This window comes from Oncorhynchus gorbuscha, linkage group LG04 (genome assembly GCF_021184085.1).
Source record: "Oncorhynchus gorbuscha isolate QuinsamMale2020 ecotype Even-year linkage group LG04, OgorEven_v1.0, whole genome shotgun sequence".
In the NCBI taxonomy this organism is placed as follows: domain Eukaryota; kingdom Metazoa; phylum Chordata; class Actinopteri; order Salmoniformes; family Salmonidae; genus Oncorhynchus; species Oncorhynchus gorbuscha.
In genome coordinates this window covers 56,338,677-56,541,037 of record NC_060176.1, presented here as the reverse complement: position 1 = coordinate 56,541,037, position 202,361 = coordinate 56,338,677, and the positions used below count along the sequence as shown (strand labels likewise).

The 202,361-nt window shown below is 42.8% G+C and overlaps 5 protein-coding genes and 1 long non-coding RNA gene across 13 annotated transcripts in view; 3 read left to right on the top strand and 3 right to left on the bottom strand.

The window, feature by feature from the left end:
• The first annotated feature begins 30,223 nt into the window (after positions 1-30,223).
• On the top strand, positions 30,224-33,620 carry LOC124034335 (dynamin-1-like protein). The gene is made up of 3 exons (XM_046347394.1): positions 30,224-30,300; positions 32,442-32,562; positions 33,312-33,620. The coding sequence occupies exons 2-3, from the start codon at positions 32,480-32,482 to the stop codon at positions 33,502-33,504; spliced, it is 276 nt and encodes a 91-aa protein (XP_046203350.1). The 5' UTR covers positions 30,224-30,300; positions 32,442-32,479; the 3' UTR covers positions 33,505-33,620.
• Positions 33,621-37,278: 3,658 nt separating this feature from the next.
• Positions 37,279-53,614, top strand: LOC124034334 (protein dispatched homolog 3-like). Of its 3 annotated transcripts, XM_046347392.1 has the most exons (29): positions 37,279-37,333; positions 37,443-37,510; positions 37,938-38,051; positions 38,165-38,320; positions 38,393-38,544; positions 38,690-38,796; positions 40,652-40,778; positions 41,596-42,199; positions 44,810-44,955; positions 46,027-47,052; positions 47,215-47,434; positions 47,683-47,819; positions 48,002-48,136; positions 48,258-48,418; positions 48,568-48,707; positions 48,848-48,939; positions 49,040-49,204; positions 49,414-49,575; positions 49,904-50,053; positions 50,185-50,321; positions 50,425-50,585; positions 50,679-50,809; positions 50,946-51,121; positions 51,220-51,346; positions 51,443-51,588; positions 51,703-51,862; positions 52,029-52,142; positions 52,382-52,554; positions 52,792-53,614. In XM_046347392.1, the coding sequence occupies exons 9-29, from the start codon at positions 44,826-44,828 to the stop codon at positions 53,140-53,142; spliced, it is 4,194 nt and encodes a 1,397-aa protein (XP_046203348.1). In that variant the 5' UTR covers positions 37,279-37,333; positions 37,443-37,510; positions 37,938-38,051; positions 38,165-38,320; positions 38,393-38,544; positions 38,690-38,796; positions 40,652-40,778; positions 41,596-42,199; positions 44,810-44,825; the 3' UTR covers positions 53,143-53,614. The 3 variants fall into 3 exon arrangements, with proteins under 3 accessions (XP_046203348.1, XP_046203347.1, XP_046203349.1); XM_046347391.1 differs by having other exon boundaries at positions 38,165-38,544; XM_046347393.1 differs by lacking the exon at positions 44,810-44,955 and having other exon boundaries at positions 38,165-38,544.
• A 21,700-nt stretch (positions 53,615-75,314) lies between these two features.
• On the bottom strand, positions 75,315-127,547 carry LOC124034333 (bone morphogenetic protein 1-like). 2 transcript variants are annotated; one of them, XM_046347389.1, is made up of 21 exons: positions 127,227-127,547; positions 102,537-102,650; positions 102,199-102,246; positions 101,767-101,910; positions 101,350-101,467; positions 99,758-99,936; positions 99,493-99,598; positions 92,763-92,887; positions 89,486-89,601; positions 86,014-86,116; positions 85,628-85,744; positions 84,512-84,657; positions 84,158-84,353; positions 83,686-83,811; positions 82,771-82,931; positions 82,370-82,550; positions 82,080-82,205; positions 81,531-81,658; positions 80,876-81,089; positions 79,248-79,498; positions 75,315-78,220 (listed from the first exon to the last, which is right to left on the bottom strand). In XM_046347389.1, the coding sequence occupies exons 1-21, from the start codon at positions 127,369-127,371 to the stop codon at positions 78,086-78,088; spliced, it is 2,979 nt and encodes a 992-aa protein (XP_046203345.1). In that variant the 5' UTR covers positions 127,372-127,547; the 3' UTR covers positions 75,315-78,085. The 2 variants fall into 2 exon arrangements, with proteins under 2 accessions (XP_046203345.1, XP_046203346.1); XM_046347390.1 differs by lacking the exon at positions 102,199-102,246 and having other exon boundaries at positions 75,959-78,220; positions 127,227-127,546.
• A 6,527-nt stretch (positions 127,548-134,074) lies between these two features.
• Positions 134,075-143,569, bottom strand: LOC124034332 (KAT8 regulatory NSL complex subunit 3-like). Of its 3 annotated transcripts, XM_046347386.1 has the most exons (21): positions 143,273-143,569; positions 142,554-142,817; positions 142,186-142,356; positions 141,889-141,979; positions 141,542-141,727; positions 141,292-141,423; positions 140,884-141,000; positions 140,670-140,768; positions 140,437-140,508; positions 139,985-140,059; positions 139,680-139,837; positions 139,411-139,474; positions 139,103-139,291; positions 137,260-137,416; positions 136,935-137,012; positions 136,373-136,549; positions 136,051-136,138; positions 135,729-135,856; positions 135,213-135,319; positions 134,919-135,117; positions 134,075-134,211 (listed from the first exon to the last, which is right to left on the bottom strand). In XM_046347386.1, the coding sequence occupies exons 2-21, from the start codon at positions 142,757-142,759 to the stop codon at positions 134,141-134,143; spliced, it is 2,565 nt and encodes an 854-aa protein (XP_046203342.1). In that variant the 5' UTR covers positions 142,760-142,817; positions 143,273-143,569; the 3' UTR covers positions 134,075-134,140. The 3 variants fall into 3 exon arrangements, with proteins under 3 accessions (XP_046203342.1, XP_046203343.1, XP_046203344.1); XM_046347387.1 differs by having other exon boundaries at positions 134,075-135,117; positions 143,273-143,566; XM_046347388.1 differs by lacking the exons at positions 134,075-134,211; positions 135,729-135,856 and having other exon boundaries at positions 134,975-135,117; positions 143,273-143,567.
• A 12,048-nt stretch (positions 143,570-155,617) lies between these two features.
• Positions 155,618-157,855, bottom strand: LOC124034331. Its single transcript, XR_006838559.1, has 4 exons — positions 157,782-157,855; positions 156,361-156,448; positions 156,140-156,245; positions 155,618-155,913 (listed from the first exon to the last, which is right to left on the bottom strand). It is a non-coding gene; the product is annotated as an uncharacterized LOC124034331 (long non-coding RNA).
• Positions 157,856-158,086: 231 nt separating this feature from the next.
• Positions 158,087-202,361, top strand: part of LOC124034330 (anthrax toxin receptor 1-like) — a 68,799-nt gene continuing 24,524 nt past the window's right edge. For 2 of the 3 annotated variants that reach the window (XM_046347383.1, XM_046347382.1), the window contains exons 1-13: positions 158,087-158,438; positions 158,872-158,959; positions 163,246-163,354; positions 163,571-165,301; positions 178,829-178,900; positions 179,103-179,174; positions 180,098-180,179; positions 180,340-180,373; positions 180,532-180,611; positions 188,572-188,640; positions 188,767-188,847; positions 195,277-195,337; positions 195,991-196,089. In XM_046347383.1, the coding sequence (XP_046203339.1) occupies positions 165,141-165,301; positions 178,829-178,900; positions 179,103-179,174; positions 180,098-180,179; positions 180,340-180,373; positions 180,532-180,611; positions 188,572-188,640; positions 188,767-188,847; positions 195,277-195,337; positions 195,991-196,089 (811 nt within the window). In that variant the 5' untranslated portion in view covers positions 158,087-158,438; positions 158,872-158,959; positions 163,246-163,354; positions 163,571-165,140. Of the gene's footprint in view, positions 158,439-158,871; positions 158,960-163,245; positions 163,355-163,570; positions 165,302-167,442; positions 167,552-178,828; positions 178,901-179,102; positions 179,175-180,097; positions 180,180-180,339; positions 180,374-180,531; positions 180,612-188,571; positions 188,641-188,766; positions 188,848-195,276; positions 195,338-195,990; positions 196,090-202,361 lie in introns of those variants that run through there. The other variant, XM_046347384.1, reaches the window with a different exon arrangement.

The following is a 202,361-nucleotide window of genomic DNA, read 5'->3' as shown; positions in this document are numbered from 1 at the left end:
TAATTGGAAGTGAAAATGTAAATGATGTACCAGCTAAATTGCAATGGTCTGAAAGGATATGTACAGTCTGATTGAAATGAGACCCACACTGTATTCAAGAGTATGCCGTCTCTCAACCGATGGCGGGCACAACACAAATACCCCAGGTTATGTCAAATAGGGTCTAAGCTACAACATTCGCGAAAGTGTTTATGTTTTTAGACATAAAAGGTAAAATAATGTAAACAATTTCTTTTAATATTTCATTCAAGATATGTTTTAATAGTTTGACAACCCTATTTGTTAATTTGATCAAACTCAACCATTTATGTTTTCCAGTGATGAAGACATGGATGTCTCATGGTAGGGTAGGCTATGCAAAACAGGTCAACTTTGAGCAAAAATTACTTGAGTTAATACAGCAGAATACAAACTTGGTTTCTTTGAGTGCATCCATATTGCTTGACATAGACGTTTGAAAGAGCCGTCAGTCAACTCATTAATATAAGCTTCCGGGCCACTCAGCCTGTCTTTTCAAACTTCCCGATAGTTAGCCATGAGAGAAAAAGTATTTTTCAGAATGGCTGTTTAGGGCCTTTAAACTGGGATTACTGGGGAAAATTGTGGCTCAGCTAGACACTGCGTATAGACAAGCCCCGACCTTCACAACCAATAAACAAAGGAGAATAGGTACGTGCTTGCCAAAATGATAGCACACATTAAATTGAGTGGCAATTGTGAGACAGCACTGCAGGGCTGTGTCACAAGTTTGTCTACAAGGTGGACCACCATGCCATCTTCCTGTACAATTGAGCACAGGACAACAACAGTGAGTCCAAAAATATTTATTGTATGCTGCTGCATAAGTGATATAATATGCCAGGGAGATATGTATACTTTAGCTAAGAAAGTAGTACTAAGTGTATGTTGTGTAGTAAGCTGTTAGTAGCCTATGTGTCTCACCCTAAGAATTTTGTCCATCTCAATATATGGGTGGTCCCGGGAATCGATCCCACTACCCTGCCATTACTAGTGCCATACTTTACCAATTGAGCTACAAATCCTCTCCCCCTCAGAACTTAGCCTAGTGTTCTGACTTGGTGTTGCACATGTAGCCTATAGCTGTTAGAGAAATGTAATCATCTTATATTGTAAGAGCTTTCATTGTCTGCTTATGTGCCCCTGTTATTTATCCTGCGGTTCTGACTTGGTGCACTGAGAGAATACTGTAAAAACGGCCCATGTTCTGAATTATGTCGCTGTTCATTTGAAAAGTGCCCAACGAATAAATAGGCATATACATTAGGCTCGTCCGCCTCAGCTTGCTGATGTCTTAATCGATACAGCTTGCCTCTCAACCGCTCATCGTTCCCTTATGCCATCGTTTGTACACCTCCATTGTTATATTGCTTATATAGGTCCATCTCATTCATAATTTTATGCGATGTTAGAATGGTGCATTTCATTGTTTTGCTTACTATTTGTATTATAATTAGTGTGTGTTTTTTTCACGGGGAGGGGACACTATATAGTGTTGTTGGGTCTGTAACCATGTTTGACAGTCTCTTCCCATTCAAATATTGTTTTTCAACAAAAGGTTCAGTAATAGACCCCTGTAATTCCAGTTGATTTACATTTTACATTTAAGTCATTTAGCAGACGCTCTTATCCAGAGCGACTTACAAATTGGTGCATTGACATCCAGTGGAACAACCACTTTACAATAGTGCATCTAAATATTTTAAGGGGGGAGGGGGTGAGAAGGATTACTTTATCCTATCCTAGGTATTCCTTAAAGAGGTGGGGTTTCAGGTGTCTCCGGAAGGTGGTGATTGACTCCGCTGTCCTGGCGTCGTGAGGGAGTTTGTTCCACCATTGGGGAGCCAGAGCAGCGAACAGTTTTGACTGAGCTGAGCGGGAACTGTACTTCCTCAGTGGTAGGGAGGCGAGCAGGCCATGAACGCAGTGCCCTTATTTGGGTGTCCTGATCAGAGCCTGGAGGTACTGAGGTGCCGTTCCCCTCATAGGCAAGCACCATGGTTTGTAGCGGATCTAGCTTCAACTGGAAGCCAGTTGATTTTTGAACACTAGACGGGCTTGAGTTGTAGGGGTCACAGGCAGGGAGCCCAGCCAACAGCGAGGTGCAGTAATCAGACGGGAGATGAAAGTGCCTGGATTAGGACCTGCGCCGCTTCCTGTGTGATGTTATGTTGTAGAGCATGAACCTACAGGAACGGGCCACCGCCTTGATGTTAGTTGAGAACGACAGTTTGTTGTCCAGGATCACGCCAAGGTTCTTAGCGCTCTGGGAGGAGGACACAATTTGTCAACCATGATGGCGAGATCATGGAACGGGCAGTCCTTCCCGGGAGGAAGAGCAGCTCCGTCTTGCCGAAGTTCAGCTTGAGGTGGTGATCTCATTGTATGTCTGCCAGACATGCAGAGATGCGGTTCGCCACCTGGTCATCAGAAGGGGGAAAGGAGAAGATTAATTGTGTGTCCTGCATAGCAATGATAGGAGAGACCATTGAGGTTATGACAGAGCCAAGTGACTTGGTGTATAGCGAGAATGGAGAGGGCTAGAACAGAGCCCTGGGGGACACCAGTGGTGAGAGCGCGTGTTTGCCACGCCACCTGGTAGGAGCGACCTGTCAGGTAGGACGCATTTGGAGAGGAGGATCTGATGGTTCACAGTATCGAAGACAGCCGATAGGTCTAGAAGGATGAGAGCAGAGGAGAGAGAGTTAGCTTTAGCGGTGCGGAGCGCCTCCGTGATACAGAGAAGAACAGTCTCAGTTGAATGACTAGTCTTGAAACCTGACTGATTTGGATCAAGAAGGTTTCTGAGAGAGATAGCGGGAGAGCTGACCAAGGACGGCACGTTTTTGAGAGAAAAGAAAGAAGGGATACTGGTCTGTAGTTGTTGACAAGGGAAGTGTAGGTTTTTTCAGAAGGGGTAATAAGACCCCAGCGGTCAGTACGTTGATGAGCGAGGTGAGGTAAGGGAGAAGGTCCAAATGGTTGGAGAAGAGAGGAGGGGATAGGGTCGAGCAGGCAGGTTGTTGTTTGTTGTTGTTTGACTTAGCAAACGAGGATCGGATGTCGTCGATCTTCTTTTCAAAATGGTTGACGAAGTCATCTGCAGAGAGGGAGGAGGGGGGGGAGGAGGATTCAGGAGGGAGGAGAATGCATTCCTGGGTGCAGATGCTTGGAATAGAGTTGTCTTTATGTAAGAGGAGGGAGGAAAGGATGCCAGGTCCGCAGGGAGGCGAAGCCTTCCGGAGCCCTGTTCTGTGAGCCATTTCCGTGGATTTTCATTGTCTGTTTTTTCCTTTCCTTTTAGACCACATAATAAAAAATGTCAAATGGTAGGCTAACCGCTGACTCCGCATCGCTCTCTCTCTGTGTGGTGTCTTTTAAAAAAGAGTAAAGTTAAGGCCTCAACATCTTGCAAAATTTATCTGAACTAACATCTCTGTTTGTCGCTGTCCATTTAGAAAATGCTGAACGAAATAGGCCTACCTCATCGCAGCTCGTTTGCTTGCACTTGCTTATACTTCGAGCTACAGTACCAGTCAAAGGTTTGGACACCTACTCATTCCAATGTTTTTCTTTATTTTTTACTCTTTCTACACTGTAGAATAATAGTGAAGACATCAAAACTATGAAATAACACATTTGGAATTATGTAGTGACCATTTTCTTTTTAAGCAAATCTAAATATATTTGATATTTGAGGTTCTTCAAAGTAGCCACCCATTGCCTTGACAGCTTTGCACACTTGGCATTCTCTAAACCATATTCATGAGGTTGTCACCTGGAAGGCATTTCATATAACACGTGTGTCTTGTTAAGTTAATTCCTGGAATTTATTCCTTCTTAAAACATTTGAGCCAATCAGTTGTGTTATGACAATGTAGGGGTCTTATACAGAAGATAGCCCTATTAGGTAAAAGACCAAGTCCATATTATGGCAAGAACAGCTCAAATAAGCAAAGAGAAACAACAGTCCATCATTACTTTAAGACATGAAGGTCAGTCAGTGCGGAACATTAAGAACTTTGAAAGTTTCTTCAAGTGCAGTCACAAAAATCATCAAGCACTATGATGAAACGGGCTCTCATGAGGACCACCACAGGAAAGAAAGATCCAGAGTCACCTCTGCTGCAGAGGATAAGTTCATTAGGAGTTACCAGCCTCAGAAATTGCAGTCCAAATAAATGCTTCACCGAGTTCAAGTAACAGACACATCTCAACATCAACTGTTCAGAGGAGACTACGTGAATCAGGCATTCATGGGCGAATTGCTGCAAAGAAACAACTACTAAAGGACACCAATAAGAACTTGCTTGAGTGAAGAAACACGAGCAATGGACATTAGACCGGTGGAAATCTGTCCTTTGGTCTGATGAGATTTTTGGTTCCAACCGCCGTGTCTTTGAGATGCGGAGTAGGTGAACGGAACATCTTCGCATGTGTGGTTCCCACCATGAAGCATGGAAGAGGAGGTGCGATGGTATGGGGGATGCTTTGCTGGTGACACTGTCAGTGATTTATTTTGAATTCATTTTTTTAACAGGACAATGACCCAACACACCTCCAGGCTGTGTAAGAGCTATTTGACCAAGAAGGATTGGAGTGCTGCATCAGATGACCTGGCCTCCACAATCAGCTGACTTCAACCCAAATGAGATGGTTTGGGATGAGTTAGACTGCAGAGTGAAGGGAAAACAGCCAACAAGTGCTCAGCATATGTGGGAAATCCCTGTTGGAAAAGCATTCCTCATGAAACTGGTTGAGAGAATGCCAACAGTATGCAAAGTTGTCACCAAAGCAAAGTTTTTTAGTTTATTTTATTTTTACAGGGACAGTGCACATTAATCAACGTTTCAGTAAAAGTGCCGGTTTTAGCCAGCTGGCTAATTTTCAACCGCAGTCCCTGGGCAGGTTATTAAAAACAATTACAATATAGACAATAGCACCATAGAACAAGCAAGACATAGCAACATAGGACAAGCAAGACATAGCATACAGACAGAGCAACATAGGACAAGCAAGACATAGCATACAGACAGAACAAAAAGCAGCAAAACAAAATTCATAAAAGCAACAGTGTTTCCACACCTCACAAGCTACAGACAACATGGAAAGCGGCAACACACAGCTAGGGACCATGTTCACAAATCTGATTGACCTTTAGCCAGGTCTTCAAGCATTTTGTGAAAGTGTGATATGTGGTGCAGTTATGTGTGTCTGATGGCAGTGTATTCCAGACATGGGAAGCTCTCACAGAGAATGCAGATTTACTAAAGGTGCTTTTCCTTAGGGGAACTATACAGTCACCTCTCATGCAGACCTTGTGGATCTGCTGCCATATGTCTGGGTTTTCTGTTTAACAAAAATATTGAGTGGAGGGGGAGCCAGGCCATTAAGGATATAAGGATCTTGAATACAAGACATGTGTCGATGTATTGCACAAGATTTTCCCAACTCAAGAGCTCATGCTTTCTAAGGATGTGACAATGATGATGGCTATTGGGCTTCCTATCAAGCACTTTGAGAGCCTGTTTGTAGACAGACTGAATAGGTTTTAATGTTGTACAGCAGGCTTGGGCCCAACTAGTCAAGCAGTATGTTAAGTGGGGGAGTATCATAGAATTGAAGTACAGTTTTGCTACCTCTGTAGTCAAACAATTTCGTATAAATCGGAAATTAGCTAGGTTGAATTTGGTTATTTGAATTACCTTTTTCACATGCTTTTTAAAAGAGAGGTTGGAATCAAGTATGATGCCAAGGTACTTAAAATCGGATACCACCTGGAGCTTCTCCCCTGACACATAGACATCTGGCTCAGTAGCATCTGTTGCCCTCTTTGTGAAGAACATGCAAACAGTTTTTTCACATTGAGATGCAAACACGAGTCACTGAGCCACTTTGTAACCTGGACCATTACAGTAGTGGGTTCTTGTGCAGCTTGTTGTTAGCTCTTTGCATGCACATATATCACTGTATCATCTGCATACATTTGAACTTCAGACCCAGTACAGACAGAAGGCAGATCATTAATGTACAGGCTGAACAGGAGGGGCCCCAGTATTGACCCTTGGGGCACGCCCACATCATAGCTATGAGTGGGCGACAGCTCATTGCTCACTCTGACACACTGAGTTCTGCCTTCAAGGTATGATTTCATCCATCTCAAGGCATCAGGGGAAAAGTTGAACTTGGACAATTTTGTGATGAGAATCTCATGGTTAACAGTATCAAAAGCCTTCCTTAGGTCCAGAAACACAGCCCCAACAGCACCCCCTTTGTCCAGCTTGGACTTCACATTTTCCAGAAGAAAGCTGTTGGCCGTTTCTGTGGAGTGTTTCGCTCTGAAGCCAAACTGCATGGAGTGTAATGTGAAGGGGCTGTTGTTGAGGTGGGCAATCAGTTGTTCTGCTACACACTTTTCAACAACCTTTGACACCACAGGTAGTATACTAATGGGCCTATAGTTACTCACGTCAGCAGGGTCGCCTGATTTAAAGATGGCCGTTATTATGGCCGACTTCCATACCCTTGGAAACACACCGAGACCAATAGATGTGTTGGTGACCTTAGTAATGGGGCCAATGAGTGACTCTTTGTAGTTTTTAAGAAAGGTAGAGTCCATCTCAAACACATCTTTGGCTTTAGAGTTCTTTAGTGAGCTAATCACCTTGTTCACCTTTGACTCAGAAACCTCCCTTATGATGAAGACAGGTTGAGTGTCATTCACTAGCACTGAGCCCAAGAAATCAGTGGAGGGGTTCTGTGTCAGTAACATGACAGAGTCAATAAAGTAGGAATTGAAAGCTGTTGCTATTTCAACTGCATCCTGTGTTAGATTGTTATTCACCATGATTTCTAGTCTTTTTGCAGTGTTGCTATAGTCTTTCCCTGTTAACTTTTTTAGATTCTCCCATATCAATTTAGAATTTCCCTTTGCTTCACCAATTATGTTAATAAAAAAGTTTGCCTTGGCCTGTCTGATTTCTTTTATCACCTTATTTCTCAACATGGTAAACCTACATCTGTCATGCTCTAATTTAGATTTTAGGGCTATTTTTAGAGCATAATCTCGTTCTTTCATCAATTTCCAGATTTCTCCATTTAGCCAAGGAAGAGTGCTCTTTTGGCCAGGTTTGGATTTGATTTTCTTTAGGAAGCCATTTATTGTAGTCTGGATTGTGGATAGAAAAACCTGACTTATCAGCTTCCACGTCTGTATAGGACAAGAGATCATTCCAGTTTATTCCCTTAATTGCTTTTTCAAAATAGTTTAATTCACTCTTAGGTATTCTGAGTTGATCCGGCTTTCTAACAGTAGAGAGGTTAAACCTGCTCTTAGACAGCTTTCTGGCTATAAGTGTCAGATTATGATCAGACAGCCCAGTAACCATATTGAATGATTTAGTCACTCCCTCTGGTTTATTACTGAACACCAAATCAATCTGTGTTTTAGAGCAACAAGTCACCCTGGTTGGCCCTTTAACTAGCTGTGTAAGGTCAAAGGTATTAGTGATCCGTTTGAGCGTTTTCCTACAACACTTGTCTTCATAATTAATGTTAAAATCTCCCATTAAGATGACCTCTTTCCCAAAATCACATTCCCTAAGCATGGTATTAAACTGATCAAAAAACACACTTTTGGTGGAAGGTGGCCTATACATTCCAATGAGGGTAAAAGACATTTGGGGAGACAGTGTAACGTTCAGGCCGATACATTCTAGTTCATTATCACATGACCACTCAATTTTGTTTACATCGGATATGTTCTTTAATGTAAATCATCACACCCCCTCCTCTTCCTTCAATCCTGTCTCTCCTGAAAACATTGTAGCCAGGCACAATCACAGCAGCATATGGAGAGTGTTTATGGAGCCATGTCTCTGAGAGGCAGAGAAAGTCAAGGTTGGAGTCTGTGAGTAGATGTTGAATTTGATCACTTTTTGGAATGACACTACGAATGTTCAAGTGCCCCCCTAGTAGTCCCTTGGGCTTAGCTCGTGGGTCCCAGATGACTCGAGAGTGATTGACACATTGAAAAAAGTTAGAAATTTGTGTTTTCTGACGGCTGGGTTTAGGCCGTTTTGATTAGGGGCAGTTCCGTAGCGCAATTAACAATCCCTCCCGCCTGCACTGGATGCGGGGAACTAATTAAAATAGCTTGCGTACCAGAAGCAGAGTCAGGGATCGCATATAGCGACTCTGGTATGTTTGAAGAGTCAAAATCTATCCTGGAGCCGGGTGAGTCGAGAGAAACCATAGGACCATAGCACTCACCCACCTCCACAGCGGCGACGACCAGTGGACGAGGCCTTCCACCGCTCTCCACTCCGGTGCGTATCACTGGCTCGGTGATGTTGGGCCCAGGGTTGAGTTGTACATCCCCGGAGAGCAGGAGGGTAGTGAACAGGTAGTTTAACAGTTTCCGATAAATGTTGGACTTGTGTTTGTTACGCCTAAGCGGTTCAGTAGAATAAGGAGCGAGGTAGACTTGGCCATTATTCAGAACATTATGGTATGCTGTGTACTGTCCGCTCCCGTGGAACAGTGAACCAATGTGTTTGGTGTTGATATTCTCCGGTAGTAGACTGATTGTGTCATCCCAGCAAGGACGCACTGAGATTATCAGTAGAGCAGCTACATAACTGACAATCATGGCAGAGTACTGGAGATAAAACACATAATTGCGCTTTAACTCTTTGCGTGAGTTACTTAGCTGGGGTCGGCGTACACCTGATGGTTTAGATAAAATTACAGCATTCGAATGAGAAGCAGCACCTGCCGCACCACCCTGTCTTCCGTCCGCCATTTTCCTCAGTGGTCAGGCAGGTGGCTAATTTGAAGAATCTCAAATATAAAGTATATTTTGATTTATTTAACACTTTTTTTTGGTTACTACACAATTCCATACTACATGATTCCATTCCATTATTTCATAGTTTTGATGTTTTCACTATTATTCTACAATGTAGAAAATAGTAGAAATAAAGAAAAACCCTTGAATGAGTATGTGTGTCCAAACGTTTGACTTGTACTATACATGAAAGAAGTCCAACTGATCTGTGGGAAGGATACTTTGGAATGAACAGGCTTCACACTGCAAGTTTTCCACTCATCCGAGTCTCCAAGGATTATCACCTTAAGTAGCATCTTCCGAGACGCTATGTGTTGATGAGAGAATAAATCTATGCAGGATGCTTGGGATGTGTGACAGGCTTTGACCTCCTCTCTCTCTTAGTTAGCTAGCTGTGCTTGAAGCAAGTAAGACTAGCTTAGGGTTTTTGGATATTTATGATTTATTTCCTTGGGTCCAGCTCAGCCTGTTTTCCCCACCCCATTACCATGTGTTTAAAATAAACCCAAAGTGTTTGACGGTAGGTTGAAGTTGTCTGTGGATTTCTTTTAGTTCTCACTGTTCCTTTTCACTGTTATGCTTTGCATGATTATATGTTACGGGTCTCGTTTCCATCCCCCCTAGACTGCTGGGCAAAGGGGGTTCGTAACACATAACGTTAACCGACACAGAAACTGTTGTTCTCTCAAGTAATTATTTGTCATTAACTAGCTAACTACTTTGATTAGAAATTGGTAGATTAGGATTGTCTGTCTATACACAATCCTCTGCTGTTTGTTTTTTAATCAACAGGGCCCTGTTTCAGGAAGCGGGTTAGTGAAAACTCAGTTAGTTGACTCAGAGTTGAAGGAAATTGGGTTTTTGGTTTCACAAAGCCAGTTCAGTTTAACTCTGAGTCAGTTGCTATGGCCACAAAGTCAGTGAAGCTAACCTGCTGGCTGGCAGGTTTTCAAATAACCTTGAGTTTCTCCTCTTTAGCTGAAGCCTGCAGACTGAAGCAGGTGTCAGACATGGCGTGTCCTTTTCTTGAAGTGCCAGTTGATATTGAAGCACAAATACTCCACAGAAATCTGTTGGGAGAGGGTGATAAGACCCTGCTTTGATGTTTTATCATTCCCTGATGATTCTGTTTGAGCGTTTTTCCGTTTTTCTGCACAATCGATGATTCATCTGAACAATATTCTCAGCCCCCATATCGTTCATATGACGCATTGTGGACATGCTCTCAGTTAGGAACAAATTATGTGTTGCACTTCGTTTTTTTGCCAACAGGAGTTATCTATATATCGTCGGGCTGTCAGAAATGTGACTTATCCACTGAAACATTTACTGTACACTTTTGTGGTGTTCCCCAGTCACAGACCAACAAGACTCATCAAATAATTCCACAGAATTGCAGGTATCAGTCTAAGCAATAATTGATATTAGTATGAAGCTTTGAGACTTGAAGCACTAATAAGTTCATTTGATATATTTTAGGGTTTCCAGGTGTGATTGGCTGCATAGATAGCACTCATATTCCTGTCAGTAAATGAAGGAGATTGTGAATAGGAAGTCTTTCCACAGCATTAATGTGCAGGTAGACCTAAATAGTAGTCTTTAGCATTCCAAGTGAAAGATATTTCACAATACAGCTAATTACTGTTTTGCACTGTGAAGATCATATGTGATGCAGCCCACATCATCAGCAACGTGGAAGCTACTGTAAGTGGCCCGGGTCTGTGCATGACTCGCACATTTTTCACGAGTGTACACTGAGCGCGAAATTTGCCTGTGGTGAGTTTATATATATCCTATTATAATCAATATTTTGTTTCCGTCTATTGCAACTGAAAATGTTAACTGTGTAATCAAATGATCATGTATATAGACTTTTCTATTGTGTTATTGACTACGTTTGTTTATTCCATGTGTAACTGTGTTGTTTGTGTCACACTGCTTTGCTTTATCTTGGCCAGGTCGTAGTTGTAAATGAGAACTTGTTCTTAACTGGCCTACCTGGTTAAATAAAGGTCAAATAAAAAATAATAGGAGAGTTCAATGGTTACCTGCTCGGTGACAGAGGGTACCCCTGGCAGCCCTAATTGCTGACCCCTTATCCTGATCCCGACCCGCAGAAACATAACTTGGCTCACTGCAGGACACGAACCAGGGTAGAGATGACCATTAGGATGCTCAAGGCCCAGTTCCAGTGTATTCGTAGGCTCAGGGTCACCCCAGAAAGGGCATGTGACATTATTGTGGCATGTGTGATTCTCCACAACATTGCCACAATTAGAGGAGAACAATGTCCTACTCAAGCAGTGAACGATCCTGATAACAATCCTGACCACACACTGACGCACGAGATGGAAGAGCAGTCAGAGACAATATGCTACCATTTTCGGATTCACCCATCACCTCCCCCATGTCAAATAGACACAATATGCCTTTTTATGAAGTCTTGATTTCCTGCAAGTATAAATTACATTGAATTTCACCGTGCAAGTTCAACTTAGTTTCATTGTAATTCATGGGCTAATGCTGTAAATTGTGCTTTGGAGGTGGATGGGACCCTTTTCTTCATTGTAATTTCCAGCATTGCTCTGTTAGAGAAAAAGGTGCACATTTTATTATGGCACAACACTATCAACTGTTAGATGTTATTTTTAAGGTGTAAACCTCAATAGGCCTCTCTACCCTCTCTGTGGGAGCTGACAAGGCATCTTCATCATCCTCCTGTAATGAAAATGAACAATTTTGGTGTTCTACTCTAACCCATTATGACAAATGAGTACTAAGAGTACTTACAACTGCATGGAAGTCCTATGGCAGAAGGCGCCACCAGACAGATTACACCATCAGTAACTGGTAGAAGATGAAGATTAGACAGTTAAATTATAACTTTACCCAGAAAAGTGTCCCACATGTTTTTACAACAGTGTGCAGGCCATGTCACAATTTTTCAAATATATAACTCTGAGTCACCTTAAAATAGATTGATGTCTGAAGGACAACTAAGAACCTGAAAAAGTAACAGTCAACTACAAAGAATTGTACCGCTACAAGAAAATCAGTGTGCCAAGTTGTGTCTAAGATCACTGAGGTAATACTGGCAAAAGGATGAATGTACATATATCATTAATTTCAATAACTAACCTCTTATGTAGGCCCCTTTGTCCTAGTGGGGGGGGGTAGTTGTTTCAGATGAGCTTCCTCCAGAGATGCCTTCAGCAATAGGTCTCCCACTATTTTGAGGGCCATCTCTTCAGCCTCTGAGTTGTTTTTTGACCCTCAGACTTGTTCTATTGGCTATAATGGAGGTCAAATTTGAACATGTCCAATAAGCACAAATTTGGAGATTTGTATGTACAAAGGCATTTAGGTGTTACTTTCAAATAGACAATATTAAATACGGGTAGTGTTGGGATGACTGAAAGTGAAATTTTCTAAGAAAAAAAGGTTACTTAAACTACTTAAATATATCACATGTTGAACATAGCCGCTGAATGCTGTTTAATTAGGTAGGGTAGGCTAAACATCACAATTGCTTGTAATTAAATTATGCCTTACCTTTTTGAAGTATATTTTCATATTTCATTCTTCAGTTGTTGCCAAGTACATTTTGTTTCTGTTGGGTTGCTGCACATTATACATCTGCACATTATATAAAATATTGAATAAGTGGAACACTCGAGATGAAATGACCAACTATGTTCTTCCACCTCCCACATATGGGATGACATCACCTGGTTTAAACGTCTCTAGAGACTATATCTCTCTCTTTATTACTCAATGCCTAGGTTTACCTCCAATGTACTCTCTTCTTACCATACCTTTGTCTGTACATTATGCCTTGAATCTATGCTATTGTGCCCAAAAACTGCTCCCTTTTCTCTGTTCTGAACATGCTAGACGGCCAGTTCTTATAGCCTTTAGCCGTACCCTTATCCTACTTCTCCTCTGGTGATGTAGAGGTTAATCCAGGACATGCAGTGCCTAGCTCTAATCCTACTCCCCAGGTGCTCTCATTTGTTGACTTCTGTAACCATAAAAGCCTTGGTTTCATGCATGTTAACATTAGAAGCCTACTCCCTAAGTTTGTTTTATTCACTGCTTTAGCATATTCTGCCAACCCGAATGTTTTAGCCGTGTCTGAATCCTGGTTTAGGAAAACCACCAAAAACCCTGAAATTTCCATCCCTAACAATAACATTTTCTGCAAAGATAGAACTGCCATACAAGGTCTTATATATAATGTATTGTCTGTATTCCCCTGACTGTTTGTATACTCTGTTCTATACAGGGCGCGTTCGTAAATTCACCCTGGCTATCTACTCTATTTTCAGAGTGCTTGAGATCAGAATAACTGCCGAGTTTACGAAAGCTCAACACCCAGTTGAATATGGCCGGTGTCAGTAAACATTGGCAAAAAACCTTAATTCAATTGTTACCAGCAGCACAGTTAGTCACCAACCCTCTGTATAACATGAAAACAGCCTAACCAGCTCTGCTAGGGCAAGTAAAATGGCCAGAGTGATGTGTTCTCTCATTTATGTCTGGAAGTACTGTAACTAGCAAGGTAGCTAACTTTAGCCAGTTAGCTTGGGTGCTTGACTGACGTTGAGAGGTCAGAACGCTCTGATCAACCCGAATTTACGAACGGACAATCTGACAAAGCTTTACGAGCGCTCTTTGGCACTCCAGAGTGAATTTACAAACGCACCCTTTGTTTACATTTTTTATTTTATTTTAATTGCTCTTTTAAAAAAGCGTGGAGGGCGTTGTCAAAAATGATGAGATCTTTATTTAAACCAATCAGCTAAGAAATACATGTATATGAAACACGTTGTATGACCAATCAACTCTGAATTCAAACCGGTTTGTTGTCGCTTAACTTGTTATGGCTGCAATCCCGATATCGGGATAAGTGTCATCAACAACCGCTGAATAGCATAGCGCTACATACAATAAATATTACTATAAATATTTATATTCATGAAATCACAAGTGCAATATAGGAAAACACAGATTAGCCTTTTGTTAATCCACCTGTCGTGTCAGAGTTTGAAATTATGCTTTACAACGAAAGCAATCCAAGCATTTGTGTAAGTTTATCGATCGCACGATAAACATTAAGTACACTTAGCATCAGGTAGCTCGGTCACGAAAATCAGAAAAGCAATCAAATTAATTGTTTACCTTTGATGATCTTCGGATGTTTTCACTCACGAGACTCCCAGTTACACAACAAATGTTCCTTTTGTTCCATAAAGATTATTTTTAGATCCAAAATACCTCCGTTTGTTTGTCGCGTTATGTTCAGAAATCCATAGGAAAGAGCGGTCACGACAACGCAGACTAAAATTCCAAATAGTTTCCATAATGTCCACAGAAACATGTCAAATGTTTTTTATAATCATTCCTCAGGTTGTTTTTAAAATATATAATTGGTAATATATCAACCGCAAATGTCAGTTGGAGAGGGGAACGCAATACCTATCCAATTTCTGTTGCGTGAGCAAAACTCATGTGACCACTTGACACAATGTTATCGTTCTGGCTCATTTTTCAAAATAAAATTCTGAAACTATGTCTGAAGACTGTTGACACCTTGAGGAAGCGATAGGAAAGGAATCTGGTTCATATCCCCTTAAATCCAGCAAAGAAAGGCTATGGAACATGGAGTTTTCAAAATTGAAGCCACTTCCTGTTTTGATTTTCCTCAGGATTTTGCCTGCAAAATCAGTTCTGTTATACTCACAGACAATATTTTGACAGTCTTGGGAACTTTAGAGTGTTTTCTATCCAATACTAATAATACTATGCATATATTAGCAACTGAGACTGAGGAGCTGACCATTTACAATGGGCACCTTTTCATCCAAGCTACTCAATACTGCCCCTGCAGCCATAAAAAGTTAAACTGCAGACAGCGCTAAATAGTAGATAATACACAACTTCAGTTGCTGTAGTTATCATTACAGTATGAAGTGAGAACGTTCTTGGATTTGGAGGAAAGCCTTCACCGTGTCCTCCTCCGATAAGGAAACCGCTAGATAACCACTTTCCTTGCTTCCCCAGTAACCCATGGGGAGGCGGACACACTCGGACATTCAGAGAGAGGGTATATTATTGTGACCCTGGTGGCACAAAATCAAAAGTCTGACTGCATAGAGATGCTTGGGAATATCGTCAATATGGGTGACCGTATTGTGGGTGTTTCAGGGAAAAGGTGTACATTTGACCTCTATCATCTAGGATGTGACAATGATTAATAAAATATCTCAATTTCTGCACATTTTTTGCGCGGTCTTGCAGGCCTTCTCATGCAGCTGCAAATGTAAGTGCATTTGTAAATCAAGACCTTTCTTGAGTTGGGCTCTGGGATGGTGCAACTGTTGAGAATGGGAGTTTATGGTTGTGTGGGGGGAAAGGGTTGAGTGTGTGTGGGTGTATGTGTGTATCCCACAACTGTTGCGAAGGAGTAAAAGATGTTAGGGACAATAGAGGATGATCCACAGCTATGTATAATACAAATCGAGGTGAGGGCGATGGAAATGCATTTGGCAGTTGATCTACTTCATTTCGGTAAATGGCACTGTGTGCTCTTTTCAAAGGATGGATCCCAGTCAGTTCAGGGCTATGGGATACGGGGTAGGGGGTGGTCTGCCGGGCATTGGGATGACATCCCAACTCAGGATGAGGAGGGCTTTTAGCAGGTGGAATAGTAGGAACCAATTGGAGGTTTACTTAGTAGCAATGCAAATATCATGGTACAGCTACAGTATATAGACACCCAATCATCATGTTACTTTTTAATGGTACGTTTACAAACATATATTTTGAAAAAAAATAATTGAAAGTTGTGTCTCATTATGGTAAGTGGTGAAATAAGTATAGCCAGTTACAATTGTAATGGCCTAGCAGATAATAAGAAAAGACTATCAGTATTTACCTGACTAAAAGAGAAGGAATATAATATATATTGTTTACAGGAAACCCATTCAAAAATTTTAGATTAAGTTTTGTGGAAAAAGAACTGGGGGGGGGTAGATATATTTCTCCCCTTGGCAAAGAAATTCAAAAGGGGTGATGGTTATAATTAACAGTAATAATTAACAGTAATTTTGATCCAAATGTGCAAATTGTCCAAACAGATCCTCAAGGTAGATGGATTATTTTAAACATGTTTTGGGACAATAAACATTATATGGCTTATTAACCTATACGGTCCGAATAATGATAATCCAAGATTCTTTGAAAATATATATAAGAATTTATCAACTCTACAAGCAACACCAGACTCTATTATTATGGTGGGAGATTTTAATACGTTCTTAAATACCTCATGGACCGGAAAGGAAATCACACTACAAACTATCACCCTCAGGCACTTAAGGAAATCATGAATGTCATGGATATATTGGAATTAGTGGATATATGGAGACTTAAATACCCTAACCTAGTGAAATATACATGGCGGAGGCTTAATCAAGCTAGTCGTCTTGACTACTTTCTTATGCCAAAATTTAAAAAAAAGTGTTGACAGGGGACAGAATGCGGTCGGATCATCACATAATTGGCATATATATTACTCTTACAGAATTTCCACGTGGGCTATTGAAAATTTAATCAAAGCCTACAAGATGATAAATTGTTTAGAACTAGGACAGAATCATTTATAACTGACTTTTTCAGCCATAATATAGGTACAGCAGATCCCCTTATTATATGGGACACTTTTAAGTGTGCCTTTAGAGGCCATGCAATTCAGTACTCATCTATAAAACAAAAGCAATTTAGATCAAAAGAGTCCATATTAACAAAGGAAATTGAAGGACTAACAGTACAGTTAGATAGCAATAGAAACGGTACCATAGAGGCACAGAATAAGTTAGAGGAAAAACAAAAAGAAATGGAGGAACTTATTCAAGAAATATCCAGTGTAATATATTATAAAAATAAATCGAACTGGATGGAATATGGGGAAAAAATGCACCAAATTCTTTATCAATCTTCAAAATAGAAATGCTACCAAAAAAAATGTATTAAAATGTATTACTAATGATGGAGTCACGCATGATTCACCAAATTATATTTTGAAAGAGGACGTAAAGTACTTTAAGAATATATTTTTGTTTCAGGCTCCTCCATCTCCACTAACTGAAACTAATTGTATGGATTTTTTTTCCTAATAATAATGTAAAATTAACATCTGTACAGAAAGACTCATGTGAAGGCCAAATCACAGAGGAGGAACTGCTTGATGCAATTGGGGTTTTTAAGGTTGGGAAAACTCCAGGGCTGGATGGCATACCAGTAGAAGTATACAAAACTTTTTTTGATATACTCAAAGGACCATTATTAGCATGTTTTAACCACTCCTATATAAATGGTAGATTATCAGACACGCAACAAGAAGGTCTGATATCATTATTACTGAAACCCAAGTGGTACAGTACATACTTTTTAAAAGAATATACTTTTATTTTTATTCTCCGCAAACCCTACCACCAATACTCCAATTGGAGTAAACTAATAAACACTTCGGCTTTCAACTTCAATTTATACATCTTATACACATTTTACAGACACAGTCTATTTTACAATAGTTATTTTTTGTTTGTTTTTAGTCCTTCCTCTATTTCTGATGTCCATCCAGTTTGATTTCTATTTGTAACTGTGCTATTTCACAAATATTCTGAACCGATATACATTTTACAGATCCCGTATGTTTTACATTGTTTATCTTGTTATTAGTCCCACCCTTCAGCTCCATTCAACCCCTCCCATCTATCTCTCAACATCATCCATTTCAGATTTCTATTTGCCATATATTTTTGAACTGTGCTGTGATGCTTCACAAAATAATTGAACCTTTCTATTCTCATAGCGTCTAAAGATTGTAAATTAAAAATAAACATTTCTGCTAAAATAAATATTATGTTATTGATTGATTGACTATGGCTTTTCAAATCACCCAGTATTGCTATCTGTAGTGTTAGTTCTAGGCAAATGTTGCAATACTTCAGCCATTCCTGGACCTTTGACCAAAAACGAGATACATATGGACAAAACCAAAATAAATTATCTAATGACTGCCTCCTCACAGCAAAATCTGCAGAGCTGGGAAGATTGTATCCCCCATATATATAACATTCTATTAGTTGCAAGAATTTTGTATAGTAATTTGGGTGAGGGGTGAGATCTTGCGTGGAGCCCCAGATTGAGGGAGATTATCAGTGGTCTTGTATGTCTTCCATCCTGTCTTCCATTGCTCCCACAGTTGATTTCTTCAAACCAAGCTGCTTACCTATTGCAGATTCGGTCTTCCCAGCCTGGTGCAGGTCTACAATTTTGTTTCTGGTGTCCTTTGACAGCTCTTTGGTCTTGGCCATAGTGGAGTTTGGAGTGTGACTGTTTGAGGTTGTGGACAGGTGTCTTTTATACTGATAACAAGTTCAAACAGGTGCCATTAATACATGTAATGAGTGGAGGACAGAGGAACCTCTTAAAGAAGAAGTTACAGGTCTGTGAGAGCCAGAAATCTTGCTTGTTTGTAGGTGACCAAATACTTATTTTCCACCATAACTTGCAAATAAATTCATAAAAAATCCTACAATGTGATTTTCTGGATTTTTACTTGTTTTTTTCTGTCATAGTTGAAGTGTACCTATGATGAAAATTACAGGCCTCTCTCGCCATTTTAAGTGGGAGAACTTGCACAATTGGTGGCTGACTAAATACTTTTTTGCCCCACTTTGTGTGTATATGTATACATGTGTGTATGGATATATATATCTACCCCAAAAATATATGGGGGATTGGAAATGATGCAGACAATTACATTGATGGAAGCAACATTCTTTCCGCAATATTAAGCTGATCCACCCCTTAAAAAATAAATACAATAAATGTATACGAATCACGTTGTATGACCAATCACCTCTTTTTAAAATGCGAGAACACCCAATTTTCTATCACACCTTGAATACAAACCGATTTGTTGTCGGTCAGCGCTAAATAGTAGATAATACACAACTTCAGTTGCTGTAGTTATCATTACAGTATGAAGTAGAACGTGCCTTCACCGTGTCCTCCTCCGGTAAGGAAACAGCTAGCTAACCACTTTCCTTGCTTCCTCATGACAGAGCATCTTGGCCAGATTCGACTAAGCTAGTAGGACGTCCGTCCAGCAGCATCTTTGTTTGTTCCCCTTCATAGCAAAATCATGTTGCAAAAGATATGCAGACTTGGCCATGCTTAAAATCTGTCTAGCTTGTGAAATGAGGCCTAATGTTATTGCACGATAGGGTCAGAGGTTCACAAGCAAGTTGGGTTAAGGATCGGTGTCCCTTCCACTGGACGGTTGAGCTAACGTAGGCTAATGCGATTAGCATGAAGTTGTAAGTAACAAGAACGTTTCCCAGGACATAGACATATCTGATATTTGCAGAAAGCTTAAATTCTTCTTACTGCACTGTCCAATTTACAGTAGCTATTACAGTGAAATAATACAATGATATTGTTTGAGGAGAATGCACAATTTTGAACATGAAAAGTTATTAATAAATAAATTAGGCACATTTGGGCAGTCTTGATACAGCATTTTGAACAGAAATGCAATGGTTCTTTGGATAAGTCTACAACTTTGCACATACATTGCTGCCATCTAGTGGCCAACATCTAAATTACACCTGGGCTGGAATAATACATTATGGCCTTTCTCTTGCATTTCAAAGATGATGGTACAAAAAACCGACAAAAATATGTTTTTTGTCTTCGTATTATCTTTTACCAGATCTATTGTGTTATATTCTGCTACATTCCTTTCACATTTCCACAAACCTAAAAGTGGTCCCTGTCAAATGGTACACAGAATATGCATATCCTTGCTTCAGGGCCTGAGCTTCAGGCAGTTAGATTTGGGTATGTCATTTTATGCGAACATTGGGGTGAATAGGGGGCAGATCCCTTAACTAATTAGCTAGACTCTATATGCTATCTTCAAAGCTTACAGTAACTAGCAAGCAAGCTATATGTGGCCACTAAATCAACAGTCAACTCCAAACGATTCCAGTTTTCTCTCATTAGGGCCTGAATTCCTTTCCCTTTCAAATTCTGACTACCCTTCTTATGTAATGTGTTGGCTATCATCACAAGAGCTTATGAATCACAACAGTAAACACTAAGCTATTACGTGTTTATTGCTTGGTACTGTACACAGGCTTATCTAATATCTGTAAGAGGTCTCTTGTTTTTGGTTTTGTAGGGGAATACAGAGACTGATGAGTACAATATTGTGTTTAATCTCACCATTGCTTCTTTCATTTTCTATTACCAACTATAGTGTCCAGTCCTGAGCGATGGAGGCTCTAATTCCCATCATCAACCGGCTCCAGGAAGTCTTCATGACAATGGGGGCAGAGATCATACAGCTGCCTCAGATAGTGGTGGTTGGATCTCAGGTCATTACAGAATCAAAATGCAAGAATCAACTGTTACCTGTTACACTAGAGAATTGTGCTATTGTTGAAATGAACAGATCAATGTCCAGGGAGATGAAAAAAAACATAAATAATAGCAATGAATCATTAATGTAGCAAAGTGTCAAAGCCTTTCTAAAATCAATCTCCTCTCTTCCCATTACAGAGCAGCGCCAAGAGTTCTGTGTTCGAGAGTCTGGTTGAAAGGGATTTCTTTTTGCCTCAGGGATCAGGGATAGTCACACGGCGACCCCTAGTGTTACAGCTGGTTAATGTGCCCCCATTGATGGAGAGGATTCTGCAAGAAAACGGGTATGGACTTGACACAGAACAGAGACATGACTGTCACTTTAAACCCAATCTCGTGTTACTTCTAGCAGACATACAGTACACTGGACACACTTCCTCAAACCAAACCCAGTCCAGTTGACATGCATTCAATTAATTTCAATATTATCAAATCAAATGTTATTTGTCACATACACATGGTTAGCAGATGTTAATGCGAGTGTAGCGAAATGCTTGTACTTCTCGTTCCGACAATGCAGTAATAACCAATGATTAATCTAACCTAACAATTTCACAACAACTATCTTATAAACACAAGTGTAAAGGGATGAAGAATATGTCCGTAAAAATATATGAATGAGTGATGTTACAGAACGGCATAGGCAAGATGCAGTAGATGGTATCGAGTACAGTATATACATATGAGATGAGTAATGTAGGGTATGTAAACATATAGAAGTGACATTGTTTAAAGTGGCTAGTGATACTGTCATGCAGGTGAAAGAGGACCCAAAAGCGACTTAACAGAAACAGAGTTTATTTAAGTCCAAAACGGAATAACAGAAATCCTCTAGACTTGTAGAGGGGAAACAACTGGAGAAGCGGCCACAGACTGCAGGTCGCTTCGGGTAGGCGCAGGCCGCAGTCGACAGAGACACCTGCTCACCCGCAGCATCTGACGAAGGCAAAAAAACACGACAGGACAGGGCGATACACAATCACAGCAAAAACACGACAGGACAGGGCGAAACGCAATCACAGCATGGTGAATACAATACAAGGAACCGACGGGACTGGAACGGATCACAAAGGAATAAATAGGGACTCTAATCAGGGGAAAGGATCGGGAACAGGTGTGGGAAGACTAAATGATGATTAGGGGAATAGGAACAGCTGGGAGCAGGAACGGAACGATAGAGAGAAGAGAGAGCGAGAGAGTGAGAGAGGGAGGGGGAGAGAGATAGAAGGAGGGAAAGAACCAAATAAGACCAGCAGAGGGAAACGAATAGCATGGGGAGCACAGGGACAAGACATGATAATAAATGACAAACATGACAGTACCCCCACTCACCGAGCGCCTCCTGGCGCACTCGAGGAGGAATCCTGGCGGCAACGGAGGAAATCATCGATGAGTGAACGGTCCAGCACGTCCCGAGACGGAACCCAACTCCTCTCCTCAGGACCGTAACCCTCCCAATCCACTAGGTATTGGTGACCCCGTCCCCGAGAACGCATGTCCATGATCTTATGTACCTTGTAAATAGGTGCGCTCTCGACAAGGACGGGAGGGGGAGGGAAGACGAACGGGGTGCGAAGAAAGGGCTTAACACAGGAGACATGGAAGACAGGATGGACGCGACGAAGATGTCGCGGAAGAAGCAGTCGCACAGCGACAGGATTGACGACCTGGGAGACACGGAACGGACCAATGAACCGCGGAGTCAACTTACGAGAAGCTGTCGTAAGAGGAAGGTTGCGAGTGGAAAGCCACACTCTCTGGCCGCAACAATACCTTGGACTCTTAATCCTGCGTTTATTGGCGGCTCTCACCGTCTGTGCCCTGTAACGGCAAAGTGCAGACCTCACCCTCCTCCAGGTGCGCTCACAACGTTGGACAAACGCTTGAGCGGAGGGAACGCTGGACTCGGCAAGCTGGGATGAGAACAGAGGAGGCTGGTAACCCAGACTACTCTGAAACGGAGATAACCCGGTAGCAGACGAAGGAAGCGAATTGTGAGCGTATTCTGCCCAGGGGAGCTGTTCTGCCCAAGACGCAGGGTTTCTGAAAGAAAGGCTGCGTAGTATGCGACCAATCGTCTGATTGGCCCTCTCTGCTTGACCGTTAGACTGGGGATGAAACCCGGAAGAGAGACTGACGGACGCACCAATCAAACGACAGAACTCCCTCCAAAACTGTGACGTGAATTGCGGGCCTCTGTCTGAAACGGCGTCTAACGGGAGGCCATGAATTCTGAATACATTCTCAATAATGATTTGTGCCGTCTCCTTAGCGGAAGGAAGTTTAGCGAGGGGAATGAAATGTGCCGCCTTAGAGAACCTATCGACAACCGTCAGAATCACAGTCTTCCCCGCAGACAAAGGCAGACCGGTAATGAAGTCTAAGGCAATGTGAGACCATGGTCGAGAAGGAATGGGGAGCGGTCTGAGACGACCGGCAGGAGGAGAGTTACCCGACTTAGTCTGCGCGCAGTCCGAACAAGCAGCCACGAAACGGCGCGTGTCACGCTCCTGAGTCGGCCACCAAAAGCGCTGGCGAATAGACGCAAGAGTGCCTCGAACACCGGGATGACCAGCTAACTTGGCAGAGTGAGCCCACTGAAGAACAGCCAGACGAGTGGAAACAGGAACGAAAAGGAGGTTACTAGGACAAGCGCGCGGCGACGCAGTGTGCGTGAGTGCTTGCTTAACCTGTCTTTCAATTCCCCAGACTGTTAACCCGACAACACGCCCATAAGGAAGAATCCCCTCGGGATCAGTAGAAGCCACAGAAGAACTAAACAGACGGGATAAGGCATCAGGCTTGGTGTTCTTGCTACCCGGACGGTAAGAAATCACAAACTCGAAACGAGCGAAAAACAACGCCCAACGAGCTTGACGGGCATTAAGTCGTTTGGCAGAACGGATGTACTCAAGGTTCTTATGGTCTGTCCAAACGACAAAAGGAACGGTCGCCCCCTCCAACCACTGTCGCCATTCGCCTAGGGCTAAGCGGATGGCGAGCAGTTCACGGTTACCCACATCATAGTTGCGCTCAGATGGCGACAGGCGATGAGAAAAATAAGCGCAAGGATGAACCTTATCGTCAGACTGGAAGCGCTGGGATAGGATGGCTCCCACGCCTACCTCTGAAGCGTCAACCTCGACAATGAATTGTCTAGTGACGTCAGGAGTAACGAGGATAGGAGCGGACGTAAAACGTTCTTTTAGAAGATCAAAAGCTCCCTGGGCGGAACCGGACCACTTAAAACACGTCTTGACAGAAGTAAGAGCTGTGAGAGGGGCAGCAACTTGACCGAAATTACGAATGAAACGCCGATAGAAATTAGCGAAACCTAAAAAGCGCTGCAACTCGACACGTGACCTTGGAACGGGCCAATCACTGACAGCTTGGACCTTAGCGGAATCCATCTGAATGCCTTCAGCGGAAATAACGGAACCGAGAAAAGTAACGGAGGAGACATGAAAAGAGCACTTCTCAGCCTTTACGTAGAGACAATTCTCTAAAAGGCGCTGTAGAACACGTCGAACGTGCTGAACATGAATCTCGAGTGACGGAGAAAAAATCAGGATATCGTCAAGATAGACAAAAACAAAAATGTTCAGCATGTCTCTCAGAACATCATTAACTAATGCCTGAAAAACAGCTGGCGCATTGGCGAGACCGAACGGCAGAACCCGGTACTCAAAATGCCCTAACGGAGTGTTAAACGCCGTTTTCCACTCGTCCCCCTCTCTGATGCGCACGAGATGGTAAGCGTTACGAAGGTCCAACTTAGTAAAGCACCTGGCTCCCTGCAGAATCTCGAAGGCTGATGACATAAGGGAAGCGGATAACGATTCTTAACCGTTATGTCATTCAGCCCTCGATAATCCACGCAGGGGCGCAGAGTACCGTCCTTCTTTTTAACAAAAAAGAACCCCGCCCCGGCCGGAGAAGAAGGCACTATGGTACCGGCGTCAAGAGACACAGACAAATAATCCTCGAGAGCCTTACGTTCGGGAGCCGACAGAGAGTATAGTCTACCTCGAGGAGGAGTGGTCCCCGGAAGGAGATCAATACTACAATCATACGACCGGTGAGGAGGAAGGGAGTTGGCTCGGGACCGACTGAAGACCGTGCGCAGATCATGATATTCCTCCGGCACTCCTGTCAAATCGCCAGGTTCCTCCTGAGAAGTAGGGACAGAAGAAACGGGAGGGATGGCAGACATTAAACACTTCACATGACAAGAAACGTTCCAGGATAGGATAGAATTACTAGACCAATTAATAGAAGGATTATGACATACTAGCCAGGGATGACCCAAAACAACAGGTGTAAACGGTGAACGGAAAATCAAAAAGAAATAGTCTCACTGTGGTTACCAGATACTGTGAGAGTTAAAGGTAGTGTCTCAAATTTGATACTGGGAAGATGACTACCATCTAAGGCAAACATGGGCGTAGGCCTGTCTAACGGTCTGAAAGGAATGTTATGTTTCCGAACCCATGCTTCGTCCATGAAACAACCCTCAGCCCCAGAGTCAATCAAAGCACTGCATGTAGCACCCGAACCGGTCCAGCGTAGATGGACCGACATAGTAGTACAAGATCTAGATGAAGGGACCTGAGTAGTAGCGCTCACCAGTAGCCCTCCGCTTACTGATGGGCTCTGGCCTCTTACTGGACATGAATTAACAAAATGTCCAGCAACTCCGCAATAGAGGCACAGGCGGTTGGTGATCCTCCGTTCCCTCTCCTTATTCGAGATGCGAATCCCTCCCAGCTGCATGGGCTCAGTCTCAAAGCCAGAGGAGGGAGATGGTTGCGATGCGGAGCAGGGAAACACCGTTGATGCGAGCTCTCTTCCACGAGCCCGGTGACGAAGATCTACCCGTCGTTCTATGCGGATGGCGAGAGCAATCAAAGAATCCACATCTGATGGAACCTCCCGGGAGAGAATCTCATCCTTAACCACTGCGTGGAGTCCCTCCAGAAAACGAGCGAGCAGCGCCGGCTCGTTCCACTCACTAGAGGCAGCAAGAGTGCGAAACTCAATGGAATAATCCGTTATGGACCGTTCACCTTGGCATAAGGAAGCCAGGGCCCTAGAAGCCTCCCCACCAAAAACTGAACGGTCAAAAACCCGAATCATCTCCTCTTTAAAGTTCTGGAATTTGTTAGAGCAATCAGCCCTTGCCTCCCAGATAGCTGTGCCCCATTCTCGAGCCCGGCCAGTAAGGAGTGAAATGACGTAAGCAACCCGAGCTCTCTCTCTAGAGTATGTGTGGGGTTGGAGAGAGAACACAATCTCACACTGCGTGAGAAAGGAGCGGCACTCAGTGGGCTGCCCGGAGTAGCAAGGTGGGTTATTAACCCTAGGTTCTGGAGGCTCGGCCGGCCAGGAAGTAACAGGTGGCACGAGACGTAGACTCTGGAACTGTCCAGAGAGGTCGGAAACCTGAGCGGCCAGGTTCTCCACGGCATGGCGAGCAGCAGACAATTCCTGCTCGTGTCTGCCGAGCATGGCTCCTTGGATCTTGACGGCAGTGTAACGAGCGTCTGTAGTCGCTGGGTCCATTCCTTGGTCGGTTCCTTCTGTCATGCAGGTGAAAGAGGACCCAAAAGCGACTTAACAGAAACAGAGTTTATTTAAGTCCAAAACGGAATAACAGAAATCCTCTAGACTTGTAGAGGGGAAACAACTGGAGAAGCGGCCACAGACTGCAGGTCGCCGGGTAGGCGCAGGCCGCAGTCGACAGAGACACCTGCTCACCCGCAGCATCTGACGAAGGCAAAAAACACGACAGGACAGGGCGATACACAATCACAGCAAAAACACGACAGGACAGGGCGAAACGCAATCACAGCATGGTGAATACAATACAAGGAACCGACGGGACAGGAACGGATCACAAAGGAATAAATAGGGACTCTAATCAGGGGAAAGGATCGGGAACAGGTGTGGGAAGACTAAATGATGATTAGGGGAATAGGAACAGCTGGGAGCAGGAACGGAACGATAGAGAGAAGAGAGAGCGAGAGAGTGAGAGAGGGAGGGGGAGAGAGATAGAAGGAGGGAAAGAACCAAATAAGACCAGCAGAGGGAAACGAATAGCATGGGGAGCACAGGGACAAGACATGATAATAAATGACAAACATGACAGATACATGTATTACATAAAGATGGCAAGATGCAGTAGATGGTATAGAGTACAGTATATACATATGAGATGAGTAATGTAGGGTATGTAAACATTATATTAAGTGGCATTGTTTAAAGTGGCTAGTAGTTGTTGCTTTGTCCTAGAAGAAACTTACTGGGCAAACTAAAAGAGCAAATTGTCCATAACCTGTATGTAGGTAGGACTGTGGTCTGAACGGTTAGGTTCCAGCTTCTGCTCTTTTCTATCTCGCATGCATGTAGTTTCACTCACTGGATAAAAATCTTTCAGATATTTTGTTCCTATTTTCTAACATTATATTTACTTTCCCTTCACTGCTTTTCTCAGGAAATGGGGTAAAACAAAACGCAAACACCTACCCAGGTCTTTAATTCCATAGTTTATCTGCATGGACCTGTTGTGTTGTCATTCGTCTTAATATCATCTTGTGATCCTCATCATTTTTCATTTACTCTGTCTAATCATCACATCAACTTACAAACTCTGTCTCTGTCATATTGCCTTCTATACTGATAAACCCCATCCAAGTCTATGTTTTATATGTGATTTGAATATTTCCTTTGTTTGCACATTATTTTACACTCCTTCCCTTATATTTTGTCAACGGATCAAGGCTGAGGAATGGGGCACATTCCTTCACAGCAAGAACCAGGTATGTGACACCATCATTCGCTATGCCATATTTGTAGAACAGCATTGCATTGTCTGAGAGTCTTGGTACTTGTATGTCCAGTGTTGTAGTACTCTAGACAGGTCTCGAGACCAAGGATTCAATCACATATTGAGCATCTCGGTCTTGTCGAATATAGTTGTACTCCGTCTTGACTCGTTCTCGGACAGTGAGGACTCGTAATTTCTTCCCGAGACCAGTGGAGTAAAAAACTAAATTATCAGCTTCCAGTCAGTCAGCTTCGCCAGGCTAAATATATACACACACTTTCTTGAAACATGATTATCTTAACAGCGTTTATTATAGACATGTTTGCGCAGTGTGACAGGTTTGTGATTCTGAAAGGACAGCAACTGTAAGACCAGTGCATTTATGTAGGAGAGTGTACTTTTTGTGAAACACAAAGGGCCAGTTATGCCGTGTAGGGTATATGCAGTTAAAAACCGTATACCCACTTGTTTTTCAGTGGGCATTGCTTATACTCCTTAATCTCTACTGATGTGTATCAAAGTTGATTTGAGTAGTGTAGTGGCAGTATATGACTTAACAGTATCAATTATATAGTACAATAGAGAACATGCACAGTAGCCTACACAGTCGCAAAACACGTGAAATATATTCACATGTGCGCCATACAGTTTAGTTTCAAAGGAATAGAATCTGCAGGCGGCAAGGGTGTGCAGCTCTCAACTGGTTTTGACATGGAGCAGCTCACAGAAGAATGACATCCGTAGCCGGTAGGGTAATAAAGACGTTTCAATGTTTGATATCTACCAGTAAATTCTAGGGTATGCAAACAAGGTATAGAAAAAGTTTAGTATTTATTTATTTATAAAAATATATTTTTTTTTAAACAAAAAAAACGTTTTCACCCCAATTTTGTGATATCCAAAAGGTAGAGAGCCATGCATGCTCTGAAACACGACACAGCCAAGCCGCACTGCTCGCATAACCTGGAAGCCAGCCACACCATTGTGTCGGAGGAAACACCGTACAACTGGCGACTGTGTCAGTGTGCATGCCACTGCGAGGAGTCGCTAGAGCGTGATGGGACAAGGACATCCCGGCCAGCCAAACCCTCCCCTAACCCATACGACGCTGAGCCAATTGTGCGCCGTCTCCGGGTTGCGGCCTGCTGCGACATAGCCCGAGATCGAACCCGACTTTGTAGGGACGCCTCAAGCACTGCGATGCATTGCCTTAGACTGCTGCGCCACTCGGAAGGCCTTGTTCGAAGTGTTGGTTAGTAGGCTATTTGTAATGCGCAATTGTCATCATGCCTGTTTGCATCAGGGGCGTAGACATGGATGGGCGTGGGTGGACTCACTGGGGAACCGTGGCAGGCCCACCTCATCATATTGATGTGGTTTAAGCATTGTTGTGTACTTAGATCATCAAAGTTGGGTATTTTGTCTATTAAAAAAAATGTTTGAGAGTGAAAATCTGTAGGAGAACTCATAGGGAAACAGGAGTTTTCACACAGGGTTCTTTTCCTTCGCTTGGTGGGAACTTTTTGCCTAAATTAAAGTATACCCACTTCTCCAGGCACCACTGCATAGGGCTGATGGAAAGGCAGCAGTCACACACAGCATGATCTTAAACGATAAGTAGACCATGAACTCGGACATAATAATGAACTACTTTGAAAAAATTAAACACAAAATCACAATATCAGTCAAAAATATTAAATTCCCAGTTTACACTACAAAACCAACTTTATAAGAGGTTTTAAAAATAAGTTATATTTGAATCAACGTTCCATGACATACACTAAAGCATTGTTGGGAAAATACTCGTCGACAACAAAAGCTAGCTAGGTAGACTGTGGGATAACTACTGCTTGCTGTTGTGCAGTGACATGTTGGCCTTCAAGAAGGCAGACATGAAGTCAAAATGTGATTGGTTGATTCAACTGTCACTCAACATTTGGCCATAATGCAGTTCAATGGAAGATGCCTTTATCTAGCTTCTGATGACCTAGCCAATGGTTAACTTAAATCTAGCGAGCTATCTCCCCAGAGACCAGCAAAGAAAAACCTTGATTAGATATTTTTCTTCTCTTCAGTGTTAATCGCTTCAGTTATTGTTGGAAAGGGTTCAATTAAAAAATCTTTGAAAATTAATGATTATTATAATAATTATTTTATAAATCCTTAGCCCCTCTCTGAAGACGTTGAAGACCCGTTGTTCCCCACTGTGTTTTGGGTTAGTAATAATTTCCCTCAGTATGCATTTTTTCGCTTTTCTGAATGTTTAAAGAATCCATATGTTGTTCTGAAATATGAACACAGAAATACTGGACATTTTGAACTCTGAATTATGGTGGTGATTTGACAATTACAATCATGGTCTCGAAATGGACTCACATTTTTCTGGTCTCGATCTTGACTCAGTCTCAGACCCTTGTCCCCCTCCGGCCTTGGTCTTGACTCGGTCTCAGACCCTTGTCCCCCTCCGGTCTTGGTCTTGACTCGGTCTCAGACCCTTGTCCCCCTCCGGTCTTGGTCTTGACTCTGTCTCAGACCCTTGTCCCCCTCCGGTCTTGGTCTTGACTCGGTTTCAGACCCTTGTCCCCCTCCGGTCTCGATCTTGACTCGGTCTCAGACCCTTGTCCCCCTCCGGTCTTGGTCTTGACTCGGTCTCAGACCCTTGTCCCCCTCCGGTCTTGGTCTTGACTCGGTCTCAGACCCTTGTCCCCCTCCGGTCTTGGTCTTGACTCGGTCTCAGACCCTTGTCCCCCTCCGGTCTTGGTCTTGACTCGGTCTCAGACCCTTGTCCCCCTCCGGCCTTGGTCTTGACTCGGTCTCAGACCCTTGTCCCCCTCCGGCCTTGGTCTTGACTCGGTCTCAGACCCTTGTCCCCCTCCGGTCTTGGTCTTGACTCGGACTCGATTTGCTCCGGTCTTGGTCTTGAATCGGTCTCGCTTTAGGTGGTCTCAAACACACTGTATCTCCTAATGTCATGCTTCTAAGGGTGTTGGTGAAGTCGATATTTCAGTATTCCATCTCTCTGTTTAAATTATAGATCCGCAAGGAGGTTGGAGATTGAAGAAGAGACTGAACGTAGCTTGGGAGGCAACGTGATTTGGATAAATAGTTGTGGGTAAATATGGCTTATTTCTAGTTTATGAGCAACTGATTTAATTTCTCTGCTTCTCTATCGCCATCTGTATTTCCTCTTGTGACCCCTAGGGAATCAGCCCTGAGCTCATCTATTTGAGCTCATCTATTTTCTCTCCTCATGTCCTCAATCTCACACTGGTTGATTTGCCAGGAATAACCAAGGTAATACCAACCAGTGTATTAATCCCACTTACTTGAATATGCAGAACTATGATGTTCTTCATGGTAAAATAAATACCATTACTCATAGAAAACAAATACATATGTATATTTATTTACAGTATTGTAGAGTTATTTATTGTTGATGTACAAGGTTCCAGTTGGAGACTAGCCAGAGGACAGGAGCTCAAGTCCAAGACAGGATTCTATCCTTCATCTCCAACCCCAACTCCCTTATCCTCTGTGTCTCCTGCCAACTCTGACTTGGCCACCTCTGATGCCATTAAATGGGCAAAGCGAGGTCGACCCAGATGCTGAGGCATACTGTACACTTATGCTGCTTCATTTCTCATTGCATGTCTTTTCAGTGTATATGTATTGTTTGTTCGTTGAAATAAATATCAGTAAACCTGGTCAATGTTACTTTTTAGGTTTGACCTCAGTGAACTTTAAGATAAGTGACTCCTAAATGCACAACACATTTTAGAGGACATAATGAACTGCCATTCAAATATTGTTAGTATGTATGTACAGTGGGAAGAACACGTATTTGATACACTTGCCAATTTTGCAGGTTTTCCTACTTACAAAACATGTAGAGGTCTATAATTTTTAAAATCATAGGTACACTTCAACTGTGAGAGACGGAATCTAAAACAAAAATCCCGAAAATCACATTGTATGATTTTTAAGTAATTAATTATAATTTTATTGCATGACATATGTATTTGATACATCAGAAAAGCAGACCTTAATATTTGGTACAGAAACCTTTGTCTGCAATTACAGAGATCATACGTTTCCTGTAGTTCTTGAACAGGTTTGCACACACTGCAGCAGGGATTTTGGCCCACTCCTCCATACAGACCTCCAGATCCTTCAGGTTTCGGGGCTGTCGCTGGGCAATACAGACTTTCAGCTCCCTCCAAATATTTTATTTTGGGTTCAGGTCTGGAGACTGGCTAGGCCACTCCAGGACCTTGAGATGCTTCTTGGGGTTGTACTCATCCTTCTTCTTCCTCCAAACACGGCGAGTAGAGTTTAGACCAAAAAGTTATATTTTTGTCTCATCAGACCACATGACCTTCTCCCATTCCTCCTCTGGATCATCCAGATGGTCATTGGCAAACTTCAGACGGTCCTGGACATGCGCTGGCTTGAGCAGGGGGACCTTGCGTGCGCTGCAGGATTTTAATCCATGATGGCGTAGTGTGTTACTAATGCTTTTCTTTGAGACTGTGGTCCCAGCTCTCTTCAGGTCATTGACCAGGTCCTGCCGTGTAGTTCTGGGCTGATCCCTCACCTTCCTCATGATCATTGATGCCCCACGAGGTGAGATCTTGCATGGAGCCCCAGACAGAGGGTGATTGACCGTCATCTTGAACTTCTTCAATTTTCTAATAATTGCGCCAACAGTTGTTGCCTTCTCACCAAGCTGCTTGCCTATTGTCCTGTAGTCCATCCCAGCCTTGTGCAGGTCTACAATTTAGCCATGATGTCCTTACAAGGCTCTCTGGTCTTGGCCATTGTGGAGAGGTTGGAGTCTGTTTGATTGAGTGTGTGGACAGGTGTCTTTTATACAGGTAACAAGTTCAAACATGTGCAGTTAATACAGGTAATGAGTGGAGAACAGGAGGGCTTCTTAAAGAAAAACTAACAGGTCTGTGAGAGCCGGAATTCTTATTGGTTGGTAGGTGATCAAATACTTATGTCATGCAAGAAAATGCAAATTAATTACTTAAAAATCATACAATGTGATTTTCTGGATTTTTGTTTTAGATTCAATCTTTCACAGTTTAAATGTACCTATGATAAAAATGACAGACCTCTACATGCTTTGTAAGTAGAAAAACCTGCAAAATTGACAGTGTATCAAATACTTGTTCTCCCCACTGTATATGAGAGCCATGGACAAAAGGGGCTTGTCTTTACCCAGCTTTTGTGCCCATGTGTGTCTTGCAGGCCGTAGAACACTGCTGGTGTTCAGTAAGCTGGACCTGATGGACGCAGGGACAGATGCTCTGGAGGTCTTACTGTGTCGGGTCATTCCAATGCAGCTTGGAATTGTGGGAGTGGTCAACAGGTTTGTCTATATCATATGCCTGTAACTTATCTAACATTTTTACTGGATGATGTCACCACGATGCTTTAAAAGATGCAGCTCCATAGCAGTGAAAGATGGCATGTAAAAATGTGATCATTGTACCACATCTATCAGACTGAGTATGATGGATCTGAGTCATTTGTGTCGTTAAATTAACTCTGGTACCCTGGTAACTGGTACCTGGTAACAACAAATGTTCCAATGCTATTCACCAGCTCAATTTAGTTGCATCTGCCAAACAATCATTCAGCAATTAAAGATTTCTGTCTCCCCACTTTGAGATCGATATTAGGTTCTCACACATCCTGCTGAAATATGTGTGCCATGTCTTGCTCATTGGTTTCCAGCACAGGGCTGATGTATGAGTTATGTGAGTGATTTTTCACCAAGGTTGCAAGATTCCCAAAAAACGACATATTCACACCTCAGAGGCTGAAATGTTAAATAATTTTCAGAAGCAATTTCACTGAGCTGAGTCAATCATAGCAACTCACAGGGAAGGCTGTCTGAAGTCAGTAGGTTAGCACACTCCCCCAGAGTGCTGAGGATTAGTGTTTTAAAGAAATGTTACAGATATAGTAAAGGCCATTTCAAAAGTGCTTCATCCTGCAATTGAGGTGTATTATTTCCTGCTATGCTGGAGCTAACTGGTGACTATTTGATCACGCAGAGCCACTGGGAAGTCTTCTCTAACTCCAGGTGTCACTCTCCATGTTTCTCCCCTCTAGGAGACAGCATGACGTCAACACCCAGAAGAGCATAGAGGACATGGCGTGGGAAGAGCAGGCCTTCCTCCAGTGCCACTACCCATCTCTGGCCTCCCGCTGCGGGTTTCGCTACCTGGCCGACACCCTGAGCTACTTCCTCATGCTCCACATCCGGGATTGCCTGCCGGAGTTGAAGACTCGTGTGACGTGCTAGGTGCCCAATACCAGGCCTGGCTCAGCAGCTACGGCCAGCCAGTAGAGGACCATAGCACCACCCTGCTGCAGATCGTCACCAAATTTGCCAGCGACTACTGCAACACCATCGAGGGCACCGCCACGCACATCCAGACATCTGAGCTGTGAGTAGTTCAACTGCTTTAGGCTACTTTATCCAGGCAGCAGTCATCTTTCAGTATTTTATAGTGTATTGGAGCGACTCGCAATCATTGACCACCATATATCTAGCAACCATCTAGATGCTGCACAGCTGCGATACTTCGATACTTTGAACATTGAGATATTAAAGACATGATAGATCAGACGCATAGTATATAAAGGAGTGAGATCTGTAGAAAGACAGAGTGGCTGTGGAATGTGCTGGGTGCATGGGAGGAGATCAAATATTGCTATAGGGGAGGCAGATGGACATCTGTGGATTAGGTGAAGGAGGGGTTGTGGTCAGGAGGTGAGGTCAGATCCCCTGAAGGGAATAATAAGGGTTGGATTGGAGAGAAGGAGGAGTGTCTTAAGTGGGATATACAGTTGAAGTCGGAAGTTTACATACACTTAGGTTGGAGTCATTAAAACTCGTTTTTCAACCACTCCCACAAATTTCTTGTTAACAAACTATAGTTTTGGCAAGTCGGTTAGGACATCTACTTTGTGCATGACACAAGTCATTTTTCCAACAATTGTCTACAGACAGATTATTTCACTTATAATTCCCTGTATCACAATTCCAGTGGGTCAGAAGTTTACATACACTAAGTTGACTTTGCCTTTAAACAGCTTGGAAAATTCCAGAAAATGATGTCATGGCTTTAGAAGCTTCTGATAGGCTAATTGACATCATTTGAGTCAATTGGAGGTGTACCTGTGGATGTATTTCAAGGCCTACCTTCGAACTCAGTGCCTCTTTGCTTAACATCATGGGGAAATCTAAAGAAATCAACCAAGACCTCAGAAAAAAATGTGTAGACCTCCACAAGTCTGGTTCATCCTTGAAGCAATTTCCAAACACCTGAAGGTACCACGTTCATCTGTACAAATATTAGTACGCAAGTATAAACACCAATGCCATACCGCTCAGGAAGGAGACGCGTTCCTAGAGATGAACGTACTTTGGTTCAAAAAGTGCAAATCAATCCCAGAACAACAGCAAAGAGAAATGTCCTCTGGTTTGATGAAACAAATATAGAACTGTTTGGCCATAATGACCACCGTTATGTTTGGAGGAAAAGGGGAGGCTTGCAAGCCGAAGAACACCATCCCAACCATGAAGCACGGGGTGTCAGGACTTCTAGAAGTAGTGGGTGGAGGAGTCAGGCACAGAGAGCAGGGTAGTTAGATACGGGGATATATTTATTCCCAAATAAGTATCGGTCAACGCCACACACACGGGCGCTAAAAGACCCAGTGTAAAACAAACAGGACGAAACGGTTCGGGAAATAAAATCCACAAAAATCACAGAAAAACAAGCCCGCACAAAAGCCGGCGGGCCTACCGGGTTTAAATAGCCCAAAACCTAAACAAGAAACAGGTGCAACTAATCAGACAACACTAAATGAAAGAGAAAAGGGGATCGGTGGCAGCTAGTAGGCCTGCGACGACGAGTGCCGCCCGAACAGGAAGAGGCACCATCTTCGGCGGGATTCTTGACACGGGGGTGGCAGCATCATGTTGTGGGGGTGCTTTGGTGCAGGAGGGACTGGTACACTTCACAAAATAGATGGCATCATGAGGAAAGAGAATTATGTGGATTTATTGAAGCAACATCTCAAGACCTCAGTCAGGAAGTTAAAGCTTGGTCGCCAATGGGTTTTCCAAATGGATAATGACCCCAAGCATACTTCCAAAGTTGTGGCAAAATGGCTTAAGGACTACAAAATCAAGGTATTGAAGTGGCCATCACAAAGCCCTGACTTCAATCCTATAGAAATGTTGTTGGCAGAACTGAAAAAGTGTTTGAGAGCAAGGAGGCCTACACACCTGACTCCAGTTACACCAGTGCTGTCAGGAGGAATGGGCTACAATTCACCCAACTTATTGTGGGAAGCTTGTGGAAGGCTACCCAAAACATTTGACCCAAATTAAACAATTTAAAGGCAATGCTACCAAATACTAATTGAGTGTATGTAAACTTCTGACCCACTGGGAATGTGATGAAAGAAATGAAAGCTGAAATAAATAATTCTCTCTACTATTATTCTGACATTTCACATTCTTAAAATAAAGTGGTGATCCTAACTGACCTAAGACGGGGAATTTTTACTAGGATTAAATGTCAGGAATTGTGCAAACCTGAGTTTAAATGTAGTTGGCTAAGGTGTATGTAAACTTCCGACTTCAACTGTACATACCTGTGATGGTGAGAAATGTTTTGTTGTCTGAATTACAGCTGTTAAGACCCTTTGGTAAGAATTAAACTTGGTTACGCTTCCCTAGTGTCCGTGAGTTATTTACTCTGAAAAATAAGAACCTAACACTACATTGTAGAATCATAGTGAAGGCATCAAAACTATGAAATAACAACACATATAGAATCATATAGTAACCAAAAACATGTTAAACAAATCTAAATATATTTTATATTTGAGATTCTTCAAAGTAGCCACCCTTTGCCTTGATGGCAGCTTTGTACATGATTCCATGTGTCATTTCATAGTTTTGATGTCTTCTATTCCACAATGTAAAAATAAAGAAAAACCCTTGAATGAGTAGATGTGTCCAAACCTTTTGACTGGTACTGTGTGTGTATATAATATATTTTCCTTTATTATTTTCCCCTGACCCTACTACCCTTCCCCTAATTGGAGTAAACTAATGGGCAGTAATACTTAAAACTCTATATTTTATGGACACAATGTACTTTACACTAGTTATTGTTTGTTTTGTTTTTAATCCCATCCTTCAGCTACTCTCAACCCCTCCCGTCTATCTCTGAAGACCATCCAGTTCTATTTGCCATATTTTGTTCAACTGTGCTGTGCTGTTTCACAAAACTTCTGAACCTTTCTATTCTCATAGTTATTCTCATAGTTTCTACAGATTGTAAATTAAATAAATATTTTTACTAAATGTATTATTAAATTATTGATCGATTGACAGACTTTTCAAATCACCCATTAGTGCTATCTGCAGAGTTAGCTCCAGGTAAATGTTGCAGGCTTTTATAGTATTTTTTGGGCTCATTGTAACTTTGTAGGTGTTCATGAATTGGCATTTCATATTTTGCAGCTAAATTTCAATAGCTCTTGTGCCACTCACTGATTTATTGATTTCCTCAAGCATGTGAAGCAAGTATTGACTCAGTCTTACTGACTGCATCTGAAGTTGACATCCCTCACACACCACCACTGATACGGCTTCCTCTGTCCTCCTCTCTTGTCAGCTGCAGAGGGGCTCGTATCTGCTACATATTCCATGAGACCTTTGGCCTCACTCTTCAGTCTATCAATCCCCTGGGGGGCTTAACGGAGCTTGACATTCTCACTGCAATCCGCAATGCTACAATAATAACCACCAGCTCCAATCTCATATCAGTGCCAATTGAATTGTCTGTGTGTAGGTTAAACAGATCTTTTGAATAGTTTTCCATTAATGCTAATGGATGTAGAGAAGCACATGAGTTATGTTAACAGAGGGCTTTGTGTGTATGGTGCTTCAGGGTCCGCAACCGGCCTTCTTTGTGCCTGAGATTTCCTTTGAGCTGCTAGTGAAGAGGCAGATCAAGCGCCTGGAGGATCCCAGCCTGCGCTGTGTGGAGCTGGTCCACGAGGAGCTACAGAGGATCATACAGCACTGCTCCTCCTACAGCACACCGGTACGCTACACATTGCACAACACATACTACAAAACATTCACTTAAAGCTATGACAACCCTGAAGCAAATTGTAATATAATTGTATTCTGGCATGCTGTGTGTTTGTCAGGAGCTCCTTTGGTTTCCCAAGCTGCATGACTCCATTGTGGAGGTGGTGACTAGTTTACTAATGACATGGTAAGACAGTTCATTTTTGTGATTTACTTTATAAAATAAAATGAATACAGATCTTACTGAATGTAATTATTCTACAATTTAATGCTATTCCTTACTGGCCATCTGTCGGTGTTTGTGGATGATTCCGAGCAGGTCCACAACTTGGTTCAAATTGAGCTTTTGCTTACATCAGCACAAAGCACCCAGAATTCACTTCATCTGTCAACAGGTCATTCTGTCTCAACTCAAAGCAGATGTTCTGCTTTCATGCATGTAGATCAGCCTAATGTTGACCAGAGGGCATGAGTGTGATGCTGTCTTTTCATGCCAGTATGGACTTCACTTTGAAGGAATTTCACTAAGCCAGTTGTGAAATTTACTTGAATGACATTTAACATGTTACCAGAACAGACAAACTGAATTGAACCCCTCATTCCACCTATTTTAGGGCTGGCAGGATGGAGAGTAGTACTGGAAGAATGAGAAAATGGCAGAGGAGAATGCACAAGTGGCAGGTTTCAGCAGCCCTGTGAAGGGCCAGGCCATCAACCTCCTGGACACAGTGAGTAGTGGAATCAGCAGTCAGAACTGACCCAGCGCTAGCCTGTAGAGCACCACTGTATCAAATTAAATCTGTGATATTTTGTAACATCTGACCCCTTCTCTGTTTGCCAGGCGGTGCTGGCGTCCCGCAAGCTGAGTACCCGGGAGCAGAGAGACTGAGGTCATCCAACGCCTCATCAACTGCTACTTCCTCATCGTCCGCAAGAGCATTCAGAACCGTTCAGAGACCAGGGCACCTAGGGGTGTTATTTATATATTCAGTTAGTGGTGAGTTGAGTTGAGCCTTGCCTGTCCTGGTGTGTTAGCTAACTGTGTGTCTTAGGACTTGTGTGTCTGCAGTGTGCCCAAGACAGTGATGCACTTCCTGGTGAACTTTGTGAAGTAGCATCTGCAGAGTGAGCTGGTGGGCCAGCTGTACAAACATAACCTGCTGCAGGAGCTGCTCATCGAGTCCCAGGATACAGCACAACAGAGGACAGAGGTGGCTGGAGGTACTGTATGGGTGCTACTGGTATCCCTACTTACTGGGTGTAGACTTTCATGCACTTTATATTGTACTTTCTGTTTCTCCCTTTAACACTGGTATCCTTTTTCTTTCTTTCTTTCTTTCTTTTTTTCTTTCCTTCTTTCCTCAAGCTCTCCAAAAAGACAGCAACAACATAATCTCAGATATTCGGGAGACACCTGTGGTAGCCCAATGCAACTGACCTTTCCCCACTGATCACATGTCTTTGAGAGTCTAGGTGAGAATGTAAGTACTGTATGGCAATACCACTGAGCTCACACTGACCATAGCACATCCAGCTGTCCTTTTTGTCTGTCCACTGGCCTCTTGGCTGGAGGATTTTGACCATTGTGTCTCAGGCAGAGCTGGTCCATTGTATTGAGTTGGCCATGATGTGAGACACCCATGATCAAAAACAAAGTAAGTGCAACAATCGTCTGTCTAAATGTCTGTTGGGTCTTTTGGTTGTGGTTGGAAATGTGTTTTTATAATGTACCGTATGAAGTTGTTTTCTAGGGTCTTTATTGCGTCATGGCACAGGTTGTGCATGTACTGCTACGTCTGTTTCTACTGCTACGTTTGTATCTATTTATGGAAGAGTGATCTCAAACTATGATCCCAGTTTCTGAAAGTATGTGCGCCGAGTAAATATAATCAGCCTTTTATTGGTTTCTCCTTTTTATTTCTTTGTGACATTCTTTAAAGATAAAACAGCGGGAGAGAACCAAACATTATGCACTATGATCCTGGTCTTCAGGGATGCTGCAGAGGTTTGGTTTGACCTGGTCTATAGGGTGGAGGGGCACAGTAGTTGTGAGCTAGAGCAGGCTTGTGTTCTTGATGCGTGTCATGTTTACATATCATTCCAGTTGTACATTTGCACTGTGTTTGTGCATATATTAGTCCCATAGCGAAGTCGTATGTTCACAACAGAATACAGCATTTATTTTCTCAATAGGAAGTTACTAGTCAGGCTCTTCTTTCACATGTTGTTGGATAACTGAGGCTACATCATTTATGAATAGCAGACACAAAGACTTTGTGTGTGTGTGTGTGTGTGTGTGTGTGTGTGTGTGTGTGTGTGTGTGTGTGTGTGTGTGTGTGTGTGTGTGTGTGTGTGTGTGTGTGTGTGTGTGTGTGTGTGTGTGTGTGTGTGTGTGTGTGTGTGTGTGTGTGTGTGTGTGTGTGTGTGTGTTGTACAGCTAGCTTTTCAGGAAATGCAAGATAGTTATGGTTGAGTCCAACACTGATTTGAGGAGTATAGCGATGAAGTGTAGAAAGCCACTATGCAAAATGATTTTACTGTCCTTAGGCAGTCCTTTACTGTCCATATCTCAGAATGCATTCAAATATTGTACCCCGTGTAAAAATGGCCCCATGTATACAATGTGCCACATAGAGGCAGTGTTTTGTAGAGGCAGTTTCAGAAGTCTAGATCTAGTCCTACCCAGATGACAGGGATGTTGGTGTGAGAGACTAACATGGTTTTTGATTGAACTCATGCATGCACCTGTAATTCTATTCTCATTTTTTAAATGTAGATCCCCAAGTGGAGTATGCCCATACAACTGCAGCCCTAAATTTGTGATTCGGTACTAATAGCATTGCGTGACGTTAGTGCATCTTCCCCACCCTCCATCCATTTAGCATTAGCGATTCTAAAGTTTCTCTTAATTATTGACATTGTAAGTACGCATCTGTTCTGTTAGCCACAAGTCATGGAAAAGTTCCCAAAGGATGGTGTTTATTCTGAAAGACTAGCCTTAAAGAGACAGGCAACAAGCACCATCTGAGCAGAAACACTAACTTCTGTGTGATCAGGGAGAGCACAGTGTCTGTTCATTCTTCCGGAAGGGACAGTATGGCTGTGTGTGTGCATGTACGCATGTCTGAATGTCTATCTGAATGAGAGGATGTGCTTGTGTGCGTTCCTATTACTTAACTGTACATGTTCGACTTTACAAACTGCCTGAAAGTGCTTGTATGCCAATATTTGTGATACATGTAAGTTGACGGAATGATGTCTGTTCAGATTCGATAGACTCATTAAACCCTAACAACAACAGTCTGGTCTCTGTGAGATTGCTTTGCAGGATGTCCTCAATAATTGCTAAGATCTGCAGAGTCGTCCAATGCATCCCCATTCAGTCCTCCAGATGGCTGCTATGACTCACAGCAGTCTGGTATCTGTCGTCATTTCCCTCTGTTCCTACTAAGCAGGTGAGCTGAAATCAATGTAGATATGTAGGATTATTCTGAGGTAAGATGGTATCCTATGCAGCATCTTGAACAGGACTATGACAAAGGGGCCTGCATGTTGCAGAGACAGATTGGCCCTGTCTGCAACCCCATTCTCCCTGCCTAGTACGTGTAACAACACCCATTGTAATTGAGAAAACCAGCAGGGATTTACATTTCAGCCTTATCTAAAATATTTCCATTTAGCAATGATGGATTGGCTGTCGTCTCTTGTGTGAATGTTTGTGTGTATGTGCGTACGCACACGCTGAGCGAAGACTTACTGTATATTAGTTTTGAACGCTTGAGATGGATGATGAAGTGATTGATTAAAAAGAATACAGGAGTGTATGTAATAAGACTAGAACATTATCAAACCACTCATTCATGACAGAAATATGATTAAGGAGATTGCAATACTGTAGGTCTACACCCAGTGTAGTACATCGGTCCATGGAACAATGGGTGTAAACAGTGAAGAATGTGTCAAATCATCACTGTATCGTAATGAACCAAAGTGATGTGACCACAAGCAGCCCTATCTAACCATATTATCCAATCATAGCAGTATACTAAAATAACTACACATTTCATGATGAATAATGATAGCTCTGAGTCCCTTTAACAAAATGTATTAGATGTGAATGCAGGGGGGGATTGGGGCAACAAAAAAGAACACATTATTGATGGGCTCAGACTCCTGGGGTTTGAAATGATATGTCCTACACCTTGTCTTCAACTGTATGCAGTTACTCTGATTAACCTCCTGAACTACCCCCTCCCACTTTCCTCCTTGCAGAGCCCCGGCCAGACTATACCAACCAATTCCTCCCGAAGCCAAGGGGGAATCTGCTGCAGTCTGTTGGCAAAACCTTCACGTTAGACACGTGTTTCCTACCAAATAGAGCTGGAATCAGAGACAGCCCTCTTTTTGTATTACCTGTTAGGCTGTGATGAGATGTATCCCATCACATGTAGTGTCCTTGATGCCCAGGGCTGTGCAAACCCTCCCCTCGGTATGCCAGTCAGGAGAGAAGCCTGAACAAAGCCATGAGAGAAGAGCTGCTGGGAGAGTGAAAGAACTGATACTCTCACTGACTGTCGCCTGGACAACCAGGCACAGGAGGGAGGGAAGAGTGAGAGAAAGGGAGAAAACAACCAAACATAATTGTCATGGTGGCCAAGACACATTGAGTCTTGTATCAGAGAGGCTGCACAAAGGTGCAGGCGCTCTCCCTAGTGGAGCTAGAACACTGAACATTAAACAGAGATCAACAGAGCGAATCAAGTGAACATCTGGAGAACAAGTTTGAAATGAAATTGTTCAGCACAGGTTTGCATCCTCGAAGGACTCCATAGGGCTGCACACCCCGTCAGTTCATACCTCTACTCATCAAGCTCAGGTAAGATTCTCCGGTTTTGCCGTACTCTGCAGTAAATGGAGCTCTCAGGTGGAAGTTTCAGAGACCGTAGCTTGCTGTTAATGGGATGGTTTTATTTTTTTTTATCTGTCGTCAAACTTCGAATGGCTCTGTAAATCTCCAGGCAATCACTCTTCTTCTGCGATCACCCACCATCTCCCCCAGGTGTAGCAGCAGTAGTGAGATTTCAGATTTGGGTTTATGGTACTTGCATGTGTTGAGGGGGTCATCCGTGTTTGCAAATATCAAACAAATGACTGTCATTACAGTAGGTACAAATGGAGCATGAGTGTAAGGTCTTTACACATGAACTATGCTGAACCTTTATATCCTAGGGATCTGTGAAGAATAGAGGCATCACCCTCGGTGATTCCCCTTTAGTGATATACTCAGTGCTCATACATAAGCTTCCGGCATGCTGGGCTGAGATTAATGTCCCTTGCATGGTTTGTGAATTTGAACCATGCTGAATCTGTGGGGCAGGAGAAGCTGTGAAATCCATATTGGATGAGATTGATCCTTTCCCAAATGGGGAGGGGAGGAAGGAGAGCAGACTGGAGCATAACCTTTCTTACTGACAATAGCTAAAAATAGTATGTATGTATCCTCCTTACCCCCACTTGTGCACACACACAGGCATACACATGCATCGGCACATCCCCAGAAAGCAAGGAATAAAATCCTTATGTGCCTCTTAGTGAGGGTGTGTTGGATGGCATGCTGGGAGTGTTTAGAGTGCCACATCAGATCCACAGAAGACTAACACTCAGCATAGACAGTACAGTACCAAGAAAACCGCACACTGCCACACATCAGCAATAGTCACCAACTGGCATTTAACCTTGGGCTTTGGTGCTTCACATTCCATAGTCAACCCAAAAAGCTAGCATTTGATCTGGGAGGACAGTTATATCTATAGTTCTCTAGAAAGTTATTCACATAAGGATATTAATTCACCTTTCACTGCATTGTAAATAATGTACAAAATGATCAACCTCATCCAATGAATTTGTCTTTGCTGTGGAAAATCTGTAGTTGAAAATAACCTATAAATTCAGCTGTGTCTACAATATGGGTCCAAAAATAGATGACAGACTAGAATGACAAAGTTCCAGAATCATGCTGATTGAAACGTTTGAGAATGCTTTTGTCGTCCATAAATCTATTTTTATTTCCCCACCTGCACAGCATAAATTGACTTCCTCTGCTCTCAAGCATGAAAGAAAAATGAAAAAGTTGAATGATTCTGGAAGCTTGTAAACACATTCCTCATTCTCGCTTCAGCCCTTGGAGTGTTACCCTGTAGCTGAGACTTCTCTAATAAAGATATTGTATGGCTGGAAAAGTGGCGCGGCTGAATTCGTCAAGAGGGGAAAAGAACGTGTCAGAGACCGATTATTCCAGGAGGCATCGCAGTAATCTGCCTGGTGGTGGAGGGAGCCAGGGATGCTCTACCGTACATCTATGTTATGTCTGTGTAACTGTGTTCTCAGAGACCGTTAACATGAAATACACAGCTCTGCTTTAATAGCACAGTCTGCATAACTGAAGAGTGGTGTAAGTGTGAGGGGCCAGCATGGTGTTTCACCACAACTGATCAGCAATTCCAGGGATGTGGAAACAAACATGGCAGATATGGAAATGTACAGAGCTAGCTGATTTTAAACTGCCTTGAATATTAAACTGCACTAAGCTGCCTTTCACACAGGACATCATCATTTGTTGGTGTTGTAAGGTGTTCAATTTCCCCTCTTTTTCTCCCTCTCCTTTCCCCTCTTTTTCTCCCTCTCCTTTACCCTCTTTTTCTCCCTCTCCTTTACCCTCTTTTTCTCCCTCTCCTTTACCCTCTTTTTCTCCCTCTCCTTTACCCTCTTTTTCTCCCTCTCCTTTACCCTCTTTTTCTCCCTCTCCTTTACCCTCTTTTTCTCCCTCTTTTACCCTCTTTTTCTCCCTCTCCTTTACCCTCTTTTCTCCCTCTCCTTTACCCTCTTTTTCTCCCTCTCCTTTACCCTCTTTTTCTCCCTCTCCTTTACCCTCTTTTTCTCCCTCTCCTTTACCCTCTTTTTCTCCCTCTCCTTTACCCTCTTTTTCTCCCTCTCCTTTACCCTCTTTTTCTCACTCTCCTTTACCCTCTTTTTCTCACTCCCTTTACCCTCTTTTTCTCACTCTCCTTTCTTTTTCTCTCTCCTTTACCCTCTCTTTTTCTCCCTCTCCTTTACCCTCTTTTTCTCCCTCTCCCTCTCCCCTTCCTTTACCCTCTTTTTCTCCCTCTCCTTTACCCTCTTTTTCTCCCTCTCCTTTACCCTCTTTTTCTCCCTCTCCTTTACCCTCTTTTTCTCCCTCTCCTTTACCCTCTTTTTCTCCCTCTCCTTTACCCTCTTTTTCTCCCTCTCCTTTACCCTTTTTTCACTCTCCTTTACTCTCTTTTTCTCACTCTCCTTTACCCTCTTTTTCTCCCTCTCCTTTACCCTCTTTTTCTCCCTCTCCTTTACCCTCTTTTTCTCACTCTCCTTTACTCTCTTTTTCTCACTCTCCTTTACCCTCTTTTTCTCACTCTCCTTTACCCTCTTTTTCTCCCTCTCCCCTCAACAGACTGATCCTGCGTCTAATGAATTTGTCCTCTGCAGACCCAGATGTTCTCCCAGTGCAGACAGATGTTGAACTGCTCTGTTCTCTCAGTGAGGGTGTCCATCTCTGCTCTGAACAATGGCATGGCACAGGGTGGACTCATTGTCATGGTGATCTCCTTGAATAGACTGTATTCGTGACTATGTGCAGGTGCAGGTGCAGTTGCAAATGTGTACAGATGGCTAGCTACTACGGCTGATAACAAATCATAATGCCTATTTTTGTTCTTGATCAACGGCAATAGGTTTACCAACCAAATTAACAATCGATTCAAATACACTTCTTATCGGAAATGTAAATATTCAAGACCCAGGCTGAAGAGCAATATGGAAATTATGCACCCACTCTTTTGTCCTCCCCGCCCCACCTAGATGACCCTGGAGCTAAATTCTGAAGATGGGAGATGACTTGCCAATTTGTCGTTAGCACGATTATTGCCACTTGAATACCAAGTTACTGCAGTATCCTGTGTTTGCAGAATACCAAGTTACTGCAGTATCCTGTGTTTGCAGAATACCAAGTTACTGCAGTATCCTGTGTTTGCAGAATACCAAGTTACTGCAGTATCCTGTGTTTGCAGTGGAGTGAAAAGAGGAAGGAACAATAGCTTAACACTACCAGAAGCTGTCCATCGCCAGGGATAAAACCTCTCACATTCCACCTCTCGCTAACATTCCACACGTCTCTCCACTCTCCGTAATTAGACAAGTGAGATTATTTAATTTGCTGAAGATCAGCCAAACCCAAGTCGACTGTTGACGTGGACAAAGACGCCACTGAGCACTCTAGGGGAAATATAGTTTTTTGCACACACTGAAGGAATGAGTGAGAGGCATGAAATTACAGCCAATACTCTCTAAGCCCCCAGCCTTTGTGTTCAGCATATTAAACTGGCAGACCGGTACACTGCTTTGGGCCCTTGAGACAAGGTCCATCTTCTTCTTAAATTCTCCCCTTGACGTTTCTGTCAGCTGAATAAGAACCCTGTGGGTCTTGGCTATTGAGGGACAGATTTAATGGCTGTGTTCTTGCTGGCTGTGTACTGCAGAATACCCTGCACCACTATTATGACTGCTCTATTAAATCACCTAGAGTTTATGTCTGTTTTTCTGCCCAACGACAGGAGAGAATTTACATTCGGAGAGTGAGTGATGAGGAAGAACTGTGTGTGTTTGTGACAGGTGCTCCAGCCATGGACTTGGAAGACGAGACGTTGTTATTCCAGAGCAGCTGGGATGCTGAGAAAGAAGAGGAGGAGAAGGAGGAGGGTGGGGAGTCAGATACACAGATTAATGGGAGAACCGGCACCACTGGAGGCAATGGCGTGTGGGGAGCAGTGGGCTGGGTCTACACACAGCCCTGGGTGAGTGGTGTTGTTCTGGGAGTTGGAGTTTTTCTCCCCTGTGCCCTCTCTGCCTACATGTTCCTATACTGCCCCCCATTGGACATAGACCTTTCCTACAGTGCCTTTGAGGTTCACAGCCACTTCTCCGCTGAGCGGTTTGATGCACTCACCATTGCCATAAAGACTCAGTTGGGGTCCTGGGACAGACGCAGGCGTGACGTGGACCCCTATGACTCCACCACTCTACAGGAGCTGCTGTTGGACATGCTGGGTAGGCAGGGAGATGGAACATCCAACAGGACATCACATGGAGGGCTGACCTCAACATCTCTGGAAAAAAACTTGTTCAAAAGAGTAGTTATGGAACAGAGAGGAGATGCCCTGGGTCAGCGAGAGACTGAGAGGCATGGAGAGGCTAGGGGTGGTAAACTAGAGGTAAGAGAGGAGGATAAAAATACAACTAATTTAGGAAAATTTGAGAGTCGTGAGTCCATAGAAGGAGAGGGCGACAGGGACAGTGAGAGATCTCAGACTAGGATGCGCAGGTTTGCCCCCAACTACTCATACCTGCAGAGCCAGGCCCTGTGGAGGATGGAGCTGGTGTTTGTAGCTCAGGGTGGGGTGGACAACAACATCTTCACCCCAGAGCGTCTCCGCACCATCCACCACATAGAGCGCCTGCTCATGCAGCATCCCCAGTTCCAACAGTTCTGTTGGAAGCCTCTGGAGGTCCTGAGAGACCTGCCCCTGGGCCCTTCCTACTGCTCCCCTCCAAGCTCCCTCCTCTCCTACCTCTTCCCCAGTGAACGGGGAGGCAGGATCTACTACGATGGCATGGGACCCAACCTGGCTGACATCCATGGTGAGTCTGATGTTTCAAAAACTGGGCAACTTCTGTAGGTACAGTTGCTGCTCTGCATGATTTAGTAGGGAGCTCTTCTGCTTGAGGGAGATCAAGCAGAATATTAAAGGGAGCAGGCAGCGACATTACCACTTCGATCTTCACTTGTGTTTTTACTCCCAGGTGCTCTGAGTCTAGCGATCACCCACCCAGAGTTCTACTGGTATGTGGATGAGAGTCTGGCCCCTGACCGGCTCTCCTCCTCTCTCCTGCGCAGTGAGATCCAATTTGGAGCTCCACTGCCATCTTACTGCTCCCTCCAGGACCGGCCTGAGGAGCAGAGAAGCCGCTTCAGGAACTTTGTGGTTCAGTACGCTGACATCCTGGCTCAGCAATCCACCAGGTGGGTTATGGCTTATGGGCCCTCTGCCAAGGCTGATGATACGCTGTGTAAGCTTTAAAAGAACCACATTCTAAAAGACATAAAATAGCCATAAGATGAACTGATGCTGTTTTTAATTTCTCACAAGACTTTAACTCTCCAGACCAATTGTAATTAAGCATAATCAAAGAGTCCCTCCTTTCATGACACCCACTATTCTTTCATTCTCTTGTCGCTGTCTCCTTATCTCTGGATATGTGGGGTGCTAGCCAGGTGAAGGTGTTGTATGGGGGCACAGAGCTGTTTGATAACGAGGTGAGACGGACCTTCCACAGAGACATGTTGCTGGCGCTGATCAGTGGAGGCTGCATCACTCTGCTGGTCTATTTCCTCACCTCCTTCTCAAGTAAGGTCCCATGCACTCTCCCACCTGCATTAGATACAACATGCATGTTAATGCAACATTTCCTATAGGTCATGTGCTGTTATACATGGTATCTGATAAGCTAGCATCAGTATAGTATTCTTATTATTTTGATACCACATGCATGAGGTCTCGCAGTCAGTCACTTTGGTGTGTCTCTACAGTGTTCCTGACATTCTTTGGGCTCACTAGCATTGGTCTGAGCTGCCTGGTCGCTCTTTTTCTCTACCATGTGGTCTTTGGGGTGAGATACCTTGGCATCCTCAATGGGGTTGCAGCCTTTGTGATCATTGGCATTGGTGAGTGACAATATGAAAAAATACTAGAATTTCTCTCATGACCAAACTAGTTGAGAAACAACATCTTTGTTACAGATAACATTCCACTCTTTCTTCTGTTTCCCCTCTCCGTGGTCTCCAGGTGTGGATGATGTGTTTGTGTTCATGAGTACCTTCAGACAGGCTTCCCACTTAGTCCATCCAGTCCAGAGGATGGTGTACACGGTGAAAACAGCTGGCCGGGCAACCTTCCTCACCTCCTTCACCACTGCAGCCGCATATGCTGCCAACACCTTCTCACAGGTACTCAGAATTATTGTCAGTCCATATTGTATTATCCTTCCAAAGGGAATGCACAATAAATGAATGTCTGGGAGGTGGAACTGTCTGTATATGTATCAATATGAAAAGCATTATGTAAATGTATTGAGGTCTTTTACCCTTCCAATCAGATTCCGGCCGTGCATGACTTCGGCCTATTCATGGCCCTCATCGTCAGCTGCTGCTGGCTTTGGGTGTCCATCCTCATGCCCGCTGCCCTGTGTATCTGGACCCAGTGTATTGACCCCCAGGGGAATTCCTGTCTCAAATGGTGTGATCCCATCTTTCCTACATTTTGTGCTAGAGAACAGAGTTCCTATGTTTGTGCTGCTTGCCTTTTCATTCTGTTTTCCTATTATGAACAAAGTGGGGTTCTAAAGCTGTATCTCTCTGATACACTTCCTCTTAAAGGTGGAAGGCACTTGCAGGACTGCCAGTGAGCCACAGTCCTTTGTCAGATGAGGATGATGACGTGACCCTACTGTCAGTGGAGATGGAGCCAGGTGAGATCCATATCTGAACAGAGATAAATGAATGAAGGGCAAAATAATGAAAGGTAATAGAGTCCCGACACAATTCAGCCCCTCTCTCTGTCTCATCCAGGCTCCTGTGACACAGATGTAGATGCAGCCATTCTGTCCCTGTCAGTGGAGACTTCTCTCTCACCACCAGAGCAGGGAACTTCAGGCATGGTCAGCATTTACCTTCAGTGGGCTCTGAGGCACTGGGTGGCAGAGCCAGCCGTGGAGAACCGTAAAGTCATTCTAGGTAAGGACTCTGTCTGTCTGCAGCAGTTGGAAGGACCACCATATCTCATGATGCCCATATTCCCTTTTCAACTTTTATCAGCAATGTCCATGAGTTTTGTATTGTCTATCCCTGAATCCTCCTCACAGAACAGCTATTTAATCGTATTCCTCTCCTCTCAGTGATCCCTCTCATCTCTTACCGACAAGTCTTTGTCTTGCTGCCAATAGGAATCTACTTCCTGGTCCTGCTGCTGTCTGCTGGGTGCTGCTGCCTCCTGCGGCCGGCCACTCATGCCCCGTTACTGTTTCGTCCAGACACCAACCTCCAGACTCTACTGGGACTGAGGAACAACCTCAGTGCCCAGGGCATATCCTGCCACATGTGCTCTGGTGAGATGTCGCCATCAATCTGTGTGATGGAACCCAGATGGGTGTAAAGTAAACTGATTCCACCACTTTAAAGCCAAATGAAACTCCCCAGTCCTGCAACTGTCTGGCTGTAAATGTCTTTAAGCAACATTTCAATTAATTTTAGACTGGGATATGAATTTACAGTCGACTCTTGGTAAGAGCTGACTCCATTGCATTATTATTCTTGCTATGAGTATTTGCATGCTCCAGTTCAGTGCTCACATTTACAACACTCCCAGGACATTGTATATACCAGGATAATAAACTCTGCCAATCATTTAGCATTGAATCGAAATGTCCCCTGCAGGTCTGTTCATGGAGAAACCTCATCTTCTGCACAGCCCTACCCATACCACCCCCTCCGTGGCTTGGTTTCACCCCCATCAACATACCAAAAACAATTCAAACTCAACTCTACGGAGCCCAATCACACCAAGCACTTCCTCAATCACAACAGGTACTGGATATTATGTTAACATATCAACACAGGATCCACATGAATATATCCCTGGCAATGTTCTGTCAATGTTTGAATGTGTGCCTCTATTAATCTACTGCGTATACTACTACTGTATCTTTTCATAACAGGGCCTCTGCTGACCGTGTATGTCTCTAAGCTGGATGTAGGCGCTTCTATCACTCTGTACCGCTTCTCTCTGAATACTAGCATGCCCTCGCCTTGGAAAAGCCTCAGTCCTAGGAATGGAGAAGTTCCATCCTTTCAGGTTAGATGACCCCAAAATAAAAATGCGCTATTACTGGGTTATGATTGAATATCTAACTTCTGATAATCAGCTTCATCATATAACTTCTGGTGTCTCTAAACAGGCTTACATTGAACCTCACAGCAACTTCAGCACCCACATGACTGTGTGTGTGTCCCACCCCAGCCCTCGCTGGATGATCACTTCCCAGTCATGTGACCCACGCCACGGCTGGAGGTCAGAGTTCAGCTTCTATGTGGCATCGGCTGAACAGCAGCACAGCAGGTAAAAGGAATGACGAGGGACAGATGGAGGAATAGAGAACAGTCAAGCTGTTTGTGGTCAAACTGTTAACACAGCTGTCCTTGTGCCTCCTAGGAGGCTGTATTTTGCCCAGCACAAGCTTAGCCCTCATCCAAGCCGAGTGTGTGCAGAACCACCTGGTTGTGTGATCAGCTCCGGCCCTGACGGGCCCACACGGGGCTACTTCTACACACCGCTCCCCACAGGTAAGAGCGGGAGAACATCTGGAGCCAGAGGACATCCGGAAACTGCATGAATACTGAAATAAATGATTGTACTATGAATTGTTGCTTACGAATGTGATGGAGTGACCTTTTTCCTAATTTGTACCTTGTTTCAAAGATTCCACCTCAACGAAAAGGTCCAGGACCTCCGGTTTTAACCCCTGTAGTGGAGGTGGCTGTGGCCAGCCAGCAGTCCGTCCTCTGGTTGACACTGGTGCCATGGTGTTTGTGGTTTTTGGAATACTGGGAGTCAACCGCACCCAACGCACAGACAACCACGTCATTGGGGACATGGTGAGGGGCCAACTGCGAGACAATAAATATATGAAGGTGTAATTTAATTATCAATACTGTTTTAGTGGTTTTCATTTTCTTTAAAATGCTCTCCATAGGGCAGTGTGATATTGGATCCAAACTTTGATATCTTCCAAGAGATTGGTCATCTCTGCCAAATCTGTAAAGTCATCAGTGCTAATAAACAGCTTGTGAAGCCGGGAGGAGCCCAATGTCTACCCTCCGGTACAAACTGCACAGGCACAGTCAAACACATATAACAGCACACATACACAAACCACATTTGATATGAGTTACATGTGTCTCTCTCCCTCTCTTCAGGCAACAAGCTTTCTTCTATCCTGCCCTTACTCCACCCAGACTGCCACTCACTCCCGGAGCCCAACCTGTTGCCAGGCCAGCTGTCCCATGGGGCCGTGGGAACACACGGTGGCAGAGTGCGCTGGCTCTCCATGGCCTTTGAGTCTGTGAGTACTAGCCACTGTTGTACTTGGTGTATACTACCACCTCTAATGTAGTGATATAGCCCTGATCTGTGCCTGTCACTGAGCCCATGTATTTTTCATCTGTCTGTTCCTAAGACTACCTACAAGGGGAAATCCTCTTTCCAGACTCGCTCAGACTTCCTCCAATGGGAGACCTTCCTACAAGAGCAGCTCTCAGCTCTCCCAGAGTCCTCTGCTCTACGGAGAGGCTTCCAGACCTGTGAGCACTGGAAGCAGATCTTTATGGAAATCATAGGCAAGTGGAGAAGCCAGAGGACACAGCTGTTCAATACCCAGGGCACAATCAAATCCTTTGACTGCCTGTCAGGCAGCTAATAAATATATGAAAAAGATTATTATTTCAGTCCTTCTGTGAATGTAACTTTCCTGTGCTGACTGACTCCATCCTGGGTTATATGTAGGTGTGGAGAGCGCCCTCTGCAGTCTGCTCCTGTCCCTGGCCATCTGTGTGGCAGCTGTGTCTGTTTTCACTGCCCATACGCTTCTGCTGCTGCCAATACTGCTCACCATTATGGGTAAGACACTGCTGATCAAGACTTTATTTTTATCAGGATGGCCCATTGTGAATAGAGTGCGGAGAAAGGTCTCCAATAATTAGATACAATGCATTATTGATGTGTCATTGGGTGTAATGTAAGAGGCAGTCATTAACTGTTGTAATGTACATACTGTATGTTCTGTGGTTTTAGCCGTGGTAGGATTAGGGGGTCATTGGTCTGTCAGTATGTGACTGTGATCTCTTGACCATATGCAGGGGTCATCTGTCTGGTGGTGGCCATCATGTACTGGCTGGGCTGGGAGTTGGGGGCCATGGAGGCCATCTCTCTGTCCATCCTAGTGGGCTCCTCAGTGGACTACTGCCTGCACCTGGTGGAGGGCTACCTGCTGGCTGGGGAGACCTTACCAGCCACACCAGAACACACTATGGTACGTACAACACAATCTGATATGCATCTATTATTGGCACATGAGGAATTTAATTTACATATTATATATTCTACTGTTAGAGAGCCAAACTTGGTAAATGAAGGATTTGCCTTGAGTTTATTCTGTTTACTTAAAAGTCATTCTGTGATGAATGCCACCGGGTTTAATGGAATACGCCTGAGGGTTATAATGCATAAAGAGAAAAGAGTCATTATATTAATCTGTTTGTATTCTCAGGATCTGTCAGCTAAAAGGCAGAGACGGACCCTAGACGCAGTGAACCACGTAGGAGTTGCCATAGTGTCCAGTGCTGTCACCACGGTCATTTCAACCATCCCTCTCTTCTTCTGTGTCATCGTGCCTTTTGCTAAATTTGGTCAGATCGTGGCCATAAACACAGTAGTATCCATCTTGTTCACCCTGACTGTGACAGCAGCCATGTTAGCCACCATGGGCCCTGCCAACTTCCACAGGCCTCCCGGTGCAGTGCTGAAGGCCAGCCTGGCGGTACTGGGTACCACAGCCTTTGGCGTTGCCCTGTGCTGGGCAACTAGGACCAGTCCCTGGCACACAGTAGTCACCATGTGAACACAAACTCAACCACTACTGTTACATCTGTAAGCAAAACTAAGAGGCTTGGTATAAACCTCAGTTTATCATTGTTCTATACATGCAGCTGTAAGGTTTCAGATACGTAAAAGCATCTTGTTGAAGTAGACCATTCTTGATGTGGATATAGTTGAATCATTTTTTACCAAAAGAACAGAATGTGGTCTCTTGAGAATAAATAGTCTGCAGAATAGGTTTTGGTTTCTGTGGATGCAGCCTACTGCCCACAGAAGGAGATTACACAGTGTTGATTTAAATACTGGTTGGATCCACGTTGTTCTATTGTCCATGTTACTCTGTTCCTGAGAATATTTATTTTTTTAGAAAATTTCTAGCTTCTCTGACCTGCTATTAGCACTAACCTCATCTCTGATGGTTGGAAACCACACTTTGAGGTCCAAGAAGACATGTGTTGAATCATGATAAAAATATGAATCATTGTCATGCCTTATTCCAGTGAAAAGCCTATCACTCACATCACACCTCTTCACTTGTCTGATTGTTCAGAAGAGAATGTTGCGAGTCAAAAGATTATTCAAGACAAGGCCAGTGTAAATTGGGAAGATTGTAAAAACTAGGATAAAATGTGCTTTAGTTTACTGGCCTCACTCTTGTCCAGTCTACATGTGTAGATATTAGATGTAGTGTGAGATATACCATTGGGTTCTTGGTAACCTCCATGACCAAGGAAGGCCCTTCTCCCTGATTGCTCAGTTTGGCCGGGCGACCAGCTCTAGGAAGAGTCTTGGTGGTTTCAAACTTTTTCCATTTAAGAATAATGGAGGCCCGGTCTTCTTGGAGACTGTAGGCATTTTTTGGTACCCTTCCCCAGATCTGTGCCTCGACACAATCCTGTCTCAGAGCTCTACAGAGAATTCCTTCAAACTCATGGCCTGGTTTTTGCTCTGACATGCACTGTCAACTGTGGGACCTTTATATAGATGGGTGTGTGCCTTTCCAAATAATGTCCAATCAATTGAATTTACCACAGGTGGACTCCAATGGTAAATATTTATGTTTTTTTTTTTTTTTCAATAACCTGTTTTTGCTTTGTCATTATTGGATATTGTATGTAGATTGATGAGGAAAATAATATAATCCATTTTGGAATAAGGCTGTAACATAACAGAATGTGGAAAAAGTCAAGGGGTCTGAATACTTTCCGAATGCACTGTATGCTGCTAATAACACACACACTTGGGAAATGTTTCCTTCTCCCGGGCTACCTACTAACACACTCCTTGAGTGCTGTAACATTCGGTGGAAATAGAGCAGTGATTTGAGGAGCATTTCGAGGAAGGGATATTGCAATTCCACAAACAATTCCACAGACAGATGTAACTCAAATTTAACATCTGATAAGGAAATTAAGGACTAACCACACATACTTGAACAAATATGCAAAGAAAAATCCTAGCCCTCTCATTATGGTTCAAATGTACTGTACATTTCTCTCTTAAAGCCTAGATTAAATCAGATCAACGATAGCGGACACCCTGATGTTTTGGAGGTGTGAGAGGTTGAAATGCATACACTGCCCCATTCGCATAAAAGGAAAGTGTAGGCTGTATATAAATAATTACGCTCAAATTGACAAATCATTAAACGAAATAATGAGAATTTCTATAATCCTAATCGAGGTGTAGATTAGACCTACATCTCACATTCCAGTGTTCGAATTTGTAATCAAGACTGCATGGGATTTCTGTTAATGTGACTCTGTGCAGCCAATGACAATGTCTGCTTTACATGTAATGCACTGCCAGCAGTCTGCAAAAGCAGATATGATTGAATAGACTCCGAAGCTATACTGTGGTATCTTCATGCACTTCAGACTGTAAATTGTAAACCTACAAAAATGTGAGTTATGTACTGTGATGAAGGTATCAATTCTATGGCACAGTCAGTGCTTCATTTGAGCCGATTCCCGCCCTTGACTTTTTCGTTGTGGAATTTATTTGCCAGGATCTGGTACCTCTCATCGCATGCCTTTTTGTTCTTCACTGTAATGTAAACATTTCAATAAAAGCAATCACAGTTAATTCGAGTTGCCATTGTAATTCTAATGCCCCCTAAAAACGTATTGTGTAAACGTAGATTTTCAGCCCTCGTCTGATATTCTAAGAGTGAATTTGCGTTGGAAGGACCGGGTTTATAGTTTGCGCAACATTGTAGCCTAGGGAACAACACGTTGCTGTGGTAGCCTCTCTCACAGAACTAGAATGAGATTCACGTTATATTATCTCCAGTGGCGATTTGGGAGATGCAGGTAAAAAATTGTGGAATGCATGCCAGCAAAGCCACTACACAACACAAACCTAAACGATACATTAATTGCACTATAACAGCGACAAACGGTGCCCACAAACTGTTAGGGCCTACATAAAGCTGTCCCAACAGCAGAGTCCCAACAGCAGTCCCAACACCTTACCACTGCTACACCTGGCTATCAGCGAAGCCTTGTCTGGCAGCGAAACAGTTCATTCAGCCTCATTTACTGCCTTGACAAAAACATAGCTGATATGTCTGATTGCTTAAACAATGTGGTTTCTACTGACAATTTAGATGCACAAACTATGGCATAAAGGGACAAGTGGATAAGAGACCATCTGTAATTTCGATTAAGACGTTAATGAGCGAGCTGTACATTGGACAAAGTCAATATAACTATTTGTTCAGCACTTTTGAAATGTACAGCAACATAATTCATAACATGGGCCATTCTTGGTGTTCTCCCTGTCAGAACCTTAGGATAAATAAAGGGGGCATATAAGCAGACAATGAAAGCTCTTACAATATTTGATGATTACATTTCTCTAAAACAGGCTACATGTGCACTATCCATTCAGAACAGTAGGTGAAATTAAGAGGGGAAACGGGACCAAATTATCAGTGAGGCACATGGGTTACTAAAAGCTTACTACACAACATACATTTACTATTACTTTTTTAGCTACCATATACATATCTTCCTGGCATATTACAGCCTTTATGCAGCAGCATACAATACATTTTTTGACTCGCCTTGTGGTGCTGTGCTCACTTGAACAGGAAGGTGGTGCCTCAGTACTTCATGGGAAAATTGAGTCCTCAAACTTTTAACTTGGGCTCCTGAGTGGTGCAGCGGTCTAAGGCACTGCCTCTCAGTGCTTGAGGCATCACTACAGAAGCTCTGGTTTGATTCCAGGCTATATCACAACCGGCCGTGATTGGGAGTCCAATAGGACGGCGCACAATTGGCTCAGCATCCTCTGGGTTTGACCGGTGTAGGCCGTCATTGTAAGTAGGAATTTGTTATTAGCTGACTTGCCTTGTTAAATAAATAAAAAATCACAAAAATCAAAGCCTGGCATTCTCTGGATTTATGGTGCTTTCAAGGCAACTGGGAACTCTGAAAAAAACAAGGTCGTATTATGACGACGTCAGTGATCTTCAGGTCATAGCTCTAGAAAAAGCCCAGAGTTCCTGATTTATAATCACGAGTTGGATGACCATTCAAAACTTATTTTCCCAGTCGGAGCTCATTTTTTCACAAGTTCCCAGTTGTCTTGAACTCACTAAAGTCAGATTTGCCAGTTCTGTGTTAAAAGTTGTTTTGAGCATGGCAGAAGTCATGCTGGATTGTCAGCATGGCCAATGTTGAATGTTTATCCTTTTAAGCTTGGAAAAGAGACCCTTAAACCCAGACTTGGGACCACACAGCCACTCCACTGAATAGCAGGCTAGTGATTGCTTTACAATGTTTGCAGTTAGCCACCAATTCCTTCCAAACCACTCCTTGTTGAATTTGCGACTTCCAACTTGTTGTGTAATGGCCGATTAGCACAAATACATTTTATCTATAATTTATTTTCATTATTTCTCTTCATAGGACAAGTATTAAAACTGATTTGCCAGTAGATGTTTGACTTGATTCATGATGATGACTGCTAGCTAAGTCCAATCAAAGCTACTGTAGATATAACATGATTTGAAGTCATTTTATCTGTAGCCAACGACCTTGAGGCTTCTTGGATGGGCACTTCTAATGTACCTATGGCAGCACCCAAGGGGCTTGAATTTTCAAGCTCTACCCTTAGATTTGGCGGTGACATAGTGTCCCCATGAGTGACAAAACACTGAGTCAATCACGGCGCAACTAGAGAACATTACCAGCCCCTCCGTATTTCCTGCTGGCTGCCCCACCACCACAGGAAGCACTGAGCTTGGCTGAAACACCTGCATTTTGGAGTTGCCTTCCTCAAGAAAGCAAAAAATAGATAATTTTTGTATGCAGCTTTATTAACTCAAATTATTATTATTTATTTAGTTTTTACAATGTTTTTAATTTCTTATGGCTGCAGGGGCAGTATTGAGTAGCTTGGATGAAAGGTGCCCATATCAAACGGCCTGCTTCTCAGTCATAGTTGCTAATATTTGTATATTATTAGTAGTATTGGATAGAAAACACTCTGAAGTTTCTAAAACTGTTTGAATGATGTCTGTGAGTACAACATAACTCATATTGGCAGGCAAAATCCTGAGTTGAAATCAAAACAGGAAGTCAGAAATCTGAGCTTGTATGTACTTGTATGTATGTAGTCCCCAATGAAATCCCCTTGAGATATGAATGATGTTGCACTGCCTAGGGGTTCCACTAGATGTCAACCATCAATAGAAATTATAATGAGGCTTCTATGTTTTTGTGGGAGTGAATGAGAGCAGAATATATCAGATGTCCATCAAGCAGCCATTTTGTGATCCCACTTTTTCCTCATGGTAGTCACTTGTGTTCCATTGCTCACGAAGACAAGAAATACTCCGGTTGGAACTTTATTGAAGTTATATGTTAAAAACATCCTAATGATTGATTCTGTACTTAGTTTGAAATGTTTCTTCGACCGGTAATATCACTTTTTGAAGTTTTTGTCCGATATAAAGCTGACCAGAATTAGCATTTGGACATGTATACCAAACGCACTAACAAAAGAAGGTATTTGGACATAAATAACGGACATTTTCGAACAAAACAAACATTTATTGTGGACCTGGGATGCCTGGAGTGCTTTCTGATGTAGATCATCAAAGGTAAGGAAATATTTATCATGTCATTTCTTGTTTATGTTGACGCCATCTTTGCGGCTGTGTCTTTACTTTTGACCGCCGTCTCAGATTATTGCATGTGTATCTTTTTTTTCTTTTTTGAAATCTGACACAGCGGTTGCATTAAGGATAGGTATATTTATAATTCCATGTGTATAACTAACTATATTATCATCTACATTTATGAGTATTTCTGTTGAATGATGTGGCTATGCAAAATCACTTGATGTTTTTGGAACTAGTGAATCTAACTCACCAATGTAAACTCAGATTGTTTTTATATAAATATGAACTTTATCAAAAAAAACATGCATGTATTGTGTAACATGAAGTCCTATGAGTGTCATCTGAAGTTAATTCAAGGTTAGTGATTCATTTTTGTCCTTATTACAGCTTTTTGTGAATGCTATATTTTGCTGGAGAATGGCTGTGCTTATTGTGATTTGGTGGAGAACTAACATACTCGTTTGTAGTACTTTCGCTGAAAAGGCTATTTGAAATTGGACACTTTGGTGGGATTAACAACGAGAAAATTATGACACTTATGTTTTAGGAATTGTAATTATGAGATTTCTGTGGTTTGAATTTGGCGCCCTCTATTGTCTATTTTTGGTACTTGTCATATCAATCCCGGTATCGGGATTACAGCCATAACAGGTTTTAAACATGTGTGACACGGATTAATGTCAAAATAACATGCAAAACAGCCCCTCCCCACCCCCACCCAAATGTTAAAAAATATATATAACCAGTCGAAAGTTTGGACACACCTACTCATTCCAGGGATTTTCTTTGACTATTTTCTACATTGTAGAATGGTAGTGAAGATTTCAAAACTATGAAATAACACGTATATAATCATGTAGTAACCAAAAAAGTGTTACGCAAATAATAAAAAAGTAGCCACCCTTGCCTTGATGAACGCTTTGCACATGCTTGGTATTTTCTCAACCAGCTTCACCTGGAATGCTTTTCCAACAGTCTTGAAGGAGGTCCCACATATGCTGAGCACTTGTTGTGTGCTTTTTCTTCACTCATTTGCTTTTAGCACCCCTAAAAACATTTGTCATAAGAAACTAGCTCCCTGGTATACAGAAAATACCTGAGCTCTGAAGCAAGTTTCCAGAAAATTGGAACGGAAATGGCGCCACACCAAATTGGAAGTCTTCCGGATAGCTTGGAAAGACCGTAGCATGCAGTATCGAAGAGCCCTCACTGCTGCTCGATCATCCTATTTTTCCAACTTAATTGAGGAAAATAAGAACAATCCTAAATTTATTTCTGATACTGTCGCAAAGCTAACTAAAAAGCAGTATTCCCCAAGTGAGGATGGCTTTCACTTCAGCAGTAATAAATTCATGAACTTCTTTGAGGAAAATATAATGATCATTCGAAAGCAAATTACGGACTCCTCTTTAAATCTGCGTATTTCTCCAAAGCTCAGTTGTCCTGAGTCTGCACAACTCTGCCAGGACCTAGGATCAAGAGAGACACTCAAGTGTTTTAGTACTATATCTCTTGACACAATGATGAAAATAATCATGGCCTCTAAACCTTCAAGCTGCATACTGGACCCTATTCCAAATAAACTACTGAAAGAGCTGCTTCCTGTGCTTGGCCCTACTGTTGAACATAATAAACAGCTCTCTATCCACTGGATGTGTACCAAACTCCCTAAAAGTGGCAGTAATAAAGCCTCTCTTGAAAAAGCCAAACCTTGACCTAGAAAATATTAAAAACTATCGGCCAATATCGAATCTTCCATTCCTCTCAAATTTTAGAAAAAGCTGTTGAGCAGCAACTTACTCCCTTCCTGAAGACAAACAATGTATACGAAATTCTTCAGTCTGGTTTTAGACCCCATCATAGCACTGAGACTGCACTTGTGAAGGCGGTAAATTACCTTTTAATGGCGTCAGACAGAGGCTCTGCTTCTGTCCTCGTGCTGCTTTTGATACCATCGAACACCACATTCTTTTGGAGAGATTGGAAACCCAAATTGGTCTACATGGACAAGTTCTGGCCTGGTTTAAATCTTATCTGTTAGAAAGATATCAGTTTGTCTCTGAATGGTTTGTCCTCTGACAAATCAACTGTAAATTTCGGTGTTCTTCAAGGTTCCGTTTTAGGACCACTATTGTTTTTTTACTATATATTTTACCTCTTGGGGATGTCATTTGAAAACATCATGTTAACTTTCACTGCTATGCGGATGACACACAGCTGTACATTTTCAACGAAACATGGTGAAGCCCCAACATTTCCCACACTAGAAGCCTGAGTTTCAGACATAAGGAAGTAGATGGCTGCAAACATTCTACTTTTAAACTGAGACAAAAGAGATGCTTGTTTTAGGTCCCAAGAAACAAAGAGATCTTCTGTTGAATCTGACAATTAATATTGATATTGTCTCAAATAAAACTGTGGAGGACCTCCGCGTTACTCTGGACCCTAATCTCTCTTTTGATGAACATATCAAGACTGTTTCAAGGACAGTTTTTTTTTTCATCTACGTAACATTGCAAAAATCAGAAACTTTGTCCAAAAATGATGCAGAAAAATGAAACCATGCTTTTGTTACTTCTAGGTTAGACTATTGCAATGCTTTACTTTCCGGCTACCCATATAAAGCACTAAATAAACTTTAGTTAGTGCTAGTGTAACGGATGTGAAACGGCTAGCTAGTCAGCAGTGGTGCGTGCTAAATAGCGTTTCAATCGGTGACGTCAGTTGCTCTGAGACCTTGAAGTAGTGGTTCCCCTTGCTCTGCAAGGGCCGCGGCTTTTGTGGAGCGATGGGTAACGATGCTTCGTGGGTGACTGTTGTTGATGTGTGCAGAGGGTCCCTGGTTCGCGCCCGGGAATGGGCGAGGGGATGGTCTAAAATTATACTGTTACAATAAAGACGGCTGCTAGAATCCTGACTAGAAGCAAAAAAATGTTACTGCTAGCCTCCCTACACTGGCTTCCTGTTAAGGCAAGGGCTGATTTCAAGGTTTTACTGCTAACCTACAAAGCATTACATGGGCTTGCTCCTACCTATCTTTCTGATTTGGTCCTGCCGTACATACCTACACGTACGCTACGGTCACAAGATGCAGGCCTCCTAATTGTCCCTAGAATTTCTAAGCAAACAGCTGGAGGCAGGGCTTTTTCCTATAGAGCTCCATTTTTATGGAATGGTCTGCCTACCCATGTGAGAGATGCAGACTCGGTCTCAATCTTTAAGTCTTTACTGAAGACTCCTCTCTTCAGTGGGTTATATGATTGAGTGTAGTCTGGCCCAGGAGTGTGAAGGTGAACGGAAAGGCTCTGGAGCAACAAACCGCCCTTGCTGTCTCTGCCTGGCCGGTTCCCCTCTCTCCACTGGGATTCTCTGCCTCTAACCCTATTACAGGGGCTGAGTCACTGGCTTACTGGTGCTCTTTCATGCCGTCCCTAGGAGGGGTGCGTCACTTGAGTGGGTTGAGTCACTGACGTGATCTTCCTGTCTGGGTTGGCGCCCTCTCCTTTGGTTGTGCCGTGGCGGAGATCATTGTGGGCTATACTCGGCCTTGTCTCAGGATGGTAAGTTGGTGGTTGAAGATATCCCTCTAGTGGTGTGGGGGCTGTCCTTTGGCAAAGTGGGTGGGGTTATATCCTTCCTGTCTGGGGGTATCATTGGATGGGGCCACAGTGTCTCCTGACCCCTCCTGTCTCAGCCTCCAGTATTGATGCTGCAGTAGTTTGTGTCGGGGGCTAGGGTCAGTTTGTTTTTCTGGAGTACTTCTCCTGTCTTATCCGGTGTCCTGTGTGCATTTAAGTATGCTCTCTCTAATTCTCTCTTTCTTTCTCTCTCTAGGAGGACCTAAGCCCTAGGACCATGCCTCAGGACTACCTGGCATGATGACTCCTTGCTGTCCCCAGTCCACCTGGCCGTGCTGCTGCTCCAGTTTCAACTGTTCTGCCTGCGGCTATGTAACACTGACCTGTTCACTGGATGTGCTACCTGTCCCAGACCTGCTGTTTTCAACTCTAGAAACAGCAGGAGCGGTAGAGATACTCCTAATGATCGGCTATGAAAAGCGAACTGACATCTACTCCTGAGGTGCTGACTTGCTGCACCCTCGACAACTACTGGAATTATTATTATTTGATCATGCTGGTCATTTATGAACATTTGAACATCTTCGTCATGTTCTGTTATAATCTCAACCGGGCACAGCAGAAGAGGACTGGCCACCCCTCATAGCCTGGTTCCTCTCTAGGTTTCTTCCTAGGTTTTGGTCTCTCTAGGAAGAATTCCTAGCCACCGTGCTTCTACACCTGCATTGCTTGCTGTTTGGGGTTTTAGGCTGGGTTCCTGTACAGCACTTTGAGATATCAGCTGATGTACGAAGGGCTATATAAATACATTTGATTTTGAGGTTGGATGATTGTGGAGACCAGGTCATCTGATGCAGCACTCCATCACTATAATTATTGGTCAAATATCCCTTACACAGCCTGGAGGTGTGTTGGGTCATTGTCCTATTGAAAAACAAATGATAGTGCCACTAAGCGCAAACCAGATGGGATGGCGTATCGCTGCAGAATGCTGCGGTAGCCATGCTGGTTAAGTATGCCTTGAATTTGAAATAAATCAGCACCCGCACACCATCACACCTCCTCATCCATGCTTCACGATGGGAACCACGCATGCAGAGATAATCCATTCTCCTACTACTCGTCTCACTAAGACACAGCGATTTGGATTTAAAAATCTCAAATTTGAACTCATCAGACCAAAGGACAGATTTCCACCGGTCTAATGTCCATTGCTTGTGTTTCATGGCCCAAGCAAGTCTCTTCTTCTTATTGGTGTCCTTTAGTACTGGTTTTATGCAGAAATTGAACCATGAAGGCCTGATTCACAGTCTCCTCTGAACAGTTGATGTTGAGATGTGTCTATTACTTGAACTCCGTGAAGCATTTATTTGGGCTGCAATTTCTGAGGCTGGTAACTCTAATGAACTTATTGTCTGCAGCAGAGGTACTTCTAGGTTTTTCTTTCCAGTGGTGGTCCTCATGATAGCTTTTAACAAGGCACACCGGTTCATTGAAATGCATTCCAGGTGATTATCTCATGAAGCTGGTTGAGAGAATGCCAAGACTGTGCAAAGCTGTCATCAAGGCAAAGGGTGGTGTCTTGGAAATTCTTACGCAGGGACACTCAAAGACAATCTTAAATGTATCATGTTTATTGTCAGTGTGCCAGAGAGTTTCCAACAAACCCAATGCACCATAATACACATGTCAATCAGGACCTCTGCTTGGGCATTCCCAGCAGTTGCCTTACACAGAATAAATATTTATATTTGCATAATTTAGCATAATTAATTAATCATTACTGTTTTGTTTCATAACATTTGACAGACCTATACCTCAAGGCTTTTTCTCTATAAGCTGAGACCTTGAAACTGAGATATCTTTCGTTCATTCTCAAAACAAAGTTTGGGCATACTGCCAAATTGCAGCTACTGATGTGTGTTTTGTCCTATATTTTTATTTAATTTATTTTTATTCCCAGCACCCATTCCCGCAGGAGGCCTTTTGGTAGGCCATCATTGTAAATAGGAATTTTGTTCTTAACTGACTTGCCTAGTTAAATAAAGGTTAAATCATTTAATTAATTAATAAAACACAGAAATTAGTTATAAGAAAAGCACAAACATTCAAATTCCATTACAGTGAATACTTTGAAGAATTTCAAATATATAATACATTTGTATTTGTCAATAGTCTTTTTGGTTACTTCATGATTCCATGTGTTATTTCATAGTTTTGATGTCTTCACTATTATTCTAAAATGTATTAAATAATAAAAATACAAACTCTGGAATGAGTAGGTGTGTCCAAACTTTTGACTGGTGCTTTATATATATTTGTTTTGTTGCTAAAAATGTGGGGCTCAAAACAGTTGGGGCCCTGCCCCACCTGCCCTCAATGACGGGTGGACACTGATTATCTCTCTACCTCGCGCTGCTCGGATAGATATGAGCCTGCAACTATCATCTCTCCAGCATTGCAATTCATCATTTATTTCCTTATAGAATCATATCTGCAGAAAACCTGGTAAATTGAAATTTGGCTACATTTGCCAAAGTTATAGAATTATAGCAGTCTGTTCATAAATTAATGAATTCATTCAGAATACTACACAAGGAGTAGGCCTATAATTTAGACACAGAGGATCAATAGCTTATTTCATTTTTGCCTAGCTGTGGATTGTGTGTAGCACAATTGGAAGGCATAGCCTACAGTCCGGAATGTGCCGCAACTCTGTCAGTGAAGAGCATGCTGCCCAAACAGGTCTTTTGCAGTATTTCAAATACAATTTCCGGAAAACACAGGTTGGAAAGCAAATGGCTCCTGCTGAAAAGAGATGACTGATCTGTCTGTAGAGGCTACCGCAATATTCTATCAACTTCCAAACAGACATTTTGAGAAAACAAACATTGTTTTACAAAGTAAAATGAGAGAGAGAGTCTTTTGGCATGAGCACATCAGCTATGCATGAACTGTGCATAATTGGGTGAGTCAGTGAAACTGGAAAGCTTTTTTTAGCCTTATAATTCCCTAATATTGTACAATATGTGTCTCCACACACCTAGGTCTAGGCTGTTGAGGGATTAAAGACAAGGTTGTTTTTATTGATCTCAGTTTTTCAATGTCAAAGTTGCCTGTCATTTTGATAATTTGTGTAATTAAAAAAGATTATGCTAAAGTCTCCATGTAAAATGACAAACAAACAAAAATGTAAAGGCAAAAAGTAATAGCAGACCCTACGCTACAAAAATATTTCCCCTTTTGTGCAACTCCTGCAAGCACCTCTACTATACCGCTCTATGACACTACACAAATACTATGACATGCATGTAATGCTTTAGATGTCTATATCGTTTTTCATGCGTTCCGGTATCTCAAAGCCCCCCAGGGCATCCCCCCTCATGCTCACTTTTTGTTCTGGCACCTCCCAATTTACAAATAAAGCACTGGGCACAGTACAGTACATGAACTGTGCCTAGTCTCCCTCCCTTTGTCCTTTCCTTGTCCACCCACACAGCCTGGTCTCATAGATTCGACACAACATAGTAAGCGTAATAAATCCAGGACACTCAAATTAGTATGATATGTTATGTTTGATATGGTTACATAAGACAGAAGGTTACTGAAGGCAAATTCGAAAGGATGGTGAACGACTAGCAAGTTTGCGTGTTTGAATCTCATCATGGACAACTTCAGCATTTCAGATTACAGTTTTTTCCAACTGCTTACACAAAATCTTTTCATGTCACACGATTTTTGAAACCTCTCACTCAAAGTGCTAATCTACACACCAAATTTCCAAAACCATAAGCTATTTCTCAGCTTTTGACTCAGTTGTCAATTACATAAAACACTTTTTTCAAAACACTACACACAATTCTCTACCTAAAACACAAAAATGTAACAGGAAGTGACTTGTTTTCCTTTTCCAAACACAACCAATCAAAATGTAACACTTATTCACCAGGTCACACACACACTCCTCACATGTGCAAACACTAATAGCTTAGCTGATCACTAACCAATCACTGCTTTACTGTAGTATAGGCTTATAAATAGGTCAAAGGTCAGATGACCTGTTTTGAACAATGGATGCCAACAATGGACAGAGAGCAAGAGGGGCGAGAGGAAGAGGATGAGGGCAAAGAAGAGAAGGAAGGAGAGCCATCTCTTATAAGATTAGGGCAACACTTGTTGATCATGTGATCAACCACGGTTTGACCATGAGAGGCTTGACTGAGAGTCCAGCTCAACTTGAGTCGATTTACAGTGGCGTCCATAATTCGAACCTTCAGAAATGAGAACAGGTATGCAACTATCTAACGACTATTTTAGCATTACAGTAATGTACGGTAAAATACGTATGACTGCATAGTATTGCATAAACATTTGTAACTCTAAGCCATCCATTTACTGCACTGCATTGAATGAATGAGGTTGGTTATCATGCTGTACTACCTTTTTTTGTACATTGTTTACAGTTCCTATGCTGAACACATACTGTGTTTGAATTCTGTACAGAGTGGAAAGGGAAAGACATCATCGAGGACGAGGACACTTGTTTACAGATGTACAAGAGACTGCAATTATAAATATGGTTTTGGCCAACAATGCAATTAGGATTCAAGAGATAAGAGAGCATATCTTGAATAATGACACCATATTTAACAACATCAATGCTGTAAGCCTGTCGACCATACAATGCATCCTCCAACGGCACCGAGTGACGATGAAACAACTTTACAAGGTGCCATTTGAGAGAAACTCTGACATAGTCAAGAATATGCGAAATGACTTTGTAGAGGTATGTATGCAACACTACTTCCAGTACTTCAGACATACCATATTTACTCATCTATATATCCTTTTGTCTGTTAGAGAGTATTGGAGCTGGATGCCCATGTAATTCGGCATTAATTTATTTATGTGGATGAGGTTGGCTTCAACCTCACTAAAACCAGGCGCCGCGGAAGAAATGTAATAGGACAGAAGGCAATTACCAATGTCCCTGGACAGCGTGGGGGTAATATAACTATGTGTGCTGCCATCACTCAAAACGGGGTCCTCCATCACAATGCCACACTGGGTCCGTACAACACCGGCCATATGCTCACTTTTCTGGATGCAATTTACACAATGCTTGTCCCTGATCCAGATCAGGAGCCTGCTAGAGTTGTGGTTTTATGGGACAATGTTAGTTTTCACCAGGCTGTTCTGGTCCAAAACTGGTTTGCCATCCACACTTTATAGTTTTGTACCTACCCCCATATTCACCTTTCCTAAATACCATAGAGGAATTATTCTCAGCCCGGCGCTGGAAAGTGTATGATCGCCAACCCTATGCCCGCATGACGCTTCTCCAGGCAATGGAGGACGCATGTGGGGACATAGAGGTAGCCTCTGTCCAAGGTTGGATACGCCATGCTCGGAGATACTTCCCTCGATATTTGGTAAGAGAAAACGTATCTTGTGATGTGGACGAAGTATTGTGGCCAGACCCAGGCCGAAGAAGAGATGAAGCGTAACTTAGCACTGGTAACTGCCCCCCCCCACCAATTCCTGGACTGCCCCACCGGGACCCCACACACACAATTGTGTTCTTTACTGTATTCTAAATAATATACTTTTGGTTTACATATGTTTATGGTTTTGTTGTATGCTACTGCATACAACGGTAATGTTTGGCCAAAATAAATCTTTTCTGTTTCTACATTGCATTAGTGTTTACAGTGTACTTGTTACCCCTCTCACCAGATTACTTTCACTGTAGAACACTGTATTGAAATGTAGATATAATCCTATGAAAGACCAAATAACTTTAGATTTAGAACAACAGTGTTTACATGGTATAGCCAAAAATGTACTATTATGAAAGCAATGTATGCCATTTGATGCAAATGCTTCATTCTGACATGTGTTTATGGTATTTTGAATGCAGTGTTACATTTTGAAGGAGATGTGAGGCATTTTGTGTGTGCAGTTTTGGGAATTGTGTAGTTTTGAAAAAAAGGAGCCAGTTTTGAAAACTTGTGTAAGCAGTTGGAAAAAACTGTATTAGCAACTACTTCCAATTTTTAGCTACTTTGCAACTACTTAGCATGTTAGCTAACCCTTCCCTAATGTTAACCCTTTTAGCTAAACCTAACCCTAAACCTTTAACCTAACTAATAACCTTAACCTTAACCCCTAGTCTAGCTAAAGTTAGCCAGCTAGCTAATGTTAGCATTAGCCAACTAGCTAACATTAGCTAGCTGGCTAATGTTAGCTAGGCTATGGGTTAGGGATAAGGTTAGGGTTAAGGGAAGGTTTAGCTAACACATTGGAATTCGTAAAAATCATAGGTTTTGCAAATTTGTGACAATGTTTTTACATATCAAACTAATTGTAATTCATAACATATCAAACGAAATGGATGATGGTCATCCACAAATTAATACATAACATACGAAACAAAACATATCACACTAAATGGAGTGTCTCGGATTGGCCCACAATACACAATTCTACAAATTATTCACACATCGGCTGTTTTAAATGCCTCAATCCTGAACCAATGCTAAGATATGAGCATTTGAGAGCCTCTCGGGTGAAGGCACTCAATGCCCTTTGCAAAGCACTTGACACCACTTACTAAGAGTTTAGTGGTGGCCGCAGCATGACAGAAGTATATGATGCCAAGTTTTCAAACTACTGGTAGTTTCTTTGAGAAGATCTAAAAAGCGATCTGTGCATTTGAACAACAGCATAAATACAGTTGAAGTCGGAAGTTTACATACACCGTAGCCAAATCATTTAAACTCAGTTTTTCACAATCCCTCACATTTAATCCTAGTAAAAACTCCCTGCCTTAGGTCAGTTAGAATCACTACTTTATTTTAATGTGAAATGTCAGAATAATATTAGAGTGATTCAGCTTTTAATTCATTCATCACATTCTCAGTGGGTCAGAAGTTTACATACACTTAATTAGTATTTGGTAGCATTGTCTTTAAATTGTTGAACTTGGGTCAAATGTTTCAGATAGCTTCCCACAATAAGTTGGGTGAATTTTGGCCAATTCCTCCTGTCAAAGCTGGTGTAACTGAGTCAGATTTGTAGGCCTGTTTGCTTGCACACGCTTTTTCAATTCTGCCCACAAAATTGCTAGGGTTTTGTGATGGCCACTCCAATACCTTGACTTTGTTGTTCTTAAGCCATTTTGCCACAACTTTAGAAGAATGCTTGGGGTTTTTGTTAATTTGGAAGACCCATTTGCGACTAAACTTTAACTTCCTCACTGATGTCTTGAGATGCTGTGATCTGATTTGCCGAAGGGGAGCGGGGAGGGCCTTTGTAGGCATCCCTGAAGAGAAAATAGCAGTGCTAGAGTATTTTCCCAGCAAGAGTGCTACAGTCAATGTGTTGATAGAATTTTGGTAGTGTTTTCCTCAAATTTGCTTTGTTAATATCCCCAACAACAATTAATGCAGCCTCAGGATATGTGCTTTCCAGTTTGCATAAAGTTCCGTGTAGTTCCTTGAGAGCGATCGTGGTATTGGGTTTGAGGGGGAATATACACTGCTGTGACCTTAACCAAAGAGAATTCTCTCGGGAGGTAATATGGTCCGCATTTGATTGTAGGTTATTCTAGGTAGGGTGAACAAAAGCCATGATTCCGTGAAACAGAGTATGTTACAATCTCTGTCTCTCTGGAAGGAGATCCTCAACTTTAGTTGGTCTACTTTATTGTCCAGAGACTGAACATAAGCGAAATATATACTTGGAAGCGGTGGATGGTGTACCCGCCTCCTGAGTCGGACTAGAAGTCCACTCCGAATACAAATTAGTCATAGTAGGCGGGACAAGCAAGGAGGCGGTAGAGCCAAGCACGAGCTAGCGAGATCCTATTGGCGCGTTCTAGCATGTATTTGCATATTTCCATTGGGGAACACCTACACGGTGAAGTGTGCGTGTGCAATCACGCAAATGTTATGTTGTATGGATTGAAACAGCATAGGACCTTATGTATCACAAAGCATGATCGAATTAAGTAGCTAGCTACAATAATTTTGAGAAAGACAGTGATTTTTTTGGTTGATTTTTGGGGTCAAATTAACCAGTTACCCACCTTTGATAAGCAGCTTGCTAGCTAGTTAGCTCCCATGACAATTTCAAGTCTTTCTAAACTAATATCTGACTAACTCATATATGTGAAGTTATTTCAGAATAAAAGTTATTTCAGAATAAAAGTTAACTGGCTAGCGCATCATGCTTCGTGATATTATGTTAGCTAGCTATCACCAGTTAGATTATGTGTTTTCACTTATTACATCTGCATGCTTGTTGCATTCTCCCTTGTGCACTCATGATGTAAGCTCATTCTAAATAGTAGAATCTAATCTGTTCAAAACAGTGGATGCATGTCAGAGGTCATTTGTTTTTTTTTGCCATGCAAAAGTGAAATAGGTGTACAGTTGAAGTCGGAAGTTTACATACACTTAGGTTGGAGTTATTAAAGCTCGTTTTTCAACCACTCCACAAATTTCTTGTTAAGTATAGTTTTGGCAAGTCGGTTAGGACATCTACTTCGTGTATGAAACAAAGTCATTTTCCCAACAGATTATAGCACCTATAATTCACTGTATCACAATTCCACTGAATCCAAAGTTTACATACACTAAGTTGACTGTGCCTTTAAACAGCTTGGAAAATCCCAGAAAATGAGGTCATGGCTTTAGAAGCTTCTGGTAGGATAATTGACATAATTTGAGTCAATTGGAGGTGTATCTGTGGATGTATTTCAAGGCCTACTTTCAAACTCAGTGCCTCTTTGCTTGACATCATGGGAAAATCAAAAGAAATCAGCCAAGACCTCAGATAAAAATGTGTAGACCTCCACAAGTCTGGTTCATCCTTGAAGCAATTTCCAAACACCTGAAGGTAGCACATTCATCTGTACATACAATGGTACGCAAGTATAAACACCATGGGACCACGTAGCCGTCATACCGCTCAGGAAGGAGATGCGTTCTGTCTCTTAGAGATGAACGTACTTTGGTGCAAAAAGTGCAAATCAATCCCAGAATAACAGCAAAGGACCTTGTGAAGATGCTGGAGGAAACAGATACAAAAGTATCTATATCAGTAAAACGAGTCCTATATCAACAGAACCTGAAAGGCCGCTCAGCAAGGAAGAAGCCACTACTCCAAAACCACTGTGGTTTGCAACTGCACATGGGGACAAATGTCATACTTTTGGAGAAATGTCCTCTGATGAAACAGAATTAGAACTGTTTGGCCATAATGACGATCGTTGTGTTTGGAGGAAAAAGGGGGAGGCTTGCCAGCCGAAGGACACCATCCCAACCGTGAAGCACGGGGGTGGCAGCATCATGCTCTATGGGTTCTTTGCTGCAGGTGGGACTGGTGCACTTCACAAAATAGATGGCATCATAAGGATGGAAAACTATGTGGATATATTGAAGCAACATCTCAAGACATCAGTTAAAGCTTGGTCACAAATGGGTCTTCCAAATGGACAATGGCCCCAAGCACACTTCCAAATTTGTGGCAAAATGGCTTAAGGACAACAGTGTTAAGGTATTGGAGGGGCCATCCCAAAGTCCTGACCTCAACCCTATAGAACATTTGTGGGCAGAACTGAAAAAGTGTGTGCGAGCAAGGAGGCCTGCAAACCTGACTCAGTTACACCAGCTCTGTCAGGAGGAATGGGCCAAAATTACCCAACTTATTGTGGGAAGCTTGTGGAAGACTACCTGAAACGTTTGACCCAAGTTCAACAATTTCAAGGCAATGCTACCAAATAATAATTGAGTGTATGTAAACTTCTGACCCACTGGGAATGTGATGAAAGAAATAAAAGCTGAAATAAATCACTCTCTACTATTATTCTGACATTTCACATTCTTAAAATAAAGTGGTGATCCTAACTGACCTAAGTCAGGGAATTTTTACTCTGATTAAATGTCAAGAATTGTGAATAACTGAGTTTAAATGTATTTGGCTAAGGTATATGTAAACTTCCGACTTCAACTGTATATACTGTATTCTATTCTACTGTATTTCAGTCAATGCCACTCTGACATTGCTCATCCTAATATTTATAAATTTCTTTATTTTACTTTTAGATGTGTGTATTGTTAGATATTACTGCACTATTGGACTTAGGAACACAATTTTGCTACTCCCGCTAAATATGTGACCATTGGAAACGACAGTCTGTGGTCTACTAACTAGGCAAGACAGTTAAGAACACATTCTTATTTACAATGACGGCCTACCCCAGATGACACTGGGCCAATTGTGCTCCGCCCTGTGACTCCCAATCACGACCAGATGTGATGCAGCCTGGATTTGAACCAATGACTACAGTGAAGCCTCTTGCACTGAGATGTAATATCTTAGACCGCTGCGCCACGAGGGAGCCTAAACAGCTTTGCTACCACTTTACAGAACCACCAAAGATTTGTATAACTAACCCATATAGGCCAGAGCCTGTCGTTTCCAATGGGAGCAAATGAATCATAGTGGGCAGAACAATAAACGACGTGGGCAGAACAAAGCACCAGCTAGCGAGATCCAATTGGCGCGTACTAGCAGTTATGTTCTTCCACTGCCGGTTAGTGGGCTTCCTCTTATCACCATATTTGGTGAGTGTAAGAAAAGCCAAAGGGATGCTTCACATTTATATGCTACATCCAGTGAAATATCTGTCTCATTGTTCTTGCGCATGCACACCATTTATTTATGGGCCTAATAATAATGACGTAATTTAAAAATGAATGACCTTTTAATGTGGCATGAGCACAACTAATTAGAAATTGCCATTGATTAGGCCTACATTAATTGATGCGTCTTGCTGACAAATGTACCTTTTTTGTAGCCTGAAAAGTTTGGACACCTGAAATGGGGCTGAAACTGTCCAAGGAAAATGGGATGGTCACTAACACACTATTTACTAAACTAGGCTACAATGCGTCTCACCATGAACTTCAAATAGGCCTACCAGTAGCCCCTGATGTAGTGGTAAAACAAAAATGGTGGGTAAACTCTGATTGTGGTAAATAAAAGTAACGCCCCTTATACTTTTGGTAAAACAGCGTTAACTTGCTTTTACTCTCCACTAGACCAAGGCAGTTTTACACATGAACACACGCAGGACAGGTAGCCAACATTCAATAGAATATGAGTTGAATCAAAACATGTTTTACACCCTCATTCATGAGTTGTCCATAATTCAAGAGTTAATGCTCGGTGTCTTCACAGATCATGTGATATAAAATATTGCCTTTCCTTACATTAATGTTATTGGTCATTATTGAGCATTTAACAATTGAATTAGGACACTGAATTTAAACCCTGTACCAACTATGGATAGTTGGTACAGTAATAGTTACCTAGTGATATTGTCGACCATCATCAGCTGATCAAGGAAAGAAAACAAATATTGATTTAAAAAAAACATAAAATAAAGGTAAATAAATGGTCTACTACTGGCCAAGTATGGCACGAAGAACAACAGTACCCTCGCAGGCCTGGGAAAAAAAGCAATGAGCGCTCTAAACAACGGACTGACTAAAGCAAACAATGACAAATCAACAGATAAATCTAATGCATTGCAATAAAGGCATAGGTTGTTTTTTGTCAAGGACGCATGGAAAACAAATAGCGACAATTAGGAAGTACAGAGGAAAATGTATGCATAAAGAGCTCAGTTGAGGCTGAAATTCAACACTACTGAGTGTACAGTGCTCTACATAGAAATACATGGCTTAATCCATAACAGAGAAGTGGGGGTGTTCGTTTTAATTTAGAAGCTTTTATTTTAATATTTACCAATGTAAAACATACACTATATATACAAAAGTATGGTGGATTCGGCTATTTCAGCCACACCTGTTGCTGGCAGGTGTATAAAATCGAGCACACAGCCATGCAATCTCTATAGACAAACATTGCAGTACAATGGCCATACTGAAGAGCTCAGTGACTTTCAATCGCACCTTCATAGGAAGCCACCTTTCCAACAAGTCAGTTGGTTAAATTTCTGCCCTGCTATAGCTGCCCCATTCAACTATAAATGCTGTTATTGTGAAGTGGAAACACCGAGGAGAAACAAGACTCAGCCACAAAGTGGTAGGCCACACAAGCTCACAGAACGGGATCGCCGAGTGCCGAAGCGCATAAAATTGTCCTCGGGTTGTAACACTCACTACAGAGTTCCAAACTCCCTCTGGAAGCAACGTCAGCACAATAACTGTTAGTCGGGAGCTTCATGAAATTGGTTTCCATGGCTGAGCAGCTGCACACAAGCCTAAGATCAACACGTGCTATGCCATGCGTCGGCTGGAGTGTTGTAAAGCTCACCGCAACTGGACTTTGGAGCAATGGACACACATTATCTGGAGTGATGAATCACGCTTCACCATCTGGCAGTCCAACAGACTAATCTGGGTTTGGTGGATGCCAGAACACTACCTGCCCCAATGCATAGTGCCAACTGTAAAGTTTGGTGGAACAGGAATAATGGTTTTTCATGGTTTGGGCTACAGCATACAATTACATTCTAGACGATTCTGTGCTTCCAAATTTGTGGCAACAGTTAGGGGGAGGCCATTTCCTTTTTCAGCATGACAATGCCCTCCCTCGTGCACAAACCGAGGTTCATGCAGAAATAGTTTGTCAAGATCAGTGTGGAAGAACTTGACTGGCCTGCACAGAACCCTGACCTCAACCCCATCAAACACCTTTGGGATGAATTGGATGCCGACTGCGAGCCAGGCCTAATCAGTACACAGCCTTACTAATGCTCTTGTGGCTAAATAGAAGCCCCATCAGCAATGTTCCAACATCTAGTGGAAAGCCTTCCCAGAAGAGTGGAGGCTGTTATAGCAGCAAAGGGGGACCAACTCCATATTAATGCTCATGATTTTGGAAGTTGTTCGACGAGCAGGTGTCCACATACGTTTGGTCATGTAGTGCATTTACCACTACATTTTAAAGAATGGTTAAATTAGCATATTTTAAAGCCCCCCCCCCTAAAGTTTGACTTCTGTTGCATTTAGGGGAGCTATGATATATGTGAAATGATATAGGTTTATGTTGCATATAACCATCTAAGGTTCTAAGGCACATTTCAAATGCACCTCTAATGCACTACCCACTTACTCTATCTGAGGAAATTATAGATGTTCTTGAAGGGCAAACATTCAAAAGAGATGTTATTTCTTTGTTATTTTGATTGTTTTTGTTTGCAAGTATACTGCCCTTAACTACAGCTCCAGTTTTTACAATCACACTTGTGTGTCCTTGTCCTTGGTTCGCAGCCCTTGCCTCCGATTTTGCTTGGTAACACCATATCTCAGGGGATCAGATATACTAAGAGAGATGTCACAATCAGTTTAGTGTGACGCTCAGTGAATTTGAGTGTCACACTAAGCCAATTGTGACAGCTGGGACATGTCTTCTCCTCTGGTGACAGTTAATAATTAATGACAAATAGCTCGAGCGCAATTCATTTTTCATGTAAATCATTAGGCAAACAAAGAACTGTTATTGACATAGATATCTACAAGCCACCTACTGTCTGATGACGAGTGTCTCTATTCAATCCAGACAGCGGAAGTTCAGCTTTACAGCGCGATTCAAATTGAAAGACAATGTTCCAGCTTTAGCGGAGGCTGCATTCACTGTGAGCGCTGCATATGTCGGCTCAATCTGAAATGACCTTTACATTTCTATTGCATATCTGTAAAGCGATTCAATACAGCCCTAAAGCACACAGCACCCTGACAGCTTATGTTCAACATTGTTTTGTACCTTTATTTAACTAGGCAAGTCAGTTAAGAACAAATTCTTATTTACAATGATGGCCTATCCCGGCCAAACCTTGGCCAATTGTGCGCCTCCCTATGAGACTCCCAATCACGGCCGGATGTGATAGAGCCTGGATTCAAACCAGGAACTGTAGTGACACACTGAATTGCAGTGCCTTAGACCGCTGCACCACTTGCGAGCTCAATATGGAATATGATTAGATGTCTGTGCTTATATATCCTACTAGAGCTGTATGAGACAAGCTGATGTGATCATTTCAGAATTGTAATTACTGTCCATCAGCCATGGCAGAGAATATAATATGTAGTTAATTAAATGGATTCCAAGAATAATTGCTTTTTAATTTTACTGAACAGAACCATGTATTTCCTGCTGAGCAAGAAAAAAAAAATACAGAAATACTTTTCATATTAGCAAATTTAAAATGCACAAAGACAGGCTATGCTATTTGTTACTGTTAAATGTACAGATTTGGTTTCCAGTGAGCACAGCTAGTGTGAGCTCACAGTCTATTTGGTGCCACCCTGAGGATTATTGCTTGATAACATTATCACTCATGCAACATGAATAATAAGGCAGTATTGTACAGAGCAAAACAGTGGCTGAACCATCAGAGGTCAGAGGTCACTGGATATGTTCACAGGTCATCATTATTACAGATATGTTGAAACCAAATATAGCCTGAAACTCTAACTAAACCCAGGAAATCATTTCAGAAGATGAAATGGTTAGCCTTTTGGGGGGGCTAAGAGTGTGCGATTGAATAACTGAAAATGCTTGGTCTTCATTGGTTTGTGGAGCTTGGCAGTCTCAGACCAATGTGCTTCAGGCTATTAGAAAATAATCAGTTCTGACTCCTGTGGAAGTATTCTCTCTCTCCAGTGCCCAGGACTCTCACCTAACCAGCACATGCTAAACACAGACAGCTGAAAAGAGACAGGAGCAAATGGCAGCATACAAGCACACATAGTACTTACTTTGTTATCACAAGCACATCCATTGGTTTTTACAAATCCAACCATGCTAAACATCTGCATTGATTGGTTATAAAAGGCAAAGACATTAAGTGACACAGCTGGAATTGTCAGTCAAATGAAAAATAACCTGAAAATAGAGTGGGATAACAGTAATTGACATGTATTCAACATCAGTCTTGCTGCAAAATACCAACACTTTCATACTAGCATGGACTTCTGCAGTGCTCCACCATAAACAGATGATTATATTGTGTAATGGTTGCTATGACAATGACTACTCAAGACTTGCCAGCACCCAGAGCCTTTTATTACAATAAAGGAGGCTCTGGCTTACACCTGGATATTGTACTATCTATGGAGAGTTGTAGTCTAGTGGGAGAAACTCCTGCACATTAAACCTGTAGATCAACACTGAAACAGAAACCACATCTTTATTCCCCAATGTTACAGGGTACAAACAGATCTCCAGCACGCCTGAGAAACTAAATGGAGCAATGAAAAAATAAATCAGGGAATAGAAGTGATTTGCATAATAATGCATAAAAAAAATCAGTGAACTTGCATTTGACAAAATCTCATTAGTTCATGATTTGGAACAATTCACTGTAAAGTGCTTATTGATTTGAGTTGAGGAAAGTATGTCACTTCCCTTTGAATAATCATACTCATTACAATTACACAGAGAGGTACAGCAATAGCCCCTCAATGGGCAAGCAATTACCAACCAGAAGACATGGGTCACATTTGATTTATTAGATAACTGCTTCCTTAATTTCCTTGTTAATGATAATAATGAGAATCCTGTACTGGTTGCCAGGACAATTCCAATTACACTTGCAACTCTGACATACAGTATCAAAACCTCAAGTCAAAGGTATTCCTCTAATCCTCTTATGGATTGGAATCCTTGAACAATAGGGATGGGAATGTGAGGAGCTCTAGTATTCCGGAGGAGTGCGGCCGGGAGGTTGGGGTTGGCTAATCCCTCTGGAACTCCCTCCGGTCTCCTCCTCTTCTCCTTCTTTCCCCCTGGCATGGTGAGCTGGCCTGACAAAAGCAGGGATCTGTCCAGCTGATGCCTGCCTTCCTACAGGTCCTGAGAATCCACTGTTGTTCATTTAGCTCTCATTAGGAGGCATTTGTTTTTAAAATAAAATTAAAAAACCTGGGGGTAGATAAACTTTCCCCCTGAATCCGCCTAAACCGAATATCCACCCACCCACCCCAATCATAACCATAAAAAAGGTAAAAACAAGGTCTACTGCAGAATGGCTTTACTCCTCACAGTCTGTCGGGAGCTGGAGCCCTGGGGACTGAGGTGCGGTTGGTGCTCTTGCGGCTGTTCTGTCGTTTCTGAATGATCTTGGTGGCCGACGGTTTCCGAGTGTCAGGCTGGCGCCTCCCCTGTGGGCCCCTCCGCTTGCCCCTCTTCCCCACCCGGCCCTTTCCGGCCCCCGCTGGTCACTTGCGCGAATGCAGTGTGTCCTGGAACTTAGTGCTGGTGTAGCGGACATGGAAGCCTTTCTTGTTGATGGTGTCGTCAGAGCGGAACTTGATTACAATGGAGTCGCCGGCAGAGTAGATCTCCTCAGGAGGCTGGGGGAACAGAGTAAAAAAACACACAGATTGAGTTAACGGCTGTCGGTTTCTGGCACTCTGACTGCACTTTAATTAAAACCAAATGATATCTCACAGATATAGACTGAGGGAACTTTACATTTACATTTACATTTAAGTCATTTAGCAAACGCTCTTATCCAGAGCGACTTACAAATTGGTGCATTCACCTTATGACATCCAGTGGGACAGTCACTTAACAATAGTGCATCTAAAACTTAGGGGGTGGGGTGAGAGGGATTACTTAACCTATCCTAGAACTGTTGGCGTGAACAACTTATTCTCCAATAAAACCCATAATGAGCTTTCCACCTTACTTTACAATCTCAGTTTGCAGTTTAGTCCAACATGTCTAAAAATGACTTGATGGAGGAAGTGGTAATTTTGGTACTGTGAGCATTATGTGCCCTCCAGCTCCTGCTAGAACTGATTTACAGTACCAGGCATCAGTAAAGTAGCTAGAGAGACAGGCTTATTATTAAGTATGTTAAATTAAATCAAGGGTGTTCCATGGCCTATGGAGCTAACGTTTCAACTCCCCAGTGGCCTCATTGTTCCAGCTACCCCCCACCCACTGTAGCCTCAGCACTGATTCATTCTCAGTTACAGCTCAGTGCTGGAGACCATGATAGCCTATCACAAGCCAGCCAGGGCCCGCTCTTATTGAGCTCAGCTGCTACTGAAGCAATATTGTCCAACCCAGAGGAACACAACTTTAACAAAGTGATTAAAGCTGGAGAGCGGAGTGGAAATCTTTACAACACTGGGGCCATTCTTTAACGCTCAAACACAGACACACATTATAAAAGGTTATTCGACTGCAGAGGTCATTTTACACTGCCTCTGAAAGTGTTGTTTTAACACAGCTGCAGTCGTTCAATAAAACTAGACCTGAGCGAGAGAAAAATGATATTATGAAATTATATTATGACAGTATACTGTTGGTGCTAGAAATTACTTTGGCCAGAAAAAGTCTTTCAATAGATGAGGTTATCAATGAGTTTACCCCAGAGCCACAGTAGCGTCCTAGCCTTGGGGACTTGGTGTCAGCACCATCAAAGAGCTCCATGTAGTCGTAGCCACAGTCAGCCTCCTCCTCGATTTCAAAGGTCTGGAAGATGAGCTCCACCCCATAGCCTTTCTCAGCAGCGATCACCCACTGACAGTCAGATGCACCGGGGTAGTTATTGTCACCAAATTGAGCATGGGAGTACAGGTCTTTGGTCTTGACCTCAGCCTTGAGACGACCTCCGCACTCTGAAGATAAAATAACCACCATAGACATAATTTAGAAGGAACTAACCAATGGCAATTTATGAGAAACCACTGCAGTATTTCTATTCACAAAGCGGGCTAGAGTCTAAATTGTGATGGCAGTAATATACAGTGGGGCAAAAAAGATATTTAGTCACCCACCAATTGTGCAAGTACTCCTACTTAAAAAGATGAGAGAGGCCTGGAATTTTCACCATAGGTACACTTCAACTATGACAGACAAAATTATACTTTTTTTCCAGAAAATCACATTGTAGGATTTTTAATGCAATTATTAGGAAATGGAAGACATACAAGACCACTGATAATATCCCTCAATCTGGGGCTCCTCGCAAGATCTCACCCCGTGGGGTCAAAATGATCATAAGAACGGTGAGCAAAAATCCCAGAACCACATGGGGGGGACCTAGTGATTGACCTGCAGAGAGCTGGGACCAAAGTAACAAAGCCTACCATCAGAAACACACTACGCCGCCAGGGACTCAAATCCTGCAGTGCCAGACGTGTCCCACTGCTTAAGCCAGTACATGTCCAGGCCCGTCTGAAGTTTGCTAGAGAGCATTTGGATGATCCAGAAGAAGATTGGGAGAATGTCAAATGGTCAGATGAAACCAAAATATAACTTTTTGGTAAAAACTCAACTCGTCGTGTTTGGAGGACAAAGAATGCTGAGTTGCATCCAAAGAACACCATACCTACTGTGAAGCATGGGGGTGGAAACATCATACTTTAGGGCGGATCAGGACGACTGATCCGTGTAAAGGAAAGAATGAATGGGGCCATGTATCGTGAGATTTTGAGTGAAAACCTCCTTCCATCAGCAAGGGCATTGAAGATGAAACATGGCTGGGTCTTTCAGCATGACAATGATCCCAAACACACCGCCCGGGCAACGAAGGAGTGGCTTCGTAAGAAGCATTTCAAGGTCCTGGAGTGGCCTAGCCAGTCTCCAGATCTCAACCCCATAGAACATCTTTGGAGGGAGTTGAAAGTCCATGTTTCCCAGCAACAGCCCCAAAACGTCACTGTTCTAGAGGAGATCTGCATGGAGGAATGGGCCAAAATACCAGCAACAGTGTGTGAAAACCTTACAGAAAACTTTTGACCTCTGTCATTGCCAACAAAGGGTATATAACAAAGTATTGAGAAACTTTTGTTATTGACCAAATACTTATTTTCCACCATAATTTGCAAATAAATTCATTAAAAATCCTACAATGTGATTTTCTGGATTTTTTTCTCATTTTGTCTGTCATAGTTGAAGTGTACCTACGATGAAAATTACAGGCCTCTCATCTTTTTAAGTGGGAGAACTTGCACAATTGGTGGCTGACTAAATACTTTTTTGCCCCACTGTACCTGCTGTGTGGGAGGCCTCGAAGCCCTTCTTCTGAACAGAGTTATCAGAGAAGAAGCGGATGAACATCTTGTTGGCGCTGGACATGATGGGAGGAGGCTCCTTAGTGCCACAGAAGCGACCCAGACTGGGGGCTTTGCTGTCGCGCCCGTCGTAGATCTCAATGTGGTCGTAGGCACACTCTAGATGGGCCTCCATGTCAACTGCATTGAAGGCCTGAGACAAAGCATGAGGGGAAAGAAATAAGGAAAGAAGGTGGCCGGTATACAGCCTGTTTTACAAAAGCTAGAAGAGCTGAGTATGAAATATAATGGTTCCCTATCAGGGTAATAACCTTAAGAAACCAATTGGAATAAAGAACATCGCTTTTCATTGGCTAAGCCAAGTTAACCATATTCAAAAAGCTGAGATATGTACAGTCTGCCATGGATTAAGACAAAACGGTATGATTGTGACAGAAGGGGGAAACATTTGTGGTTAGGGGATTATTTCAATCAAGCAGAGGCTGTGGTGCTCAGTACGGTACAGTGCAAAGTCCTCAATGGTTTCCACAGTTCACCCAAACCCCCCTTCCCACAAACACATGCGTACCCATACCTACACACACATGCAGTCTGTATGTTAAGACTGTAGAGAGAGTTGAAGGGGGACACATACGATTTTGATGCGATGGCCTGCGGTGGTGGAGAGTGCCCAGGTGCATGCCTTCTTGCTGGGGTATTTATCTGGCCAATTGGGGCTTGTGATAGTGCCAGTCACACTGTTCACAACGTGATCACAGCCGGCTGCAAAAATACATCCACAAGATCAACATCGCTCCCCTGTATATCATTACTGCTCCACACAGGCCAATGTTCAAACTCCACTCAGGAGCTGCACTGTGGTATTTGGCACAAGGGAGTGTGTACTTGCTCACCTCCAATCATTGCAATAGGAAGGCATCCACTGGAGGCTGTTCAGGGGAGGACAGCTAATAATGTCTTGAACGGAGCCAATGGAATGGCATCAAACACATAAACCATGTGACTGTTGCATTTGATACCATTCCACTCCAACCATTATCTCCCCAATTAAGGTGCCACCAACCTCCTGTTAAGTCATCCCCCTAAAAATAACCTCCAGAGCTCCAACCCGCATAAAATACATAAACCCAGAATCAATGTGCCAGTGGGTCTCAGTTTCAGTGTGCAGGTGGCCGATCGGTACCTTCTTTGCAGTCGTGTTTGTTCTCGTGCAGCATAAAGCCACTGCGGCACTGACAGCTGTAGCTTCCGAAGGTGTTGACACACTCGTGTTGGCAGCCTCCATTCTCCTTGGAGCACTCGTCTTTGTCTGGGGACATAAAGGGACACTACTTTCATGAACGTTTCTCCTACACTACCACCCTGCTATTAGCACTCAAACACACTTGTGGGGTCGAATTGATTAACCTTCACTCATACACACAGAAACAGACTCTTGGAGGGAAAGACACACACACAGTGCCAAAGGCTCACCTGAGAAGAACTGAGCTTTGAATCCCTTCTTGGAGACAGTGTTGTCGGACTTAAACTCAATGCGCATGTTGTTGTACTGAGAGGTGATGGCCTCCGGTTTCTCTGCTCCACAGAATTTCCCATGTAGCCTTGAGTCTGCTGAGAGCCCACTGCGCACCTCCACATAGTCATATTTACACACCTGGACAGAGAAGCATCAGGTCATGAAACATTTGGGAATGCAATTACAATTTGTACACAAATAAGATGCACAGGAATATATACTATTACAAAGTACAATATAAGGACAACATTCTGTACTCTAGGACAGACAGGAGGACAGATCCATGATGACACCATTAAGGCCCATGGAGATAGAACAAACCCAACCCGTGCTCAGTCATAATAACCCCAGTGCTCACGTCATTGCCCTCCGTCTCAAAGACGTCAAAGAGCAGGGTGATGCGGTACTGTGTGGGCGCCACCAGCTGCCAGATACAGTTCTTGTTGGGGGGGTACTCTCTAGGCCAGCCTGGACTGGTGATGGAGCCGTTCAGCTTGGTGATGAAACCTCCACATGCAGCTACACACACAGACAGACACACCGACAGACAGATATCCATATGGGAGAAGACCAGGACAATAGTTAAGATGTGCCTAAACTTCATATGGTTATAAGGATACAATGGTGTATATAAAAATGTGTATCAATGACAATTTGTGCAAAACATCTATCTATATTGGTGGGATTTTATGTATGTATGTCATCCAAAAAGGTTAAGCTGGATATTATTTAACAATTGAGGATCATTTTCTAACAGACAACCTGCTATATTTTTACCAAAAGCTTAAACATGCAGAAATGTATGTCACCCAAAAGGGTTAAGTTGGATAATTTTTCAACGTTTGAAGAACATGTCATAGCAGAACTCCTCCTCTAGAGGCAGACAGAGGTCAGGTTTGGAAAACGAAAAGGTAAAACAATAAACCCCTGCATCAGCAGCACTTCTGTCTGTTTCTAATTTACAGATGATGGTCGTAATAGTCAGGATGTTTTCAACACTTGCTTTGGGCTCTGATTACCTGTGAAGTTGGAGTTGAATTTTGGTAGGGTGAGGGCAACAAATTACAACCCCATTGGGTGGCAATAAATCCAAATGACGAACTGTTGAGTACACACATCTCTGGAGGTATTTCTTCTAGCTACTGTATGTGGGGCAACTGGTGTATTTGGGGGGGGCAGTGACTAAAGAACAGCACTGAACTGCATTACTGTGTGACCTGCAGTAGAGGAGGCATTATTGAGCAGGCTCTGGTCAGTATTCTACTGTACTCACCCTCACAGCTGCGCTTGTCGGCAGCCAGCTCATAGCCCGGGTCACAGGCACACTTGTAGCTGCCCAGTGTGTTGACACAGCGTTGCTCACAGCGACCATTGTCTGGCTTGGAGCACTCGTCCATCTCTACAACCAGCGCAACAACAACAATAACAACAGGTTAGCGCCCTTTACATAGCCTCACAACTCAACAGCCTACAAGTGCACCCCTCCAAAACTAAACCAAAGATAAACATTAAAAGCTCACAAAATGATGAATGATGAAATTGTCTCTCCTGAATTATATATAATTTAACACAACCAATCATGACAGAATTATCAAATTACTCAAAATGTCACCTTGTAATGACATGATGCTGAGAGATTCATTACTATGAAACTTCGGCTGGTAATTTCTACAACAAGGGCATATGCAATCAGCAATGACTCTCTGGGTGTTTATTTATACAGTACAAAACCCTTGAGATCTGACCTTTGAAAAAGTTGGCAGCGAAGCCAGCCTTATTGACAGAGCCATCAGACACAAACTTCATCCAGAGCTGGTTGGAACTGGTCTTAATGTCATCTGGCTTGTCGTAACCACAGAAGCGTCCCACCAGTGGGCTGTTCTCGGAGTTCCCATCCCTCACCTCCAGGTAGTCATAGGCACAGCTGTCATGCCTCTCAATCTAAGGAAGGGATGGGTAAAAGGGACAGGGTTAGAACATCCAAGTCATTTTCATTCCTCATACACAAAGGTTGCAGAGGATAATGATGTAGTGGTATGGAAAAATGTGATAATGGATAAAGGGGGTGAAAGGAACAAGTAGAGGCCCGTATCTCTTACCTCAAAGGACTGGAAGGTCAGGCCGACGTGGTAGCCCTGAGACACACTGATCTTCCATATGCACACCTTGTTGGGCCGATAGTCGTCTGGGTAGTTAGGAGACTGGATCTGTCCGATATCCTTCTTCACCTCCCCTCCACAGATGGCTGAATGGCAGAGAACATGCAGTGACGTCATAGCTATCTATCATCATCACCACATTTCTTTCAATGGGTTGATGGATTTCATAATGTGGATTAAATTAAATGGTTCCTATATTCAATACACCATGCTCTACAGCAAAGGGGGGGGGGGGGGGGGGTTGGGGGTGAAGTATGGCCCACGGGCCATAGCTGGCTCGTCGGGCACTTCAATTTACCCATTTTTCATGGTATAAAATTGTTAGTTACAATCTTGTCGCATCGCTGCAACTTCTGTACGGACTCAGGAGAGGAGAAGGTCGAGACCTATGCGTCCTCCAAAACACGACCCAGCCAAGTCGCACTGCTTCGACCCAGCCAAGTCGCAATGTCCGCTTAACCTGGAAGTCAGCCGAACCAATGTTTCAGAGGAAACACTGTACACCTGGCGTCCTAGTCAGTGTGCATGCGCCCAGCCCGCCACAGGAGTCACTAGAGCGCGATGGGACAAGGAAATCTCAACCTGCCAAACCCTCTCCTAACTCTGACGACGCTGGGCCAATTGTGCGCCGCCTCATGGGTCTTCCAGTCACGGCCAGCTGTTACACAGCCTGGGATCAAACCCGGGTCTGTAGTGACACCTCAAGCATTGTGATGCAGTACCTTAAACCCCTGCGCCACTCAGGAGGCCCCCGCAAATTGATTTTAACGAACAATGAGGTCCCCCAAAAAATGCGTCCCTCCGTTGAATTTCAAAATCCCGATGTGGCCCTCGAGCCATAAAGTTTGCCCAACCCTGCTTTACAGTCTGGATACAATGTTACAATGAGCCATGCTGATGTGCTGGATACATCAACATGGAGGCAGTCAGACTTGGGGATTTGACAGAATCACTGAGCTGCTTTCAGGCATGTTGTTCAATCGGTGACCGATGTGGCCAGTCAGTCAGCCGAGTTGTGTTGTTATGGGGCTGCTGGGGATTGGGCTCTGGCCTTACCTTCATACACAGCGGAGAAGCCCTTCCCCACCCAGTTACTGCTGCTGCGGAACTCGATCCATAGGCGGCTGTCGGTGGAGATGATTGGTTCAGGCAGCTTATCCCCACAGAAACGACCTGGAACAACACACACACACACACACACACACACACACACACACACACACACACACACACACACACACACACACACACACACACACACACACACACACACACACACACACACACACACACACACACACACACACACACACACCACCATATTACACTCAGAGCTACCTTTTTGTCCATACACCCTTGTGTTACATTTAAGTTTATTTTCAGCATCACTTTACCATAGTGTATAGTGCATGTATGGGACTAAGACATTCTTAAATCCTAACCTTTCAGAGGGGCTTTCCTGGAGTATCCATCTCTGATCTCAACATGGTCATACCAACACAGGTGACTCCTGTACAGATCCATGGAGGTGAAGTTCAGAATGATCTTAATAACCAAGAGAGCATGATGATTAATGAACAAAATACAGTCCAAACAGTTTCAACATGAGAAGAAAACAAAAATCCAGTGCTGACTTTAAAATCGAGATTTGATCATCCTTAGAAAAACCTAGTTATGAATATAACTACTGTTCCCTGAAGGAGGGAATGAGGTATAACATACTGTGGGGAGTCAACAACCAATCATATTCACCTGAAGAAAATTGAAATCACACCCAACGGGCCAATGAATGCCGAGCCCGCCCTCGGAAGCCCTACCTTCCTGGCAATAATACTCGCATTAATTTCTCAATTCAGTACTGCTCTTCAGTGATCCCAAACCCCCTGACGGCATGTGGCCAAAATATGTTATACCTTATTTCCGCCTTCAGGAACTGTAGTTATATTCATAACTGTACCTTCCCGTTCAGTCGGTTACTCTGTATAACATTCTATGGGGACATACAATCACTCCCCAAGCCAGCTCAGTTGATACCAAACTAGCAGGCCCACATCTCCAAAAAAGGGGTTACAGAAGCCACTTTTTTCCCTAATACTGAACTGGGCGCTGAACTGTCAGTGCCCAATATAGGGAACCAGAACCTACTACAAATTGGCCATGCGCACTGACACGCTGCCACTGCAGCCCAAGTCCATAGACCCCATGGTTCCAATAATAATAATACTTACCTTGCCATCCTGAAATATCAATACTCGTGCAAGAAACCGCAAGTCCAAAACAGAACATCTGTCGTGACTTGGTAAAGCGCACATTGATGCTGCATAGCATCAACCAGATGAACCATGGCAGCCTGAGGCTCAAACCCACAGCAAACCAGCAGTAACCTGGAAACTGTGTACTCGCCGCTGCCATGGCAGACCAGGGCTCAAATCCACAGAAAACTGTGGTAAACATGATAATGCCCTCTTTACGAACTGCCGCACCCTAAGGCTGAACCCCTTAGGGAACTGTAGAAACCTGGATAAACGTGCAACCTGCATTGCACCCATTCCCGGACCCAGCCATAAGAACACTATGAGCCACACAGGGACAGACTCAAGGCTCTAATCGCTGCCAAAGGTGCTTCAACAAAGTACTGAGTAAAGGGTCTGGATACTTATTTAAATGTGATATTTCAGTTATTTATTTTTAATACATTTGCAAAAATGTAATTATGGGGTATTGTGTATAGATTGATGAGGGAAAACTATTTAATACATTTTTAGAAAAAAGGTCGTAATGTAACCAAATGGAAAAAGGCAAGTGGTCTGAATACTTCCCGAATGCACTGTAAATCTGCAGCATTGTGACCATATTTAATGACTAGGCCGCCACACCCTTAGCCTGGTACACTTTGTCCAGCTAATCCGCTGAGAACTGGCTCTGTTTATTTGGAAACACCGTTCCAAGGATTAGCCCCATTGTTAGCCCCAGAGGCTAAGAACACTACATGACAAAAAGTATGTGGACACCGGCTCGTCCAACATCTCATTCCAAAATGATGGGCATTAATATGGAGTTGGTCCCCCCTTTGCTGCTATAACAGCCTCCACTCTTCTGGGAAAGCTTTCCACTAGATGTGGGGACTTGCTTCCATTCAGCTACAAGAGCATTAGTGAGGTCAGGCACTGATGTTGGGCAATTAGACCTGGCTAATGAGAGATTCATCCCAAAGGTGTTCGATGGGGTTCAGGTCAGGGCTCTGTGCAGGCCAGTCAAGTTCTTCCACACCGATCTCAACAAACCATTTCTGTATGAACTTCACTTTGTGCAAAGGGGGAATTGTCATGCTAAAAAGGGAAAGGGCCTTCCCGAAACTGTTGCTACAAAGTTGGAAGCACAGAATAATCTAGAATGTCATTGTATGCTGTAGCGTTAAGATTTCCCTTCACTGGAACTAAGGGGTCTAGCCTAAACAATGAAAAACAGCCCCAGACCATTATTCCTCATCCACTAAACTGTACAGTTGGCACTATGCATTGGGATAGGTAGCGTTCTCCTGGCATCCACCAAACCCAGATTTGTCCATCGGACTGCCAGATGGTGAAGTGTGATTCATCAGTCCAGTGAATGCATTTCTACTGCTCCAGAGACCAACGGTGGCGAACTTTACACCACTCCAGCTGACACTTGGCATTGCGCATGGTGATCTTAGGCTTCTGTGCAGCTGCTCGGCCATGGAAACCCATTTCATGAAGCTCCCGACGAACAGTTCTTGTGCTGACCATGCTTCCAGAGGCCGTTTGGAACTTGGTAGTGAGTGTTGCAACCGAGGACAGACACTTTTTACGCACTACCACTTTACGACTGAGCCATTCTTGCTCCTAGACATTTCCACTTCACAGTAACAGAACTTATAGTTGACTGGGGCAGTTTTAGCAGGGCAGACATTTGACAAACTGACTTGTTGGAACAGTGGCATCCTATGACGGTGCCCACGTTGAAAGTCACTGAGCTCTTCAGTAAGGCCATTCTACTGCCAACGCTTGTCTATGGCGATTGCATGACTATGTGCTTGATTGTATATACCTGTCAGCAACGGGTGTGGCTGAAATGGCCGAATCCACTAATTTGAAGGGTTTCCACATTTACTTTTGTATATATAGTGTCTCGCCAGCTTTCCATCCATCAGCACTGTGCAAAAAAGCCCAGCTTTCTCCAGATCCTCTACACTCATGATCCAGCCTTGCTGAATGAGGAGAATCCCAGGTCGCCTTTAGCTCATCTGTGAAATCTTTAAATAGGGGTAAGCAACGCTTCACTGCTGCAGGGACAGGCGGTAAATACCTTCCCCCAAACTTGGACCAACTCTGCTGTGGGGGAGAAGATGGCCAATCCACCCACAGGTGATCTACCACCCTATGACACAGCTCCATCAAAAGACACATATACCACCAATGGTTCACCAATGACTTTTTGAACTTACTCTTACCACTGGCCATCTTATTCAAGCAAGGAAGCATTAGCTACACAAGCAGAGCAGAAAGTAGTGGGGTTTTAGCAAATGCAAAAACCAATGCCAAGACCCAAAACTCGCAACATCTACAGGGACGAGTACTGTCTCCCCACTAACAGACACGTAAGTCGGAGCCGATCGTAGTCTTCGTTTGCTTGAAAATTGTGTAAATTGCGTGACACGTTCCCCGGTATTCCACGAACGGTAATATAGCCAGGAAGACGGGGCTTCCAATGGCAGGCTTGGCATCTATCTATTGGCCCGTTGGGCATGATTTCAGTTTTCAGTGAATATGATTGGTCGTTGACTCTCCATGGTATGTTATACAGAGTGACTGACAAAGGGAACAGAGTTATCACTAAGTCACAATAAACAAAGCACTTCAAGTTTTTATCTCAGTCAGTTTTCCATGGCCCCACCTTTTCCCCAGGTGTGACCGATATTCTCCAGATGCAGTGCATGTAGGCTGAGTATCCATTGGGGAAGCCAGGAGAGGAGAAGTTCCCACTGCTTTCCTGCAGACTGTCTCCACATCCTATCAACAGAGAAAGAAAGAGACACATGAACATGAGGACCACGTCAACCAGTGGAGAATCTAGCAATTTGTTTCTTTCTGATAAGGGCTAAAATACTGATTTAGAGAAACAAAAATGAAGTAGCCAAGTCCCACTAAAGGCAGACTGTAGAAGACAGCAGTTTGATGCTACAACTATAATCCTGAACCTTAGAGGGCAACTCTTTCATTTTCAAAATATCATCTGCTGATGGTGATGATTATCAACCTCTTCCAGTTGATGAGAAGCAATAAAAGACCGTATGAGACACATCCTATGTGCATCGTCTCAAAATAAATCTGTAAATAAATACTGTAAATAACCAAATCCTCTAGGAGACCTAATACATTATGAACATGCTGGTAGTTCAATCCTCCCTCTGGCCCACTGTGCTACAGGGGATAATTTCAACCAGCATGCATGCACAGTGCTCTAGGGGAACTTCTTACTGAGTTTTTCTTACTCAGCCGGAGTAAGAAATACATCTCCCACAACTGGTTACGTTCATTGGCTCCCTCCCTCCAGACCATAAAGCGTCAAATAACGCTTGGCAGAGGTCTGCTGATGCTAAACCATTAACAATCACTCTGAGGGGATGACAAATGCTCCCAGGAATGCTGTGTGAATAAGGATCCACTGCACTGCGCTCGTACAATCTGTTTTCCATGAAAACAGAGAGACTCCTTCCTATCTGCATCCTCTGTGCGCCACATCATCCACTACCCCTGTTCCACTGAGAGAGAGTTTATCACTGTGAAGAACACATAACACACCCACTTAAACAGCCCCACCTCTCTAAACCATCTATGGTGAAGAAAGATGATTCCCCCCACTAAAACCACATTCAGTGGTCCAGTTCTGGCCAGCAGTATACTGTTTATTCACTGAGCTTTAATGTGGTTCTGACAAACCCAATTTTCCCCGTCTGACCCACAATTAACGCTCTGACATCACTTTTGTTTTATGAATGACTATTTTAAACTTGTCGGTTTATGCTATAAATCGACCTTGCGCCTGTAGTCGTTGTCCCTTCAGCCTTAACCTTATTAAACCTTTAAGTCTTTCTAAAGACCAACATAACTACTGTTAAAGTGTCAGGGCAGGATGTTTTCCTTTAGAACACATATGTTCAGTTTACATTGAAAATATCTTGATCTCTGGACTCTAAGAATAGAGTATGTTGATTCCCAGCCATCATTCTAGTCATTGTTCTCTTGAGACCAGCCTTTCTTTTGAGTCTATCTGGGAAAGAGTGATGACACTTCCTGTTCTAGGGAACTGTTTACACTCCTTCCCTTAGCAAGGGAGTCACGGCAACTGTAGCCAGGGAACCACGTCACATCAATGCTAGATGCTCAACTATTTCCACACGTAAACTACATCTAGGAAAATAAGGAGCGTTTGAGTATTCACCCTGTGATATTGAGAGACACAAAAAAGTATAATAGCATTTCTCAATCTCAGAGGTAAGCAAAAGCAACAAAAGCACTACATAATGTCCATTGTGCATTATTATGTCAACTTCCTAGACCTATTGTTTAATATATACCTTATGCTATGTACAAACTACAGTGGCAAGAAAAAGTATGTGAAGACTTCGGAATGATCTGGATTTCTGCATAAATTGGTCATAGAGGAAGATTAGATCAAATTTGAAGTCGCAACAATAGACGAACACAGTCTGGTTAAACTAATAACACACAAACAATTATACGTTTTCATGTCTTTATTGAACACACCGTGTAAACATTCACAGTGCAGGGTCGAAAAAGTATGTGAACCCTTGGATTTAATAACTGGTTGACCCTCCTTTGGCAGCAATAACCTCAACCAAACATTTTCTGTAGTTTGGGATCAGACCTGCACAATGGTCAGGAAGAATTTTGGACCATTCCTCATTCCACAAAACTGTTTCAGTTCAGCAATATTCTTGGGATGTCTGGTGTGAACCACTCTCTAGGTCATGCCACAGCATCTCAACGTCGGTTGAGGTCAGGACTGGGCCACTCCAGAAGGCGTATTGTTTTCTGTTGAAGCCATTCGGTTGTTGATTTACTTCTGTGTTTTGGGTCATTGTCCTGTTGCATCACCCAACTTCTGTTGAGCTTCAATTGGCAGACAGATAGGCTTACATTCTCCTCCAAAATGTCTTGATAAACTTGGGAATTCGTTTTTCCGTCGATGAGAGCAAGCTGTCCATGTCCTGAGGCAGCCCCAAACCATGATGCTCCCTCCACCATACTTTACAGTTGGGATAAGTTTTTGATGTTGGTGTGCCTTTTTTTTCACCACACATAGTGTTGTGCGTTTCTTCCAAACAACTCAATTGTAGTTTCATCTGTCCACAGAATATTTTGCCAGTAGCACTTTGGAAAATCCAGCTGCACTATTGCAAACTTCAGACGTGCAGCAATCTTTTTTTGGACAGCAGTGGATTCTTCTGTGGTTTATGTACCATAGACTCGTCAACAGAGATGTTAACATGCTCCTTATATTTCTGTTAGTCTTTAGCTCACACTCTAGGATCCTTCTTTACCACATTGAGCATTCTGCGCTGTGCTCTTTCAGTCATCTTTCCCTTACAACCACTCCTAGGGAGAGTAGCAACAGTGATGAACTTTCTCCATTTATAGACTATTTGTCTTCCCGTGGACTGATGAACATCAAGGCTTTTAGAGATACTTTAGTAACCCTTTCCAGATTTATGCAAGTCAACAATTCTTAATCTTAGGTCTTCTGAGATCTCTTTTGTTCAAGGCATGTTTCACATCAGGAAAACTCTAATTGTGTGAGTGTTTTTACAGGGCTAGACAGTTCTAACCAACATTTCCAATCTCGTCTCATTGATTGGACTCCAGGTTAGCGGACTCCTGACTAATTAGCTTTCGGAGAAGTCATTAGCCTAGGGGTTTGACATGCTTTTTCCAACCTATACTGTGAATGTTTGAATTATGTATTCAATACAATAATTTGTGTATTATTAGTTTAAGCAGACTGTGTTTGTCTGTTGTTGTGACTTAGATGAAGATCAGATATAATTGTGTGACCAATTTATACAGAAATTCAGGTATTGAGGTAACACATTCTTTTTCTTGCCACTGTATACACCAAAATGTGTTTGAAATAATTGTGCTGTTCTTACTGGAACACTTGTAGAGTTTGCGTGCCTGTGTGATATCCCCTTTGCTTAGCCTTGTCCTCTGGCCAATTGGCGGTCTCACTGCATTGACATCATAGCGTGGCAGGATGGTGTCCAAGAAGATTCCTCTGCATTTCAGGAGAAGAGACCGCTGTTAGATCAAAACACTGCATAACCGAGAAGGCACTTGCACATACACACTGGTACACTCTTTCTCAGAAAAGACACCATTCATAGGGCAGTGGTGAACCCTAAAGAGCCATCAGCCAGCAGCTGAACTGCTGACACTAACACTGACAGTAGGCATTATTCAGTGATATACTGAGGATACTGACACAAGCCATGCTGCCCAACAATGTGGTCTCAGGGCAATTTGTATTATTCTGTACATAAATCTGTGACACTCATTTTAGTATGATATGATACGTTAGGTTACATTATAAATGGAATAACATACAATAACATACGTACTAGAGGATGTGTAGTATCATACATCTTACTTGGTGGTATAATATCATACAAATTGGATGATGTACCTTCTCAAACATCTTGGTTGACGTATAATATTGCACATCTTTATCGGAGACCAGGTTGCTTGTTGCGCCATAACAACAAAGGAGAATTATGGAGAGAATTTACTTGACGGTTTGGAGAACTAAAACAGCAAAGGTTAGGCGAATTTATGTAGGTTAGGTGAATTGGGTTAAGTTTAGAATATGGGTTAGGGGAAAGGTTAGCTAAAATGCTACAGTGGGCCCAGGCGCAACTCGAACATTCAAGCTTTGGATTGCTAGCCTGTCACAGATAACGCTCACCCATCCTCCCCGACCAACCTCCCTACTTTCATTTCTGTCTCAAGTAACTAGAACATTAGTAGGTATCATACATCTTGGTGGTGCTCAGAAATACGTCAAGTATATTTTGTATGGCTCTGAGGCAAGGTGGTGCCCATTCAGTCTTTCTCATCGGTGAACTCAGCACAGAGAAGTGGAGCCACACCCATCAGCAGACCCATGACCCTTATCAACACTGTCAAAAACAATGACCTAACTTCATATATTATTACATAAAAAACAACCAATGGACTGTTACTGGTCAGTGGTCCCCTCCAAGGCTGTAGGAATGTCCTCCTCAGAGAGAGGAGGTAGTTCAAACAGGTCTGGGGGTGAAAACTGACCTCCATCTGACCTCGTCATGTGTGCTGTGCAGATGGAAGAAAAACATTATCCAATTCCAATACTAAAAACCAAATGCCCTCCTCTGACAACTCTATAGGAAAATCTAAAACTTGATTGGTTTGTTGTATGGACAACAGCAATATTTAGCATAAGGATTAAAAGTCCAAAAGAACAAGAACAATCAGAAAGATGTATAAAAATCACATCATGGTGGCTTTCCTTTGGCTTGAAAAGGAGTCCAGAACAGTTGATGGTGAAAAACCAGACCTTTTCACACCACTTTCTCACTTGACACTTTGCTAGTTTATCATCTCCTTTTCTCTCTCTGCAATGGTGAGCAAAGCCTGGTTCCTGGCTGTTCCCATGGTGACGTACCCATCAACGCCAGGCATGTGCAAACAGAGCAGCCTGAGCTAACAGTTTAAGCACTGTCTGTCTGCCTGTCGGTCTGTCGGTCTGCCTGCCTCCAGGAGCCCGTAAGCTGGCTGTCGGTGAACAACGCCACTCCAGCCAGTGTCAGAGCAGACAAAGGGCATACTGGCAGGTCTTTATTTGAGTTGGCTCTGCTTTATGCACCAGGCCTGAAAAATGTCCCCAGCGCAGAGGGGCGGATAAAGCCCAGGGTTGGGTAACATGCCCCAGACAAAAAGCATGGGGAGCTGCCTTACTTGTCCCCAGGAGACACTTCAAAACATGAGGGCGCCCCATGAAATCTTGCCAACAACAATCTCGGCAAAGGCCCTGGCTTCCCACGGTGATTTACAGTAAAAACGCTGTGCAAACACACAGGCTAATAATGGGGAAACAAAGTTAGACATTGGGACAGGTACATCAACATCAGAGGAGGTTGGTAACACCTTAATTGGGGAAGACGGGCTCATGGTAATGGCTGCAGCGGAATGAGTGGAACAAACACATTGTTTCCATGTGTTTGATGCCAATCTATTTGCTCCGTTCCAGCCATTATTATGAGTAGTCCTGCCCTCAGAAGCCTCCACTGATCAGCATGCAGGGGAAGTGTAAACTGTAAACTGAGAAAAGCTAACAGGAGCCCCTTGTCTCCTAATAAGGTGCTCTGAAAACACACTGACCACGCTCTCAATACATTATTTTTTCATCTCTAAACAGTGAAATAATTCAATAAGGCTGGCTATACTCAGGGAAAATAGGACATGCTCAGAGAGGTTGAATGACAATGGAGCAGAAAGCATCAACAATCAAAAACCTACTTCATTGTCATCCCCTGACAAGCACATTGCCTGTACAGTTAGAAAAATAAAGGGCTAGACAGCCCACTCTGTGCAGTGGCCTGAAAGAGTGTTTGTATCCAATCTCAGCCTCCTTGTAGAGAAAGAATCTCTCCGGGTTTCCCAGAATCCAGTTGCCACGAGCACATGGCAGGTTATTTAGGACAGGCTGCAATATGAGGTATTGAGGAAAGAGCCAGCCTCGGTGGAAAAAAAGGGAAGAACATTTTGAACAAAAGGAGATCCAACAGCTGGTTCTCATACCAGAGAGCTGTGTAGTAATGATTACAGTCTGGTCTGGCCACCCTCTCCTCCAGCTCTCACTCGCCTTGCATGTGCCCAGGCTCACATTACATTCACACTGGGAAGCTGGGGCATGCCAAACCCCTTCCTGCAATTGGGAACGAGGCATTGAATTGGAACAACAATCACTGACGCCGATGTTTGTAGCGCTAGACAATTTCACATTTTGTTTATGTAAAAGATCTTTTGAAGAAAGTACGCGTCGAGATGCACAGCGGGTACCAAAAATGAATCACACACATGGCTGAGGGAGGGAACCGCATGTTACCGGTATGTTAAACTCAGTGCCAGGGTATCCCCCCCATTGTCATGCAATCCCCTATAGACTGCACACTTCCTGACAACCTTTATCCATTGGCTAACGACGATTATGTAATGACAGCAAATTTACAGCTCAATCTCCAACTCAGTCCCAAGTGGACCTTTTGGCTTTGCTTTGAGCCAACGGAAACAGGCAGAAACAGTGCCAAACTGCAGCCTAAAAAGCAAGGAGATGGGTAAAACCCAAATAAGCATGCAGTCGTCATAGAAGCTGGGCTGGTCCAAATCTCAAACCGCCACTATGACACCACGGTCTCTGTCTGTGACTAACAGGACAGCATCTGGAGAGATTTCCAGATGCATCCGACAAGGAGTCTGGGAGAAATAAAGAGGTCAGCTGGCACAGAGGGACGCACTGGCACAGTGGAGTATCAAAAACCATGACACATGCACTGCTCTCCTTTTCAAGCATACTTCAAGGACAAGAAGCAATTTTGTGAAATATGAATTTCAAATCGCAGCAGCATCTACTACAACATCTACAACAAAAGAGTTTGGTTTGAGTGGATAGTGGTTTTCCTGCTGTTTAGTATTACATAGATTCTACTTTTTTAAAAATCTTTAGAGGGCAAAGTGTGACAAAAATAGAATCTTAACAGATTCCATCTCCGTGGCCATAAAACAAAAAAGCTGTGGGATATTTCACACTCCTTTTGTCCTTTATAAAAGCTGCACAAACCATCTATGACGCCTTGATCACAAAGGCCAACATATCAACAATTTATTGAAAAATCTATAGCTTGCAGTCAGAACCGCAACTGGAAACAGGATCAGTTTGATTCTGTACTCTCGGAGATTTAACGTGTCAATGTCGGGGAAATGACATTGAATGGTCTCCAAGTTTATGTGATCATTAGTGGTTGACCTAAATCATGCTAGCAAGTAGACCTGACTTCTTTTTTTTTTACACCAGGGAGCCATGAAGCTAGCCAGCAGACACCTCGGGAATAAAACCCTATAACCTCCTAAAGAAGCCTGGTATGTGGGATCATGTTGCTAACGACGATCAAAGCCACTTCAAAGGGGCTCTATGTGGCATAATGAGGCAGTTCACACTATGAGAGGAGAACTTTTACAAGGAGCTTCACAGAGGTATGAGTGTGCCATGTAGCCTGATGTGCTCCAGCAGAGCCACTGGCGCTAGTGGCTCTACCTGAACCTGGGGTTGGATGTGGAGGTTTACTGGGCTGCTGCTACACACTCAGGCAGCTTGAGCCAACCAGGGGAGGGATAATTGGAACAACCTGGGGCTGTGGGTAAAAGTTGGCTCATCAAAAGGTAGACACAATCAAACCTTATGGGTAATTCCACTGAAACGGAATTGCACTGAGACTCAGATTTTTCCACTTAAAATGTACGCCAAACAAAAACCATTGATTTCAAAGTTTAACAAACCTTATAACTCTACGCATAAAAACGTTTTTTTACACTGACATTTTTACAACAAAAAAACATTTCCTGGATGAACTTTGCAGATGCAAAGTTTGGTAACAGAATTTTGGTGAAATCTCCCTCAGTTCTTTGTGTCCAAGTTTTCCAAAAACTCTTAAATATCTGCTCTGAATTAAGATTCAAAGACGTCTGCAGAAAGAATGGGGTGTCAGCTGTGACATGACACATTAACTTTAAAATAATCTACTTTGGTTATTGAACTACAGTAAGTAGAGTGGATTTACACCTGGTAACGGAATTGCGGTAACGGAATATCGTCTTGGCTCCATGATCTGCACTACACAGACATGCATACTTATGGATATGAATCTCATTCTATGAATGGTGATATATCCTCTTTTGCATGTTTGGGTATTATTCTATACACTGGCTATTATTTTAATGAGTTCTGCCCCGAAACAAGACCCAATTTGGTTGGTCCAGACCGTGCCAAATCTGAACCAATCATAGACGTCTACATTTACAAGTTTGGACATTAAAGTACAGCACAGTAGCCCTCAGTAGAGTAGAGGTCAGTACAGTACATTATAGTGTACTCAGCTCTAGAGTACTAGAGTATGTACTGTATTTTTTGGAAATTTCTTTACCTATTTGTTAACAGAATTGAGTTTTAATCACTTAATAATTCATAAACAACATGGATATCAGTAAAAATACTATAACTAATTGATAGGTCTACCTTTACTTGTTACCCCTGAACTTTCATTATCCTCCCTCCTAATGAGGGAGCGAAATTTAAAAAATATATTTTGGTAACAGGTATTTGGTAACAAAGGCAGTTTCTTATGCTGTGCATACACTACACGACTTCTAAAATCGTAACAATTTGGACATGCTCACATTTCGCAATTTCCTTTCACAGACCTTTTCATTCCATTCCATCCACATTACGATGATTGATCCTGTATCTCGGTTTTCGTAGGAAAAAAATTCCGACATGCAAATAGTGAGCTGCTTTGTTAGTGTGCACATTATTATGTGCAGAAACATTAAAACATGAGACGGAGGCGCAGAATAGAAGGTATGAATAATATTTTGCGTTTCTGTCATTGTAGGACATAGACGTAATATTGCTGGATTTCGTTTTACATTAGCTTTCATTTGACACCCAATTTGATATGCTTCTATGAACTTCGCATGTTGGTGCTCATGGATCCTTTTACATGGAAATAGCCTTATCTAACAAATACCCGCCCTTGATACATAGCTGCCACAGGACAGCATCCCCACTGAGAGACGCAGCTACTTGACAGACTGGAAGCAATCAATATGATATATGCCTAACCCCATAATACAAAACAGATAGGCATGGTATTACATGGGGTTGGTAAAGCATGCTGCAGTTTGTGTGCATTGATTTTTGTAGGTGCCCTTCTACTACTAGACTACAGATGGACTGGGCAAGGTGGACTACACAAGATCAAAAAGTTGGTGTTGTCTAGGAAAACGTATAAAACATTCACCAGGATTGAAAGCGAAATCTCTATAATCCTGCTCTTTCTGGGCCCCAAAAAGCTAAATGGGCCAGATGTGTCAACTCTAATGACACGTTACTCCAGGCATCCTGGTGGATTACACTTTTTTACCCTCCGAAATCTCATTACAAGGACAAGCAATATAATCCTTTCTGCATCTCACAGAAACCGCATCAGTTCACCCCTGAGCATTTCCACTGCACGCTCAAATGTATGCGGTGACCATTGAGAGAGTTAAAAGATCCAAGCCAAAATAAATTTGCAGAAGAGAGAGAAAGAGTAGACACTCCCAAAAAGTATTATATTCTGCAGATGTTCTTCCTTTAAGCCAAGGCACTGACACGTGCATGAGGTCCATCACGGAGTTGTGTCTTTGTCCTGCTTCCCTGTACTTTAAATTCATCAGACCAACCATCATACAGGCTAAGTAACAGTGACAAGTCAGCAGTATATTTGTCCCCCAGGCTATGAATGTCAGCAGGTCATTAATTAAGTATCTAAGCTTCAATTTGCGCCACCTTTCCTAAGCCTTGAAGTCAGCCCCTGGCTTTAAAATTAAACAAAATAATGGAGAGAAAAAAAGAGACATTGACACATTGTAGAACTATGAAGTGACTCACATGGAAAAGACCTGAAGTGAGACATGAGAGCAAAAGTGACAGTCTGGGAAACTGCTCTCTGGCCTAAACTGTAACCGATTTCCACGATGTCTGTTCTGCTCTGCTGTGTATGAAGTGGAACTTGGCCCATCTCCTACCTTGAGAATGTATTCCTGGCATAGTGCATGATGCTGTCAAAGTCATACACTTCTCCCAGAGAGTCCACCTCCCCTGGCTCCATCTTCAAGAAGTTATACTCCTGTCCTGTGAATGGAAGCAAGAAAACAGATACTGAAACCTGCAACCCACCCCTACCTCAAATACTGTACCAGAATACTAAATACAAAAGTGAGAGGCTATCTCCTAGAAAGGGAAAGATGAGTGCGCTGGTTCCATACACAGCAGTCTACAAAGCAGTCTTACCTGGCTGGATGTTGTCCCTGATGATGCTGACGTGTTCGTCTCTGTCGGGCCGGGTGTGCTCGTGCCAGAAACCAATCACGTGGCCAAGCTCATGCACCACTATTCCAAACTTGTCACAGTTCTTTCCTATGGAGATGGCCTGGGGACCGCCACCCCTGCGGCCCACATAGGAACAGCACCTGCAGGGTCCAACACACAGAACAAAGATCAGGGACAGGTCAACAGGCAGGGTAACAAGCTAGTTCAAAGACTGTGGTAACTGGCTACATATTAGACTAAACGAAGTCACTTTTAACTTGGCAGACACAAAGATGAGAGCATTAGCTCAAGATTGGCCATCGTGCTTACCATAGTACTTACCATAGTACTATGTAAATGCTACATTTCTGTGTACATCTCAATCATGTAACAAGAACTTTGTGAACTTCGTGTTACACTGGATATATAGAACTTTACTTCCACAAACATGAAAGTGTTAACCAGAAGGAGTGAACAAATAACGAATAAGCCAAGTGAAGTAGTCTATGGAAGGAATCCCTGTTCCTGGAGAGACGCTGGGTCTGACCTCAACAGTTTGTGGTTCATCTCACATCTCTAATGCATATATACAGTATTAGGAACAGCATTCTTAACAGCCTTTCTAGCACGTCATAGGAAAACTAGCGGAGGTGAGGTGACCCTACATCCTAATACAGTGGTGACATTCATTGATGCGTGCTTCACTTTAGATGGAGGGTTACAATGTGTGACAGTGAAGGATGGCTAACTTTAGACTGCGGGGCTCTCCATCTCTCCCTCCCTGACATGAAAGGGTCAGTGTGGAACCCCGGTCCATGGACACACACCGCGCCCCTGTGGGCCAACCAGCCTCTCTCTAATTATTGTGAGCCAGGCTTTCCTGAGACGGGCCTTGAACTTTGCACAGGACAGATGGGGCCTGCAGCAGGCCAGCCCAGAGCCCAGGCATTCCCACTAACTGCAGCCGCCTGAGTGGATAATGTCATCCCTGTTACTCTGGAGGACAGCTACCAGGCTAAAAATGGCTATCAACAGCTGGGTGGAAAAAGGTCCGTTTATGCTCCATATCCGCTCTTTAATATGTTCTTCTTGGTAGCGGATTTAGTGTACATGCAGAGCCAGAGTAGAACGCCATCAACGTGGCTACAGTTTTGTGTAAAAATCTTTTGAACTTAAAAACATGCAAAGCTGGGAAAAGGACAAAATATATAATGTGGAATTACGGGTTATGGTTAAGTTGAGGAGGTCTCCCTTGGGTGTCATTAAAAAAAATCATGTGACACCAGTGCTCAGTGAAAGATGTGTCAGAACTATGAGGCACAGCATGCATTCCTTGGGCATGAATGGTCGTCTTTCTCAGGACTTGCAGGGGGCTTCAATTAGCACAACTCACGCAGACAGACTGCGGACAGAGGGGATGAGCCAGCACTAAAGGACAATGGAGGAGTAGTAAGGAAAAGTACTTAAGCGATAACTCATTATGGCTGTGTGGATAAAGGACTGTCATGTCTGAGTAGGCTGACCAGCTACACTTCCTTCCTGAGGGAGGCGAGCCCAGGCCTGCGTGGACTTACCCACATGGCCGGTAAGTGAACACAATGTAGCTCTCCTCTGTTGTCCTTTCGATAAAGGTCACGCAGGTATGCTTCTCCCAGTGACGCATGGCCTGGCGGAATATTGCCCGCTGGCTGCCTGAATGTGATGGGAAGAAGGGAGGAGATCAGTGAGGCTGATGTCCATAAGTCACGTAAAAAGGAGGATAAAATACCAATGCTAACAGCTTGCTCATAGTGCCAAATTCATTCCAAGTAAAGTTAATAAAAAATTGTATGTCCAATAGCTGCAAAGACATTCATTTTAATGTAGTGGATGCAAGTATGCTGAAGTATGCTTAATGGACACCAGCTACCACATTTTAGTAGGAAACTATGTTATAGGGCGCATAGAAGACACATAGGGCAAGTAAACAGCAGTGATGATGTGGGACTTACCACTGAAGTTCCCACTGATGACATAGGGAATGACACCTTCTGGCCACACCCTCTCAGGTCTGGATGTTGCCGCCCTTTTCCTGCGGTGTGATCCTTGCCGGTTTGGCAATGCTCTGTTTCGACTGGTCTCATTGGCAGAAGAACCTGTCATTCCCAATTACCAGCCAAAGATGAGGTTTGTACAATATAAAATCACAGAAAACCATCCAATTAAAAAGTTCAACTCTGGTGAGAACATGGTAAAAACCATGATGAGATTACAACATTTCAGCTGTTCCTAAATGGTAAAGAGATGATAATGACAATGAAGCATGCTTTATATGCTGGTTGAGCATTTTCTTTACATAAACACTTTGAGAGTGCTGGTGATAAACATGCTGTTTGTTTACAACAGGTGTCTTGGCCAACCCAGTGTTGGAGAGGAGTCATCACCTGGTGCTGAGTGGGTCATGCATCGTATACATCTTCCTGGCAGATGCACTGGGAGAGAGTTACAAAGCCTCCTTGCATAATTGGCCTTGAGGTGGGAAAATGTGGGAACTATTTAACTGAATGCAAGTTTTTGTTCTTGGACTGGTTTGTATTGTATCATTAAGGAGACATTTTAGTCAGCACTATATAATAGCACATGCATAAATGGAGTCAGACTTTTAGAATTGATGACAGGCACGTTTATAAGAAAATGCACGCTTTTAGGCTATGGCGATAGGCCTTAGTCTTTACTCCCAGTAACCATGACTTGATCAGCCAGCCTCACAGCTCTTGCTCACCTGTGGTTGTCTCATTGAAGGTCTGGATGGTCCGTTGGGCCATGTTAATAATCCGGTCCACCTTAAACATGCGCATGTCCTCCTCATCCAGAGCAATGTCTCCCCAAAAGGCAACTGAAACAGACACACATAGAGAGAAAGCAAGTCAGACATATGTACGGCATCTTTACAATATTGTTTTGCACCGTTCAATAGCCTCAAGGTTTTCCTGCTCTGCAGTCCGACAAACCCTGTCGATCACATAGGCATCCATTAAAACAGAGGGCGAAAAAGCTAGACATTCTCTCCCTCTCACACTCCCTCTCTCCCATCTCTTTGGCCCCCTCTCGCAAACAGACACACAGAGTTGTGAAACATCAGTTATGCGAATGTTTGAATAACAGGAGAGGAATGCGGTCTGAGTCTCAGAGCTCTATAAGCTCCAAGCTAAATAAGTCATACCATCAGGGGAGGGAACATCTCTTTATGACATTCAGTGGAGGACGTAGGAAATCAATTAATGAGAGCTACATTCAAAAGCTTTCAGATCAGCATACCCCAGATGTGCTGGGACAATCCAGTTGCCGTTGAGAAAACTCTGGGGGAATATTTCATGTCCTGATATCTTTGTACCATTAATGAGTCCTCGAGCAGACCTAATAGTGTAAGATGCTGCCTCAATACTGTATATAGGGCACCTTGAACAAGTAATAAGTTCTTAATGAGGCCAAGGAGAAGGAAAAATAACTAAGAAGTCATCCTTTATGAAGAATGTGAAGAATGGTATTCCTTGCTAAATGCCCTATTTTTTCGGCAGTTTGGGCAGGAGTCCTCTCCACAGATACAGGCCACTCTGTTTTAAAAGCTTTTAAACCAGCACATTTGCTGAATTACGCCCTGTCCTGTGTGCAGGAGTGGACCATACAACTCTATGCACAAGTACTGCTTTTAACAATTTCCACAAAAAATTGTTACAAAAACACATTTAGCTGAAGAACAGTGCAGATGCAAAGTGCCGTAGCAGAATGACGGTTTGTGCTGTTGTCACCTAACTTTGCATCTGCATTGTTTTTGTAAATGTGTTTTGTAAAATGTTAGTCATCCTTGTGCATAGAGTTTCATGGGTTGTTTAACTTTGCAATCATTGGTTTTTGTTTGGCATACATTTTAAAGTGACAAATCGAGTCTCAGCATCATTCTGTTCCTGTGGAATTGCCCTTCTGGGAACTGCTTTACTGGGAAAAACAACATCAACTGCTATAGTGAAAGATGGATAACTAAGAACTGACAAACTGTGGTCTGGGAATCAAAGTGAATGCATCTTTTCAGGGCTTAAGGTTGTTTTTAGAACTCAACAACAATCATCGAAGACTGTTATAACTGAGCAATCATTGGCCCGACCATTAATAACAGTCAGATTGTGGTGTGCGTTTGTGTCAGAGAGAAAAGACAACGAAGGAAAACAATAGAGGAAAAAACTTTTTAGCTTGCGTCCCTTATCCACCAGAGGATAATTATTTAGACAATATGTAGCTGGCTGAGATGTAGCCACAGTCTCACACAAGCAACAGAGTGTCGGAGAGGGCATGTTGTGGGCTAACAAGATTACAAGCTCATGACAGCAATAAGAAAATGTGTAGATCCTTGGCTGCAAGATAGGGCATGCTCAGAGCTCAGTGGGCAGGTTGAAAATACCATAAGTCAAAGGGATCCTATCATTTGCACTCAGAAAAACACTCAATCACTGTGAGTGTCACCAAATCCCCAAAACATTCAAATAGACTATTCGTACTCAGCTCAAATACAAACACTCTGTGCCAAGAGTATACAGTGCTTTCAGAAAGTGTTCATACCCCTTGACTTATTCCACATTTTGTTGTGTTACAGCCTGTATTCAAAAACGATTAAATCTATTTTTTTAATCGCTCACCCATCTACACGCAATACCCCATAATGAGACAGCAAAAACATGTTTTTCGAATGCTTTGCTAATTTATTGAAAATGAAATATAGAAATAGGTCATGTACATAAGTATTCGCACCTGAGTCAATACTTTGTAGAAGCACCTTCGGCAGCGATTACGGCCGTGAGTCTTTCTGGGTTAGTCTAAGAGCGTTGCACACCTGGATTGTACAATATTTGCACACTTTTTACAATTCTTCAAGCTCGGCCAAGTTGGTTGTTGATCACTGCTAGACAGCTATTTTCATGTCTTGCCATATATTTTCAAGACGATTTAAGTCAAAACCATAACTAGGCCACTCAGGAAAAGTCAATGTCGTCTTGGTAAGCAACTCCACCATAGGCTTTATTTGGCATTGTGCTTTAGCTTAAGGTCCTGCTGAAAGGTGAATTTGTTTTATTCCGTTACTTTTTATCCCAAAATAACTCCCTGGTCTTTGCCGATGACAAGCATGGTCTCATTATGAAATCCCTGAGAAGTTTCCTTCCTGTCCGGCAACCGAGTTAGGAAGGACGCCTGTATCTTTGTAGTGACTGGGTGTATTGATACACAATCCAAAGTGTAATTAATAACTTCACCATGCTCAAAGGGATATTCAATATCTTATTTCTAAAAAAACTCCATGGTCTTTGGTCTTTGTGGTTGAATCTGTGTTTGAAATTCACTGCTCATCTGAGGTACCTTACATATAATTGTAAATGTGGGGTACAGAGATGAGGTAGTCATTCAAAAATCATGTCCTGAACTTATTAAGGCTTGCCATAACAAAGCGTTTGAATACTTATTGACTCAAGACATTTCAGCTTTCTTTTAAAAATGTATTTACCAAACACTTCACTTTGACGACATGGGGTAGTGTATAGGCCAGTGACACAAAATTGTAATTTAATCCATTTTATATTGAGTAACACATTTGCATAAATTTTATTATTTCAATTCATAAGATTCATACAATACATTTAGAGATTTTAAAAAATAAATACTTTCAGACATTCAATTTGAACGGACTCCTCAGTTTCCAGGATATCCGCCATTGTTTTAATGACCCAGGTTCATCATTTTTTCTTTACCTTCAACTCCACCTATCCATGCAAGCCTATGGGGTCCCCTGGGGAGCAGCACTAGCAGAACACCCATTGGTCAAACTTCTAACGGACAGACGCCCCTCAAAGGGAGTTGTTTTTAATATCTATTGTTAAATCATTAACTCTATCCACTGTATGGGAAAAAGATTACACTTAAACTTGCTGACAGACAAATTAATTGGGAGACAGAATGGAAAAAATATATCTGGATCATCTAGAAACCCCAATCACCAATTAATTAATAAAAACATTTGCTATAGAACCTACCTGGCGGTTAGAGCATTGGGCCAGTAACCGAAAGGTTGCTGGATCGAATCCCGAGCTGATAAGGTAAAAATCTGTCGTTCTGCCCCTGAGCAAGGCAGTTAACCCACTGTTCCCCAGGCGCCGAAGACGTGGATGTCGATTAAGGCAGCCCCCCGCACCCCTCTGATTCAGAGGGGTTGGGTTAAATGCGGAAGACACATTTCAGTTGAAGGCATTCAGTTGTACAATTGACTACGTATCTAACACCTCAAATAATACATCACATGAGCATTTGTCCATCGCCATTATGTGAGTTCTGCACCACAGGGGACTTTGGTACTTTTTAGCATGTGCTGTGAAAATGCCAGGGGGTGGTTGAATTCTGGGGGAAAGTTAACAATGTCATCTCTGTACTTATAGATAAAATAATGCCATTAGATCCAATAGTGATGTTGCTTTGTGATGACTGATTGGCACTTGTCAGAACACCAACGGAGAGTGTGGTTGGCAGGAACCACAGCTGCTAAGAAGATTATTTTACAAAAGGTGGATTCCACCTCATCAGTTACCATTGCAACAATGGTTGCTCACATTTAAGTAAATTGTACTTATGAAGCTCTCCACGGCCAGGATCCACCAGGGCCAAGGTGTCCAATCTGGACACACTTTACATCCATGAAATTACTATGTAATATAAATGTATTTGTTTTTATTTCATGATTTATTTGACTTTTTATTTTTTTTAAAGCGGTGTGAATGCTTTCTGTAGACTTTGTATCTGATCACTACAAGCTACCAGCTGTCCATACAGTATGCAAAGGATACAAACTGACTGTCGCAATGCTCTTTTATCCTCTTGTTCTTACTTTTGATTCCAAGAACTAACAGCATTAAAGGATGAGAGAATAGAAAGCACTTCGACAAAACCAACATCAATTTGAGGCTGTCACCGAGGGGACAGGGAACACTCTTTCCACAGTGGAAGATAAAAATGTAGCTGCAATTAAATTACTTAATTTATGAGTGTAACCCTGCTTTACCTAATATGTAATGCTACAGTAATACTAAACTGAGTTACACAGTTATTAACATTGATTTATTGGTCTAATGCTAGAACCAACTAACCACACAACAAGTTGCAGGATTGTCCCCACCCCCACCCCGCTGCCGTGCACAGAGGGCTAATGTACTTTCCGTCCATGGCTGAGACCCACTCATCCACAAAACATTCTGGGGACAAGCTCTTAATCCAGCGTATAATTGTTCCCTGACAACAGCTAAGATTGAAGTGAGCAAATGCACAGCTCCGGCGGCATTAGGATTCATTTCCCCCGGGCTTCCCAGTCGTCCTGGAGACGCTGCAGGTTTAGGGAAAGTCTCCCAGGGATTGAAAATTAATCCCCATGTCTACTGGCTTTAATTATCCACGGACAGAGACCGAATCTCTGGATTCTTCAATATGGAGCACCGGGCAGAGGACAGGATGGCAGTCATTGCACTGGCCAGTTGATTTTTAAAACAGAGAAACCCCACTGCATGTGCACGACTGTCAAAAGAGACTGAGCAGAGAAAGACTAGTAAATGAAGATTAAAACCCAGAGAAAGAGAAAGAAAGAGGCAGATGGGAGCAGATCACTATTGAGCACAGCATTGCCGCCACTCTCTTTCCAGCAACATTCATTACCTAAATGACAACAGCTGCAGCCATGGTATTAATTTCAACAGAAATGTAAAGGTTGAACAATTTGATCATTTCCGCTCTAAGAGATTGTTCCATTCCAGTTTAAAGATGATATGGTTCTCAGTGTCCTAACATAAACATATATTGTGGAGAGACACAAACAGGCATTTTCATTTACGTGCCACACTTAGTGGCTGGGACAGAGATACTGTTAATCACTGTATGGGACATACTGGAAAGATAAAAACAGCCTTTGATTAAACATTTGATTGATTGCACTTTGTGCGTTACACATTCTCCCTCTCCTCCCCCATCGCTGGAATGTGTCTTTAGATCATCTTAACCATCATAATACCTTTCATCTCAGACCACCCCCATCAATCAGTTTGGCCCGTCAGATTACGCACGAGATCTCTATCAAATTAAACACCATTTGATTCAGGGAATTCCCAGGATACGGCCTCCTTGGTGTAAGACACACACCATGACTGAAATGCAGATTTGCGCAAACAAAAACTTTATGTACAACTTTATGTACAATGACTACTTTTAAGAATTTTCACTGAACATTTTACAAAAATAAATTTACTGGTAGAACTGTGCAGATGCAAAGTGTGGTAACCAAATTTTGGTAAAATCTCCCTCGTTTTTTTTTATTTGACCATGTTTTCAAAAAACTCAGAGAAATTTGTTTCCCGAATTAAGATTCAAAGATGTCTGCAGAAAGAATCGCCTGTCAGCTATGACATGACACCTTGAGTTTGATTTTTTTTCTTGTGGTTATTGAACTACAGTAAGTGAAGTGTATTTACAACTGGTAACAGAATTTCATCATGGGTCCCACAGAAATGCCTAATTATGGATATGAATTTCATTCCCCTCATGGTGATGTATCTAAAATAGGTACACAATAAAAGGTAGAAATATGCAATATCCTAATTTACATATTTGGGTATTATTCTACACACTTGCTATTGTTTTAATGAGCTCCGACACCAAACAAGACCAAATTTGCATCCCATTGCTAGCTTGCCTCTGAAGCTAAGCAGGGTTGGTCCTGGTTGGCCCCTGGATGGGAGACAATATGCTGCTGGAAGGGTTGTTGGAGGGCCAGCAGGGGAGCACTCTTTCCTCTGGTCTAAAAAATATCCCAATGCCACAGGGTAGTGATTGGGGACATTGCCCTGTGTAGGGTGCCGTCTTTCATGAGATGTTAAACGGGTGCCTTGACTGTCTATGGTCATTAAAGATCCCATGGCACTTATCATGAGAGTAGGGGTGTTAAGCCCAGTTAAGCCCTAAATTCCCAATCTGGGAATTCTCCATTGACTTTACAGTATCCTAGAACGTTTTGGAGATAGAGCTACAGGATGCAAATTTCTGTGTGAAAACACTAGCCTTTGCTTTCCTGACTGACTGCGTGTATCGGTTCTTCCCTGAAAAGTTGCATATCGTGGGGTCTATTCGATGCTAGTGCAGTCCACCACAGGATGTTTTTGTGCTGGTCGAGGGCAGTCAGGTCTGGAGTGAACCAAGGGCTATATCTGTTCTTAGTTCTACATTTTTTGGAAGGGGCATGCTTATTTAAGAAGGACCAGGCATCCTCGACTGACGGGATGAGGTCAATATCCTTCCAGGATACCCGGGCCAGGTCGATTAGAAAGTTCTGTTCGCTGAAGTGTTTTAGGGAGCGTTTGACAGTGATAATGGGTGGTCGTTCGACCGCGGACCCATAGCGGATGCAGGCAACGAGGCAGTGATTGCTGAGATCCCGATTGAAAACAGCAGAGGGGTATTTGGAGGGCAAGTTGGTCAGGATAATATCTATGAGGGTGCCCATGTTTATGGATTTAGAGTTGTACCTGGTGGGTTCCTTGATAATTTGTGTGAGATTGAGGGCATCTATCTTAGATTGTAGGACTGCCGGGGTGTTAAGCATATCCCAGTTTAGATCACCTAACACAACATACTCTGAAGATAGATGGGGGGCAATCAATTCACATATGGTGTCCAGGGCATAGCTGGGAGCTGAGGGGGGTCTATAACAGCCGGCAACAGTGAGATACTTTTTTTCTGTAGAAATTCATTTTTAAAATTAGAAACTCGAACTGTTTGAGCATAGACCCGGAAAGTATGACAGAACTTTGCAGGCTAACTCCTCCCCCTTTGGCAGTTCTATCTTGACAGAATTTATTTTAGTTGGGTATGGAAACCTCAGAATTTTTGGTGGCCTTCCTAAACCAGGATTCAGACACGGCAAGGACATCAGGGTTGGCGGAGTGTGCTAAAGCATTGAGCACTCAACTATAGTGTGCTCTACTGTGTACTCTATTCTACTGTACAATACAGGACTGTGCTGTACTATACTATTTTTCTTTACTGTACTCTACTTTACTGTCCAAACTTGTGAAACATAGACGTCTATGATTGGTTCAGATTTGGTCCAGACCAGACTAAATATGAACCAATCATGGAAGTATATGTTTTGGCCAAATGAAGGCCGGTCCAAACGGCCAGGGCGGACTAACCTAATTGAAAACTACTTTTCAAAGTCCATGGACTTCCGGTGTCGGACCGTGCACAGTGGGTGAGGATGTTGGTTACAGTAAATGCCTAAATCAGCGGTGGGCAACTCCAGTCCTCAAGGACATGATTGGTGTCACACTTTTTCTCCATCCCTAGCAAACACAGCTGATTAATTAAATTGCATTCTAAACTGAAGATCATGATTAGGTGATTATTGGAGTCAGGTGTGTTAGCTGGGCCTGGGGCAAATCTGTGACACCAATCAGGCCCTCGAGGACTGTAATTGCTGTCAGTAAGAGCCGGGAGATGTGACATTCATTGGAGAGAGAGAGGAGAGAGACAGGGATTGTCCAGATTTTTCACACTTGCTTTGACCATCAGATGACAGAAAGAGAACGTTTCAGCTGAACATAACAGTACGCCAGTGGAAGGGAGGACAGTAGCAGGTGACTATGGTTTGTGAGTACTGTACTGTGCTGTCCAAACTTCTGAAACCTAGACGTCTGATTGGTTCAGCCAATTCAATTGCAGAAATTCTGTTACCAATTTTTCTGAAATTCTGTTACCGATTTGGTAACAGAATGAGTTTTAATCACTTAATAATTCAGAAACTAAATTGATTTCATTAAAAACTAACTAATTGATAGTTCTAACTTCACTTGCTAGTTATGTGAACTTTTATTGTCCTCCCTCAATTAGAAAATATCTTAAAGATGTGGGGTTTTGGTAACAAGGCTGTTTCTTAAACTTACAGGTGGACATTTTCCTTTACTTCTACTTCATTGAGTTTTGATGTATTTCTAATACATGCATTTCTAATACATAAATATTTTTTCTGGTAGATGTTTTCTAAAACCCTATTTCCCTCTGAAAATAAATCAAAGCCTTTGCTTATTCCTAATTTTTAGGATGGAAAATGGTAGAAAAATGTATATAGGTCTTAATAATAAAATAAACAGACTCTTGGCTTCCATTTGACATGCTCCTATGAACTTCACATGTTGGTGTTCTTAGATCCTTTTACATGGAAATGACCCTTACTGACACTATTTACTGATTATTCTCCCTGTGTGACCACCAGGACACCACATCTGGTACAGTAAAACTACAAACAACCTCTAAAAACCAACACCACTGTCACATAAAGGAAAGTAGGATCACTAGGAGACTTGGACTTCTGTAGTACTCAGTTTGCCTGAAAAAGGGGGATATTTTCCTATCAATGAGATGAGATGTGGAAAAGAACAGCTGACGTGGGCTTGAAATGCATTACAATGAAATGGCAATGCCTTTCACAGTGAGGGTGTTTTGAAAACAAACATGCATTTGAATTCTAATGGCAGCCAATAGTGTATTGCGTTAAGATGATTACCATCTGATGACAGGGCAAGTATCCCTTTTCAGGTTTCATTCAGTGAATGCCAACCCTATCTGACTTCACACATGTTGGCTACAGTGAGGCAGCAGGGTGATACCCTACACTCATGGCACATTTCCACACAGGATTTACCCAAAAGGCACAGACTTTTCTGTTTCCATCTATGCGGGCCGGCACCCGTGTCTCAATGGGCCATGGCTCCGGCAGACCTGCTCTCACTTGGGGCCAAATCAAGGCCACTGGTACTTTTCAGATTTCATTTACATAACAATGGCTAACTGTGAACTTTAACACCACAACGCAACTGTTTTGATTATGCAGAGGTTGTCGATTCTCATCTTGTCCTCACTGTTAGTCCTAGCTATGGAAACACAATTTTTCTAATATTGTTACACTTAGTATACACTAGGGTAACACTGGTTGTCAAGTCAAAAATGAGGCATCATTGTGCCTTCTGTGGCTGTATCTTTAAAATTCCTGAGAGAAAAATACAAACAAAACAACCAGGCAATACAAATAGTGAGGCAAACAGTGTTACAGTCTATAATATATGCCATTTAGCAGACACTTTTATCCAAAGCGACTTACAGTCATGTGTGCATACATTCTACGTATTGGTGGTCCCGGGGCTATGAAAAGCTTATAGTAAGAGGTGATTGGTGGTATTATGGAAGGTGGGAGTCTTGTAAATATTGTGCCCCTCTCCTTCTGGAAAAACAACTCCATTGAGCAAATGCTTACCTTAATACTTCCTCACACTGCAATTTGAGCCCAAGGCAGGAGGGGAAAAAAACATAACTAAGGTGTAATTCGGAGAGATTCCGGAGAAGCCTCAGGTTAAAGCCCCAGATTCTAAGAGGGGATTACGCTCCAATAAAAGCCTAGAAGTCTCTTCAGGCACCACAGCAGAGATCAGTCCAGAGTCTTATTATTGACACCATGAAGGCAGCCACACGTCCAGAGACACACGCCCAGAGACACACGTCCAGAGACACACGCCCAGAGACACACGTCCAGAGACACACGTCCAGAGACACACGTCCAGAGACACACGTCCAGAGACACACGTCCAGAGACACACGTCCAGAGACACACGTCCAGAGACACACGTCCAGAGACACACGCCCAGAGACACACGCCCAGAGACACACGCCCAGAGACACACGCCCAGAGACACACGTCCAGAGACACACGCCCAGAGACACACGCCCAGAGACACACGCCCAGAGACACACGCCCAGAGACACACGCCCAGAGACACACGTCCAGAGACACACGCCCAGAGACACACGCCCAGAGACACACGCCCAGAGACACACGCCCAGAGACACACGCCCAGAGACACACGCCCAGAGACACGCCCAGAGACACACGCCCAGAGACACACGTCCAGAGACAGAGACACGCCCAGAGACACACGCCAGAGACACACGCCAGAGACACACGTCCAGAGACACACGCCCAGAGACACACGCCCAGAGACACACGTCCAGAGACACACGCCCAGAGACACACGAGAGACACACGTCCAGAGACACACGCCCAGAGACACACGCCCAGAGACACACGCCCAGAGACACACGCCCAGAGACACACGCCCAGAGACACACGCCCAGAGACACACGCCCAGAGACACACGCCCAGAGACACACGCCCAGAGACACACGCCCAGAGACACACGTCCAGAGACACACGTCCAGAGACACACGCCAGAGACACACGCCCAGAGACACACGTCCAGAGACACACGTCCAGAGACACACGTCCAGAGACACACGTCCAGAGACACACGTCCAGAGACACACGCCCAGAGACACACGCCCAGAGACACACGTCCAGAGACACACGCCCAGAGACACACGCCAGAGACACACGAGAGACAGAGACACACGTCCAGAGACACACGTCCAGAGACACACGCCCAGAGACACACGTCCAGAGACACACGAGAGACACACGTCCAGAGACACACGCCCAGAGACACACGCCAGAGACACACGCCCAGAGACACACGACACCAGAGACACACGCCCAGAGACACACGCCCAGAGACACACGCCCAGAGACAGAGACACGCCAGAGACACACGCCCAGAGACACACGCCCAGAGACACACGCCCAGAGACACACGCCCAGAGACACACGTCCAGAGACACACGCCAGAGACACACGCCCAGAGACACACGCCCAGAGACACACGCCCAGAGACACACGTCCAGAGACACACGTCCAGAGACACACGTCCAGAGACACACGTCCAGAGACACACGCCCAGAGCCTGTCTCTTCTAACATATTTCAAACTCCATCAGGCCCATTAGCAGGATCTGATTTCCCATATTTATCCATGTCTAAAATGTCATCTTAAAATCATGACTGACATAGTGTTCTCCAATAACTCCCATATCGTACATCCATAACATTTTCAAATAACCATTAGAGTTTTATGGAATCATCATGTAACCATTGCAACATATTATGTCTGTTATTACTCATATGCCATATCTATGCGATGCATTTTTATGGCTAGTGAAGAGTGGTAGCTACATAAAGTACAAATCAGAGATTAGAGAATTTACTTTAGAATTGTCATAGTCATTAGTCAAGCTGAGATCCCTATACATTTAAAAAGGAGATTTAAAGAAACTACAGGTGGGGAAAACACTATTTCCAGTAATGGAGCTCAAATGAATAATTCAGACAAGTCAAAATGAATGACAAATGGTGAACTGTAAAGAAGTTCCCTCTTTGCTGGTTTAGCTTCTCATTATTGTTGCTTAATTAGGCATGCTTTGAGTCATTTAAATGAGCACTCCCAGAGCATTTGTTATTTCTTAGCATTGACAACAAACATATTGTTCCCACTAATGCACCTAGATTATGACCACACCATAGCACCCTAATCACCAGAAAACTACAGGAGCAAACCTGTTGATATAAACTACATTATGTGTGGGCTGGTTTGTATACGTTCCATCTTCCATGCATGGCTGCATACCCTGTGGATAACTAATTGCCTTGGGAGCTTTCTAGAAGCAGGTCCCAATTGTAACTAAATGTAGAAGTTCTACTTACTATTATTATTATTTTCTGTATTTTTTTTTTTTTGGGGGGGGGGGGTAGATCAGCATTAATATTGCAGATTCCATCCATGTGATTGTCTGCATCATTTCCAAGAGTGTGCAAAGCTGTCATCAAGGCAAAGGGTGGCTACTTTGAAGAATCTAATATATATAATATATTTGTTTAACACTTTTTGGGTTATTACATGATTTCATATGTGTTATATCATTGTTTTGATGTCTTCACTATTATTCTACAATGTAGAAAATAGAACAAATAAAGAAAAACCCGGGAATGAGTAGGTGTGTCCAACTCTTTGACTGGAACTGTATATATTGAGAAACAGACGCCTCACAAGTCCTCAACTGGCAGCTTCATTAAATAGTACCCGCAAAACACCAGTCTCAACGTTAACAGTGAAGAGACGACTCCAGGAAGCTGTCCTTCTAGGCAGAGTTCCTCTGTCCAGTGGCTGTGTTCTTTTGCCCATCTTAAGCTTTTCTTTTTATTGGTCAATCTGAGATATGGCCTTTTCTTCGGAACTCTTCCTAGAAGCCCAGCATTCCGGAGTCGCCTCTTCACTGTTGACGTTGAGACTGGTGTTTTGCAGGTACTATTTAATGAAGTTGCCAGTTGAGGACTTGAAGCGTCTGTTTCTCAAACTAGACACTCTAATGTACTTGTCTGCTCGCTCATTTGTGGACCGGGACCTCCCACTCCTCTTTCTATTCTGGTTAGAGCCAGTTTGCGCTGTTCTGTGAAGGGAGTATTATACAGCGGTGTACGAGATCTTCAGTTTGTTGGCAATTTCTCACATGGAATAGGCTTCATTTTTCAGAACACGAATAGACTGACGAATTTCAGAAGAAAGTTTTGTTTCTTGGCCATTTTGAGCCTGTAATTGAACCCACAAATGCTGATGCTCCAGATACTCAACGAGTCTAAAGAAGGCCAGTTTTATTGTTTCTTTAAAATCAGCACAACAGTTTTAAGCTGTGATAACATTATTGCAAAAGGGTTTTCTAATGATCAATTAGCCTTTTAAAATTATAAACTTGGATTAGCTAACACAACGTGCCATTGGAACACAGGAGTGACTGTTGCTGATAATGGGCCTCTGTACGCCTATGTAGATATCCCATTAATACAAATCTTTCCAGCTACAATAGTCATTTACAACATTAACAATGTCTACACTGTATTTCTGATCAATTTTATGTCATTTTAAATGGACAAATCTTTTTTGCTTTTCTTTCAAAAACAAGGACATTTCTAAGTGACCCCAAACTTTGAACGGTAACGTTAGTATATAACATTCTATTGGTTGCAAGAATGTTGTATATTAATTTAAATGCAAAAACTAAAAGTTTTGAATCCAGCGTTATTTTGTGCATTAGTTCATAATCCATATGCCATGGAATCAGTACATCGAAAATCTCTTCCCAACTATTTTGTAATATATATATATATATATATATATATACAGCTGTTAATTGTTTGGTCCTTAAATTAAACTGGTATACTTTAACCGTTTTTCTTTAACCAATTTCGGTCTTTAATACAGTTCTTTACTTTCTCCCCTTTCACTTGCCTCTTCCATTTTTGCGGTAATGCTGCAATAGGCACACAATTCCATATAGTTTTGTTAGCTGCATGTATGACATAACTCCACCAATGATATCATTTACAAAGACTATACCGTTTAAATGTATTTTTCTCCAAAAATAAGAGACGGAGAGTTTAGTTCTAAATCAACAAACCAGGTAACAGACATTAAAAAACAATTGGTTTACAACAACGCTGATATTTTAGATGTTTTTGTTTTGTTGACTAATATAAAATCAACCATCAAATTCTCTCCCAATGACAAACATCTGGCTCTTGCTGTCTAAATCACACAAGTAATATTTCACTAGATCTGTTTGAAAATAACCTTACCCGCTGGGATCACATTTTTTGAGGAGTGATATATATTCTGTGATTTAAATATCCAGGTTTCGAACCCTTGAGTAGCACATGCGAGGTCTCTTAGAGAACATGGCCTCAAGATACAAGCTCCCTCTGGGTCACACTATCAACAACTCAGGACACCTGAAATTAGAGAATTATCCAACTAGACTCTTCAGATGACAAAGACATCAGAATAGACAGCTGCCTTCCAAACATCCCCTATCACCCAGGATCCATTGTTTATTATCAAGTCAGAGACCAGCTCATAGTCAAATGCATAAGTACGGTGGGGATGATTAAAGGCTTGGGTTGACTGCATGCATGCAACCCTCAGGGCCAGTTAACAGCTCCTAGGTAAGCTGCCAATGGGCTTCACTCACCTTACGCTGGCGTGGCAAGTAATATATAAATAATATAATAATATATGCCATTTAGCAGACGCTTTTATCCAAAACGACTTACAGTCATGTGTGCATACATTCAGCCTGCCCACTCCCTGGCGTTACCGCCATGCTCTACCAACTGAGCTACAGAAGGACCAGTCTGCCCAGCCTGCCCTCCACCTTCCAGCAGCTCTGCCCTGGCATGGCGTGAATGACCTACAGTACAGTCTGTGGGAACTGCCAGGGACAGTCAGAGGAGAGAGGTGGGGGAGACAGGAAAACCACTTGCATAAGCGAGGTCTCCTCCTTGCTGGTCTCCTCCTCACCCTCCCTATAGGCTACAGCACGTCTCTTGGTAACGCTTACAGCAGAGGAGCTCAAACGGAGGGCAAAGCCTGTTGTAGCCCACAGACTTCAAATGAAATGATGTCGGAATACAAATTAGAAGGATATATGATTTGAAATCCAACAGACTCAACCCTTGAAAGAAGCTCCTTGGTAGATTAAGTCATCAGACTTGCATTTCTTATATAGAATTATAGAATGCACTCTTTTTGTTATATATAAAATGAGTGGACCTAATCTTATTAGGTTCTTACAGTAAACAAGTTGCTGGGATGCTGCCATGGTTGGAGCTCTGAACTAAGGCATTTTCCATCAGATAACTATCGGTTTTAAATGGATTTTCTCCATTTACAATTTATATTCATCCATTTGTAATGTTAGCAACAATTTATTAATCTTGTAAACTTGCAAGTGCACTAACCACTGTTGACCTAAAGCTAACCTTGAAAGCAGCAGACTGCTATCAAATTGACTAAATGCAATGGTATCCTTTAGTAAAAATCGATACAGGCACTAGCGAAGGAACACAACACCACTGTCGATTGCTGACAGTGGTTGTCACCTTTTGCGAGAGAGCGTGAGTAAGTCAGTGAGCGAGTCATTGAGTGAAGAAGTTTGAGTGAGACAGCCGAAATGGGGCGGAGGCTAGAAATGGGTGGGAGTTGTACTTAACCGTCTTTTCAGAACCTGTCCTTAACATTGCTCATGGGTATGTGTCAACACATTAACCCACTGTTCAAATGATGATGGGACTGGTCTACCATCACTACTAAAATATGTCAAGAAATGACTTCCTGACATTTGTTTGTTTGATTTTGGTAATTTGCTCCATCTAGACAAGTTAAAGGTATCATGTTAGGTCAATGGAATAAGCAACGAGCAAAAAACTGACACCTCGGACCTTTGATCTTCAGAAAACACTGCACATTTTTGTTCATGTTGCATCCTTAATTCCAGCCCCTTCAAACCTGATTTGAAGACATACTTGTTTACATTTAGGAATCCCACTTGGAGCACTTGTACTGATTGATTTACTCTGCTCCCAGGGGGCTCCTAACCATGAGTCAGATCCCACATTTTCCTATTTGTAAGTTAAACAATTTGCCTGGACAACTGAGATGACAAATACTGATAACGTTGCTCCTGTAAACAGATCTGTGTAGAAAGTAGAGGAAGCAACCTCTTGAACCCCCTGTAAAAAACAACTCACGTAATCATGCCTTTAACAACATACAAGAAAAGTATAAACAAGCTATACGACATTAGAGCAGTGTGTGTGTGTGATGGATTCTGTATTGCAAAACACCACTTTTATTATGTTCTGCCTCTGGTCATTTCCATGTAAAAGGGCCCATGAGCACCAACATGTGAGGTTCATAGGAGCATGTCAAATTGGGTGTCAAATGAAAGCTAAGAGTTTATATATATATATATATATATATATATATAGATTTTATATAGAGTTGAAGTTGGAAGTTTACATACACCTTAGCCAAATACATTTCAACTCGGTTTTTCACAATTCCTGACATTTAATCCGAGATCAATTAGGATCACCACTTAATTTTAAGAATGTGAAATGTCAGAATAATAGTAGAGAGAATGATTTATTTCAGCTTTTATTTCTTTCATCACATTTCCAGTGGGTCAGAAGTTCACATTCACTCAGTTAGTATTTGGTAGCATTGCATTTAAATTGTTTAACTTGGGTCAAACATTTCAGATAGCCTTCCACAAGCATCCACAATAAATTGGGTGAATTTTGGCCCATTCCTCCTGACAGAGCTGGTGTAACTGAGTCAGGTTTGTAGGCTTCCTTGCTCGCACACGATTTTTCAGTTGTGCCCACACATTTTCGATAGTATTGAGGTCAGGGCTTTGTGATGGCCACTCCAATACCTTGACATTGCTGTCCTTAAGCCACTTTGCCACAACTTTGGAAGTATGCTTGGTGTTTATGCTTGCGTACTATTGTTTGTACAGATGAACGTGGTACATTCAGGTGTTTGGAAATTGCTCCCAAGGATGAACCAGACTTCTGGAGGTCTACAATTATTTTCTGAGGTCTTGGTAGATTTCTTTGGATTTTCCCATGATGTCAAGCAAAGAGGCACTGAGTTTGAAGGTTGGCCTTGAAATACATACACAGGTACACACCTCCAATTGACTCAAATGATGTCAATTAGCCTATCAGAAGCTTCTAAAGCCTTGACATCCTTTTCTGGAATTTTCCAAGCTGTTTAAAGGCACAGTCAACTTAGTGTATGTAAACTTTGGATCCACTGGAATTATGATAGTGAATTATAAGGGAAATAAGTGAAATAAATCTGTCTGTAAACAATTGTTGTAAAAATGACTTGTGTCATGCAAAGTCAATGTCCTAACTGACTTGTCAAAACTATAGTTTGTTTTAATAAGAAATTTGTGGAGTGGTTGAAAAACTAGTTTTAATGACTCCAACCTAAGTATATGTAGACTTCAACTGTATGTATGCATGTATATATATTTTTTAATAAAGCATATATAAATTCACACAATGTTGAACTAATATCAATATTTAGTTTAGGATAATTTTTTCTGCCTTCTGTAAATTTAAGAAACATTGCCTTATTTTCTAATTTGTCTTTCCCATATGAGGAAGAAGGATAATGAACGTTCACAGAAGTAACAAGTAAAGGTGGACCTATCAGTTAGTTTGTGTTTTCACTGATATACATTTTGTTTATGAATTATTAAGTGATTAAAACTCTAGTCTGGAACCCTCTCTCCATCTCTTTCCTTCTACCTCATCCCCATATTATTACTTACCCTCTTGCTCTTTTGCACCCCAGTATCTCTACTTGCACATCATCATCTGCACATCTATCACTCCAGTGTTAATGCTAAATTGTAATTATTTTCACCTCTAGGGCCTATTTATTGCCAACCTCCCTACATTTGCACAGTCTGTACATAGATTGTGTTATTGACTGTACGTTTGTTTATGTGTAACTCTGTTGTTGATTTTGTCGCACTGCTTTGCTTTATCTTGGCCAGGTCGCAGTTGTAAATGAGAACTTGTTCTCAACTGGCCTACCTGGTTAAATAAAGGTTAAATAAAACAAAAAAATAAAAATTAACGCGACCTCTCCCGGCCCTTAATGACACCTACCCATGAGCCCCATCGCTTTCCTATGTAATTCTATAACCAGCATCCTCCACCAAATCAGAACCAATCATAGATGGCTATGCTTGGACAGCACAGTATATATAGTAAAGAAAACTAAAGTAGAGCTTATTACAATACAGTTGAGCACACTAGAGCTGAGTACACTATAATGTGCTGTACTGAATCCTATTTAGGATACATCACCATGATGAGAATGACATGCAACAAATCCATAATGATGCATTTCTGTGTGGTATTGATCAGGGACCCATGATGAATATCCGTTACCACAATTATGTAACCAAGTGTAAATCCACTTCACTTACTGTAGTTCAATAACCATAGCTGACACCCAATCATTTCTGCAGACATCTTTGAAACTTATTTCGGAGCAGATATTTAAAAGTTTTGGAAAACATGGTCAAATAAAAAAACAGGGAGATATTACCGAAATTCTGTCCCAACTTTGCATCTGCACAGCTCTTCCAGTAAATGTGTTTTGGACAAATGTTCATTATACATTTTTAAAAGTAGTCCTTGATCATAGAGGTATATGGTTTGTTAAACTTTCAAATCATTGGTTTTGGTTTGTCATATATTGTAAGTGAAAAATCTTAGTCTCAGCGCAATTCCGTTATCGTGGAATTGCCCAAATAGAGTGGCTGGGATCATGCTCAACCCAGCTTCTTCTCCGTAGAAAAACAGGACAAAGAATCCAGGCCACTGGACTGAGGATAAATGAAGACAGAGGAGGAGAAGTAGGAGGAGGAGGACTGAACTAACAGGGACATGAAGGACTTTACACATACCCTTCATCTGCATGATGCTGTCAAGCGAGAATGAGACAGACACAAGCGCCAAACAATTTAAGTACCAGGAGACATGTCTCTTGTCTGTAAACTAAATGCCTTCAGCAGATGGGGAAAATAATCTCTAGAAATTCACCAAAGTCACTTTGGGAGACAGTGAATTCACAGCACATTGTTTATTACGATGACAACTGAGATATGCTCTTCCACACAAAATATACATGCCTATTCTGTTCTGAATGTTGTCATATTTGTAGAAATAAACTACCCAGAGGATGATGTAATCAGAATATATTGATTGGATTTAATTAGGCTACACATCTTGCCTGGGTTATAAATGAAGGACCCCTACAACCATAGCCAACGTTTGGGGGGCGGGGGTAGTGCAGCTCAGCTAAACCTAGGGTATGGCAAAGCAGGGTGTGTTGAAATACACCCACCAGTTGAAGCTCATTCACTCTACTTATACACAATATAATGCTATTTGGAGAACAGCAACAAACAAAAAAAGTCCCTGACATTATCACGTCAATATTAGGTTTAAATGTCTGTGAAATGGCATGTACAATGCACTACTCAACCTCATACATATGCTCCACAGACTGGGGAACAGCGCAACATGAAGAAATAGATGCATAATACACGCTATCAAGGCCGACATTGACACTATGCCAGAAAAATCCTGCACATGCATTGAAATAAAAGGCATACATAAAAAGAATTACTTAGGCCTACGTTCGACAAGGACAAAGACAAACAAGTCGACCAGGGAATTATGAAAAACGTACACATTAAGGCAGTGTTCGTGATTCAGCACCGCTGAATGGACAGTGCCTTGATACAGGTAGGCATAGTGGAGCTCCGTGGGGTGTGGCTGAATGGACAGCGTCTCTGTCTATTAGCCAGGTAGAATTAGGCTATTCAGTTTGTGGGCAGTTAGACATTTCCTGGGCAGAGTTGAGTAGCCTACAATGCTTATATGAAAATCATAACTGGCAGATCTTTATAAATTGTAGGATCAATTGTAAATTGTCACTCATTTGAAAAAGATTGCAGACCCCCTGCTATATGAAGTCACCCTTGTGGAACGGCACATACAGTGTACTATGACAGTGTCATTGTCTGGTGCGCTTATCACCATTCCTTCTAATGTCTGTACCCAGCTCATTTTTTCATTTGCCTGTCTGCATTAATCGCCAGGGAAGGGAAACATCTGGGTGCTCAATATACACAAAAACAGCCCTACATCCACACTATAGCTAAATAATTAGCAATATCTAATGACGTTTTTCCAGCAAGAATGATCTGTTAATTCAGGAAGATGGACAAGCAAGAGCGAGAGGTGGAAATGCATTACAGGAGAGGCAGGTAGGCTTCAGGTAGGGATGCAGGCAGAGGATTATGATGTACAGAAGTTTACATACACCGTAGCCAAATATATTTAACCCCAGTTTTCACAATTCCTGACGTTTAATCCGAGTAAAGATTCCCTGTCTTAGGTAAGTTAGGATCACCACTTTATTTTATGAATGTGAAATGTCAGAATAATAGTAGAGAGAATGATTTATTTCAGCTTTTATTTCTTTCATCACATTCCCAGTGGGTCAGAAGTTTACATACACTCAATTAGTATTTGGTAGCATTGCCTTTCAATTGTTGAACTTGGATCAAACGTTTTGGGTAGCCTTCCACAATAAGTTGGGTGAATTTTGGCCCATTCCTCCTGACAGAGCTGGTGTAACTGAGTCAGGTGTGTAGGCCTCCTTGCTCACACACGCTTTTTCAGTTCTGCCAACACATTTTCTATAGGGTTGAGGTCAGGGCTTTTTGATGGCCATTCCAATACAGTGACTTTGTTGTCCTTAAGCCATTTTGCCACAACTTTGGAAGTATGCTTGGGGTCACTGTCCATTTGGAAGACCCATTTGCAACCAAGCATAAACTGATGTCTTGAGATGTTGCTTCAATAAATCCACATAATTTTCCATCCTTGTGATGCCATCTATTTTGTGAAGTGCACCAGTCCCTCCCTCCTGCAGCAAAGCAGACATGATGCTGCCACCCCTGTGCTTCACGGTAGGGATGGTGTTCTTTGGCTTGCAAGCCTCCCCTTTTTTACTTCTTAACATAACGATATGGCCAAGCAGTTCTATTTTTATTTCATCAGACCAAAAAGTACGATCTTTGTCCCCATGTGCAGTTGCAAACCGTAGTCTGGCTTTTTTATGGCGGTTTTGGAGCAGTGGCTTCTTCCTTGCTGAGCGGCCTTTCAGGTTATGTCGTTATAGGACTCATTTTACTGTGGATATAGATACTTTTGTACCTGTACCTTTTTTACATCATTTTCTGGAATTTTCCAAGCTGTTTAAAAGGCACTGTCAACTTAGTGTATGTAAACTTCTGACCCACTGGAATTGTGATAGTGATTTATAAGTGAAATAATATGTCTGTAAACAATTGTTGGAAAAAAATACTTAGGACATCTACTTTGTGCATGACACAATAAACTTGCAAAAACTATAGTAGGTTAATAAGACTTTTGCGGAGTGGTTGAAAAAAAAATGTTTTAATGACTCCAACCTAAGTGTATGTAAACTTCCCACTTCAACTGTAGGTACTGCCAGCTATAGCGAGAAGTAAAAAAAGTTAGCCCAACTAGATAATCATTTGCATGATCTCAATTATCATTCTGTCACTACATGACAATGCACATTGTTATAGCCTGCAATTGTTATTGTCTTCGAAGCCAAAAACAAGACATATATTTTTGGAAAATGCTCTTATTCAGTTGTTTATTTTCATACCTATAGGCCTACATGAAACCAAAATTGCACTAGCCTGCTGGGTGAAAAAATGAAAATAATAAATTAGGCTTAAAGCTATCACAACCTATATTTTAATAGCAATAAAACAGCTTTTGGTTTTAAAAATTAGGACTCCCCTCCTCCCAATTAAAATGAACCTCTGGCTATCAGATTACAACAAGGCTTACAAGACCAAGTTCAAATGCCAACATCAAATTCAAAGCAATCAGTGTAACCGATGTGAAATGGCTAGCTAGTTAGCAATGGTGCACGCTGATAGGGTCTCAATCGGCGACCTCACTCGCTTTGAAACCTTGAAGTAGTGGTTCCACTTGCTCTGCAAGGGCCGCGGCTTTTGTGGAGCGATGGGTAACGATGCTTCGTGGGTGTCAGTTGTTGATATGTGCAGAGGGTCCCTGGTTCGAGCCCGGGTCGGGTCGAGGGGATGGACTAAAGTTATGTTACATTGATGCTGTTGACCCGGATCACTGGTTGCTGCGGAAAAGGAGGAGGTCAAATGAGGGGTGAGTGTAACCCATGTGAAATGGCTAGCTAGTTAGAGGTGGTGCGCCCTAATAGTGTCTCAATCGGTGACGTCACTTGCTCTGAGACCTTGAAGTAGTGGTTCCCCAAGGGCCATGGCTTTTGTGGAGCGACGGGTAACGATGCTTCGTGGGTGTCAGTTGTCTGTGTGCAGAGGGTCCCTGGTTCGAACCCGGGTAGGGGCGAGGGGACGGACTAAAGTTATACTGTTACATCAGCACTCTGTCTAAACAGCTTATCGGCAAAGGAAATGGCACTGTCTCTGCCCTCTGCTTTCTAAAAGTGACAGAAAAAGGTGCACAGGCTGCTCTCCAATGCTCTGCATGGTCCTAAAGCCAGCCTTTACAGGTAAACAGCCATTGCAATTTTAAATCAGGATTGGAATGATTTTAGTCTACGTTTCTTGTTGTTGCCTCTGCTGGAGGGGGGTGCTGAGATTTTCCGGCACGCTAGAGACGGCTATATCGAATCGCTAATGCAGAACTGGTTAAGGCACAGTGCATAATATTGTTTTCTTTTTATTCAGATTTTTCAGGGGGTGCTGCAGCACCCTCACAACTTCCCGCGGCTATGCCTACAACATAGGCTATGGGAGAATATCCATTTGATAAGAGAAATACCACGTAAACAAACAACAGCCAAGACATATATACAGTACCAGTCAAAGGTTTGGACACACCTACTCATTCAAGAGTTTCTTGATTTTTACTATTTTCTACATTGTAGAATAGAAGTGAAGACTTCCCAACTATGAAATAAAACATATGGAGTCATGTAGTGACCAGAAAAAGTGTTACATCAAAAAATGGCATTTTATACATTCTTCAAAGTAGCCACCCTTTGAACTTGACATCTTTGCAAACTCTTGGCATTCTCTCAACCAGCTTCACCTGGAATGCATTTCCAACAGTCTTGAAGGAGTTCCCACATATGGTGAGCACTTGTTGGCTGCTTTTAAAATAATATATACAGTTGAATTCGGAAGTTTGCATAGACTTAGGTTAGAGTCATTAAAACTTGTTTTTCAACCACTCCACAAATTTCTTGTAAGCAAACTATAGTTTTGGTAAGTCGGTTAGGACATCTACCTTGTGCATGACACAAGGAATCTTTCCAACAATTGTTTACAGGCAGATTATTTCACTGTATCACAATTCCTGTGGGTCAGAAGTTTACATACACTAAGTTGACTGTGCCTTCAAAAAGCTTGGAAAATTCCAGAAAATTATATCATGGCTTTAGAAGCTTCTGATAGGCTAATTTACATAATTTGAGTCAATTGGAGGTGTACCTGTGGATGTATTTCAAGGTCTACCTTCAAACTCAGTGCCTCTTTGCTTGACATCATGGGAAAATCAAAAGAAATCAGCCAAGACCTCAGGAAAAAAATTGTAGACCTCCACAAGTCTGGTTCATCCTTGAGAGAAGTTTCCCTGCTAGAGCTGCCTTGGTCAACTGTAAGTGCTGTTATTGTAAAGTGGAAACGTCTAGGAGCAATAACGGCTCAGCCACGAAGTGGTTGGCTACACAAGCTCACGGAACGGGACCGCCGAGTGCTGAAATACAACACAAATGACTGAGTTCCAAACGGTCTGTGGAAGCAACGTCACCACAAGAACTGCTCATCGGGAGCTTCATGAAATGAGTTTCCATGGCCGAGCAGGTTCACACAAGCCAAAGATCACTATGTGCAATGCCAAGCGTCGGCTGTAAAGCTGGCAGCCATTAGATTCATGAGCAGTGGAAACGCGTTCTCTGGAGTGATGAATCACACTTCAGCATCTGGCAGTCCGATGGACAAATCTGTGTTTGCCAGAAGAACGCTACCTGCCTTAATGCATAGTGCCAACTGTAAAGTTTGGTGTTGAAGGAGGAATAATGGTGTGGGCCTGTTTTTCATGCTAGTGTCCACATATATTTCGTTGTGTAGTGTATATTTAGAAGATCACATAGGCTCCCAATTAATGTAAACAGAATTGGGATTTAGAGTGGTCAGAACTGGAGATCATACATGAGGATAAAATAGACCAGGTTGTGGACTACATTACAGCACCCCTTCCAGCTGCTTGTTTTCAGTGGTCACATGAACAGCCGGTGAAGTATTAAATGCACGTCATTTTTCGTAATGACAAAACCAAGTGGGTAACACTGGAGCCTCATAACATACTAAAATGCAGCGTTTTTCTTCACGATTAAAAGGCCTACTTAATAAGTGAACGTAAGATCGGTAGAAAGGATTATAATAGTTTCAAATGACAGTTCAATAGGTGGTTATTTAGTGCTCTCCAATGGATCTTTATTCTTCCAAGTTAGGCTATAACTCCTTAAAATCTCTTTAAATAGGCTATTCTAAAAATGCCATATTTTATTAACTACACAGAAAGATCATACATCAAAAATACTTTATATAAAGACATGACACAACTTTTAAACTAATAACATGTTTGCATTATGTTCCAGTAAAAATTCAAAACTTTTTTTTCTTCCATGCCTTTAACATTATACCCTGAGAAATTATATTGTCCTTATTTTATTTCAACGAGTGCCAGCTTTCATCCACTAGCTATGTCAACAGTATGTTGTTCAACGCCTGAATCAGCTAAACTATGACAATAGGTCAAAAATAAAGAAATATAAAATATCCTTATACCTTTTAAAACTCGATTCACCGCTGTCATCTCCAAATGCATTTCCTTCACTGACCACAAGCTTACAGACGCACAAAAAGCATTTCGTGGCATGTTTGAGGTCCACATAAACGAGGTAAATAGCGTTCCAAAATCTTACCAGCTTTACAGGGATCCTTATAGTCGATAACATCTGAAGTGGCAGTAGGCTCCACATAGTAGATTGTGTCTATTGCTTCTAAATCGATCGCAGATATCATGCAAAGGCAGGGTAGAAGAAACAAACATCTCGTTGTGAGATCCATGATTCGTGAGTGGAGGCTAGGTTACAGCGAAAGACGAAAAATAAGAGATAAAGTAAAAGGGACAGAAGGAGAGAGAGAAAATGGGAGGTTTTGGGGAAATTAGATCTCTCCGGAGGGCGGGTTTAAAATCAGAGCTCAGCCTCTCCACAAAGTCTTGATTATGGGGCAGTGATTCGCTCCCTAGTCGTGCTCCGGGCTATTGCATTTGCCTGCAAACTTCGGTGATCGTGGCACATCATCACGTTGGGATCTATGGAGAGAAGCCACAGCGATGGGACCCCGTACCTACTCGTCTGTAAAATAGTTATTTATCTTAGTCTTTAATGAATTATAATCCCTCAATTTAACAAACATGATTGAATTGTGTAAACACATTTCATTTCAACATGGTCAATACTGGAAAATTAAGAGCAACCAGTCTTATGTTTTTGTGTCCCATGTGTTCCTGTGCATATGAGAAATAAACTTGACTTGATTTGTGTAATTTGAAAGTAAGTAAATCGAAAACCTATCATTACAAAGCTACAAATAACATTTTGTGTTTCATCATCCCAAATGATCACACCCTCTGCTCCCATAGTCAATATAAAGAAAGACCAATGGAGATGGATTGACACACACGCACGCTTTTGCACACACACACTTGTATTCCTGGCTGGCATTGTCATCACTATTCTACTCAGGTGGTTTATAAGTCACACAGTTCATCATGTATTTTGTCTGGTTGTAAAGAAACATTAAGCTGTTTATCAAACAGGCTTCCCCCTACCCCAGACACAAGCCAGAACCCTTCCATAGATGTGACTAAGATACCACAGCCTTATTATCACTTGATGAAATCTATAAATCAGATATCAAACGAACTATGCAATTAGAGACGAAAGGAAATATTCATTTAGAAAAATAAAAAGGAGCTATAACTCATACTGTGTATAATTAAGAACCAGAGTTAAAACAGTAATGGTTTTTACTGAGTTGAGCGCCATCTGTTGCCAACACATGGAATTATCATATTTTACTTGCAAAGAAATACATAATTTATTTGTAATCTAAAAGTAAACACAAAGGATGACAAAGATTGATTATTTCATTATTAACTGAATTACAAATGACTCGACAGCAAACATGTAAAAGATTAAAAATAAAATGATCAATTGTGCAAACTCAATGTAAACAATTCAAAGTTTGCAAAAACATATAGATCAGTCTGCAAAGACAGTTAGATTAGCGTTTGATTTGTCATTGCTGAGTTAGCATTTGATTTGTCAGGTGTCTCATCCCAGTGATTTAGGAGTGAACAGGATGGACCTGTGTTGACTAAATACAAGTGGCATTTTGACACAAAGATCCTGATCAAATGTGGCCTGAATCATTTCTCAGTAAGTGGGGGTCTCACTCAGTAAGCGTGGGAAGCAACCAAGCAAATTTGTCAGTTTTTGGAGATGTAAAATACACTACATGGCCAAAGGTATGTGGAAATCCCTTTCAAATGAGTGGATTCGGCTATTTTAGCCACACCCGTTGCTGACAGGTGTTTAAAATCGAGCACACAGACATGCAATCTCCATAGACAATCATTGGCAGTAGAATGGCCCGTACTGAAGAGCTCAGTGACTTTCAACGTGGCACCCTCATAAGATGCCCTGATAGAGCTTCCCCGGTCAACTGTAAGTGACTTTATTGTGAAGTGGAAATGTCTAGAAGCAACAACGGCTCAGACGCGAAGTGGTAGGCCGCACAAGCTCATAGAACTGGACCGCCGAGTGCTGAAGAGCATACAAATCGTCTGTCCTCGGTTGCAATACTCACTAAAAAATCTAATCAAATGTTAATTGATCACATACACGTTTAGCAGATGTTATTGCGGGTGTAGCGAAATGCTTGTGTTCCTAGCTCCAACAGTGCAGTAGTATCTATCTAACAATTCAAAACAATACACTAATCTAAAGCCGAGTTCCAAACTGCCTCTGGAAGCAACGTCAGCACAATAACTGTTCATCAGGAGCTTCATGAAATGGGTTTCTATGGCCAAGCAGCTGCACACAAGCCTAAGATCACCATGCACAATGGTAAGTATTGGCTGGAGTGGTGTAAAGTGCACCGTCATTGGACTCTGGAGCAGTGGAAACATGTTCTCTGGAGTAATGAATCACACTTCACCATCTGGCAGTCCGACGGACGAATCTGGGTATGGCGGATGCTATCTGCCCAAATGCAGTGACAACTGTAAAGTTTGGTGGAGGAATAATGGTCAGGGGCTGTTTTTCATGGTTTGGGCTAGGCCCCTTAGTTCCAGTGAAGGGAAATCTTAACGATACAGCATACAATGACATTCTATAAGATTCTGTGCTTCCGACTTTGTGGCAAAAGTTTGGGGAAGGCCCTCTCCTGTTTCAGTATTACAATGCCCCCGTGCACAAAGTGAGGTCCATACAGAAATGCTTGGTCGAGATCGGTGTGGAAGAACTTGACTGGTCTGCACAGAGCCCTGATCTCAACCCCATTGAACACCTTTGGGATGAATTGGAACGTCGACTGCGAGCCAGGCCTAATTGCCAAACATCAGTGCACAACCTCACTAATGCTCTTGTGGCTGAATGGAAACAAGTTTCCCCAGCAATGTTCTGACATCTAGTGGAAAGCCTTCCCAGAAGAGTGGAGGCTGTTATAGCAGCAAAGTGGGAACCAACTCCATATTAATGCCCATGATTTTGGAATGAGATGTTCGACGAGCAGGTGTCCACATACAAAGCTTAATGTAGAAAGTGTGTTTGAGACAAACACTTGCAGCCCACATTATAGATTACCCATGTGGCATTGTGGTAGGAGTGAAACTTGGATTGCCTGAAGGAATAAATATGACCATGAACTGTGGGGAAGTTAGTCCAACAGCAGTTTCTGGCTATCTTCAGGACTGGCTTACTTATCCCCTGTTTATCACAGACAAAGCTGGGCTTATATAAGATCGAAAACATACTCTCTCCTCTATATTGTCTGACTGTTACCCATGTGTGTAATGAAGACACAGTGCAGAAGAATAACGTATGAAGATGTGGTTGTTCAATGCTTCTCTACTAGCCAATGAAGAGTTATTCAAACTTACATGAAAAGCTCAAAATGATGGTGAAACTCTGTGATAACAATCACATCCTCTCACCTCACTCTTGTTCCATTTAAAAGTAAAATGTTTGATCTGTAAATACATATTTACAACACAGGAGTAGTCCACCTATTAATAAATGCGAACAATGTCCCACACATATTTTTGAAACATCTTGCCAGGCCAAAAAGCTTTATATAATTCCTCCCATGAGATAAGAGGTCAAATTATAAATTAATTGACCCAACAGGAGTCAAACAAAGTTACAGAACAAAGCATACAGAAAATAATTGTTAGGGCTATCCTTTTCAACGATGCTGAGGATTACAAAATGTGACAAAATATCTTCAATAACGTAAGCCCTCAACTCTCAACATATGGCAGTTGGGTTGATGGAGAGTGCCTGTAGCAGAATGGAGACTCATCCACTACACAGCTAGTCATCTCAAACCATGGGGAATGAATCCTGTACGCAATGCAGTGTTCCTCTGCTGCATTGGGGTGGGAGTAGACGTAAGGGCAGGGGGTACATAAACTAACTCATATCTGAATAGTCTGATCATAGCCCCGTTCAGGATGATGGCATCACATTTGGCATCTGGCATGATTCAGTCATCACGATCATCATTAGGTCATCACTGAAAAAGAGGATATACAGTGTACAAAACATTAAGAACACCTGCTCTTTTCGTGACAGACTAACCAAGTGGATCCAAGTGAAAATTATGATCCTTCTATGATGTCACTTGTTAAATCCACTTCCATCTGTGTATGAAGGGGAGGAGACACATTAAAGAAGGATTTTTAAGCCTTGAGAAATGGATTGTGTATGTGCCATTCACAGGGTGATGGGCAAGACAGTAGTAGGTACCATGGTAGTAGGTACCAGCTGCACCGTTTTGAGTGTGTCAAGAATCAAATCAAAGTTTATTTGTCATGTGCACCTGAATACAACAGCCTTACAGTGAAATGCTTACTTACAGGCTCTAACCAATGGGTGCGGAAAAAAATGTGTGGGTGTGTGTGTAGGTAAGTAAAGAAATAAAAGATTTGAAAAAAGGGTAAGGCTATATACAGACACCTGTTAGTCAGGCTTATTGAAGAAGTATGTACATGTAGGTATCGTTGAAGTGACTGCATATATGATGAACAGAGATTAGCAGAGCGTAAAACAAGGGGTTGGCGGGTGGTGGGACCCAATGCAGATAGCCCGAGCAGCCAATGTGCGGGAGCACTGGTTGGTCAGGCCAATTTAGGTAGTATGTACATGAATGTATAGTTAAAGTGACTATGCATATAAGATAAAACAGAGAGTAGCAGCAGCATGGTAAAATAGGGGTGGGACGTCGACTGCGAGCCAGGAGGCACACAATGCAAATAGTCCGGGTAACCATTTGGTTACCTGTTCAGGAGTCCTGTGGCTTGGGGGTAAAAACTGTCGAGAAGCCTTTTTGTCTTAGACTTGGCACTCCGGTACCGCTTGCCATTCGGTAGTAGAGAGAACAGTCTATGACTGGGGTGGCTGGGGTCTTTGACAATTTGGATGGCAGGCAGTTTAGCCCCAGTGATGTACTGGGTCGTACGCACTACCCTCTGAAGTGCCTTGCGGTCGGAGGTCGAGCAATTGCCGTGCAAGGCAGTGATACAACCGGTCAGGATGCTCTTGATGTTGCAGCTGTAGAACCTTTTGAGGATCTCAGGACCCATGCCAAATCATTTTAGTTTCCTGAGGGGGAATAGGCTTTGTCGTGCCCTCTTCACGGCTGTCTTGGTGTGTTTGGACCAATCTAGTTTGTTGTTGATGTGGACACCAAGGAATTTGAAGCTTTCAACCTGCTCCACTACAGCCCCGTCGATGAGAATGGGGACATGCTCGGTGCTCCTTTTCCTGTAGTCCACAATCATCTCCTTAGTCTTGGTTACGTTGAGAGATAGGTTGTTATTCTGGCACCACCCGGCCAGGTCTCTGACCTCCTCCCTAGAGACTGTCTCGTCGTTGTCGGTGATCAGGCTGTTGTGTCGTCAGCAAACTTAATGATGGTGTTGGAGTCGTGCCTGGCCATGCAGTCGTCGGTGAACAGGGAGTACAGGAGGGGATTGAGCACGCACCCCTGGGAAGCTCCAGTGTTGAGGATCAGCATGGCAGATGTGTACTATGGTGTTGAACGCTGAGCTGTAGTCAATGAACAGCATTCTCATATAAGTGTTCCTTTTGTCCAGGTGGGAAAGGGCAGTGTGGAGTGCAATAGAGATTGCATCATCTGATTTGTTTGGGCGGTATGCAAATTGGAGTGGGTCTAGGGTTTCTAGGATAATGGTGTTGATGTGAGCCATTACCAGCCTTTCAAAGCACTTCATGGCTACGGACAGGCTTCCGTGCTAGCAGTTTACCTTCATATCGTCCCTGTTCCTTTATTCTCCGGTATTTATCCTCGCAGTATCACCGTTCCGCTTTCGCTGCCTCTAACTCCTCCTTAGGACGGCGATACTCCCCAGTCATAAGGAGACCAAGGCGCAGTGTGAAAGGCGTACATTCTAATTTATTAAACAAATGCAACACTGAACAAAACTATACAAAATAACAAAACGAACCGTGAAGCAATATGACTAGTGCGAACAGGCAACTAAACATAGAATAATAACCCACAAAACCAAAATGGCAACCTAAATAGGATCCCCAATCAGAGACAACAATAAACAGCGGTCTCTGATTGGGAACCAATTCAGGCCACCATAGACCTACATACCAAAACCCCATAGATGTACAAAAAAACCTAGACAAGACAAAACACACATACCACCCTCTGACCTAATCAAAATAATAAAGAAAACAAAGATAACTAAGGTCAGGGAGTGACGGGATGTTTGCCACCCACAGCCTAGCCCAGTGCAGATATTCTGCTGGGCTGTCCTTGCAGCGTCACAATTATATTTTTGGGGGCTCTGCAGCCCTGCTGCCAACACACAGAGATGGCATGGGTTACACATCTACTCTGATCTTTTAACTAAATCTGGGTGTCAAGCCTAGTTCAGACAGAATTTTCCCACAGACACAGCAAAACAGGCAACTTTCCAACTGACATTCCTGAACAGCGAGTATCCAGCAGTGTTAATCCGATGGGGGAAAAATATTTAAATCAGATCAAATATTTCTTCAAATAAAACTAAGTACCCAAGGGCGTATTTGGTGTTTGTCTGTATTTTCATGTCTGGCTTGCTTTTCTCAATGACGGGAACAGTCAATGTCAGGAGACACAGTAAGGAAAGATCTCAATTGCATACTACTCGCATCCTCTCTCCTTCTCAAAACCCATTGGATGAGAAAGCCAGAGGTCCCTGTCCTCAAATGGGTTTTGTGTAGAGGACGCGAGATGTATGCAATTGAGATCTTCCCGTATATACAGGATTTCTACTGGAGTATGTAAGGATAAAAATAACTTGTTTTAGTCTTCGCGTAAATGATTCATCCAGGTTCGAACTTTACACAGAATTACAAAAATAAGCCTCCAAAGACAACAGCAATCCTGGGGAAGGAGTGGAAGACTTGGATATCTTAACAGCAACATCCATTTCTCAATCAAAAAATAGGAATGAAAACATGGGTTATTTTCCAGTCTTTATTGTAATGATAGAAACAGAAACATATGCCGGATGTGAATATTACTGTCTTCAACTCTGAATATTACTGTCTTCAACTCTTCTACTCCCTCCAAAGGGAGTCTGTGGGTCCTTGTGCGCATCTGGAAGTATGGCTGATTTAATTAATAATGTAACATGAAGACCATCTTTACAGAGTGGACGTATGTGGTGAAGAAATTCATTCTGAACAGGGCCATTGACATATTCTGTAGTCATGTGACATTTAGTCAATATTAAAATCCACTCATTTTTGGCCCTCCTGATTCACAATTTTTGTGACATTAATTTTGTATCAAGAGTTCCATGTATTCAAAGCAACATCATGCAAATATGAACATGCCATTGACGGATTCTCATGTCAGCATTTTGAACATTTACATTTGACATATCCGCAGACTTCCATTGATTCAGAAACAATAACTATTAAACTTGACTTCATCAAACTTCTAATTCCAATGTCACATCCCCCCAGATCATGGTATTCATTGATGTTTTCCTTATGGCTCTTTCAAACATGAACATTAGTACAAAAACACATCCCGTATGATAAAAATCTATATACTCGATGTTACACGGCTGCAAGTCTGGCTTTTCAAATACTGACAACACCTAGGATCTTCATAGATGACTATCTGCATACACATTACTGATCATGCTGTCCACTATCTGTGTCACCCATCTGTAGTGTGGCCAAAGTGAACTGGCGATAGGGCCCGTCCTGCTATTCTAGCTGTCCCGAAACAAGGGGTTAAGGAGTTAACCCTGGGCATTCAGCGTGGCCGCCTTGGTTTGGCAGTTCGAGACGTACCGGCACTCTGGGTGGAGATGTGTGGCAGGCCGGGGAGGCCACTCGCCGGCTTGGCCAGCCCACCGTTGTTGAGTAACTGGTGGATGGCAGTTGTCTTGGTCAGCCCTCCAGTGGAGACCACAGGCACTGCCCGGAGCAGAGTGCTGCTGCCAGTATCTATGGAGTTAAGAACCTGACTCTGGGGCTTCCCACCGAGGGCCTAGGGAGAGAGGAGAGGTAGAGCCAGTCAGTAACAATGAGTCAGCACACACCGACACAAGGATACTTTTAGCAGGTTTTTGAGGCTGGGTGTACCTGAATGCTGCCCATGCTAGCTGTTGTGCTGGGCAGGCTAGGGGATTTGGTCACCATCTCCTGTAGACTGAAACTTAGGCCGTGGAGGAGGCTGCTGGCAGAAGGTGCTGCACACAAACACAGCGAGAATGATTCAGCACTGCTCACATTTAGACACAGTCAATACAGGAAGCTCAACAACACAATTGCTGGTGACGACAGTTGAGAACCACCCCTATTTGTCTATTCAAAATAACAACCTTGAAAAAAACAACCAGAGACATTGCAAGGGTAACGCAAAAAGTAATCAATAACATTGTTTGCTCAGATCGGTTCTCGTGAAGTGCTCAAAGTCATGATATAAAACTCCACTTTAGTCCCATTCTTTTTACATTGATTCTCTGTTCCTCTGCATTGCAACTAACAAATCTGTGAAAATATACTGTACAACATATTTGGTTGTAGTTCACAGTGTTCTGTGAGATAGATCTGCTGCAGTGCCGAGTTAGGGCAGTTGTGCAGGCAGGTAGGAGATACCTTGGGCAGTAGCAGGAGCTTGCGCCTGGACTTGTGAGGAGGACCCTGACACCATGCAACTCTGCAGATTGTGGAAAGAGCTGGAACCCGAGCTCTGGGAACTAGACACCCCTGTCAGACTACCAGACCTGCATTAACACACACAATCAATCTACTCAAAGTTGCTCTGATAAACAGAGCTGCTGTGATAGCTACCCTCCCCATAGTTTATTTTCTATACAATAACTTCCAACCAGTCCAGAACTCAATCCGTTTGCAGCACACACCGCTGCCCAACGGGCTAGAGTTTGGAAAGTTGGAGATCATGGTGTGTCAGGCCTACCGCTGGGCTGTGAGTAGTCTGGAGACTTCCTTGGCTCCAGATACAGTCTGTCCCACAGTCACATTCAGGGGCTTCCCAGAGGGTCCCACTGCATTGGAAAACAGACAATGAAGAAAATAAGCTAAATCTGATTGGACAACGCCACAATATGACATTGAATGGTTTCTAATGAGTTTTGAAATGGTGGAAATGAATATGAATATGATCCATATAAGCCCTACAAATATTTAAATTAACTTGGAAACTATTTCTAATTTTTCTTTACTGAATCATTCATTTAGAGGAGCAGAAAACTGCCCACACTTAAATCTGAGCCAGTTACCTTCCTGTGCTGCAGCGCTGACAGCAACCCCTGCTGACTCTCCATGCAGGATGGTCACCTTGATCTTGGCTCTCTTTGAGGCCTTGGTGGGAGTGGGGCTGGGCGTCTGCCTTCTCTTCAGATGGGCCATCAGCTCATCTCTCTCCAGGCTCTCAGTCTGCTCACTGGATACAGGCACTGAGACACAGACAGACATCACTGACTGGGATATACAAACCAGACCACTTCAACCCTGATAAAAATTCTCCAAATTGTTATATGACCCTGTAAAAAATGTACATCAATTATCTGGTAACCTAACGTAGAAGGCGTAAAATAAACATCTAAAACTAGTTCCCCTACATACCGGTCTTGACGAGAAAAAATCTAAGTAAAAATGGAAGGTTCTCTTCTGCATTGTTCAACAAGTCTAGTAAATGTGGAGGAGTTCAGATGGAGTGTCGCCTTGTTAACGTCCAAAAGTAGAAGTCGCGTCATAACCGGAAAAACCCCCGGAACATCCGGTAGTTGGGAACTCGGCAGAGGCTAATGATCTGGCAGACAGAAAAGAGGAGATACTTACCAAAGACACAGGAGGGAGCGCCAGGGGGCAGATCTTTCCTCACAAGCATGTTTTGTTTCATAAAAGCAGCAAACTGGGCTGGAATGAATTAAAAGGGATGAAAAGATATCAGTTACGTTCCATTGTGCCCTTCTGTTGTCGCGACTGCTCTAACAAGATTCATGTGGAAGAAAACTATTTTCACCATTCAATATTTCATTCACATTTTCCAAAGCCCACATTGGCAATGGAGGGGACTGACTCATTAGAACAAACGCACACAAACAAATGTGTCAAATGTGAGAGCTGTGTGTGTGTGTTCATACACGCAAGTAAGCCCACAAACCTTGTGCCTGCTTGTGTGTGAGCACCGTCCCAGACCGCTGCATATGGGTCTTGAGGAGTTGTGTGGCGGTGATCAGGCTGGACTTCTGTGCCGGGGACAGTCCCGAGGTCTTTGGCTTGGGGCTGGAGGTGGGACTGCTGCAAACACTGGACATGTCCTGAGGACACAACCAGAAAACACGGTTAATCAAATGATCAGCAATGTACACTGAGTATACAAAACATTAGGAACACCTGCTCTTTCAATGACAGTCTGATCAGGTGAAAGATATGATCCCTTTTTGATGTCACTTGTTAACCCCCTAAGATCAATGTCTGCACCCTGTGGAAATCGAATTAGCATAATAATACAAAATCCCCATAAGAATCTGTCAGCCTAAAATAGAGATGTTTCTTTTATTTGGATGCCGTCTCAAGCCATCCAACACAATCAATCACTCAATTCATGCAAATATGTACAAAAGGTATTTCAGCAGATTTTGTGTGTTTGTATGTGAAAAGACCCCCCAAAATTAGCGACTTCATTCGTAGGAAAATATTTTTTTTGTGGGCAAACTTCGGAAAAATCTTTTGAAAGTTAGAGCAATGCATGATGGGCAATGATGTTATACACTGACTTTTCTTTGACCCACAGTAATTTATATAATAAAACAATAAGTGATAACGACCCTTCGGTAAGTATTCAGACCCTTTGGCTTTTTTCATATTTTGTTTTCGTTACAGCTTTGTTCTAAAATGTATTACATTGTTTTTCCGCCCCTCAATCTACACACAAGACCCCATAATGACAAAGCAAAAACAGGTTAAGACGTTTTTGCTAATTTATAAAGAATAAAACAGAAATATCAAATTTACATAAGTATTCAGACCCTTTACTCAGTACTTTGTTAAAGCACAATCTTTGCACACCTGTATTTGGGGAGTTTATCCCATTCTCTGCAGATCCTCAAGCTCTATCAGGTTGGATGGGGAGGCATTCAGGCCAAAGAGTTGAATCTTGTTTTCATCAAACCAGAGAATCATGCTTCTTTAGCTGTCTTTTGGCAAACTCCAAGCGGGCTGTCATGTCTTTTACTGAAGAGTGGCTTCTGTCTGGCCATTCTACCACAAAGGCCTGATTGGTGGAGTGCTGCAGAGATGGTTGTACTTCTGGATCGTTCTCCCATCTCCACAGAGGAACTCTGGAGCTCTGTCAAAGTGACCATCGGGTTCTTGGTCACCTCCCTGACCAAGGCCCTTCTCCCCCGATTGCTGAGTTTGGCCAGGTGGCCAGCTCTAGGAAGAGTCTTGGTGTTTCCAAACTTATTCCATTTAACAATGATGGAGGCCACTGTGTTCTTGGAGACCTTCAATGCTACAGAAATGTTTTGGTACCCTTCTCCAGATCTGTGGCTCGACACAATCCTGTCTCGGAGCTCTATGGAAAATTCCTTCTACCTCATGGCTTGGTTTTTCTCTGGCATGCACTGTCAACTGTGGGACCTTATATACACAGGTGTGTGCCTTTCCAAATCACCTCCAATCAAGTCTCATAGCAAAGGGTCTGAATACTAATGTAAATAAGGTATCTGTTGTTGTTTTTTAATACATTTGCAAAAAAAATGTAAAACCTGTTTTTTCTTTGTCATTATGGGGTATTGTGTGTAGATTTATGAGGTTTTATTTTAATTGTATACATTTTAGAATAAAGCTGTAACATAACAAAATATGGAGTCCATGCCCCGGCTGACTTAGGCTGTTCTGAGAGCAAAAGGTGTTCCTAATGTTTTGTACAGTCAGTGTATATAATTCCTAGCATTTCCTTATTAGTTTTCCTAAGTGTGACTGAGTGATGCAGGATGTACCTCGGAGCCTGAGGGGGAGATAGGTACTCTGAGGGCAGGGGAAGAGGGGCGGGCCCTCTCTAGGTCAAAGGGTAACTCCCGCCAGGTCTGCTTCTTCTTCTCTGTGTCCAGGTCCCTCAGCTCTCCGGAGCTGTGGCCGTGGCTCTCCGCCCGCTCCAGCACTCCCGACAGGAAGTCTGCTATCTCATCCTACACATGAGAGACAACAGGCATATATCTGCATCAAACGCATTTCACTGACACTATATGTGAAGAGTTTGATGGCCATGGTTTTAATTCTCAAAATTCTTTGAGACAAATGGACCAACCTGAATGCAGCGATCCACCATGGTCTGTGTCAATCCCTCTGATTTGATCTTTGTTGAGTTGATCCTGAGGAAAGACACCATTTAATCATGACTGAGAAATAAACTGAAATGTCCTCATTCTTCAATTTAATAGCCATGCAGAAAATGACTGTGAGCAATCAACCAATTTAAAATTGCTTTCTTAAATTCCAATGTCTTCATATATATTTCAATAGCGTGTGAAGACCACTAACCCTCCTCAGAGTAAACTCAGGGTAGGCTTAACCCACCTGAGGTTGTCTTCAGCTCCCCCCACCACCACCATGCTGTTGTCGACTCTAAGTTTCTCTCGGAACTCCTCCATGGCCTCTGTGCCACACTGTAAAGCGTTCTGACCAACCACAAACAGCACTGGGGTCTTCATGTCCAGTAAGGGGTCGTCCACATCCTGCCAGTCAACAATACAAATACAGTCAATACAAGTCTATGACTCACATCCGTGACCCGTGAAAGAATGTTGAAACTGTAAGACAAGTAGAAGGATCATATCCTAATGTCTCCACAAGGCAGAAAACTTTTGAGCATATTTCCTTACCCCTCTTGCCCCATTGATTGTTAGCAGAGGAAAGCCAAGACACACCACAGCGGTCAGGTACTCCATGAGGGAGACCTGGGGGAGGACAACCACGTCAATATGTGCGCCAATGTCACATCCACCCATCACACACGTCAAACCGTGGATTGGTTTTCAATAACCAACAGATGTATATCTTTCTGAGCATCACAGATAATTCTCTTAGGAAATGTGGACACCATATATACTGAACAAAAATATAAACGCAACGTGTAAAGTGTTTGTCCCATGTCTATGCCCTCCCAGGCCCACCCATGGCTGCGACCCTGCACAGTCATGTGAAATTCATAGATTAGGATCTCATTTCTTATTGACTGATTTCCTGATATGAACTATAACTCCTTGAAATAGTTGCATGTTGCGTTTATATGTGTTCAGTATAGACAGAGAAAGCATTCATAAAGCAGCCTTACGTGACAGGCGATGAGAGCTCCTACATTCCAGCCAACCAAGATAATGGGTTTGTGAGGGAAGTGACTGTGGACCTGGTGCATAAATGCATTGAAAAGCAAATGAATAGAAGCAAATGAAGACAGATCAGTCTGGTACATAGTATTCAAACAACAATCTCAATTAGCAGCAACGGTCAAATCCATTAGGAACATTAATCTGGATACACAACTTCAGATTCATAGACCAGCCTTACCTCCATGACTTTGGCCCTGACTGTGGCCAACATGTGCTCCAGACACTGAGCGATACCCACATTGGCTCCACTGTTTACATGGGTACTTACTGGGATGACCTGGGATAGACACATTATACAATAAGTAATTCAATTACTTTCCCAAAAGCCTATTGGGTGAGAATAAAACACAGAGACGCAGTCACACTTGAGTATGAATAAAATAGATATAAACCTTTCCCAAGCAGGAGAGTTGTGACTGCCAAAATCTAAATCGGCGCGGGGTAGAAAGAGCAGGATTGGTGGGACCTGATGGTACAATTAAGATGAGTGGGGAGCCAGGAAGCTTGCTCTGCAATACAAACAAGCACAAAGATAGGCATCTGGTTATCATCACATCATTTGGGAAATGTAATCAAAGTAGTGCAAGTCAAAACAGTGGTCAAAGTAAGACAGTTAGCCGTATAAAACTGTATAAAGATGAAACTACTAAGAGCTTTCTCTTACTGCCACAACTATCACTTTCATCCCTATTATAATTTGGAATGTGTGTTTGTTTCCATTGTCCTATTCATTATTTGACTGCAGTGAATTCTGATTGCTCCCAGCACCACTGACAGGGATATCAGCATTAGAGACGTACCGGTTTGTTGTGAGACAGAACGCCCACGGCTGGATCCCACGGCCTCTTCAGGAGCAGAGAGAGGGCTTCTGCACCAGCCGCGCCAGTCTTTACTGACGACGTCAGCAGCATTCTGTCAATCAGCAAGGGCAACTGCACAGACAGAGAGGAATGGTGAATCACCCTGATAGAATGTATCCCTCTATATAAGAATGCATGTGTCATAACATCAAAGTGTAATCACATTTTGAGAGAGAGAGACAATGAGTACCTTGCTCTTGAGTGTCTGCAGTACGTCCAGGTAAGCAGCCAGCATGGCCAGACTGAGAGACTCTATCAGGGTGCTGTGTAGCCACTGGGTCAGTTTGGTGTCCCAGTTGACACTGGCCAGTGCATGGCGCACCTTCCGGGCACATTTGTCCACAGCAATCCTGCGCAATACTGGCTCATTGGAGGCCTACGAGTCAGAAGGGTGGTGAGATGGTAAGACAACAGGGACAGGAACTTTGACAGTCATTCAAACTGAAACATGTCAATGCAATATTTTTGTGTTGAATCACATTTGAAACAAAATACGCACCCCATACAAAAGCATTTAGCTGGTGTTTATGAACTCACATTTTCATTGGCAAGCCGGGCCAGTCGTTCAGCTTGCAGAGCTTTCAGCAGCTTATTAAATAATTTGTTTTGAGTGACCGACCATCCAGCCCTGTAATACAAGCAGTGTGTACCAATATTGAAGTATGAAGATGATCACTATTTGAAATGGAGATTGAGAGACATTAATCATTTAGGAAAAAAGTGTATACAAGAGCTGAGCACACAAGGTAACTGCACCACAGAAGTCCGAAATAATGTATATTTTGAAAAACTCTATAGGGTTATTCAAAGGGATGTTGGGTAGAGGCCACTCACTTGTTGATGCGTTCGTCCCAGTCATCAGGGGGTGGGGGACCATCGGCAACTGTGCGAGCAAATAAGACATGTCGCTCACACTCCTTCATAACACTGCGTGCTTTCTGGTTGTCATAGAGTCGGATAGGTGTAGGCGTGACAGATTCCACATCTATTGACAGGTCTGATTCCCTGCAAAAGACACAAACATACTACAGTCAATGATGTTATCCAGTTTTAGCAGTCACTTAATTATTGCCTTGATAAAGTTACAAAATGAAATTTGTTCTGAGGCAGAAAGATAGACATGTCTTCAGTGTTGTCATATGTGTGCATAAAATAATTTGGGCATTGAGTCATTAGTGAGGATTATGAGGTTTGACACTCACGGAGTGGCATCAGGTTGGCGACGGGGTGTGACGAACAGCATGCGCGTGGGCCGGGCACTGCTGGCGTCCGGGTGGGCATTCCATGGCTTGGCATAGCTGTGGTCCAATAACACCAAGTCCTGCTCACGCTCATGAACAGACAACTGGAACAGCAAGGATGTACCCATCCTCTGCGCTGAAGTCTGGAAGTCCCCACTACAGTACATCCTCTACTGAGACCCCAAGGCTCTACAGCTTTGAGAGAGTGGTCCTTTCAACCCAAGCCTGAAGGGGGAGGAACCATGATCACAGCTGGTTCGTTACAAGCACCCTTCTTGTGCATTGGCTTAATAACCAACTTTGTAACGCTAGCTAGCTGGCTAACGGCATTATTTTAGCTAGCTAGATTCTTTAGAGATGTTCTCATAATGTTGATAGCAAGCAACATGCGTCTGCTTCATGCATGGCGGAGAGCGATCTGTGCGTTGTTGACATTAATTTATTATGTAGCTGGCTAACTTGCTAACGTAAGCTAGCTACATGCCAAGACAGATGCGCTAACGCCAACTAGCTAGTTAGCTACCTAACACGAAATATGCATTACACTAACGTTCGCGAATGGCTTACAGAAGGGGTAACTAACAGTCATACCGGGCATTACAACGTGGCTACGTAGCTAGCTAACTTGGCGTGCATAGTAGCATTAAAGCTAGCACGCGCTAGTCGTATTGGCTACTCACCTTTTCATACTACTACCATTGATAGCATTATGTGATTGCAATCGAAATCTAATTAAGCCCAAATTCAATCAAATATAAACGTCAAAATCTAAATTCCGTGTAAATTGTCACATTTAAGAAGGACTACTCCGCCTCGGGTTTATATAAATAATTGATTATAGCCGACTTCCTTTTGTTTTGAGTGGGCGCGTGCCACTGTCAGTACACGGATGTAAAACACCGCCTGGGTAGCTATTTCCTACGGGCGGTGCATGTACTGGGGCCTTGGCCAGCGCCTGCTCTGAACCCTGAAAAGCAGTGGCTCTATGTTAACCAGATGGTAAAGAATGTATTAAAAATCTACTCAGTGCACAATTGTCAGCAAATGAAATAAAAACTGCATGGTGGATTTTCGTACGACGTTTACCAGTGCGTTCCGTAGTAAAGTGGAGCTGTTTTGTACATTTTGTCCTATGCCTAATTGTCATGATGATGAGAGTTTAGAACACATTTTGATGATGAGAGTTTAGAACACATTTTATGGAACTGCTACTACACACTGTAAACCATGTTATGTAATAATGAATCCATGTATTGATGTGAAAGCTGATTTGTATTTATATGAACTATTATGATTGTAAAATGTGAAAACAGTCAATAAATGTGATTTTTAAACCAATAGCCCCTTACCCTAATTCAAACCCTGGTGTTTTAGGTCCCCACAAGGATAGAAGAAGCCACCCCCCCCCCCCCCCCCAACACCACCACACACACACACACATACACAAAGAAATAGTCTGAATGATCTGAATGATATTTTTTATTGATATTTTACTGGCAGTAAATGACAGACAACACCAATAATTTCCCCACGCCACCAAAGTACGGGCATGGCACAGCTCGATCATTCTTCTTAAATACGTCATATTTACACCTCTTCATATCAAGTTCCGTCGTGCAGTCATTTGGAACATTGCAGGGAAATGCAGCCCAACACCAAACAAATCAAATGAGCAAATTATATTGTACAGTTCTTTCTTTTCATTAGAGCCAACAGTGAACTACTTTTATTCCAACAAACTGAAATGGTAAAGACAACGTGCCATGATTATGACCATTTATAACAACATGTCTGGATCATGTTTCTTACGCATGGCAGCACATCTCATCCACTGTTCCTCCACCTAGACCCTATAGAATGCCATGTACCATCCAAATGGTCCTGGCAATGGATCATGCCCAAAAAGACACTATGTGATTCATCAGAGTAGGCTTCCTAACACAGCATCAGTTTCTGAAATGTAAAACATAGTTGACATTCTTTTCATTAATTTGTGCTCTACAGGCTAATGTAGGCCTATATGTTTTGTCTTGTTTGTTGAGGCGTTGATGTCTTGTCCTTTGCCTGGTTTCATATTTTGAAAGATGACACGCAGTATGGGACAGTGGAGGCAGAGCAAACAGGATTACAGCTAGAGCTGTACCTATAGGAAATGAGAGAACAATCAATAAACCCCACAGATAGATTTTCAGTTACATTTTTGTTCCACATTGTGTTAGCAGTTTAGTTTCTCACTCACTATATGACTTTGCCTCAATGCCCTTTACTTCTCAGCTTATTATCTGACATACCTAAAATGTAACTGAATTAGACATTGTCATATTAATAATAATTTATTAACCACAGAAGAAGAAACAAACATGTCTCTTTTTGAATTGCAATTGCTCCAAAATTGGAAGAAATCCCCAGAGATTTTGGGGATCATTGGAATGATCAGTTTTGTGCAGGAGCTGTCAATGCCAGGGAAAATATTCGGATCTGAGCTCCGGAAAACTCGGACAGCGAGCACTACAACTACAAGGGCTTTTAAGCAATGGTCCTGAAGGCAGGCTGCGATCCAAGGTACCGCTTCACCATGATTGACGAGATGTGGGAATCTTCTCATGATGCAAGTTTGGCTCCCAACTCATTGCAGGCCAGATGCCGCTATCAAGGCCGGAGTGCTTGCATGGACCCCAAACACAGAGCCCATATGTCTTCGTGGGATACCAGGCATTCCCTCTGAGGGTAAACCTGATGTGACCATATCCAGATAAGATATGCTAACTAAACTCAGCAAAAAAAGAAACATCCTCTCACTGTCAACTGCGTTTATTTTCAGCAAACTTAACATGTGTCAATATTTGTCTGAACATAACAAGATTCAACAACTGAGAAATAAACTGAACAAGTTCCACATACATGTGACTAACAGAAATTGAATAATGTGTCCCTGAACAAAGGGGGGATCAAAATCAAAAGTAACAGTCAGTATCTGGTGTGGCCACCAGCTGCATTAAGTACTGCAGTGCATCACCTCCTCATGGACTGCACCAGATTTGCCAGTTCTTGCTGTGAGATGTTACCCCACTCTTCCACCAAGGCACCTGCAAGTTCCCGGACGTTTCTGGGGGGAATGGCCCTAGCCCTCACCCTCCGATCCAATGGGATTGAAATCCGGGCACTTCGCTGACCATGGCAGAACACTGACATTCCTGTCTTGCAGGAAATCACGCACAGAATGAGCAGTATGGTTGGTAGCATTGTCATGCTGGACGGTCATGTCAGGATGAGCCTGCAGGAAGGGTACCATATGAGGGAGGAGGATGTCTTCCCTGTAACGCACAGCGTTGAGATTGCCTGCAATGACAACAAGCTCAGTCCGATGATGCTGTGACACACCATCCCAGACCATGTTGGACCCTTCACCTCCAAATCGATCCCGCTCCAGAGTACAGGCCTCAGTGTAATGCTCATTTCTTCGACGATAAACGCAAATCTGACCATCGTGAGACAAAACAGTGACTCATCAGTGATGAGCACTTTTTGCCAGTCCTGTCTGGTCCAGCGACGGTGGGTTTGTGCCCATAGGCAACGTTGTTGCCGGTGATATCTGGTGAGGACCTGCCTTACAACAGGCCTACAAGCCCTCAGTCCAGCCTCTCTCAGCCTATTATGGACAGTCTGAGCATTGATGGAGGGATTGTGCGTTCCTGGTGTAACTCAGGCAGTTGTTGTTCCCATTTTCAATGTCCTGGCTGAGGGAAGGAGGTTCTCACCCAAGATTTGACGGTACATGGCCCTGTCCATCATCCCTTTGATGCAGTGAAGTTGTCCTGTCCCCTGAGCAGATAAACACCCCCAAAGCATAATGTTTCAACCTCCATGTTTGACGGTGGGGATGGTATTCCTGGGGTCACAGGCAGAATTCCTCCTCCTCCAAACACGGCGAGTTGAGTTGATGCCAAAGAGCTCCATTTTGGTCTCATCTGACCACAACACTTTCACCCAGTTGTCCTCTGAATCATTCAGATGTTCATTGGCAAACTTCAGACGGGCATGTATATGTGCTTTCTTGAATAGGGGGACCTTGTGGGCGCTCCAGGATTTCAGTCCTTCACGGCGTTGTGTGTGACCAATTGTTTTCTTGGTGACTATGGTCCCAGCTGCCTTGATATCATTGACAATATCCTCCCGTGTAGTTCTGGGCTGATTCCTCACCGTTCTCATGATCATTGAAACTCCACGAGGTGAGATCTTGCATGGAGCCCCAGGCCGAGGGAGATTGACAGTTCTTATGTGTTTCTTCCATTTGCGAATAATCACACCAACTGTTGTCACCTTCTCACCAAGCTGCTTGGCGATGGTCTTGTAGCCCATTCCAGCCTTTTGTAAGTCTACAATCCTGTCCCTGACATCTTTGGAGAGCTCTTTGGTTTTGGCCATGGTGGAGAGTTTAGAATCTGATTAATTGATTGCTTCTGTGGACAGGTGTCTTTTATACAGGTAACAAGCTTAGATTAGGAGCACTCCCTTGAAGAGTGTGCTCCTAATCTCAGCTCGTTGCCTGTATAAAATACAACTGGGAGCCAGAAATCTTTCTGATTGAGAGGGGGTCAAATACTTATTCCCCTCATTAAAATGTAAATCCATTTATAAAATTTTTGACATGTGTTTTTCTGGAGTTTTGTTGTTGTTATTCTGTCGCTCAAATAAACCTACCATTAAAATTATAGACTGATCATATCTTTGTCAGTGGGCAAACGTATAAAATCAGCAGGGGATCAAATACTTTACCCCTCACTGTATGCACTCTTCTTCTGGTTGATGTCTGTTTATATGTCATGTTGTGAGCTACACATTTGGTTTTGCTGTTTGGATTTTTATGTATTTCTTATTCACATTTCACAAATCACAATAAAGACTACTATAACGAAAGTCAGTTCATCAATGTTGTTTAAGTTTTTAAAATCTTTTTTGGAGGCTAGACCCTCAAGACATATACCTAACCTTGTGTCATGTGTGGTGGCCTTTCAATGAGAACTTTCCTGCTGTGGTAAATGGTGAGAATGGCTGTCCAGCTGTAGACAATAAAGGCTAGACCATCGAGACATTAACCTGATCTACATAACAGTTGTACATGGTCATGTGTAGTGAGTGGCCTTTCAATATAGACCTTCCTGCTATGGTACATGGGTGAGTATCCAGGTGTATAAGGGCAGACCCCTGAGACATTAACCTCATCTGCTTATCTCATGTACAAAGCAGTACAAATTTACTGAGTGACTAATTCAAAACAGTAATGTTTTCTGTCACAAGTACAAATAACCAGACAAATACATTTGCAGACATTTTAGATATGTATTTAATCTCACAAGAGGAAAATAGTAATATGTAAAACAATGTAATACACAGGTAAAAAGTGTGATGAAAGTAACATGTGAATGAGGAAATACAGTAAGTTTAAATATATATACTGTATATAAACATTTGAAGTCGGAAGTTTACATACACCTTAGCCAAATATATTTAAACTCAGTTTTTCACAATTCCTGACATTTAATCCTAGTAGAAATTCCCTGTTTTAGGTCAGTTAGGATCACCACTTTATTTTAAGAATGTGAAATGTCAGAATAATAGTAGAGAGAACGCTTTATTTCAGCTTTTATTTCTTTCATCACATTCCCAGTGGGTCAGAAGTTTACATACACTCAATTAGTATTTGGTAGCATTGCCTTTAAATTGTTTAACTTGGGTCAAACGTTTCAGGTAGCCTTCCACAAGTTTCCCACGATATATTGTGTGAATTTTGGCCCATTCCTCCTGACAGACCTGATGTAACTGAGTCAGGTTTGTAGGCTCCTTGCTTGCACACGCTTTTTCAGTTCTGCCCACAAATTCTTTATGGGATTGAGGTCAGGGCATTGTGATGGCCACTCCAATGCCTTGACTTTGTTGTCCTTAAGCCATTTTGCCACAACTTTGGAAGTATGCTTTGGGTCATTGTCCATTTGCGACCAAGCTTTAATTTCCTGACTGATGTCTTGAGATGTTGCTTCAATATATCCACATAATTATCCCACCTCATCATGCCATCTATTTTGTGAAGTGCACCAGTCCTTCCTGCAGCAAAGCACCCCCACAAAATGATGCTGCCACCCCCGTGCTTCACGGTTGGGATGGTGTTCTTCGGCTTGCAAGCATCCCCCTTTTTCCTCCGAACATAATGATGGTTATGGCCAAACAGTTATATTTGATTTCATCAGACCAGAGGACATTTCTCCAAAAATCACGATCTTTGTTCCCATGTGCAGTTGCAAATCGTAGTCTGGCTTTTTTATGTCGGACTTGGAGCAGTGGCTTCTTCCTTGCTGAGTGGCCTTTCAAGTTATGTCGATATAGGAATCGTTTTACTGTGGATATAGATACTTGTGTATCTGTTTCATCCAGCATCTTCACAAGGTCGTTTTACTGTGCTGTTGTGGGATTGATTTGCACTTTTCGAACCAAAGTACGTTCATCTTTAGGAGACAGAACGCTTATCCTTCCTGAGCGGTATGACGGCTGAGTGGTCCCATGGTGTTTATACTTGCGTACTATTGTTTGTACAAATGAGAGTGGTACCTTCAGGCGTTTGTAAATTGCTCCCAAGGATGAACCAGACTTGTGGAGGTCTACAATTGGGGTCTTGACTGATTTCATTAGATTTTCCCATGATGTCAAGCAAAGAGGCACTGAGTTTGAAGGTAGGCCTTGAAATACATCCACAGGTACACCTCCAATTGACTGAAATGATGTCAGAAGCTTCTAAAACCTTGACATTATTTTCTGGAATTTTCCAAGATGTTTAAAAGCACAGTAATCTGTCTTTAAACAATTGTTGGAAAAATGACTTGTGTCGTGCACAAAGTAGATGCTCTAACCATCTTGCCAAAACTATAGTTTGTTGTGGAGTGGTTGAAAAACTAGTTTTAATGACTCCACTGTAACGCTCAATGAGTGAATGGGTGTGGAGTCAGGCGCAGAGAGCAAAGGATGCGGGAAAAACATGTTTTAATGTCCAAAATCAAAGGAACAAAATAGTATACCCAAACCAGGCGTAACTATAAAAACAATATAGTACCCTTAGGTAAAATACCAGGACAGCGAGAAAACCCAACAAACACTAACACCTCTCACAAATACAGAAGAACAAGCCCACACAAACAGAAGTAGGCTAAACAAACTTAAATAACCCCACCCTAACAACCAAAAGATGAACAAGTGAAACCAATTAGACAAAAACCAAACAAACACTGGAACTCTCTCAACATAGATGGATCCAGAATATCCTCCACCGGGACCCAGCACCTCTCCTCTGGACCGTACCCCTCCCAGTCAACGAGGTACTGCAGGCCCCTCACCCGGCGTCTTGAGTCCAGAATAGCTCGTGTCGTGTACGCCGGGGACCCCTCGATGTCCAGAGGGGGCGGCGGGACCTCCGGAACCTCACCTTCCTGCATGGGACCAGCTACCACCGGCCTGAGGAGAGACACATGAAATGAGGGGTTAATGCGATAATACGAAGGAAGTAATAATCGATAACAAACCTTGTTTATTCTCCTCAGGACTTTAAATGGCCCTACACACTGCAGATCCAGCTTCCGACAGGGCAAGCGGAGGGGCAGGTTTCGGGTCGAGAGCCAGACCCTGTCCCCCGGTGCAAACACCGGTCAGCGCTCTTCTTCTTCAGTCCACTCGCCTGACGTAATGACTCCTGGACGGCCCTCCAGGTCTCCTTAGAGCGCTGCACCCACTCCTCCACCGCAGGAGCCTCAGTCTGGCTCTGATGCCATGGTGCCAGGACCGGCTGGTACCCCAACACGCACTGAAACGGTGACATGTTGGTAGAGGAGTGGCTTAGTGAATTCTGGGCCATTTCAGCCCAGGGGATGTATCTCGCCCACTCCTCTGGCTGGTCCTAGCAATACGACCGCAGAAACCTACCCACCTCCTGGTTCACTCTCTCCACTTGCCCATTACTCTCCAGGTGATACCCTGAGGTCAGGCTGACCGAGACCCCCAGACGTTCCATAAATGCCCTCCACACTCGGGAGGTAAACTGGGGACCCCGATCAGAAACAATATCCTCGGGCACCCCGTAGTCCCGGAAGACATGGGTGAAAAGAGCCTCCGCAGTCTGCAGGGCCGTAGGGAGACCGGGCAACGGGATAAGACGGCAGGACTTATAGAACCGATCCACAACGACCAGGATCGTCGTGTTTCCCTGAGAGGGGGGAAGGTCAGTAAGAAAATCCACCGATAGATGGGTCCACGGCCATTGTGGAACGTGGAGGTGTTGTAAAATACCAGGACAGCGAGAAAACCCAACAAACACTAACACCTCTCACAAATACAGAAGAACAAGCCCACACAAACAGAAGCGGGCTAAACAAACTTAAATAACCCCACCCTAACAACCAAACAATGAACAGGTGAAACCAATAAAAAAGGAGGAAAAAGGAGAAAAAAACACAGTAGATTACCCACCACCCTAACATGTGAATAAGAAAAAACAGTTTCTGAGGTGAGACAGGGGCTTTGTCTCACTCAGAGGGCTCTGTCTCACTCGAGAGCGGATGGAGCGGACACACAGTACTGATCGATGTTCCTGTGGAAGTACATTGTCATGTCCCTGAGAAACGAGAGACATTGATCAGCAGGAGTCATCCATCTGCTGTATAATGTCAGTGTCCAAAGGACCACAGCTGTCTTCCTCTTCCGGCCATTGGAGCTGGGTCGGGGAGATGGGGCGGAGGTTAATGGTGTTGAAGGGCAGAGATCAAGGGTGCGCCTGGACGGTACTTTGGGTGTTGTTGAGAAGGGCCTGGGTGTTGGGGAGGAGATGAACCAGGCTGGGGAGATGATTCAACAAGGGGCGATGAACCACCTGTAGATGGGCCCTCAGGGCTCTGCTCTGTCTCTGGGCTGTCCAAGACACCAACACATTAGAATACAATGCAAATAATCTTAAAACATCTCAATGGGCTTCTTTGAGTTAAAATGTTTAACCAAAAGAACTGACTTTATAAACATCTCAATCTAATTATGTTTGAACTAGCCCTTGCTAATCATTATGATTTGACAACACAGGCACTGAATATTTCCCAATCCCAATTTCTCCTATCCAGAAAAGAGCTGATTTCACATGTTCTAACTAGGTCTGCTAAACATAAGATCACAAACACATACACACACACTGTACAAAAGATCTCGGCTTCATGACGAGTACGTTAACAGTGATCTGGCCTACCACCGTTGTGTCGTCAGCAAACTCAATGATGGTGTTGGAGTCATGCTTGGCCACGCAATCGTTGGTGAACAGGGAGTACAGAAGGGGACTAAGCACACACTCCTGAGGGGTCCCCGTGTTGAGGATCAGCGTGTTTGTTGTTGCCTACCCTTACCACTTGGGGGCGGCCCATCAGGAAGTCCAGGATCCAGTTGCAGAGGGAGGTGTTTAGTCCCAGGGTCCTTAGCTTAGTGATGAGCTTTGTGGGAACTATGGTGTTGAACGCTGAACTGTAGTCAATGAACAGCATTCTCACATAGTTGTTCCATATGTCCAGGTGTGAAAGGGCCGTGTGGAGTGCGATTGAGATTGCGTCATCTGCCAATCTGTTGGGGTGGTATGCGAATTGGAATGGATCTAGGGTTTGATGGATTTGATGTGAGCCATGATCAGCCTTTCAAAGCACTTCATGGCTACTGTGGTAGTCATTTAGGCAGGTTACCTCCGCTTTTCTTGGGCACAGGGACTATGGTGGTCTGCTTGAAACATGTAGGTATTACAGACTCGGTCAGGGAGCGGTTCAAATGCCAGTGAAGACACTTGCCAGTTCGTCCGTGCATGCTCTGAGTACACCTCCTGGTACACCTACATGTTTAAAGGTCTTGTTCACATTGGCTATGGTGAGCGTGATCACACAGTTGTCCAGAACAGCTGGTGCTCGCATGCATGCTTCAGTGTTGCTTCCCTCGAAGCGAGCATAAAAGGCATTTAGCCCGTCTGGTAGGCTCGCGTCACTGGGCAGCTCACGGCTGGGTTTCCCTTTGTAATCTTTAATAGTTTGCATGCCCTGCCACATCCGATGAGCATCGGAGCCGATATAGTAGGAGTCAATCTTAGTCCTGTATTGATGCTTTGCCTGTTTGATGGTTAACCTGATGGCATAGCAGGATTTCTTATAAGTGTCCTAGAAGTGGCAGCTCTAGCCTTTAGCTCGGTGCGGATGTTGCCTGTAATTCATGGCTTCTGGTTGGGATATGTACGTACGGTCACTGTTGGGACGACATTGTCGATGCACTTATTGATGAAGCTGGTGACTGAGGTGGTATACTCCTCAATGCCATTGAATGAATCCCGGAACATATTCCAGTCTGTGTTAGCAAAACAGTTCTATAGCGTAGCATTCGCGTAATTGACCACTTCACTTCCGTATTAAGCGAGTCACTGGTACTTCCTGCTTTAGTTTTTAGCTTTTAAGCAGGAATCAGGAGGATAGAATCAGATTTGCCAAATAGAGGGCGAGGGAGAGCTTTGTACGCATCTCTGTGTGTGGAGTAAAGGTGGTCTAGAGTTTTTATTTTCATCTTCATTAAAGAGCCCATGCCACTAGGAGCACCGCTCCTGGATAAGCATTTTCTTGTTCGCTTATGGCCTTATACAGATCATTGAGTGCGTTCTTATTGCCAGCGTCGGTTTGTGGTGGTAAATAGGAAGCTACGAAATATATAGATAAAAACTCTCTTGGTAGATAGTTCGGTCTACAGCTTATCATGAGGTACTCAGGCAAGCCATACCTCGAGGCTCCCTTAATATTAGACATCGCGCACCAGCTGTTATTGAGAAATAGACACACACACACCCACCCCACGTCTTATCCGACGTAGCTTTTCTGTCCTGCCGATGCACGGAAAGCCAGCCAACTGGCTGAGGCTCCCTTAATATTAGACATCGGGCACCAGCTGTTATTGAGAAATAGACACACACACACCCACCCCACGTCTTATCGGACGTAGCTTTTCTGTCCCTGCCGATGCACGGAAAGCCAGCCAACTGTATATTATCCGTGTCGTCCTTCAGCCACAACTTGATGAAACATATGATATTACAGTTTTTAATGTCCCGTTGGTAGGATAGTCTTGAACGGAGCTCATCCAGTTTATTCTCCAGTGATTGCACGTTGGCCAATAGAACGGATGGTAGAGGTGGGTTACCCACTCGCTGGCGAATTCTCACAAGGCACCCTAATCTGCTCCCACTTTATCTCCTTCTTTTCTTGTTGCGAATGACGGGGATTTGGGCCTTGTCTGGGAGCAACATTAAAGAAAAATCTTTGTCCAGTTAGAGGTGAGTAGTCGCTGTTCTGATATCCAAAAGCTATTTTTGGTCATAACAGACGGTAGCATCAACATTGTGTACAAAATAAGTTACAATCAATGCTGAAACCCCCCCACAAAATAGCACAAATAGTTAGGAGCCCTTAAAACAGCAGCTATCCTCTCCGGCGCCATTTTGAACATTCAAATTGTTTTTTTCTCCACTTGTTTTCCAAGGTGGTGTTATTCTTCCTCACACATGAAATGGCTCCTCCAAACTACAATAATGTCTTTGTATGGGTGCAGAGGCTCCTGGTTGTGCCCAGCGTTACCAGCTGTCAGCACCAGCAGCACACTTACAGCACCAAGCAGGACTGTTAACCAGGAGCCTCTGCACTTCCTTATTTCTGTGTCTTCATCCAGTATTCTTCAGCATTGAATGGAAGTTATCCGAAAGGGTGCAGTGGCTGCAGTGGAAGTCAGAGAATGCTCTGTTGCTATGAATCCAGTCTGTCTCAATTGAGTCAGGAGGCTCTCATTACTGGGTCGGGGACAAGCACAGGCTGCACACACATGCACTGAGCCTCACAGCAGCACACTTCTCTTATCTTGTTCTTTTATTTAGCTCTTTTCTTACTGTTGGGAAGTAGGACAAGGGGAAGTGTATTCCAGGCAGCTCCAGAGAAACATATGTAATTGTGTCTAACTTAAAGTCTCCATCCACAACTCTGACTTTATTTTCCTTTTTTCACATGTTTGAAGATGTAATGAAGACAGAGGTGAAAGAAAGGCAAACCATTCCCTTCTACTGCCATCTATTGGTGACAATCAGTGTGACAAGGTTCTATAACAGGAGCTCATAAGATCAAGTCAAATCACATTTTATATTTCACGTGCGCCGAAACAGGTTTAGACTTTACCTGATATGCTTACTGTAAAGTCTACACTTGTTAGATTCGGTGCATGTGAAAAATAAAATTGTATTTTATTTGATATGATGAGCTCTTGGTATGGAACCTTGTCACACTGATTGTCACCACTAGATGGATAGTTTGTCTTTCTGAAAGTTTCAGTCTGTTTACCTGAGGAGTATACTATAAAGCTGCATAAAGGTGTTAGCCAGCTAACTTGCGTAAATATACTGAATTAATTTTTATTGTGTAGAAAGATAGGCTTGTAATGGTCTAACTGATTTAACAAATGAAATGACATGTACCTTTGCTTTTTTAATCAATTAAATCAATTGTCATTTCTGGTTGCTTATCAAAGTTAGCTGGCTAACTCAATGATTATGCTTTGTAGTAAACCCCTCTGGACTTCAAACCTGTTATGTTCAGTTTCTTCTTAATTGGGAATAGATTAACTAAACATTTCATAACCACAAAACAAATAAGTCAATGACCTGAATCAAACACTGTCAGTAAATGGTGTGTGTGGACTTAAGGGGGACATCTGAATTTAAGGTCCAATATGCAACGGTGCAACACTGCAAATAGCCATTTTAAGTTCTTTATTTACTGGCTTAAACTACACCTTACAGAAACTCTCTCACATCTTTGTGTATTGATATTTTTCCGTCAGTAAATGACAGTTAACATCTATCATGATGTTCTTGAAGTAAATAAAGTATGGACACCCTAAGGTGAGGAGTAACAGAGGATGATCTTTACAAATGAAACAGAAAGTTGCACACTAACACGTATCTTTATTTTTTATTTGTATCATGATGTTTTTAACATTTCATTTCAACCAACCCAATTAGTCAGACACCAGAACATTCACATTTGACACAAAGTAAGCTGACAACATATTTTATTCATTGTATACTGAGAACACAGCGAAGTAAACAATTCACTTCCCCACAGAGCTAAAGACAGGGCATGAAATGGAGGGATCCCTCTTCTTAACCACCTTGAATTCACATGCCTTTTGGTCCCACTCCTTCATGCAATCATCAGGAAAATCTATGGGATTCATATACCTGAAATCAAACAATCAACACCAGCAAATCATTTTGTTGAAATCAATAGAATTTCACTTGCCCAGTCTATTAATAATCCCCTGAGATAGCTTGTGTGGATATTTTGAGAAGATAACAATGGGTTGTATATTCCTTTAGTGTGATGGATACAGACTGGGAAGGCTGAGGGCTACATAGACCATGCATTTGGTGCGTGCTAGAATAAGACTGTGTTTACTGTACTTACCCCTGGCAGCATTTTAAACAATCACAGTCCATGCAATCACTGTTCCTCCAGCGGGAACCAGCAGGATGCCATGTCTTGTCCTTGTCGTCACGACAATGGGTTTTGCCTGAACAAGAAAACAATTTAACATATTGTGTCTGTTTGTTGTCTTTTTCAATGTACTAGCTTAATTAAAAAATGTTTGTGTTTATGAAGGTGGTTAGCTTAGTCTTTTACTTTACCCGGGTCAGAAGTCATAGCTTTCCTGTAGCAATAAGCATGGAACAGTGGAAGTAGTGCACACAGAATTAAAGCTAGGGCCAAGGACCTCTTCACAGGGAGAAGGGAGGGAAAACGTATGTTATTGAGGGGAATAAACAAGCCATTGGTCTACAGTTGAACCTTCAAAACATTGAAGATAAATAACTAGAAAAGGGAACTGACACATTTAAACATGTTAAAATAATAGTTAATTGACCCTACTCTAGAAAATAAATACCGGTAACTTTATTTTTCCGATGTCTTTTCTCTATGGTGTCGTTTAAATCCAACATCCACTCAGACTCAAACAGAGGTGATTTTGCAGTATTTATTTTTATGTCCACATTATCATATCAAAATGAAACCCCATTAGGCTACTTGCAGTGCATTCGGAAAGTATTCACAACCTTTGACATTTACACATTTGGTTACGTTACCAGCTTTTTCTAAAATTGATCAAATCTTTTTTTTCCATCATCAATCTACACACAATACCCCATAATTCCTCTTTGGAGATGGGAGAACCATCCAGAAGGATAACCATCTCTGCAGCACTCCACCAATCAGGCCTTTGTGGTAGAGTGGCCAGATGGAAGCCACTCTTCAGTAAAATACATATGACAGCCTGCTTGGAGTTTGCCAAAAGACACCTAAAGACACAAGATTCTCTGGTTTGATGAACCCAAGATTAAACTCTTGAATTTCAAGTGTCACGTCTGGAGGAAACCAGGCCCCATCCCTACGGTGGACCATGGTGGTGGCAGCATCATGCTGTGGGGATGTTTTTCAGTGGCATGGACTGGGAGACTAGCCAGGGTCGAGGGAAATATGAACAGAGAAAAGTACAGAGAGATCCTTGATGAAAACCTGTTCCAGAGCGCTCAGACTGGGGCGATGGTTCATCTTCTAAGAGGACAACGACCCCAAGCACACAGCCAAGACAAAGCAGGAGTGGCTTCAGGACAAGTCTGAATGTCCTTGAGTGGCCCAGATAGAGCCCGGACTTGAACCCGATCGAACATCTCTGGAGAGACCTGAAAATAGGTGTGCAGCAACGCTCCCCATCAACCTAAGAGAGCTTGAGAGGATCTGCAGAGAATGGGATAAACCCCAAATACAGTTGTGCCAAGATTGTACCGTCATACCCAAGAAGACCCGTTGCTGTAATCGTTGCCAAATGTGCTTCAACAAAGTACTGAGTAAAGGGTCTGAATACTTATGTTTAAAAAACTCAAGGGGTCTGAATACTTCCCGAATGCACTGTATGTTACTGGAGTTACAGTAAATTACAGTAAATCAGCAGGAACACAGCTTCTGGTGTTGTTACATATCATGGAAAATCAACCAAATATAAGGCCTTCACCTTCAATATCATGAAAACGTAACATGCAAAATTACCTACCATGATTCACACCAATGTAGACTGGATTGTAATGGAATTCTACTGGAGTTCTTGTAGGGAAGTACATGCTTTTAAATAATGGGTATTTTGGAAGTAGCCCAACTTTAGAATTAAATAAAGGGGTGGGGATGGGGAAAGAGTAAACAAAAGTGACAAACATGCTTTGTTAGGTTCAGGGCTAGGGTTAGGAGTTAGGTTTAGGGTTAGGGTTAGGGGTTAAGATTAGGGTAAGGGTTAGGTTTAGGATTAATAGGAGTAGAAGTTTGAATGGAAATACATTTTAGGTCCCCATGAGGATAGAAGAACAAAATGTTTGTGTGTGTTTGTAAAGTCTGGGTTCAGCCAGTAAACAAGGAACTTCATAGCTTCAAAATATGTCCAATAAATTATATATTTTTTATATATTTTTTCTCTGACTTAATTTTACAACTGAATATCATACACACTAAGGGCTACTTACACGTTGCTTTGTTGCGTAGAGGACCTTAAATTCTGATTTACCGAAAGTCACGTGCACCATTTACTGACAGTGTTTGACCCAGCCCTTGTTGAATTCCAAAGGTAAGCTACTTCCAAAAGACCCACAAGCCTGTGTTCTCTACCCTGAAAGATCCCTAGAATTACCTGAGTATCCAGTCTACATTCTTGTGAATCATGGTAAGTTTCTTAAAATTTGGCATGATATGTACAAGTTAGTAGGAATTTGGAGGAGCTGGAACCGTCCTTGAATTTGGTTGATGAAGCTGTGTTCTTGTTCTAACTCCTAATGACAAATAGGTGTTGGGGTTTCAGTTGCACATTTTACAATTTTATCACAATGTGGACATAATAAATAATGCTGGCAAAATGAATCTTTTGAACACCCCCACATATGTGTTTTAAGTCAGAATGGATAGTAGAGGAGGGCATTGTACAAATATTACGTTATTTTATAACCTAGGGTAGGGTCAATGATAAGCTCAAAATGTAGAAATGTGTCAGTTTGGTTTTGATAGTTGTTTATTTAGAATTGTTTTGAAGGTTCAACGCTAGGCCAATGGCTGTTTATTCCCCTCAATAACATATGTTTCCCTCTCTTCTCCCTGTGAAGAAGTCCTTGGCTCTAGCCTTAATCCTTTGTGTGCTGCTTCCACTGTTCCATGCTTTTTGCTACATGAAGCCTATGACCTTGAAGCCAGGTAAAGAAAAAGACTAAAAAAGACTATTACCCCCCCCCCCCCTCTCACATACACAATATATATAGTCTGGTTATACCAGTCTTTTTAGCTAACATTCCACTCCTGTTATTTGCCAAAGAGACTGGTCTTTCGGCAATCTCAACGTTCAATATGCAGCTGGATTACTGACACAGTTGCTATTTGGTTGTCGGAAATAACATTCATATATTCGATGACAACATGCGGAGCCTCAAAACTATAATTATAATTATAACAAATAAAATAAAATAAACATTTAGCTTAGCTAAGCAAGTTGTTGTATTTTGAGGCTTAAAATCAACGCCAGGGCCATCTCTAGCCTTTTGGGGGTTTTAAAGCTAATTTCCTGCAACTTTGCCATGGGGAATAAAGTATGTTTACTGCAATTCTACACATTTTACCATGTGTGGGAGAAAAAAACGCAGCAATTTTATAACAATGCAATTAGACTAATTTTGCAATTGGGCAGAGAGACGTTTTTTCAGTTTTACAACACATTTTCTGGGAGTTGAGAGCATTTTTAGCAGTTTCAAAGATAATTTCCTGCAATTCTACACATTTTGTATCCATGTTAATATGATATCTGAGTGAAAATGACTAACAAAATCAATGCGTCTCCAGTCAGGATTTGGCCATGATTACTACAAGTTAAGATAGCTGATTAGACTAACTACCAATCTAAAAATTGTTAGCTGACATGGCTAATTGAGTGACTGTCTGTGACTGAAATAACAAGACAAAAAGTGCTGATACACAACTAAATTTCGAAATTACACCTGGTGTATTCTACTATTCTTACTTTCAATAGTAAGTTTAGTAAGTTCCTAAAATATACAGTACAAGTCAAAGTTTGGACATACCTACTCATTCAAGGGTTTTTCTTTATTTTGTATTATTTTCTACATTGTAGAATAATACTGAAGCCATCAAAACTATGAAATAACACATATGGAATCATGTTGTAACCAAAAATGTGTATTCTTAAAAGTAGCCACCCTTTGCCTTGATGACAGATTTGCACACTCTTGGCATTCTCTCAACCAGCTTCACCTGGAATGCTTTTCCAACAGTCTTGAAGAAGTTCCCACATATGCTGAGCACTTGTTGGCTGCTTTTCCTTCCCTTTGTGGTCCAATTCATCCAAACCATCTCAATTGGGTTGAGGTTGTGTGATTGTGGAGGCCAGGTCATCTGATGCAGCATACGACCTGGTAGAGAAATGAACCTTCAATTATCTGGCAACAGCTCTGTAGGACATTACTGCAGTCAGCATGCCAATAGCATGCTCCCTCAAAACTTGAGACATCTGTGGCATTGTGTTGTGACAGAACTGCACCTTGTAGAGGGGCCTTTTATTGTCCCCAGCACAAGGTGCACCTGTGTAATGATCATGCTGTTTAATCCCCGTGATATGCAACTGTTCAGGGAAGTCAGGAACCAATACACGCAGTCAGTCAGGAAAGCTAACGCCAGCTTCTTCAGGCAGAAGTTTGCATCCTGCAGCTCCAACTCCAAAAAGTTCTGGGACACTGTGAAGTCCATGAAGAACAAGAGCACCTCCTCCCAGCTGCCCACTGCACTGAGGCTAGGTAACACTGTCACCACCGATAAATCCATGATTATCGAAAACTTCAATAAGCATTTCTCAACGGCTGGCCATGCCTTCCGCCTGGCTACTCCAACCTCGGCCAACAGCTCCGCCCCCCGCAGCTCCTCGCCCAAGCCTCTCCAGGTTCTCCTTTACCCAAATCCAGATAGCAGATGTTCTGAAAGAGCTGCAAAACCTGGACCCGTACAATTCAGCTGGGCTTGACATTCTGGACCCTCTATTTCTGAAACTATCCGCCGCCATTGTCGCAACCCCTATTACCAGCCTGTTCAACCTCTCTTTCATATCGTCTGTGATCCCCAAGGATTGGAAAGCTGCCGCAGTCATCCCCCTCTTCAAAGGGGGAGACACCCTGGACCCAAACTGTTACAGACCTATATCCATCCTGCCCTGCCTATCTAAGGTCTTCGAAAGCCAAGTCAACAAACAGGTCACTGACCATCTCGAATCCCACCGTACCTTCTCCGCTGTGCAATCTGGTTTCCGAGCCGGTCACGGGTGCACCTCAGCCACACTCAAGGTACTAAACGATAACCATCATCGATAAAAGACAGTACTGTGCAGCCGTCTTCATCGACCTTGCCAAGGCTTTTGACTCTGTCAATCACCATATTCTTATCGGCAGACTCAGTAGCCTCGGTTTTTCGGATGACTGCCTTGCCTGGTTCACCAATTACTTTGCAGACAGAGTTCAGTGTGTCAAATCGGAGGGCATGCTATCCGGTCCTCTGGCAGTCTCTATGGGGGTGCCACAGGGTTCAATTCTCGGGCCGACTCTTTTCTCTGTATATATCAATAATGTTGCTCTTGCTGCGGGCGATTCCCTGATTCACCTCTACGCAGACGACACCATTCTATATACTTTCAGCCCGTCATTGGACACTGTGCTATCTAACCTCCAAACGAGCTTCAATGCCATACAACACTCCTTCCGTGGCCTCCAACTGCTCTTAAACGCTAGTAAAACCAAATGCATGCTTTTCAACCGATCGCTGCCTGCACCCGCATGCCCGACTAGCATCACCACCCTGGATGGTTCCGACCTTGAATATGTGGACATCTATAAGTACCTAGGTGTCTGGCTAGACTGCAAACTCTCCTTCCAGACTCATATCAAACATCTCCAATCGAAAATCAAATCAAGAGTCGGATTTCTATTCTGCAACAAAGCCTCCTTCACTCACGCCGCCAAGCTTACCCTAGTAAAACTGACTATCCTACTGATCCTCGACTTCGGCGATGTCATCTACAAAATGGCTTCCAACACTCTACCTAGCAAACTGGATGCAGTCTATCACAGTGCCATCCGTTTTGTCACGAAAGCACCTTATACCACCCACCACTGCGACTTGTATGCTCTAGTCGGCTGGCCCTCGCTACATATTCGTCGCCAGACCCACTGGCTCCAGGTCATCTACAAGTCCATGCTAGGTAAAGCTCCGCCTTATCTCAGTTCACTGGTCACGATGGCAACACCCATCCGTAGCACGCCCTCCAGCAGGTGTATCTCACTGATCATCCCTAAAGCCAACACCTCATTTGGCCGCCTTTCGTTCCAGTACTCTGCTGCCTGTGACTGGAACGAACTGCAAAAATCGCTGAAGCTGGAGACTTTTATCTCCCTCACCAACTTCAAACATCAGCTATCTGAGCAGCTAACCGATCGCTGCAGCTGTACATAGTCTATTGGTAAATAGCCCACCCATTTTCACCTACCTCATCCCCATACTGTTTTTCTTTATTTACTTTTCTGCTCTTTTGCACACCAATATCTCTACCTGTACATGACCATCTGATCATTTATCACTCCAGTGTTAATCTGCAAAATTGTAATTATTCGCCTACCTCCTCATGCCTTTTGCACACATTGTATATAGACTCCCCTTTTTTTCTACTGTGTTATTGACTTGTTAATTGTTTACTCCATGTATAACTCTGTGTTGTCTGCTCACACTGCTATGCTTTATCTTGGCCAGGTCACAGTTGCAAATGAGAACTTGTTCTCAACTAGCCTACCTGGTTAAATAAAGGTGAAATATATATATATTTTTTTTTATCAACTTCTTGACATGCTACACCTGTCAGGTGATGGATTATTTTGGCAAATGAGAAATGCTCATTAACAGGGATGTAAACAGATTTGTGCACAAAATTGGAGAGAAATTAGCTTTTGTGCTTATAGAAAATTCCTGGGATCTTTTACTTCAGCTCAGGAAACATGGGACCAACACTTCACATGGTGCGTTTATATTTGTGTTCAGTATATTCCGTTTGAGAATTTAGACTTGAGCTAGCAATTTTTAATAGACTGGTTTTTGTCTGGACAACAAAAATGGTTGCTTAGCAACCATACACCAACACTGGAACATCCATCTGTGGAGAAAAATAGAGATAGAGTTCCAATTTGCATAACTTTATGATTGATGATAGCTATGGGGGTTACCAAATCAGAATCAAATCCCCTGATCTCCTCGAGCTCATTAATGACAGAATGGTGATATTTGAAGATTAAAGAAAGGCCAGTCTCTTTGAAAATAACAGGATTGCTAAGGAGTGGAATGTTGGCTAAAAAGAATGATGCGCAGGCTACATCAAATACACATGTACATTGAAAAAGGCAATAAACATATACAGTATGCTATACTATTTTCTTGTTTAGACATGATCACCCATTGTCGTGATGACAAAGATGAGACATGGCATCCTATTGGTTCCAGCTGGAGGAACAGTGATTGCATGGACTGCACTTGTAATTCATGCTGCTCGGGGTACAACTTTATACTATCACCTACAAAATGCATGGTCTATGTAGCCCTCAACCTTCCCAGTCTGTATCTATCACACTAAAAGAATATACTGCCCATTGTTATCTTCTCAAAATATCCACACACGGTTTCTCAGGGGTTTATTAATAGACTGGATGAGTGAAATTCTATTGATTTACACAACAAAATGATTTGCTGGTGTTGATTGTTTGATTGCAGGTATGCAACTCCTGTAGATTTTCCTGATGATTGCATGAAGGAGTGGGACCAAAAGGCATGTGAATTCAAGGTGGTTAAGAAGAGGGATCCCTCCATTTCATGCCCTGTCTTTGGCTCTGTGGGGAAGTGACTTGTTTACTTCGCTGTGTTCTCAGTATACAATGAATAAAATATGTTGTCAGCTTACTTTGTGTCAAATGTGAATGTTCTGGTGTCTGACGAATTGGGTTGGTTGAAATGAAATGTTAAAAACATCATGATACAAATAAAAAACAAAGATACGTGTTAGTGTGCAACTTTCTGTTTCATTTGTAAAGATCATCCTCTGTTACTCCTCACCTTAGGGTGTCCATACTTTATTTACTTCAAGAACGTCATGATAGATGTTAACTGTCATTTACTGACGGAAAAATATCAATACACAAAGATGTGAGAGAGTTTCTGTAAGGTGTAGTTTAAGCCAGTAAATAAATAACTTAAAATGCCTATTTGCAGTGTTGCACCGTTGCATAATGTACCTTAAATTCAGATGTCCCCCTTAATTCCACACACACCATTTACTGACAGTGTTTGATTCAGGTCATTGACATATTTGTTTTGTGGTTATGATATTTTTAGTTAATCTATTCCCAATGCAGAAGAAACGGAATATAACAGGTTTGAAGTTTAGAGGGGTTTACTACATAGCAACCAGAAATAACAATTGATTTGATGATTTATTAAATGTCTTTTTTGTTAAATTAATTAGACCATGCCCATTTCAAGGTTATCTTTCTACACATTAGAAAGTTAAAATCAGTATATTTATGCTGGTTTACAGTATACTCACTCCTCAGCTAAACAGACTGAAACTCTCAGAAAGACAAACAAGCCATCTAGTGGTGACAGTCAGTATGACAAGGTTCCATACCAGGAGAATATCAAATAAAACTGTATTTGTCACATGCACCGAATACAACAGTTGTAGACTTAACACTAAACATTTAATGGTAAAGTCTACACCTGTTGTATTTAGTGCATGAGTCAAATACAATTAGATTTGATTTGATCTTATGAGCTCCTGGTAGTTATTGACACCACTAGATGGCAGTAGAAGGCGATAGTTTGTCTTTCTCTCACCTCTGTCTTCATTATTGCCTCAACCATGAGAAAAAAGGAAAAGAAAGTCAGGGAGTCGTGGAAGGAGGCTTTAAGTTAGACACAATTACATAGGTTTCTCTGGAGCTGCCTGGAATACACTTCCACTGTCCTACTTCCCAACAGTATGAAAAGAGCAAAAGAAAAAGGCGAGATAAGAGGAGTGTGCTGCTGTGAGGCTCAGTGCATGTGTGTGTAGCCTGTGCTTGTCCCCGAGCCAGTGATGAGAGCCTCCTGACTCAATTGAGACAGACTGGATTCATAGCATCAGTGCATCATTCTCTGCCTTCCACTTCACCCTTTTGGATTAGTTATGTTCAATGCTGAAGAATATTGGATGAAGACACAGAAATAAGGAATCATTTTTTCTCCACTTGTTTTCCAAGGTGGTGTTAATCTTCTTCACGTGAAATAGCTCCTCCAAACTGGAATCATGTATTTATATGGGTGCAGAGGCTCCTGGTTACCAGTGCTGCTTGGTGCTGTAAGTGCGCTGGTGGTGCTGACAGCTGGTAACGCTTGGCACAACCAGGACAGAGGTCAGGGTGAACCATCCTGCTTCGGGGGCTTTGACCTCTACTTCGTTCTGGACAAGTGAGTTTGTCATTCAACCTTCTATTTCCACCTCACCTTTGCTGCTTGTCATGTGTATTGGGGGCAGAGTTCAGTTGGGGAACTGTTGGTTGTTGAGTGCACCTTGTAAAATCTGTGAACTTCGACTTTAAGGGTAGGTAGATAGTGACCATCTTATTTCATATTTTACCAAAGCACAATTAATGTTTAATTTGCAGAAACATCTCGTTGTCACATCTGTCGTTGCCAGTCTCAGTGTTTTCAAATTCTGTCATGATGTCATACTTAGACATGTTCAGGAATGTTATTGTTATTATCATGCCCCCTGGGGCCATATGCAGCAATTTACATTTTATTTTGCCATATGCTGGTAATAATGCCCATGAAAATATCACAAGCGTTTTCTCAATGGTTATTACACTTATCAAATAAGCAATCTGATATTACATAATTGCTATATTTATGTGTACTTTATACAATGTTGAATGCAGTCTGACTAGAAATGTAATATAACCCAATGGGGAAAACATATATTTTTGGTTCCTGTTGTCACGACTTCTGCTGAAGTCAGCCCCTCTCCTTGTTCTGGCGACGTTCGGCGATCGATGTCACCGGCTTTCTAGCCATCGCCGCTCCATTTTTCATTTTTCCATTTGTCTTGTCTTGTTTCCATACACACCTGGTTTACATTTCCCCAATTAAGCTACTTGTATTTAACCCTCTGTTTCCCATCATGTTTTGTGTGTAATTGTTTTCATTTTAGGTAGTGTTCATTTAGGCGTTCTACTTTTATGGTCTGTTTGTTTCATGTAGTGCTTTGTTTTTGGAACTATAATAAAAGTGTGCCTGTTCATAATATTTGCTCTCCTGCACTTGACTTCGCCTCCAATACACTATCCTGACACCTGTATCTTTGACAACCAGTATCTTATACAAGGTGAGTATGATGGTGGGACAATGATCGAGCATTTCGTCCAACTATCTGTATTTGTCTCTTGTGATTTTTTGGTAAGCATGGGTAAAAGGCCAGTGGAATTCCCCTTTGGGCCGGGATGAATGACGTGAGCAGATGCTTTCTTGTAAAGTTCTCAGGCCACCCTTTATGGTCCATCATAGATCTGGATTGCTGGTGAACAGTGGCACATTTGATACTCCATCTGTCACATACAGTAAACATGTATAAGTTGTGCCGGCTGAGCTCTAGTTGAATCACAACAGTCAAATGAACAACAAAAAAATCTCCATGCTTTACTACAGTTGGGCAAAGAGGCTGAATTTAGCTAATCCAACTACAATCATTGGATTGTATCAATCATTTATGCTACTCTGAGGTTCTCAAATGCAGTGGAGTTTCCCTGTCACTTCTACAGTAGTGTTAGTTCACCCAAATTACATATTGGTTTCCTTAACCCCCACTAAAAAGGCCTGATTATTGTGAGCAAAGACGTGACAGACCTAATGATTGGGTAAACAAATGGAGCGTCATCTGGTTCTAATAGATGTTGCTGGACTTCAATACTTTAAAACTATAACTTATTGTTTGGATGATTATCTGTCTAATGTGGAAGAGCAGGCTTCAGCTTCTTCCTCTTTCATTTGGGCCTGCCTTTCCCTCTTCAATTGTTTAAAAAGTCTCTTACTCTTGGATGATTGATTTTCAATTTTTCCCTTAAATCAGAATGCAACTCGAGGCAGACATTTCTGTGGTGGCACAACATTTAGCTAAGTGGAACTTCAGACAGATATGGAATTGTAGGATCCAAAAGACAGATGTAGAGAGCATGATGAACATTTACATACACTACCTACTGCTGTGTGTGTGTGTGCACATTGTTTTAGCTAACAGAAGAATACACGTGAATACAACAAGAATATTAGACACCCAGCACTGTTACTCTGTGCATTCGCTTGTATTTGTACTTGCTGTCCCCCTAATTCTGTTGTAGTCATCCCTCTTCTACCTGCTCTTCCTTTGTTTGAATTGATATTCCTCCCCTTTTTACCAACTGTCTTTCATTCTCTGTCTGTTCATGACTCCTCTGTGTCTGCAGAACCCTTTTTCCATTAGGTCCAGATGTTTCAATGTTTCAGCCTTTTGGCTGCGCTGTCTGTGCTGAGACTTGTATCCTGTTAACAATGGAAAAAGAGATAATAGGGCAGTGAAATAAGAAGAGAGGAGTAAAGACAGGAATTAAAACAATGACAAACACACAGACAGAATGAAAGAGTATCTAACCTACCATCTGGCAATTTGACGGAGAGAAATGTTTTGTGAGTTTTCTTCTCTATGATCATTTGTAGTCAGAAATGTGATTTTCATGTTTTTATATACATTTACACACTATGAGTTTGGAATAATACTACTGTGAAATTATGATAATTCCTTTTTAGTGTAAGCTGCTTGAAAAGACTGCCTGAAATTTCAGCCTGTTTTGGTGGGATGGAGTTTTGGCCTGCCTGGTGACATTATCAGGCGGTAAATTACACTAAGAGACCAAAAAGAAAGAGTTCCAAACCTGTCTGCCAATAACAGTTAGTTTTCAGTTTCCCCTCCCAACTCAGACCACTACCAGACAGTCCTAGCAAAATTATTGCTTGAGAAATTGCTCTTTGTTAAGAACCCAGCTAGCACATTTAGTTCCTTGGATGTTGTGTGAACACACGTTTTTGGTTTTGGGAAAGGAAGTGAAAATATAACCTTTTCTGATAAAAAAAAGTAGGTTGTAGGGAGGTTCTGAGAATGTTATACTCTGGTTCCTTGACCGTTTTCCTGGGAGGTTTTATGAACAATCTGAGAACAGAAATTATAGATTATTTGGAAGGTTTTTTTAATAACTTCCTTAAAAATGTTCCCGGAATGTTTCAATAAGACTGTTAATAAAACTGCTAGCTTAAATTGGGTTAACCCTTTTAAATTCCAAGCACAGATAAAACACATGGAAATTAATCATGCAAACACTTTTTTTTATTGTGATACGGCATCAGTGAGATTCAAACCGATAATCTCTTTTCTCTATCCATGGACTTAGTACACTGTGCCAACAGGATGGAAACAAGCACTAATTAAGATCAGGTGTGGCCAATTAATGGGGGAGGCCAACACACCTGAACACACTTAATTAACAAAATAGAGGATAGAGAGTTGTTGATGCCGAGAATGGAATGTATACGCTTTCAAATAATATTTTTAAATAACATACTTAGAATGTTACTAAAGTGGTCTTAAATATCCTCTGAACAATTTGAGAACATGACTTTAAATACAGTCATGTGAAAAAGCAAGTACACTTCCTGGAAAGTTACATTTTTTGTACATATTTGGACAGGTGGCTATGTAATCTTCACTTCAACACTATTGACAGATAAAGGAAAACTAATTTAACAAATGACACTGAAAGATTATACTTTGCAATCATTCATTCATCAAATCTACAGAAATGCAATTCCATACTGCGGAAAAAACAAGTGCACCCTTAGGTTCAATAGCTTGTTGCCCCCTTTGGCTGAAATAACTCAATGTAGCCGTTTCTTGGAACTGTATCAGTCTCTTACATCGACTCAGAGAAATTTAGCCTATTCTTTACAGTACTGCTTCAACTGTCATATTTAAGGGCTATCTTGCATGCAAGTCTCCCCATAGGGCTTTGACTCGGCCATTCCATAACCCTCCATTTATTATTTTTGAACAATTCTGTTGAAGCTTTGCTTTTGTGTTTTGGATCATTGTCCTGTTGCAATATCCATGTTCGGTTCAGCTTCATCTATTTGACAGATGGCCTCACCTTTTCCTCAAGAATTCTCTGGTACAATGTTGACATCATGGTTGACTCAATGATGGCAAGTTGGCCAGGCCCTGAGGCAGCAAAGCAGCCCCAAACCATAATGCCACCACCTCCATTCTTTACGGTTGGTATGAGGTTCTTCTGTTCGAAGGCAGTATTTTGTTTTCGCCAAACATGGCATCTGGCATTGTGGCTAAACAACTACCCTTATGACTCATCTGTGCCGAGCACATTGCTCCAGTAGTTTCAGTCTTTACCCAGGTGTTGTCTGGCAAACGTCAGTCGTGTCTTGGTATTCTTTTTTGAGAGCAGAGGCTTCTTCCTTCCAGACCTCCCATGTAGGCCAAGTCCCTTTCCGACAGTTGACTCATGCACATTGTTTGTGGTAAGAGAGGCATGTTGATCCCTTCATGTTACCCTGTGTTTTTAAAGACTTCTATGACATCTTTTGGTCAGCTCTTGGGCTGAATTTGGTGGGATGAACTGTCCTAGGTAGATTGCCAGTGGCCTGAAATTTTCTCCATTTGTAGATGACCGTTGGACAGTGGAATGATGCACTTTGAATTGCTTGGAAATGGATTTGTAACTCCCTCCCAGACTCCTGATAATCAATTATCTTTATTTTGAGGGCCCCGGATAGGTCTTTTGATCTTGGAATGATGTGTTACCACATCCATATGGTTAAGACTAAACCAGACCAAGTTTCTAATCTTAATGGAAGGCTGGACCCTCCCAAACCTGTAGGAAACTTTATGCTGAGGTACTGAAATTCCAACAGAAGAACATTGTTAAGATACATTCTTGGAACAATTTGAGGACAGTATTTGAAAAAGAACCATGAGGAAACCTGGAGGAAACATTATGCTGAAGTATTGAAATTCCCACAGACCGTTGTTTCCCAATGTCAGACAAGTTGGAGAATGTTCCAAGAACATTGTCAAAATTGAAATGAAATGCAAACATATTTACATTTAGGAAACTTTATTTTAAAGTAATAATACCACCCCCAAAAATGGTTTAAGTTCCTTAAAAGTGCTCAATTATCCTGCACCTGTTACGATAAATGAGTGATGAGGTGTGGAGTCAGGCACAGAGAGCAAAAGATGTGGGGGGGAAAAAACACGCCGAGCGCCACCCGAACAAGAAGGGGAGTCACCTTCGGTAATATTCGTGACAGCACCATTCCCAGAAAGTTGTGGGAAGGTTGAGTAATGGAAATACTTACACAGGAACTCTTGAAGTTGATCTAAAATGAATCATGTTTATTGTCATCGTGCTGGAGAGGTTCCAACCAACTCAATGCACCATTGCTTTTCCCAGTCTACGAGACAAGATCAGTAAATCTTTATTCGCGAATTATGGGGAATTGACGCTCGAGCTACATTCATAAATATATTATTGTTTTTGTGTAGTTTAGGTGTTAATTTTCAAAATTCCCATAGGGCATTCTTACCTGGTGACCTATTTTTAGAATGTTGTGTAGAGAACCCTGATATACTGTACATGTATTGGTTTGAATTATTCTTGTACACCATTTGTTTCTATATAGTATTTGAGGTATCAGTGTGTATTATTTAGTCATTAAGGGTGGATTGTTGATGGAATTTATGTTTAAATGAATGATTAGAATATTCCACCCTGAAATCATATGGTATGAAATTGATTAGAATCATAAAATTATTGTTAATGATGGGTGTAGTTTTAGTCAGTGAAATTATAATAAATGTGCAGTTTTAGTCAGAATTAGGGTAAAGCAGTAGATCTGTACAATATGTCTTTATAGTAACTTAAACACAGGCTGTCAAAGCAGAATTCGGTGCTGACCTGGCTAGGGGCCTCTGAGAGATTGGGGAAATGACGGGAAGTACTTCCCACGGTCTCCCTATCTTGTGGGAGGACGGGGAGGGATTCTCACGGCCTCCCCTAATCTTTGTCGGCTGGGTAGTGGAACAGTGTGCGTAGGATACCTTCTGTTTGTGTGCGTAAGGAGTCTGTGTGTAAGGAGCTAGTATAAAATGAATGGTTTTGTACAACGAACCAGCGCTCCCGTGAATAAACATTTTGACTATCGTAGCTGGGCCTCCCTCTGTTTCATTTCAACCAGTATCTTACAAATTCTGGGTTGCAGACTGCGTAGTTTAATTGAATTGGGTTATGAACATTGAGAATTCTCGTAACAAGTACACATGTCTATCAGGAACTCTGCCTGGGCAGTCCCAGCATTTGTCTTATATACATACGCTACATACGCATACATAAGCTGACAAGTTATATTTGTATAATTAATCATTACCCTTTTCTTTCATTCATGTGACCAACCAATACTGGTTCATAACATGTGACAGACCAATACCTCACAAGGCTTCTCTAAGCTGAGACCTTATAACTGAGATCTTTCATTCTTGTTCTCAAAACAAGGTCTGGGTGATGACCTTACCCTCAACCTAAAAGAAAACAACCTTCATCGTCCTTATCTACAGCAGGAAATGGGGTCTCATGCAGAGTTGGCAGCTCATTAGTTTCACAATCCTCTGGAAGAGTAGAAAACTTACCAGCCAGGGAGGCACAGGTTACAGCATTTTAAGAACAATTCACTGGGAAGAGAGCGAGAACACATGTTATAATTGTTTTACACCAACCTTGCTAAGAAAGACCCTCACTTCCCTCATCACTTGTGGTAATGACAGATTGGTATTTTAATGCATCCTCAGTCTAAATTAGTATACGTTTCGCAGTCTGCAGACCTCCACAATCAACCTGATATCCCAAATAAACCATTTTGAATAAGCCTAAATCAATTAGGTATTTTATTAGGATCCCCATTAGCTATTGCAAAATGCAGCAGCTACTCTTCCTGGGGTCCACACAAAACATGAAACATGATAATACTGAACATCAAAGACAAGAACAGCTCATAGACAGAACTACAATTACGGGCACGGTTGAACAACCCCCTCCTTCCCCGGCACTCATCCTTCCTTTCCTGGCATTTTTTCATGTTCTTCAGATAGTGTTTCAGTTTGTCCTTTTAATGGCACATGTTCAAAGTGGATGACCCTTGATAACGGACCTTGCAGTATATGTCTTTGTCCATTTTACTACCAGTACACCAGCAGCATGTGAGACGTTTGAACGGGACCTCTTTCCATGCTCACTCCACATAGACCCATGTTGCACTCCTGAGAGAAAAAACATGAGAGAAAAGGCAGTTGATAGCTTCTGGATGCTGGGTACAGGTTGCTGGCTCGGACTCTCACGGTAGAAGTGGTGAAAGACCATACTGTATGCCATTTTTGTGATTTTTCAGACGATTAGAGGGGGTATTGAGGTTCACACGGTTCTCGGCCAAATTATTTTCCATGTATCTAGATACCATCTGTGGTCACCTTCGCCATAACCACGAGGGGAGTATAAGCCCCCCCCCCCGAATGGGCTTATACTCCCCTATCATTTTGGCAGAGTTACAGGTCAGAGAGCTAAACCTTAGGGAGAAATCCCGACCATGCAGCAGACCCAATCTGGTGAGATTTGTTATTGAATCAAGACAAAACTAAGAAAATAAAAGAAAACAACAGCAATACAAATCTGTCACTCGAGGTGAGGGAAAACTTCAATTAATTTGGAGTAACTGTCATCCATTACCAACACCTATTTTTTTCCTTTTACAGGCAAGCATGTGAAAAAAACCTTTTTCATATTTACTAAAGGGCCCCAGGGGACTGGTAATTCCCCCTTTGGACACATGACACTTAACATTGTGAATAATGCATCCCCCCCAAAATAAATACTGCCTGTTAAATAAAAAATAAACAAATTAGAATAACAAATCAAATTATCTCTTGATAACTCCATAAGGACATAATTGTGTCCCATAAGGTAATGGTAAAATAGACTAGACACAGTTCTCTCTCTCTGTCCTTCTTGTGGTGTGAATCACACATAGGACTATTCTTCTTAATTATTTGTTTTTACATAGCCCATAAAAAAGACAATGTCTCCTGTGTTTCTAGTGAGGGTGATCGGGCCTCACTAGGTCAGAGGTCAGTTTGTCCTATTAAGTTTTCCTGTACTTCAGACATTATTTAAAGATATTTCAAACATTTAAAATATTTTGGGTATCAGGTTTACATTCGGGTTTTCAGTACATTTCTTCTAATCAAAAAAATTTGCATGTGTGCAACCAAAACTCTGACAATAGAAACTTGTGTGTTTAGACACTGGACTGACAAATCAAATCATGTACAAGTTGGATTATTTGAGATGTGGAATAAAAGCCACTGTTGGCTGGCTGCTGTCTGGTTGATCGCAGCTAGTTATCATCTTCATCTCAACTAATTTGCGTCTTAACGCGCTGCTGCAGGCTACCTCCTTTTTCTCCACTACCTGTACTGCCACTGCCTCAATTGGTGGATCAGGAAAATGTGTTCATTCATTCACTGCTTTTCTCGCATTGATAACTGAGATCGCCTGTTTTTGTTCACATACTGTAGGTATATTCTTTGAGATTTTCTAATTTTGTCTCGCTTTACGTTGATTCTTCGCTGGAGATATTTTAACCAATCAGGTTTCCAGAAAGGGCCTGTAAATGCCAGTAACCAATCAGATGTCAGGAAATTACTAATCTTTCAGCACGAAGCACTACGTCTACAAAGAATATAGACTTGTATGGACTAGCTAACAATATGCTCCGGGAAAACAAGCTTTTGAAAGATGTAAAGTTGAAGTCGGAAGTTTACATACACCTTAGACAAATACATTTAAATTCAGTTTTTCACAATTCCTGACATTTAATCCTAGTAAAAATTCTCTCTCATGGGTCAGTTAGGATCACCACTTTATTTTATGAATGTGAAATGTCAGAATAATAGTAGAGTGATTTATTTAATCACATTCCTTGTGGGTCAGAAGTTTACATACACTCAATTAGTATTTGGTAGCATTGCCTTTAAATTGTTTAACTTGGGTCAAATGTTTCAGGTAGCCTTCCACAAGATTCCCACAATAAGTTGGGTGAATTTTGGCCCATTCCTCCTGACAGAGCTGGTGTAACTGAGTCAGGTTTGTAGGCCTCCTTGCTCGCACACGCTTTTTCAGTTCTGCCCACAAATTTCCTATAGGGTTGCGGTCAAGTCTTTGTGATGGCCACTCCAATGACTTGAACTTGTTGTCCTTTTTGCCACAACTTTGGAAGTATGCTTGGGGTCATTGTCAATTTGGAAGACTCATTTGCGACCAAGCTTCAACTTCCTGACTGATGTCTTGAGACATTGCTTCAATATATCCACATAATTTTCCAGCCTCATGATGCCATCTATTTTGTGAAGTGCACCAGTCCCTCCTACAGCAAAGCACCCCCACAACATGATGCTGCTACCCCTGTGCTTCGGTTGGCATGGTGTTCTTCAGCTTGCAAGCCCTTTTTCCTCCAAACATAATGATGGTCATTATGGCCAAACAGTTCAATTTTTGTTTCATCAGACCAGAGAATATTTCTCCAAAAAGTACGATCATTGTCCCCATGTGCAGTTGCAAACCGTATGTTGGCTTTCTTATGGTAGTTTTGGAGCAGTGGCTTCTTCCTTGCTGAGCGGCCTTTCAGGTTATGTCGATATAGGACTAGTTTGTCCTGTGGATACTTTGGTACCTGTTTCCTCCACCATCTTCATAAGGTCCTTTGTACTTTTCACACCAAAGTATGTTCATCTCTAGGAGTCAAAATGCGTGAGGCTTCTTCTCTCTAAGCTAAGACCTTGAAACTGAGATCTTTCATTCTCGTTCTCAAAACAAGGTCTGGGCGTACTGCCAAATTGTAGCGACTGATAGTGGGGATTCGTTCAGTCAGCCACTAGCAGGAACACAGAAATTGGTTTATATAACAGCACATAAATAGAACACATAAATTAGTTATAAGAACAGCACAAACATTAAAATTCCATTACAGTTGTTTGCAAAATAACGACAGGACAACCACGTTCTCACCAAGCTCTAAGAAACATATGGTTCTCAGAACATTATGTGCTAGCTGGGAAGCTATTTTCATTTATTTTTGACCATTTGAATTTAAAACAATCACACTAAGGTACCCTGACATGATTTGATCTTGAGATAAAAACGGCTACATTGGACCTTTAAGTTAATAACTGTGTGTAACTGTAATGAATCGAGAAAAATCCATGCACTGTAATGACATGAAAAGAAACAGTATGCGTCTCATTTTGTCAGCCATGCATACACAGTGACGTAGAGCAACCGTACATTGCTACAGCCCCGTCAGACTGGCCTAATTTAAAATACACGGTCACTCAGGCATGTAGGCATAATGACTGATCATTTACCTGACTCCAACAACACATAACGACTGTTCATTTACCTGACTTCAATAACAAATAATGACTGATAATTTACCTGACTCCAGTAACACATAACAACTGTTCATTTAACTGACTTCAAAAACACATAATGACCGATCATTTACCTGACTCCAAAAACACTGAGATCATTACTGGGACTGTATTATAAACACATTGACATGTAGGCATTATGACTGATCATTTACCTGACTCCAATAAGTTCATTACTGGGGCTGCATTACAAAGACATTGACATGTACAGTACCAGCCAAAAGCTTCATTGCTACTATTTTCGACATTGTAGAATAATAGTGATGACATCAAAACTATGAAATAACACATATGGAATCATGTCGCAATGAAAAAAGTGTTAAGCAAATCAAAATATATTTTATATTTGAGATTCTTCAAAGTAGCCACCCTTTGCCTTGATGACAGCTTAGCACACTCTTGTAATTCACTCATCCAACTTCACATGGAATGCTTTTCCAACAGTCTTGAAGGAGATCCCACATATTCTGAGCACTTGTTGGCTGCTTTTCCTTCACTCTGTGGTCCAACTCATCCCAACCCATCTCAATTGGGTTATGTCGGGTGATTGTGGAGCTCAGGTCATCTGATGCAGCACACCATCACCCTCCTTCTTGGTCAAATAGCCCTTACACAGCCTGGAGGTCTGTTGGGTCATTGTTTTGTTGAAAAACAGATGATAGTACCACTAAGTACAAACCAGATGGGACGGCGTATCGCCGCAGAATGCTGTGGTAGCAATGCTGGTCAAGTGTGCCTTGAATATTAAATAAATCACAGACAGTGTCACCAGCAAAGCACCCCCACACCATCACACCTCCTCCTCCATGCTTCATGGTAGGAACTACACATGGGGTGATAATCTGTTCACCTACTCTGCATTCCACAAAGACACGGCGGTTGGAACCAAAAATCTCAAATTTGGACTCAGACCAAAGGACAGATTTCCACCGGTCTAATGTCCATTGCTCGTGTTTCTTGGCCCAAGCAAGTCTCTTCTTCTTATTGGTGTCCTTTAGTGGTGGTTTCTTTGCAGCAATTCGACCATGACTCAAATCAAATAAATGTATTTATAAAGCCCTTCTTACATCAGCTGATATCTCAAAGTGTTGTACAGAAACCCAGCCTAAAACCCAAAACAGCAAGCAATGCAGGTGTAGAAGCACGGTGGATAGGAAAAACTCCATAGAAAGGCCAGAACCTAGAAAGAAACCTAGAGAGGAACCAGGCTATGTGGGGTAGCCAGTACTCTTCTGATTGTGTCAGGTGGAGATTATAACAGAACATGGCCAAGATGTTCAAATGTTCATAGATGACCATCAGGGTCAAATAATAATAATCACAGTGGATTTCGAGGGTGCAACAGGTCAGCACCTCAGGAGTAAATGTCAGTTGGCTTTTCATAGCCGGTCATTCAGAGTATCTCTACCTCTCCTGCTGTCTCTAGAGAGTTGAAAACAGCAGGTCTGGGACAGGTAGCACGTCCGGTGAACAGGTCAGGGCTCCACAGCCGCAGGCAGAACAGCTAAAACCGGAGCAGCAGCATGGCCAGGTGGATTGGGGACAGCAGTCATCAAGCCAGGCAGTCCCGGGGCATGGTCCTAGGGCTCAGGTCCTCAGAGAGAAAGAAAGAAAGAAAGCGAGAGAGAATTAGAGAGAGCATACTTAAATTCACACAGGACACAGGATAAGACAGGAGAAATACTCCAGATTTAAGACTGACCCTAGCCCCCCGACACATAAACTACTACAGCATAAATACTGGAGGCCGAGACAGGAGGGGTCAGGAGACACTGTGGCCCCATCCAATGATACCCCCGGACAGGGCCTAACAGGCAGGATATAACCCCACCCACTTTGCCAAAGCACAGCCCCCACACCACTAGAGGGATATCTTCAACCACCAACTTACCACCCTGAGACAAGGCCGAGTACAGCCCACAAAGATCTCCGCCACGGCACAACCCAAAAGGAATGAAGGCCTGATTCACACAGTCTACTCTGAACAGTTGATGTTGAGATGTGTCTGTTACTTGAACTCTGTGAAACATTTATTTGGGCTGCAATTTCTGAGGCTGGTAATGAAGGCTCTAATGAACTTATCCTCTGCAGCAAAGGTAACTCTGGGTCTTCATTCAAGTGACGGTCCTCATGAGAGCCAGTTTCATCATAGCGCTTGATGGTTTTTGTGACTGCAATTGAAGAAACTTTCAAAGTTCTTGAAATGTTCCAGATTGACTGACATTCATGTCTTAAAGTAATGATGGACTGTCGTTTCTCTTCGCTTATTTGAGCTGTTCCTACCATAATATGGACTTGGTATTTTACCATTTAGGGCTATCTTCTGTATACCACCCTACCTTGTCACAACACAAAGAAATTCCACAAATGAACTTTTAACAAGGCACACCTGTTAATTCACATGCATTCCAGGTGACTACCTCATGAAGCTGGTTGAGAGAATGCCAAGAGTGTGGAAAGTTGTCATCAAGGAAACTTTGAAGAATCTCAAATATAAGATTCTTCAAAAACACTTTATTTGGTTATTATATGGTTCTATGTGTGTTATTTCATAGTTCTGATATCTTCTTTATTATTCTACAATGTAGAAAATAGTTTAAAAAATAAAGAAAAATTGTTGACCGGTACTGCAGGTATTATGACGGATCATTTTCCTGACTCAAATAACACTAAGATCATTACTGGGGCTGCATTGTAAAAACATTGAAAGTAATCTGAGAAGAATGTCACTGCTCTGCATCAGTATGATATCATTGGGGCAGTCCAAAGATGGCAACTATCTAATAAATCAATCAGAGTTATACATTACTGTACACTGTTGCTCTTCAACCAAGGTTACGTGTTCAAGTGGAATGTGTGCTTCCGAAGCTATTTTCTGGTAGGAAGAGCATACAGGCCACAGTGTTGCTACAGTAGTGAAGCCAGACAGCTTGATGAACTGTATAACAATTACGCACAGGGAGGGAAAGACTGCATGCAGCCAAGATAAACATCATCAAAAACTGTAATGGTTGGATAGGATGACGTGTGTACACTAGGTGGGGATACAGCATGATGTGCAGAAGAAGTAGCACAAAGTTAAGTAGAAATATGCTTTCTGTTAGTTGATTACAGAAAATACTGTAGGAAGTGCAAAAGCTTGGTGTGCATATTTGATGCACATTCAAGCCTTTGTGTCAAACACTCTGACTGTAGAGAAGGATCCACATAATAGTGAAAATGTTTAACGACAGATGCTGCATTTCTACAGATAAAGTACAATTCGACCCCCCTGACTCCCTTTCACAATCCGGTACCTTAACCTCTCAATTTCCTCCAGACTCTGTTATGCAAACTCCTCATCGACATGTCATCTCACTTCGCAGATCTGGGAGTGTGCAGCACCACTGGGTTGAAATCTATCACTTTGTGGAACATCTGGCTCACAAGTTCATAAGGTGAGAATACTTTGTCCCACATTCTTGAAATACCATGTAGTGAATATAAACTTTAGATAAATTCTATATAAACACAAATATTAACCAATAACCACACATGGTGTGGGTATGATGTATTTCATTGCTTGTTGTGATTGTTAGTGAACTGACAACAGAGATAACATTAATATAAATGGTCTTGGTATTGTTCATTTCGCTCCAGTCCACAGCTGCGCATGTCCTTCATTGTGTTCTCTACTGAGGGACGGATTTTGATGCGGCTTACAGAGGACAGGTAAGGGAACAATCTTTTTTTTCTTAGGAATTTGGGTATTACGTCTGCACAAGATGTCAGCTATTTGCTGATTCTGAACTGAGTTGATTACCAAGAACACAGAAACCAGATAAACATGCAGGATTTGTTCAATTGAATTAGAGACATAAATAAAAATCACAACACCCTCACATTGAGCTCAACTGACAATGCTGTCAATCCTTTGGCAAACTGTATGCTTCAACATGTGGCTTATAATATATCATGTCTGGTATATGTGTCTAATCTTTCTTCAGGCAGTTTCCACACAGGCACTGAAACCTTTTCCTTGTTTATGGTCTTCCTGCTATCTCATTTTACACAAGACTAATTTCCTTACTCTCTGCTGGACAGTGTCCACTGGCAATAGATCCCTAAATCTAAGCTTGATCTCTTAAAACCTGAAGCACACACAAAGCCCATCACTACTCTCTGAAATGGAATGCCACTTCAAGAAATAGATTGTTTCTGTGCTTATTAAAAACAATTGTCATTGTCATTTCATATCTGTCTGTCTGCTTTTAGTTTACAAAGAAGACTGAATTTCACAAGAAAACAGTAAAAAATAAAATCTGTTAAATATTAATTCACAGTTCTATTTTTGGGGATTAAAGCGACTCACTTGTCATTCAAGATTATGTGCATGCATGCACGAGGTTTAATGCTGTACCCAATGTTTTAGTTTGACAGTATGATTTAATAGTAGCATATCAACCACATGTATCACTATGATGACTCTATTTACATCAATACCTATAGCTACTTCTTTAAGGTCTTGCAATTTACGATTTTCATAGCTTTATAGCTGCAGTTATATCAATGAGATAGGTACTTCTGCAGGGTGAGGGGTGATACATGATGAGTATGAACTGCTCTCTCATCTGTCTTTTGGTCTGCTTGCTCAGGGAGCAGATTCGAAAAGGTCTGGAGGAGCTCCAGAGGGTACTTCCAGGTGGAGATACCTTTATGCACGAAGGCATCCAGAGGGTGAGCTGTCTGCTTTTAGCTGAGCTCTGAGATGGAATCTCTGAACTGGAACAAAGACCATGGTTCAGAGACAAAATGGCACCTGTATCAGTATGAATAGTTGCTTTATTCACAGGACAGATTTGTGTCCTTTTTCAATCCAATTCCTCTTCTTTTACAGGCCAGTGAGCAGATATACTATGGAAACTCTGAAGGTGTGTAGTTCAATAAAAATATTTCAATGTATTCCTGTTGTACATCTTGCATCATATATTAATTTCTCAAGTATATCTGTTTGTCTATCATTATTATTATTTGAATATCTCTGTGGAAGCATTTAGATCTGATTCAAAGGTTTTGTGTCTGTTTATAGGATACCGTACCGCAAGTGTCATTATCGCTCTCACAGACGGGGAGCTGCATGAGGACCTCTTCTACTATGCTGAGAGGGAGGTAAGCACAACCTGTCTATTCCATTTGCTTTGGCAATGTAAACATATGTTTCCCCTGCCAATAAAGCTCTTTGAATTGAATTGTATTTAGTTGTGTGAAGAGAAAGAGAGAGAGAGAGCGAAAGAGAGAGGTCTGAAGGCATCTGCCTTTGGCCTAAAGAGCAGGAACCCAGACTTCATCAAATAAATTGAAAATACAGACATTGTAATCCTACAGGAAACATGGTATAGAGGAGACTGACCCACGGGTTACCCTCTAGGTTACAGAGAGTTGGTAGTCAAATCCACCAAACTACCGGGTGTGAAACGGAAGAGACTCAAGGGGTATACTAATTTGGTATAGAGCAAACCTAACCCACTCTATTAAATTAGTTGAAACAGGAACATTTTACATCGGGCTAGAAAGTTCATATGGAAATGATCTCCACAGAGAAAAATGGCCTCATGTGTGCTACCTACACTACCGTTCAAAAGTTTGGGGTCACTTAGAAATGTCCTTGTTTTCCATGAAAACATACATGAAATTAGTTTTTTAGTATCTAAACTTCCGACTTCAGCTGTATATATTTAATCCATTAAAAATCTGCCGTTTCCAGCTACAATAGTAATTTACAACATTAACAATGTCTACACAATGTCTACACACAATTTGATGTTATTTTAATGGACAAAAAGTGGGCTTCTCTTTCAAAAACAAGCACATTTCTAAGTGACCCCAAACTTTTGAACGGAAGTGTATATCCCCCCAATAGAATCCCATACTTTTAACATATTCTCCAACCTAGAGGGGAAGATCAACCATTTCCAGGCCCAGGGACATGTACTGGTCTGTGATGACCTAAATGCCAGAACTGGACAATAACCTGACACTCTCAGCACACAGGGGGACAAACACCTACAGTTGAAGTCAGAAGTTTACATACATCCTAGCCAAATACATTGAAACTCAGTTATTCACAATTCCTGACATTTACTCCTTATAAAAATTCCCTGTTTTAGATCAGTTAGAACCACCACTTTATTTTAAGAATGTGAAATGTCAGAATAATAGTAGAGAGAATGATTTATTTCAGCTTTTATTTATTTCATCACATTCCCAGTGGGTCAGAAGTTTACATACACTAAATTATTATTTGGTAGCATTGCCTTTAAATTGTTTAACTTGGGTCAAACGTGTTGAATTTTGGCCCATTCCTCCTGACAGAGCTGGTGTAACTGAGTCAGGTTTGTAGGCCTCCTTGCTCGCACATGCCTTTTTAGTTTTGCCAACAAATTTTCGATAGGAGTGAGGTCAGGGCTTTGTGATGGCCACTCCAATGCCTTGACTGTTATCATTAAGCCATTTTGCCACAACTTTGGAAGTATGCTTGCTGTCATTGTCCATTTGGAAGAACCATTTGCGACCAAGCTTTAACTTCCTGACTGATGTCTTGAGATGTTGCTTCAATATATCCACACAATTGGCCATCCTCATGACGCCATCTATTTTGTGAAGTGCACCAGTCCCTCCTACAGCAAAGCATCCCCACAACATGATGCTGCCACCCCATGCTTCATGGTTGGGATGGAGTTCTTTGACTTGCAAGCCTCCCCCTTTTTCCTCCAAATATAACGATGGTCATTATGGCCAAACAGTTCTATTTTTATTTCATCACACCAGAGGACATTTCTCCAAAAAGTACTATCTTTGTCCCCATGTGCAGTTGCAAACCGTAGTCTGTCTATGTTATGGCAATTTTGGAGCAGTGGCTTCTTCCTTGCTGAGCGGCCTTTCAGGTTATGTTGATATAGGACTCGTTTTACTGTGGATATAAATACTTTGTACCTGTTTCCTCCAGCATCTTCACAAGGTGCTTTGCTGTTGTTCTGGGATTGATTTGCACCTTTCGCACCGAAGTACGTTCATCTCTAGGAGACAGAATGCATCTTCTTCCTGAGCGGCATGACGGCTGCGTGGTCCCATGGTGTTTATATTGCGTACTATTGTTTGTACAGATGAACGTGGTATCTTCAGGTGTATGGAAATTGCTCCCAAGGATGAATGAGACTTGTGGAGGTCTACAATTTTTTTCTGAGGTCTTGGCTGATTTCTTTTGATTTGCCCATGATGTCAAGCAAAGAGGCACTGAGTTTGAAGGTAGGCCTTGAAATACATCTACAGGTACACCTCCAATTGACTCAAATGATGTCAATTAGCCTATTAGAAGCTTCTAAAGCTATGGCATCATTCTCTGGAATTTTCCAAGCTGTTTAAAGGCACAGTCAACTTAGTGTATGTAATCTTCTGACCCACTGGAATTGTGATACAATGAATTATAAGTGAAATAATCTGTCTGTAAAAAATTGTTGGAAAAATTCCTTGTGTCATGCACAAAGTAGATGTCCTAACCGACTTGCCAAACCTATAGTTTGTTATTAACAAGAAAAATCTCACCTAACTGTATGTAAACTTCCGACTTCAACTGTACATGGAGGTGACAGCATTCCCGCCGAAATATGCCCCCTAGACACAATTATGACAAGACAACCAACACAACTCCTGAAGCTCTTTCACACATTGGGTCTGTACATAGTCAATGGTAGGCTTCGTGTGGACTCTTACAGTAGGTACACCTACAGCTCATCCATTGGCAGTAGTACTGCAGATGACATGTCACTGACCTCAACCCAGATTCTCTCAGAGCGATCACAGTTAGCCCACTGACACACCTATCAGATCATAGCAAAATCACAGTTTACTTGAACAGAGCAACACTCAATCATGAGGCATCAAAGCCAAAGGATCTGCATAATATTAAGAAATGCTATGGATGGAAGGAAATTGTTATATAAACGTACTAACAAACAATTAGGCAACAGCAATTTCAATCCCTTTTAGACACATTCCTGGAAAAAAATGTTACACTGTAATAGTGAAGGTGTAAACTTGGCATTAGAATGCCTAAACAGTATACAGTATTTGACCTCTCAGCTTCCCTATCAAATCTAAAAATCTCAAGCAGACAACCGAAGAACATTAACAACAATGACAAATGATTTGATGAAAAATGTAAAAAGCTAAGAAATAAATTGAGAAACCTATCCAACCAAAAACATAGAGACCCGGAAAACCTAAGCCTACACCTTCACTATGGTTCATCACTAAAACAATACAGAAATACACTACAGAAAAATAAGGTACAGCACATCAGAAATCAGCTCAATGTAATTGAAGAATCACTAGAATTGTCACGGATTCCCCCGGTACTGCTGCTCATTCCGCGCACCAGCTCCAGAGGTCTACGTCACCGGCCTCTAGGCATCACTGAACTGTTTCATTACGCACACCTGGTTCCCATTCCCCCTGAATAGTAAATGTATATATGTGCCCTCTGTTCACCATTGTTTTGTCGGTTAGTGTTCCCATGTCTGTTGGTCTGTCAGTACCTATGCTTGTTATTTCGTGGTTTGTGCACTTGTTATTACGGTTCTCATCCTGTGTATTGTTGTACATTTGCTATCACGGGTCTCGCCCTGTGTAGTGTAGTGCATGTTTTTATTAGAGGTTTAACTCTTTTGTTCAGGTTACATCCCTGTTTTTTTTGGTACGTGTTTGTTTTGGGCTTTGTCCCCATGCCTTTTCATGGCATGTTGTATATTTTGGGTGGGGAATTAAACCTCCTTATCACGAATTCCTGTGCCTGTCTCCAATCATTTATACAACGTGACAAGAATCTAACCACTTCAGGGGAAATTGGAACACTCTAAACAAACAACACAAAGAGTTATCCATCCAAAACAGAGATGTATGGATAAACCACTTCTCCAATCTTTTTGGAAAAACATATAAATAGAAATGATACTGTACATGATCAAATACAAATCTTAGAATCAACAATTAAAGACTTCCAGAACCCACTGGATTCTTCAATTACATTGAATGAACTACGGGACAAAATATATACCCTCCAACCCCAAAATGCCTGTGGTGTTGATGGTATCCTAAATGAAATGATAAAATATACAGACCACAAATTTCAATTGGTTATACATAATCAATTGGTTATACTTAAACGTCATCCTCATCTCTGGCATCTTCCCCAATATTTGGAACCAAGGACTGGTCACCCCAATACACAAAAGTGGAGACACATTTGACCCCAATAAATACTGTTGGATATGCATCAACAGCAAGCTTGGGGAAATCCTCTGCATTATCATACATTCCCTCAGTGAAAACAATGTACTGAGCAAATGTCAAATGGACTTTTACTTAATTATGGTACAACAGACCACGTATTCACCTTGCACATCCTAATTGACAAACAAAGGGACCAAAACTAAGTCAAAGTCTTCTCATGCTTTATTGATTTCAAAAAAGCTTTTGATTCAATTTGGAATGAGAGTTTGCTATGCAAATTGATGGAAAGCAGTGTTGGGGGAAAAACATACAAAATTATATAATTTATGTACACAAACAAGTGTGTGGTTAAAATTGGAAAAAAACACATTTCTTTTCACAGGGCCGTGGGGTGAGACAGGGATGCAGCTTGAGCCCCAACAAATTGGCGAGAGCACTAGAACAGTCTGCAGCACCTGGCCTCACCCTACTAGTATCTGAAGTCAAATGTTTGCTGATGATCTGGTGTCACGCCATGACCGTAGAGATCATTTTATTCTCTATGTTTGGTTGGTTAGGGTGTGACTCGGGTGGGACACACTATGAATAGGGACAGACCTCGACGGATTCGCGAGCGAAGTCGTGGTGCTCCCTGTCTTTCAATTCCACTGTCAACCGACAACACGCCCATCCCCTCGAGATGGCGAGCAACGCATTAAGTCGATGGCTTATGGTCTGTAGACAGGCGACGCTCAGATGGGGATGAACCTATCTCAGACTGTGTTTCTATGTTTTGGCCGGGTATGGTTCTCAATCAGGGACAGCTGTCTATCGTTGTCTCTGATTGGAAATCATACTTAGGCAGCCTTTTTTACTTTTGTATTTTGTGGGTAGTTGTCTTTGTTAGTGGCCTGTACAGCCCTAGTAAGCTTCACGTTAGTTTTTTGTCGTTTGACATTTATAATAAAGAAAATGTACGCTCACCACGCTGCACCTTTGTCCGGTCATTTCCACAAAATCGACGGTGATCGTGACATCTGGTGCTTCTGTCCCCAACCAAGGAAGGATATTCTGCACAGATTCTGTCAGACCTGGGCGCTGACAGTGAATCTCAGTAAGACAAAAATAATGGTGTTCCAAAAAATTCCATCTTGACCCCGTTGCCCTAGAGCACACAAAAAACTGTATATGCCACAGCCTAAGCATCTGCACCACAGGTTCCACAAAGCTGTGAACGATCTGATAGAATAGGCAAGAAGGGCCTTCTACACCATCGAAGATGACTACCATCTAAGAAACATGGCGCAGGCGGTCTGAAAGGAATGTTATGTTTCCGAACCCATGTTCTTCTTAATAACAAAAAATTCTACATACCAATTAGAATCTGGCTAAAAATACTTTAATCAATTATAGAACCCATTGCCCTTTATGGTTGTGAGGTCTGGGGGTTTGCTCAGCAACCAAGAATTCACAAAATGGGACTCTGCATGCATAATTCTGGAAAAACATACTCAGTGTACAACGTAAAACACCAAATAATGTATGCAGAGCAGAATTAGGCCGATACCTGCCTATTATCAAAATCCAGAAAAGAGCCGTTAAATTCTACAACCACCTAAAAGGAAGTGATTCCCAAACCTTCATAACAAAGTCATCACCTACAGAGAGATGAACCTGGAGAAGAGTTCCCTAAGCAAGCTGGTCCTGGGGCTATATTCACAAACACAAACAGAGCCGCAGGACAGCAACACAATTAGACCAGATCAAATCATGAGAAAACAAAAAGATAATCACTTGACACATTGGAAAGAATTAACAAAAAAAAACAGAGAACACCAGAACGCTATTTGGCCCTAAACAGATAGTACACAGTGACTGACACAAAATGAAGGAAATTGTTGTCTATGTACAGACTAAAAATCAAATCAAATCAAATTGTATTTGTCACATACACATGGCTAGCAGATGTTAATGCGAGTGTAGCGAAATGCTTGTGCTTCTAGTTCCGACAATACAGTAATAACCAACAAGTAATCTAACTAAAAATTCCAAAACTACTGTCTTATACACACAAGTGTAGGGGGATAAAGAATATGTACATAAAGATATATGAATGAGTGATGGTACAGAGCGGCATAGGCAAGATGCAGTAGATAGTATCAAGTACAGTATATACATATGAGATGAGTATGTAAACAAAGTGGCATAGTTAAAGTGGCTAGTGATACATGTATTACATAAAAAGATGCAGTAGATGATATAGATTACAGTATATACGTATACATATGAGATGAATAATGTAGGGTATGTAAACATTATATTAGGTAGCATTGTTTAAAGTGGCTAGTGATATATTTTACATCATTCAGTGAGCATAGCCTTGCTATTGAGATAGGCTGCCATAGGCAGACCTGGCTCTCAAGAGAAGACAGTCTATGTGCACACTGCCCACAAAATGAGTTGAAACTGAGCTGCTCTTCCTAACCTCCTGCCAAATGTATGACCATATTAGAGACACATATTTCCCTCAGATTACAGACCCACAAAGAACTCGAAAAACAAATCCATTGATAAACTCCCATATCTATTGGGTGAAATACCACAGTGTGCCATCACAGCAGCAAGATTTTTGACCTGTTGCCACGAGAAAAGGGCAACCAGTGAAGAACAAACACCATTGTAAATAAAACCCATATCTATGTTTATTTATTTTCCCCTTCGTACTTGAACTATTTGTTCATCGTTACAACACTGTATATAGCCATAATATGATATGTCTCTATTCCTTTGGAACTTTTGTAAGTGTAATGTTAACTGTTTATTTTTTGTTGTTTATTTCACCTTTGTTTATTATCTATTTCACTTGCTTTGGCAATGTAAACATGTTTCTCATGCCAATAAATCCCTTTGAATTTAATTTAATTGAGAGGGAGAGAGAGAGAGAGAGAGAGCGAGCGAGAGGGAGACAAGACCACAAATTGTAAACAGAACTTGCACTACTGTGGGCACAGATCAAACACCAGCACCATATACTGTACATCACCTCGGTAACACTTTGATCCCCTCTTTCCAGAGAAGGAAAAGGAGGTCAAAGTGTCTGTCAGATTTATATCTCCCATCTGCCCGGTGAATTAAAAAGGCCCAGTCATTCGCCACACATCTGCAAAAGGAACCAATGACCCCCCCCCCCCCCCCTCCCCCAGACTGGGCTGGGATTGGGAGTGCAGGTGCAGCAGGGGTGCAAAGCTGGGGCTTTTTAATCACATCCAAAAAACCCTGGACACATGCAGACAGCAAGGCCAGCCACTCAGATGAAGTGAGGCTGATATTTCTCTCAGTAGCTTTCAAAATGTGTGGGGAAAGTGTCACTTAACAGGGAGCCTTGCAACAATAATTTAAAACTTCCTGTCACTCATATTGAATAATATTGTCAGCGTAGCTCTGTAGGGCATTCTTTCAGATGTTCATGAAATGTAACATTTGGCTCATGGGCTCTGTTGGCTGTAGTCTACACGCTTTTGCCAATAAATGGTTTCCTTCAACGTCTAATTATTTTTATTGAATATCAGTCAGCCAGAGGTCAATGCTCTTAGCTATTTGTCAAATCTACCCATCGGTGTCCAGAGTACAATCTTAGAAAAAAGGGTTCCAAAAGGGTTCTTCGGCTGGAACAAAAAATAGTTATTCAAAGGGTTATCCTATAGGAACAGACGAATAACCCTTTTAGGTTCTAGATAGCACTTTTTTCCCCGAAGACTGTAGCTATCTGGAGTGTTGTCAGTGTATGTGTTTTGATTGATGTAGTGCGATTCCAGGTGTCGACAGTCTTTCCTGTTTTTGCTCCTCTGTGAATACCTGACAGGCCAACCGATCGCGGAGTCTGGGTGCCTCAGTATACTGCGTGGGGGTGAAGGACTTCAATGAGACACAGGTGTGTTGACGCATCTTGCTTCATTGTACTCTGATTTCACTTGGTCTCAAACTGTATCCCAAACATCATTTGGAAAAGAGGCTGGTGGCTGTGTAGAACTGTATGACACTTTTTTTTCTTCCTCAGCTGGCAATGATTGCTGATAGCAAGGACCATGTCTTCCCAGTGAATGGTGGCTTTGAAGCACTGCAGGGGGTCATTGATTCGGTAAGAGGTTCAGACTTGATGACTAACACAAGGATCCCGCTGGGCAAAAACTCAACGTTGTTTCCACGTCATTTCAACAACAAAGAATGATACGTGATAAGGTTGAATCAATGTAAAAACTGATTGGATTTGCAAAAAGTCATTAAGGTAAGGGAATTTCATATTTTTTTTATCAAACTTTTAACATAAATCAAATGTTATTGTGACATTTTTGGAAGATAACTTTAAAAAAAAATAGACTGACATCTGTGCCCAGTGGGAAGGTTAGAATAACAGCATATTTAATGTACACTGCACCATCCATCCAGAGATTGTGTTCAATAATTCTCACTGCAGTACATATCTAAATCCATTAACACATTAATCAAATAGGAAACAAGGGAGAATAGTGTCATGCAGGTGAAAGAGGACCCAAAAGCGACTTGGCGAAAACAGAGTCTTTAATCCAGTAAAGTGAATACAAACAAAAAAACACAACTTTCACTCGAAATGACGAGGACAAACTGGAGACTCGATCTTGAACAGCAGGTGAACAGCAGGTTGCCTCGGGAAGGCACTCGAACCAGACAGACTCAGACACCTGCTCACCACGCAGCATCTGAGGAAAACACGACACGACAGGGCGATACACAGTCACAGCACGGTGAATTCTAAACAAGGAACCGACAGGACAGGAACGGAACACAAAGGAAGAAATAGGGACTCTAATCAGGGGAAAGGATCGGGAACAGGTGTGGGAAGACTAAATGATTGATTAGGGGAATAGGAACAGCTGGGAGCAGGAACGGAACGATAGAGAGAAGAGAGAGCGAGAGAGTGAGAGAGGGAGGGGGAGAGAGAGGGATAGAAAGAGGGAAAGAACCTAATAAGACCAGCAGAGGGAAACGAATAGAATGGGGAGCACAGGGACAAGACATGATAATAAATGACAAACATGACAGTACCCCCCACTCACCGAGCGCCTCCTGGCGCACTCGAGGAGGAATCCTGGCGGCAACGGAGGAAATCATCAATGAGTGAACGGTCCAGCACGTCCCGAGACGGAACCCAACTCCTCTCCTCAGGACCGTAACCCTCCCAATCCACTAAGTATTGGTGACCCCGTCCCGAGAACGCATGTCCATGATCTTATGTACCTTGTAAATAGGTGCGCTCTCGACAAGGACGGGAGGGGAGGGAAGACGAACGGGGTGCGAAGAAAGGGCTTAACACAGGAGACATGGAAGACAGGATGGACGCGACGAAGATGTCGCGGAAGAAGCAGTCGCACAGCGACAGGATTGACGACCTGGGAAACACGGAACGGACCAATGAACCGCGGAGTCAACTTACGAGAAGCTGTCGTAAGAGGAAGGTTGCGAGTGGAAAGCCACACTCTCTGGCCGCAACAATACCTTGGACTCTTAATCCTGCGTTTATTGGCGGCTCTCACAGTCTGTGCCCTGTAACGGCAAAGTGCAGACCTCACCCTCCTCCAGGTGCGCTCACAACGTTGGACAAACGCTTGAGCGGAGGGAACGCTGGACTCGGCAAGCTGGGATGAGAACAGAGGAGGCTGGTAACCCAGACTACTCTGAAACGGAGATAACCCGGTAGCAGACGAAGGAAGCGAATTGTGAGCGTATTCTGCCCAGGGAGCTGTTCTGCCCAAGACGCAGGGTTTCTGAAAGAAAGGCTGCGTAGTATGCGACCAATCGTCTGATTGGCCCTCTCTGCTTGACCGTTAGACTGGGGATGAAACCCGGAAGAGAGACTGACGGACGCACCAATCAAACGACAGAACTCCCTCCAAAACTGTGACGTGAATTGCGGGCCTCTGTCTGAAACGGCGTCTAACGGGAGGCCATGAATTCTGAATACATTCTCGATAATGATTTGTGCCGTCTCCTTAGCGGAAGGAAGTTTAGCGAGGGGAATGAAATGTGCCGCCTTAGAGAACCTATCGACAACCGTAAGAATCACAGTCTTCCCCGCAGACAAAGGCAGACCGGTAATGAAGTCTAGGGCGATGTGAGACCATGGTCGAGAAGGAATGGGGAGCGGTCTGAGACGACCGGCAGGAGGAGAGTTACCCGACTTAGTCTGCGCGCAGTCCGAACAAGCAGCCACGAAACGGCGCGTGTCACGCTCCTGAGTCGGCCACCAAAAGCGCTGGCGAATAGACGCAAGAGTGCCTCGAACACCGGGATGACCAGCTAACTTGGCAGAGTGAGCCCACTGAAGAACAGCCAGACGAGTGGAAACAGGAACGAAAAGGAGGTTACTAGGACAAGCGCGCGCGACGCAGTGTGCGTGAGTGCTTGCTTAACCTGTCTCTCAATTCCCCAGACTGTTAACCCGACAACACGCCCATAAGGAAGAATCCCCTCGGGATCAGTAGAAGCCACAGAAGAACTAAACAGACGGGATAAGGCATCAGGCTTGGTGTTCTTGCTACCCGGACGGTAAGAAATCACAAACTCGAAACGAGCGAAAACAACGCCCAACGAGCTTGACGGGCATTAAGTCGTTTGGCAGAACGGATGTACTCAAGGTTCTTATGGTCTGTCCAAACGACAAAAGGAACGGTCGCCCCCTCCAACCACTGTCGCCATTCGCCTAGGGCTAAGCGGATGGCGAGCAGTTCACGGTTACCCACATCATAGTTGCGCTCAGATGGCGACAGGCGATGAGAAAAATAAGCGCAAGGATGAACCTTATCGTCAGACTGGAAGCGCTGGGATAGAATGGCTCCCACGCCTACCTCTGAAGCGTCAACCTCGACAATGAATTGTCTAGTGACGTCAGGAGTAACGAGGATAGGAGCGGACGTAAAACGTTCTTTTAGAAGATCAAAAGCTCCCTGGGCGGAACCGGACCACTTAAAACACGTCTTGACAGAAGTAAGAGCTGTGAGAGGGGCAGCAACTTGACCGAAATTACGAATGAAACGCCGATAGAAATTAGCGAAACCTAAAAAGCGCTGCAACTCGACACGTGACCTTGGAACGGGCCAATCACTGACAGCTTGGACCTTAGCGGAATCCATCTGAATGCCTTCAGCGGAAATAACGGAACCGAGAAAAGTAACGGAGGAGACATGAAAAGAGCACTTCTCAGCCTTTACGTAGAGACAATTCTCTAAAAGGCGCTGTAGAACACGTCGAACGTGCTGAACATGAATCTCGAGTGACGGAGAAAAAATCAGGATATCGTCAAGATAGACAAAAACAAAGATGTTCAGCATGTCTCTCAGAACATCATTAACTAATGCCTGAAAAACAGCTGGCGCATTGGCGAGACCGAACGGCAGAACCCGGTACTCAAAATGCCCTAACGGAGTGTTAAACGCCGTTTTCCACTCGTCCCCTCTCTGATGCGCACGAGATGGTAAGCGTTACGAAGGTCCAACTTAGTAAAGCACCTGGCTCCCTGCAGAATCTCGAAGGCTGATGACATAAGGGGAAGCGGATAACGATTCTTAACCGTTATGTCATTCAGCCCTCGATAATCCACGCAGGGGCGCAGAGTACCGTCCTTCTTCTTAACAAAAAGAACCCCGCCCCGGCCGGAGAGGAAGAAGGCACTATGGTACCGGCGTCAAGAGACACAGACAAATAATCCTCGAGAGCCTTACGTTCGGGAGCCGACAGAGAGTATAGTCTACCCCGAGGAGGAGTGGTCCCCGGAAGGAGATCAATACTACAATCATACGACCGGTGAGGAGGAAGGGAGTTGGCTCGGGACCGACTGAAGACCGTGCGCAGATCATGATATTCCTCCGGCACTCCTGTCAAATCGCCAGGTTCCTCCTGAGAAGTAGGGACAGAAGAAACGGGAGGGATGGCAGACATTAAACACTTCACATGACAAGAAACGTTCCAGGATAGGATAGAATTACTAGACCAATTAATAGAAGGATTATGACATACTAGCCAGGGATGACCCAAAACAACAGGTGTAAACGGTGAACGGAAAATCAAAAAAGAAATAGTCTCACTGTGGTTACCAGATACTGTGAGGGTTAAAGGTAGTGTCTCAAATCTGATACTGGGAAGATGACTACCATCTAAGGCGAACATGGGCGTAGGCTTCTCTAACTCTCTGAAAGGAATGTCATGTTTCGAACCCATGCTTCGTCCATGAAACAACCCTCAGCCCCAGAGTCTATCAAGGCACTACATGTAGCACCCGAACCGGTCCAGCGTAGATGGACCGACAAAGTAGTACAGGATTTTGATGGAGAGACTTGAGTAGTTGCGCTCACCTGTAGCCCTCCGCTTACAGATGAGCTCTGGCTTTACTGGACATGAATTAACAAAATGTCCAGCAACTCCGCAATAGAGGCACAGGCGGTTGGTGATCCTCCGTTCCCTCTCCTTAGTCGAGATGCGAATCCCTCCCAGCTGCATGGGCTCAGTCTCTGAGCCAGAGGAGGGAGATGGTTGCGATGCGGAGCAGGGAAACACCGTTGATGCGAGCTCTCTTCCACGAGCCCGGTGACGAAGATCTACCCGTCGTTCTATGCGGATGGCGAGAGCAATCAAAGAGTCCACATCTGAAGGAACCTCCCGGGAGAGAATCTCATCCTTAACCACTGCGTGGAGTCCCTCCAGAAAACGAGCGAGCAGCGCCGGCTCGTTCCACTCACTAGAGGCAGCAAGAGTGCGAAACTCAATAGAATAATCCGTTATGGACCGTTCACCTTGGCATAAGGAAGCCAGGGCCCTAGAAGCCTCCCTACCAAAAACTGAACGGTCAAAAACCCGAATCATCTCCTCTTTGAAGTTCTGGAACTTGTTAGAGCAATCAGCCCTTGCCTCCCAGATAGCTGTGCCCCATTCTCGAGCCCGGCCAGTAAGGAGTGAAATGACGTAAGCAACCCGAGCTCTCTCTCTAGAGTATGTGTTGGGTTGGAGAGAGAACACAATCTCACACTGCGTGAGAAAGGAGCGGCACTCAGTGGGCTGCCCGGAGTAGCAAGGTGGGTTATTAACCCTAGGTTCTGGAGGCTCGGCAGGCCAGGAAGTAACAGGTGGCACGAGACGTAGACTCTGGAACTGTCCAGAGAGGTCGGAAACCTGAGCGGCCAGGTTCTCCACGGCATGGCGAGCAGCAGACAATTCCTGCTCGTGTCTGCCGAGCATGGCTCCTTGGATCTCGACGGCAGTGTAACGAGCGTCTGAAGTCGCTGGGTCCATTCCTTGGTCGGTTCCTTCTGTCATGCAGGTGAAAGAGGACCCAAAAGCGACTTGGCGAAAACAGAGTCTTTAATCCAGTAAAGTGAATACAAACAAAAAACACAACTTTCACTCGAAATGACGAGGACAAACTGGAGACTCGATCTTGAACAGCAGGTGAACAGCAGGTTGCCTCGGGAAGGCACTCGAACCAGACAGACTCAGACACCTGCTCACCACGCAGCATCTGAGGAAAACACGACACGACAGGGCGATACACAGTCACAGCACGGTGAATTCTAAACAAGGAACCGACAGGACAGGAACGGAACACAAAGGAAGAAATAGGGACTCTAATCAGGGGGAAAGGATCGGGAACAGGTGTGGGAAGACTAAATGATTGATTAGGGGAATAGGAACAGCTGGGAGCAGGAACGGAACGATAGAGAGAAGAGAGAGCGAGAGAGTGAGAGAGGGAGGGGGAGAGAGAGGGATAGAAAGAGGGAAAGAACCTAATAAGACCAGCAGAGGGAAACGAATAGAATGGGGAGCACAGGGACAAGACATGATAATAAATGACAAACATGACAAATAGGATTAAAGAAAACAATAAACAGAAATATTCCATCCATCAAAACTCACCAGAAACAGAATTTCAGGAAAACCTGCTGTGACTCTGACCTCCCAGCTTTTGATCCAAGCTAGTGGAGTCTACCCAAACAGGATCAAAGTGTATGCATTCGTTCATTATAGCTTCCACCTCAAAGGTATTGACTTAAATTTTGGTATCCGCTCAAACTATTTCAATAGCGGAGGAAGGAAAGAAAAGGAGAGTCGTGGAGAGGCCACTGTCGCCCGGGCACTGAGTTCCTCTAACAGAGCTAGAGGTCAGTCAGACAAGTTGACTGGCATCTGGAGCCCATTAACAGCATGCTGAAAGCTGCTGGCTCAGACTCAATAAAGAAGGACAGCATGCAGTAAATCAAACCGATCTTCAGGCTTACAACACATACTTTCTCTGAACAGTGGGGGTATAGAGAGAGATATACACCCAGAACACAAGAACAGAGAGGAGCACAGAGAGGAGAACAGGAGACATTAAGCAGATCCTATAAATGAGGTGCACAGGTACACACTGATACTGTAATTGCCAGTAAAAGGAGTATAGGGATTATATTATTAAACCAATACCCTCAATAAAGCAACACACAATGCTCTGTAACAAGCCAGACCTTGGCCCAAAGCCCACATGTCTCTCTTACTCCCACAGATCTTAAAGAAGTCCTGTATTGAGATCCTGGCAGTGGAACCCTCCAGTATCTGTGCAGGAGGTAAGTGTACAGACCTCTGGCCTGTATTTATCCTCTCTGGCCTCAGATCATTAAATCAGACATTTTAAGCCCCCCTCATATTGGAGCGCACAACAGGACGAGACTTGGCAGGGCCAGCAGACTGGTGTGCAGTAAATATCTCTTACACACAGTAGCAGTAACTTCTTTTGTCATGAAGGATTCAACCTGGACTAGTCCCAACAAAACTACTGTACTAAGGACACAAATAATTTCTTTCTCTCTTTTATCTGATGTGTAATGCTGCCATTATTGTCCATTCTACAGTCTTACAACACACCACCTTCCTCACTGTAAAAATAAGTATTTACGCTTCCGGCTTTCTGCGTTATGTGATATTGACTCCCACTAAAGCAGCAAATCTCCAAATGTCTGGACAACTGCAGTTGAAGTCTCATTGACAGCAACATCTCAATTCTTAAGACATTCAGAAAAAATAGTTTATCTTCAACAACTACTATGGTCAGGGCATGGTGGTTTAGAGTTTGTTGGCTGAATGTGACCAGGGTGTGAGATGCTGAGATGATAGACTCAGATGTTAGCTTGAACACATGGTGTGACAAATTCAGTTCAGTTTTACACTCTAACTGGCTGTATGCCTCCTTAGTCATTGTGTTTCTCTATTCCCTCTCTAGAAACGTTCCAAGTGGTGGTGAGAGGAAATGGCTTCCTCCATGCTCGGAATGTCCATAAGGTCCTGTGCAGTTTCCGAATCAACGACACACTCACCAAGAGTAAGTGGAGCACCAACTCAAAATGAATAAACAAGTGGACCTGTGTTCTGTTTGTTTTAAAGACATGTTAATAATGCGTAAAGAATTTGCTAATCATGCAATAGGACACACAAAGTTGTATTTACTGCAGCTGTAAGAGTAAAACTGCTCAGGAAATGGATGACAGACGTGGTGTTATGAGTTAGACACAGTAAAAGTCAATGTTTTCTTATTGATGTCTCTTAATGCTTCCCAAAAGTTACGTTCAGGAGATCAGTAGGGGTTCTCTATGCCCAAACAAGTGCCTATGCCATTTGTTTCTGGTATTACTGGTTTTTGATTTTAAAGGGTACATTTGTACTTTAACGGCCTGGGACTGCACCAGAGCTAGAAGATCAAGGGAAACAGTGTCACACACAAGGCAGTCTGGGGAAAAGCCCTGGAGGCACATCCAAGTTCCCCCTGTGGTCTTGAAGTGGCTTAATGGATGTGTGAGACCAGCCCCCTCCGATGCATGCCAACATATAGCTGTGGGAGGGCATGCTCTAATTACAAACAAAGAGAAAATATAGTCTGGGCCTGAGAGGAAGATGATGAGGGGATGTTTAAGCCATGAAGAATTGAATCTATGGAATTTGATAGCAGATCAAAGTACAGTCTTCAGCTGCGTTCACTATTACGGTTTTATACCTTTTACTGTCATGTTTTGTCATAGATTGTCATGTCTTGTCCCTGTGCTTCCTCTTCTATTCGTTTCCCCCTGCTGGTCTTATTAGGTTCTTTCCCTCTCTCTATCCCTCTCTCTCCCCCCTCCCTCTCTCTCTCTCTATCGTTCCGTTCCTGCTCCCAGCTGTTCCTCATTCTCCTAACTACCTCATTTACTCTTTCACACCTGTCCCCTATTTTGCCCTCTGATTAAGTCCCTATTTCTCTCTCTGTTTTCGCTTCTGTCCTTGTCGGATCCTTGTTTGCTGTACTGTGTCCTTGTTCCGTCCTGTCGTGTTTTTGCCTTCTTCAGATGCTGCGTGTGAGCAGGTGTCTCTATCAGCTACGGCCTGCGCCAACCCGAAGCGACCTGCAGTCTGTGGTCGCATCTCCTGTTGTTCCCCTCTTCTGACTAGAGGATTTCAGTTATTCCTGTTTGGACTTTACCAGTGAAAGAATTCAGGATTAATCGTTTTTTTGTTAAGACTGGAATAAACTCTGTTTCTGTTAAGTCGCTTTTGGGTCCTCATTCACCTGCATAACAGAAGGATCCAACCAAGAATGGACCCAGCGACTACGGATCCTCGCAACTCAGCCGTCGAGATCCAGGGAGCGATGCTCGGCAGACACGAGCAGGAATTGTCTGCTGCTCGTCATGCCATTGAGACCCTGGCCGCTCAGGTCTCCGACCTCTCAAGACAGTTTCAGAATCTCCGTCTCGAGCCACCAGCTACTTCCTGGTCTTCCGAGTCTCCGGAACCAAGAGTTAATAACCCACCGTGTTACTCTGGGCAGCCCACTGAGTGCCGCTCCTTTCTCACCCAGTGTGATATTGTGTTCTTTCTCCAGCCCAACACATACTCAAGAGAGAGAGCTCGGATCGCCTACGTCATATCACTCCTTACTGGACGGGCTCGGGAGTGGGGCACAGCTATCTGGGAGGCAAGGGCTGAGTGTACTAACGAGTATCAGAACTTTAAAGAGGAGATGATACGGGTTTTTGATCATTCCGTTTTTGGGAAGGAGGCTTCCAGGGCCCTGGCTTCCCTATGTCAAGGTGATCGATCCATAACGGATTACTCTATAGAGTTTCGCACTCTTGCTGCCTCCAGTGACTGGAACGAGCCGGCGTTGCTCGCTCGTTTTCTGGAGGGACTCCACGCTGAGGTTAAGGATGAGATTCTCTCCCGGGAGGTTCCTTCCAGCGTGGATTCTTTGATTGCACTCGCCATCCGCATAGAACGACGGGTAGATCTTCGTCACCGAGCTCGTGGAAGAGAGCTCGCGTTAACGGTGTTCCCCCTCTCCGCATCTCAACCATCTCCTCCCACTGGCTCAGGTATTGAGCCCATGCAGCTGGGAGGTATTCGCATCTCGACTAAGGAGAGGGAACGGAGAATCACCAATCGCCTCTGCTTCTATTGCGGTTCTGCTGGACATTTTGTCATTTCATGTCCAGTAAAAGCCAGAGCTCATCAGTAAGCGGAGGGCTACTGGTGAGCGCTACTACTCAGGTCTCTCCATCAAGGTCCTGTACTACCTTGTCGGTCCATCTACGCTGGACCGGTTCGGCAGCTTCCTGCAGTGCCTTGATAGACTCTGGGGCTGAGGGTTGTTTTATGGACGAAGCATGGGCTCGGAAACATGACATTCCTCTCAGACAGTTAGGGGAGCCCACGCCCATGTTCGCCTTGGATGGTAGTCTCCTCCCCAGTATCATATGTGAGACACTACCTTTAACCCTCACAGTATCTGGTAACCACAGTGAGACCATTTCCTTTTTGATTTTTCGTTCACCTTTTACACCTGTTGTTTTGGGTCATCCCTGGCTAGTATGTCATAATCCTTCTATTAATTGGTCTAGTAATTCTATCCTATCCTGGAACATTTCTTGTCATGTGAAGTGTTTAATGTCTGCTATCCCTCCTGTTTCTTCTGTCCCCTCTTCTCAGGAGGAACCTGGTGATTTGACAGGAGTGCCGGAGGAATATCATGATCTGCGCACGGTCTTCAGTCGGTCCAGAGCCACCTCCCTTCCTCCTCACCGGTCGTATGATTGTTGTATTGATCTCCTTCCGGGGACCACTCCCCCCCGGGGTAGACTATACTCTCTGTCGGCTCCCGAACGTAAGGCTCTCGAAGATTATCTGTCTGTTTCTCTCGACGCCGGTACCGTTGTGCCTTCTTCCTCTCCCGCCGGAGCGGGGTTTTTTTTGTTAAGAAGAAGGACGGTACCCTGCGCCCCTGCGTGGATTATCGAGGGCTGAATGACATAACGGTTAAGAATCGTTATCCGCTTCCCCTTATGTCGTCAGCCTTCGAAATTCTGCAGGGAGCCAGGTTCTTTACTAAGTTGGACCTTCGTAACGCTTACCATCTCGTGCGCATCAGGGAGGGGGACGAGTGGAAAACGGCGTTTAACACTCCGTTAGGGCATTTTGAATACCGGGTTCTGCCGTTCGGTCTCGCTAATGCTCCAGCTGTCTTTCAGGCATTAGTGAATGATGTACTGAGAGACATGCTGAACATCTTTGTTTTCGTTTACCTTGACGATATCCTGATTTTTTCACCGTCACTCCAGATTCATGTTCAGCACGTTCGACGTGTACTCCAGCGCCTTTTAGAGAATTGTCTCTATGTGAAGGCTGAGAAGTGAGCCTTTCATGTCTCCTCCGTCACATTTCTCGGTTCTGTTATTTCCGCTGAAGGCATTCAGATGGATCCCGCTAAGGTCCATGCTGTCAGCTATTGGCCCGTCCCTAAGTCACGTGTCGAGTTGCAGCGCTTTCTCGGTTTCGCGAATTTCTATCGGCGTTTCATTCGTAATTTCGGTCAAGTGGCAGCCCCTCTCACAGCCCTTACTTCTGTCAAGACGTGCTTTAAGTGGTCTGGTTCCGCCCAGGGAGCTTTTGATCTCCTCAAGAGGCGTTTTACATCCGCTCCTATCCTTGTTACTCCTGACGTCACTAAACAATTCATTGTCGAGGTTGACGCTTCAGAGGTGGGCGTGGGAGCCATTCTGTCCCAGCGCTCCCATTCTGACGATAAGGTCCATCCTTGCGCATATTTTTCTCATCGCCTGTCGCCGTCGGAATGCAACTATGATGTGGGTAACCGTGAACTGCTCGCCATCCGCTTAGCCCTAGGCGAATGGCGACAGTGGTTGGAGGGGGCGACCGTTCCTTTTGTCGTTTGAACTGACCATAAGAACCTTGAGTACATCCGTTCTGCCAAACGACTCAATGCGCGTCAAGCTCGTTGGGCGTTGTTTTTCGCTCGTTTCGAGTTCGTGATTTCTTATCGCCCGGGTACTAAGAACACCAAGCCTGATGCCTTATCCCATCTCTTCAGTTCTTCTGTAGCTTCTACCGACCCCGAGGGGATTCTCCCTGAAGGGCGTGTTGTCGGGTTGACTGTCTGGGGAATTGAGAGACAGGTAAAGCAAGCACTCACTCACACTCCGTCGCCGCGCTTGTCCTAGTAACCTTCTTTTCGTTCCTGTCTCTACTCGTCTGGCTGTTCTTCAGTGGGCTCACTCTGCCAAGTTAGCTGGCCACCCCGGCGTTCGGGGTACGCTTGCTTCTATTCGCCAGCGGTTTTGGTGGCCTACTCAGGAGCGTGACACGCGCCGTTTCGTGGCTGCTTGTTCGGACTGCGCGCAGACTAAGTCAGGTAACTCTCCTCCTGCCGGTCGTCTCAGACCGCTTCCCATTCCTTCTCGACCATGGTCTCACATCACCTTAGACTTTATTACCGGTCTGCCTTCGTCAGCGGGGAAGACTGTGATTCTAACGGTTGTCGATAGGTTCTCTAAGGCGGCTCATTTTATTCCCCTCGCTAAGCTTCCTTCCGCTAAGGAGACGGCACAAATCATCATTGAGAATGTGTTCAGAATTCATGGCCTCCCGTTAGACGCCGTTTCGGACAGAGGTCCGCAATTCACATCACAGTTTTGGAGGGAGTTCTGTCGTTTGATTGGTGCTTCCGTCAGTCTCTCTTCCGGTTTTCATCCCCAGTCTAACGGTCAAGCAGAACGGGCCAATCAGACGATTGGTCACATATTACGCAGTCTTTCTTTTCGAAACCCTGCGTCTTGGGCAGAACAGCTCCCCTGGCCAGTACTTAGTGGATTGGGAGGGGTACGGTCCTGAGGAGAGGAGTTGGGTTCCATCTCGGGACGTGCTGGACCGTTCGTTGATTGATGATTTCCTCCGTTGCCGCCAGGGTTCCTCCTCGAGTGCGCCAGGAGGCGCTCGGTGAGTGGGGGGGTACTGTCATGTTTTGTCATAGATTGTCATGTCTTGTCCCTGTGCTTCCTCTTCTATTCGTTTCCCCCTGCTGGTCTTATTAGGTTCTTTCCCTCTCTCTAGCCCTCTCTCTCCCCCTCCCTCTCTCTCTCTCTATCGTTCCGTTCCTGCTCCCAGCTGTTCCTCATTCTCCTAACTACCTCATTTACTCTTTCACACCTGTCCCCTATTTTGCCCTCTGATTAAGTCCCTATTTCTCTCTCTGTTTTCGCTTCTGTCCTTGTCGGATCCTTGTTTGCTGTACTGTGTCCTTGTTCCGTCCTGTCGTGTTTTTGCCTTCTTCAGATGCTGCGTGTGAGCAGGTGTCTCTATCAGCTACGGCCTGCGCCAACCCGAAGCGACCTGCAGTCTGTGGTCGCATCTCCTGTTGTTCCCCTCTTCTGACTAGAGGATTTCAGTTATTCCTGTTTGGACTTTACCAGTGAAAGAATTCAGGATTAATCGTTTTTTGTTAAGACTGGAATAAACTCTGTTTCTGTTAAGTCGCTTTTGGGTCCTCATTCACCTGCATAACATTTACAGTATGGTGCTACTTAGCAGGAATGAGGACTGCTAACAAATGTCTTCTACTCTGAATTAGTGTTGAAGAGAACGGTTTACGGTGACCCAGAATGTAAATTGTTTGTATGTAATTAAACATCCAACTCCCCAAGCGGAAGAAATGGAAAACATGTAGGAAAAAAGGATACACCACCTCTTTGTTTACTTCCCTCCTCCATCCCTTCTTTCAGATGTAAACCCAAGGATATGTGTACCAACTGTCCAGTAGAACGTTTACCCCTAAACAGTTCAGTCGTTTCAGACACAGCAGGCGCCATGTCTAATTGGCCACTGTTGGCTCATTGTTTCTTGTGGTTGAGTGTCAATGGCCTCATATGATTGATTCCAATCGTCCTACAGTGCGCTCTTCTGTAATCTGCAGAACTCCCAATGCGCCCCTTGACCATCACCACAGACACCACCACTCCTCTACCGCCTCTCACATTCTCCAAAGGCTCCAGCCCTCGTAGGAAAGGAGCAATGTGTAGCTACATGTGTTCAGCAACTGAATGTCTGAGTCCATGTCTCCAGGAAAAGTAGTAGCAGCAAATACAGGCCTTCTGAACTTTGGCAGTGAAGAGACATCGGGAGCATTCCTTCCTCCCTGTGACAGATGCTGCCCTGATGGCTCCAGTGAGCATCATCATGGAGATACAGTGCCTTCGGAGAGTATTCATAACCCCTGACCTCCACATATTGTTGCGTTAGAGCCTTATTCTAAAATTGATGAAATTGTTTATT

Excerpts from the sequence above, each read along its gene's own strand:
- LOC124034335 (XM_046347394.1), top strand. The coding sequence starts at position 32,480 with ATGGACGCAGGGACAGATGCTCTGGAGGTCTTACTGTGTCGGGTCATT. Across the intron at positions 32,563-33,311 it reads ATTGTGGGAGTGGTCAACAG|GAGACAGCATGACGTCAACA; the intron begins GTTTGTCTATAT and ends TCTCCCCTCTAG.
- LOC124034332 (XM_046347386.1), bottom strand. The coding sequence starts at position 142,759 with ATGTACTGTAGTGGGGACTTCCAGACTTCAGCGCAGAGGATGGGTACA. Across the intron at positions 141,001-141,291 it reads TTCTGTCTCACAACAAACCG|AGCAAGCTTCCTGGCTCCCC; the intron begins GTACGTCTCTAA and ends TTTGTATTGCAG. Across the intron at positions 135,118-135,212 it reads CTAGCATGGGCAGCATTCAG|GCCCTCGGTGGGAAGCCCCA; the intron begins GTACACCCAGCC and ends CTCTCTCCCTAG.
- LOC124034334 (XM_046347392.1), top strand. The coding sequence starts at position 44,826 with ATGAATTTGTCCTCTGCAGACCCAGATGTTCTCCCAGTGCAGACAGAT. Across the intron at positions 48,708-48,847 it reads GGGAATTCCTGTCTCAAATG|GTGGAAGGCACTTGCAGGAC; the intron begins GTGTGATCCCAT and ends TTCCTCTTAAAG. Across the intron at positions 51,863-52,028 it reads GATCTTTATGGAAATCATAG|GTGTGGAGAGCGCCCTCTGC; the intron begins GCAAGTGGAGAA and ends GGTTATATGTAG.
- LOC124034333 (XM_046347389.1), bottom strand. The coding sequence starts at position 127,371 with ATGGATCTCACAACGAGATGTTTGTTTCTTCTACCCTGCCTTTGCATG. Across the intron at positions 85,745-86,013 it reads CAGGAAAGCCCCTCTGAAAG|GTCGTTTCTGTGGGGATAAG; the intron begins GTTAGGATTTAA and ends GTGTTGTTCCAG. Across the intron at positions 84,354-84,511 it reads TGACCTTCCAGTCCTTTGAG|ATTGAGAGGCATGACAGCTG; the intron begins GTAAGAGATACG and ends TCCCTTCCTTAG.